The sequence below is a fragment of the Triticum urartu genome, chromosome 4A, assembly GCF_056163025.1.
Source record: "Triticum urartu cultivar PI428250 chromosome 4A, HENAU_Tu73, whole genome shotgun sequence".
NCBI lineage: Eukaryota > Viridiplantae > Streptophyta > Magnoliopsida > Poales > Poaceae > Triticum > Triticum urartu.
Window position 1 is genome coordinate 491942960 of NC_141876.1, and position 288358 is coordinate 492231317.

The window sequence follows — 288358 nt, forward strand, 5'->3', positions numbered from 1 at the left end:
TGTTATGAATGGCCCATCATAGTCATCGGATCGCTGACCAGTTTACGCTTATTGTGACAGTCAGTTTTCGGCTTTCTCCACTAAGGTGCTTAACCATGTGATCTGGAAGCACAATCGCAGTGGTTCTCCCTTTCCACGCCTAGCCGAACAAAACGGAACGTAGGAAGCAAGTGCAGGAGCCGGGCAACCAACTATTGACCGAAGACACAATTCAAAACCAGTGCATATATAGCAATATCTGAGAATGTTTTTGCCGAATCCCTAAGGGTGTCCGGTGTTGCACTGCAAGACTAATGTTGGAAAAGCACAAATAGTTTAAAAGTGCCAAAAGGCTTGGGAAACCAAGAAACGTCAGTAAAAACATGACGTCCGAACAATATCAAGTGTTCGGTGCCAATCCAAAAGTTGGTCTTAGAAAAAAGAAGTGCTTCTGTTGTGCTTTAACATGATACATCCTATCTCAACACTTCGAGCGGGTCAGCCTACGGCTTCAACCTCCTATCCCGAGGGCGGAGTACTTCTCATCAGGCCAGTTTAGCAAACTAAACTCTAGCGGCTTTGAGAGAGAAATTAGGCTCCCCGGCTAGTGACCGCACACTCGTGTCGAAAAAAGGAGTGATAAATAATAATAAAACTTTGCAACGACTAAGAAGAAGAACACTTATTATAAAATGGCTCAAATAAACTTAAGAGCCCCCAAGTGACTTGGGTAGAAGAATGATTGCATGTACCGAAGTACTTATATCATATCTATGTTCAACCGAACTTTAAACGCGTCTTAACCGACCATCAGCTTCTCCCTCTTCGGTCAAGGACTGAAAAGTGTTATGTACTCCATCGGTCGAGAATATCGACGGTGTTTCCAATAACCAGGCAATCAGGCCATAAGGCTATAATAGACAAAGCGCGCTCAGGGAACTTATGCTATATTACCGTGAAGTGTAAGAAGCATCTTCGAAGAAAATAGTATCCCCACCGATACCTTTCTTCGGTGCTCATTGTTATTATGAGACTTGTGCAATAGATTTTTTGTACTCATGAGTTCCGTTGTGTGCCGACCATCATTGAAAACTATAAGAGCGCTAGCTTTCGGCTTCACCCAGTCTGAGGTCCGGCTCGGTTGACCCGATCATGACAATCACAGAGGTGCTCCCTTTACTCCCTAGCCGAACAATCGGGAACGTAGGGGTAAACACAGGAGCGAGGCAACCCAGCTTGCAAATCGCTTAAGTCAATATGGTGCATATTGTGGCATAATACACGAACAAGGAACGAAGCCGTACAAGTATAATCATATGCAAGAGGAAAAGCTTCATAAATGAAGCCCCCAAGTGAATTGGGTCCTTGAATTTGTGTGTCACAAACAAAGTTTGGACAAGGAAATTTTTTACAAGCAACTTTTTTCCAAAGAAGTATAATGCTTGGTCGAACCAAACGCAAGTTAGAAATTAAAGCTTTGAGCATGAAAGCGACTTAGCTGGTTAATGTCTTCGGTATTGATGATGCGGTCCGAGCTTGATGTGGGGCAAGGTTCCATCCCTCAAGCCGGTCCCGAGGTGGCGGAGCGGAGAGCTTGACACGCCGAAGTGGTGACATAGCACGATCAATGCAGGCCAGCAGAGTGACGCCGAAGTCCCCGGATCATTTTCCTGTGCACAAAAATAGTGCAAACCGGAGATAATAGTAATAATCATAATTAAAAAAAATCATTGCATAATAAATAATTTATGAAAAGTGAGTAATAAAAGAAATATGGCCTGGCGCGGAAGTCAATGTCGATGCAGGGCGTCGGCGTGACGCGGTAAAGGCGTGGCAAAGCCTGAATTCACAGGTCGGTCCGAGCTCCGGATGCGGTGTTCGCCGGACTATGTATGGAAACTGACCGAACCACCATGCGACTGTCGTTAATGCGGCCACCATTTGATAGACGTGTGTACATATGATGGACAAACCAGAGTAATAATTCCTTGGGAAAAATGAACCCAAACAAGCAAAAAATATTGGGATTAATAGCACCTGGTTTATTTGTTGTAGCAATCCGAAGGAAGGTGATTCCTAAAATTGGGACCCGCTCCGCACACCCATTGCCTGATGGGCGATAAAACGATGGCATGGCAATGCTGGTAAAGGTTGACTCGCCGAGGCAAAGCCCTCGGCCTAGCTAACGTGACGAAGCTGGTCGACTAGTGACGCCGAAGTGTCCGGAGTAGGTTGATGAAGAGATGGCGAAGCCCCCGGTCCAGCCGAGATGTCGAAGCCTCGATGTCAGCCGATGAGTCGAAGTAGGTCGGCGTGATGGACACCAGCTTGAAGAAGCAATAGTGCGGCCCTGTCGATGCAGGTCGTGACGTGGTCGATGCCGGCTTGATGAAGCGACCGTGCAACGATGCCGGTATGCCCGCTCCGTGTAATCCGTGGGGCGGCGATGTTGGTGATGATTTATCCTTCGCGATGCCGGGCTCTTGTTCGGCTTGCCGAGATGATGATCCGAAGAAGTTGAGCTCGGCTCAACAAAGTGACGCCGTGTCTAGCGCAGGTCGGCAGCCGTGGAGTAATATTGTCGGACTGGTTTAACACCAGCATGATGTTGAAGATCATGTTCAAAAGATCTTACAGTTAGTAGGATGTGTTCGGGAACAAAACACAATACCCCATACAAAACTTCCTTCAAAAGGGATGTCCGAAATCCTGTTCATAAAAAAGATGAACTCGGGTCGGATTCGTTTTCGCGCAGAAAACAGATCCGAAAAGTGATGCACTGCTCGGAAGGTTCCCGGAGTTTGGACGGTTGGATCGAGGCGAAATTTTGAGAGGTGGTAGATATAGGAATTCCGCAGCCGATCAACGATTGGATCTTCCAAAGGACGTCCGAGCTAGAAGCTGGACACAATGCCCTAAACTCATCCAAATTCTCGTCCAGATTTGACAGGGCTCCGGTATATCGTGGATTGCTAGAGATTCCTCCATCGGAACTCGACGAAATTTTCAGGGTTGTTGTAGACTCAATTCCGCACAATTCTACCAAAGCGATCGTCAAAGCGATACTCGAGGAGGTGGTGGTGGCAGATACGAGTTCGCTGTCCAGAAAAACAGCACGGTCGCTTGAGGGCAATGTTGATGTTGAGCCCCCGAGCTCCATAGACTATTCCTCCGTGATCTTGATAGAGATCGGAGTTGATGTTTGATTAAGGCCCTTGTCCGGACATGGTGATCCGAACACGGGGTGCAATTCTTGGTCGAACCAAGGTGACCAGTCGAGCTGGTGACAAAGATGCTGAAGTCGCAGTTGATCTGCAGGCGAGCCATCGATCCTTTTGTCGATCACACAGCGGAACTCTCAATGAAAGCACCAATGTCGGTGTCAAAACCGGCGGATCTCGGGTAGTGGGTCCCAAACTGTACGTCTAGGCCGGATGGTAACAGGAGGCAGGGAACACGATGTTTTACCCAAGTTCGGGCCCTCTTGATGGAGGTAAAACCCTACGTCCTGCTTGATTAATATTGATGATATGGGTAGTACAAGAGTAGATCTACCACGAGATCAAGGAGGCTAAACCCTAGAAGCTAGCCTATGGTATGATTGTTGATGTGTATATATTGTATATCTATCGACTAGCCTGGCCTCGGTTTATATAATGCACCGGAGGCCTAGGATAACAAGAGTCCTAGCCGAATACGCCGGTGGGTAGAAGTCCTTGTCTTGATCGCCAAGTCTTGTGGAATCTTCCTTGTATGTGGTAGCCGTCCGAACTGGCCCATGAGTATACGGCCACGGGGGTCCTTGGCCCAATCTAATAGATCGGGAGACGACGTGGTGAGTACCCCCTAGTCCAGGACACCGTCACTCGACTTCGACTCCGAAGACATCGACGGTATGGACACCGATGAAGGAGATGATGAAGAACCAGCGCCCACTAGGCCCTGGAAAGCCACCTCGTCATATGACATATACATGGTGGACACCCCAAAAGAGGGAGAGGGCGATGGAACAACGGAGGATGATCCCTCCAAGAAACAGCAAAAGCGCCAGCGTCAGCGGTGCCGCTCAAAATCCCGCCAACACAAAAACGGCGATTCCAGCATGGGAGATAATAATACCCCGGAAAGCGCCGAAGAACATCCCCCCGAGCAAGATTTAGCACAGGAGGATGGAGAAACCAACCCTCATGAGAGAGCGGCCGACAGAGAGGTTGAGGACAATAATTGTATGCCTCCCTCCGAAGACGAGGCAAGCCTCGACGACGACGAATTCGCCGTGCCAGAGGATCTCGTCGAACAAGAGCGTTTTCAACGTAGGCTTATGGCCACAGCAAGAAGCCTCAAGAAAAAACAGCAACAACTTAAAGCTGATCAAGATCGGCTAGTCGATAGATGGACTGAAGTCCTTGCGGCCGAAGAGCATAAACCCAAACACCCCTCCAAGTGCTACCCGAAGCACAGGTTGCTACCACGATCAGAGGAGGAAGCACTCGACGCGGTCGACAGGCCACCTCGTGGTCGCGACAGAGAGGCCTCATGGCCCTCCACCCAAGCCGCACCCCGTACCAAGGCACGGGAATATGCGCCGGACTTATGAGACATGTTGGAGGACAAGACAAAGCAAGCAAGATCGATCTACGTATCGCGTAGGCACCCCATGGCTCGAGACGACAACCATCATGCCGATCACAAATTCGGCAGTGCTGAACACAGTAGACAAAGCTCATTGGAGCTACGTCATGATATCGCCCAATACAGAGGCGCCGCACACCCATTGTGCTTCACAGACGAAATAATGGATCATCAAATCCCCGAGGGTTTCAAACCCGTAAACACCGAATCATATGATGGCTCAACAGATCCCGCGGTATGGATCGAGGATTATCTCCTTCATATCCACATGGCCGGCGGCGATGATTTCCACGCCATCAAATACCTCCCACTCAAGCTTAAAGGACCAGCCCGGTAGTGGCTTAACAGCCTGCCAACAGGGTCAATCAGCTGTTGGGAGGACCTGGAAGCCGCATTCCTCGACAATTTCCAGGGCACTTATGTGCGACCCCCAGACGCTGACGACCTAAGCCACGTAATTCAGCAGCCAGACGAATCGGCCAGGCAATTCTAGACACGGTTCCTAACAAAGAAAAATTAAATACTCGACTGTCCGGACGCAGAGGCCTAGTAGCCTTCAAGCATAATATCCGTGACGAGTGGCTTGCCCGGCACCTAGGACAAGAGAAGCCGAAATCTATGGTAGCACTCACGGCACTCATGACTCGCTTTTGCACGGGAGAAGACAGCTGGCTTGCTCGTAGCAACAATATGACCAAGAACCCTGGTCGTTCGGACACCAGGGACATTAGTGGAAGGTTGCATCGCAACCAACAGAAGCGCCGCATCAACGGTGACAATGCTAAGGATATGGAAGTTAATGCCGGATTCAGAGGCTCTAAATCCGGTTAGCGAAAAAAATCATTCAAAAGGAATCCCAGGGGCCCATCCAGCTTGGACCGAATACTCGACCGCTTGTGCCAAATACATGTCACCCCCGAAAAGCCAGCCAATCACACCAATAGGGACTGTTGGGTGTTCAAGCAGGCAGGCAGATTAAGCGCCGACAATGAAGACAAGGGGTTGCATAGCGATGACGACGAGGAGCCCCGGCCGCCGAACAACAATGGACAAAAGGGTTTTCCCCCACAAGTACGGACGGTGAACATGATATACGCCACCCACGTCCCCAAGAGGGAGCGGAAGCGCGTGTTAAGGGACGTATACGCGGTAGAGCCAGTTGCCCCAAAGTTCAACCCATGGTCCTCCTGCCCGATCACCTTTGATAGAACATACCATCCCACTAGCATCCGTCATGGCGGATTCGCCGCATTGGTTCTCGACCCAATTATTGACGGATTTCATCTCACTAGAGTCCTTATGGACGGCGGCAGTAGCCTGAACCTGCTTTTCCAGGATACAGTGCGGAAAATGGGCATAGATCCCTCGAGGATTAAGCCCACCAAAACAACCTTTAAAGGCGTAATACCAGGTGTAGAGGCCAGCTGTACAGGCTCAGTCACACTTGAAGTGGTCTTCGGATCTCCGGATAATTTCCGAAGCGAGGAGTTAATCTTCGACATAGTCCCGTTCCGCAATGGCTACCATGCACTGCTCGGGCGAACCGCATTCGCCAAGTTCAATGCGGTCCCGCACTATGCATACGTTAAGCTCAAGATGCCAGGCCCTCGAGGAGTAATTACAGTCAATGGAAACACCGAACGCTCCCTCCGAACGGAGGAGCACACGGCGGCCCTTGCAGCGGAAGTACAAAGCAGCCTCTCCAGGTAGTTCTCCAGTCCGGCCATTAAACGTCCGGACACAGTCAAGCGCGCTCGGAGTAACCTACAACAAGACCGCCTGGCACGTTCCGAGTAGGCGTAGCAATGCGGCCCCAACCCCAACCCCTGCAAAAAGGCGACACCAGTACTTCGCGTACATAACTACGCCCTAGAAATACCATGGGCATAGGGGGAGGGGCACCATCACGGCACGCCCAAAACACGGCTTAAACCGCACCAGGGGCTGCCGACTTTTTTATACTTTTCTCTTACTTCCAGGACTACTCTTCGGAAGGCTTGTTCGGCAGTTCAATTGCCACACAAACGATGCAAGGACCAGGGAAGCAGACAAGCCATGCCGCATTACGGAAATCCCATGTGGTCTTTATCACGAGCAGTATACCTATTTCGCATACTATCCCGCAGCTTGCCCCTGAAGCAGACATGTTAAATAGTCCAACTTTTCGTTTATCGCATCACTTGTATCGTTCCGCTTTGATCGTAGCTATTTTAATGAACAATGCATAGTTTTTGTCTATTTTTTGCATTACCTTTTTTAATATATATATATGTTCCTTAATGACATGTTGCACCCGTACACTTTGGTACGGCCAAAATACGCCAGGGGCTTCAGTACCCCTCAACATGGTGTGAGAAGTCCGTACACTTTAACAAGTGCGGCACCCCAAACTTATAGCATTATATGCATCGGCTCCGAATCATGTCTTGGGTCGATAGTTGGGTTTGCCCGGCTCCTATGTTTTGGTGCCTTACATTCCGCTATATCGGCTAAGGTAGCACTAGGAGAACCACTGCGATTGTGCCCAAGTTGAGCTGGGCCGAGCACCTCAGTGGAGAAAGCTAAAACTGACTGTCATGATGAAGTGAGAGCTGGTCGCTGTTCGAGAGGTTTTTTCGAGTCCCTAAAGACTTATGCCGCTTCGGGCGAGGAGTCGGCTCTGTCCGGCCAAGGCGTGGATAGCGCCCCGAAATCGGTCTTCTGAATACTAGGGGCTTCGCCGAAATTTAAAATTATAGAATTCTATGGCTAAGTGAGAGTGTTCACGCATTATAGTCCGATTGGCTCGTTCGTTGGGCTGAGCGCCTCCCTCGAAGGACCCAAATATGGGAAAAATAGCGCCCAGGTTTATCCCCGAACACCCCAGCACTAGCGGCATGGGGGCAGAAGCCGACGACTCGCCATCTCTTAGTATTGATAAACAGCCGCACAGAAGGTAATATTTTAAATTCAAGCAGCATTGCTTAGCGCATATGAACAAGTTTTCAGCGCACAGGATAACACGAGCGGGTTTTACTCAAAAAATACATCCTTGGTACATTCATCCGCAACAAGGCGGGCACCCTTCAGAACATCCTTATAATAATTCTCGGGCTTGCGATGCTCTTTCCCCGGTGGTGGCTGGTCCTTCACAAGCTTCTCCGCATCCAGCTTGCCCCAGTGCACCTTAGCACAGGCAAGGGCCCTATGGGCACCTTCAATGCAGACGGAGCGCTTGATGTCTTCAAGCCTCGGACAGGCCTCCACCAGCCGCCGCACCAGCCCGAAATAGCTCCCAGGCAGAGCCTCTCCAGGCCACAACCGAACTAGGAGGCCCTTCATGGCCTGTTCGGCCGCCTTGTGGAGCTCGACCAGTTGCTTCAGCTGGTCGCTCAGGTGCACGGGGTGTCCGGCCTCAGCGTACTAAGACCAGAACACCTTCTCCGTCGAGCTGCCCTCCTTGGCTCGATAGAATGCGGCGGCATCAGATACACTCCGGGGAAGATCTGCGAACGCTCCTGGAGAGCTCCGGATTCGGGTAAGTAACAGGTAACTCATGTTTATGTGTTTGCTTTGCATAAAGAATGCCTTACCCGCCGCAATCTTCTTCACCTCATCCAACTCCTGGAGGGTCTTCTGGGACTTGGCCTTGGCAGACTTGGCATTTTCTATAGCTGCCACGAGCTCGGACGCTCGCGTCTTCGAGTCAAGCTCCAAACTCTCATGTTTCTTCATGAGAACCTAGAGCTCTTGCCGCACCTTGCCAACCTCAGCCTCATACCTCTCCTGCTCGGTACGCTCCACGGCCACACTCTTCTCAGCCTCGAGCAGCGCTTGCTTAAGGGTCGCCACCTCAGACGTGGCCCCTGCAATAGCCATGTCAATCCTGTCATTTTTTGCAATTGCACCTTTTTTATATACATATTCAAACAGGGTATTTCTTACCTTCCTTCTCCTCGAGCTGCTTCTTGGCACGCCCGAGCTCTTGCTCGGACTTCTCGAGACTCTGCTTCAGCACGTCCACTTCCGCAGTCAGTGCGGCAGACGCTAGCAGAGAAGCCTACATACGCATATTGACTCCTTTTGTTAGACTCCTGCGAATTCTTTGATCCTCTATTCGGCTTTTCTTCTCGAACACCCAACACAGCATCAGGGGCTACTGTCTATGCGGTAACATTATTTGAACATTCTTTACTTACCTCAAAGCCTGTTAAAAGGCTTGTACAAGCTTCAGTCAGTCCGCTTTTGGCGGACTGAACCTTCTGGATCACCGCACTCATAATAGTGCGGCGCCCCTCGTCGATGGAGGCACCTTGGAGCGTCTCCAACATATTGTCCGGCGCCTCCGGTTGGACGGAGGCCACCGGCACGGTAGGCTTGCTCCTCTTGGAAGGAGGTCGCCCGCCGGACTCTGGAACCCTTGAAGATTCCGGAGCTATGTCCGGCCTTAAGCCGGACTTGGAGCCCTAGGGGGTTTCATCCCCTTTACTCCTGGAGTCCAGGAGGTCGCCTTGCGGCGCCTCCAGGACCACCTCCTCCCGGCTTGGAACCTGTTAGGACAAGACTTTGGTGTCATCTGCAGGGCGGGGGGATGAAGCCGTCGGAAGCGAGTTCACCTCCGACGGGTCCAGTGAGCCGCTCGACGATCCGTCAAGCCGGTCCTTGGGTGGGCTGCATAAACATATTCGACATAAGGAAAAGCTGTGCGAAAAACGAATACTATGAATTACCCCGGTATCCGGACAGTTATGATTTCGCCAGGGGCTTGGCCCTGGGCTGCCACTCCTCTTCGTCGTCGTCGGCGTCGGTGGAGTAGTCCAGAGGAAGGGTCTTCCCCTTCTTGGACCTCTGGCCTCCTCGGAGAGGGCGGCCTTCCTTTTCTTCTCTCCTCCCGCTGGAGGGGGAGAGGTCTCTTCTTCTTCCTCCTTGTGTTCACGAGAGGAAGGCGCTTCAGGACCGTCGGATGACGAATTCGACACCTCCTGGCGCCGGGCACTCTTTCGAGTCCCTGTGGCCCTTTTCGTGGCCTTCTTCTCTGGCACCACATAGGGCGCCGGAACCAGCAGCTTTGCCAAGCGAGCGTCCGCTGGGCCTTCGGGCAGAGGAGCCGGACAGTTGATCTATCCGGACGTCGCCACCCAATCCTATCAAAGATAAGGGAACTCAGATCCCGCATAGAGTCAAACTATGAAAAACTGATACCCTGTAAAAGGACAAAAACGGCTTACCGCATGAGCGTGATGCTGAGTACTGAATCCGCGATCCTCGGCAGCGGATGCGGGAGCCTCGGCGCCCTTGAAAAGCACCCTCCAGGCATCTTCGTACGTCGTGTCAAAGAGCCTGTTTAGAGTTTGATGCTGCGCCGGGTCGAACTCCCACAGATTGAAGGCCCGTCATTGACACGGGAGGATCAGGCGGATGAGCATAACCTGGACTACGTTGACAAGTTTGAGCTTCTTGTCCACCAGGTTTTGGATGCATGTTTGGAGTCCGGTCAGCTCTCCTTTTTTACCCCACGACAGGCCGGTCTCCTTCCAGGAGGTGAGCCGCGTAGGGGGACCGGACCGAAATCGGGGGCTGCGACCCATTCGGGGTCGCATGGCTCGGTGATGTAAAACCACCCTGATTGCCACCCCTTCAAGGAGCCCTCGAGCCACAGGACGTTGGCCATCTTGCCAACCATGGCACCACCGCACTCCGCCTGGCTGCCGCGCACCACCTTTGGCTTGACGTTGAAGGTCTTTAGCCATAAGCCGAAATGAGGGCGGATTCGGAGGAAAGCCTCGCACACGACGATAAACGCCGAGATGTTGAGGATGAAGTTCGGGTCCAGATCGTGGAAATCCAGGCCGTAGTAGAACATGAGCCCCCGGACAAATGGATGCAGAGGGAAGCCCAGTCCGCAGAGGAAATGGGGGAGAAATACCACCCTCTCATGGGGCCTAGGAGTGGGGATGAGCTGCCCCTTCTCGGGGAGTCGGTGCGCGATGTCGCTGGCCAGATATCCGGCCTTCCTCAGCTTTTTTATGTGTCCCTCCGTGACGGAGGAAACCATCCACTTGCCTCCCGCTCCGGACATGACTGGAGAAGGTCGAGGTGGTAGTGCGGACTTGGGCGCTGGAGCTCGAGTGTGCAAGAATGGATAGGCAAAGGAGGAAGAAGGCGTGGGTGAAAAGGTGGATCCTTATCCCCTTATATGGGTGGGTGCGACTACATGCCCCCACCAGCATGGTAAAACTTGCCTATTTCCAAGCGCCATAATCAAAGGCACGGTTGGGTTACCCACGCCCGTATTGATGAGAATCCCGAAATAAAGGGACACGATCTCTGCTTTGACAAGACATGCCAAGGAGACCGCCTCACATAACACGCTGAGGTGGGATAATGAAACGATTTGGATAAAGGCTTGGCCGTGGCGTGTCGCACCACGGAATACGTCAACAGATTAGATTTGTGTTAATATTATTATTCTCTCTATGGCAATGTGGAAACTTATTTTGCAGAGAAGGACACTATCTTTGTGTTCAAAATCTTCTATGAAGTGCTTGGAGGAGGAACCCGGCTTGCAATGCCGAAGACAATTTGTGCGCCAGACTCGTCGTCATTGAAGCCTGGTTCAGGGGTTACTGAGGGAGTCCTGGATAAGGGGGTGTTCGGATAGCCGAATTATACCTTCAGCCGGACTCCTAGACTATGAAGATACAAGATTGAAGACTCCGTCCCGTGTCCGGAAGGGATTTTCCTTGGCGTGGAAGGCAAGCTTGGCGATACGGATGTTCAGATCTCCTACCATTGTAACCGACTCTATGTAACCCTAACCCTATCCGGTGTCTATATAAACCGGGGGGTTTTAGTCTGTAGGACAACATACACATCAACAATCATACCATAGGCTAGCTTCTAGGGTTTAGCCTCTCTGATCTCGTGGTAGATCAACTCTTGTATTACCCATATCATCAATATTAATCATGCAGGACGTAGGGTTTTACCTCCATCGAGAGGGCCCGAACCTGGGTAAAACTTCGTGTCCCTTGCCTCCTGTTACCATCCGGCCTAGACGCACAGTTCGGGACCCCCTACCCGAGATCCGCCAGTTTTGACACCGACAGTCAACCAGAGTGAGATATGCACCAGAGTGGTACGGTAATCCTGTTCTGGATGTCATGTTACTTGACCATCACGAACCTACAGACTATGAGGAAGCGATGATGAGCCCAGATTCTGCGAAATGGCTTGAGGCCATGAAATCTGAGATGGGATCCATGTATGAGAACAAAGTATGGACTTTGATTGACTTGCCCAATGATCAGTGAGTCATTAAGAATAAATGGATCTTCAAGAGGAAGACGAACGCTGATAGTAATGTTACCATCTACAAAGCTAGACTTGTCGAAAAGGGTTTTTGACAAAGTTCAAGGTGTTGACTATGATAAGATTTTCTCACTTGTAGCGATGCTTAAGTCTGTTCAAATCATGTTAGCAAATTGCCACATTTTATAAAATCTGGCAAATGGATGTCAAAACTACATTCCTTAATGCATTTCTTAAAGAAGAGTTGTATATGATGCAACCAGAAGGTTTTGTCGATCCTAAAGGTGCTAACAAAATGTGCAAGCTCCAGCGATCCATCTATGGACTGGTGCAAGCATCTCGGAGTTGGAATATATGCTTTCATGAGTTGATCAAAGCATATGGTTTTGTACAGACTTGCGATGAAGCTTGTATTTACAAGAAAGTGAGTGGGAACACTACAACATTTCTGATAAGTATATGTGAATGACATATTGTTGATCAGAAATAATGTAGAATTTTTTGGAAAGCATAAAGGAGTGTTTGAAAAGAGTTTTTCAAAGAAAGACCTCGATGAAGCTGCTTACATATTGAGCATCAAGATCTATAGAGATAGATCAAGACGCTTGATATATTTTCAATGAGTACATACCTTGACAAGTTTTTGAAGTTGTTCAAAATGGAACAGTCAAAGAAGGAGTTCTTGCCTGTGTTGCAAGGTGTGAAGTTGAGTAAAGACTCAAAACCCGACCATGGCAGAAAATAGAAAGAGAATGAAAATTCATTCCCCATGCCTCAGTCATAGGTTCTATAAAGTATGCCATGTTGTGTACCAGACCTATTGTGTACCTCACCATAAGTTTGGCAAGAGGGTACAATAGTTATCCAGGAGTGGATCACTAGACAGCGGTCAAAAATATCCTTAGTGGAATAAGGAAATGTTTCTCGGTTATGGAGGTGACAAAGAGTTCGTCGTACAGAGTTACGTCGATGCAAGCTTTGACACCGATCTGGATGACTCTAAGTCTCGATCTAGATACATATTGAAAGTGGGAGCAATTAGCTAGACTAGCTCCGTGCAAAGTATTGTAGACATAGAAATTTGCAAAATACACACGGATCTAAATGATACAGACCCATAGACTAAATTTCTCTCACAAGCAAAACATGATCACTCTTTGGGTGTTAATCACATAGCGATGTGAACTAGATTACTGACTCTAGTAAACCTTTTGGGTATTAGTCACATGGAGATGTGAACTAATCACATAAAGATGTGAACTATTGGTCTTAAATCACATGACAATGTCAACTAGATTATTGACTCTAGTGGAAGTGGGAGACTGAAGGAAATATGCTCTGAAGGCAATAATAAAGTTATTATTTATTTCCTTATTTCATGATAAATGTTTATTATTCATGCTAGAATTGTATTAACCAGAAACATAATACATGTGTGAATACATTGACAAACAGAGTGTCACTAGTATGCCTCTACTTGACTAGCTCGTTGATCAAAGATGGTTAAGTTTCCTAACCATAGACATGAGTTGTCATTTGATAAACGGGATCACATCATTAGGAGAATGATGTGATTGACTTGACCCATTCCATTAACTTAGCACTTGATCGTTTTAGTTTAGTGATATTGCTTTCTTCAAGACTTATACATGTTCCTATGACTACGAGATTATGCAACTCCCGATTACCGGAGGAACACTTTGTGTGCTACCAAACATCACAACGTAACTGGGTTATTATAAAGGTGCTCTACAGGTGCCTCCGATGGTACTTGTTGAGTTGGCATAGATCGAGATTAGGATTTGTCACTCCGATTGTCGGAGAGGTATCTCTGGGCCCTATCAGTAATACACATCACTATAAGCCATGCAAGCAATGCGACTAATGAGTTAGTTGCGAGATGATGCATTACGGAAACGAGTAAATAGACTTGCCGGTAACGAGATTGAACTAGGTATTGAGATACCGACGATCGAATCTCGGTAACATACCAATGACAAAGGGAACAATGTATGTTGTTATGTGGTTTGACCGATAAAGATCTTCTTAGAATATGTAGGAGCCGATATGAACATCCAGGTTCTTCTATTGGTTATTGACCGAAGACGTGTCTCGGTCATGTCTACATAGTTCTCGAACCCGTAGGGTCCGCATGCTTAATGTTCAGTGACAATAGGTATTATGAGTTTATGTGATTTGATGTACCGAAGGTAGTTCAGAGTCCCGGATGAGATTGGGGACATGACGTGGAGTCTCGAAATGGTCGAGACGTAAAGATCGATATATTGGACGACTATATCCGGACATCGGAAAGGTTCCGAGTGATTCGGGTATTTTTCGGAGTACCGGGGAGTTACGGGAATACGGGGAAGAATTATTGGGCCTCATGGGCCAAGTGGTGGAAGAGAGGAGGCAGGGCGCACGACCCCCCTAGCCCAAACCAAATTGGACTCGGGGGCCGCCCCCCCGTTTCCTCATTTCCTCCTTCTCCTTCCTTCTCCCCTTCCCGTTTCCTTTCCTCCTCCTAGTAGGAGTAGGAAAGGGGAGTCCTACTCCTACTAGGAGGAGGACTCCTCCTCCTGGCACTCTCTACAGGGGCCGACTAGCCTCCCCCTTGCTCCTTTATATATGGGGGCAGGGGGGCACCCTAGAACACACAAGTTGATCATTGATCCCTTAGCCGTGTGCGGTGCCCCCTCCACCATAATCCACCTCGATCATCTCGTAGCGGTGCTTAGGCGAAGCCCTGCGTCGGTAGCAACCTCAGCACCATCATCACGCCATCGTGCTGACGGAACTCTCCCCGTGAAGCTGTGCTGGATCGGAGTTCGTGGGACGTCATCGAGCTGAACATGTGCTAAACTCGAAGGTGCCGTGCGTTCGGTACTTGGATCGGTCGGATCGTGAATACGTTCGACTACGTCAACCGCATTCTCATAACGCTTCCGCTTACGGTCTACGAGGGTACGTGGACGATATTCTTCCCTCCCGTTGCTATGCATCACCATGATCTTGCGTGTGCGTCGGAATTTTTTTTGAAATTACTACGTTCCCCAACAGATACATATTGAAAGTGGGAGCAATTATCTAGAGTAGCTCTATGCAGATTATTGTAGACATAGAAATTTGCGAAATACATACGGATCTGAATGTGGCAGACCCGTAGACTAAACTTCTCTCACAAGCAAAACATGATCACTCTTTGGGTGTCAATCACATAGCGATGTGAACTAGATTATTGACTCTAGTAAACCCTTTGGGTATTAGTCACATGGAGATGTGAACTAATCACATAAAGATGTCTACTATTGGTGTGAAATCACATGACGATGTGAACTAGATTATTGACTCTAGTGCAAGTGGGACACTGAAGGAAATATGCCCTAGAGGCAATAATGAAGTTCTTATTTATATTTCTTTATATCATGATAAATGTTTATTATTCATGCTAGAATTGTATTAGCCAGAAACTTAGTACATGTGTGAATACATAGACAAACAGAGTGTTCCTAGTATGCCTCTACTTGACTAGCTCGTTAATCAAAGATGGTTAAGTTTCCTAGCCATGGACATGTGTTGTCATTTGATGAATGGGGTCACATCATTAGAGAATGATGTGATGGATAAGACCCATCCGTTAGCTTAGCACTATGATTATTTAGTTTATTGCTATTGCTTTCTTCATGACTTATACATGTTCCTATGACTATGAGATTATGCAACTCCCGAATACCGGAGGAACACTTAGTGTGCTATCAAACGTAACTGGGTGATTATAAAGATGCTCTACAGGTGTCTCCGATGGTGTTTGTTGAGTTGACATAGATCGAGATTAGGATTTGTCATTCTGATTGTCGGAGAGGTATCTCTAGGCCCTCTCAGTAGGTGTCAACTTATTCAAATCAAGTCTACGATATAAAGAGAGAGGATAACACTAACACCGGCTCCAAGATCACATAAAGCAGTTTTAACATAGTTTCTTTTAATGAAGCATGGTATAGTTGGTACTCCTAGATCTCCTAGTTTCTTTGGTATACCACCTTTAAAAGTATAATTAGCAAGCATGGTGGAAATTTCAGCTTCCGGTATCTTTCTTTTATTAGTAACAATATCTTTCATGTACTTAGCATAAGGGTTCATTTTAAGCATATCAGTCAAACGCATATGCAAAAAGATAGGTCTAATCATTTCAGCAAAGCTCTCAGAATCCTCATCATCCTTGTTCTTGGATGGTTTAGGAGGAAAAGGCATGGGTTTCTGAACCCATGGTTCTCTTTCTTTACCGTGCTTCCTAGCAACAAAGTCTCTCTTATCATAACGTTGATTCTTTGATTGTGGGTTATCAAGATCAACAACAGGTTCAATCTCTACGTCATTATCATTACTAGGTTGAGCATCAACATGAACATCATCATTAATATTATCACTAGGTACATGTTCATTACCAGATTGTGTTTCAGCATCAGAAATAGAAATATCACTGGTATTCTCAGGTGTGTCAACAATAGGTTCACTAGAAGCATGCAAAGTCCTATCATTTTTCCTTTTCTTCTTCTTAGAAGAACTAGGTACATCAACATTAAATCTCTGAGAATCTTGCTCAATTCTCTTAGGGTGGCCCTCAGGATACAAAGGTTCCTGAGTCATTTGACCCCCTCTAGTCATAACTCTAACAACATTATCATTTTTCTTATTATTTAATTCGTTGAGCAAATCATTCTGAGCCTTCAGTACTTGTTCTACTTGAGTGGTAACCATAGAAGCATGTTTACTAATGAGTTTAAGTTCACCTTTAACTCTAGACATATAATCACTCAAGTGTTCAATCATATAAGCATTACATTTCAATTGTCTACCAACATAAGCATTGAAGTCTTCTTGTTTAACCATAAAATTATCGAACTCATCCAAGCATTGGCTAGCAAACTTAGTAGATGGGATTTCACATTTATCAAATCTATAGAGAGAATTTACCTTTACGACCTGTGTCGGGTTATCAAGACGATGTATTTCTTCAATAGGTGGTAAACTCTTAACATCTTCAGCTTTAATACCTTTTTCTTTCATAGATTTCTTTGCCTCTTGCATATCTTCAGGACTGAGAAATAAAATACCCCTTTTCTTCGGAGTTGGCTTAGGAGTTCGTTCAGGAAGTGTCCAATCATTTTCATTACTCAACATATTATTCAATAGCAATTCAGCTTGATCAACAGTTCTTTCCCTGAAAACACAACCAGCACAACTATCCAGGTGGTCTCTGGAAGCATCGATTAGTCCATTATAAAAGATATCGAGTATTTCATTTTTCTTGAGAGGATGATCAGGCAAAGCATTAAGTAATTGGAGAAGCCTCCCCCAAGCTTGTGGGAGACTCTCTTCTTCAATTTGCAGAAAATTATATATTTCCCTTAAGGCAGCTTGTTTCTTATGAGCGGGTGAAATATTTAGCAGAGAAGTAATAAATCATATCCTGGGGACTACGCACACAACCATTAGCATCACCCTTTAATGAGGACGGAAACAACTTAAGGATAAAGTAATAGCGAGTTTTCTCATCATTAGTGAACAGGGTGGCTATATCATTTAATTTGTAAGATGTGCCACAACAGTTTCAGATTCATAGCCATAAAAGGATTAGATTCAACCAAAGTAATTAACTCTGGATCGACAAAGAAATCATAATCCTTATCAGAAATACAGATAGGTGAAGTAGCAAAAGCAGAGTCGTATTTCATTCTAGCATTCAAAGACTTTTCTTTCAGCTTAGCTAATAATTTCTTAAGATCATATCTATCATTGCAAGCTAAGAAGTCTCTAGCAGTTTCTTCATCCATAACATAACCCTCAGGCACAACAGGCAATTCATATCTTGGGGGAGAATATTCATCATCACTTTCATCAATATTATCAGTTTCAATAATTTCATTCTCTCTAACCCTAGCAAGTTGTTCATCAAGAAATTCACCTAGTGGCACAGTATTATCAGGCATAGAAGTAGTTTCATCATAAGTATCATGCAAAGCAGAAGTGGCATCATCAATAACATGCGACATATTGGAATGAATAGCAGGTGTAGGTGTTGCAAGTTTACTCAAAACAGAAGGTGATCAAGTGCAGAGCTAGATGGCAGTTCCTTACCTCCCCTCGTAGTTGAGGGAAAAATCTTGGTTCTTTTATCTTTCAAGTTCTTCATAGTGATTAGCAGATACAAATCCCAAGTGACTCAAGGAATAGATCTATGCTCCCCGGCAATGGCGCCAGAAAATAGTCTTGATAACCCACAAGTACAGGGGATCACAACAGTTTTCGAGGGTAGAGTATTCAACCCAAATTTATTGATTTGACACAAGGGGAGCCAAAGAATATTCTCAAGTATTAGCAGCTGAGTTGTCAATTCAACCACACCTAGAAACTTAATATCTGCAACAAAGTATTTAGTAGCAAAGTAATATGATAGTAGTGGTAATGATAGCAAAAGTAATAGTTTTGGTTTTATAGTGATTGTAACAGTAGCAACGGAAAAGTAAATAAGTGAAGATCAATATGTGAAAAGCTCGTAGGCAATGGATCAGTGATGGATAATTATGTTGGATGCAATTCCTCATGCAATAGTTGTAACATAGGGTGACACAGAACTAGCTCCAGTTCATCAATGTAATGTAGGTATGTATTCCGAATATAGTCATACGTGCTTATGGAAAAGAACTTGCATGACATCTTTTATCCTACCCTCCCGTGGTAGCGGGGTCCTATCAGAATCTAAGGGATATTAAGGCCTCCTTTTAATAGAGTACCAGACCAAAGCATTAACACTTAGTGAATACATGAACTCCTCAAACTACGGTCATCATCGGTAAGTATCCCGATTATTGTCACTTCGGGGTTAACGGATCATAACACATAATAGGTGACTATAGACTTGCAAGATAGGATCAAGAACTCACATATATTCATGAAAACATAATATGTTCAGATATGAAATAATGCACTCTGGCCCTAGTGACAAGCATTAAGCACAGCAAAGTCATAGCAACATCAATCTCAGAACATAGTGGATACTAGGGATCAAACCCTAACAAAACTAACTCCATTACATGATAAATCTCATACAACCCATCACCGCCCAGCAAGCCTACGATGGAATTACTCACGCACGGCGGTGATCATCATGAAATTGGTGATGGAGGAAGGTTGATGATGACGATGGCGATGGATTCCCCTCTCCGGAGCCCCAAACGGACTCCAGATCAGCCTTCCCGAGAGAGTTTAGGGCTTGGAGATGGCTCCGTATCGTAAAACGTGATGAATCCTTCTCTCTAATTTTTTTCACCCCGAAAGTGAATATATGGAGTCAAGTGGACGTCGGTGGAGCGCCAGGGGGCCCACGAGGCAGGGGGCACGCCCCCACCCTCGTGGACAGGGTGTGGCCCCCTGGCCTTGATTCTTTCGCCAGTATTTTTTATATATTCCAAAAATATTCTCTGTTGATTTTCAGGTCATTCCGAGAACTTTTATTTCTGCACAAAAGTAACACCATGGCAGTTCTGCTGAAAAGAGCGTTAGTCTAGGTTAGTTCCATTCAAATCATGCAAGTTAGAGTCCAAAACAAGGGCAAAAGAGTTTGGAAAAGTAGATACGATGGAGACGTATCAGCGGTAGTCATGGCCATGCGGGTGGCATGGTTGTTGGTGTACGGTGGAGCATGGTGGTGGTGTCGTAGGTGTTCTCGCATCTGGTGGTGCCCTGGTTTGGCGGAGGGATGTGAGTGTCTGGTTCATTACATGCCTGGATATTTCCTGGCCAATGGTGGCGGCGTCCGCATGCGTGGTTTCCTTCCTGAAAGCTCTGTCGTGGCCTCTCCTCCTCTCCATGTTGCTCCGAGTGAAAACTTTATCTTCGCGATCGTGCGGTGGCGGCACCCTGGGGTTGTGCTTTTCTTGGAGGCGCCGTATAGGAGCCCATGATTTGTACTTGCCCGGCTTCACCTCTTCACGGTGACTTGTGCTCCGTGGAGGTCTCCGTTGACTTCAAGCAGTCTCCGTAGTTAGCTTGGTTGTTGTTGGGGTGGTGTGTCGGTGCCTGGCGCCTTTGTATCTTGCCTTGGGTGGGTGTGTTGTGTGCGGTGGTGTGTGCTTGTATCGATTTTCTCGAATGTAATGTGATGTTGGTTGCTTTATAATATAAAGCGAGGGGGGCTTTTTCGTCAAACCCACAACCCCAAAATCCATCTCAATCCCTCCAATTCGAGCTGGAACCAAATTTTACCTCCCAACCTTCCACTGTCGTGCTCCGACCACGGTGCCTAGACCCCTGGCACCGGTTAACCATCTTCCCTGACTCTGAAGACAATGGAAAAGTCGGGGCATGTAACCACACAACATTGACAAGGACACGACATCTCCCCCACATGCAGCAATGCCGTGTTGGCTTGTATGCGTCCTTCCCCGCCAATGGCTAGCTTCAAATTTTGTCCTACACGACGAACAAGGGGTGGCACACTGTGAAGAAGATTGAGGATGAGTTGACAATTCGGCCGCTCAAGAATCATAAACCAATCACTACTTCAGGATGCTGCTAACGTGACACTACGATCAGAGACCCTTTGATGAAACTGTGTGCAATGCAATAATCACAAACAGTGGTGTAAAAAAACCATCAAAAAGGTGCAAAACGTTTGCGATGATGGATGCATCAAACACGGTTCCGATTTTAGATGTGTGTGCGATGCAGAGCGTACGGTTCAATTCAATGACCTGTTTGCGATTATGAAGAAGAACAGAAACGAGCAGCCAGATGAAGATGTGTGCGATATACGACATACAGTTCACTCAGATTAACTATTTGTGATGAGGAGGAACAACAGAAACGGGCAGCTAGATAAAGGTGTGTGCAATTGAAGGCATACGCTTTAGAAGGATTAACTGTTTGTGATTAGGCAACGGAACAGAAACGGTCAGCTAGATCAAAGTGTCTGCGATTGATGGCATACACTTCACACGGATGAACTGTTTACGATTAGACACAACAAACAGAAATAGTTAGACAGATCAACATGTGTGTGCTAGACGGGCACACATTCTAATTAAAATAAGTGTGCGCGATGGTAATAACGAGCGCGCACGATTGTTGGAACAAGATGTGTGCTGACATTGCCTATTGCGGTGCACCCTATGGTGCAAACTCCACGTACGCGGTCGAGAAAGCGTGCCCACGTTACGCCGTCCGGGAATAGTGCTGCACTTAGAAATTATAGAACCGTCAATAAATTTTGAGCCCGCGTCCCGTCACATTCCGAATTACTACCACGCTATATTTAATTGCAAACCTATTCACACTAATCAAAACCTAAATGGTTTCCCACTTAGGAGCATATTAGTACTCGGTTATAAATACTACTACTCTAAGATGACTGCACATTCCTTCTCAACTCCTCATCCACAAAAACAAACAAGTTATTCATCATCGTTCCCTTGCGTCTGGGTTGAGAGATTGTCACCAGGGAGAGGCAAGCATGGAAGCGGAAGCACGAGAGATGTCTCTCCTCACCGCAAAAGCAGCCGACATGTCCCGCCCTGCAGCCGTAGCAGCACATAGGTCCCGCCGTACCGTCGATGCAGCAGATTGGTCCGGCCGCACCGCAGAAGCAACAAAGATGTCTCGCTGCACCGCGAATGCAGTAGAGATGTCCTCCCGCGCTGCAGCGGCCTGGGAAAATGTCTCGCGGGCAGGCAAGGACTCTTACAGGCACATACATGCGATCGTCCATAGCCAGACGGATCAGATCTCTGGCTGGGTGAGGATGCAGGACGACATGAAAGCCTCGTTTGAATAGGCTTCCGGCGGCATCCGACAACTAAGGGAGAGCAATGCGAAGCTCTAGGCCGAGAGCGACCTGCTGAGGGCGAAGATCATCGGAAGTGCGAAGCAGCAGGAGGAGACCACTGCCTTGTTGAAGAGGACCGACATCATCGTCGAGAAACTTATGGACGAGAATGCCGTGGTGCGCATCAAGCGCAATAGGCTGGTGGAGGAATCCGTGGATGCTCTCAAGCAGCATCTTGAGGACAAGAAAGAGCTCATCGCCGCTTGCCGTGGAGACTAGTTCCCGCGTCCTGCAACAACGCATCAAGAAAGTAGAGATCAGCAAGCCAGATCCTTGTCTTCCTTCTTCTTCTGCCCTTGTGTATTTCGGGCGTTGCTGCATGTGGCTTTTTAATTATGTTCCTAAATATGTAAGACAATTATTATCCACTGTCATCATCCTTATATTCATCAATCTTGCTATAAGTCGCAGTCAATGCTATATAGGTCCGTCAGATCTTACATCAAGATCCATGCAAAACTTTCTTTTCAGATTTTCATTTTTCTCTCTTAAATCTCAGCCCAATGAGACGTAGCCACGCTGTGAAACAAGGTCTCGGACGCCATTAATGGAGACGTTGGGTGGGAGGTGCGTGGCGGATAGAGATCAAAGGGCTCTCCTCCCGATGAGCACACACAGGGGTCTGATCGCACGCCTCCCGTACTCAAATAGCTACCCCGCACGACACCTCCTAGCCAATAAAAAAGGGGACGCGTGGCGACACGTAATTGGTAATGAGTACGCCCACGGTTTCAATAATACTTATGTTTCCGATTTGTAACATGACAACACTTTTTCCAAAATGACTTTGTTGATTGTTAATGTGTGCGCCTTCGCAAGTCAGACAGAAACATTACCATAGCATGTTGGTCCCATGAAATGACACCATGCCAAGTTTCATGATTTTCAGGCGAGTTTTGAATTTCCAGGAATTTAAAAACCAAGTTTCTCAATGTTCCCGGCCGAGCCACGGCGCCCAGATGTTTGAATTTCATTCCCATTTCTTGCATGGGACCTATAAATTTACCCAAAGACACACATGTGATTTTTCAACAAACTTTGGTGCATTGGAGCATGTGCTTGTAGTTCAAATTTGAATTATGCACCTTAAATGCCTAGAAACTCAATTAATGCATAAAAATTCTAAACGAACCCAGAATAATTCCAAATTTAAGCACAAAACTCCTATTTGGTCTAAGCTGCCTGTGTAAAAAATCAAGGCGGGAGAAGGCAGTGTATGTCGTTTCGCACATGGAGGTGACACGTTCCCTCTCGGAACCACGGGCCTTCTTGAGAGAAGCTCTGGTTTGTAAGAAACTTATACCAAAGCTTGTCCCAATTCGGCCAAATAATTTACCACAACATGTTGGTGTCATGTCATGACAACATGCCAAGTTTCATGATTTTTAGGCGTGTTTTGGATTTACAGGAATTAAAAAACCAAGTTTTTCAATCTTTCCAGCCGAGGCACGACGCCCAGATGTTTGAATTCCATTCCCACTTCTTGCATGGGACCTAGAAATTCACCCAAGGACAAACATGTGATTTTTGAACCAACTTTGGTGCACTGGAGCATGTGCTTGTAGTTCAAATTTGAATTATGCACATTAAATGCCCAGAAATTCAATTAATGTATAAAATGGCCAAACAACCCGAAATAATTCCAAAATTTAGCACGGTACTTCTATTTGGTCTAATCTACCTGTGTAAAAAAATTAAGGCGGGAGAAGGCAGTGTATGTTGCTTCGCACACGGAGGTGACACACTCCCTCTCGGAACCACGAGCCTTCTTGAGAGAAGCTCCGGTTTACAAGAAGCTTATACCAAAGCTTGTCCCAATTCGGCCAAAAAATATACCACAACATGTTGGTGCCATGTCATGACACCATGCCAAGTTTCATGATTTTCAGGTGTGTTTTGGATTTACAGGAATTAAAAAACCAGGTTTCTCAATCTTTCCGGCCGAGCCACGACGCCGAGATGTTTGAATCTCATTCCTATTTCTTGCATGAGACCTAGAAATTCACCCGAGGACACACATGTTATTTTTCAACCAACGTTGGTGCACTAGAGCATGTGCTTGTAGTTCAAATTTGAATTATGCACATTAAATGCCCAAAAATTCAATTAATGTATAAAAAAGGCTAAACAAACCCGGAATAATTCCAAATTTAGCACGATATTTCTATTTGGTTTAATATGCCTGTGCAGAAAAATTAAGGTGGGAGAAGGCAGTGTACATATGTCATTGAGCACACGGAGGTGACATGTTCCCTCTCGGAACCATGAGCCTTCTTGAGAGAAGCTCCGGTTTACAAGAAGCTTGTACCAAAGCTTGTCCCAATTCGGCCAAAAAAATTACCACAGGATGTTGGTGCCATGTCATGACACCATGCCAAGTTTCATGATTTTCAGACGAGTTTTGAATTTCCAGGAATTTAAAAATCAAGTTTCTCAATTTTCCCGGCCGAGCCATGAGCCAAGATGTTTGAATTTCATTCTCATTTCTTGCATGAGACCTATTAATTTACCCAAAGACACACATGTGATTTTTCAACAAACTTTGTTGCACTGAAGCATGTGTTTGTAGTTCAAATTTGAATTATGCACATTAAATACCTAGAAACTCAATTAATGCATAAAATTTCCAAACAAACCCGGAATAATTTCAAATTTAAACACGACACTCATGTAGTTGCATGTTCACTGTACATAAATGTTCTAGCAATTCAAACACCATCCTTTCCCTCCGTAATACCATTTTTTCTTTCAAAACATAATGAAAAAAATCAGGTATACCACAAACAGTTTACTAGAAAGAATCGTGTGGGATGTGATATAAAATATCTTGGCGTACCGTCTTGTCTGGCTTACGCAGGAAGCTTCGTCGTCTACGGTCACTAGTACAACGAGGTGCTAAAAAACGGTTTTTAACCCCTTTCCACGATGGCATTTGGAACTGTCGCCAAGTGAGTGTGGGCGATAGGGGGGTCCTTCCCACACGACCTAGAAACCATCGGGGATATGCCCTCCTGGCACACACGCTCGACAAAATGACGTCGTGTGCGAGCGACGAGCACTCAAATACAGAAATACGTACAATAGTGTTAAAAAATACAATTATACAGGCGAAATCATTTCCGATCATAAGTACATCCCACACAATCAGCCAGCACTAAACGTTTCCGTTCGTATATACATCCCACACAGTCGCTCCAAGGAAAACGTTTCTGTTCGCAAGTAAATCACACACAATTTTCCCGGTTAAGTCATTTATGATAGCGTTTCCATTGCACATGGTATTAACAATTTTATCATTTGCATTATTGAATTAATCACACACGGTGCCTAGAAGAAACTGTGTGTTAAGGGTTGTCCATCACACACAGTTTTTATGTGGTAAACGTTTGCGCCATGTGGCCTAACGCAAACAGTTTTCATGAGGATGTCGTGTGTGATTGTTCATTAATCTAGCACGGTTTATTCCTAGAAACTGTGTGCGTTATTGAATGCATCAGACATGGTGTTTTCTCAATAACCGTTTGCAATAAAAAACAATTATCAGGCTAATTATCTGATTATTCATAATCCATTTATTAATCTAATTGACATTTCATATTAAGCACACAATATATTTCATTTTCATAATTGAAATACATCAGAGTACAACATCATATAGCTTCAGCACTCAGCTACCCCATTACACAACTACACTAGGACCAGGTTTCACATGAAACATCTATAACCTTTCGAAATTAGCATCATAGACGGTACATACACAGATATTGAGCCTTCATTGATGTTGAAGGTCTTTGTAACTTTAGGCCGGTGCCTGTGGATGATTGACCGTCCATCCTTCATCCTCTTCGAGAACACTTCAATATTGAACCGTGGGTGTTGTATGAATACCTTCCTCGCCTCCTGACCATATAGGTGGTTTGAGAGGTAATCATCAGTGAACTGCTTTGGAAAGGTCTGAAAACAAGGATGTGCATAAACATCTTCTCTATATTGGAAATGGGGCAAAGGAATAAAAAAGGCAAGGATACTATTTAGTACCATCATGTAGTGAACTAATGTCTTCTTCATTGTGCAAACAAAGATCTTGTTGTTTTTGTCGCTAATTTCTTTATCCTAACAATCTTTCTGAGTTTCTTGACTTGACTGATATTCATGGACAACTCATGTCCCCATATGCAAAAAGGGTCGAACAGTAGGTCCAAACCTCTGACAGCAGGACCTACATGTGCAAGACCAAATTGTTAAAAACCTAAATATTAGAATGGTTCCTGCAATTTCCCAATAATGTGCTATTAGACAATGAACCATGCACGTGCTAACCTCGATTGTAAACCTCAGTGCTTCCCATTGTTTCCCTGCAACACATATAAGGTAGTTAGTCATCAGGTTAAGTAAGAGTTCGCATGCTGATGACCCACAAGTATAGGGGATCTATCGTAGTCCTTTCGATAAGTAAGAGTGTCGAACCCAACGAGGAGCAGAAGGAAATGATAAGAGGTTTTCAGGAAGGTATTCTCTGCAAGTACTGAAATAAGTGCTAACAACTAGTTTTGTGATAGGATAAATTGTAACGAGCAACAAGTAACAAAAGTAAATAAAGTGCAGCAAGGTGGCCCAATCCTTTTGTAGCAAAGGACAAGCCGGAACAAACTCTTATAATAGGAAAAGCGCTCCCAAGGACACATGGGAATATCGTCAAGCTACTTTTCATCATATTCATATGATTCGCGTTCGATACTTTGATAATTTGATATGTGGGTGGACCGGTGCTTGGGTGCTGTTCTTACTTGAACAAGCATCCCACTTATGATTAACCTCTATTGCAAGCATCTGCAACTACAACAAAAGTATTAAGGTAAACCTAACTGAGGGAGTCCTGGATTAGGGGGTGTTCGGATAGCCGGACTATACCTTTAGCCGGACTCCTGGACTATGAAGATACAAGATTGAAGACTTCGTCCCATGTCCGGGAGGGACTTTCCTTGGCGTGGAAGGCAAGCTTGGCGATACAGATATGTAGATCTCCTACCATTGTAACCGACTCTATGTAACCCTAACCCTATCCGGTGTCTATATAAAACGGAGGGTTTTAGTCCGTAGGACAACATATACATCAACAATCATACCATAGGATAGCTTCTAGGGTTTAGCCTCCTCGATCTCGTGGTAGATCTACTCTTGTACTACCCATATCATCAATATTAATCAAGCAGGACATAGGGTTTTACCTCCATCGAGAGGGCCCGAACCTGGGTAAAACTTCATGTCCCTTGCCTCCTGTTACCATCCGGCCTAGACGCACAGTTCCGGACCCCCTACCCGAGATCTGCCGGTTTTGACACCGACACTAACCATAGCATGAAACATGTGGATCCAAATCAACCCCTTACGAAGCAACGCATAAACTAGGGTTTAAGCTTCTGTCACTCTAGCAACCCATCATCTACTTATTACTTCCCAATGCCTTCCTCTAGGCCCAAATAATGGTGAAGTGTTATGTAGTCGACGTTCACATAACACCACTAGAGGCTAGACAACATACGTCTTAGCAAAATATCAAACGAATACCAAATTCACATGACTACTCATAGCAAGACTTCTCCCTTGTCCTCAAGAACGAACGTAATTACTCACAAAGCATATTCATGTGCATAATCAGAGGGGTAATAATATGCATATAGGATCTGAACATATGATCTTCCACCAATTAAACCAACTAGCCTAAACTACAAGGAGTAATCAACACTACTAGCAACCTACTAGCACCAATCCCGGACTTTGAGACAAGAATTGGATACAAGAGATGAACTAGGGTTTGGAGATGAGATGGTGCTGGTGAAGATGTTAATGGAGATTGCCCTCTCCCGATGAGAGGAGTGTTGGTGATGATGATGGTGATGATTTCCCCCTCCGGGAGGGAAGTATCCCCGACAGAACAGCTCTGCCGGAGCTCTACATTGGATCCGCCAAGGTTCCGCCTTGTGGCGGCGGAGTCTCGTCCCGAAAAGTTCCCTTCTTATTTTTTTCTCATCGAAAGACCTCACATAGGAGAAGATGGGCATCAGAGAGCCACCAGGGGGCCCACGAGGTAGGGGGCGCGCCATAGGGGGGGGGCGCCCCCACCCTCATGAGTAGGGTGTGGGCCCCCTGGCCTTCATCTTTGGCGTGGATTTTTCTTTATTTCTTTTTAGACGTTTCGTGGAGTTTCAGCACTTTTGGTGTTGCGCAGAATAGGTCTCTAATATTTGCTCCTTATCCAGACCAGAATTCCAGCGGCCGGCATTCTCCCTCTTTATGTAAACCTTGTAAAATAATAGAGAATAGCCATAAGTATTGTGACATAAAGTGAAATAACAGTCCATAATGCAATAAATATCGATATAAAAGCATGATGCAAAATGGACATATCAACTCCCCCAAGCTTAGACCTCGCTTGTCCTCAAGCGAAAAGCCGATAACAATAAATATGTCCTCATGTTTAGAGGTAGAGGCGTCGATAAAAATAAAATACAGACATGAAGGCATCATGATTATTCTCATAACAACAACATATATAGATTTTGTCATATGATTACTTATGTTCAAGTGATGATCTATTCACAATGCAAAAGTATAAATCATAAACCTTATTGGGCTCCAACAAACTATAATCTCAGTCATTGAAGCAACTGCAATTTATCATAACATCGGAAAGAGTCTATGTCAGAGCTAAAAAGCAAGTCCACATACTCAAGTATCATTTAGTCCTCCATAATTGCTAACACTCACGCAATACTTGTGGTTACAGAGTTTTAATCGGACACAGAGAAAGATAGGGGCTTATAGTTTTGCCCCACAACCTTTTACCGCAAGGGTAATGTCAACAATAATGGTTCATGCTCCCCTACATCCAATTAGATATATATATATATATATATATCATGTTTTTCCAACATGCTGAGCTTGCCAAAGGATAAAATGAAATAGGGAAGGTGAAGATCACCGTGACTCTTAGATAAGGTAGAAGATAATAATAAAGGATAGGCCCTTCGCAGAGGGAAGCAGAGGTTGCCATGCGCTTTTATGGTTGGATATATAAAATCTCAATGCGAAAGAACGTCACTTTATATTGCCAGTTGTGATATGAACCTTTATTATGCAGTCCGTCGCTTTTATTACTTCCACATCACAAGATCGTATAAAGCTTATTTCTCCCACACCAATCAATTATACATATTTAGAGCAATTTTTATTGCTTTGCACCGATGACAACTTACTTGAAGGATCTTACTCAATCCATAGGTAGATATGGTGGACTCTCATGGCAAAACTGGTTTAAGGGTATTTGGAAGCACAAGTAGTATTTCTACTTAGTGTTGAGAATTTGGCTAGCATGAGGGGGAAAGGCAAGCTCAACAAGTTAGAGGATCCATGACAACATACTTTACCTCAGATATAAGAAAGACATAACTCATTACGTTGTCTTCCTTGTCCAACATCAACTCTTTAGCATGTCATATTTTAATGAGTGCTCCCAATCATAAAAGATGTCAATGATAATATATCTATATGTGAAAATCTCTCTTTCCTTATTACTTCCTATTAATTGCAACAATGACCAAAGCTATGTCTGCCAACTCCCAACAACTTTTAATCATCATACTCTTTCTATGTGATGTCATTACTCTCAATAAGATCAATATGAACTTTCTATTTCTTTTTATTCTTTTTCTCTTTTCTTTTATTCACCCAAGATCATGGCAAAATAATCAAGCCCTTGACTCAACACTAATCTTTATTATATATAGCTCACAGACTCGATTACATAGAGAGATCATAAAGCAAAACTCAAAACTAGATCATGCCATAAACTTTATTCTACTAGATCAAGATAGTAATAATAGGATCAAACTAAGAAAAAGGTAAAGGTAGGAGTTGTGATTGTGATACGATACCGGGGCACCTCCCCCAAGCTTGGCAGTTGCCAAGGGGAGTGCCCATAGCCATGTGGTTATGTCTCCTTATTTTTTGGAGGAGACGGTGGAGGTGTTGTTGATTTAGTTGATGGCTTAGGCTTCTCCCTTAATTTGCTCTTGAGGACGGCATTTTGATCCCTCAGATCATCAATTTCCCACTCCAGGGTTAATATATTTTTGCATAGGTCCTGCTTATTTTCCTGCAAGAGACGAAAAGGGATAAACTCAAACTTGGGTTTCTTTACTCTATCAGGGAGACTTGACTTTTTGAACTCCATGTGCATGTCCCCAGGTTGAGGTAATGGTGCTTCATCTTCATCTGAGCTCGTCTCCTCCTTCCCCTTGGGTTTATAGTCCTCTTCTTCCTCCGTGGTCCATCCATCGTGTTCCACATCTCCATAGACCTTGGGATTTGCTAAGTAATCATCCACATAGCTTTCTCCTTCCGAATCCTGGGAAGACATGTTGATTTAATCTGCACCGGGACAACTCAAAACGAAAACAGAGGATAATTCGGGTAAGTAACAAGTAACTCACGTCTATGTGTTTGCTTTTCATAAAGAATGCCTTACCCGCCGCTATCCTCTTCACCTCATCCAACTCCTGGAGGGTCTTCTGGGATTCGGCCTTGGCGGACTTGGCGTTTTCAATAGCCACCGCGAGCTCGGACGCTCGCGTCTTTGAGTCAAGCTCCAAACTCTCATGTTTTTCCATGAGAGCCTGGAGCTCTTGCCGCACCTTGCCAACCTCGGCCTCATACTTCTCCCGCTCGGTGCGCTCCGAGGCTGCCCTCTTCTCGGCCTCGACCAGCGCCTGCTTAAGGGTCGCCACTTCAGACGTGGCCCCTAAAATAGCCACGATAATCCTGTCATTCTTTGCAATTGCACCTTTTTATATATATTTAAAAACATGGTATTTCTTACCTTCATTGTCCTCGAGCTGCTTCTTGGCACGCCCGAGCTCTTGCTTGGACCGCTCGAGGTTCTACTTTAGCGTGTCCACTTCCGCAGTCAGTGCGGCGGACGCAAGCAGGGAAGCCTGCATATGCATATTGACTCATTTTTTTTAGACTCCTGCGAATTCTATTTGATCCTCTATTCGGCTTTTCTTCTCGAACGCCAAACAGAGCATCAGGGGCTACTGTCTATGCGGTACTATTATTTACACATTCTTTACTTACCTCAAAGCCTGTCAAAAGGCTAGTACAAGCTTCAGTCAGTCCGCTCTTGGCGGACTGAACCTTCTGGACCACCGCACTCATAATAGCGCGGTGCTCCTCGTCGATGGAGGCGCCTTGGAGCGCCTCCAACATATTGTCTGGCACCTCCGGTTGGACGGGGGCCGCCGGCACGGTGGACTTGCTCCTCTTGGAAGGAGGTCCCCCGCCGGACTCTGGAACCTTTGAAGGTTCCGGAGCAGTGTCCGACCTAGAGCCGGACTTGGAGCCCTGAGGGGTTTCATCCCCTTTACTCCTGGAGTCCGGGAGGTCACCTTGCGACGCCTCCAGGACCACCTCCTCTCGGCTTGGAACCTGTTGGGACAACACTTCGGTGTCGTCCGTAGGGCGGGGGGAGGAAGCCGTCGGAAGCGAGTTCACATCCGACGAGTCCAGTGAGCCGCTCGACGACGCGTCGAGCCGGTCTTTGGGTGGGCTGCATAAACATATTCGACGTAAGGGAAAGCTGTCCAATAAACGAATACTATGAATTACTCTGATATCCGGATACTTACGATTTTGCCAGGGGCTTGGCCCTGGGCTGCCACTCCTCTCCTCCGTCGGCATCGGTGGAGTAGTCCGGAGGAAGGGTTTTCCCCTTCTTGGACCCTCCGCCCCCCCCCCCAGAGAGGGCGGCCTTCCTTTTCTTCTCTCCTCCCGCTGGAGGGGGAGAGCTCTCCTCTTCTTCCTCCTCGTCTTCACGGGAGGAATGCGCCTCGGAACCATCGGATGATGGATCCGACACCTCCTGGCGCCGGGCACTCTTTCGAGTCCCCGCGGCCTTTTTCGCGGCCTTCTTCTCCGGCACCACATAGGGTGCCGGAACCAGCAACTTCACCAAGCGAGCGTCCGCTGGGCCTTTGGGCAAAGGAGCCGGATAGTTGATCTATCGGGACGTCACCTGCCAATCCTGTCAAAGCTAAGGGAGCTTAGATCCCACATGGAGTCAAACTATGAAAAACTGATACCCTGTAAAAGGAAAAAACAGCTTACCGCGAGAGCGTGACGCTGCGCACTGAATCCGCGATCCTCGGTAGCGGATGCGGGAGCCTCGGCGCCGTTGAAAAGCACCTTCCAGGCATCTTCGTACGTCATGTCGAAGAGCCTGTTCAGAGTTTGGTGCCGCGCCGGGTCGAACTCCCACAGGTTGAAAGCCCGTTGTTGACATGAGAGGATCAGGCGGATGAGCATAACTTGGTCTACATTGACAAGTTTGAGCTTCTTGTCCGCCAGGGTTTGGATGCATGTTTGGAGTCCGGTCAGCTCTCCTTTTTTACCCCAAGACAGGCCCGTCCCCTTCCAGGAGGTGAGCCGTGTAGGGGGTCCGGATCAGAACTCGGGGGGTGCGACCCATTCGGCGTCGCGCAGCTCGGTGATGTAAAACCACCCCGATTGCCACCCCTTCAGGGTCTCCACAAAGGAGCCCTCAAGCCATAGGACGTTGGCCATCTTGCCCACCATGGCGCCTCCGCACTCTGCCTGGTTGCCGTGCACCACCTTCGGCTTGACGTTGAAAGTCTTGAGCCATAGGCCGAAATGGGGGCGGATGCGAAGGAAGGCCTCGCACACGACGATAAACGCCGAGATGTTGAGGATGAAGTTTGGGGCCAGATCGTGGAAATCCAGGCCATAGTAGAACATGAGCCCTCGGACAAATGGGTGGAGAGGGAAGCCCAGTCCGCGGAGGAAGTGGGGGAGGAACACCACCCTCTCATGGGGCCTAGGGGTGGGGATGAGCTGCCCCTTTTTGGGGATCCGGTACGCGATGTCGTTAGACAGGTATCCGGCCTTCCTCAGCTTTTTGATATGTCCCTCTGTGAAGGAGGAGACCATCCACTTGCCTCCCGCTCCGGACATGGCTGGAGAAGGTTGAGGTGGAGAGTGCGGACTTGGGCGCTGGAGCTCGAGTGCGGAAGAATGGATAGGTGAAGGAGGAAGAAGGCGTAGGTGAAAAGGTGGATCTTTATCCCCTTATATGGGTGGACGCAACTACATGTCCCCACCAGCCTGGTAAGACTCGCTTATCTCCAAGCGCCGTAATCAATGGCGCGGTTGGGTTACCCACGCCCGTATTGATGAGAATCCCAGGATAAGGGGACACGATCTCTGCTTTAACAAGACGTGCCGAGGAAACCGCCTCGCATAATGCACTGAGGTGGGATAATGAAACGACTCGGATAAAGGCTTGGCCGTGGTGTGTCACGCTACGGAATACGTCAGCAGATTAGATTGGTGTAAATATTATTCTCTCTATGGCAATATGTGGAAACTTATTTTGCAGAGCCGGACAATATCTTTTTGTTCAAAATCTTCTACGAAGTACTTGGAGGAGGAACCCGCCTTGCAATCCGAAGACAGTCTGCGCGCCGGACTCGTCATCATTGAAGCCTGGTTCAGGGGCTACTGAGGGAGTCCTGGATTAGGGGGTGTTCGGATAGCCGGACTATACCTTGAGCCGGACTCCTGGACTATGAAGATACAAGATTGAAGACTTCATCCCGTGTCCGGGAGGGACTTTCCTTGGCGTGGAAGGCAAGCTTGGCGATACGGATATGTAGATCTCCTACCATTGTAACCGACTCTATGTAACCCTAACCCTATCCGGTGTCTATATAAACCGGAGGGTTTTAGTCCGTAGGACAACATATACATCAACAATCATACCATAGGCTAGCTTCTAGGGTTTAGCCTCCTCGATCTCGTGGTAGATCTACTCTTGTACTACCCATATCATCAATATTAATCAAGGAGGACGTAGGGTTTTACCTCCATCGAGAGGGCCTGAACCTGGGTAAAACTTCGTGTTCCTTGCCTCCTATTACCATCCGGCCTAGACGCACAGTTCGGGACCCCGTACCTGAGATCCGCCGGTTTGGACACCGACACTAACCATAGCATGAAACATGTGGATCCAAATCAACCCCTTACGAAGCAACGCATAAACTAGGGTTTAAGCTTCTGTCACTCTAGCAACCCATCATCTACTTATTACTTCCCAATGCCTTACTCTAGGACCAAATAATGGTGAAGTGTTATGTAGTCGACGTTCACATAACACCACTAGAGGCTAGAAACATACATCTTATCAAAATATCAAGCGAATACCAAATTCACATGACTACTCATAGCAAGACTTCTCCATTATCCTCAGGAACGGACGTAATTACTCACAAAGCATATTCATGTTCTTAATCAGAGGGGTAATAATATGCATATAGGATCTGAACATATGATCTTCCACCAATTAAACCAACTAGCATCAACTACAAGGAGTAATCAACACTATTAGGAACCTACTAGCACCAATCCCGGACTTTGACACAAGAATTGGATACAAGAGATGAACTAGGGTTTGGAGATGAGATGGTGCTGGTGAAGATGTTGATGGAGATTGCCCTCTCTCGATGAGAGGAGCGTTGGTGATGACGATGGTGATGATTTCCCCCTCCGGGAGGGAAGTATCCCCGGCAGAATAGCTCTGTCGGAGCTCTAGATTGGATCCGCCAAGGTTCCGCCTTGTGGCGGCGGAGTCTCGTCCCGAAAAGTTCCCCTTCTTATTTTTTTCTCATCGAAAGACCTCATATAGGAGAAGGTGGGCATCGGAGAGCCACCAGGGGGCCCACGAGGTAGGGGGCGCTCCCTAGGAGGGGGGCGCCCCCACCCTCGTGAGCAGGGTGTGGGCCCCCTGGCCTTCATCTTTGGCGTGGATTTTTATTTATTTCTTTTAAGACGTTCCATGGAGTTTCAGGACTTTTGGAGTTGCGCAGAATAGGTCTCTAATATTTGCTCCTTATCCAGACCAGAATTCCAGCTGCCGGCATTCTCCCTCTTTATGTAAACCTTGTAAAATAAGAGAGAATAGCCATAAGTATTGTGACATAAAGTGAAATAACAGCCCATAATGCAATAAATATCGATATAAAAGCTTGATGCAAAATGGACGTATGACATGCTATCAGTAAAATATGTTGATGAAAAATAAGCACATTGCAGATTCATCAGATTAAATCAAGCCACATGGAAAACCCATTTATCCAAACCAAGCATGATTAAGAAATAGGAAATATAGCACTTGTATATGTTTCTCATATATTAAGTGCAGCCAAATTCGATTTATTCCTCACATGCACAACAAAACAAAATTCTACCCACGATAGTTGGACATCGCAGTGTAGAATTGAACCAAGCAGTTAGGTAAACACCACAACAAATGAACCAAACATTAACTAAGCACCACATTGCACAATATAACATAGTCCTAATAGAAGATGAGACAGTTAACCAAACCAAGCATGCTTAACAACTTGGAAATATAGCAATTGTATTTTTTTTCATGTATTTACTACAACCAAATTCAATTTATTCCTCACATGGTATACAACAACATAATGCACCCACAACTATTGAACATCGCATTGTAGAATTGAACCAAACAAAACAGTTAACTATACACCACAACAAATGAACCAAACATTAACCGAGCACCACATTGCACAATATAACATACTCCTAATAAGATCAGACAGTTAACCAAACCAAGCATGCTTAACAACATGGAAATATAGCAATTGTATTTGTTTCTCATGTATTTAGTATAGCCAAATTAGATTTATTTCTCACATGGTATACAATAAAAGAATGCACCCACAACAATTGAACATCACATTGCAGAATTGAACCAAACAGCCAACCGCATCACGTCGTCGGCGCGCGAGGCCTCGACGGTGGCCTCGACGGCGAGGTGCTGCTCCAAGATCTGGGGGTTGACATGAATGGAAGCCATCACAACCTCATCCGCGTGTTCGGCCGCGATTTTCTTCTCCGCTACCAAATGGTCCTTGGGATCCTGGCTATACTACGCGCACCATGCTTAGGGCGTCGCTTATTTGGTGGAGGGGTCGGTGATTTGGGTGGAAGGTGTCGCGCCGGCGGTCAGGGCATGTGGGATGTGGAAGGAGAAGGAGGATGGGGGTCGGGTGTGGATTACCTGCCTGGATAGGCGAGGCGAAGCAGCGTGGAGGAGGGTCGCCGGCGAGGAGTCGGCGCTGCAAACAAGGAGTGAAGGTTTCAACTTGGAAAGGAGGGCGGAAACATGGGAAATATGGCTTTTGGTATGGGGGAGGGGGTGGGAAGGTAGATATTTCCGCGGAAGCCAAAAATTTGGAATCGCTTCAGCGAAAAAACTGGCGTGCAAAGTGTCATCAGACACGGCCCCTTATTCAGAACTGTGTAAGATATGTGAACATCACAAACGATTCAGATAGCTTAACCCGTGTGTGTTGAGTTTGAACATCAAAAATTTTGGTTCAAATTTCGCTGGTTATAGTGGTCATCCACGTCATTGCATAATTTGGGTACACAAAGGAGACTAACTTCTTAATCTAGCAAGTTCAACAATTAAACAGAGCTAGCCGACCTAAACATTACTCTAACAAATTAAAGACCGGTTGTCGGTGTCAAAACTGGCGGATCTCGGGTAGGGGGTCCCGAACTGTACATCTAGGCCGGATGGTAATAGGAGGCAAGGGACACGAAGTTTTACCCAGGTTCGGGCCCTCTCGATGGAGGTAAAACCCTAGGTCCTGCTTGATTAATATTGATGATATGGGTAGTACAAGATTAGATCTACCACGAGATCGAGGAGGCTAAACCCTAGAAGCTAGCCTATGGTATGATTGTTGATGTATATGTTTTCCTACGGACTAAAACCCTCCGCTTTATATAGACACCGAATAGGGTTAGGGTTACATAGAGTCGGTTACAATGGTAGGAGATCTACATATCCGTATCGCCAAGCTTGCCTTCCACACCAAGTAAAGTCCCTCCCGGACATGGGACGAAGTCTTCAATCTTGTATCTTCATAGTCCAGGAGTCCGGTTGAAGGTATAATCCGGCTATCCGAACACCCCCTAATCCAGGACTCCCTTAGTAGCCCCTGAACCAGGCTTCAATGACGACGAGTCCGGTGCGCAGATTGTCTTCGGCATTGCAAGGCGGGTTCCTCCTCCAAGTACTTCGTAGAAGATTTTGAACACAAAGATAGTGTCCGGCTCTGCAAAATAAGTTTCCACATATTGCCATAGAGAGAATAATATTTACACCAATCTAATCTGCTGACGTATTCCGTAGCATGACACACCACGGCCAAGCCTTTATCCGAGTCGTTTCATTATCCCACCTCAGCGCATTATGCGAGGCGGTTTCCTTGGCACGTCTTGTTAAAGCAGAGATCGTGTCCCCTTATCCCAGGATTCTCATCAATACGGGGGTGGGTAACCCAACCCCGCCATTTGATTATGGCACTTGGAGATAAGCGAGTCTTATCAGGATGGTGGGGAAATGTAGTTGCGTCCACCCATATAAGGGGATAAAGATCCACCTTTTCACCTACGCCTTCTTCCTCCTTCGCCTATCCATTCTTGCGCACTCGAGCTCCAGCGCCCAAGTCCGCACTCTCCACCTCAAACTTCTCCAGCCATGTCCGGAGCGGGAGGCAAGTGGATGGTCTCCTCTGTCACGGAGGGACATATCAAAAAGCTAAGGAAGGCCGGATACCTGTCTAAATACATCGTGTACCGGCTCCTCGAAAAGGGGCAGCTCATCCCCACCCCTAGGCCCCATGAGAGGGTGGTGTTCCTCCCCCACTTCCTCTGCGGACTGGGCTTCCCTCTCCACCCATTTGTCCGGGGGCTCATGTTCTACTACGGCCTGGATTTCCACGATCTAGCCCCGAACTTCGTCCTCAACATCTCGACGTTTATCGTCGTGTGCGAGGCCTTCCCCCGCATTCGACCCCATTTCGGCCTATGGCTCAAGACTTTCAACGTCAAGCCGAAGGTGGTGAGCGGCAACCAGGCGGAGTGCGGAGGCGCCATGGTGGGCAAGATGGCCAACGTCCTATGGCTCGAGGGCTCCTTTGTGGAGACCCTGGAGGGGTGGCAATCAGGGTGGTTTTACATCACCGAGCCGCGCGACGCCGAATGGGTCGCACCCCCCGAGTTCCGATCTGGACCCCTACACGGCTCACCTCCTGTAAGGAGACGGGCCTGTCTTGGGGTAAAAAAGGAGAGCTGACCGGACTCCAAACATGCATCCAAACCCTGGCGGACAAGAAGCTCAAACTTGTCAACGTAGTCCAGGTTATGCTCATCCGCCTGATCCTCTCGTGTCAACAACGGGCTTTCAACCTATGGGAGTGCGACCCGACGCGGCACCAAACTCTGAACAGGCTCTTTGACACGACGTACGAAGATTCCTGGAAGGTGCTTTTCAAAGGCGCCGAGGCTCCCGCATCCGCTACCGAGGATCGCGGATTCAGTGCGCAGCGTCACGCTCTCGCGGTAAGCTGTTTTTTTCCTTTTACAGGGTATCCGTTTTTCATAGTTTGACTCCATGCGGGATCTAAGCTCCCTTGCCTTTGACAGGATTGGCAGGTGACGTCCGGACAGATCAACTGTCCGGCTCCTTTGCCCGAAGGCCTAGCGGATGCTCTCTTGGCGAAGCTGCTGGTTCCGGCACCCTATGTGGTGCCGGAGAAGAAGGCCACGAAAAAGGCCGCGGGGACTCGAAAGAGTGCCCGGCGCCAGGAGGTGTCGGATCCATCATCCGATGGTTCCGAGGCGCATTCCTCCCGTGAAGACGAGGAGGAAGAAGGGGAGAGCTCTCCCCCTCCAGTGGGAGGAGAGAAGAAAAGGAAGGCCGCCCTCTCTAGGGGGCCGGAGGGTCCAAGAAGGGGAAAACCCTTCCTCCGGACTACTCCACCGACGCCGACGGCGGAGAGGAGTGGCAGCCCAGGGCCAAGCCCCTGGCAAAATTGTAAGTATCCGGATATCAGAGTAATACATAGTATTCTTTTATTGCACAGCTTTCCCTTACGTCGAATATGTTTATGTAGCCCACCCAAAGACCGACTCGACGCGTCGTCGAGCGGCTCACTGGACTCGTTGGATGTGAACTCGCTTCCGACGGCTTCCTGCCCCTGCCCTACGGACGACACCGAAGTGTTGTCCCAACAGGTTCCAAGTCGAGAGGAGGTGGTCCTGGAGGCGTCGCAAGGCGACCTCCCGGACTCCAGGAGTAAAGGGGATGAAACCCCTCAGGGCTCCAAGTCCGGCTCTAGGCCGTACACCGCTCCGGAACCTTCAAAGGTTCCAGAGTCCGGCGGGGGACCTCCTTCCAAGTGGAGCAAGTCCACCGTGCCGGCGGCCCCCGTCCAACCGGAGGCGCCGGACAATATGTTGGAGGCGCTCCAAGGCGCCTCCATCGACGAGGAGCACCGCGCTATTATGAGTGCGGTGGTCTAGAAGGTTCAGTCCGCCAAGAGCGGACTGACTGAAGCTTGTACTAGCCTTTTGATAGGCTTTGAGGTAAGTAAAGAGTGTGTAAATAATAGTACCGCATAGACAGTAGCCCCTGATGCTCTGTTTGGCGTTCGGGAAGAAAAGCCGAATAGAGGATCAAATAGAATTCGCAGGAGTCTAACAAAAATGAGTCAATATGCATATGCAGGCTTCCCTGCTTGCGTCTGCCGCACTGACTGCGGAAGTGGACACGCTAAAGCAGAACCTCGAGCGGTCCGAGCAGGAGCTCGGGCATGCCAAGAAGCAGCTCGAGGACAATGAAGGTAAGAAATACCATGTTTTTAAATATATATATAAAAAGGTGCAATTGCAAAGAATGACAGGATTATCGTGGCTATTTTAGGGGCCACGTCTGAAGTGGCGACCCTTAAGCAGGCGCTGGTCAAGGCCGAGAAGAGGGCGGCCTCGGAGCGCACCGAGCGGGAGAAGTATGAGGCCGAGGTTGGCAAGGTGCGGCAAGAGCTCCAGGCTCTCATGGAAAAACATGAGAGTTTGGAGCTTGACACAAAGATGCGAGCGTCTGAGCTCGCGGTGGCTATTGAAAACGCCAAGTCCGCCAAGGCCGAATCCTAGAAGACCCTCCAGGAGTTGGATAAGGTGAAGAGGATAGCGGCGGGTAAGGCATTCTTTATGCAAAGCAAACACATAGACGTGAGTTACTTGTTACTTACCCGATTCCGGAGCTCTCCAGGAGCGTTCGCAGATCTTCCCCAGAGTGTATCCGATGCCGCCGCATTCTACCGAGTCGCGGAGGGCAGCTTGACAGAGAAAGTGTTCTGGTCTCAGTATACTGAGGCTGGACACCCCGTGCCCCTGAGCGACCAGCTGAAGCAACTGGTTGAGCTCCACAAGGCGGCCAAACAGGCCATGAAGGGCCTCACTGTTCGGTTGTGGCCTGGAGGGGCTCTGCCTGGGAGCTATTTCGGGTTGGTGCGGCGGTTGGTGGAGACCTGTCCAAGGCTCGAAGTCATCAAGCACTCCGTCTGCATTGAAGGTGCCCGTAGGGCCCTTGCCCGCGCTAAGGTGCATTGGGGCAAGCTGGATGCTGAGAAGCTGGTGAAGGACGGGCCACCGCCGGGGAAAGAGCATCGCAAGCCCGAGAATTACTATAAGGATGTTCTGAAGGGTGCCCACCTTGTGGCGGATGAATGTTCTAGGGATGTAATTTTTGAGTGAAACTTGCTTGTTTTATCCCGTGCGCTGAAAACTTGTTTATATGCGCTAAGCAATGCTGTTGGAATTTAAAATATTACCTTCTGTGCGGCTGTTTATCAATTCTGAGAGATGGCGAGTCGTCGGCTTCTGCCCCCATGCCGCTAGTGCTGGGGTGTTCGGGGATAAACCTGAGCGCTCTTTTTCCATGTTTGGGTCCTTCGAGGGAGGCGCTCAGCCCAACGAACAAGGCAATCGGACTATAATGCATGAACACTCTCACTTAGCCGTAGAATTCTATAATTTTAAATTTCGGGGAAGCCCCTGGTATTCAGAAGACCGAGTTCGGGGCGCTATCCAAGCCTTGACCGGACAGAGCCGGCTCCTCGCCCTAAGCGGCATAAGTCTTTAGGGACTCGAAAAACCTCTCGAACAGCGACCAGCTCTCGCTTCATCATGAAAGTCAGTTTTAGCTTTCTCCACTGAGGTGCTCGACCCAGCTCAACTGGGGCACAGTCGTAGTGGTTCTCCTAGTGCTACCTTAGCCGATATAGCGGAACGTAAGGCACCTAAACATAGGAGCCGGGCAAACCCAACTATTGACCCAAGACATGATTCGGAGCCGATGCATATAATGCTATAAGTTCGGGGTGCCGCACTTGTTAAAGTGTTCGGACTTCTCACACCATATTGAGGGATACTAAAGCCCCTGGCATATTTTGGCCGTACCAACGTGTACGGGTGCAACATGTCGTTAAGGAACATATATAAAGAAAAAAGGTAATGCAAAAATAGACGAAAGCTATGCATTGTTTATTAAAAAGGGCTGCGATCAAAGCAGAACGATACAAATAATGCGATAAGTGGAAGGTTGGACTAGTTAACATGTGCGTTCCAGGGGCAAGCTGCAGAATAGTATGCGGAACAGGTATACTGCTCGTGATAGAGACCACCTGGAAGTTCCGTACTGCGGCGTGGCTTGTCTGCTTCCCTGGTTCTTGCATCATTTGTGCGGCAATTGAACTGCCGAACAGGCCTTCCGAAGGATGGAGTCCTGAAAGTAAGATAAAAATAAAAAAAGATCGGCAGCCCCTGGTACGGTTTAAGCCGTATTTTTGGGCGTGCCATGATGGTGCCCCTCCCCCTGTACCCATGGTATCTCTAGAGCGTAGTTATGTACGCGAAGTACTGGCATCGCCTTTTTGCGAGGGTTGGGGTTGGGGCCGCATTGCTACGCCTGCTCGGATCGTGCCAGGCGGTCTTGTTGTAGGTTACTCCGGGCGCGCTTGACGGTGTCCGGTCGTTTAGTGCCCGGACTGGAGAACTGCCTAGAGGGGCTGCTTTGTACTTCCGCTGCAAGGGCCGCCGTGTGCTCCTCCGTTTGGAGGGAGTGTTCGGTGTTTCCATTGACCGTAATTACTCCTCGAGGACCTGGCATCTTGAGCTTAAGGTATGCGTAATGTGGTACCGCATTGAACTTAGCGAATGCGGTTCGCCCGAGCAGTGCGTGATAACCACTGCGAAACAGGACTATGTCGAAGATTAACTCCTCACTTCGGAAATTATCCGGGGATCCAAAGACCACTTCAACTGTGACTGAGCCTGTATAGTTGGCCTCTACACCTGGTATTACGCCTTTAAAGGTCGTCTCGGTGGGCTTAATCCTCGAGGGATCTATGCCCATTTTCCGCACTGTATCCTGGTAAAGCAGGTTCAGGCTGCTGCCGCCATCCATAAGGACTCTAGTGAGATGAAATCCATCAATGATTGGGTCTAGGACCAATGTGGCGAATCTTCCATGACGGATGCTAGTGGGATGGTCCCTTCGATCAAAGGTGGTCGGGCAGGAGGACCATGGGTTGAACTTTGGGGCGACTAGCTCTACCGCGTATACGTCCCTTAATGCGCGCTTCCGCTCCCTTTTGGGGACGTGGGTTGCGTATATCATGTTCACCGTCCGTACTTGTGGGGGAAAACCCTTCCGTCCACTGCTGTTCGGCGGCCGGGGATCCTCGTCGTCATCGCTATGCAGCCCCTTGTCTTCATTTTTGGTGTTTAACTTGCCTGCCTGCTTGAACACCCAACATTCCCTGTTGGTGTGACTGGCTGGTTTTCGGGGGTGCCATGTATCTGGCACGAGCGGTCGAGTATTCGGTCCAAACTGGTCGGGCCCCTAGGATTCCTTTTGAATGGCTTTTTCCGCTTACCGGATTTAGAGTCTCTGAATCCGGCATTAACTGTCGTATCCTCAGCATTGTCGCCGTTAATGCGGCGCTTCTGCTTGTTGCGACGCGACCTGCCACTACTGTCCCTGGTGTACGAATTACCAGGGTTCTTGGTCATATTGTTGCTACGAGCAAGCCTGTTGTCTTCTCTCGCGCAAAAGAGGATCATGAGTGTCGTGAGTGCTGCCATAGATTTCGGCTTTTCCTGTCCAAGGTGCCAGGCCAGCCACTCGTCACGGATATTGTGTTTGAAGGCTGCTAGGGCCTCAGCGTATGGACAGTCGACTATTTGATTTTTCTTTGTTAGGAACCGTGTCCAGAATTGCCTGGCCGATTCCTCTGGCTGCTGAATTACGTGACTTAGGTCATCAGCGTCTGGGGGTCGCACATAAGTGCCCTGGAAATTGTCGAGGAATGCGGCTTCCAGGTCCTCCCAACAACTGATTGATCCTATTGGCAAGCTGTTAAGCCAATGCTGAGCTGGTCCTTTAAGCTTGAGTGGGAGGTATTTGATGGCGTGGAAATCATCGCCGTGGGCCATGTGGATATGAAGGAGATAATCCTCGATCCATACCGCAGGATCTGTTGTGCCATCATATGATTCGATGTTTACGGGTTTGAAACCCCCGGGGATTTGATGATCCATTATTTCGTCTGTAAAGCAGAGTGGGTGTGCGGCGCCTCTGTACTGGGCTATATCGTGATGTAGCTCCAATGAGCCTTGTCTACTGTGTTCTGCCCCGCCGAATTTGTGGCCGGCGTGACGGTTACTGTCTCGAGCAGTGGGGCGCCCACGCGATCCGTAGATCGATCTTGTTTGCCTTGCCTTGTCCTCCAACATGTCTCGTAAGTCCGGCGCATATTTTCGTGCCTTGGTACGGGGTGCGGCTTGAGTGGAGGGCCGAGAGGCCTCTCTGTCGCGACCACGAGGTGGCCGGTCGGCCGCATCAAGTGCTTCCTCCTCTAATCGGGGTAGCAACCTGCGCTTTGGGTAGCTCTTGGAGGGGCGTTCGAGTTTATGCTCTTCGGCCGCAAGGACTTCAGTCCATCTGTCGACTAGAAAATCTTGATCAGCTCTAAGCTGTTGCTGTTTTTTCTTGAGGCTTCTTGCCATGGCCATAAGCCTGCATTGAAAACGCTTTTGCTCGATGGGATCCTCTGGCACGACGAATTCATCGTCATCGAGGCTTGCCTCATCTTCGGAGGGAGGCATATAATTATCGTCCTCGACCTCTCTGTCTGCCGCTCTCTCATGAGGGCTGGTTTCTCCATCCTCCTGTGCTAAATCTTTCTGGAGGGGGTTTTCTTCGGCGCTTTCCGGAGTATCATTATCTCCCATGCTGGAATCACCTTGTTTGTTTTGGCGGGATTTTGAGCGGCGCCGCTGACGCCGGCGCTTAGGCTATTTCTTGGAGGGGTCATCCTCCGCTGTTCCATCGCCATCTCCCTCTTTTGGGGTGTCCACCATGTATATGTCATATGACGAGGTGGCTTTCCAGGGCCTAGTAGGCGCTGGTTCTTCATCATCTCCTTCATCGGCGTCCATACCGTCGATATCTTCGGAGTCGAAGTCGAGCATGTCGGTTAAGTCGTCGACAGTGGCTACAAAGTGGGTGGTGGGTGGGATTTGAATTTCTTCATCGTCTGTACCCCAACCTTGATGACCGTAGTCCGGCCAGGGCTCTCCTGATAAAGAGAGAGACTTCAGTGACTTCAGGATATCGCCTGTAGGATCTAGAAGTAGATGTGTCTAGAGGGGGGTGATTAGACACATAATGCTCAAGTTGCAATTTTTAAGCTTTTTCAGTTTAAGTGGAGTTTAGGCACAATTTCAACACACACAATACATATCAAGCAAGCATGCAAAGAGTATATGAGCAGCGGAATGTAAAGCATGCAACTTGCAAGAATGTAAAGGGAAGGGTTTGGAGAGATCAAACGCAATTGGAGACACGGATGTTTTTCCCGTGGTTCGGATAGGTGGTGCTATCCTACATCCACGTTGATGGAGACTTCAACCCACGAAGGGTAACGGTTGCGCGAGTCCACACAGGGCTCCACCCAAGGGCAACGGTTGCGCGAGTCCACACAGGGCTCCACCCACGAAGGGTCCATGAAGAAGCAACCACCCACAAAGGGTCCACGAAGAAGCAACCTTGTCTATCCCACCATGGCCATCGCCCACACAGGACTTGCCTCACTAGCAGTAGATCTTCACGAAGTAGGCGATCTCCTTGCCCTTACAAACTCCTTGGTTCAACTCCACAATCTTGTCGGAGGCTCCCAAGTGACACCTAGCCAATCTAGGAGACACCACTCTCCAAGAAGTAACAAATGGTGTGTAGGTAATGAACTCCTTGCTCTTGTGCTTCAAATGATAGTCTCCCCAACACTCAACTCTCTCTCATAGGATTTGGATTTGGTGGAAAGAGGGTTTGAGTGGAAAGAAACTGGGGAAGGCTAGAGATCAAGATTCATATGGTAGGAATGGAATGTCTTGGTCTCAACACATGAGTAGGTGGTTCTTTCTCAGAACATATGAGTTGGAGTGGTGTGTGTGTTCTGATGGCTCTCTCATCGAATGAGAAGGAGGTGGAGGGGTATATATAGCCTCCACACAAAATCCAACCATTACACAGTTTTCAATCTCGGTGGGACCGAATCAACAAGCTCGGTCGGACCGAAAATGTAAACCTAGTGACCATTAGTGATTTCGGTGGGACCGACTGGATCAACTCGGTGGGACCGATGTGCTAGGGTTAGGGTAAATCCAAAACTCGGTTTGACTGATTACTCAAACTCGGTGGGACCGATTTGGGTAATAAGTGAAACTGAGATTTGGCCAAGCAAACTCGGTGGAACCGATTGCATAGCTCGGTGGGACCGAGAATATTGCAATGGGTAACAGAGAGTTTGCAAGCCCATCTCGGTGAGACCGAGATCCCATCGGTGAGACCGAAATGATTAGGGTTTGGTAGTGGCTTATGACAAGTGAAACTCGATGGCGCCGGATAGGAAGAATCGGTAGGACCGAGTTTGGCTTAGGGTTTAGGTCATATGTGGAAGTGGGAAAGTAGCTGAGGATTTTGGAGCATATCATTAAGCACATGAAGCAAGAGGATCATTAAGCAACACCTCATCCCTCCTTGATAGTATTGGCTTTTCCTATGGAATCAATGTGATCTTGGATCACTAAAATGTAAAATGAAGAGTCTTGAGCTTGAAGCTTTAGCCAATCCTTTGTCCTTAGCATCTTGAAGGAGTTCCCACAACCTTTAGTACATGCCACTCCATTGTTGAACTTACCTGAAACATGCTAGATAGAAATGTTAGTCCAACAAGAGATATGTTGTCATCAATTATCAAAACCACCTAGGGAGCACATGTGCTTTCATCGCCGAAAGGCGAGTGCTGAAAGATGTCTGCGGCAGTGAACTCCATGATCGGCGCCCAATCGGATTCGATCGGCAGGGGCGCGGAGGGTTCGAAGTCCGGAGAGGAGTCCAGCTCCTTGGAGTCACGAGTCTCACAGAGTACGGGGCTGGTGCTTGGCTCAATCGCCGTTGGGGTCGCAGCCCCTGAGGTGGCGTCGAACCGCCCGTCCTCGATCGGCGCAGTTGGCTCCGAATTAAGGGTCGGAGCCGATGCGGGTGCGGCCTCCAGGGCACTGTTCGGCGGCAGAGTTAGATCATGCTCATCGTGACAGTGCGGCGCGCTCGGCCGTGGCTCGAATCCGTTGAAGATCAAGTCCTCGCGGATGTCAGCCGTGTAGTTAAAACTTCCAAATCTGACCTGACGGCCAGGGGCGTAGCTTTCGATCTGCTCCAGACAGCCAAGCGAATTGGCCCGCAGTGCAAAGCCGCCGAAGACGAAGATCTGTCCGGGGAGGAAGGTCTCACCCTGGACTACGTCCCTATCGATGATCATAGGAGCCATCGAGCCTGACGGCGACGACACAGAGGAACTCTTAATGAAAGCACCAATGTCGGTGTCAAAACCGGCGGATCTCGGGTAGGGGGTCCCGAACTGTGCGTCTAGGCCGGATGGTAACAGGAGGCAAGGGACATGAAGTTTTACCCAGGTTCGGGCCCTCTCGATGGAGGTAAAACCCTATGTCCTGCTTGATTAATATTGATGATATGGGTAGTACAAGAGTAGATCTACCACGAGATCGAGGAGGCTAAACCCTAGAAGCTAGCCTATGGTATGATTGTTGATGTATATGTTGTCCTACAGACTAAAACCCTCCGGTTTATATAGACACCGGATAGGGTTAGGGTTACATAGAGTCGGTTACAATGGTAGGAGATCTACATATCTGTATCGCCAAGCTTGCCTTCCACGCCAAGGAAAGTCCCTCCCGGACACGGGACGAAGTCTTCAATCTTGTATCTTCATAGTCTAGGAGTCCGGCTGAAGGTATAGTTCGGCTATCCGAACACCCCCTAATCCAGGACTCCCTCACCGGTGCTCTTAATTAAGCAAAACAAAGAGTACTACTACGGCTGGTGCTCGTCGATCTCTACAGCTGCCTCCATCTCCAGCTCGCGCCCGACGGTCTCCTAGGGAATTGGCTCCATGGCATCAATTGCACCATACTCGGCAAGCATCTCGCCATCCGCGTCCGCCATATCTTTGGAATAGGCCACCACGAGCTGCGCGTGGGCCGCCGTGATCTGGGCTCTGGCGGGCTCTGTCGTGGCAAGGTATGCCGCGCAGGAACGGGCGACTGCTCAAACTCTCTTGGTGATTGCCAACTCTTCGGCCGCGGGTTGCCGACGGTTGTCGGAGAAGCTTCGTTCAATTTGTGCAGTGACCGCCATGAGCTGGGCGTGGACGGCCTCGACATGGTAGTGGGCGGCCTCCATCAGGGCTAAGTCCAGCACTGCGGAATGGACAATTACTGTGCCGCTCTTGCAGTTTCTATCCCTAAGGCAGATGCTGCTGCCGCCGCCTGAGAAGCAACGGCGGCCATTTGGGTTGCCTTGGCCGCCCAGACGCAGACTGCGGCCGCCCTCACGAAGCTTGTTAGCACGCGCCTGGCGGCTGCGGCCGCGCTCTCGCCGGAGTGGGCCGCCGAAGTTAACCTCATGATGTGGGTCCACGTCCCCATCTTTCACTGGCGATGAATGAACAGTGAAATGATATTTGGGGAGTGAGCTAGTGTGCTTCACACGCCGGCTGTGGACTGTAGCCGACACACCTTCTCGCGTAAGACATAGGCGTACTATACATCGACGGTGCTCCAAGATATTTTGTGCTGCATCTCACACGGTCGGTGATAATAAACTGTGTGTGATCTACTTGTTTTATCATCTTGATTTGAATTATGTAATGGGGTCACAACTACAAAGGATGGTGTTTGAATTACTAGAACTTTTATCTGAAGTGAACATGCAACTATAGGCGTGTCGCCGAAAAATGGAATTATTCAGGGTTCATTTTGACGTTTTATACATTAACTTGGTTTTGTAGGCATTTCAGGTGCATAATTCTAATTTGAACTACATGCACATGCTCCACTGCATATAAACAGGTTGAAAATCAAAATGCGCCTTGGTTGCATGCTTAGGTCCCATGCAAGAAATGGGAATGAATGTCACACACCCTGGCACCGTCACTCGCCCGCAAACATTGAGATACATGGTTTTTAAATTCTAGTAAATCCAAAACTCGTTTGAAATTCATGAAACGTGGCATGCTATCATGGAGCGGCATCAACATGCCGTGGTAAATTTTTTGTCCCATTTGGGGCAGGTTTTGGTATAAGCTTCTCACAAACTAGAGCTTCTCCCAACAAGCGTGATAGTTTTGGTAGGGAATGTGCCACCTTTGGGGACGAAACGATATCCGTTGCCTCTTATAGTTTTCAGAAAAATTGAGTGTCAACATAGAACAACAGGAGTTTTGTGTTCAATTTGGGAATTTTTCGGGGTTCGTTTGGACATTTTTATACATTAACTGGGTTTTCCAGGCATTTTATGTGCATAATTCAAATTTGAATTACATGCACATTCTCCAGTGCATATAAACTGGTTGAAAAATCAAATATGTGTCCTTGGTTGCATGCTTAGGTCCCATGCAAGAAATGGGAACGAATTTCAAACACCCTGCCACCGTCACTCGGCCGCAAACATTGAGATGCCTGGTTTTTAAATTCTAGTAAATCCAAAACTCGTCTGAAATTCAGGAAACTTGGCATGCTATCATGGAGCGGCATCAACATGCCGTGGTAAAAATTTTGTCCAATTTGGGGCAGGTTTGGGTATAAGCTTCTCACAAACCAGAGCTTCTCACAACAAGCGTGATGGTTTCGGTACGGAACGTGCCACCTTTGGGGACAAAACGATATCCGTTGCCTCTTATTGCTTTCAAAAAATTTTGAGTGTCAACATAGAACAACAGGAGTGTTGTGTTTAATTTTGGAATTTTCGAGGTTCGTTTGGATATTTTTATACATTAACTGGGTTTCCCAGGCATTTTAAGCGCATAATTCGAATTTGAACTACATGCACATTCTCCAATGCATATAAACTTGTTGAAAAATCAAATATGTGTCCTTGGTTGCATGCTTAGGTCCCATGCAAGAAATGGGAATGAAGTTCAAACACCCTACCACTATCACTCGGTCGCAAACATTGAGATACCTGGTTTTTAAATTCTAGTAAATTCAAAACTCGTTTGAAATTCATGAAACTTGGCATGCTATCATGGAGCGGCATCAACATGCCATGGTAAATTTTTTGTCCCATTTGGGGCATGTTTGGGTATAAGCTTCTCACAAACCAGAGCTTCTCACAACAAGCGTGATGGTTTCGGTAGGGAACATGCCACCTTTGGGGACAAAATGATATATGTTGCCTCTTATTACTTTCAAAAAAATTTGAGTGTCAACAAAGAACAATAGGAGTGTTGTGTTTATTTTTGGAATTTTTTGGGGTTTGTTTGGACATTTTTATACATTAACTAGGTTTCCCAGGCATTTTATGCGCATAATTCGAATCTGAATTACATGCACATTCTCCAGTGCATATAAACTGGTTGAAAAATCAAATCTGTGTCCTTGGCTACATGCTTAGGTCCCATGCAATAAATGGGAATGAATTTCAAACACCCTGCCACTGTCACTCGGTTGCAAACATTGAGATACCTGGGTTTTAAATTCTAGTAAATCCAAAACTCGTTTGAAATTCATGAAACTTGGCATGCTATCATGGAGCGGCATCAACATGCCGTGGTAAAATTTTTGTCCCATTTGGGGCAGGTTTTGGTATAAGCTTCTGACAAACCAGAGCTTCTTACAACAAGCGTGATGGTTTCGGTAGGGAATGTGCCACCTTTGGGGACGAAATGATATCCATTGCCTCTTATTGCTTTCAAAAATTTTCGAGTGTCAACATAGAATAACAGAAGTGTTATGTTTAATTTTTGAATTTTTCGGGGTTCCTTTCCACATATTTATACATTAACTAGGTTTCCTAGGCATTTTATGTGCATAATTCAAATTTGAACTACATGCACATTCTCGAGTGCATATAAACTGGTTGAAAAATCAAATATGTGTCCTTGGGTGCATGCTTAGGTCCCATGCAAGAAATGTGAATGAATTTCAAACACCTTCCCACCGTCACTCGCCCGCAAACATTGAGATACCTGGTTTTTAAATTATAGTAAATCCAAAACTCGTCTGAAATTCATGAAACTTTGCATGCTATCATGGAGCAGCATCAACATGTTGTGGTAAATTTTTTGTCACATTTGGGGCAGGTTTGGGTATAAGCTTGTCACAAACCTTAGCTTCTCACAACAAGTGTGATGGTTTTGCTAGGGAACGTGCCACCTTTGGGGACGAAACAATATCCATGGCCTCTTATTGCTTTCAAAAAAATTCGAGAGTCAACATAGAACAACATGAGTGTTGTGTTCAATTTTGGAATTTTTCGGGGTTCGTTTGGACATTTTTATACATTAACTGGGTTTTCCAGGCATTTTACGTGCATAATTCAAATTTGAACCACATGCACATTCTCTGGTGTATATAAACTGGTTGAAAAATCAAATATGTGTCCTTGGTTTCATGCTTAGGTCCCATGCATGAAATGGGAATGAATTTCAAACACCCTGCCACCGTCACTCGGCCACAAACATTGAGATACCTGGTTTTTCAATTCTAGTAAATCCAAAACTCATCTGAAATTCATGAAACTTGGCATGCTATCATGGAGCAGCATCAATATGCCGTGGTGAAAATTTTGTCCCATTTGGGGCAGGTTTGGGTATAAGCTTCTCAGAAACCTTAGCTTCTCACAACAAGCGTGATGGTTTCGGTAGGGAACGTGTCACCTTTGGGGACGAAACGATATTCGTTGCCTCTTATTGCTTTCCAAAATTTTCTAGTGTCAACATAGAACAACAGGAGTGTTGTGTTTACTTTTGGAATTTTTCAGGCTCCGTTTGGACATTTTTATACATTAGCTGGTTTTTCTACGCATTTCATGTGCATAATTGAAAATTGAACTACATGCACAAGCTCCAATGCATATAAATTGGTTGAAAAAAATCAAATATGTGTCCTTCAGGGCATGCTTAGGTCCCATGCAAGAAATGGGAATGAATTTCAAACACTAGGGCACTGTTGATTGCCAGCAAAACATTGATATGCCTAGTTTTTAAATTCCAGTAAATCCAAAACTCGTCTGAAATTCGTGAAACTTGTCATGCTATCATAGAGCGGCATCAACATGTCGTGGTAAAATTTTTGTCCCATTTGGGGCAGGTTTGGGTATAAGCTTCTCATAAACCTTAGCTTCTCACAACAAGCGTGATGGTTCGGCAGGGAACGTGCCACCTTTGGGGAAAAACGATATCCGTTACCTCTTATTACTTTAAAAAAAATTCTAGTGTCAACATAGAACAACAGGAGTGTTGTGTTTACTTTTGGAATTTTTTGGGGTTCGTTTGGACATTTTATACATTAACTGGGTTTTCTTGGCATTTCATGTGCATAATTCAAATTTGAACTACATGAACAAGCTCCAGTGCATATAAATTGGTTGAAAAATCAAATATGTGTCCTTCGGGGCATGCTTAGGTCCCATGCAAGAAATGAGAATGAATTTCAAACACCAGGGCACTGTTGATTGCCGGCAAAACATTGAGATACTTTGTTTTTAAATTCTAGTAAATCCAAAACTCATATGAAATTCATGAAACTTGGTATGCTATCATGGAATGGCACCTGACATGCTATGGTATTTTTCATGTCCATTTTGAGGGAAGACGCACTCGAATAACAGCCAACAAAGGCATTTTGAAACAAATAGTTGCCACTGTAATATCTCAAACGTTTTGTATAATTTAAATTGTGTGTGTTCATTAACTATTCATGTGACGCCACACCTCACTCTCTTAATGTCTAGGAGGTGTCATGCGGACAGGTGCTTGAGTGCTTGACTAAACCGAAGGCGTGCGAGCTGTACTCCAATGCGGAGACTCGCCAGGAAGTGTGCAAGCTGTACGCCGCGCAGGCTCACCGGGAAGCGAGCCCTTTGACTTCCATGGCCGTTCGTCTTGCTCGCATCCTCTACATTAATAGCACCCAAGCCACAGTTTAATACGGTTTTTACATATAAAACACTCATCGCAAATGTTTTAGTTAGAACACCCGTATGCAAAACCGACAATTTCCCCAGGAAGCCAAGGGAAAATGTGCCTAGCAAGATTTGTGCAGCTCTTGATCACAAACGTTTTAGTTAGAACACCTGTATGCAAACCGACAGCTTCCCCAGGAAGCCAAGAGGAAATGTGACAAGCAGGATTTCTGCTGCTCTTGATTGCAAACGTTTTAGATAGAACACCCGTATGCAAAGTGAGAGCTATGGTCTTCCCCCTTAAGTTAAGGGAAAATCTGCAGCGCAGGATTTGTGCATCCCTTCAATGCAAACGACTGCTTTGGATGACCCATGTGCAACCACGTACAAACAATTTGGTAAGATTTGCATCTATCATATTGGGTGGCCAGCAGTGGGGTGGCGGCCACGACGGCCACCTCCCGCCTTCGGGCCGCGGCGGCGGAGAAGGAGATGGCCCTAGCTTTCAACGGTGGTGTGGCGGCAACGGTGGCCAGCAACAGCTGCCGACGGGCAGCGGCGGCAGAGCGTGTGGTGGGTGTTCCGCGCACACCCAACAGGGACGCCACGCGCACTACACTACGCCGGGGACTGCGCCGCCGCCGCGGGGTAGCCTCCCAGCTGGAGCTGTCCTTTGATGACGGCGGACCGGTGCCATTGGCGATTATGGGAGAAGCTTACGAGATAAGCTACAGGGAGGGAGGGGGAAATGCGATGCAGGACTCGCAGGCCGTGAGGGTTTTTATAGCAGGCCGGTAAGCATCGGGATTTTGGGGGATTTCACTAGGTCGGGCAGGAAGCTTTCATGGGAACCTGCGAGGTTGCGCAGGAACGGACTCACCGACGATTCATTGGCGCCACTTCGAGCCACCGTTTGGCCAGAAGAACACCCCCGCGCGCTGCGCAAGCTTGCATAGTAAGCCGTCTACGGCAGTGGGGTGACAAGATGCGCGAGAGGAGGACGAAAGGACACGTACAAATACGGTTAATACAAAAAAGTTTGCGATTTAATTACCTACTATACCCCTTTCCTGGTTTATAAGTAGGATTTAACTAATAAAATATGAATGCATGCCGCCAAAGATTATATCATTGGAGTCGTATTTGAACATAGTTTCCTGCTATACAATTTTTGTAACATGCATTAACACTTTTTTGGTTAAATTTAAGGTTATATACCAGCAAGTGTTTGCCCACAACACACACGGCTTATTCTAACACAAACAGCTTGGATGGTTCAACTGTATGCCACGTATCGCACACGCAACTCTAATCTGATTCGTGCTTGATATCTCCAACATCTCTTGCACAATTCGACTTATTTGCCATGTATCATTGTGCCGGCCTCTACTCGCGTCCCTCGGCAAGCTCTGCTCGCCGGTAGGTGCCGCGGCGCGCTCTGCTCGCGTCCGTCGGCGTGCTTGGCTTGTGGACAGCTTTTCCTTGCGTGTTCAACTGCTATATGCATATATATGGTTGCTCGCCGTTGAGGCGACCGCGGAGCGCTCTGCTCGCGTCCCTCCGAGCGCGCTCTGCCAGCGGTTGGAAGTGCACACGATCACGTCGGGGGCCCCATATGCATGCGGTTGTGCCGCGCGCGTTGCCACACGATGTAGTTATGTGCGGCACAATGGAGTTACGCGCGCTGCAAATTAGAACTGCCATCAGGGCCTGCCGATATTCCTGGCCGTTCGGTTCCCCTTTAATTCCCGCGGCTATTATAACCTTAGTCTCTTCAACCTTTTGATCGCGCTCCACAACACAACAAGCACACCCATGACGACACATAGAGAGGGGATATCTAGCGGTGCTCCAATGAAGTTCGGCGAGCATAGAGTGGAGACCCACGCGAGGGAGATGGATCGCTCGGTGGTGTACACCATCAACCCGACCGTGGTGGACGACTACATCAACAGCGTTGAGCAGTTGCTTGCTGGAGACAAGTACAAGGTGGTCGGTGTCGACCTCTAGTACACCGCCGGTCGTCCCGGCATAGATCAGAAGGTTGTTGTCGCCCAGTTGTGCGTGCGCCATCATGTCCTCATCTACCACTATTGCATGGCCACAGAGCCTTGCGACCATTTCAACAGGTTTGTCAATAGCACCGACTACAAGTTCGCCACGGTGGAAACCACCGATGATGTAAAAGCTCTCAGTGTTACGGGCTTGGCCTGCAAGAACCTTGTCGAAATCTGTGACCACTACAGGGTCTGGGGCAGCACGAAGAAGGACTCCCTGGTTGAACTCGCCTCGGCCATCATCGACCCCTACTACGAAAAGATGAAGCGGGATGCCCAGAGAGCAAGTCCCCTATCCTGGCACAAGGCCTGGATGCGGCAACTGGATGAACCTCACCTCAGGTTCGTGGCTAAGAGCGTGTACACATGCTACGAGATGCACAGGCAGATCGTTGACATGAGGAAGTGCCTCGTTACCCAAATTGACGAGCCCGGATCGAGCCACAAGCAGAGCAAGCGTCACAAGAAGTAGATGATGATCAGATGATCATTTATGCTAGTTAATCATGCATGTAATATATAGTTTACTTCATTGGTGTGTGGAAATGTCACGTGTGTAGTAGCCGCCTATGTAATTATGCATGTAATAGTTTACTTTGGTGTGTGTGCAAATGCCATGGTTGTAGTAGCCACCTATGTAGGTGGATGTTTAATTTGGTTATGCAAGCATGCCCTTATAAGTGTGTATATATATGTTGTTGTTTCATATGCAATCCCATCGCACAACACACACGTCTTATTAGCAGCAACCGTTTGTGTTATTATTGGTCTTCACACACATTTTTGATTACAGACCTATTTGCCGCACATCACACACATCTTGGTATGTTGAACCATTTCTGTTCTCATGTCTCAACACAAACAGTTCATCCGAGTGAACCGCATGTCGTATATCGCACACACCTTTGATCTGACTGACCGTTTCTTTTGTGTTGCCTAATCACAAATAGTTCATCAGAGTGAACTGTATGCTGTACATCGCACACACCTTCATCTGGCCGCCCGTTTCTTTTGTTCCTCCTCATCGCAAACAGTTAATTGAGCTGAACCGTATGCCCTGCATCACACACGCAACTAAAATCTGAATCGTGTTTGATGCATCCTCCATCGCAAACGTTTTGCACCTTTTTTCACGGGTTTTTTACACCACCGTTTGCGATTATGGCGTCGCACACAGTTTCGTCGAAGGGTCTTTGATCGTAGTGTCACATTAGCAGCAACCTGCAGTAGTGGGTCCACCGCCCCTGCTTAACCACACTTGGTCGCCAGTTTCTCGCGGCATCGAGCGAAATTTTTCTGCCATCACGGAAATATCTATCTCCCCGACCCTCCCTCCCATGAAAAGCTAGATTTCCACTATTCCTCTTTGCTTTCCAAGTTCAAACCTTCACTGCTGCTTACTGGCAGCACAGCCTCCTCGCCGGCGGCCCTTCTTCACTACAAAAAAATACACTTCCGTGATGATACGTGTTTGTCACAGTAGGTTGCTTTTTTTGTCATGCATGTACATCCATGACAAATTTATGACAGAATCAAGATAGTCATACCTGTGCTGTCGTAGAAGTGTTCCATGACATTACCAAAATTATCATCACGGAAGTGTCCACTTCCATGATGATAAATCGCACATCACAGAAGTGCTTCGTGAAGGGTGACCGACACGTGGCATCCACCGTAACGGAACGCCGTTAAGCTATCAGGTCGGGTTTTGGATCCGATAACCCGTTAACAGCCCCGACCAATGGGGATTTTCCACGTGTAAAATCATCATTGGCTAGAGGAAACACGTGTTGGCTCATCGTCGGGACAGATGTCATCCACTCACTGGACAGAAGGCGCCTATGATACGTCGACACGTGGCACGGCCCAACAAGTTTAAATGGGCCGCCCAACTAAAGGCCCACAAGATTTTGCGGGCCATAATGGGCCGGCCCAGCTAAAGGCCCATGAGATTTTGCGGACCACAATGGGCTGGCCCAGCTAAAGGCCCACAAGATTTCGCGGGCCATAATGGGCCGGCCCAGGTAAAGGCCCACAAGATTTTTGTGTGCCATAATAGGCCGGCCCAGGTAAAGGCCCACGGTGACTCTAGCCCATAATGAACAGTAATTTTGTTTATACCCGTTAACGGGCCGTGATTTACATGGGCCGTTTCTAGCCCATGTTAGCTTTCGGCCTATTGACGACCCATACGTTCTTGGGCTCCTTTTCGGCCCTCGATTACTTCTGGCCCGTTACTGGCCTGTTCCCCTAATGGGCCAAATTCGGCCCATGGCAAGAGTCGGTCCGTTACTAGCCTGTTGCACTAATGGGCCAAATTCGGCCCATGGCAAGAGTCAGCCCATTACTGGCCTGTTACCCTAATGGGCCAAATTCGGCCCATGGCAAGAGTCGGCCCGTTTCTAGCCTGTTAACCCGTTGCGCCATTTCCAGCCCGTCTTATATTCTGGCCCATTAACGACCCATTATGCCTGTGACAGAATTAAGCCTTTGCTGTCATACGGCCTGTTAACGGCATGTTACTGTGCTGGGCCGATACCAATTACGCCCGATTATGGCCCATGTAGACCCATTTATCCGACGGCCCGAGGCCCACCGATTACAGGCCCATTTATCGATGGCCCGTAGGAGACCCATGGATCCTACGGCCCGTATATGGCCCATGGTAGTTACGGCCACTAGCAAACCAGGGAAAAAGAAGACTAGGAAATAAATAAGGCTGAAACTAACGCTAGGCTATTAAGGCGATTGCACAGATTACATCCACTTGGCATCAAAGATCGCCACCAGTGCAAATATAGGGAACACCCTACACTATACAAAAATGGCTTGCTGTTTTCTTCAGGCGGTGGCTGCACGTTAAGAATAAATTTTGTATCGCACCAAAAAAAATTACAACTATATAACAAAAGGAAGGTTGGCATAAAACTTAACAGTCTAGCAGATAAATGCACCACCAGAAGTTCAGAAGCTCAATTCATTTGACCTGACTGTTACGTTTTCATGCTGCATTGTCCGATGGAGCACCATAACCCTCGCCTTCATTTCCCCTAGGCTCCTAAACAACATAGCAAATGTCTGATAGTCTGGTTTCAAAACCATGCATATCTTGACGACATTGAGCAATGTTTCTCCTTGTTTCACAAAGGGTCTCTGTTAGGGAATGGACTTGTGTCAGGAGCGCAGATACAACATTGCTTTGAGCTTGCATATCTTGATCATGAGGCAGTTTGGATGATATTGCCTTAACAACCAACCCAGTATTACGCAGGAACGTGCTTTTGGCACTGTTAGTGGACAGGTACTGACCCACTGCAGCAAGAGCTGACATTGCGGTTATAGTTGCCTCGCCACCTTCAGAAGGTGGAGGTTCCACCATTTTTTCCATAGCTCACTGAAAAGTTGAGGTTTTACATTAGTAGTACGAGAACATAAGATATTAAGGAGGCAGCAAAACCAAACAAAATAGCTTTGGTCTATATACAGAACTTATTCTGGTGAACCCATGTAAAATATTAGTTGTATTTTATTGCAAAGTACATAATAAAACCAGGTTCCAAACATATGACCATGTACCATCGCTAATGTATTGTCTATTTCTTCACATTGTATTGAGGGCTAAGGATAAAGAGACAAAGTTTATAATACGGTAAGCATAGTATGACGTCATTCATATCACAAAACAACTGAGAACAGACAAACAGGCAATTGTAAGGTTGTGTGGGCAAGTCCAGCACGGAACTAGATTACGGGTCAAGATCAAAGGAACATCACTCCTCTCTTTTAAACCTTGCAAGGTGCAATGATACGCTAAGACAATTGTGTATAAAATTGAAAAGAGTAATAGACATTGGCTGCAAACCATGCAGTTCAAGGCACAAGTCAGAGTAAGTAGTAGTTAAAAGGCATGAGGATTAAGGACTTACAACATCGGCTTTGACTGGTGTAGTCATGCCCTTCTTCTTGCTGGTGTGACAGTCCTTGAAGATTTCCACAGCATTTGGTTCGGGTACTTTTTGGTCCTTGCGGGCTTTCCTCTGCATTTGGAACAAGTCAATATAGATCTGATAATATGGTACAGCGAAAAGAGTGAAACAATAGCTAATTACAAGAGCCGCGCAGTGTGCAATATAGCTATGAGATCCTATCGTCTGTTGGAACTTCACTTTCGTATGGTTGGCCTTGTTCTTTGAACAGTTCACCTACAAGAAGATAGATTTGTGTGGCACATGCGTAATTAGGACTTCAACATGTGATCTGATGACATATATATAATGTACCTGATACTTCAGATCAGACCAGTGTTTAACGAGGCCTCTCCAGTCTTCATCAGATATATTTTCCACTGGAGATGTTTGGGCAAGTTCACTATTAGCCTTGCCTTCAAAGTGAGTTTTCCTCAAGTTATACCGATACTATCGCAGAGCAGACTTGAAAACATGGGTGCAAGCTTGTCTGGGTGCATCATCTTGGCTATCCAACTTGAACCTCATCTATTGAAAATTATGGGAGTCTCATTATCAGCAACCTAGAAAGTATTGGACAGAGCAAGACGATATTACTAGTTTCCATACATAACCATATTTATAGATAAATGGTCGAGGAAGATGTTGAACTAGGTTTCGTCTTTGTCATTCCTGTACTGAATCCATGTTGGGAGGATACGTACATGACACCTAACAGCAACCGCTGCCTCTGATACTAACTTGGCTGACTCTGTAGCATCACGTGGCCTTTTTAAACCTGCCTCAAAACGGATCTCCATTCTTCCTCCTCTAGATTTAGTTAACCTATCGAGCATTATCCCTAATGTTTTTTTCCTCTTGCGCCTAGGTGCTAGTCCAACAACAAACATAGGAAGTGTTAGTGTACATCAAACTGTGAGACTACATATAAAGAAGCATGCAACTGTAACTTGACTCCAGCAACTACCTTCTTGCTGTTGAAGCTCACAAGGTTCATGTGATATTGCCAACTCGTCTTGTGTCAAGAGTGCTTGGGAAGTAGTGTCAGGTGGAAAGGGAGCTTGGGAACGTGCTGCTAGCTCAGTTGACGCATGAGTACGTCGTGCAGCTGGTAGTACTGTGGTAGGTGTTGCAAGAACTAGGGCTGTCTCTGCTTGTTTGGTGTAGCTATTTGTTTATGTTTGTCTTTTTTTGCAACTTGTGTAGCATGGGATGTCGTGTTTGTAGAATTTTCTGCTGGAGTTTGACCTTCTATTGCACCATCAGTACCAGCAGAATCTGCATGATTCATCCGCTTCTCATTCCCTACCATTCTGTGTTTCTTCCTCTTTCTTTGTGCCATGTTAAGTCAAGCCAACAAGAAAAACGAATAACAATTTCGTTCTTCAGAACAAATTGATGCATGATGCAGACGAACTGAACTTTGATGTTAGACAACCACACGATAGGAGGATGTAATGTGTATGAAAAACAGGACGGAAGAGATAACCAGAACTATGATGTGTAAACTAAGAAGAAGACATTTCACCAAATTAGAAGCAATGCAATGGAAGGTAGACACCATATGAAAGATGCTACAAATATCGCTCTGCCAAGTTAACAGTGTCTCATCATAAATGGCGTTTAAACAAATGTGAAGCAGTACACGAAATAAATCATATGCAAGATGCAAACAACATCACACTACCATGTTAGAGGTCTCTCGTCATTAGTGCCATTGCATATTCACAGCATTACATATTCACAGCTTATGATGTGTAACCTAAGGAGAAGGCATTTCAACAAATTAGAAGCAATGAAAGCTAGACACCATATGAAAGATGCAACGAATATCACTCTACCAAGTTAAAACTGTCTCATCATAAGTGCCATTTCAACAAATTAGTAATACAAGCTAGAAAAGAATGTGAGATGTAACCTATATGACACTCCGAAGTCAAACGTGTCTTATGATAAGTGATTGTTGCAGGTTACACAACAGTAGTAATTTGATGTAAGAACATGGTGTGATAGATAGATATTGTATGTTCTAGAAACAGGAACACGTGTCTTATTCAAGTATAATGTGTAAAGTAAGCAGATAGAATTCAACAAAATTAGAAGAAATACAAGCTAGACATCACACATAACATGCAACCAAATATAACAGTGCCAAGTTAGAGGGAGCACCGGTGATGCTGCACTAGGGGAGACGTTCTCATCATAAACACAGCTTTGTTGAGTGTCTATGCATGTGTTGTCTTGGAAATCGTCTTGGGGGTGTGGAGGAGTAGAAACTGTAGAGGCCCTCCGTTCAGAAGGAGCACCTTTATCCGCTGTCTTGCTAACTTCCTTCCGCTTTATTGATTTTGAATTGTCAAGTAAAACCGACAAGAAAAATCAATAAAATTCTCTCTTCAGAGCTCATTCATGCCTGATTCTGACAATCACTACTTTGATGTAAGGCAAACACATGATACCAGGATGGAATATGTACGAAAAACAGGACGGCATGGCATGTTCACAACTGTTTGTGTAAACTAAGCAGAAACCATTCCAGCAAATAAGAAGCAATGCAAGCTAGACACCACATGAAAGACGCAACCAATATGACTCTGCCAAGTTAAAAGCGTCCCATCATAAATGGAATTTCAACAAATTAGAAGCAGCGCATGCTATAAATCATATGAAAGATGCAACTAATATCGCACTGCATATACTAAAGGTGTCTCGTCATGTTGATTGATGCGGGATACAAAAAAACAATAGTTTTATGTAAGGACATGCTTAATAGACAGATGTACTATGTACTAAATACAGGAAGGCATGTCACATTAACAGGTATAATGTATAAGCTAAGCAGACTAGCACATGCAGTTTAACTAGATTGGAAGAATTACAATCTAGACACCATATGCAACATGCAACCACATATCATGCTGCCAAGTTAGAGCAAGCACCTGCGATGCTAGTGTAGGGGAAATGCTGTAATCAACTACGGAGCTATGTTCACTATCTTCATCTAGCATTTCTGTTTCTTGAGAATCATGTCGGGAGGCTGACGCTGCATTCTTTAAATGAGGAGTAGTCCCCTTGCCTGCCTGCCTCGTCATAAGTGATTGATGAGGGATACACAAGAACATTAGTTTGATGTAAGAACATGGTTAATACACAGATGTACTAGTATGTACCAAAAACAGAAAGGCATGTCATATTCAAAGGTATAATGTGTAAGCTCAGCAGATGCAATTTAACCAAATTGGAAGCAATACAAGCTAGACATCCGGCTGGAGTGGTGAGCATGATCATCTAGGACCTGAGAGCCTGGTGGGAGGCGGGCTGCTTCGCCACCATCGCAGCTTTTTAGTTGGCTTCCAGGTGATGCCTATCTTTCCTGGGCTTGTCACTGGCTCGGCCAGTGCCCTGACTAGCTATTTGTCTTCTGGTGCTCACGGGATGGTGGTTCATGTAAAAAAATATCTTTCCTTATCTTACCGACTTTGGCCTTTGGAATACAAGCTAGACACCATATGGAACATGCAACCACATATGATACCGCGAAGTTAAAGCAAGCACCTGGGATGGTGGTTCATTGCGAGCGAGGTCATCAACTCCAGAGCTACGTTCCTCGTCTCCATCTGCTGACACTGCACCCTTTAAAGCGTTGAAACGTGTCTTGCCTAGCCGCACACCAAACTGGAGTGACTTCTCTCTTTTCTTTTTAGCTTCTCTCATGGCAGCAGAGTCTGAAATACCCTTGCATAAAAACACAACAGTGAGAGTAAGGGTGAAGTGTGTGCAGAAATAGTGCACTGTAAAAGTAGCAGATAGCAGGTGGCTGAAAAATAAATGACAGGAGACATATGATTGCTCTACAACATTGCATGTCAAACAAAATTAGATTCTACTCTGTGTGATTTTGTAATATATGAGCACAGGAAATGCAGGTACTCCTCCAGCACACCACCACATGTGGTCATATCTAAGATAACAGTCGACTGAAAATAAATAGGTCAGTCGATTTTTTAATGAACCGTCTGATCTATAAGGAACGGGCAGATGGCCTTCGTCTACCTCCCGCCAGTCACTGTTGACGATCTTTCTCGAACCGCCAGCGACCACCAGCCCAGACCCCTGCCTCCGCCGCCCCGCCCTCCCATCGACCTCACACCACCGCTGCTCTTGGCAGCGCCCCCAAGCCATCCCTTTAATCCCGACCGACCTCCAGATCGGGCGCCAGTAGCTCTAGGCCGCACACGCCCCTAAGATAAACACCAAGGTGCTGCTTCCCCAGCCTAATAGGCGTACTAGCGCCTGTTACGCCGGGGAATGCTTCCGTTAATTCGGAATCAAGTGGCCAGAAATTGAAATTCAGGGGGGCGACGGACCTCTAGCTAAGGTGAAATAGTATATGAGGAGAAACCTTGTGCATCGCGAGTTACTAGGAACATCTAGTATCAAGAAGAAGCCGTGTCTTCTGTGGGATGAATACCGTGCAAGCATAGACGTAAGATTTGCATGAATAAGGGAAGAGGAGTACCTTTTTCGGTTGCCGGTGTGGTCACCTCCACAAGTTGCGCCGATTTTCTTCTTTTTACCAGGGAAACCAATGTTCTGGAGGGTCCAGGCTTGGACGAACCCATGGCCAAATTGTGGACTGTGTTGCCGTGGCCGTATGTCGGCGGAGGGGAAGCAGATCCGAGGCGGCAAAGGATGGCGTAGCAGGAACAGCTCCGGTGCAGTGGAGGGTGGCGAAGTTGGAGTGGCAGGGGTGAAGCGCAGGACGACATGGTTGAACTGGCTCGGGTACGGACGGCTCGGCCTCGGCTACAACTACTAGCCGTGGAGGGCGTTGCGGTTGAGGTTGCGGTTGAGGTTGCGGTGGACGACGACATCGGGGTATCGGCTCCGGCGTGATGGAGGAGGGCGGCGGTTGATGGGTGGGATGGGGTAGCGGACGGAGGACGCCAGGGTTTCGCGGCTGGTGGAGAGGTAGTTTTGGCGCCCATGGAGTACGAATGGGGAATCAGACGGGTGGGGGGAACCATGTTTCGGTCTGGAACATGCTCGTTTTTGGCTTTTTTGAACAGAAATGCGACACGCTTGTTTGAAATTTGGGGAAAGTACAAACTTTGCCCCCCTCTTAAATTTAGGACCTACTGCGGGTCGGGGTAGGATGGTAATCCCAGGTGTCCCAAATAGTGGGCGGGAGCGATTTCGGCCGCGCGCATGTGTGCTTAGGTGGCCATTGTGTATGAATGTTTTTCGGATGTGGTTGCGTGGCGTCTAGATGAAGCTACAAACCTACCCCGGTTTAGACCTTTGGACGTCGGGCCGGTAGGTTTCACAGGTCGGAATCATTAGAGAAGTAATTTCCTTGTATTACCAAACATTGGTCTCACGCAGTTTCGGGCGAGTAGAGGCTCTTTTGGCGCTTCGTTTGAAATTTTGCAACACAAGCATTCACGTTTAGAGTACTCTTGAACTATGAGGATTGACCTAAATATACAACGTTATATTTGACCTTGTATGTTTGAAAACCTCATTAAATTATCCGCTTCTTTTTGGAATTTTGACACTTGAAAATCCTACAACTACGATTATTTTGGAATGGAGGAGCTAAATTTGAATATATTTTGTACACGACTACATATGCTATTATGTACAAAATCAGAGCAAAGATTGGTGCCCCCATAATTTAGGTATGGTTTACAAATGCCATGATATCAAATTCAAATAATTGAATGGACTTCATGTTGAATTCGATTTTTTTAAACCACCTTAAGTTGAATTCAAATGTATGCTAGCTCATAGGTAGTAGCTATTTATAATGTCCATTGTGTAACTTTCGTATGTATAATGTGCTTTACACACACAACATGAACTATACTCACGTTTATATTCGATTTCTAAAGCGATGCATGTCTGGAGTTCAAAATACTAACTATGTGGATCAATTGTGTCGAATAATAACATAGACATGCTCAAATTCGATAGAATCTAGATGTCTGATGGATCAATGACCGCTCCTTACGCGAATTGCAAATATCATGATCCCATCCTAATATTTGGATACAATTTATATCTTTAATCAATGTGTAGAGCAGTCTTTTACGTGTAGTTTCACTCTCCATCGGTGGTCTCTCACACATGCTCACACACTCTCTCCCGAGGTGTCTTTCTCGCACACATGCTCTAGATATAACCCTCCCACCCTCTCAGAACCATTTACAACTGTTTTCACTAACCTTTATCACAAGCACTCTTCCTCTCGCAAACATACACATGCACAATCCTCATCGACCCTTTCTCTCACGCACATGGACCTGCCTACGTGTCTCATGTACGCACATTATCTTTACGCCTATCTCTCACGCATTGTCTCACACCTCTCTTCCTAATCGACGAGTATGATTCTAGCAGAGCATTCTGTAGGATGCCCCTTAAAGTTAGGTTGGATGAATAGTAATATCAGAGATAAAGGGGTTACCTTAGTCCGAGAACCTAGGGTTACAAATCCTAGCCGACTTTGTCAGTGGACACAGAGTCCTTCACAATTCTACTATCTTTGTCTTGTACGACTAGTCATCCATGGGTCTTCCTAAATGCATCACGGGCCGACCAATGTGGCGCAGGACGGAACATAATGAAGGGCCTCACCTCGACCCACCGGACCTCACGCGGTGACACACCCTCTGCCCCCACGTCTCATTATCTTCTCACACCCACACATACCAACACAAACATCACACACACAAAAAATTTCTCCTGGTGCCTCTATTCCCCCCCCTTGCATATACACACTCAAGGGAATGGAATCTCTTGTCGTGACGTCATATTCGTCTCTCTCTCTAGACCAATCTCATTTCTCATGCTATCTCTCCCACGCTCCGCCCCCCTGTCGGCCCCTCTATCCATGCCTCTCTCGAATACGTAATACACACACATACCTCTCTAGGCCCCGCCAAATGCATCAACTACACATTCACACATGTTACATCACGTACCCCATTGATCTAAAAGCCCTCTCTTCACGTTTATTTCGCATACAACATTCCTTTTGAATAAAGTGTGGCCAAAAAATTGTTTTAGAGTTTCTACATATATACAACATTACAAAGTTATATGGAGGAGTACGAACGCTAATTTGCATTGCATGGTGCCCACAATGATATTTATTCCGCACTATGAATTTGTATATTTTTATACTATATACAAAGTTAGTCATAATAAAGAGAAACGAAGAGCATCTCTCTCTCCATTGCATACCCCCCTGTACGCCCCATTCACGTATGCACACAAAACTATCTCCAGGTCCTCTAAAAGTAAGCCCCCAGAAAATTCACGCATGTTTCATCTTTCTCTCGCGATATATGCAATGACGATCATTGTATTTGAAGTGAAAGCACGATACATACATTGGACTTCAGAATCCACTCATTACGGTCACCATTTATGTTTAGTGGTTATTATGCAGTCACGGGCTCACCGTATAACTCTGTATTTTCTCATGACATGACTAGTTGACTAGTTAAACTCTCCACGTGGCACCTCTAGTGTTGCATCACATTATCTCACTACCATCGTGCCCACCTGTCGACTTGTATCTACTCTACATCTACACTCTTATAAAATACATAAAATACACTCTTATAAAAAACAGAGTTGGTGATGATGGTGTGCCTGCCATCCTGCAATATAGGCCGTCCGAATTATATCTGATGGATAGGAAAGAAACTATGGCAATTTTGCAAAAAAGGTACCCACACACCTCTCCACATTTGCAAATAAGGCATTCCCTCGTTCATCCTTTTCTCTCACAAGATAAACAAGTCATACAAATGCATCTTGATGTTACATGCAACGCACGGGCATCTTGCTAGTAAAAATGAAAACAAACGACAAAAAAATATTTGGACGGTGGTTTGAAGTCATGACCGTGGGCACAGCGGACAAGGTGGCCTTGTATTGGTATGCTGAGCCGTCTGTTTTAACACACATGAGCTGGTGTGCTGATTATACACACACGCACGCATGCACATGAACTGCATCCATGCAACACTCACACAAACACATGCACCCATGCACGCACGCAACACTCACACGTACACACGTAGCCACGCACGCACGCAACAATCACACGCACACACGCACGCATGCATGCACACACCAGTACACCACACGACCAACACACTCTCTCACGCTCAAGTGCTCAACCTGCACGTGCATGCGCACACATCAGGCCCTGACAGACACATACACAACTAGGTGATTCCCGCGCACGGGTGGGAGCCTTGTCGCGCCTGCGTAAATTTGTGTTTATCTGAACTTTTGCCTATGCGAACTGACAGGTGGGACCCACAACGAACGTGGTCAATTTAACTAGTCAACATGGCGCCACGCAGACTATTTGGCCGGTCAACAGAGTGCAATCCGATGCTGAGCTGTGAGCAAGCGACCGTATAATCACCGCAAAACATATATAGTGACCGTAATCAGCTTATTCTGAAGTTCGGTGACCGTATTACACTTTTCTCACTATAGGCCCTCCGAAACTACATCTCTACATGTTCTAGCATGTTACATCTAACAACTATGCAATACATCACTACTACTACACTCTAACACAATAAATCATATGTGTTTTTAGTTTTACTAGATATGATATTGTTACTTATAATTATTTAGTTTGCATACATTAAAATTGCCTTTGAAATGTTTGGCCAGTATCATCTACCGCGCGGGAAAAATCCCGCCCTTTCCCGTTTAATTGGGTTTGTATCGATGGATCGTGCAAAACAGCAAAACTATAGTACTATACAGTACAAGTGACAGTTCACTGGGCCGTCGTGTCGTCTACTCCTCCGTCGTAAGACTGGAGCGCTCGCTTTCATAAATCTTCTAGTCCCTTTCGCCGACATGTGGGACATCAAGCTACCGGGTCCACGTGCCATACCAGAATACAGTGCAGAGCAGCCGGGGTGAAGCACCCCAGTCATGGCGCTGGCGTAGTAATGAGCAATGAGGCGTCAAATCACAAAGCTGCACCTTTCCCGCAGTTAAGTTGGAGGGACGAATAAACCATCATTTCACTCATTCCTGAATCCGCTTCTCCCTCATCTTCTTCAACTTAACCACGTGTTGCTTCTGCCGTTGTTCTGCCTCATGTGGGACGTGGATCGGCTTGGTAAAGCACTGACACGTGGGACCGCATGTTAGCAAACCGCTAGGACAACGTCCACTAAAAATAAGAAGCCTAATCCTAGACTTACAAAGGGCTACATAGCTGCTACGTATACTTTCCATCTAATCTATATATGCCCCCCTGATTTTCAGGTGGGGTGGGCCTAATCCTCTCCTTTAATCCAATCAAATAGTCCCATATCACATCAGTTCGTAACTTTACGTAAACCATTACGTGGATGTAGCATTGCTCAAATAAGAAACCTCCCCCGCCATCCGTGCGGCAAAATCACCTCCTTTTTACTAATCTCGATTCTATAATTTTTTAGATCAATATAATTGAGATTTGTATAGATAGCACACAGGAGCAAAACCAAGTGGTACGGTTAAGGGCATCCACAATGTGTAACCAAATGTGAAAATAGCTTTTGGCATCGTGGGAACCATTGTGGACGGTGTTGCCAAAGCCAAAAAGATGGAACCGAAGCTCCCTGATTGATTGATTGAAGGAATAGAAAAATGCAACATCTCTCCTCTTTCTCCCATGCTTGGACGCATGTAGTATAGTATAGAGCACCGAGTCTACTCCCCTGTCCCTTCTATCACAAATCACAAAGCAGTGAGGCGTCAAATCACAAAAGCACGGACGAAGCAACCATCATTTCACTCTTCGCTGACTCCGCTTCTCCGTCGTCTTCTTCGAGAAGCCATCTCACCGCATTAGTTATAGTAGTACTAGTAAAGGACTTCCTGGATGCAAATAAGGCGGTTGTCTCGGCTTGGAGGCAGCACTTGCGAACGACTTACCGTGGTCTCCCTCAATGGTGTTCTCCGTCGAACACACTTCGCCAAACCACCAAAAAAATATCGTCGACATCACCGCAATGGGGAAGGAAGTCAAATATAGTTACTACCTCCATTTTTTTTGTACATAAGGCCAGTATATCAAAATTACAATTTGCAAAGGGCCACTAACACTAATCAAGGCAAAATTCATGGGGTTAGCAACCAAGGACATTAATATCCCCTACATGCATGCGGAAGTGAGAAGGTTGGTTTGCATGGCGCTGCATTAATCAAGCAATGAGGAGTGAGATGGTTAGCTCTTTGGTCTTTGGAGAAAAAAATACGCATTAATTGACACGTGAAACGAGGATTTGTATCGATTAAATCCTGTGAAGGAAAACCCAGCCTTTCTTTTTTAACACTAGTAATCCTAGTAGTACGTACGTACTTATCCTGTTTGGGTCTAGGCCTTGCATTGCCAAACTTCGCCACACATTTTTTCCAAGCTTGCCTAAAGTTTTCAAAATGAGAAGGAGGTACACTTGCGCACGGCTATCGCGGTCGCACCGCACCCTCACACGGTCGCTCCTGCACGCCGCGGTCGCACCGCACCCTCACACGGTCGCTCCTGCACGCCGCAAACCCAACCAAGGGAACGCACCCTCACTAACACGCGCTGTCGCATGTGAACACATCAAACTCAGCCATCCTATCGCTAACACATAATTTTCATTCATAGAGTATGTTTATCCAACCGCATGTTGGGGAGTATCCGTACGGCCCGTGCGGTGGTCTGTTGGGGAAGAAGAAGAGGTGAGGAAGAAGGAAAGAAGGGTTAGGAGACGTAGGATATTCACCCAACCGCCTAAAATGGTAGACTGACCCAAGTCAGGCGACTTTGCATAACAAATATATGTTTTTACACAGCAAAAGATCCATAAAAACAACAACATAAAGAAAAACTATCACTGCTCGCGGAAAGAGACGACCTCGTCGTCTTTGGCTGCCGGCGTGAACCAGCCGTCGCTACCGACGTGTGTCTCCGCACCGTGGTTGTCCTCGGCCTCCAGCTACTCGTTCAAGCAGAGCGCGTAGGCGTTCTGCACGGACAAGAGCACAGCCCGGTTCAAGTCGAGGACGTCCGGTTCCGCCTGCAGGAGGGCCTCGATGGCAGCGGCATCCGCGCGCTCCGCGTCGAGTCGAGCCTTCGCCGCCCGATTCAAGTCCAGGACGTCTGGTTCTGCCTGCAGAAGGGCGTCGATGAGAGCGGCATCCACGCGCTCTGCGTCGAGGCGAGCCTCTGCCGCCCGGTTCAAGTCCATGACGTCCGGTTCCGCCTGTAGGAGGGCCTTGATGGCAGCGGCATCCGCGCGCTCCGCCTCAAGTTGAGCCTCCGCCGCCTGGTTCACATCCACGACATCCGGTTCCGCCTGCAGGAGAGCCTCGATGGCAGTGGCATGCGCGCGCTCCGCATCGAGTTGAGCCTCTGCCTCCCTGTCCTCCTTTAGTATCGCCATGTTGAATCGCTGGTCCGCCTGCACCATGGGGGACTCGGACGCCGGCACGAAGTCGACGTCCATCGTCTCATACCCATCGGGGCCTTCTGCGCCGCGACCTCCGCCATGAACATTGGATAGGCTTCCTCCTCCTTGTAGCTTGGCTCGAGAGAACTCGGGGATTGGCCCGCCGCAAAGTGAGCTTGGGAACGGAGGTCTGTGGTGCCGACCGCCGCCACGATTTCTGCGCGGCGCTCCGGCGTCAACATCTTGTAGTAAGTGATCTTGTAGCGCACCATGGCTTTCTGGCGAACTAGGGGACGCTTGATGTGGTCTAGGGGATTGAAAGGTGGGGGAATGGGCTGGAGTTTTGGTGTGGTTTTAGGGCAGTGGCCAGCGTAGGCCGAGCAGCGAAGGTTCTGGTGTGAATAGTGGTTCCGGTGACGACCGGTCAATCGGTTTTGACTGTACATCGCTCTTGTCACGTTCGCGTTGCAGCCCGGCATGCTGGACCCTCCATGTCGCTCACCGAATGGAACGCGCTTCATCTTGCATTTTTGCTCGCTTGTGGGACCACAGTTGAGAGAATACCGACATCCCTCCCCCTCCCCCGCCCGCGTCATTTATTATACCACCACTCCCTCCATTTTATGCGGAGTAAATAAAAACAGAGGGAGTATACTACGGATGAGGATCCCTTGACGTGGCCGAACCCATTGAGTAACTGACATGCGGGGCCTAGCAAGCATGGGGTCCGCCAGTAAGTGACCGAAAGGGAGGGTAAGGCAGGGATACCTACGTCAGAGGATCCACTTCCACTATACTACTTTGACCAAATGTTAGAGTAATAATATATGACATGCAACTTACACAAATGTTGGAGTAATAATATATGACATGCAACTTACACAAAGCATACAGGGTCTAATGCGTTTTTCGAGGCTAACTTTGACCAAATGTTAGAGTAATAATATATGACATGCAACTTACACAAAGCATACGGTCAAATTCGTATGTGAAAGGAGTTTCCAATGATATAATTTTCACATTATACATCTCATGTACTATTAATCTTCTCAATAGTCAAATTGGAAACCATCTCGAGTACAAATCTAGGAGTACGTACGAATCTAACAATGTTGATTGGGCGTTGTTGAATGTTGATACCTTTTTGATCAAAGTAGATATACTTTGACTACACATAAAACTTATATGTAAACTAGAAAGGATAGGAGGGAGTATATTGTACGTTCAAAAACGAAATGAACATTGAATACCCTTTATATATGATTTGCGGATGCTATGATCACCGGTTCAAAATTTTGAATCCGCCTTAGGTATCACGTGCCCCCACTCGTTCCCTCTCGATTTCATCTCGGGGTCCGGAGATCTATTGAAAGAGGACTAGGGAGGATGGACTCGACTGGAGGACGACATGATCGATGGAGAAGATGGTTGGAGAGGAATGAGAAATAAGCAAACGCCACATGATTATACTTGAACGGCTCAAATAAACAATAAGTTGTCTCGCTTGGCCTACATAGTGAAAGGCCTAATGCGCAACTCGGAGCACTGACGCTCGAATATGGCCGGGAAAACAGGGAAACAGACATGTGGGGCACACCCGTTGGGACGATGTAGCGCAGACTAGTCCAACGGAGGAGCTGGCTCACGACCTCCTCGCCACCGACAACCGTTCATGTGGGTCGTTGGGGCCAACAACGGGGCGCAGCTCCAGCACCCCCTCTGGACACGGCGACCGTGATGAGCGACACACTCATATCGTCGCTAGACACGGTCGGTTTCAGTTTGCCGAGGGTGGCGTTAGTGCCGTGGCACGACCAACGGTATGTTTGGTTTGTGCCCAAGGTTGCCCCATCAAAGCATTGGGTAGCCCAAATTTTGGTTGAGGTATTGGTTACCCATGATTTGGCTGACATTGGCAAGAAAAATGAACTTGAGTTGGCTAGAGTTCATTGACATGCCAAAGAAATGGCAACCATCCAAACAAAGACCAATCTTTGGGTCATGACCAAATTTTTGGTTGAGGTATTGGTTGCCCATGATTTGGTCGACATTGGCAAGAAAAATGAACTAGAGTTGGCTAGAGTTCATTGGCATGCCAAAAAATGGCAACCATCCAAACAAAGACCAATCTTTTGGTCATGAACAAAATTTTGGCAAGGTGCACTTTGGCCACAATCCAAACACACACCAACACCCGGCTCGTCGAGGATGCACGGGGCACCGTGACGCGTTCGCGGAGTGGTGTAGCACGGCCAACTGCATCCTCTGGACCTGAGACCATGCCGACTCATCTTGCTTTTCCAATGACATGCGGGGATCACATGTGAGCAAAGGGCATCTCCAACGTTGCCACGACCGCAGCTGACTACCCTGGCACACCAAAACCCTCATCCCTCGCGCCGTCGCACGATGTGTTCCCAGCCGGCGCCAGCTGCCCGCATTCATGCCGTCCGTTCGTATGTCGTCATTAAGAGGCTCGGTGCCCGCGGAACCAACTCCGGCGACTTAATGATGCACCCGGACGCTTTGCCTCACTGGAATGCGCTAATTAAAGCGGCAACGCCCAGCTAACCTCCACACCATAGCGCATCGTCCTCCTACCTGGAACCACATCCACCATGACCGCAAGCGCGAACGCTCTGCGGGAGAGCTTGTCTTCGGGGATGGAGCTCGAGGTCGCCGCCCTCGCTCAAGTCGCCGCACAAGCGGTGGCCACACTGGCGGCCGACGACGGGAGCACCGTCAGCCACGCGTCCTACTTGCCGCCGTCCAACGTCCGGCACTGCCGAGGTCGGGGACTCCTCCGAGGATGAGTAGGGCATGGGAGGCGGCAGGGCATGGTGTGCCAACTGGCCGGTCCGTCTCCCGTGTTCTACTTTTCCTCGCCGGAGACCGCACCTTCACTTCACGGGTCTTGAACCCCGCCCCCGTACATGGAGATCATCGATGGAGGACGTCGGTCGCTGCCGTAAAATAGGTTTAGGGTCGGGTTTATTTTATTTTTTTGTCCTATAAAAGTTTGAAATGTAATGAAAATCTACCGTGTTTGCATTAATCTCGGCCGGTGTATATGAACTTTCACAATAATATACATATTGTAGGAGTACTAGCAAGATGCCCGTGCGTTGCACGGAATATCAAGATCTTGTGGGAGAAAAGGATGAACGAGGGAAAGCCTTATCTGCAAATGTGGAGAGGAATGCGGGTAAATTGTCATAGTTTCCTTCCTATCCGTTAGATATAAATTGGACAGCCTATATTGCAGGATCGGACACATCTTTCTACATCTACGGGAACCTACGAAAGGGTTAACGTAAATTGCCTCTCTCTCTCCTCCCCTGATTTTCATGGTGGTGGGCCCCTCCCTCCCCCAATCTACAATCAACAGCTCACACATTTCACATTACGTTAATTACGTAACTGGGATTACGTAGGTGTAGCATTACTCGTCCTAAAAAATCCAACTAAGCCAACCTCCCAGCATATCGCGCGGGAAAAGACCCGGCCACGCCGTTTTAGTCGGGATTACCGGATTACTAGTAGTAGTATCGATGGATCGCGTGAAGCAATAGATTTTTTTGAGGGGGCAAAGCACCTAGTTTAAAAGGAAAAAATGCAGTACACTCACACCACTCCTGTCGCGGTCGCATTGCACCCCACACACGTTCGGTCCCGCACATGGCTCACGCAAGCGGAACGCGCTTCGGCTTGCCTCTTCACTGACATGTGGGACTGCACTCGGAGAAACCGACCATGCGCCAAACTCCCCCCGCCCACCGTGCAAAAATCCTCCCCCCCACACCCAAAAATTCCCCCCAAATCCGATTCAACCACCCTTCGGCCAACTAGCCAATAATATTCCCCAAACCCCCTCTCCCCTGTCCTCCTCCCCTCCATTCGCTCCGCCAAAGCCGCCCTTCCCGCCGCGCCGATACGTCGGCGCCGCGGTTCAGCGATCCTCTCGCTCCCATAGTACGCTCTCGTAGACTACCGTCCTCTAGCTGCGCCACCACCTCTGGCTACGTTCTTGTGGAGGCGCACGGCGGTCAGCGCCGCCACCGCTGGCGACGTTCGTGTGGAGATGCATGGTGGTCAGCTTCTCCCATGGTACGCGCATTCTAGACTGAGGCCCCGTTCATGTCGGTGTAGCGCTGAATGTTAGCTGATAGACGCTGTTAATCTCACTGTTTGTCGAAGTAGTTTACTGTCAATATGCTCTGCTTAAGAAGCTTCCTTGCCCTGTTCTGCACTCAATCTGCTTAGCTAAGATGGCATGCCAAGGCCGATTAGTTGCTAAAATATCCTGCCATATATTTATTGTGATGCAGATTGCCATGGTCTAGTAGCCAATCTGTTAGCTGAAATAGCTCTACACCGTTTTATACTCGATCTTTGTTGCTGCGATGGCCTTCGATAGTTCGATGGCTGTGTGCTCGGCCTCATTGACTGCTGAAACAGCCTGCCATAATTTGGCACTCAAATCTGTTTGCTGAATTAGCTTTACATATATTTCGTTACTTAGATCTGCTCGTCCAAATATCTTGCCATAGCTTTAGACATCGACCTAGGTATTTTTTTCTGGACTTCATAAAAAAGCATATATGTTTTTCCTGTAATATCTAGTAGAAGAACTAATTTGTATGTCTAACAGATGGACAGGACTTGGATAACTTCTGCTCAAAGATTCTCCGCTGCATATGTCGAGGGGGTTGAAAACTTCATGAACTTTATTAGAGCTGAGTACGGTGGTCCAAAATCAGATGTGCTCTGCCCGTGTAGCAGTTGTATGAATTCAGTTACAAGACCCCAGTCAACTGTGCAAAATCATCTATAGTTGTATGGGATGTTGGTCACATATACTAGGTGGGTTCGTCATGGTGAAGCTGTGAACGTCAATGTTATTGACTACGTGGAAGCAACAGATCACCATCTTGATCTGCCTGATGCTCAGGTGGAAGAGGAGAAGGAGGTGGTGGTGGCGGAGCTAGTGAGTTTGACCAACATTGAAACAATGCTACAAAATGCTCGTGCATTCCGTGAACTTTCACCTGCAGAAGAAAAACGATGGGCCCGCATGTTGGAACAATGCAACGTTGCTGTCACCCCAGGAAATAAGCTGTCAGTATTCTCAACTATGGTCACCTTTCTTCAGGTGAAGTCATCTGGGCGGATGAGCAACAAATCATTCGATGCAATGTTGGTTGCTTTCTGTGAATCTTTCCCAGATGCGTCTGAGCTGCCACACACCTACAGTAAAATGAAGAATTTCCTTCATGCAGTTGGAATTGGATATGATATGATCCATGTTTGTAAGAATAATTGTGTTCTGTTCCGGAAGGATTATGCCAACTTAAGTGAATGCCCGAAATGCAAATCATCAAGATGGAAAGATGGCGATGCTGTGAAGAGGATTCCTCATAATGTTCTGAGACATTTTCCAATTACACCAAGATTGCAGAGGTTGTTTCATGATGCTGAAACAAGAGAGGATGTACTGTAGCATTCTAGGAACCAGGAGTATAGAGATCAGAATGTAATGAGCCATCCATCTCATGGTAGTGAGTTGAAAAGCTTCAATGATAAACACAAAGAGTTTGCTGCTGACCCGAGAAACATTAGACTTGGCTTAGCTTCAGATGGATTTAACCCATTTGGCCACTAGAGCGCCACATATAGCATGTGGCCAGTGCTTGTTATCCCTTACAACATGCCTCCAAATGTCTGCACCAAAGAATCAAACTACATGATGGCCTTGCTCATCCCAGGTCCAAAAAGTCCTGGAAAGGATTTTGATTTGTTCATGGAGCCTCTTGTGGGGGAACTTCAACAGCTATGGAAGGGTGTTCTCACTCGAGACCTATATAGCATCCCACCAGCTAATTTCTTTCTGCGTGCTGTTATAATTTGGTGCATCCATGATTATCCGGCTTTGGGCACTATGTCAGGGCGAACGACACATGGTTACAATGCATGTGTTCATTGTGACAGGAATCCGCTGTCATACGCAATACTTAGCAAGATCTGTTACATTGGACATCGCTGTTTCCTTGCCAAGGACAAGCCGCATCCTAAAAAATACTGAAGACATGTGTTCAATGCAAAGCATGAAAACCGTGATGCGCCAAAGAGGCTCACCGCCGATGAGTTGCAAGTGGAATTAGAGAAGGTCAGGCATATTACACCAGGAAACCATCCTGGTAATGGTAGCGGGAAAAGGAAGCGTGGCAGGGTAGAAGAGAGATTATTGTTTACCCGCAGGTCCATTTTGTGGGACTTGGAGTATTGGAAAGATTTGGATCTAAGGCATAATCTTGATGTGATGGACATCGAGAAAAATATATGTGACAGGATTATCGGCACACTTCTTAATATTGAAGGCAAGACGAAAGATACCTTAAAATCTAGGATTGATTTGACACACCTGGGTATCAGAAAGGATTTGCAGGTGCAAGATGAAGGTAAACCACGGGATATGGCACCAGCTATGTACGTCTTGGACAAGGTAAAAAGAAAAGAATTCTGCGAGGTCCTGTCACGTGTGAGATTCCCACATGGATTTGCTTCCAACCCTGAAAGGAGAGTCAGTGTAGATGGAAACAAGGTACAAGGGTTGAAAACTCATGACTACCACATCCTACTTCAAAGGGATTTACCTGTTATCCTTAGAGGATTGGACCACCCTGACTTATACAGAGCAGTTGCGGAGTTGGGACAATTCTTCAGGGAACTCTGAAGTAGGAATATCAGGATAGATGCTTTGGAGCGTCTTAGAGACAAGATACCAACTATCCTATGCGACCTTGAGAAGATATATCCTCCAGCCTTCTTTGATGTGATGGTGCATTTGGCTGTTCATCTACCTGATGAGGCACTACTTAGAGGTCCAGTACAGTATGGCTGGATGTACCCTATTGAAAGGCGGCTAGGCACTTTCAAGGGCTATGTTAGGAATAGAGCTAGACCAGAGGGTTCCATTGCAGAGGCCTACATTGCTACAGAAGCGTTGACATTCTGCTCAAAATACATTGAAACAGCTGATCAGCTTAGCAAAGAGGTGGGTGAAGACAATCCCGGGCTCAATGTTTTCGATTATTCTGTTCGAGTTACAGGGAAGAGTTGACAAGAGGACAAACCTAAAGATTTGGACAAAATGGTTTGGTATGTGTTGAATAGCTGTCATGAGATACTACCTTATATCAAGTAAGTGTAGTACTGCAGCTTATACATCGTAATCTACTAAACTTGCAGCACATTCTTATATATTTAGATGTTTGACGTGATCACTATGTTGTGCAGCATCTACAAAAGAGGAGTTACTGCCACAAAAACCAAGAAACATTGACAAACTGGTTATGGCAGGATTTGCAAAATGGTTCAAGAACCATGTAAGCTTTTGAAGTGCACTGTCAGTTTTTTTAATATATTGAGTACATAAGATGATCAGCTTGTCTATTTTCTAACCATAGGTTAAGAAGATGCGGGAGGATGGGCAGGCAGTTGATGATGCCCTTTACTCACTAGCAATGGGTCCTAATACTCGGGTAAGACATTATGAATCTTGCGTTGTTGGAGATGTGTGATGACCCACAAGTATAGGGGATCTATCGTAGTACTTTCGATAAGTAAGAGTATCGAACCCAACGAGGAGCAGAAGGAAATGATAAGCGGTTTTCAGCAAGGTATTCTCTGCAAGTACTGAAATAAGTGGTAACAGATAGTTTTGTGATAAGATAGATTCTAACGAGCAACAAGTAACAAAAGTAAATAAAGTGCAGCAAGGTGGCCCAATCCTTTTTGTAGCAAAGGACAAGCCAGAATAAACTCTTATAATAGGAAAAGCGCTCCCGAGGACACATGGGAATATCGTCAAGCTAGTTTTCATCACGTTCATATGATTCACGTTCGATACTTTGATAATTTGATATGTGGGTGGACCGGTGCTTGGGTGCTGTTCTTACTTGAACAAGCATCCCACTTATGATTAACCTCTATTGCAAGCATCCGCAACTACAACAAAAGTATTAAGGTAAACCTAACCATAGCATGAAACATGTGGATCCAAATCAGCCCCTTACGAAGCAACGTATAAACTAGGGTTTAAGCTTCTGTCACTCTAGCAACCCATCATCTACTTATTACTTCCCAATGCCTTCCTCTAGGACCAAATAATGGTGAAGTGTTATGTAGTCGACGTTCACATAACACCACTAGAGGCTAGACAACATACATCTTATCAAAATATCAAACGAATACCAAATTCACATGACTACTCATAGCAAGACTTCTCCCTTGTCCTCAGGAACAAACGTAATTACTCACAAAGCATATTCATGTTCATAATCAGAGGGGTAATAATATGCATATAGGATCTGAACATATGATCTTCCACCAAATAAACCAATTAGCATCAACTATAAGGAGTAATCAACACTACTAGTAGCCTACTAGCACCAATCCCGGACTTTGAGACAAGAATTGGATACAAGAGATGAACTAGGGTTTGGAGATGAGATGGTGCTGGTGAAGATGTTGATGGAGATTGCCCTCTCCCGATGATAGGAGCATTGGTGATGACGATGGTGATGATTTCCCCCTCCGGGAGGGAAGTATCCTCGACAGAACAGCTCTGCCGGAGCTCTAGATTGGATCCGCAAGGTTCCGCCTCGTGGCAGCGGAGTCTCGTCCCCAAAAGTTCCTCTTTATTTTTTTCTCATCGAAAGACTTCATATTGGAGAAGATGGGTGTCGCAGAGCCACCAGGGGGCCCACGAGGTAGGGGGCGCGCCCTAGGGGGGCGCCCCCCACCCTCGTGAGAAGGGTGTGGGGCCCCTGGCCTTCATCTTTGGCGAGGATTTTTATTTATTTGTTTTAAGATGTTCCGTGAAGTTTCAGGACTTTTGGAGTTGCGCAGAATAGGTCTCTAATATTTGCTCCTTTTCCAGCCTAGAATTCCAGCTGCCAGCATTCCCCCTCCTTATGTAAACCTTGTAAAATAAGAGAGAATAGCCGTAAGTATTGTGACATAAAGTGAAATAATTGTCCATAATGCAATAAATATCAATATAAAAGCATGATGCAAAATGGACGTATCAACTCCCCCAAGCTTAGACCTCGCTTGTCCTCAAGCGAAAAGCCAATAACAATAAATATGTCCTTATGTTTAGAGGTAGAGCCGTCGATAAAAATAAAATACGGACATGAAGGCATCATGATTATTCTCATAACAGCAACATATATAGATTTTGTCATATGATTACTTATGTTCAAGTGATGATCTATTGACAATGCAAAAGTATAAATCATAAACCTTATTGGGCTCCGACAAACTATAATCTCAGTCATTGAAACAATTGCAATTTATCATAACATCGGAAAGAGTCTATGTCAGAGCTAAAAAGCAAGTCCACATACTCAACTATCATTTAGTCCTTCATAATTGCTAACACTCATGCAATACTTGTGGTTATGAAGTTTTAATCGGACACAGAGAAAGATAGGGTCTTATAGTTTTACCCCACAACCTTTTACCTCAAGGGTAATGTCAACAATAATGGTTCATTCTCTGTGTCCAACATCAACTCTGTAGCATGTCATATTTTAATGAGTGCTCCCAATCATAAAAGATGTCAATGATAATATATCTATATGTGAAAACCTCTCTTTCCTTATTACTTCCTATTAATTGCAACAATGACCAAAGCTATGTCTGCCAACTCCCAACAACTTTTAATCATCATACTCTTTCTATGCGAAGTCATTACTCTCAATAAGGTCAATATGAACTTTTTGTTTCTTTTTATTCTTTTCTCTTTTCTTTTATTCACCCAAGATCATGGCAAAATAATCAAGCCCTTGACTCAACACTAATATTTATTATATATAACTCACGGACTCGATTACATAGAGAGATCATAAAGCAAAACTCAAAACTAGATCATGCCATAAACTTTATTCTACTAGATCAAGATATTACTAATAGGATCGAACTAAGAAAAACGATAAAGATAGGAGTTGTGATTGTGATACGATACCGGGGCACCTCCCCCAAGCTTGGCAGTTGACAAGGGGAGTGCCCATACCCAAGTGATTATATCTCCTTTGTCGGTGAAGAAGGTGGAGGTGACGGATAATCGCACATCGAGCGTAAGAGGTCCTCCAGCTTGCGAATAATGCCCTTGAGTGCGACAATATGCTCCTTCAACAAAATATTTTCTTGTGTGAGATACTTGTTTTGTATACGAGCTAACTCAATCATCTTGAAAGCTTCGATCTCAGTTGGGGTAAGAAGGTTATGATCAAGTTGAAGGATGTCCTTTGCTGCCGGAGCTTGATCCTCCGTGGCCTTCTTGATCCTTTCATCCTTGTTGACCCTAGTGGGTTCTTCCCTCTTCAGATCTATCTTCATTAGCCAAGCATCATTGTCACCATTGTTGGAGGAGGGAGATGACATGATGCCTAGCCTGGAAAACCCTGACAGAAAACAGCTCGAAACAAGAACAGAGGAGGTTTGCGTGATACGGGAGTCAAAACCTTCGGGAGAATATATAATGAATTTTTACCGACCAAAATACGTATCGTGCAAGAAAACGGAGTCCGGAAGTCACACGAGGTGCTCACGAGGTAGGGGGCGCGCCTAGGGGTGTAGGGCGTGCCCACCACCCTCGTGTCCTTCCCGGACTGCTACTTAATTTTCTATTTTTCTAAATATTCCAAAACAGAGAAATATTGCCTTAAAAATTGTTTTGGAGTCGGTTTACTTACCGTACCACATACCTATTCCTTTTCTGAGTTTGAAACATTCTGGAAAGTGTCCCTTATGTATTCCTTCAGGGTTACGGTTTCAATAATATTGGTTTCAACATTTATGGGATTACCTGAGATATAATGTTTAATTCTTTGACCATTTACCTCCTTCGGATTTGTGCCTTCGAAGTTGTTGATTTTTATGGCACCGGAACGATAGACCTCTTCGATGACGTAGGGGCCTTCCCATTTAGAGAGAAGTTTTCCTGCAAAAAATCTTAAACGAGAGTTGTATAGCAATACATAATCACCTACATTAAACTCACGCTTTTGTATCCTTTTGTCATGCCATCTTTTAACTTTTTCTTTAAACAACTTGGCATTTTCATAAGCTTGGGTTCTCCATTCATCAAGTGTGCTAATATCAAATAACCTCTTCTCACCGGCAAGTTTAAAATCATAATTGAGCTCATTAATAGCCCAATATGCCTTGTGTTCTAGTTCGAGAGGTAAGTGACATGCTTTTCCATAAACCATTTTATACAGAGACATACCCATAGGATTTTTGTATGCAGTTCTATAAGCCCATAATGCATCATCAAGTTTCTTAGACCAATTCTTTCTAGACCTATTAACAGTCTTCTGCAAAATTAATTTGAGCTCTCTATTGCTCAATTCTACTTGACCACTATACTGAGGGTGATAAGGAGATGCAATTCTATGATTAACATCATACTTAGCAAGCATTTTACGGAAAGCACCATGAATAAATTGTGAACCACCATCAGTCATTAAATATCTAGGGACGCCAAACCTCGGAAAAATAACTTCCTTAAGCATTTTAATAGAAGTGTTATGATCAGCACTACTAGTTGGAATAGCTTCTACCCACTTAGTAACGTAATCAACAACAACTAAAATATGTGTGTATCCATTAGAGGCAGGAAAAGGTCCCATATAATCAAAGCCCCAAACATCAAACGGTTCAATAACAAGAGAATAATTCATAGGCATTTCTTGACGTCTACTAATATTACCAATTCTTTGACATTCATCACAAGACAAGACAAACTTACGGGCATCCTTGAAGAGAGTAGGCCAATAAAAACCAGATTGCAATACCTTATGTGCAGTTCTATCTCCAGCGTGGTGTCCTCCATAAGACTCGGAATGACACTTGCATAGGATCTGTTCCTATTCATGCTCAGGTACACAACGTCTAATAACACCATCTACTCCTTCTTTATAAAGATGTGGCTCATCCCAAAAGTAATGTCTCAAGTCATAGAAAACTTCTTTATAAACCTCTTTATACAGGTATATCTTTTTGTAATAAATTAGTCAGAGGCCGAGAAATTTTTGAGAAGTCCTTAATGAACCTCTTGTAAAATCCGGCGTGACCAAGGAAACTTCTTATACCTTTGATGTCCTTGGGACATGTCATCTTTTCAATAGCATCAACCTTGGCTTTATCAACTTCAATACCTCTTTCAGAAACTTTGTGCCCCAAGACAATACCTTCATTAACCATAAAGTGGCACTTTTCCCAATTCAAGACAAGATTAGTTTCTTCACATCTCTGCAAAACTCGATCAAGATTGCTCAAGCAATCATCAAAAGAGGAACCATAGACGGAAAAGTCGTCCATGAAAACCTCACAAATCTTTTCACGAAAGTCAGAGAATATAGCCATCATGCATCTTTGAAAGGTAGCAGGTGCATTACATAAACCAAAAGGCATACGTCTATAAGCAAAAGTACCAAAAGGGCATGTAAAAGTAGTCTTTGATTGATCTCTAGCCGACACAGGTATTTGAGAGAATCCAGAATAACCATCTAGAAAGAAATAGTGTGTATGTTTGCATAATATTTCAAGCATTTGATCAATAAAAGGTAAGGGGTAATGATCTTTCTTAGTATCTTTATTTAATTTGCGGAAATCAATTACCATCCTATAACCTCTGATAATTCTTTGTGGAATCAATTCATATTAATCATTAGGAACAACAGTAATACCTCCCTTCTTAGGGACACAATGGACAGGACTTACCCACTCACTATCAGCAACGGGATAAATTATACCTGCCTCCAGAAGCTTGAGTATTTCTTTTCTGACCACTTCTTTCATTTTAGGATTTAGACATCGTTGAGGATCATGAACTGGTTTGGCATCTGCTTCCAAATTTATTTTATGTTGACATAGAGTGGGACTAATGCCCTTAAGATCATCAAGAGTATATCCAATAGCAGCACGATGCTTCTTTAGAGTTTTCAATAATCTTTCTTCTTCATGCTCTGAAAGGTTGGCACTAATAATAACAGGATATATCTTCTTTTCATCAAGATAAGCATATTTAAGATTATTAGGCAAAGGTTTAAGCTCAAACACGGGATCACCCTTGGGTGGAGGAGGATCCCCTAAAATTTCAACAGGCAAATTGTGTTGCAGAATAGGTTCCTGTTTAAAGAATACTTCATCTATTTCCCTTCTTTCATTCATGAACATATCATTTTCATGGTCTAGCAAATAGTGTTCTAAAGGATCACTAGGAGGTACGGCAATAGAAGAAAGACCAATAATTTCATCCTTACTAGGTAATTCTTCCTCACGATGTTGTTTACTAAATTTAGAGAAATTAAACTCATGAACCATATCATCCAAGCCAACAGTAACAATATTCTTTGTGCAATCTATGGTAGCATTGACAGTATTTAAGAAGGGTCTACCAAATATAATGGGACAAAAGCTATCTTGTGGGGAAGTAAGAACAAGAAAATCAGCAGGATATTTAGTTTTCCCACACAAGACTTCAACATCTCTAACAATCCCAATTGGTGAAATAGTATCTCTACACTACAAAAAAATACACTTCCGTGATGATACGTGTTTGTCACAGTAGGTCGCTTTTTTTGTCATGCATGTACATCCATGACAAATTTATGACATAATCAAGATAGTCATACCTGTGCTGTCGTGGAAGTGTTCCATGGCATTACCAAAATTATGATCACGGAAGTGTCCACTTCCATGACGATAAATCACGCGTCACAGAAGTGCTTTCGTCAAGGGTGAACGACACGTGGCATCCACCGTAACGGAACGCCGTTAAGCTATCGGGTCGGGTTTTGGATCCGATAACCCGTTATCAGCCCCGACCAATGGGAAATTTCCACGTGTAAAATTCTTATTGGCCGGACGAAACACGTGTCAGCTCGTCAGTGGATCAGATAGGCGCCTATGATACGTCGACACGTGGCACGGCCCAACAGAGGCCCATTCCTGTGTAAAGGCCGACCCGTTTGACTTGGTCAAAAGCTGGTGGGCCGGCCCATGGAAAGCCTGTTAACGGCCTGTTCGAATATAGCCCATTTACAGCCCGCTAACCCAAGGCCCGTTACGCCCTATCCGAATTAGGCCCAGTAGCGTCATCTGGGCCATCCAATATGATTCCAGCCCATTTTCACTTTTGGCCCATGTATGGCCCATGACGTCTTTCGGCCCATATGAGGCCCTATGTAACTCTTGGCCTATTAACTGGCCCGTGATGACCAGTGTATCACTTTATACCCATTAACGGCCTGTTATTCCGTTGGGCCGTTTCCAGCCCATGTTATCTTTCGGCCTTCTTAGAGCCCATTTATTCTTGGGCTCATTTCCAACATTCGTTTACTTACGACCCATTACTGTCATTTTCTGCTTGTGGGCCAAATTCAGCCCGTGGTTACAGTCGGCCCGTTTGTGGTCCGTTAATACATTGGGCCGTTTTCATAGCGTCATCAAATACGACCTATTAACGATGGCCCATTATGGTCGGCCCATGAACGGACGATTCCAACTCTAGCCCGTTTACGGCCATAATGCGGCCTGTTATTGGCCCATGTTTGGCCATCGATCATACTGCCCGTATAAGGCCCATTGATGATACGGCCCGTAGAAGGCCCATTGTTTCTACGGCCCGTAGAAGGCCCACTGTTTCTACGGCCCATAGGAGGCCCAGTGTCACTACAGTAAATATTAGCCCATGGTTATTGTGGCCTAGTTTTAAAAATAGGTTAATGCAGCCACTAGCAAACCGCGGAAAAAGAACTGCAATGACTAGAAGCAAACAAATAAACAAGACAACAAGGAAATAAATAAGCAAGCAACTTACGCTAGGCTATCATGGCTATCACACATATTACATCCACTGGGCATCAAAGTTCGCCACCAGTGCAAATAAATGCGACGACAAAATAATATACAAAACTGAGAGCACTTCAGAAGGCACTAGGCCTGGCCAGGTCGGGCCCCCCCCAAACAGCTGAAGAAGCTGAGTAGACCTCAGTTGTGTCAATGATATATGCATCAACACTAGATTTAAGGCATGATGGTGCACACGGTAGTCCTCTGACATCTTCATTGCATCTTTGACTTCAAGTCGGAGCTGAGCTGAAGCAAGCCTTTCTGCCTTAAGTTGAGACTGAAGAAGTCGAACTGATTGAGGCAGCGACTGCACAGAGGTTGTCTCACACCTGCTGGTGAGTAGCTTCAACTCACAGTCTTCATCAAGACAGGACCTTGGGGTCATCTCGCTGTCTTCAAAATGGTTTGGCTCACTATCTTCCCTAAAGTTCTGCCTGGCGTAAGAGATACGAGTCTGAAAGAGAAACAAGGAGACACGTAACAGGTTTCACAATTATATAAGCAAATAAATGGATCTGTTCTGCATAAGGAACATGTTTTTACAACTACAATTTGAAACTGGTCGTTGTTGCAAACATCCAATCAGATGTAAACAGCAAAGCAAACAGTAGTGGAGGAAATGATGCCTATCCTAATCTATACTAGAACAAAGTTTGAAGGCTCGAGAAGGATGAACTTACATTATATGTTAACACGGGCTGGACAAAGCCCTTCTCCATGTTGATGGAAGGATAATTCAATAAATTCCCCAAAGAAAATTCTTTATAAGCGTTGCCATTATTGTACATTTTGCAAAGAGTAAATATAGATCAAATAGTATTGGAAGAAACAGAGGATAATGAAGCTTAGGTGCAGACTGATGATACATAATAAAATAGCAATTAATTAAGTACAGCGTCAAAAGGCAAAAGGGAGAGAGGTACTGACAAGAGCAATGCAGAGCCCATTATTGTTTTGAGATCGTATGATCCTTTGAGCAAGGAGATTCATCTGAAATTAGTTTTCATACAAGAGAGAAGGTAAGGCACAAGCAGAAATTTAGGAGTTCAAATTTTGAATTGATATCATAGACAGTACCTGACGCTGGGCTCCCAGCAGTTCTAATAGGGGTTTGGCCACTGGAGTAGGGGTAAAGTGTGGTACAGTTGGGCATGTGTTTTCTGTGGCTGCTGATCTATCTGATTTAACAAGTATCACTACCTTTTCCAAATACCTAGTTTGTACTCCTTGACGACCTGCACTCACCCTCTTCCTTTTGGACACCTATTACGAAAGAACAACATCTGACTGGAAAAACATAGTGTGACGACACATGGAATAGGTACAGAAAATGGATAGGTATGGCATATACTCATATATGATGCTTAAACTAAGCAGATGGTGTAACAAAGTAGAAGTAATGCAAGAGGTCAAATGCAAAATATGTGCGACCAATACAACTTTGCAAAGTTAGAGCAAGCACCTTGATGGGTGAATAAGATAGGCCATCCTCCACCATGCCAAGTTTGATAGCCAGTGGATCTTTCCGCAATATTCCTCTCATGCGCCCATTCTCATATTCATTTTGATAATGTTCAATATCTGACATGCATGAAAACATAAAAACAAGTGAGATTTTCTTTGTAATGCAGAAGTGATTCTAATCCAATACTGCCTCCCTATAAAACCCTTTGTGCTATCTCTGCAATTCTTTTAAAAGATGCCATGCATGCTGTAATTTGTTGTGTGCATTAATATAATGTGGCCTACTACTCAAAATATGAGAGCTCCAGAAGTGATGACACTTCGCAGATGATAGTTTCAACATATAGTAAAGAAGAACAAGTCGACCTGACCTGACAAATTCAAAATATACTAAGGGAGAACAACTCGACCTGACCAGTCGACCGCAAGAGAAGAGTATCATCTTAAAGAAGAGCAGAAGAGCAAGCAGATTGAAGATATTACAAGTCTTTTAATACAATGTCGGTTGGCCACCCATGATGAACCAGAGTGCACAGAGAAATACTATTCTTTCCGGTCTCTCCATATGTGGCTCACATGCATTTCGAAACTAAAGTAGGAACATTTAGCTAACCAATTAAACATCTATCAGTTTTACTAATATCAGCAATAATATTAGATATGAATTTGTACAACTAAGCTTGTTTAGCTCGATGGGTGGAGCAGTGCTATTACGACACGAACCACGCAGGCTGATTGTGGTCATCATAAAATGGGGAAAATATAAGCATGATGAGTACAGTGTTGACCGTGGCAGTGGGATGGCAGATCTGAAGCTGCAAACCGCGCAAAGGGTAGTTAGCAACCGATGTTTGCTTTGAAATAACAACTAAGATTTGGTATGGACAAGAAAGTACGGTCAACAAGTGACAAAGAAATGCAATTATGCTGTCTCTCTATATGTCGCGACATGCGTTTGGAAACTCAAGTGGGACCTTTAGCTAACCAATTAAATGTGTCGGTTAACTAATATTAGTATCATATCACAATCATATTTGAACAACTAAGCTTTCGAATTCTGAGGGTTGTGTTGTTTAGCTTCAAGGGTGGAGTAATGCTAGTACGATAGAAAGCACCTACGCAGATCATAGTAGAGTATATAAAAGGGGAAAACCCTAAGCATCAAGAGAAAAATCAGGAAAGTGGAACTAGCTGGACCAGTGGGTGGCGCACATGCTTTTCGAAATGAATATAGGAACATTAGGTGACTAATTAAACATTCTCTGTTTTAGTGATATTAGCATCATATCAGATTCGTATTTCAACACGTAAGCTTTGGGTTGAGGTCTTGAGGAGCAGTGCTAGTACGACACGAAGCACCTATGATGATGGTAGTGAATATGAAGGGGGGAAACCATAAGCTTTACGAGTATAGTGCCCGTGCCATGGCGGATCTGAAGGTGCAAACCGGACAAAGCTACTTCGCAACCAATGTTTGCTTTCAACTAGCCACTACGATTTGGTACGGACAAGAAAAGTACAGTAAACAAATTACGATCTATTTTCCGGGTGAGATCAATAACTTAAGCACATATGGAAGAGTACCAGGTCTCTTGAGACGCCGTGTAGGCCTATGCTGATACGTTGAGGGTGTTGCGGGTGCGATGGCTGTCGGCGGCAGGGAAGAAGACTTTAGACGGCAGACGGCCAGGTCGGGGGATATATCATGTTGCCATGGATGAGGCGGTCGTAGGAGCGGCAACGGCAAGGTGGGCGACGGAGCCGATGAAGCGAGAGGAGGCGATGAAAGGATCCTGGTCCAGGGCCGTGGATGAGAGACGTCCATCTCTTGAAGTGGACGACGGGGTAGGGGTAGCGGCTCCGGCAAGGTGGAGGATGGGGTGGCGGACAGAGGAGGCTGGCCGCAGTGCGGAGGTTGTCGTGCCGCCGACGGTGTATGAATGGGGAAATGGAGGGGAGGGGAGGATCTCAAACTTTGGGACGCGCTTCTCTGAAATGGGGGAAAGTTACGAACTTATCCCCCGTTTAAAATTTCGGACATCGCGTTGGTTGGGGATAGGACGGTAATCTTGCATCTCCCAAATATTTGCCGGTAACTATTTCGGGCGAGGAGTGGGTGTTTTGCCGCCCACGGTTGGCGCCCATGGTGTATGAACGGGGCTTACAGGTAGGGCGGTTGTGTCACGTCTGATGGAAGTTACACATCTGCCCCTATTTAAAATATAAGCCTACATCGATTTCGGACGAGGAGAGTTTGTTTTGCCGCCCACCGTGTATGAATGGGGAAATGGAGGAAGAGACACATGTCTTTCGGACGAGCTTGAATCAAATGTGTTTTATCGCCCATGTTTGGCGCCCACCGTGTCTGAATGGGCTCAGAGGCCGTCGTGTCACGTCTGATTGAAGTTACTAGTCTACCCCTATCGACAGTAGTGTAAATCCTGTCGATAAGGATGTCAAGTGTCAGGGGTAGACAGTAATTTCTATCTTGCAAACACTTGCTTCGGGCAGCCCATAAATTATAGTGGGTGTTTAGCCGCTTCATTCAAAACTTGGGAGAATTAGCATTCACGTTTGCCCTGGGACCTGGCAAACTAAATTCAAATCCAATTTGTATTCGATTACGAATATCCACAGATAATTATACATTTTGTTATTTATTTCTTCAAAACCACAACAAAGATTTATTCCACCTTTATATATGATTATGATTTAGAAATGTCGTGATCTTCAAATTCAGTAGGTTGGATACACTCTGAGTTAAACAGTTATTTCATCCAATACAATATGCTCACACGAAAAACAGTTCACCTTATGTCAATCATACAAGTACTGAGGATTACCTCGCCTAAAAAATTCGGATCATTACAACACATGGACAACATAGGGGGTCTTGAAACATAATCCATTCAGAGACATGACACAACATGCAAGTACAATAATCTAATGAAAATTTCAACTGGTATCTAAAGAAGAACCGGGATTATCTTGGGCTTCACATAGCAGAAACAGCAGGACCTCCTCCGTCTTCAAATGCAACATTCTTACTTCCTTCAATTCTTGGGTTTCTTGCATAATGTGTGCCGCTAATTCCGTAATTTCCAGCCTCAAGATAAATATTACCTCATTCATGGCAGCCACACCATCTCTTTCTGCCTCTAGTAGAGCCTCAAGCACTATAATATCTGTGCTCAGACTGCTCTCCGGCGGTGTTGCCTCTGAACTACTACCATCTGGTAACATGGATGGCGCACTGCTTCCACAAATAGATTCTGGGGTTGTACATTGTGTCCTAGTGTGAACGGCATCCTGAAAGGTTTCCACTGGACATCAGTAAGAGATAGTTATCGTATGATCCAGGCAGTAAGCTTACATGGTAAACGACGAACGAATTATTGCCGAGCATGGCAAACTATATTTAAATGGTTCGAAGCAGCATCAGCCGAAAAGAAATTAAAATGGTAAGATGAAACTAGGGATGTAAGTGGCAAATAAACGAAATCCGCCAGTCCCATATAGTTAGTTTTTTCTACCTCCCTAGTTCATTTTCCTCAAAAAAACAAAAACTCTTTTGAACTATCATACCACTAGTGGACTTTAATCGGGATTAAACCGGACCCAGTTGACATCCCTAGTTGAAAGGGAGTGTACAGCCGCTTTATTTAAGTTGCCAAGGCATCTAAGCAGTTGAAATAATCTGAGAAAGCACTTAACAGTGTGGCCTCATATAAACTACGAAGACAGTCTTGTGATGAAGTTGAGAGGAAAAGTTAAAGACTCAAATGAAATAGCATGCATTTCTTTACGATAGTACAACATGCATTGCTGACATATTGGCCAACTCAGGTATAGCGTAACAACAAATAAGCATTCGAATCAAGCAATACAGCAAAGCAGACAACTGAACTATTTGTAATTCACAGCAACTAAGGCCATATGGCCCATTACTTCTCCCGGGGGGTTTCCGGTAACCCTCTGGTACTCCGGTTTTCTCCGAAATCACCGGGAACACTTTTGGTGTCCGAATATAGTCGTCCAATATATCAATCTTTATGTCTCGACCATTTCGAGACTCCTCGTCATGTCCGTGATCACATCCGGGACTCCAAACTAACTTCGATACATCAAAACCAATAAACTCATAATATAACTATCATCGAAACCTTAAGCGTGCGGACCCTACGGGTTCGAGAACAATGTAGACATGACCCAGACACGTCTCCGGTCAATAACCAATAGCGGAACCTAGATGCCCATATAGGCTCCTACATATTCTACGAAGATCTTTTATCGGCCAGACCGCATAACAACATACGTTGTTCCCTTTGTCATCGGTATGTTACTTGCCCGAGATTCGATCGTCGGTATCTCAATACCTAGTTCAATCTCGTTACCGGCAAGTCTCGTTACCGGCAATCTAGGCTTCACAGCAACAAGAAAGCAGCCCACTTGCATTACATTTCACATGTACTAAAACACACTGGATTACCATATGTTGCTGTGAAGCCTAGCTGCTGTTGCAATGTTCTTTGAAGATATCGTCAGCATCTCGTGGTTGCAAATCTAGTTGTTGTAGTTTATTCTGCACCATCTATTTAGGTAAAATGAATTTTAATCGCATGCACTGGTCTGAATTGATCATCAATGGTTCATCTAAACTAATGAAAGAAGGGTGTGTGCATACACGACAATACTCCCTCCGATTCTTTTTACTTTGCGTATAACTTTTTCTCAGTTTTCTCGTATTAGTCTGCGCGTTGCCGATTCCTAGCGCTGGTTTCCTTTTGTGCCCCGCCCCATCCGCCTCTGCCCTAATTAATTGGCAAATTAGTCCAGAAAAATTACACCAGTGCCCTCCTTGGTATGCGGGTCAAGAGTTATGTGCAGAGTAAATAGAATCAAAGGGAGTATATCTGCTTCCCTATATTTTTATGATTGTTCGAGGTGCCAGCCCCAAAAGAACAAATATTTTGCTTGATGGGGTTGGCAGCTCCATAATTAATATAAGCATCAAATTAGTCATGCAACTTGGGAAGATCAAGAACACACAAACAAGTAATGAACAGAGGCTCAGAGCAGTGATGTAATAGCTAGCATCAGAAAATGTAGGGTAAAACGAACAAAAAGCAGCGGAACCACATGCTAGTTTGCTGATGTGTAATTAAGCATAGAGAACATTAAGCAGTCTGATGGAACCAACAGGTGGCATCAGAACAAAACTAAAGCATATTAACTATATGTGCACTGGTATGTAATTTAGCACATCTAACATGTTCACTGCCAGAAGTATGGCCCTACAGGTGCAAGCAGAATAACACGTCTCATGAAAAACTGAATGATGCCCTGAAGAAATTCAAAGGTGCGCTGCTTATGCTAGAAAAGTGAACGTAGGCGCCGGCCGTTGGATAATAGTACCTGATTCTCAGCGGCGTATGGGTATCGTTGTCATACTTGATAGCTAAGGATCGTCGATGGTGCTCGTGTTGCGGTTGAGTTTGGGCCGGCTGTCGCCGTCGCTGAAGCGGCTCCGGTGCTATGGTTGTGGTGCCTGTCGACATACAAGAAAGCTCATCTATGGTAAGTGAACAGTTGCACGATAAAGAGAAAAACCGAAAGGAGTACAAATCAAAATAACGTGATGAGGCTGCGGCGTCGGTAAAGCAGGGCCGGTGGAGTTGAATATGGCGTCCGTGGAGCGGGTACGGTGCAGTGGACGAAGGCTTCGGCGGGCGCGTTGTATAGTGCTTTCGGTGAGGCGGATCTGTTGCGGCGGACGAGGGCTTGTATGAAGGGCCAGCGAAGGGGCGGATGAGGGAGTCAGTGAAGGGCCTACGCTGTGGTGGACGAGGGCGCCGGTTAAGCAGATCCGGTGCGATGGACCATGATGGCGGTCAAGGAGATCTAGAGCGGTGGACATGCCAGTCGCTGAAGCGGCTCCGGTGAAGTGGTGAGTTGGCAGTTGGGGGTTCCAAGGTGCGGAAGGTAGATCCGGCGGGGTGTGAGGTCCACCGCTGCGGCGGAGGACTAGATTCAGCGGCTTGCCGTGGTTGGGGGGGGGGGGTGGGGAGGGGAAGGGGAGGGGCTCTGGGGAAGAATGTTGGGGGCAAAGAGGGGAAAACAATGGAGTTACCAAACCAGCCCTTTTCCGTTCATGTGGCAGGGGTAAAACAGGAATATCGCAGGGCTAAACTTTTAGGCGCGTGATATTTCGATGTGAGCGGGAAGTTTGAAAGCTTTTGGCTCCTAAAATTATAAGTATTCTGCTCTCGTACGGCCGACTATGATATCATGGCCGACAATTTGTTTGTTTTGCACGCAAAAAAATGTGCAAGTTTTGAAAATCAATGTCTCCAACTCAAAACTTAGATTGTCCATTCAATTCAAATATGGATCATTGAGCTACTACAAGCAAATACCATCATACAGTCCAATTCAAATGAAATTCCAAATGTGTTTATCCTAAATATGATGACAAAAGCAAAAATGTGTATGTCTATGAATAAAGTGGATGATTATAAAGTTTGAACATGCCTGTATGTGTATATCTCTAGGTTTGATATATGAATTTGAAATCATGAAATCCCGGCTTAAAAAATGTACCTCCGTTTAAATGAATTACAAAGCTAATGATTCCAATCTTAGGTTTGTAATTCTGGTACATCAAGGTATATCTTGCATGTTCAAAAGTATCGTTATCTCATAGTACAAACTGTGAAACAAATTGACCAACCATGAGTGCACAATATCTCAATTACGCTAAAGTCCCTCAAATATAGACACCTCACTCTTTATCTAAAATTAACGCCCCCACCACACACACACACACACACACAACACACAGAGAAGTCGTTCTCTCCCCCAAACACCAACACACGAGCACATTAACACCCCTCTCTCTTGTAAAGTCCGGACCCCAACATAGGTCTCTATCACTTTGTCTCTCGGGCATGCACACATCTCTTCCCTCACTCTATAGGTCTCCCGCTATATCTCTTACCCAAGCACACGCACTATGTAGAGTGTATATTTCCCATACACACAAAACGTCACCCCAAACGTCTATCTCCCTAGTTATGTGGTTCTCGCGCACTCACCTCACACACCACCCACACTGCAAACAAGCACACTTTGTCTCCTTGTGCACCACTCTCCTCTTTCTATCTCTCCCACATGCGGACCCGCCCCAGCTCTTTCCCCGTATACATATATGTCGTGACTCTTTGCATAGCTCCCTAATGTATAATCGTTCTCGATTTCGCACATTGTTCTCTACACCATCTATTCTAGATCTCTCATGAAGTCCCTATCACACACACGATGACTTGCTTCCCTTGCGTCTCCGTTCATATGCCAATTTCGGACAACATCAACATTGTCTCCCTATCTATACGCCATTTATGGATACAAACGACCCCTCTCGCCCCCTCTCTTCCTCTCACTCTCTCTCTCCGTCGCTAGCTCTCTCTTTCTCTCGCTCTCACACCCCTCTCCCACACACACACTCGATGTCTATTCCAAATAGTCTGCTCCCCCCGCCCGCACCCGTGCTATCTCGCTACTACACATGTCACACCATCCCCCCTTCCCTTATACTAGGTTTACATCATCAGTGGTCTCTCTACTCCACATACACTCTCTGCCTCTCACACACAAACGCATGCACAAACACACACAGACACGCACGAACACCCATTTACCTGGATCCTCATCTCTCCTGTCCGCATGTGTATCTCACACACTCACTCTCTAATTATGTATATGTGTCTCCATGTTACACAACACAAATCCCCATGTACATGTCTCTCTCTATCCTCCACACACATAGACACAAAGAATCTGTTATCATTGCCTCAATCTCTAACATATCACACACGCACACTCTCTCTCTCTCTCTCTCTCTCGCAAACACGCTCAACAAGGGTTTCCCCGTGAATAACTTACCGTCTATTCATGAACAGTCGTGGCAGTACGGCGAACACGAGACGTGAAAAAGAATGGGATAATTGTATTCATACCCTTAGTTGTGTCCCCCTAAACTGAATTGCCCCTAGTTTTCGAAAACATGTGGTCTTGCCCAACCCACTTGGTCGTCCTGTGCTTTTTCCCTTTGACTGTTTGACCGTCACTTTGAAAACTTCATAACTAATTCATACTAAATTAGAAAAATACAAATAAGATGCCAAAATGTTCCGAAAAACATCACCTATATGTCAATGTCACTTGTATTCATGACAAAAGTGTTGGTAAGTGGTCATTCGAGTTTTAGCTCTTATCATACCACCATGAACAGTAAAATCTAAAAAATCAAACAATTCAAGAAAAAAATGGTGGCAAAGTATTGCAAATGTTTTAAGTGCTTGCCAAGTTTCATGAGGGAATGACATTTGTGGAAGTCGTGGCAAGAAAAACAATAAACACTCAAAAATAGATTATTATTTTTGCCACGACTTCCACGAATGTCATTCCCTCATGAAACTTGGCAAGCACTTAAAACATTTGCAATACTTTGCCACCAATTTTTTCTTGAGTTTTTTAGATTTTACTGTTCATGGTGGTATGATAAGAGCTAAAACTCAAATGGCCACTTACCAACACTTTTGTCATTAATGCAAATGGCATTGACATATAGGTGATGTTTTTCGGAACATTTTGGCATCTTATTTGTATTTTTTTGATTTAGTATGAATTATTTATGAAGTTTTCAAAGTGATGGTCAAACGGTCAAAGGGCAAAAGCATAAGACGACAAAGTGGGTTGGGCAAAACCACGTGTTTTCAGAAACTAGGGGCAATTCGGTTGAGGGGGACACAACTAAGGGTATGAATACAATTATCCCAAAAAGAATAAATCTACATGTGCTTAGACCACCTAGTATGACTACTAGGACTAGAGCAAGCAAAAAAGCGCGCCGCCGTCACCCCCTCCTTGTCGGCGACGGGAAAATCTTTGTTTTACACAGTTGAGAAGACATTGTGCTAAGGCCCCACATGTCGAGGCGTTGAATAGAATGTAGATGCTAGTTTACGGAAGCAAGTACCGATAATACGTTTGTATCTCCATACTTATATTTCTTCTCTTATAAAAAACCGAGTTGGTGATGATGGCACGTGTGCCATCTTGCAATATAGACCGTCCGATCTATATCTGACGGATGGAAATTAAACTAAAAGATACCCGCACCCCTCTCCACATTTGCAGACAAGGCCTTCCCTCGTTCATCCTTATCTCCAACAAACCTCATTGTTGATCAATTAATAAAGGAAGCCTCTGGAACAAACTGTCCTGGTGGCCGCTGCCGGCGTCGTCAATCCCCATGCCTCCGCTCAGTCCGACCACCAACCACCACCACACCCCACTCCTCTTCACCTTATCTCATATTTCTCGAGATATCATTAGTTTTTACACACGGGATTACTCCCGCAAGGGTCAATCACAACAGGTGTTTTATAAAAAAATGCATCTTGATGTTCCGTGCAATGCACGGATCTTGCTAGTACTCCTACACAAGACTAAGTTGGTGATGCTGGTGTGTCTGCCATTCGTCGTTTCTGACCATTAGATCTACATCTAACGATTGTGAGGTAAGTTGTTGCCTTTTCTCACCAACATCCCACTTGTCTACCAATTTGCAGAGAACCCCATAATTAGTATCTTAAAACCAACCACATCCCTCCCTGACCTCACCAAAACAGCCCAAGGAATATATTCTAATTGAAACATAATATATCTCTAGTGACATATGTATATCAAAATTAGAGTGTTTTGTACCAAGTTTGTGAATAAGTATTATTCCAATTGTGATTCGTTGCAACGGACATGAACATTGCTAGTATTTCCAACCATGCATTTCTTTTCCTATTATTCCATAGTTTCGAGTTTTCCATCAAGATATTAGTCACTCATGGTTGATATTTACTTTCAATCATGTACACATATGCACTATGTAACTAGCCTTGCTTATTGGCTTCCAAACCTTAACTTTCACTCCTACTTACAATATGTAGAGTATTTAACAAAAAACTACCACTTTCAACCAGCCCTAGGAGGAATCTATTGTACAAAAAATAGCAAAGCATACCCAAAATTTCTTAATCCACGCCAAAAACTACCTAGTACTCCTGCTGATTAGGTTCGTTTTAACCCATTTATGACAGGGTTGGCCCACATGTCCGTGCTGACGAGGCAGCTTAAACCAACATATTTTGTTTGACCGTTGACACGAGGGACCCACATCTGACCTTCTATCCTGTTATTCCCCCTTAAATCATTATTTTTCCTGAACATTACTTCAAACAGTACTGATGCGTGTTCGTCGGTGGCGCCGGTGATGAGCGAGTTGGCCGCCGCTTCGCCGGACGGGCCGGACGCCGCGCTGGCCTCCGCACGGGTTGGCAGGCTGGCCCGAGCGTGACTCACGAGCGAGCAAGCCGCTGCGCTGGCCTTCGCTCGAGCCAGATGGGTGGCCTTAGCGCGGCGCGCGCGAGCAAGCCACCGTGCTTCCGTGCCAATCTAGCTAGCAAACCTTGCAGACAAGCAGCTGGACGGAGCTATCTTGGCTAGCTAGCGGCCGCGAGCGTCGGACGGAGCTGGCATCCGGGCTGCCGCAACATGGGCTCCGCACCGCCGGCGGTTTTGACCTCGCCTTCTGCCGGCGGCGGTAGCTGCGTCGCATGGCCGAGGATGACTAGGTGGATGGGCCGGAGGTAGGAGGTCACTCGAGGATTTTTGTTGGTAAGAGGAGTACAATGGTTGATAAGGTAGTCTTATCTTAAGTCTGCCACGTATGCAAGTGGTAGTAGTTTCTTGGCATTTTAGTGGTTTCTTGCATTATTAGAGCAAGTACAATAGAGCTGAGTCAGCGGGCTATAAGAAATAAACTACTACTACATGTTGGCTATAAGATGGGCTGTAGATGACATGGCACTGGCTTATAGCCAGCAGCTGGCTATACTATTAACCATGCTCTTAGGGGTTTCTTGTAAGGAACAATGTACGTACTACTAGCGACAAAAGGCGATTCTAGGTTGCGTTGTACTCCAACGAGTACTACTAGTGGTCGCGGGAGTGTATACCTCGTTTTGTGGGTTTGATCCTGGCCGAACGCACGTCGGCCTTTTTTTTAAATAGTATACTATCTAGATACATCGCAGAAATGGATGTATCTGGAGCTAAAATACATCTAGATACATCCATACCCGCGACAAGTAATTCGGAACGGAGGGAGTACTACACTTCGCTGCGAGCCAATATTTTGCACGGGTAGTTTGATTTTTGAAGTCAAACGGACGTGCGGCCCCACAATCTGGGTGCACTGGAGTCTGGACAGCCTAGCCACGTGAACAGGTTTTCCTTCCCAGCACCCCGTGGCTCGCGTGCTCGCCCTAGCCGCACCTCGCTTGCAGCTTCCAGCTAGTAGCATATTTAAACTAGCGCCTCCCAATTAAGTCCGAGGAGCCGGAAAAGCCTGGCGGGGCATTGGGAACTATGTAATATGGCTCTGTATGTAAAGTGCTCTACTACTACTCTATAGCTTGTGGCGTTGCATGCATGGACTTCACTCCATTATCGGCTCTACTATAAAAGAAATTCCTCTTGACGTGTTTTTTTTGAAACGGAGGCAAAAGCTTTGCTTCATCTCATTCATAAAGAAGGAACTACTAACAAAGTTCGACGAGATCCATTACACCTCCACAAATGGAAGCGAAAAGCCTAGTCTCGCTGTATCAAATAACTCAAATGTTCTTCCCCCGCAGTAACCGTCGCTGATAAACAGGCTGCTAGTGTGTGCGTGAGAGGAGCGGCTGAGTAGGCCAGCTACGTGAGAGGAGCGGCTGAATAGAGCACCGAGAGTACCCACTAGGCCACTACGCATGTGTACTTCCCCTGCATTGATAGTACAGCGATGGTTCTAGAGAACAGTAGTACCCTCCACTTCCAACTGTAGCTCCTTGGCCATGAGATTCAAGAGTTCAAAACTGGTGCACTATACAAGACTAGACTAGAAGTACAGTACTCCCTCCTTTCCGGTTTATAGGGCTCATCTCAAAATTTTAGTTTTTCCATTTTATAAGGCTCAATTTGGTTGTTTCCCATCACATGTTCAGATTCCAAGGTGCATTAAATCATTGCATGCAAGTATTAAGAGAAAATTGACCAATGAATGTAAGTTATGCATGCATGCATTGCAATTAATGCATTGGTAAACATACTTTTTTGAGGAAAACAAGAGCATTAATTGGGTGATTTTTTGAGGAGTAGTTGAGAAAAGTAGTACTAGTACTGCTACAGTACGAGTACGTACTCCTCCGTCACATAATGTACGACATTTTTTGACACTAGTTGGCGTGTACAAAAAATGGCAAAAACATACCCAAAATTTCTTAATCCACGCCAAAAACTACTACCTAGTGCCAAAAATTTCTTACTAGTGCTATTATTTATAGTATAATGCAATCCCATAACGTTCCATAATGCTAGTACTAGTACTCCATGGTACCAAAAACTACTACCTAGTGCCAAAAATTTCTTACTAGTGCTATTATTTAGAGTAGTAAATAATAGCCTCACCCCTTCGCTGAGGAACGGTCTACAGTTGGAAGGGACGAGGCCCTGCGGTTACTACACTCTTATCTCCTCCTTGCCAGTTCCCCTCCCCCCGAAGAGAAGGCAGTTCGTCGCTGCTCCCATGGATTCGCCAGGCGGTTCTCCTCCTCGTCGGGGCTGGGAGACCTTGGACGATGATTCTCTAGGAAAAATCGCACGCCGCTCCGACGTCCTCACCGCTGCAAGACTCGGTGCTTCCTGCACCAACTTTTTCAAGACGCTGCTTAAACAGGCTTGGGAAAAGGCCATGCTTGTTGGTCTTCCATGCATCCTCGAGGAGAAGGTTCTTCTATGGGACAATTCTTCGAACAGTCCACCGCTCCCTGGCCATGGTTGCACATTGACTCTGCTAGAGTTGACGACGTTGAGAGGTAGTCGGATTTTGTCCGATGAGCAGGTCAGTAATGGAGTTTGATCATGTAGTACTTAGTTATTCCATTTCCATCCCGTAATTTCTCCGTTGCCCACCATCTTATATATAGGTCTGGGTCGGTGCCAACGAAGATTGGCTTGCATACCTCCGACCGGATACCACCATGATTTTGCACAACATCCACAGAAGTGCGGCCATTCCGGTAGACCCCTTCTCCACCATTGGGATCGGCCTTCCGGACTGGCTGGGCAAGAATACGTATGATGATGCCTACACGAGATTGAAGAAGATAGCAATTGCGGACCCGCCGACAAAGCGACGTGGCTACGACGATTACTATCTCATCGCGGTGTTCGACATAAGGATTTCCGTCAATGCAGGAGGCAGTAACGGCAGAGGCTGGCGCATGTTGGCGGCAGCAGATTTGTACCCCTACACGTTCGAAGACGCCGTGCGCCATCTAGGCCGCATCTTCGCGGTGACAAGCCAGGGGACTTGTTTCATCTGGTTGACATCCTACGGTACGGGAGATTACAAACGGAATGCACAAACCATCATTTGCATCCCTAATGGTACTCCATTATTTTGCAGGGACCAGTCATCCCCCGATCAAAATAAGATCGCCGATCCTGGATGTGCATTTGCATCCGCGATTTGGTCTAACCTGGAACCTTGTAGCTGACTTTGGCATATTGGGATCAACTATCTTAGCAGTCGTTACCCATGGTACCACTGATGTGCAACATGGTCACATAATCTACCACGATCGGACTGTCACCATCTACCCAGGTATTCCATTTTTAACCCTCTCACATTCTCTTTCATTGTTGTACTAGTAGTATACTTTGTAGTACTAGTAGGAGTACTTTTTACCTTGGAGGATGCATATAGCTAGCTAGGCCCTTGAAGACTTGAACCCACTAGCTGCCACCATTTTTGTTTTTCCATGTCTTACTATCTCATCCATGTAGCCAAGAGTGGCTATATATAATAAGCCGGTTATTTTACTTCCTCTATACCGGAGTAGTACTATTTTATGCATAGTATTACTGACCGCCACATTTGAGCACAACATTATTATGCATGGACCTTGACTATGTATGTCACCATGTCTCCAGATCCAGGATGCCGCGTGTACCAGATGAACGGCGCCGAGTTCGACCCCCGTGATGCTACGTGGGTGCCGAGGAACACTCTTGGAGAGTACTCGCTTTTCATCGGGGACAGCTACCCCATTGTGAAGCGGATGCCACCTTCCGTGCACGACACGGAAGGCCTACCGTTCATGAAGCATGGTTGTGTCTTCAGTGCGCACCGCCGGATGAACGACATGCTGGGACATGCTACCCCTGATTTATGCCGCTTCAGCTTGGATGAGTCTCCATCGTGTGGAACTAGACTAGAAAGCTGCAACAATGATTCCCGTTGCCCACCGCTATGGATCGTGCCATCCATGAAGAACACCTGGGACTGGAACCTGGAGGAGGACATGTAGCCCATCTATAACGTGTAAGTGGAGTACGGTAATTGTGAACGGTAGCGCTGTGAATATATGTAGACTAGTCGTGCACAAATTTATCACATGAGTTGGAGATGAACTTGTGTGGCATACTTGCATTTGTCCTTTAGAATTTATTACTAGTAAATGTGTTATGTCTACGTGCAACTTGTGTGGTTGTTGCACGGGCTCCAACACGCTCTTTGAGAAAAAAAGGTGGCACAGCTTTGGATATACGTGACGTGGCGGCATCATACAGTAGCATCGTTCGCTATAGTTGTACTAGTACACTCCTACTAGGACGACAACTCCTATAAAACCTTGCGCTTGGCTCTTTGCCTCTTTGGGAGGTTCAACAGTTCGTACTCGTGTGAACCTTGCACTTGGCTCTTCGCCTCTTCGGAAGGTCCAACAATGATGATACTACAGTACAATATGCTTCTGGCAATCTGACACCGATTGAACTGCTGCACGTCCACCGCGAGGGCGAGGGAGAGGGAGAGGGAGAGGGTGCTGTAGTCAAAACCCTCTCCTCGTCCTGCGAACCACCGTGCGCATGGGCGAGGGAGAGGCATAGTAAGCAAGCTTCTCCTCGTTCGGCGGGTTGACGGAACACATCAAAGCAGTACTAGTACTAGTAGTAGTAGTCCATACTTCGTCCTTTCCGATTAATATGGCTTAATTTGAAACGAGAAAAATACACTGGCGGTCAACGTATGTAACAGTACGCTCTTTACGGTCACTATATATAGTTTTGCGGCGATTATGCGATCACTAGCTCATCGTAGAGCACCGTATTGCACCCTACTGACCGGCCACATAGTCGACATGGCACTTTGTTGACTGGTTAAATTGTCACCTGGTTTCTGGGTCCCACCTATCAGTTGGTAGAGCAAAGAAATCAGTTAAACAAAACTTTACGCAGGCGCAACACGAGTACAACCCTTGCGCGCGAACCGCCCTGGCTGTGTATGTGAGTGCATGCACGTGTCCTCACTCGGTCTTCCAACAAAGAGTGTACTACATGATGTACATCTACACTTCCAATGCATTTAGCCTTTAATCTACTAAATCGATATTGATTGACTAATGCACCAACTTGTGCTGTAGGTATAGGCTACATGTCTATCCTTAATTACAGCATGCAACGGCCTTCATTTAATCTTCTTATCTCAATGGTCGCATGCACACATAAGTCTGCTACTTTTGGGCGTTAATTATGCCCTGGTCAATGTGTAAATCTCTAAATGTACAGTCTTTCATGGACATAGGGAGTAGGTTGAGCACTTGAGCGTGAGCGTGTGTGTTGCGTCGTGTGCTGTGTGCCGCATGGGTGCGTGAGTGTTGCGTGCGTCCATGTGTACGTGTGAGTGTTGCATGTTGCATGCATGCATGCATGCATGGGGCTTACTCCCTCCCATTGACATGTTCATATTTCAAGCTTCCTCTGTTCCCTCCATATGGTGATACTCCCTCTGTTCCCAAATATAGTACAAAGTTGAGTCATCTATTTTGGAACGGAGGGAGTAGTACGGAGTAAAAGCCTCCCTCTGTTCTCCAATACGGAGTATTTATCTTTCTACAGATTTCAACAAGTGACTAGGTACGGAGCAAAATGAGTGAAGTGAGCGTAGAGGCATAGGGATACTATAGAAAGGAAGTCCTCGCGATCCATTTATTCCCCATCTTGGTCAGAGAGAACTATTCAACTAGTCTTCGCAGTGAAGTGGCAATACACGCTGCAGCAGATGGGACACGTAATTAATAAGCTGAACCAGTGTGTTGGTGTTACTAAATCATCCTTATCCAGTACTGCCATCATGTTTGCCAGTAGAGCACGCTTCCGCAAATACGCCTACGCACCTCTGTCCTCCATTAACTGACATATGGGCCCTGTTGTGGTAGACCCACATGTCATCGGTGTAACTATTTACACTCCGAAGGATGGTATATCCTGGTAGTAGTACTAGTAGAATTGAGACTGAATGCACTTTCTTCCCCGTCTTCCACTCTTCTTCCTCCTCTCTTCCACATCGTCGGCCGCACACCATTTACCCCCGCTCACTGCTCGCTCGCCCGCGCCATCTTCCTTGGTAGCTCACGCATACCATATCCCCCCGCGCACTGCTCGGCCACACGAGGAGAAGCTTCTTCGCTCGCCTGCCCGAATCCACTTCCCCGCTGGCTCACAGGCACCAAAAACCCCAATGGCAGAACCTTCTAACACGCAGAGCCGCGATTGGAATTCCCTCCCCGATGTTCTCTTGGAGCAGATCTGTAGTCGTATGGACCTACTCAGCACCGTCCGTCCGGCCGCATGCTCGGTGTCTTTGTACTGTCTACTCATCTGCAACCGGCCGGCTCTTTTCAAGACACCCTGCTTGCTCATGCCCGATCCTCGCAGGTGGCCCAGACACCGACTTGACGATCCTAGGGAGGTTGCCGTGGTGCCCCTCGACATGCTACCACTACCCGTCCACCTGCCCTTCATGCGCGGCCACTACTGGGCGGGCATGAAGGCCAACTGGGTCGTCCTCATCCACCAATCTGGTAGTCCATGGCGTCTCGCGAATATCTACAACCAGCGAGAGATCACCCTTCCATCTTTGGATACCGCCGCCATCGAGTCTCGCGGCCCGCCGGACACTCCTGCCTACTATGCATGAGACACGTCAAGCTTTTGGCTCGACCTCTGTTTGTAGAAAGTTCTAATCTGCGAAGTGCCCACACCATCAGAAGACTACATGTATTACAAGCTCATTGCCTTGTTCATCAAGGGATTAGTCTATCTGGAATCCGGTCTTCATACATGGATATGGCTCATCATCAATCCTGTTGAGGAAACATTTCTGTCTGATGCTATAGTGCACGATGGCATCGTTTATGCAGTCGACGCACAGATTAGCTACCTATACTGGTGGAATCTATCACCGTGTAATTGTTCTATCTCATCTCATCTTTACCTTATGAATACGACTGCCTGTTCATTTGTTACAAATTTAGAATGCATAGCATGTCTATAACCACATCATTGCTATATGTTCCTCTCATTTCCTAGATTTTTATGACCACACATGTTATTGTTAGAGTTGATATGAGAACAATTGGCATCTAATGATTGTTAGAATACATATTATGAGCATAACATCATGATTTCTATATGTTACTCTCGTTTACAAGATTTTTATAACAACGCATGTTATTGCTTAGAGTTGATATGAGAACAGTAGTAGTAAGTGCTATGGTAGAATATGAGTAGGCGCTGTCATAGCTGCTTTCCTCTCATTGTTACATGATGTTTGAACCATGACATATTGCTAGAATATGAAAGCCATTGGCTTATTTTTTTAACTTGGGGTATGATTATGACCACGGCATTGCAATTCTCTGTCTATGATATGTGTCACTGTTATAATAATCTTAATTCCACACATACTTTGAACATGATTGTTTATTTTTGTCCTTTTGGTCTCCAATTTGAATTGTTGCAGGAGATGCAAATGCGCTGGCCTTCATGATTCCAGGACCTGGAATCATACCAGCCGATGGGTGGTGGTTTATCGCTCGTTCAGCTGACGGCGGTCATTTGATGCTCATTCGCACGTACCAAATTGACCAAGCCATTACATCAAACCACATATAGTACAATGCGTGGGGCGTTTGTGACATTGATGGCTATGGCTGCTTCGTGTTCGAGAAAGATCCCAGCTCCGTTGGGCCAGGCGTATTCAACTGGAGGCGGGTTTATAGCCTCGGCAACCACTCCTTGTTCCTCAGGCTCAATTATCCGATCATCCAACCAATCATCGATCATATCACTGGCGATGATTACTGTGCTATGCAACTTCCATTCACGAGGGGGGGGGGCTGTGTTTACACATCATACCATGGGTTTCATGAATCACCATATCCAGAGATTCATCGACACAGCTTGTTGCCAGATAATCTTCAGTGTGTGAAAGGCATCAAGCTTCCATGCGATGGATGGATTTTGCAAACCCGACATGCGGCGATGTGGTTCATGCCAACAACAAATATGCACAACTTGATTCGTGCTGATATCTAGACTGAGCCATGTATTCTGCTGCTGTAGCACGACCCTCTTTTGTTGGATATTATGTACTGTTGTTAGTTTGAAGCACTCCCCTAGTTTGAAGGATAGATACCTTCCTGGGATCAAGTGCATCCTAACTCACCTGCGTAGGATGTACTGATAATGATGATGGAGATGCTGTGCAGAAGCCATACATACACACACATATATCAGTTAGGCTTCAAGTGCGTACTTGTTAGTTAAACCTATGTATAAATTGTGACACTAAATATGACTAGTAAGTAGTACAGTAGCAGTACTAGTATACGTCGGTCAAATTATTCATCATGTCCACACATTGAATTGACGTGACAACACGTTGTGCGTGAGGTGACACAAGAATCCCGGCGGCGTGTTCGGGTATTCTAGAATTACCGATGCAAGTCGAAGAAGGATTGGCACAACCTGAGAAACTTGAGGCCAAAGTGAGTGCTGACAGCGTGAGATTTTAGTCTCTCATCGATTTGTTCATACCAACCATCGACAGCGAGCACGGCATATGTTACACCCAACCTGAGAAACTTCCAGGTAAGACACCGATCGGCCGTCTACTTGCACAAACATATTCCTTTGTTTATAGCTCTATTTTTCTTTTTACATGCAGACCTGGTGAAGCAATTACAATTTGACAGTTAATAAAAAGTGAAACAAGTGAATGCAACATGCCAAAGATGTTATGAAAATGCCAACTAGGTACACTAAAACCTGTATTCCACAATACTGCAGGTATCACACTGAGTGGCCTAAGGAAGCATTTCTTCCAGCGCAATTCCAGGGCGTTCAAAAGGTGCGCGTGGACGCGTCGCAAGATACAATCGGAGTGCAGCATGCACGCGATGTGGCACAAGAACGGCAATACCTTGCCGCTGATGGTCAACGGCTGGCAGACGGGCAGCAAAAAAGGTTCTGGTGCTGCACACCAACAAGAACTTCGACCGGCAGAGGAACAACTGGGTGATGCACCAGTACCACCTCGGGGACCTGGAGCAAGAGAAGTAGCGGGAGCTGGTCCTCTACAAGATTTTCTACCAGACGAACACTAGGGCCAGGAGTAAAAAGATTATAAGTTAGTTTGGTATTGGTAGTTGTACTACCTTGTCGTCCGCAAGTTGGTATTGTTGTTAACGATCTTTTGGTATGAACTTGCATTTGCTTCCAACCGTCATGCCGAGGGTCGACGTGCATATAAAGCTGAATCATTTTTTTCAAAACGAATTTTCAGGCACCTGATTTTTATTTGATGGGTAGCATAAGCACCCGCCGTTCGAATTCCCAGTTCTCCAATTTTTTCGAAACAAGTGCATGCACTTATTATCACGATAAAAAAACAATATGCATGCTGCATCCTAGTTATTAGTCTGTACTTGCAGAATTCTCTCGTTTATTGAGCACGTATATTGTTTTTTCAGGTCGAGGAAGTTTCAACTGGGCTGTAGATTGCCAGGGTTGTTTTATTTTTAACAGGCCCAGCCCATGACGACAACGGGGCACAAAGATCCAGCAGGTATCTACTGGCCTCTGGCCCGCCAGCGTTAGTTATATTTTGTCTTACAACATCCACAGGCAGTTTTTTTACTAAATCAAACACACAGCCCAGTTCTATTTTCCTCTTGAAACGCATGTCCTACATCCGTTTTCTAAGCTCTACCTATAGTTTTACTAGTTTGTATACACGTATCATTATATTGAAAACACATAAAATTCCCTTTTCATATTTACATCCTTATTTTTGTTGTTTTTTCCACCCAACGCTGATTTTTTACCACTGGTTTTCCCTTAAACCAACTAAATTTGTCCCACGTCTTATTTGCTTACAAAAACAAAACGATTTTTCGGCAAATCAATAAGTTCTTAAAAAATGTTTATCATTTTGGGATTACAACAGTTCGGACTCCAACAAAATATTCAAAATAAGGTTGGACTTTTTGACCGTGGTCCTAGGCAGAAAATGGGCTGGAATAAATTACTTAAGAATTAGCAAATGTGCTGCAAATTATAAAAAATAGCAAATGTGCTTTATGTTGTCTGCCACAGATTTGGAGGCCGACTTGTGGGCCTACTAAGTTCATGCGTACACAAGGTTTCTCAAAAAAGAAACTTAGTCAACAATCGACTCTACCAGCGTCAGACCGTTAGATGTCAATCTAACGACAATCGTGCTTCTTCAGTCTCTGATCCTCCTGCCCCAGCCGCCCAAACCAGCGCCGTCGGAACTGCCTGCTCCCGCCTCACGTGGCCGGCAGTGCTGCCGGGAAGGCCTCACGGCCCCATCATAGTCGCATCCCTGGCCTGTCTATCCCTCTACTCACCACACCTCCTGTTATTTTCTGGCGACGGCAACCGAACCAGTCAAGCCTCGTACTCTCCACCGCGTGGGCAGCCACTGCCGTGTCTTCCCCGGCTCCGTGTCGTTCCCTTCGTAGGCCTCCTCATCGTCTACCGCCCTGGTGCTCTCGGCGCGGCGTGGTCAACGATGTCCATCCACCGGCCGTAGTGCTTCTTCAACCTCTGGTCTTCTTGCCCCAGCCACCCAAAGCAGCGCCGGTCGTGCCGCATGCTCCTGTCTCCCGTGGCTGGCTGTGCTGCCATGGAGGCCTCACCGCCCCCTACTATTCCCACTGCTGGCCAGGCCCTGCGGCGACGGCAGCCTCACACCGCAGCCGAACCAGTGAACCCTCGTACTCCTCTCCGCGCGGGCTTCCACTGCCGCGTCATCCCCTTCCTAGGCCTCGCCGTCGTCCACCGCCGTGGTGCTCTCCGCGCGGCGTGGTCAACGTGGTCAAGGAACGACTTCCATCGGAAGAGTACTATACGTGGAGAGGCTGACAGGTGGGTCCATGGCCACACCCCAGTTTTTTTTAATGATTTTCCAAGCAAGTCGCTTTGTCAGGCCTGTTGGGCTGCAAATCTTTCAAGATGAGGAGAGCTTTCATTCGGCTAGCCGAGAAAATGGCCCATCAGTAATGAGAAATGGGCTGTACATTTTTAAAACACATCAAACCGGCAATTAGTTTCAAATATCTTTTTTTTCATTTTGAGATTTTAAATTACATTAATTTTTATGCGTGGAGAATTTGTTGGATTTTATATTGATATACATTTATTTTTAAAATCAGTTTGAATGTGAGTCGAAATTTCGGGAATAAAAACAGTTTGGACCGCACCGAAATATGCAAAATTTTGTATAATTTTTTAACCGTGGCCACAATATGGGCTGTAATGCTAACAAAAAGAATATGGGCTCCAAAAAACCTTAATAATTAGCAAATGGGCTGTAAATTATTAGAAATAATGGAAGATGGGCTGTATGCTATTTCCCACAGATTTGAGGCTTTCCTAAAAAAAGGTTGACGCACAAGCAGTGACTGTTGGATGGCCATCCAACGGCCGTCGTGCTTCTTCAATCTCTGCTCTTCCTGCTCCAGCCGCTCAAACAGGCGCCGGCGGGACTGCCTGCCCTCCTCCCCGCGGCCGACTCTGCGGCCGCGCAGGCCTCACCGCCCCACTGTACTCCCATCGCTGGCCTAGCCATCCCTCTACTCACCCACACCTGCTGTTATTCTCCAGCGACGGCAGACAAACCAGTAAATCCTCGTACAGTCGTACTCCCCTCCACGTGGGAAACAACTGCCGAGTCTTCCCTGCCTCCGTGTCGTTCCCTTCCTAGGCCTCGCCGTCATCCACCGCCCTGGTGCTCTCGGCGCGGCCTGGTCAACGTGGTCAACGACCGACATGCATCTGAAGTGGACTTTAGGTGGAGAGGCCGACAGCTGGGTCCACGGCCGCACGCAAGGAAATGCCTCCTTATTACGCGCAAAATAATGATTCCTCCACCTGACATCTGGGACCCACCGAAAGGGCCTCTGTATTTCGCGAAAAAACGTTACCGCCGCTGATAGCTCGGACCCACCAGCTATATCTTCGCACGCAAGGAAGTGCCTCCTTATTACGCACAAAAAAATGAATACTCCCCCTGTTAGCTGGGACCCAGTATAGTGGCAGGCTTACTTGTGGGCCTACTAAGTTGACGGGGACGGAGGGCTTTGTCAACTTAGTCAATATGCACGATTCTAGCTCCAGTGACCGTACGATGTCCATCCAACGGCCGTAGTGCTTCTTCAACCTCTGGTCTTCTTGCTCCAGCCGCCCAAACCAGCGCCGGTCGTTCCACGTGCTCCTCCCTCCCATGGCCGGCTGCGATGCGGCGGAGGCCTCACCGCCCCCTACTACTCCCACCGCTGGCCAGGCCATCCCTCTACTCACCCACACCCCCTGTTATTCTGCGGCGACGACAGCCTCACACCGCAGCCGAACCAGTGAACCCTCGTACAACTCTCCGCGCGGGCTTCCACTGCTGCGTCTTCCTCGGCTCCGCGTCGTCCCCTTCCTAGGCCTCGCCGTCGTCCAGACCACCGCCCTGGTGCTCTCGGCGCGGCGTGGTCAACATGGTCAACAACCGGCTTTCATCGGAAGAGTACTGTACGTGGAGAGGCTGACAGCTGGGTCCAGGCGGCCGCAAGGAAGTGCCTCCTTATTACGTGCAAAATAATTATTCCTCCACCTTACAGCAGGGACCCACTGGACGGGCCACCTTATTTCGCGAAAAAACGTTTCCCCCCCTGACTGCTCGGACCCACAGGACGGGCCAGCGTATTTCGCGAAAAAAATGTTCCTCCCACTGTCAGCTCGGACCCACCGGAAGTGCCTCCTTATTACGCACAAAAAAATGAATACTTCCCCTGCTAGCCAGGACCCACCATGGTGCGAGGCTGACTTGTGGGCCTACTAAGTTGACTGGGACGGGGGCCTTTGTCAACTTTAGTCAATATGAACGATTCTAGCTCCACTGACCGTACGATGTCCATACAACGGCCGTAGTGCTTCTTCAACGTCTGGTCTTCTTGCTCCAGCCGCCCAAAGCAGCACCGGTCGTGCCGCATGCTCCTGCCTCCCGTGGCCGGTTGTGCTGCCACGGAGGCCTCACCGCCCCCTACTATTCTCAACGCTGGCCAGGCCCTGCGGCGACGGCGGCCTCACACCGCAGCCGAACCAGTGAACCGTCGTACTCCTCTCCGCGCGCGCGCGTGGGCTTCCACTGCCGCGTCTTCCCCGGCTCCCCGTCGTCCCCTTCCTAGGCCTCGCCATCGTCTACCGCCCTAGTGCTCTCGGCGCGGAGTGGTCAACGTGGTCAATGAAATGACTTCCATCGGACGTGGACTGTACGTGGAGAGGCTGACAGCTGGGTCCACGGCGGCAGCAAGGAAGTGCCTCCTTATTACGTGGAAAATAATGATTCCCCCACCTGACAGCAGGGACCCACCGGACAGGCCACCGTATTTGGCGAAAAAACGTTTCCCCCCTGACTGCTGGGACCCACCAGCTACACCTTCGCACGCAAGGAAGTGCGTCCAGGGAAAAAAGAAGAAAACCAAAATGATTCGCCCCCCTGACTGCTAGGACCCACCGGCCCCCCGACTGCTGGGACGCACCAGCTACATCTTCGCACGCAAGGAAGTGCGTCCGGGCAAAAAATGATTCGCCCCCTGACTGCTGGGGCCCACCAGCTACATCTTCGCAGGCAAGGAAGTGCCTGACAGTCGGGACCCACCTGGTCGAAGCGTACGTAGCATTGTCATTCTAGTCGTGAACGTGTACGTACATACTGGTCGATGTAGAGACGCACACGTGTCGTAGTAGAGGCGCACACGTAGCATGTACACGTACGTACAGCGGCCAGGGTGCAAGAAAGAAAATATGGCCACGTATGTGTACATATGGGCGGGGTCTCAAACGCCTACTCGCGCATACGTACGGCGAGGGCTCGTGTACATGGCTGGGTCGGAACAGAGAAACAGCGTCGTCGTTGTGTTCATGGGTCGGAACGGAATGCGCGGTCGTGTTCATCGGGAGGGCTTGGACGGAAGAGGTAATGGAAATGAGGCCTGGCGTACCGCACAACGGAGGAAACGGACCTCCTACGGTCGAAACGGGGGTCCTGTTGATCGGGAGGGGTGTGGCGTACCGCAAAACGGAGGAAACGGACCTCCTACGGTTGAAACGTGGGTCATGTTGATCGAGAGAGGGGTGTGGCGTACCGCAAAACAGAGCAAACGGACCTCCTACGGTCGAAACGGGGTTCCTGTTGATCGGGAGGGGTGTGGCGTACCGCAAAATGGAGGAAACGGATTTGTGTTGGAACGCGACGGTCGAAACGGGGGTCCTGTTCATCGGGAGGGGTGTGGCGTACGGCAAAACGGGACTCCACGGGATACTGTACATCTCCACCGTCGACCCCCTCCAGCCTCCACGAGCTACTGTTCATCCATCGTCGACCTCCTCCAGCCTCCACGGGCTCCTGTTCATCCAGCCTCCACCGCGCGCTACTCCACCGGCTACTGTTCAACCACCCCTCCACCATCTCCTGTTCATCCACCACGGGGTCCTGTTCAACCACCCCTCCACAGGCACCCCTCCACCGTCTACTATTCATCTTGCCCTCCACACCACGGGGTCCTGTTCATCCACCCCTCCACGGGCACCCCTCCACTGTCTACTGTTCATCCAGCCCTCCACCACACCACGGGGTCCTGTTCATCCAGAGGCAACGCCACCGCTCACTGTTCATCCAAAGCCCCCGCAACGCTCACTGTTCATCCCATCGATCGGCTTCAGTTAGCAGAAGTAGCCAAGGAATCTCTCGATCGGGTTCAGTTAACAGCCATCGATCGATCGCTCGGGTTCAGTAACACGTAGCCTGTAGTGCAATCGCTCGGGTTCAGTTAGAGCCCAACGCCTCGCTCAGGTTCAGTTAGAGCCAACGCCTCGCACACACGCGCGTACGTGTACGAGAGAAACGCGCATCGCTCGGCCCCCGACCTCCCACCGTAACCAGGAACTCCCCGAAATTCCCCCCCTCGCTTCTACCATCGTTTTTTTCTTCTGTCATGGACGGCCCAAAGAATGTCATGCAGCTGCGTCTCCGGCCCGCCAAGGACGAAAAGCCCATTTTCTGTCATGATTTTTTGTCATAGAAGTAGGAGCCCACCACATCTATGACGATACCGGGTTTTGTCACAATTATCATCATAGAAGTGTCATATGTATGACAGAAATTTTTTTCGTTCGGCCCAAAATGTCATGAATGTGTCTTTTTTTTGTAGTGCTATTGGCAAGTTTAATTGTGACATCAATACCTTCTAACTCAGCAGGTGCAATTTCATTCTTAATTTCTTCATATAAAGTATGCGGTATAACACTAGCACTCGCACCCATGTCATATAAGCCATGGTAACAATGATATCCTATTTTAACAGAAATAACAGGCACGCCTACCACAGGTCTATGTTTATCTTTATCACAAGGTTTAGCAATTCTAGCAGTTTCACCTTCGAACTAAATAACATGCCCATCAATATTATCAGACAAGAGATCTTTAACAATAGCAATATTAGGTTCTACTTTAACTTTCTCAGGAGGTGTATAAGTTCTAATATTGCTTTTACGAACAACAGTTGAAGCTTTAGCATGATCCTTTATTCTAACAGGGAAAGGTGGTTTCTCAACATAAGAAGTAGGAACAATAGGATCATTATAAGTGACAGTCTTTTCTTCAACTTTAATAGGTGCAGCTACTTTTACTTCTATGGGAGGATGATATTTAAACCACTTCTCCTTAGGGAGATCAACATAAGTAGCAAAAGATTCATAGAAAGAAGCTACTATCTCAGAGTCAAGTCCATATTTAGTGCTAAACTTACGGAAAATATCGGTATCCATAAAAGATTTAACACAATCAAACTTAGGTGTCATACCTGACTCCTTACCTTCGTCGAGGTCCCAATTTTCAGAGTTGCATTTAATTCTATCCAATAAATTCCATCTGAATTCAATAGTCTTCATCATAAAAGAGCCATCACAAGAAGTATCAAGCATGGTGCGATTGTTTTCAGAAAGCCGAGCATAAAAACTTTGCATAATTATTTCTCTCAGCAGCTCATGATTGGGGCATGAATATAACATTGATTTAAGCCTCCCCCAAGCTTGAGTGATGATTTCTCCTTCGCGAGGCCAGAAATTATATATATATAATTGCGATCACGATGAACAAGATGCATAGGCTAATACTTTTGATGAAATTCCAACTTCAATCTTTTATAGTCCCATGATCTCATATCATCATATAGCCTATACCATATCAATGCGTCTCCCTTCAAAGATAAAGGGAAGACCTTCTTCTTAGCAACATCATCGGGTATACCTGCAACCTTAAATAATCCACAAACTTCATCCACATATATTAAGTGCTCATCAGGATGCTTTGTTCCATCTCCTTTAAAAGGGTTAGCTAGCAGTTTTTCCATCATACCCGAAGGAAATTCAAAAGGAGTTTCATTTTCAATAGGTTCAGTAGGTTGAGGAGCAACTCTTTGCTCTACTGGACGGTGTGAAGATACCTCGAACAAGCCCCTTAGAGAATTACTTTCCATAGTAACAAGTGACAGTAAATTTCATCACACTATATAAATTTTTCCTTACCAAATTCCACCTACCAGAGGCGCTACACTCCCCGGCAACGGCGCCAGAAAAGAGTCTTGATGACCCACAAGTATAGGGGATCTATTGTAGTCCTTTCGATAAGTAAGAGTGTCGAACCAAACGAGGAGCAGAAGGAAATGATAAGTGGTTTTCAGCAAGGTATTCTCTGCAAGTACTGAAATAAGTGGTAACAGATAGTTTTGTGATAAGATAGATTGTAACGAGCAACAAGTAACAAAAGTAAATAAAGTGCAGCAAGGTGGCCCAATCCTTTTTGTAGCAAAGGACAAGCCGGAACAAACTCTTATAATAGGAAAAGCGCTCCCGAGGACACATGGGAACATCGTCAAGCTAGTTTTCATAACGTTCATATGATTCGCGTTCGATACTTTGATAATTTGATATGTGGGTGGACCGGTGCTTGGGTGCTGTTCTTACTTGAACAAGAATCCCACTTATGATTAACCTCAATTGCAAGCTTCCACAACTACAACAAAAGTATTAAGGTAAACCTAACCATAGCATGAAACATGTGGATCCAAATCAGCTCCTTACGAAGCAACGCATAAACTAGGGTTTAAGCTTCTGTCACTCTAGCAACCCATCATCTACTTATTACTTCCCAATGCCTTCCTCTAGGCCCAAATAATGGTGAAGTGTTATGTAGTCGATGTTCACATAAAACCACTAGAGGCTAGACAACATACATCTTATCAAAATATCAAACGAATACCAAATTCACATGACTACTCATAGCAAGACTTCTCCCTTGTCCTCAATAGCAAACGTAATTACTCACAAAGCATATTCATGTTCATAATCAGAGGGGTAATAATATGCATATAGGATCTGAACATATGATCTTCCACCAAATAAACCAATTAGCATCAACTACAAGGAGTAATCAACACTACTAGCTACCTACTAGCACCAATCCTGGACTTTGAGACAAGAATTGGATACAAGAGATGAACTAGGGTTTGGAGATGAGATGGTGCTGGTGAAGATGTTGATGGAGATTACCCTCTCCCGATGAGAGGACCGTTGGTGATGACGATGGTTATGATTTCCCCCTCCGGGAGGGAAGTATCCCCGGCAGAATAGCTCTGCCGGAGCTCTAGATTGGATCCGCCAAGGTTCCGCCTCGTGGCGGCGGAGTCTCGTCCTGAAAAGTTCCTCTTTATTTTTTTTCTCATCGAAAGACTTCATATAGGAGAAGATGGGCGTCGGAGAGCCACCAGGGGGCCCACAAGGTAGGGGGGCACGCCCTAGAGGGGGGCGCCCCCACCCTCGTGAGAAGGGTGTGGGCCCCCTGGGCTTCATCTTTGGCGAGGATTTTTCTTTAATTGTTCTAAGATGTTCTGTGAAGTTTCATGACTTTTGGAGTTGCGCGGAATAGGTCTCTAATATTTGCTCCTTTTCCAGCTCAGAATTCCAGCTGCCGGCATTGTCCCTCCTTATGTAAACCTTGTAAAATAAGAGAGAATAGACATAAGTATTGTGACATAAAGTGAAATAACAGTCCATAATGCAATAAATATCGATATAAAAGCATGATGCAAAATGGACGTATCAATGTGCGCTACAACACCCTTGCACGAGACGAAGGCAGGAAGACACAAAACAGTGCCATCATGAGAACGGATACGTATGACAATGAGACAACTGAAATGTATGCTAACATAACAGACATTATTCAGTTGCAGTATACCTCCAGTTTCGAGGATCATCGGTGTGTGGCTCTGTTGTGCTGTCGTTGGTATAACCTATTTTCTAGGATCGCAAAACCCAGAGCTGATGATTATTTCAAATCCATCAGTGTCAAGGCAGCGTACCAGACCAACGAGCCTTTTATTTTGGCAAATCAAGCAACACACATATTTTTCTTGGAAGACACATTTGCACGTAGCGATGACTGGAGAGTATTGCAAAGGGTTGAGCAGAGGAATTCGTTTAATGAAGTTGCACAACAAGATGATGCTTACACTGCTCCTGATGTACAAGATAACACAGATGTTCCTAATATCTTTGAGAACCATCACGTCAATGACACCGGCGAAAAGATTGCCTGTTGTGCTGTGGACATACAAGAGTTGATCAAGAAGAAGCCAACGTTCGAGGACGTTGAGGACGAAGAAGAAGATGACACCGTGGGGAATTACGATTCAGACTGATACACATGGCGAAGATGTTGACGCTACTGCTGCGGATGATGATTACATTGCTTTTGTCGTATTTGCCTGTCAAAAGACGTTTTTTTATCTACTATGTGAAATTGTGTTTGCTATGACAACTGAAACCTGATGAACATGTTGTTTAGTATTTTGCTGTGAGAACATCACTTGTTATGTATGCTGATTTGTGTTTGGTGATTGTATGACAACTAAAACATGATGACATTGTTGTTTAGTTGTACTCATATTTGGTCGTGAAACTTGAATTTGATGACATAGTTTGCTGTTGGACTGTAATTTGCTCGACGTCTTCGAATGAGAACAAAGCTGACCCGACAGGGCCTTTGCTATTTATTTATTTATATGAGCAAAAGGGGATACCCCCTGATTTCCGTTAATAGAAATCATTATATGTTCACAACACTACGCCCAGCCTGCTACACAGGTTTCATTCATTACTAGTTTCAGCAAAGTTCTCATGTCGTAGCCACTTAATACATCACGAGTGCTACATACACTACAAATAAAGAGACAATCATCCTATAGAGCACATCGATTTTTCCCATTATCTTCACAAGCTCTTTCATCTCCTCATTGTTGTCAAGGCCGTAAAGCAGCTGTTGCTTGGCCATGATCAGAGGAACTGCATCTTTAGCTTCTGCTCTGCATCTTCCTCTTCTGCCGTTCCTTCAGTTACTTGTCCAACACCCCAACCTGCTGGTATTGGGATTCCTCGGCTAACCAAATAATCAGCGTAGTTGCATTCCCCCACATCAGCAACTTCCCAGAAATACAAATCACACGAATCTTCCCTTTTCTACATGAATCAAATTGGTAGATCATCAACCAAACTATTAAAAAAATCAGCAACTGAAAACAGCAGAACTACACTTAAACATATTATTACCCCATGATTCGGGCATTTGTAGAAGACTCGGCCAGGGTTGCGGATTGTGGTTGAGATGGATGACTCTGCGTGATTTGCAGCAGTGGCACCACACCAACGACAGCGGGTTGCGATGAGCACTTGGCTGCGGTGCGCGTGCCGATGAGGGTGTGATGAGACCCACAGGTGATGTTATGGGTTGTGACTTGGCGCATATCTGTTTGTTGCCTGCTGAAGAGCAGGTGGACGAGCAGCCAGCGGACGTGGTTGTTGCGGCGAGAGCTTTTGATGCTAGGCAGAGTAAGTATAGAAGAGGAGAAGCGAATGTTGGATATGTCAGTTTCATTACTTGCAAAGTAGCATAGCACCATATATAGTCATAGTCTAGGTTTGGATTCGAACCAGCTACAGGAGCACGTCTTTCTTTTTTCTAAAACTCGGCAACGTCTCATTACTGGTACACTAGCTTGTTCTGTACGCCTTCCCAAGTCTTTGATTTTCTTTCCCTTCTTTTTGCAAGGAAGGAAGGAGGAAAAATTGAGAGTTCCTGGGACTCGAACCCAAGACCTCTCGGTTGAAAACCAAGGGTGCTAGTCACTTATGTGGCGAACATTCCCTGTGAGGATGACGGCAGACGAACGCATTTTCCTTGCAGTTTTCTTCCTATATATAAAAAAGTATGCTACTTGGTGTCCGCTTTGTCAACAAAACGATTGTGCCAACCTTGACCGTTGGATTGACATTCAACGTCTGTCGCGTTTCTCCAGTCTCTTCTTCCTCAAGCCGCCAAAGCCAAACCAGCGCCGGCGGGACCGCCTGCTCTCGCCTCCCACGGCTGGCTGTGATCTGCCCCGGCTCCTGTTCGTTCCCGTCCGAGGCCTCACCATCATCCTCCGCCTTGGTTCGCTCACCGCGGCGCCGCCCTTCAGTGTTGTCAACATGGTCAACAACCGAGAGGAATAAGGAGATGACTGTACATGGTGAGGATGACAGTAGGGACCCAGCAGTGCGCGCAGCAATTTTGTTTTTTTGGGACGGAGAAGGGTATCAACTGGGTTGTGCGGGACCCGTGGCCCGTCTAGCCCAGGCTTTTATTTCATATGTTTAGCACATGGCCAGCCCAGTTGGTTTTTTTCCTTTCTGAAAATTGCTAGCCAGCTATTTTGTTTTTTGCAGAATAACCAACGTAGGCCTACTTGCTTTTCTACGCCCTACTGGGCCAAAAATCTTTCAAGACGAGGAGGGATGCATTTTGCCCAGAAAATGGGCTATAAGTAATAAGAAATGGGCTATAAGTAGTAATAAATGGTCTGTAAAATGAAAAAATACAGCAAACAGACAATTAGTTCCAAAATACTGTTTTCTTTCAGATTTTGATATTTTAAATTTTATTGTTTTTGTGCGGGTAAAATTTCATTGAATTTAAATTAAGGCATATTTAGATTTAAAATTAATTTGAATCTGGCTAGAAATTTCGGGCTGTATGCTATTTGGGATAGATTTGGAGGCTGACTTGTGGGTCTACTAGGTTGACGTGTACTTTGGCTTTGTCAACTTAGTCCACAAACGATTCTAGCAGCAGTGACCGTTGGATGTTAATCCAATGGCCGTGCTGCTTCTTCAATATCTGATCTTCTTACTCCAGCCGCCCAAACCAGCTCTGGTGGGACTGCCTGCTCCCGCCTCCCGTGGCCGGCTGTGCTGCCGCAGAGGCCGCACCGCCCCACCCTACTTCATTGCTGGCCAGGCCATTCCTCTACTCACCCACACCTCCTGTTATTTTCCAGCAACGGCGGCCGCACCAGTAAACCCTCGTACTCCCCACCGCGTGGGCAACCATTGCCGAGTCTTCCCCGACTTCGTGTCGTTCCCTTCCTAGGCCTCGCCACCGTCCACCACCAAGGTGCTCTCGGCGTGGCCTGGTCAACTTGGTCAACGAACGACATCCATCGGCCGTGGACTGTACGCGCAAAATAATGATTCCTCCACCTGACAGCTGGGAGCCACTGGAAGGGCCTCTGTATTTCGCGAAAAAACGTTCCCCTCGCTGACATGTCGGACCCACCAGCTATATCTTCTCACGCAAGGAAGTGCCTCCTTATTACGCACAAAAAAATGAATACCCCCCTGCTAGCTGGGACCCACCATAGTGGCAGGCTGACTTGTGGGCCAACAAAGTTGACGGGGACGGAGGGCTTTGTCAACTTAGTCAATATGAACGATTGTAGCTCCAGTGACCGTACGATGTCCATCCAACGGCCGTAGTGCTTCTTCAACCTCTGGTCTTCTTGCTCCAGCTGCCCAAAGCAGCGCCGGTCGTGCCGCATGCTCCTGCCTCCCGTGGCCGGCTGTGCTGCCGCGGAGGCCTCACCGCCCCCTACTATTCCCACCGCTGGCCAGGCCCTGCGGCAACGACAGCCTCACACCGCAGCCGAACCAGTGAACCCTCGTACTCCTCTTCGCGCGGGCTTCCGCTGCCGCATCTTCCCCGGCTCCACATCATCCCCTTCCTAGGCCTCGCCATCGTCCACCATCGTGGTGCTCTCTGCCCGGCATGGTCAACGTGGTCAAGGAATGACTTCCATCGAAAGAGTACTGTACGTGGAGAGGCTGACAGCTGGGTCCACGGCCACAGGCTAGTTTTTTTGTGATTTTCCAAGTCGCTTTGTCAGGCCTGTTGGGCTGCAAATCTTTCAAGACGAGGAGAGCTTTCATTCGGCTGGCCGAGAAAATGGCCCATCAGTAATGAGAAATGGGATGTACATTTTTAAAACACATCAAACCGGCAATTAGTTTCAAATATCTTTTTTTTCATTTCAAGATTTTAAATTACATTAATTTTTATGCGTGGAGAATTTGTTGGATTTTATATTGATATACATTTATTTTTAAAATCAGTTTGAATGTGAGTCGAAATTTCGGGATTAAAAATAGTTCAGACCGCACCGAAATATGCAAAATTTCGTATAATTTTTTAACCGTGGCCACAATTTGGGCTGTAAAGCTAACAAAAAGAATATGGGCTCCAGAAAAACCTTAAGAATTAGCAAATGGGCTGAAAATCATTAGAAATAATGGCAGATGGGTTGTATGCTGTTTTCCACAGATTTGAGGCTTTCCTAAAAAAAGGTTGACGCACAAGCAATGACTGTTGGATGTCCATCCAACGGCCGTCGTGCTTCTTCAATCTCTGCTCTTCCTGCTCCAGCCGCTCAAACAAGCGCCGGCGGGACTGCCTGCTCCCTCCTCCCCGCGGCCGGCTGTGCTGCCGCGCAAACCTCACCGCCTCACCGTACTCCCATCGCTGGCCTAGCCATCCCTCTACTCACCCACACCTGCTGTTATTCTCCGGCGACGGCAGACGAACCAGTAAACCCTCGTACAGTCGTACTCCCCTCCACGTGGGAAACAACTGCCGAGTCTTCCCTGCCTCCGTGTCGTTCCCTTCCTAGGCCTCGCCGTCGTCCACCGCCCTAGTGCTCTCGGCGCAGCCTGGTCAACGTGGTCAACGACCGACATGCATCTGAAGTGGACTGTATGTGGAGAGGCCGACAGCTGGGTCCATGGCCGCACGCAAGGAAATGCCTCCTTATTACGCGCAAAATAATGATTCCTCCACCTGACATCAGGGACCCACCGAAAGGGCCTCTGTATTTCGCGAAAAAAACGTTACTGCCGCTGACAGCTCGGACCCACTATCTATATCTTTGCACGCAAGGAAGTGCCTCCTTATTACGCACAAAAAAATGAATACTCCCCCTGTTAGCTGGGACCCAGTATAGTGGCAGGCTGATTTGTGGGCCTACTAAGTTGACGGGGATGGAGGGCTTTGTCAACTTAGTCAATATGCACGATTCTAGCTCCAGTGACCGTACGATATCCATCCAACGGCCGTAGTGCTTCTTCAACCTCTGGTCTTCTTGCTCCAGCTGCCCAAAGCAGCGTCGGTCGTGCCTCATGCTCATGCCTCCCGTGGCCGGCTGCGATGCGGCGGAGGCCTCACCGCACCCTACTACTCCCACCGCTGGCTAGGCCATCCCTCTACTCACCCACAGCCCATGTTACTCTGCGGTGACGGCAGCCTCACACCGCAGCGAACCAGTGCCCTCGTACTCCTCTACGCGTGGGCATCCACTGCCGCGTCTTCCCCGGCTCCGCGCCGTCCCCTTCCTAGGCCTCGCCGTCGTCCACCGCCCTGGTGCTCTCGGCGCGGCGTGGTCAACGTGGTCAAGGAACGGCTTCCATCGGACGTGGACTATACGTGGAGAGGCTGACAGCTGGGTCCACGACCGCAGCAAGGAAGTGCCTCCTTATTACGTGCAAAATAATTATTCCTCCCCTTGACAGCGGGGATCCACCAGACAGGGCATCGTATTTCGCCCCCCTGACTACTGGGACCCACCAGCTACATCTTCGCACGCAAGGAAGTGCCTGACAGTTGGGACCTACCTCGTCGAAGCGTACGTAGCGTAGTCATTCTGGTCACGAACGTGTATGTACATATTGGTAAATGTAGAGGCGCGCACGTGTCGTAGTAGAGGCACGCACATAGCATTTACACGTACGTACAGTGGCCAGGGTGCAAGAAATAAAATACGGCCACGTATGTGTACATACGGGCGGGGTCTGGAACGCCTACTCGCGCATACATACGGCCAGGGCTCGTGTACATTGCTGGGTCGGAATGGAGAAACAGCATCGTCGTCGTGTTCAAGGGGAGGCAACGGAATGCATCGTGTTCATGGGGAGGCAACGGAATGCGTGGGAGCCAACCGGCTGGGTCAGAACAGAATGCATGGTCGTGTTCATCGGGAGGGCTTGGACGGAACAGGCGATGGAAACGAGGCCTGGCGTACCGCACGACGGAGGAAACGGACATCCTACGTTCGGAACGGGGTCCTGTTGATCGGGAGGGGTCTGGCGTACCGCAAAACGGAGGAAACGGACGTCCTACGGTCGAAACAGGGGTCCTATTAATCGGGAGGGGTGTGGCGTACCGCAAAACGGACGAAACGAACTTGTGTTGGAGCGCTACAGTCGAAACGGGGGTCCTGTTCATCGGGAGGGGTGTGGCGTACCGCAAAACGGGACTCCACGGGATACTGTTCATCTCCACCGTCGACCCCCTCCAGCCTCCACGAGCTACTGCTCATCCACCATCGACCTCCTCCAGCCTCCACCTGCGACTGTTCATCCACAGGCTCCTGTTCATCCAGCCTCCATCGCGCGCTACTCGACCGGCTACTGTTCAACCAGCCCTCTCCACGGGCTCCTGTTCAACCACCCCTCCATGGGCTACTGTTCATCCTGCCCTCCACCGTCTACTGTTCATCCTGCCCTCCACGGCGTGGTCCTGTTCATCCAGCCCTCCACGGGGTCCTGTTCATCCAGCCCCAACCGGCTCGATCGATTGGGGTCCTGTTCATCCAGAGGCAATCCCACGGGGTCCTGTTCATCCATCCCCACCGAGAACTATTCATCCAAACCCCCACGCAACACTCACTGTTCATCCAGAGGCAGCATCGATTGGCTTCAGTTAGCAGCAGTAGCGAAGGAATCGCTCGATCGGGTTCAGTTAACAGCCATCGATCGATCGCTCGGGTTCAGTAACGCGTAGCCTGCAGTGCAATCGCTCGGGTTCAGTTAGAGCCCAACGCCTCGCTCGGGTTCAGTTAGAGCCAATGCCTCGCACACACGCGCGTACGTGTATGAGAGAAGCACACATCGCTCGGCCCCCGACCTCCCACCGTAACCAGGAACTCCCCGAAATTTTCCTCCCCCTCGCTTCTACGACGGTTTTTTCCGTCATGGACGGCCCAAAGAATGTCATGCAGCTGCGTCTCCGGCTCGCCCAGGACGAAAAGCCCATTTTCTGTCATGATTTTTTGTCGTAGAAGTAGGAGCCCACCACATCTATGATGATACCGGGTTTTGTCACAATTATCGTCATAGAAGTGTCATATGTATGACAGAGAAAATTTTCGTTCGGCCCAAAATGTCACGGACGTGTCTTTTTTTTGTAGTGCTTCTTGCAGCACCGCCTCCTCGTTGGCTACCCTTCTTCTTGCAGCGCCTCCTCCTCACCGGCGACCCTTCTTCTTGCAGCGCCGCCTCCTCGCCGGCGACCCTTCTTCTTGTTGCGCGACCTCCTCGCCACCGACCCTTCTTCTTGCTATGCGGCCTCGTTGATATGGTCAAGTAATCCACACCCCACCCACACCATCCTCCTTGAGGGAGTCCTGGATTAGGGGGTCTCCAGACAGCCATACTATATCCTTTGGCCGGACTGTTGTACTATGAAGATACAAGATTGAAGACTTCGTCCTGTGTCCGTATGGGACTTTCCTTAGTGTGGAAGGCAAGCTTGGCAATACGGATATGTAGATCTCCTCCCTTGTAACCGACTCTGTGTAACCCTAGCCCCCTCCGGTGTCTATATAAACCGGAGGGTTTAGTCCATAGGACAACATACAATCATACCATAGGCTAGCTTCTAGGGTTTATCCTCTACGATCTCGTGGTAGATCAACTCTTGTAATACTCATATCATCAAGAACAATCAAGCAGGACGTAGGGTATTACCTCCATCAAGAGGGCCTGAACCTGGGTAAACATTGTGTCCCCTGCCTCCTGTTACCATCCGCCTTAGACGGACAGTTCGGGACCCCCTACCCGAGATCCACCTATTTTGACACCGACATTGGTGCTTTCATTGAGAGTTCCACTGTGCCGTCACCGTAAGGCTTGATGGCTCCTTCGATCATCGGTAACGATGCGGTCTAGGGTGAGGTTTTCCTCCCCTGACAGATCTTTGTATTCGACGGCTTCGCAATGCAGGCCAATTCGCTTGGCCATCTAGAGCAGATCAAGAGCTACGCCCCTGGCCATCAGGTCAGGTTCGGAAACTTAAACTACACTACCGACATCCACGGAGACTTGATCTTCGACGGATTCGAGCCCATGTCAGGTGCGCCGCACAATCACCACGAGCATGAAGTAACTCTGCCGTCGGATATTGTTCGGGAGATCGCATCTGCAACTACTCCGGCCGTCAATTCGGAGCAAATTGTACCATCCGAGAGCGGAGGGATAGACCCCGCCATGGAGGCCGCACTCTCAGTGGCGATAGAGCCAGATATTGACTTCACCCCTTACGAGAGTCGTGTCGCCGAACCACTAGATTTGTCTCCGGCCACGGACTCCGAGCCGCCTGCATCCGCGCCTATCAAATCCGACTGGGCGCCGATCATGGAGTTCACCTCCACAGATATCAGGCGAGTGCTAAATTCATTAAGGTCTCTCTCCTTGTCAGGAGAACCGTGGCTGAACTATGTCCGGCTAGAATGGGATGTCGACGATGAAGAAATTTGCTGCCACCCACCACCCACTTAGTAGCCACTGTCGATGACTTAACCGACATGCTCAACTTTGACTCCGAAGACATCGACGGCATGGACGAAGATGCAGGAGACGGATAGGAACCAGCACCCATAGGGCGCCAGACAACCACTTCATCACATGACATATACATGGTGGATACACCCAAAGAAGGCAATGGCGAAGAGATAGCGGAGGATGGCCCCTCCAAGAAGCAACCCAAGCGCCGACGTCAGCGACGCCACTCTAAGTCCCGTCATAGCAAAAACAGCGATAACAACGCAAGAGAAAATAACACTCCAGTCGACTCCAGAGGAAACGACGACCACATTGCCCCAGCGGTAGAGCACGATGAAGCTGCAAGTGGCGAACATAGTACGGATCCGACGTCCAAACACGGCGGTGCCGAGGATAAACCTCATCAAACCCCCTCTGGGGAGAAAAACAGTCCGGACAAAGATGCACACATCATCCCGGAAACGCACTTGGAGCAAGAGAAGCTCCGCAGAAGGCTAATTGCCACAGCGAGGAGTCTGAAGAAGCAGAAGCAAAGGCTTAGGGCCACACAAAATACGCTCAACAGCAGGTGGAACAAAGTGCTCGACAATGAAGAAAAGTATGGTGGAAGTTACCACACAAAGAGCTATCCAAAGCGCAAGCTACTAGCTGAATTCGACAATGAGGCCTTAGAGCCCACACAGCCGAAAAATGAAACGGCCAACCGGCCGGATCAACCACCTTGTGACCGCAATAGAGCGGCTAACAAAGCCGCACATAAGTCAGCACACGATCTACGTGAGGACTTGCGCCAAAAATCCGGTACGACCAGATCCATCTATGGATCTAGGAAGCGCGCTCCGGCACAAAATCAAAACCGAATACTACAACCGTCCGAAAGCCATGGCACATCCCAATACAGGGGTGCCGCACACCCCCTATGTTTCACCGATGAGGTGCTGGACCACGAATTCCCAGAAGGATTCAAACCAGTGAAGATAGAGGCATATGATGGGACCACAGACCCTGGGGTCTGGATTGAGGACTTTATCCTCCATATCCATATGGCTCGCGGAGACGATCTCCATGCCATCAAATACTTGCCCCTCAAGCTTAAAGGACCAGCTCGGCACTGGCTGAAAAGCCTCCCCGAAAACTTAATTGGAAGTTGGGAGGAGCTCGAGGACGCTTTTCGGGCTAATTTTCAAGGGACCTACGTCCGACCTCCGGATGCAGACGATTTAAGTCATATAATTAAACAGTCCGGAGAGTCCGCCCGAAAGCTTTGGAACAGGTTTCTCACTAAGAAGAACCAAATCGTCGAATGTCCGGACGCCGAAGCCTTAGCAGCTTTCAAACACAGCGTCCGAGACGAATGGCTCGCCAGACACCTCGGCCAAGAAAAACCGGGAACAATGGTAGCCCTGACAAGCCTCATGACCCGCTTTTGCGCGGGCGAAGACAGTTGGCTAGCCCGTAGTAGCACCAGCGACCCAAGCACATCCGAAGTCAGGGATGGCAATGGAAAACCACGATGCAATAAAAACAAGCGTCGAAATAAAGAAGATAGCCCAGTTAATACGGCGGTAAACGCCAGATTCAGGGGCTCTCGACCAGGTCAGCAGAAAAACCCTTTCAAAGGCAGCAGAGACGGACTGTCTGGCCTAAACAGGATTCTTGACAAACTATGTCAGATTCATGGCACCCCCGATAAACCTGCAAATCACACCCACAGAGAATGCTGGGTCTTCAAGCAGGCCGGTAAGCTAAACGCGGAACACAAGGGGGGAGACACCAAGCGAAGACGAGGACGGACCTCGGCAGCAAAGCATTGAAGGTCAGAAAAAATTCCCACCAGAGGTTAAAACAGTAAACATGATCCATGTGACGAAGAGGAGAAGCAAACATGCACTCCGAGACACATGCGGCATAGAGCCCGTCACCCCTAGGTTCAACCACTTGTTGGCCCGCCCGATCACTTTTGATCGCGGGGATCATGCGACAAGCATCCGGCATGCAGGATTGGCTGCCTTGGTGTTAGACCCAATAATAAATGGATACCATCTCACACGATTCCTCATGGACGGCGGCAGTGGTCTAAATCTGATATATCAGGACACAGTCCGCAAAATGGGGATAGACCCGACAAAAATAAGCCACAGTAATACTACCTTCAAGGGAGTAATACCAGGCCTCGAGGCCCGCTGTACGGGCTCTCTATTACTAGAGGTTGTATTCGGTTCTCCCGACAACTTCCGAAGCGAAAGGTTAACTTTCTACATCGCTCCATTCCGAAGTGGCTATCAAGAACTACTCGGAAGAACGGCCTTCGCTCGTTTTAATGCAATACCACATTACGCTTCTCTCAAGCTTAAGATGCCCGATCCATGTGGCACCATCACAATTAGCAGAAATACTGAGCGTTCTCTACGTGTGGAAGAATGTGCGGCGGTTTTAACAGCCGAGCACTAGACGGCCTCACCAATCAGGAAAAATGACAGGTCGTCAAGACCACGGACACGGTTAGACGAGTCCGGTGCACCATTACATATACATGAGATTGGTTTGATGGTCAAACCGTCCTAGATGGTACCAGGGGCTTCCCGCGTGTAATCAGGGCTAGTCCGGCTCAACTTGACTTATCTTGAATTTTAATGGTTTATCGATAATAACCAATTTTCTGGCATGGCAACTTTCACCTAAGTTCTTCTCTTTTTATAGATGACAATCATGCTACACCCGTCCAGGACACGGCACAACGGAGACACAGGCGCAGATGTGCAGCAGGGACCCGCTCAAAGGTTTCTTTTCAGATTATGACCCGCGTAAACCTTTTTTACTGTCTCTTGTTGTTCACATCCTCCGGATACTCAATACAACCGAGAAGGATGCTGACGTTATTGGCATGTGGTCAAGTCAGAATATTGCACGTACCTGGACACTCGGGGTTTATTATTAAGGGCATTGTTCAGCCCGGCATATGTTATAAAGACCGAATACCTTAGGGAGTGTTCGGCGTCGCAAGTTTGGCCCTATATGCTTCAGCTCCGCATCATGTCTTTGGTCAAATGTTGGGTTTACCCAGCTCCCATGTTTTGGTACCTTACGTTCCGCTATATCGGCTAAGGTAGCACAGGGAGAACTACTGTGGTTGTGCCCTGGTTCATCCGGATGAGCACCTCAGTAGAGAAAGCCGAAAACTGACTATCATGATATAGCGCGAGACTGGTCAACCACTCGATGACTCAGTGGAATCTTCAGGATTCCTCCGCATTACCGAAGGGTCGTTTCCCGGTCATGTACGTACGCGCCCCATATTCGGACGAGCGCAGAAGTACCAGGGGCTATATAGTAGCCCCACCGTCAAACTCCAATGGCTAAGTGAAAGTGTTAAAGCAATATAGTCCGATTGCCTCGTTCGCTGCGCTACCACCTCCTTCATGGACCAAGACGTTGGATCAAGTGTGAATACGCATTTTTTGTGCACCCCCGCATTATATGCGTGGGGGCGGAAGCTGACGACTGCAAACTTTCAGGTTATATACATATATACATAAACGGCCGCACATGAGGCATCACAATACTTTCAGGAAAAAGTATAAACACATCCTTGATAACTCAATAAAAACATTGTTTTTACAATGGAGTACATTTCACTAGAACATAACATTCTTCGAGCACTGAGCCTCTATTGAACGAGCGCCTTCAAGAACTTCTTCCAAGTAGTGCTCGTCGGCCACTTGGCCCATGGCCGAACCCTGTGTGCAATAGTGGTGGCCTCCATCACTGCCCAGTATATCTTGACATGGGCAAAGGCCATCCGCGCACCCTCTATGCACGCCGACCTCTTCATAGCATCGATGTGTGGCACAGCACCAAGGAATTGTTGCACTACACTAAAGTAACTATTCGGCTTTGGCCCTCCCGGCTACAGATGATCCATAATAGACCTCATGGCAAGTCCGGAAAACCTATGGAGCTCGGCCCACTCGGCCATTCGCTCATTCAACAGCAGCGGACGCACTGGAGCATGGAACTGTGACCAGAACAACTTTTCCACTTCACGATCTTTTTGATCCTTGAAGTACTCGGCCGCATCAGCAGCACTTGTTGCCAAATCCACGTAGGCGTCCGCAGAACTCCATATTTGATCAAGAGGAGCATACTTCGGATCTCTGAACTTAGTCCGCAACAAGAAGGGCTTCCCAGCCACGATATTCGCAGCTTGACGCAGCTCCTCCTTTGTCGCTCTGATTTTGGGGCGGGCTTCCTTGGCTGCTACCATGGCCTTCTTCAGGTCTGTCTCCCTCGCTCGGCTTTCTTTTTCAAGAAGCTGGTAACGGTCAGCGGCATCTTTCAACTCAACGGCGATCTTGGCTATTCTTTCCTTGCTCTGGCAATGCGCGGCCTGTTCGGCCCTCAGCTCTTCAACTGCCTTTAGAGCGGCCACATCACTATTCATTGCTTGTTCCTTGGCTCGGGCAAGCTCCACCCGAAGTGTTGGAACACGTGATACGCTACGCAAGCGCCAAATAAAATTTTCTACCACGCACCCAAGATCATGCTGTTGGAAATAGATCACGGGATCGGGTTTACCACTAGACGCGCAGTCACCGCAGCGGAAGTAGAGTTGGTGATGCGTGTAGCCGATCTCCCGGGCCATCTCCTCCTTGCGTTGCCGATCTCCCGCAAACGGCACCTCGCGGTTCCCTCGAACGGTTCGTCCAAACACCGCAGATGCGATGCCTCTAAGGTATCCACACGTACGGGGAGCAGCGTCGAGCGGCGGACTGCTAGGTCCGATCGCGCCGCATGGGCGTGGGGAGTGGCGGTGGCTAACCTGGGTTCAAATCGATCAACCCTAAGTGGTGCGCCACTCCCCTTTATATAGACCTCCGAGGTGGGCTCAATACTTGAGCCCACTAGGAGTCCACATCCATTTTCCACTCAGATCCAATCTGAATGGGCTGCAGCCCCTTAAGTGTGCGACCCTATAGATTCACGTACACATGGAAACGACCAGAGTCGATAGTTGGTAGCGGCTCCTAGCAGAACATGCCAACTCCCATGTGGGCGTAAAGTCGTTTGACGAACCTCGACAATGTGGCATATGCAACATTCCTTTTGCCTCACGATATTTGTTGTCGAGCTCAAGGCGAGTACTTGTCACCCTTGAGTTAGCTCGACCTCTCTTCTCGAAACCATGATACAGATTCCCGAACTGGGTTAACACTTAACCCAAGTCCCATGGCCATGCTTTCCGAATCTGATCACTCGAGAGGGCCCAGAGAATATCTCTCCCAATAGGAGGGGCAAATTCCATCTTGGTCAACCATGTCTCGCGGCATGTCTCACGACTCACCCGAAAGCTACCTTTATAACTACCTAGTTACGGAGTAGCGTTTGATAGACCCTAAGTGAGTCGATCCTCATCCCGAGAACATGCGAGGACCTCAGGTCTAGGACATGGCATAGACATTGCACTTGAGACTAACAGATGACTATATCTCGCTGCGTCTCAAAGTGGGTCTGTCCGGCTCGGTGATCTCCATCCCCGAGCCCATACTATCGGTTTAGCATCTCCATGCACATGACTTGTGAAACATAGTCATCAACCGAGTCGTATACTAGTCAAGGATATGTGTCCGCATAACCTTATCAACTAGGGACCATTAAAACAATCATCATACAATACATAGTTCCACAAACAAGTCACATACTTATTGATACATATCATTGATGATGTTCAAGGACAATACAAAGGACTCATGAATACATATGGAAATATCATCATCACATGATTGCCTCTAGGGCATTTCTCCAACAGTCTCCCACTTGCACTAGAGTCAATCATTTAGGCATCGTATGCCCATGGAGCTCATGTGCGCCTCATGCTTCCGACGAGGGAGAGGCTTCGGCAATGGATCAACAACATTTGCGTCAGTGCGTACCTTGCATATGTTTACATCACCTCTTTCGACAATGTCGCGAATAAGGTTAAAACGCCTGAGTATGTGTTGGGTTTTATGATGGTTCCGTGGTTCCTTGACTTGCACAATGGCACCACTATTATCACAATTGAGGTCCAATGGATTAGACGCGCCCTCGACCACACCAAGATCAGAAATAAAATTCTTCACCCAAACACCTTCTTTTGTAGCTTCAGAAGCCGCAATGTACTCGGCCTCTGTTGTAGAATCAGCTACCGTATCTTGCTTGGAGCTCCTCCAGCTCACTGCTCCTCTGTTCAGAATGAACACAAACCCAGATTGCGATCGACTATCATCCCTATCTGTTTGGAAACTAGCATCGGTGTAACTCTTTACAACGAGCTCATTCTCACCTCCATAAACCAGGAACATATCCTTAGTCCTTCTCAAGTACTTAAGGATATTCTTAACAGCTGTCCAGTGACTCTCCCCTGGATCAGCCTGGTATCTGCCCACCACGCCAAGAGCAAAACTAACATCGGGACGAGTACATACCATAGCATACATGATGGACCCAACAGCCGAAGCATACCGAATCCCATCCATGCGTCTTCGCTCATCAGTAGTAGTAGGACTCTGAGTCTTGCTAAGACTAATGCCATGTGACATGGGCAAGAAACCTTTCTTGGCATCTTGGATGTTGAACCGCTTCAACACCTTGTCAATATACGCACTCTGGCTTAATCCAATAAGCCTTCTCGATCTATCTCTATAGATCTTGATTCCCAAAATGTAAGCTGCTTCTCCCAAGTCCTTCATAGAAAAACTATTTTTCAATGAGTCCTTGTCAGATTCAAGCATGATCCGAATTGATTTAGGCATCGCTACCGGCGAGTAAGTCTCATCGTAGTCAACTCCTTGAACTTGTCGAAAACCTTTAGCAACAAGTCGAGCCTTATGGATTGTGACATTTCCGTCCATATCAATTTTCTTCTTAAAGATCCACTTGCACTCAATGGCTCAAATGCCATCTGGCAGATCAACCAAGTTCCAAACTTGATTGTCATCCATGGGCTTTAATTCGGATCTCATGGCCTCAAGCCATAACTCGGAATCAGGGCTCTCCATCACTTCCACATACATAGTCGGCTCGTTGTTCTCCAAGAACAACACATTGCAGTCATGCAAATTGCGTAACCTTTCCGACCTCCGTGGAACCGATGTCGACTCCACTACGGGTTCCCTGACTAACTCTGGTGTGACAGTATCACCTACCGGAACGTCCCCGTGTGGTTCTCGAATTTCTTCTAGTCAGACCGTCCTCCCACTAGCCTTCCGATTGAGAAACTCTTTCTCAAGGAAAACTCCATGTCGAGCGATAAACACTTTGCCCTCTTCACAGTTGTATAAGTAATATCCCAAGGTTTCCCTTGGATATCCCACGAATATGCGCTTGTCCAATTTGGGTGTGAGCTTATCCGACTGGAGTCGCTTGACATATGCTTCACATCCCCAAATTTTTAGAAAAGACAAAACTGTGACTCTTCGTAGTCCATATCTCATATCGTGTCTTATCTACAGACTTATATGGTACCCTGTTTAGTGTGAAAGCTGCAGTTTCTAGAGCGTATCCCCAAAATGACAAGGGTAAATCTGACTGACTCATCATCGATCGGACCATGTCCAACAGGGTCCGATTCCTCCGTTCCGACACACCATTTCTCTGTGGCGTACCCGGAGGAGTCAGTTGTGGAACTATTCCACGACTCTTCAGATGACTATCAAACTCCTGGCTCATATACTCACTGCCATGATCAGATCGTAGAAGTTTGATTTTCTTGACGAGTTGATTTTCCACTTCGTTCTGAAACTCCTTGAACTTTTCAAAAGTTTCTGACTTGTGCCTCATCAAGTAAGCATATCCATATCTACTCACGTCGTCGGTGAAAGTCACGAAGTATTGGAAACCACCTCTGGTTGTCATGCTCATTGGTCCACATACATCACTATGTATAAGTTCCAACAACTCGAACGACCTCTCGCAACTCTTTGCAAAAGGAGTCTTAGTCATCTTACCGAGTAGGCAAGACTCACATGTCTCGAATGATTCAAACTCAAACGAAGTTAGAATTCCATCATCATGGAGCTTCTTCATGCACTTTTGACTAATGTGTCCTAGTCGACAATGCCAGATGTAAGTCGGATTTTTCTCATTAGGCTTATGCCTCTTGATATTTATGTTATAGACTGATTCACCTTCAAGATCTAGGATAAATAACCCATTTACAACGGGTGCAAAGCCATGAAACATATTATTCAAGTAAATAGAACAACCATTGTCCTTAATACTGAATTCATAACCTTGTCTCAGCAAACATGAGGCAGAAATAATGTTTCGACTCAAAGCAGGAACATAATAACAATTATCAAGTTCCATTACAAATCCTGAAGGTAAATTAAGTTGCATAGTGCCGACGGCCAATGCAGCAACTCTTGCTTTATTCCCGACGCGAATGTCAACTTCTCCTCTTGTGACATTTCTAGTTCTGCTTAGCCCCTGCATCGAGTTGCATATGTGAACAACTGATCCGGTATCATATACCCAAGAGCTACTAGAAACATCAGCAAGATAAATGTCTATAACATATACAACAAGTGTACCTGAAGAAGAAGTCATACTTCCAGTCTTCTTGCCCTTCTCGGCAAGCCACTTGATGCAGTTCCTTTTCTAGCGTCCGTGTTCCTTGCAATGAAAGCAAATACTCCCCGAAGCCGTTCCTGACTTAGGCGCAGTGGCTGCAGTTGGAGTTGCCTCCTTCTCTTTGCCCTTTGCCTTAGCCTTTTTCTTGGACCAGCTCTTCTTGAACTTAGCCGAGTTCTGCACCATCAACACTTGACGATGTGTACCTTTCTTGATATCCTGATCTGCCACTTTGAGCATCCCATGCAATTCAGTGAGCTTCTCTTCCATCCCATGCATATGGTAGTTCGAGATGAACGGCCCATAGCTGTCCGGAAGAGAACCCAGAATTGTATCTGTGGACAACTCATCCCCAAGTGGGAAGCCTAGCCTATCCAGAGCTTGCATGTACCCAATCATCTTGATCACATGCGGGCTCAGTGGATCACCCTCTTTCAGCTTACAATCCATCAAGGATTGCCAGATGTTGAACCTTTCGGTCCTAGCCTGCATTTGAAACATGCTCTTAAGGTTCTCGATCATATCGAAAGCCTCAATATTTTCGAACTGCTGCTGCAGATCGGGCTCCATAGAAGTCAGCATGAGACAACTGATCTCGTTTGATTCATCAACGAGTTTCTGATAGGCATTTCTGGCTGTGGCATTAGCATTATCGGCAGGTTCCTCTAGAAGCGGATTCTCTAGAACTTGTTCCTTTTTCTCATGCCTAAGAACAATTCTCAGGTTTCTATACCAGGTGGTAAAGTTTGTTCCATTCAATTTATCTTTTTCCAGGATTGATTTCAACGCAAAAGGGGTAACTTGAGCAGGTGGTGCCATTGATCTACAACAGAAATATGCAAAACACTAAGACATGTATTCATGAAGAGTAATTCATATTAAACATTTTAATAAGATCATTAATCCCACTAAAATCAACATCCCTCAGTTGATACTTAGTGATTCAAGATCCAAGATCAACATGTCAACTAGTGAGCTTTTGCATCACCGCTAGAGGACAAGATCACTCGGTAAGCAACTCTTGCTAATCGTATCTCCATACGACTCTTGTTGTTGGGGACATCTCATGCCTCACCAACACCTATGCCTCGTGGCCCAAAACTATTTTGATAGCCAAGACAAGTCAACTAATGCTCCGCATGTAAATGTCCGACACAAACCCATCACTTCAAGGAGATCTAGTGGCACCCTAATTTCATAGGCCCGCCACTAAATATACTTGGCATGTGAAGGTGCAACAATTGGGGAGGCATTTGTACTTGACATTCTTTGAGGGATCACCCTACTTAAAACATCTACCATGCAAAAGGAAGGGTGCATAAAAGGGAGGCAGTTTATATATGTGTGATATGGCATAGCCCCTTTCCACAACGCGTGGTGATCTCCATCTCCACGTGCGCGGTCTGCCCATGCATGGTTGTCCTCGTGGTGATCTCCATCTCCACATGCGCGGTCTGCCCATGCATGGTTGTCCTCGTGGTGATCTCCATCTCCACACCATGGTGTCAATAGCCAAGTGTTACATAAGGTACTATGCTATTAAAACTAATAGCTACTGAAAGTAAATTACATTACATGGCTTCTCATGTTGACACGCAGGTCATTAAAACAATAATGGGACAACCATATGGCTCCTGCTGGTTGCCGCACTCATGACACGCAGGTCATGAAACAATAAAAAACAAGCAACATACATGGGCTATACCAAATCACAGTCATTCCCTGCAAAAACGAGTCAGATGTTCTACCGCCAAAGATAAAACCTCTTGAAACTCTATCTTCCAAGCGGGTTTTGGCCTAGCCAGAAGCGACAAAATACTGTTCTAGAATTTCGACGCTGATCCAGCCTTTCGTTAGCTTCAATTTGACAGGTTGTGGAGCAAAATCAGAGTTCGTATGCAAAAGATACAACCGTTTTACGGAGACCACTCCAACAAATTGCAGCACCGCGGAAATCACATTTCCAAGGTGTTGATCTATGTTCCGATTCGATCAATCTCATTGATCTTCGCGTGCTGCATCCGGATTTACGTTCCACTATCTACCCCGATGGCGGACAACCGACAGGTAGGGGTAAGTTGTGTCACGACCTCTGCATCACGATCACGGAAACAAGATCACGAAACCAACCTTCAACACTGACATGCGCGACCGATCTCATCGACACGCACCTGAACCGACCTACATATCTCATATGCATATAATCGAATCTATTACCACACAGCGGAGGCTCTGATACCACTGTTGGAACACGCGGTACGCTATTCAAGCGCCAAATAAAATTTTCTACCGCGCACCCAAGATCATGCTGTTGGAAATAGATCACGGGATCAGGTTTACCACTAGACGTGCAGTCACCGCAGCGGAAGTAGAGTTGGTGATGCATGTAGCCGATCTCCCGGGCCATCTCCTCCTCGCGTTGCCGATCTCCCGCGAACGGCACCTCGCGGTTCCCTCGAACGGTTCGTCCAAACACCGTAGATGCGATGCCTCCAAGGTATCCACACGTACGGGGAGCAGCGTCGAGCGGCGGACTACTAGGTCCGGTCACGCGGCATGGGCGTGGGGAGTGGCGATGGCTAACCTGGGTTCAAATCAATCAACCCTAAGTGGTGCGCCCACTCCCCTTTATATAGATCTCCGAGGTGGGCTCAATACTTGATCCCACTAGGAGTCCACATCCATTTTCCACTCAGATCCAATCTGAATGGGCTGCAGCCCCTTAAGTGTGCGACCCTATAGGTTCACGTACACATGGACACGACCAGAGTCGATAGTTGGTAGCGGCTCCTAGCAGAACGTGCCAACTCCCATGTGGGTGTAAAGTCGTTTGACGAACCTTGACAATGTGGCATATGCAACATTCCTTTTGCCTCACAATATTTGTTGTCGAGCTCAAGGCGAGTACTTGTCACCCTTGAGTTAGCTCAACCTCTCTTCTCGAAACCATGATACAGATTCCCGAACTGGGTTAACACTTAACCCAAGTCGCATGGCCATGCTTTCCGAATCTGATCACTCGAGAGGGCCCAGAGAATATCTCTCCAAATAGGAGGGGCAAATTCCATCTTGGTCAACCATGTCTCGCGGCACGACTCACGACTCACCCGAAAGCTACCTTTATAACTACCTAGTTACGGAGTAGCGTTTGATAGACCGTAAGTGAGTCGATCCTCATCCCGAGAACATGCGAGGACCTCAGGTCTAGGACATGGCATAAACATTGCACTTGAGACTAACAGATGACTATATCTCGCTGCGTCTCAAAGTGGGTCTATCCGACTCGGTGATCTCCATCCCCGAGCACATACTATCGGTTTAGCATCTCCATGCACATGACTTGTGAAACATAGTCATCAACCGAGTCGTATACTAGTCAAGGATATGTGTCCGCATAACCTTATCAACTAGGGACCATTAAAACAATCATCATACAATACATAGTTCCACAAACAAGTCACATACTTATTGATACATGCCATTGATGATGTTCAAGGAAAATACAAAGGACTAATGAATACATATGGAAATATCATCATAACATGATTGCCTCTAGGGCATATCTCCAACGCGAAGGGTCTCCACGGTGGCAGCTCCATTAGCAGTCACAACATATTACAGATACTGGCATCATGCTCCTCTTACTTTGTGTTGATCACCGGACAAATCACTTACCCTGTGCCTCGTCAAGCCGCTTGTTGACAAGCACGATGTCGGCATCAGCCGCATCAAGTTGCCGATTTAGCTTGGCAAACCCATCAGTCCGGCTTGCCGCCGGACCTTCAGCCACTTGCACATAAAGGCGGTCTAGTTATTACCTGGGACTATGATCCTCTGTTTGCCGCTGTTTCCGGCGGCAACCAGAGTCTCAGGGGCTACTATCTGCATAGGGCACACCTAACATGTGCGGTACTGTAAAAACATACACTATTTCACGTACCTCAAAGCCTCTCAGCAGACTCATAAAAGCTTCATGCAATCTGCTTTCAGCGGATGAAATCCTTTCAATTACCGTACCCATTAGCGTACGATGCGCTTCTGTGATGGCCGCTTGCTCCAGAAGATCCTTCAGTGCGTCCGTCCGCACACTGTACGGTTTCGGACTCTTTCTGTTGCTCTCTTTTGGAGCCGGATACTGAGGACTCCGGGTGGCCAAGGGATACCCTCTAGCCTTGGCGGATCAGGAGAAGCCCTCCACGACGACACTTCAGGGTCACCCGCCTCATGAGGCGGGGTGGCAGGGGGAGTTGTTTCACTCTCCATTATCTCCGGTAGAAGATGCCCCGAAGACGAACTCTGTCGAGAAGGGCTATGATCCTAACTACAATATGTAAGCTTCGGTTATTGTCTTCGGAATTAAGGTATGATATTTTCACTATTAAGTACTTTTTGATTACTTATAGCTCGGTAGAGGGCTGATCCCCTTGCGGACATTGTGCGGCAAGAATACCCTCCGAGGCAGGACCCTCTGGCGAAGATCTCTTCCCCCGTTTGGAAGCCTTTATTTCCAGATCTTCAGAGGTGGTCCTCTTCCTTCCTCGGGGAGAGGGAATGTCAGATTCTTCTCCCTGGTTATCCTCCTTCACGGAGGTGCTAATTCCCCCGCTTTTGACCTCTTTATTCCCCCCTTTATCTTCCTTTGAGGGCGCCTAATAAGGCGCCGGCTCCAACATTCTGTCTAGTACTAGATTGGCCAAGCCTTCGGGAAGGGGAGCCGGACACCTGATCATCTTCGCCTTTGTTATCCAGTCCTGGTTAAAGAGCGACTTTTCAATCTGCTACAGACGGCCAAGCGAATTGGCCCGCAGTGCGAAGCCGCCGAAGACGAAGATCTATCCGGGGAGGAAGGTCTCACCCTAGACTGCATCACTATCGATGATCGTAGGAGCCATCGAGCCTGACGGTGATGACACAGAGGAACTCTCAATGAAAGCACCAATGTCGGTGTCAAAACCGGCGGATCTCGGGTAGGGGGTCCCGAACTGTGCGTCTAGGCCGGATGGTAACAGGAGGCAAGGGACACGAAGTTTTACCCAGGTTCGGGCCCTCTCGATGGAGGTAAAACCCTACGTCCTGCTTGATTAATATTGATGATATGGGTAGTACAAGAGTAGATATACCATGAGATCGAGGTGGCTAAATCCTAGAAGCTAGCCTATGGTATGATTGTTGATGTATATGTTGTCCTACGGACTAAAACCCTCCGGTTTATATAGACACCGGATAGGGTTAGGGTTACATAGAGTCGGTTACAATGGTAGGAGATCTACATATCCGTATCTCCAAGCTTGCCTTCCACGCCAAGGAAAGTTCCTCCCGGACACGGGATGAAGTCTTCAATCTTGTATCTTCATAGTCCAGGAGTCTGGCTGAAGGTATAGTCCGGCTATCCAAACACCGCCTAATCCAGGACTCCCTCAGTAGCCCCTGAACCAGGCTTCAATGACGACGAGTCCGGCGCGCAGATTGTCTTCGGCATTGCAAGGCGGGTTCCTCCTCCAAGTACTTCATAGAAGATTTTGAACACAAAGATAGTGTCCGTCTCTGCAAAATAAGTTTCCACATATTGCCATAGAGAGAATAATATTTACACCAATCTAATCTACTGACGTATTCCATAGCGTGACAGACCACGGCCAAGCCTTTATCCGAGTCGTTTCATTATCCCACCTCAGCGCATTATGCGAGGCAGTTTCCTTGGCATGTCTTGTTAAAGCAGAGATCGTGTCCCCTTATCCTGGGATTCTCATCAATACGGGCATGGGTAACCCAACCGTGCCATTGATTACGGCGCTTGGAGATAAGCGAGTCTTATCAGGCTGGTGGGGACATGTAGTTGCGTCCACCCATATAAGGGGATACAGATCCACCTTTTCACCTACGCCTTCTTCCTCCTTCGCCTATCCATTCTTGCGCACTCGAGCTCCAGCGCCCAAGTCCGCACTCTCCACCTCAACCTTCTCCAGCCATGTCCAGAGCGGGAGGCAAGTGGATGGTCTCATCCATCATGGAGGGACATATCAAAAAGCTGAGGAAGGCCGGATACCTGTCTAACGACATCTCGTACCGGCTCCCCGAAAAGGGGCAGCTCATCCCCACCCCTAGGCCCCATGAGATGGTTGTGTTCCTCCCCCACTTCCTCCGCAGACTGGGCTTCCCTCTCCACCCATTTGTCCGGGGGCTCATGTTCTACTACGGCCTGGATTTCCATGATCTGGCCCCGAACTTCGTCCTCAACATCTCGGCGTTTATTGTCATGTGTGAGGCCTTCCTCCGCATCCACCCCCATTTCGGCCTATGGCTCAAGAATTTCAACGTCAAGCCGAAGGTGGTGCGCGGCAACCAGGCGGAGTGCGGAGGCGCCATGGTGGGCAAGATGGCCAACGTCCTATGGCTCGAGGGCTCCTTTGTGGAGACACTGAAGGGGTGGCAATTAACGCCCTCGATGCGGCTATATCTCCCATGTGTCGAGGCATGACTTAGAGGCATAACCGCATTGAAAGCAATGTCGCAAGTTAGGCAATCTTCACAACATCCCATGTAATATATAGATAATAAAAGGGGAGATACATAGTTGGCTTACACTCGCCACGTCAATCAAAGTACATAAATAGCATTACATCAACCAAACACTCATGGCCCGACTACGGCGCCAAAATAAAAGATCAACCCAACATGCGACACGGTCCCGATCGCCCCAACTGGGCACCACTATTGATCATCAGGGAAAGACACATAGTAACGGCGTGAGTCCTCGTCGAACTCCCACTTGAGCTGAAGCGCGTCATCTGGAACGGAGTCTTCAGGTCCTGCATCTGGTTTGGAAGTAATCTGTGAGCCACAGGGACTCAGCAATCTCGCACCCTCGCGATCAAGACTATTTAAGCTTATAGGTAAGGCAAGGTAAAATATGTGGAGCTACAGCAAGCGACTAGCATATATGGTGGCTAACCTATTTGCAAAAGAGAGCGAGAAGAGAAGGCAAAGCGCGAACGCATAACTAGAGAACAACCTGCGGCAAGCATTACTCCAACATCGTGTTCACTTCCCGGACTCCGTCGAGAAGAGACCATCACGGTAACTCACACAGTTGATTCATTTTAATTAAATTAAGGTTCAAGTTATCTACAACCGGACATTAACAAATTCCCATCTGCCCATAACCGCGGGCACGGCATTCAAAAGTTCAAATCCCTGCAGGGGAGTCCCAACTTAGCCCATGACAAGCTCCCACGGTCAATGAAGGAATAGACCTTCTCCCGAGACATTCCGACCAGACTCGGTATCCCGGTTCTGCAAGACACTTCAACAAGTTAAAACAAATCCAGCAACACCGCCCGAATGTGCCGACAAATCCCGATAGGAGCTGCACATATCTCATTCTCAGGGCACACTCAGATGAGCACTCCATACAACTAAAACCAAACCTCGGGTTTCCCCGAGGGGGCGCTGCACAGGACTCTAGTTTGGACCAACACTCAGAGGAGCACTGGCCCGGGGGGGTTTAAATAAGATGACCCTCGGGCTCCGGAAACCCAAGGGAAAAAGAGGCTAGGTGGCAAATGGTAAAACCAAGGTTGGGCATTGCTGGAGAAGCTTTAATCAAGGCAAACTATCAAGGGGTTCCCATTATCACCCAACCGCGTAAGGAACGCAAAATCCGGGAACATAACATCGATATGACGGAAACTAGGGCGGCAAGAGTGGAACAAAACACTAGGCGAGAGGCCGAGCCTTCCACCCTTTACCAAGTATATAGGTGCATTAAGATAACAAGATAATATAATGATATCCCAACAAGTAAATAATGTTCCAACAAGGAACGGTCTCCAATCTTCAACTGCAACTAGCAACGCTATAAGAGGGGCTAAGCAAAGTGGTAACATAGCCAATCAACGGTTTGCTAGGACATGGTGGGTTAGAGGTTTGACATGGCAATTTGGGAGGCATGATAAGCAAGTGGTAGGCATCGTAGCATAGGCATAGCAAAAGAGCGAGCATCTAGCAAAGAAAAGATATTAGTGATTTCGAGGGTATGATCATCTTGCCTACAAAGCTGTCAGAGTTGACTAGATCCTCGAAAGCAAACTCAACGGGCTCCTCGTTAGCGAACTCGTCTCCCGGCTCTACCCAAACAAGACAAAACAAGCAAACGGAACACAATCAACCACGTGCGAACTCAAACAACATGATGCAAACATGGTATGCTATGCGGGATGCGACATGTGATGCATATGCAAGATTTGATAAGGAATGAATGAACCTGGCCTCAAATTGGAAATCCAAGTGTGCCACTAGAAAGGTGAGGTGAAATCGCTTGAAAACGATATAAAGAACTCCGGAATCGGAGTCACGGTTTGGAAATGGCAAGCAATTCAAATATGGAAACAAAATACATGGCAGGGATCCATTCATGATGCTTAACAAAAGATGAACACTGAGCTACGGCCAATTCATCCATTAACAGGTTCAAACAAGGATGGCAAAAATGCATTTGATAAACAGATTTCAGACTTAGTGAAATTAACACTTGTCTGGAATTTCAGATCAGGTAGCACACTTTGGAGCATGAAAACAATATGCTACAGGTCCTGATCATGGAAAAGTAAAGCATGGCATGGAGCTACTCAAAGAGCTTAACAAAAGTCCCTTAGTGACATTGAGCCAAAAGGGATCAGAAAATACAGTTGCAAGCATCTGAACATGGCAAAAACATAATCAGTTCTCAGACTTAGTGAAAACTGGAGCATGCAAAATCAGATATCAAGTAGGCATGTTTACGAGCTCGATGCACTCACTACAGAGCAAGTCATGACAATCTAAGAATACACCCATCAAGAATACACAAAATAGAAGCTAGACATGGCAAGAACAATAACATAGCTTGCACGGATCAACTACAACATCCTCGGCAAAATCGCTAACAAGTAGACAATCTGCATAGATTCATGAAATAGCAAAATTAGAGCTCGATTGACTCATGCTAGGATGCTCCATAATTGCAAAAAAACACATGGATGGATAGAGCACTACAAGATTAACAAAACATCCTTACTGATCATCCTCAAAAGAGGCACGGATCACTAGGAAACAACATGAACATATGGTAAATTGAGATAAACAGATCAAGGACTTAGTGGAATTGCTATGTCCCTGATATCAGCATTAACGAATGCACCACTTTGCAAGATTGTGCTAGTCACCACACACATCACAAAAATACATGGGTTGCACCTCTGGATAGATAGCAAAACATATAACAAAACTCATGTAGATCTCAGGGGCATATCATGCACACAATAATCATGGCAAAAATGACAAATATCTAATTGGAACAGCAGATCTGACAAATATCTCAAATAGCACTCTTCCAACAGCATTTCGGGCACCAAGATGAACTCAAATGAAAATGATGCAATGAGATGAAATGATGTACTCTCTGAGATAAACATTTTGATATGCTATATGCCCAAAATGGAGCTATGGATGCAAAGTTACGACACGATGAACATAGCAAAATAATTAGGGTTTCGGGGCAAAAGTCAACCGAGAAAACTCAGATCTGAGATTTGCACGCTTCCCGAGGTTCGTCCTCGAGCTCGCCGGAGATGGAGCTTGAGCTCGTCGGAGAGGGGCCGGCGGGGGAGGAGGAAGCGCGGGGCGGCGCCGGAGTTGGAGTAGAACGGCGGCGGGGCGCGGCTCCGCGGCGAACCGGCATGCAGGCGCGGCGCGGAGGGCCACCGGCGGGCGGCGAGGTGGGGCGGCGCGGCGGAGCAGCGGCAGCCGGCGAGGAGGCGCGGTGGCATCGGGCGGAGGAGCCTGCCGGCTCGGGCGGGGAAGAGGCAGGCTCGGGCGGCGCGGAGGGAACGGGCTCGGGGGCCGGCGGCGGGGGATCTCCCGGCGCGACACGTGGCGCGCTGTCACTGGCCGGGCGCGGTAGCGCAAAGCGTCTGGCCAGGGACGGACATGTCCGGCGCGGCGCGATGTGATTTTTTGGGTTTCGGGGGGAAGAAGAAACGTGGATCTCAGAGGGGGTCTTTAAATAGGCATAGAGGGAGCTAGGAGAGTCCAAATGAGGTGCGGTTTTCGGCCACACGATCGTGGTCGAACGCTCTAGATGATGGAGAGGGTTTTGGTGGGTTTTGGGCCAAAATGGAGGGGTGTTGGGCTGCAACACACACGAGGCCTTTTTGGTCCCTCGGTTAACCGTTGGAGCATCAAACGAAGTCCGAATGGTACGAAACTTGACAGGTGGTCTACCGGTAGTAAAACAAGGCCGCTTGGCAAGTATCGGTCCAATCCGGAAATGTTTAATCCCCACACATGAAAGGAAGGTAGAAATGACCACCGGAGGAGAACGGAGCGCCGGAATGCAAAACGGACAACGGGGAAAATGCTCGGATGCATGAGATGAACACGTATGCAAATGCAATGCACATGATGACATGATATGAGATGCATGACAACGACAACAACAAACGAAGACAAAAACCCGAACCCGAGAAAATAAAATAACTTAACGCTGGAAACGGCAAGAGTTGGATTACATATTAGGAAAATCACATCCGGGGTGTTACAACACTCCACCACTATGAAAGGATCTCGTCCCGAGATCTAGGACTGAAAGAACGCCGGGTACTCAGAACGGAGGTGATCCTCGCGTTCCCAGGTGGCTTCACGGTCGGAATGGTGTGACCACTTGACTTTGAGGAATTTGATTGACTTGTTGCGAGTCTTGCGTTCAGTCTCTTCAAGAATAGCAACGGGGTGCTCACGATAAGAGAGATCTTCTTGGAGCTCAATGTCTTCGAAGTTGACGGTGTGATCAGGAGTCTTGAAGCACTTTCGGAGCTGAGAGACATGGAACACGTCGTGCACATTTGCAAAGTTTGAAGGAAGCTCGAGTTGATAGGCGAGATCACCTCTCTTGCTGACGATCTTAAAAGGTCCCACGTATCTGGGGGCAAGCTTCCCTTTGATATCGAAGCGACGAGTACCTTTCATAGGAGAGACGTGGAGGTAAACATGATCTCCGATCTTGAAAGTCAAATCACGGTGCTTACTGTCATAGTAGCTCTTCTGGCGGGATTGGGCTGCTTTGAGGTTATCTCGAATGACTTTGCACATTTCTTCTACCTCTATGATTAAGTCATTACCCAGAAGTTGACGTTCACTGGTTTCAGACCAGTTGAGAGGGTTACGGCACTTCCTGCCATACAGAATTTCGAATGGGGCCTTGCCCGAACTTGCTTGAAAACTATTGTTGTAGGAGAATTCAGCATATGGAAGACAATCCTCCCACTTCATGCCGAAGGAGATCACACAAGCCCTGAGCATATCTTCAAGAATCTGGTTGACACGCTCGACTTGACCGCTAGTTTGAGGATGGAAAGCTGTGCTGAAGCGGATGTTGGTGCCCATGGCCTTCTGAAAAGAATCCCAAAACTTGGAGGTAAAGATGTTGCCACGGTCTGAAGAGATCACTTGTGGAATACCGTGCAGAGAGACAATTCGAGAGGTATAGAGCTCCGCCAATTGAGCTGCAGTGATTGACTCTTTGATAGGCAGGAAGTGAGCCACTTTAGTGAGTTTGTCGATGACAACGAATATAGCATCATTGCCATGCTTGGACTTTGGAAACCCAGTCACGAAGTCCATCTCAATGTGGTCAAACTTCCATTCTGGAATGGCAAGAGGTTGGAGGAGACCAGCTGGCCTTTGGTGTTCTGCCTTCACTCTTCTGCAGACATCACATTCATTCACGAACTGAGCAATCTCACGCTTCATTCGAGTCCACCAATAAGCCTGCTTTAGGTCCTGATGCATCTTCGTGCTCCCAGGGTGGATGGAGAGGAGAGAATTGTGAGCCTCGTTCATGATCACTTTACGAAGGTCACCTTTGGGCACAACAATATGATCCTTGAAGAAGAGAGTATCCTTGTCATCAAGGCGGTAGCACTTGTACTTGGGTTGACTCTTGGCAATCCCAATCTTCACCTTTTTCACCATAGCATCAAGAAGCTGAGCTTGGCGAATCTGGTCTTCCAAGGTAGGAGAGACTTGAAGGTTGGCGAGGAAACCTTGAGGAACAACTTGCAGATTAGGTTTTCGGAAAGCTTCACAAAGCTCGGGTTGATAAGGCTTGAGAATCAGACTGTTGCAATAAGCCTTCCTGCTCAATGCGTCAGCAATCACATTGGCCTTGCCTGGAGTATACTCGATACTCGGATTATACTCTTGAATCATTTCGACCCATCGAGTTTGCCTGAGGTTAAGATTAGGCTGAGTGAAGATGTACTTGAGACTCTTGTGGTCAGTGAAAATGTCCACTTTCCTTCCCAATAAGAGATGTCTCCAAGTCAAAAGAGCATGCACAACTGCCGCCAACTCGAGGTCATGAGTGGGGTGGTTCTTCTCGTTGGGCTTCAACTGGCGAGAGGTATAAGCCACAACTTTCTTCTCTTGCATCAACACTGCGCCAAGACCTTGGAGAGAGGCATCGCAAAAGACCTCGTACGGTTTGAATTCATCAGGAGGAGTCAGAACTGGAGCAGTGACCAATTTCTCTTTCAAAGTGTTGAAAGCGATGTCACATTCCGGAGACCAAACGTACTTGACGTGCTTCTGGAGAAGATTTGAGAGAGGCTTCACAATCTTAGAAAAGTTCTCAAGGAACCTTCGACAATAGCTTGCGAGACCGAGGAAGCTATGGAGTTGCTTCACGTTCTGAGGTGGTTCCCAATTCACAGTTGCAGACACCTTCTCAGGATTCACCGCAATGCCCTTGGCCGAGATGATATGACCAAGATAAAGAACCTCATCGAGCCAAAATTCGCACTTAGAGAACTTGGCGTAGAACTGGTGTTCCCTCACCTTATCGAGTACCAAATGCAAGTGCTTGGCATGATCTTCCTTGTTGTTCGAAAAGACTAGAATGTCATCGAGATAGACCAAAACAAAGTCATTGGTGTAGGCGTTGAAGATGAAGTTCATCATGCGAGAGAAAGTCGGAGGAGCATTGATGAGGCCAAAAGACATGACAGTGTATTCATATGAACCAAAGCTTGTTCTGAAAGCCGTCTTGGGAATATCTTGCTCACGGATTCGAATCTGATGATAACCCATATGGAGATCAAGCTTGGAGAATAGTTGGGCACCTTTGAGTTGTTCGAACAACTCGTTGATGTTGGGAAGTGGGTATTTGTTCTTGATGGTCTTCTTGTTCAATGGACGGTAATCAACACAAAGTCAGTCCGTTCCATCCTTCTTCTTCACAAAAAGAACACCACAACCCCACGGAGAAGAACTAGGTCGGATGAGACCCATTCTCTCTTGAATATCGAGTTGCTTCTTCAGCTCCTTCAACTCTTCAGGTCCGAGCTTGTAAGGACGCTTGCACACAGGTTCCGTGCCAGGCTCAAGATCGATGACGAATTCGGTGCGGAGGCATTCCTGGAAGCTCTTCTGGACAGACGTCTTGATATTCGCAAACGACTGGAATCTGCGAGATAGCATCCAGTTCACCCTTCTCATTGAGAGAGAACAGACGGATGGTATCATCACGAGCGGCAAAGACAATTACATCCTCAGACAAATGAGTCAATTGAATCTGCCTGGCTGCACAATCAAGATGCGCCTTGTGCTTAGAAAGCCAATCCATTCCGAGAATAAGATCAATATCCGAGTCGCCCAGAAAAATAGGAGAAGCTAGAAATTTGTAGTCGCCCAACGTGATAGTAACATCCGGGACGCAGGTATTAGCTGTCATTTGCTTGCCCGGTGACACAATTTGCAAGGAACTTTGCAGATACTGATAATCGCACTCGTACTTAGATGCAAAAGGTTTGGAAATGAAACAATGCGATGCACCAGTGTCAAAAAGAACTTTTGCAGGGATATCGTTAACAGGAAGGTTACCCATGATGACATCTGATGAATCCTCTGCCTGAGCTGCATTCACCATATTAACCTTGGCATACTTGGGGTTATGCTTGACCACTGCTGTACTTGCCGATCTCACAGGAGGAGGAGGGAGACGCCTCTGGTTGAAGCATTTGTTGGCATAGTGACCCTTCTATTGGCACTTGTTGCACGTGACCTCTGAAAGCGGACGGTGATACGGAGCACTTGATCATGGAGCTTGAGATGAAGTCTTGTTCTGAAAGCCAGGGTTGGGTGGGTGGGAAGATCCACTGCCACCTTTGCTCTTCTGATACGGCTGACGGAACGGAGGAGGAGGAAGCCAATACTTCTGCTGCTTGGCCACTTGAGTAGAGGAAGAAGGAGTAGCATCTCTGACTCGCTTCAAGCATCACACCTCAGTTGAGCAGCCTCTTGCTTCAATGCCATGTTGTAGAACTCATCGTACCTCAAGGGCTCAAAGAGAACAAGAGCTAGCTGGATTTCTTCTCTGAGACCACCCCTGAACTGGTATATCATGCTCTTCTCGTCAGGGACGTCCTGCTTAGCAAAGCGGGCGAGCTTCTGAAACAACTTGTTGTAGTCATAGACAGACAAAGAGCCTTGCTTCAGGTTGCGGAATTCCTCACGCTTGCTTTCAACCACGCTCTGAGGAATATGATGAGCTTTGAAGTCTTGACGGAATTCATCCCAGGTAATCACACGGCCACCTCTGGAATCCTTGTACTGCTGGAACCATTCTGCAGCTTGGTCTTTGAGCTGGAAGGAAGCGAACTTGACGAAGTCCTCAGGCCTGACGTTACTGCACTCGAAATGCTTGCATAGATCCACGAGCCAATCGTCAGCATCAGTTGCCTCAACACAATTGCTGAAAGTCTTTGGCCCGTTAGCAAGGAACTAGTTGAGTGTAGCAAAGTGATTCTGATTGTTGCCTTGGTTGCCTTGGTTCGCTTGATTGCGCTCTTGAAGAATTTGCATGATCAACTGTGTGTTTGCATTGGTTGCGGCCATCACAGCTTGCCATGCCTCCGGAGGAGGAGGAGGTGGTGGCAGATCCTGATTCTGATTCTGATTGCTGCTCTTAGCGGGAGCCATCCTGAAGAGGGTGACAACCGTTAGCACGTCGACATATAAAATTGAAGCTGAATCAAACGGGTTGAAATTGCAACATAAAGTCTTCACATCCGAACATAAGAACGAATGCATTCCACTTGAAATGGTCACATATCCATAAATTGAGAAGCCACTTAGAATTTAGGTAGAGGAATAAATCAAGAACATACGGATCAAGAACGAATACTCAGTAAGAAATCCCAATCTCAAACCAAATATCCGTGGAAGAAGAACTGGAGCTACAAGAATTCCCACCTATGAAACTCCCGAACCTTTCCGGTTATGCAATCAGGTGTTGGGGATACAGGGGAAGCATAATATCTCACCCAAAACTAGCAAATCCTACATCCAGCTGTATCCATCCTTCAACACATAACCGAGAAAAACTTCGGAAACCATCTACCTCAACCTTTGAAAAGAATCCGTTATACAAGTTATGGCGATACTCCCGAACTCCCGCCCCAGTATTGGGTGGCGTCGAGGTTATCTCACCAACGAACTGCATAAAAGAGATTTTCGATGTCAGCGTACTACACGCAGGTATTCCAGAACTGCAACAATAAAATTGTGACGACAACACCTCGGAGCTCAACTCCCCGGGACACTGCCACAACCATAAAGACAGGAGGCACCAAGAACAATGTTCTCATCACAAAACCATCGGAACAATTCCAAGATACCCGCGTGATCCTAAATTTTTTTTAGTGAAATTTGAGAAGAGAAGAGTCAAAACTCTACGTCAGGATGCCTTACCAGAGCGATGAGGAGACTGGGAGTAAAAACAATTCCTAAACTCTTCGATATATAATTCCTAAATGACTCAAAACATTTTTCTAGACTCAACAACGGCTGCTAAAAACGATCAAGCAATGGGGGCTCCTAAGGTCGGCGAAGGCTCTGATTACCAACTTGTAACGCCCTCGATGCGGCTATATCTCCCACGTGTCAAGGCACGACCTAGAGGCATAACCGCATTGAAAGCAATGTCACAAGTTAGTTAATCTTCACAACATCCCATGTAATATATAGATAATAAAAGGGGAGATACATAGTTGGCTTACACTCGCCACGTCAATCAAAGTACATAAATAGCATTACATCAACCAAACACTCATGGCCCGACTACGGCGCCAAAATAAAAGATCAACCCAACATGCGACACGGTCCCGATCGACCCAACTGGGCACCACTACTGATCATCAGGGAAAGACACATAGTAACGGCGTGAGTCCTCGTCGAACTCCCACTTGAGCTCAAGCGCGTCATCTGGAACGGAGTCATCAGGTCCTGCATCTGGTTTGGAAGTAATCTGTGAGGCACAGGGACTCAGCAATCTCGCACTCTCGCGATCAAGACTATTTAATCTTATAGGTAAGGCAAGGTAAAATATGTGGAGCTGCAGCAAGCGACTAGCATATATGGTGGATAACCTGTTCGCAAAAGAGAGCGAGAAGAGAAGGCTAAGCGCGAACGCATAACTAGAGAACAACCTGCGACAAGCATTACTCCAACACCGTGTTCACTTCCCGGACTCCGTCCAGAACAGACCATCACGGTAACTCACACAGTTGATTCATTTTAATTAAATTAAGGTTCAAGTTATCTACAACCGGACATTAACAAATTCCCATCTGTCCATAACCGCGGGCACGGCTTTCGAAAGTTCAAATCCCTGCAGGGGAGTCCCAACTTAGCCCATGACAAGCTCTCACGGTCAACGAAGGAATATACCTTCTCCCGAGACATTCCGATCAGACTCGGTATCCCGGTTCTACAAGACACTTCGACAAGTTAAAACAAATCCAGCAACACCGCCCGAATGTGCCGACAAATCCCGATAGGAACTGCACATATCTCATTCTCAGGGCACACTCAGATGAGCGCTCCATACAACTAAAACCAAACCTCGGGTTTCCCCGAGGGGGCGCTGCATAGGACTCTAGTTTGGACCAACACTCAAAGGAGCACTGGCCCGGGGGGGTTTTAATAAGATGACCCTCGGGCTCCGGAAACCCAAGGGAAAAACAGGCTAGGTGGCAAATGGTAAAACCAAGGTTAGGCATTGCTGGAGAAGCTTTAATCAAGGCGAACTATCAAGGGGTTCCCATTATCACCCAACCGCGTAAGGAACGCAAAATCCGGGAACATAACACCGATATGACGGAAACTAGGGCTGCAAGAGTGGAACAAAACACTAGGCGAGAGGCCAAGCCTTCCACCCTTTACCAAGTACATAGATGCATTAAGATAACAAGATAATATAATGATATCCCAACAAGTAAATAATGTTCCAACAAGGAACGGTCTCCAATCTTTACCTGCAACTAGCAACACTATAAGAGGGGCTAAGCAAAGCGGTAACATAGCTAATCAACGGTTTGCTAGGACATGGTGGGTTAGAGGTTTGACATGGCAATTTGGGAGGCATGATAAGCAAGTGGTAGGCATCGTAGCATAGGCATAGCAAAAGAGCGAGCATCTAGCAAAGCAAAGATATTAGTGATTTCGAGGGTATGATCATCTTGCCTACAAAGCTGTCAGAGTTGACTAGATCCTCGAAAGCAAACTCAACGGGCTCCTCGTTAGCGAACTCGTCTCCCGGCTCTACCCAAACAAGACAAAACAAGCAAACGGAACACAATCAACCACGTGCGAACTCAAACAACATGATGCAAACATGGTATGCTATGCGGGATGCGACATGTGATGCATATGCAAGATTTGATAAGGAATGAATGAACCTGGCCTCAAATTGGAAATCCAAGTGTGCCACTAGAAAGGTGAGGTGAAATCGCTTGAAAACGATATAAAGAACTCCGGAATCGGAGTCACGGTTTGGAAATGCAAGCAATTCAAATATGGCACCGGTCTGCGATATACAGCAAGCAGCCATCTAAATGCAACAAGATGAACATGCTACAGCACTCAAACATGGCAAAAAAAATACATGGCAGGGATCCATTCAGGATTCTTAACAAAAGATGAACACTGAGCTATGGCCAATTCATCCATTAACAGGTTCAAACAAGCATGGCAAAAATGCATTTGATAAACAGATTTCAGACTTAGTGAAATTAACACTTGTCTGGAATTTCAGATCAGGTAGCACAATTTGGAGCATGAAAACAATATGCTACAGGTCCTGACCATGGCAAAGTAAAGCATGGCATGGAGCTACTCAAAGAGCTTAACAGAAGTCCCTTAGTGACCTGGAGCCAAAAGGGATCAGAAAATACAATTGCAAGCATCTATACATGGCAAAAACATAATCAGTTCTCAGACTTTGTGAAAACTGGAGCATGCAAAATCAGATATCATGTAGGCATGTTTACGAGCTCGATGCACTCACTACAGAGCAAGTCATGACAATCTAAGCGTACACCATCAAGAATACACAAAATACAAGCTAGACATGGAAAGAACAATAACATAGCATGCACGGATCAACTACAACATCCTCGGCAAAATCGCTAACAAGTAGACAATCTGCCCGGATTCACGAAATAGCAAAAGTAGAGCTCGATTGACTCAAGTTAGGTTGCTCCATAATTTCAAACAAAGACATGGATGGATAGAGCACTACAAGATTAACAAAACATCCTTACCAATCATCCTCAAAAGGGGCACGGATCACTAGGAAACAACATGAACATATGGTATATTGAGATAAACAGATCAAGGACATAGTGGAATTGCTAAGTCCCTGATATCAGCATTAACGAATGCACCACTTTGCAAGATTGTGCTAGTAACCACACACATCACAAAAATACATGGGTTGCACCTCTGGATAGATGGCAAAACTTATAACAAAACTCATGTAGAGCTCAGGGGCATATCATGCACACAATAATCATGGCAAAAATGACAAATATCTAATTGGAACAGCAGATCTAACAAATATCTCAAATAGCACTCTTCCAACAGCATTTCGGGCACCAAGATGAACTCAAATGAAAATGATGCAATGAGATGAAATGATGTACTCTCTGAGATAAAAATTTTGATATGCTATATGCCCAAAACGGAGCTACGGATGCAAAGTTACGACACGATGAACATAGCAAAATAATTAGGGTTTCGGGGCAAAAGTCAACCGAGAAAACTCAGATCTAAGATTTGCATGCTTCCTGAGGTTCGTCTTCGAGCTCGCCGGAGATGGAGCTTGAGATCGTCGGAGAGAGGCCGGCGGGGGAGGAGGAAGCGCGGGGCGGCGCCGGAGTTGGAGTAGAACGGCGGCGGGGCGCGGCTCCGCGGCGAGCCGGCGTGGAGGCGCGGCACGGAGGGCCACCGGCGGGCGGTGAGGTGGGGCGGCGCGGCGGAGCGGCGGCCGCCGGTGAGGAGGCGCGGTGGCGCCGGGCGGAGGAGCCTGCCGGCTCAGGCGGGGAAGAGGCAGGCTCGGGCGGCGCGGAGGGAACGGGCTCGGGGGCCCGCGGCAGGCCGAGCGACACATGGCGCGCTGTCACTGGCCGGGCACGGCGGCGTGAAGCGTCCGGCCAGGGACGGACATGTCCGGCGCGGCGCGATGTGATTTTTTGGGTTTCGGGGGCAAGAAGAAACGTGGATCTCGGAGGGGGTCTTTAAATAGGCATAGAGGGTGCTAGGAGAGTCCAAATGAGGTGCGGTTTTCGGCCACGCGATCGTGATCGAACGCTCTAGATGATGGAGAGGGTTTTGGTGGGTTTTGGGCCAAAATGGAGGGGTGTTGGGCTGCAACACACACGAGGCCTTTTTGGTCCCTCGGTTAACCGTTGGAGCATCAAACGAAGTCCAAATGGTACGAAACTTGACAGGCGGTCTACCGGTAGTAAAACAAGGCCGCTTGGCAAGTATCGGTCCAATCCGGAAATGTTTAATCCCCACACACGAAAGGAAGGTAGAAATGACCACCGGAGGAGAACGGAGCGCCGGAATGCAAAACGGACAACGGGGAAAATGCTCGAATGCATGAGACGAACACGTATGCAAATGCAATGCACATGATGACATGATATGAGATGCATGAAAATGACAACAACAAATGGAGACAAAAACCCGAACTCGAGAAAATAAAATAACTTAACGCCGGAAACGGCAAGAGTTGGATTACATATTAGGAAAATCACATCCGGGGTGTTACACAATCGGGGTGGTTTTACATCACCGAGCTACGCGACGCCGAATGGGTCGCACCCCTCGAGTTCCGATCCGGACCCCCTACAGGGCTCACCTCCTGGAGGGAGACGGGCCTGTCTTGGGGTAAAAAAGGAGAGCTGGCCGGACTCCAAACATGCATCCAAACCCTGGCGGACAAGAAGCTCAAACTTGTCAACGTAGTCCAGGTTATGCTCATCCGCCTGCTCCTCCCGTGTCAACAACGGGCTTTCAACCTGTGGGAGTTGGACCCGGCGCGGCACCAAACTCTGAACAGGCTCTTCGACACGACGTACGAAGATTCCTGGAAGGTGCTTTTCAAAGGCACTGAGGCTCCCAAGTCCGCTACCGAGGATCACGGATTCAGTGCGCAGCGTCACGCTCTCGCGGTATGCTGTTTTTTCCTTTTACAGGGTATCAGTTTTTCATAGTTTGACTCCATGCGGGATCTAAGCTCCCTTGCCTTTGACAGGATTGGCAGGTGACGTCCGGACAGATCAACTGTCCGGCTCCTTTGCCCGAAGGCCCAGCGGACGCTCGCTTGGCGAAGCTGCTGGTTCCGGCACCCTATGTGGTGCCAGAGAAGAAGGCCGCGAAAAAGGCCGCGGGGACTCGAAACAGTGCCCGGCGCCAGGAGGTGTCGGATCCATCATCCGATGGTTCCGAGGCGCCTTCCTCCCGTGAAGACGAGGAGGAAGAAGAGGAGAGCTCTCCCCCTCCAGCGGGAGGAGAGAAGAAAAGGAAGGCCGCCCTCTCTGGGGAGGCCGGAGGGTCCAAGAAGGGGAAAACCCTTCCTCCGGACTACTCCACCGATGCCAACGGCGGAGAGGAGTGGCAGCCCAGGGCCAAGCTCCTGGAAAAATCGTAAGTATCTGGATATCAGAGTAATTCATAGTATTCGTTTATTGCACAGCTTTCCCTTACGTCGAATATGTTTATGCAGCCCACCCAAAGACCGGCTCGACGCGTCGTCGAGCGGCTCACTGGACTCGTCGGATGTGAACTCGCTTCCGACGGCTTCCTCCCCCCGCCCTACGAATGACACCGAAGTGTTGTCCCAAAAGGTTCCAAGCCGAGAGGAGGTGGTCCTGGAGGCGTCGCAAGGCGACCTCCCGGACTCCAGGAGTAAAGGGGATGAATCCCCTCAGGGATCCAAGTCCGGCTCTAGGCCGGACACCGCTCCGGAAACTTCAAAGGTTCCAGAGTCTGGCGGGGGACCTCCTTCCAAGAGGAGCAAGTCCACCGTGCCAGCGGCCCCCGTCCAAACGGAGGCGCCGGACATATGTTGGAGGCGCTCCAAGGCGCCTCCATCGACGAGGAGCACCGCGCTATTATGAGTGCGGTGGTCCAGAAGGTTCAGTCCGCCAAGAGCGGACTGACTGAAGCTTGTACTAGCCTTTTGACAGGCTTTGAGGTAAGTAAAGAATGTGTAAATAATAGTACCGCATAGACAGTAGCCCCTGATGCTCTGTTTGGCGTTCGGGAAGAAAAACCGAATAGAGGATCAAATAGAATTCGTAGGAGTCTAACAAAAATGAGTCAATATGCATATGGAGGCTTCCCTGCTTGCGTCCGCTGCACTGACTGCGGAAGTGGACACGCTAAAGCAGAACCTCGGGCGGTCCGAGCAAGAGCTTGGGCGTGCCAAGAAGCAGCTCGAGGACAATGAAGGTAAGAAATACCATGTTTTTAAATATATATATATATATATAAATGTGCAATTGCAAAGAATGACAGGATTATTGTGGCTATTTGAGGGGCCACGTCTAAAGTGGCGACCCTTAAGCAGGCGCTGGTCGAGGCCGAGAAGAGGGCGGCCTCGGAGCACACCGAGCGGGAGAAGTATGAGGCCGAGGTTGGCAAGGTGCGGCAATAGCTCCAGGCTCTCATGGGAAAACATGAGAGTTTGGAGCTTGACTCAAAGACGCGAGCGTTCGAGCTCGCGGTGGCTATTGAAAACGCCAAGTCTGCCAAGGCCGAATCCCAGAAGACCCTCCAGGAGTTGGATGAGGTGAAGAGGATAGCGGCGGGTAAGGCATTCTTTATGCAAAGCAAACACATAGACGTGAGTTACTTGTTCCTTACCCGAATCCGGAGCTCTCCAGGAGCGTTCGCAGATCTTCCCCGGAGTGTATCCGATGCCGCCGCATTCTACCGAGCTGAGGAGGGCAACTCGACAGAGAATGTGTTCTGGTCTCAGTATACTGAGGCCGGACACCCCGTGCCCCTGAGCGACCAGCTGAAGCAATTGGTCGAGCTCCACAAGGCGGCCGAACAGGCCATGAAGGGCCTCATTGTTCGGTTGTGGCCTGGAGGGGCTCTGCCTAGGAGCTATTTTGGGCTGGTGCGGCGGTTGGTGGAGGCCTGTCCAAGGCTCGAAGTCATCAAGCCCTCCGTCTGCATTGAAGGTTCCCGTAGGGCCCTTGCCCGTGCTAAGGTGCACTGGGGCAAGCTGGATGCTGAGAAGCTGGTGAAGGACGGGCCACCGCCGGGGAAAGAGCATCGCAAGCCCGAGAATTACTATAAGGATGTTCTGAAGGGTGGCCGCCTTGTGGCGAATGAATGTTCTAGGGGTGTAATTTTTGAGTGAAACTTGCTCGTTTTATCCTGTGCGCTGAAAACTTGTTTATATGCGCTAAGCAATGCTATTGGAATTTAAAATATTACCTTCTGTGCGGGTGTTTATCAATTCTGAGAGATGGTGAGTTGTCGGCTTCTGCCCCCATGCCGCTAGTGCTGGGGTGTTCGGGGATAAACCTGAGCGCTCTTTTTCCCATGTTTGGGTCCTTCAAGGGAGGTGCTCAGCCCAACGAACAAGGCAATCAGACTATAATGCGTGAACACTCTCACTTAGCCATAGAATTCTATAATTTTAAATTTCGGCGAAGCCCCTGGTATTCGGAAGACCGAGTTCGGGGCGCTATCCACGCCTTGGACGGACAGAGCCAGCTCCTCGCCCTAAGCAGCATAGTCTTCAGGGACTCGAAAAACCTCTCGAACAGCGACCAGCTCTCGCTTCATCATGACAGTCAGTTTTAGCTTTCTCCACTGAGGTGCTCGACCCAGCTCAACTAGGGCACAATCGCAGTGGTTCTCCTAGTGCTACCTTAGCCGATATAGCGGAACGTAAGGCACCAAAACATAGGAGCCGGGCAAACCCAACTATTGACCCAAGACATGATTCGGAGCCGATGCATATAATGCTATAAGTTCGGGGTGCCGCACTTGTTAAAGTGTTCGGACTTCTCACACCATATTGAGGGATACTAAAGCCCCTGGCGTATTTTGGCCGTACCAACGTGTACGGGTGCAACATGTCGTTAAGGAACATATATAAAGAAAAAAGGTAATGCAAAAATAGACGAAAGCTATGCATTGTTTATTAAAAAGGGCTGCGATCAAAGTAGAACGATACAAATAATGCGATAAGTGGAAGGTTGGACTAGTTAACATGTCCATTCCAGGGGCAAGCTGCAGAATAGCATGCGGAACAGGTATACTGCTCGTGATAGAGACCACCTGGGAGTTCCGTACTGCGGCGTGGCTTGTCTGCTTCCCTGGTTCTTGCATCGTTTGTGCGGCAATTGAACTGCCGAACAGGCCTTCCGAAGGATGGAGTCCTGAAAGTAAGAGAAAAATAAAAAAAATCGGCAGCCCCTGGTACGATTTAAGCCGTATTTTTGGGCGTGCCGTGATGGTGCCCCTCCCCCTGTACCCATGGTATCTCTAGAGCGTAGTTATGTACGCGAAGTACTGGCATCGCATTTTTGCAAGGGTTGGGGTTGGGGCCGCATTGCTACAACTGCTCGGATCATGCCAGGCGGTCTTGTTGTATGTTACTCCGGGCGCGCTTGATGGTGTCCGGTCATTTCGTGGCCGGACTGGAGAACTGCCTGGAGAGGCTGCTTTGTACTTCCGCTACAAGGGCCACCGTGTGCTCCTCCATTCGGAGGGAGCATTCGGTGTTTCCATTGACCGTAATTACTCCTCGAGGACCTGGCATCTTGAGCTTAAGGTATGTGTAATGCGGTACCGCATTGAACTTAGCGAATGCGGTTCGCCCGAGCAGTGCGTGATAACCACTGCGAAACGGGACTATGTCGAAGATTAACTCCTTGCTTCGGAAATTATCTGGGGATCCGAAGACCACTTCAAGTGTGACTGAGCCTGTACAGTTGGCCTCTACACCTGGTATTACGCCTTTAAAGGTCGTCTTGGTGGGCTTAATCCTCGAGGGATCTATGCCCATTTTCCGCACTGTATCCTGGTAAAGCAGGTTCAGGCTACTGCCGCCATCCATAAGGACTCTAGTGAGATGAAATCCGTCAATGATTGGGTCTAGGACCAATGCGGCGAATCCGCCATGACGGATGCTAGTGGGATGGTCCCTTCGATCAAAGGTGATCGGGCAGGAGGACCATGGGTTGAACTTTGGATCTCTGAACTCCATAGTTGATCAAGAGGAGCATACTTCAGATCTCTGAACTTAGTCCGCAACAAGAAGGGCTTCCCAGCCACGATATTCGCAGCTTGACGCAGCTCCTCCTTCGTCGCTTAGATTTTGGAGCGGGCTTCCTTGGCTGCTACCATGGCCTTCTTCAGGTCTGTCGCCCTCGCTCGGCTTTCTTTTTCAAGAAGCTAGTAACGGTCAGCGGCATCTTTCAACTCAACGGCCATCTTGACTATTCTTTCCTTGCTCTGGCAATGCGCGGCCTGTTCGGCCCTCAGCTCTTCAACCGCCTTTAGAGCGGCCGCATCACTATTCATTGCTTGTTCCTTGGCTCGGGCAAGCTCCGCCCGAAGTGTTGGAACACGCGGTATGCTACGCAAGCGCCAAATAAAATTTTCTACCACGCACCCAAGATCATGCTGTTGGAAATAGATCACGGGATTGGGTTTACCACTAGACGCGCAGTCACCGCAGCGGAAGTAGAGTTGGTGATGCATGTAGCCGATCTCCCAGGTCGTCTCCTCCTTGCGTTGCCGATCTCCCGCGAACGGCACCTCGCGGTTCCCTCGAACAGTTCATCCAAACACCGCAGATGCAATGCCTCCAAGGTATCCACACGTACGGGGAGCGGCGTCGAGCGGCGGACTGCTAGGTCTGGTCGCGCGGCATGGGCGTGGGGAGTGGCGGTGGCTAACCTGGGTTCAAATCGATCAACCCTAAGTGGTGCGCCCACTCCCCTTTATATAGACCTCCGAGGTGGGCTCAATACTTGAGCCCACTAGGAGTCCACATCCATTTTCCACTCAGATCCAATCCGAATGGGCTGCAGCCCCTTAAGTGTGCGACCCTATAGGTTCACATACACATGGACATGACCAGAGTCGATAGTTGGTAGCGGCTCCTAGCAGAACGTGCCAACTCCCATGTGGGCGTAAAGTCGTTTGACGAACCTCGACAATGTGGCATATGCAACATTCCTTTTGCCTCACGATATTTGTTGTCGAGCTCAAGGCGAGTACTTGTCACCCTTGAGTTAGCTCGACCTCTCTTCTTGAAACCATGATACAGATTCCTGAACTGGGTTAACACTTAACCCAAGTCGCATGGCCATGCTTTCCGAATCTGATCACTCGAGAGGGCCCAGAGAATATATCTCCAAATAGGAGGGGCAAATTCCATCTTGGTCAACCATGTCTCGCGGCATGTCTCACGACTCACCCGAAAGCTACCTTTATAACTACCCAGTTACGGAGTAGCGTTTGATAGACCCTAAGTGAGTCGATCCTCATCCCGAGAACATGCGAGGACCTCAGGTCTAGGACATGGCATAGACATTGCACTTGAGACTAACATATGACTATATCTCGCTGCGTCTCAAAGTGGGTCTGTCCGGCTTGGTGATCTCCATCCCCGAGCCCATACTATTGGTTTAGCATCTCCATGCACATGACTTGTGAAACATAGTCATTAACCGAGTCGTATACTAGTCAAGGATATGTGTCCGCATAACCTTACCAACTAGGGACCATTAAAACAATCATCATACAATACATAGTTGCACAAACAAGTCACATACTTATTGATACATATCATTGATGATGTTCAAGGACAATACAAAGGACTCATGAATACATATGGAAATATCATCATCACATGATTGCCTCTAGGGCATATCTCCAACAGTCTCCAACTTGCACTAGAGTCAATCATTTAGGAATCGTATGCCCATGGAGCTCATGTGCGCCTCATGCTTCAGACGAGGGAGAGGCTTCATCAATGGATCAGCAACATTGGCATCCGTGTGTACCTTGCATATGTTTACATCACCTCTTTCGACAATGTCACGAATAAGGTTAAAACGCCCGAGTATGTGTTGGGTTTTATGATGGTTCCGTGGTTCCTTGACTTGCACAATGGCACCACTATTATCACAATTGAGGTCCAATGGATTAGACGCGCCCTCAACCACACCAAGATCAGAAATAAAATTCTTCACCCAAAAACCTTCTTTTGTAGCTTCAGAAGCCGCAATGTACTCGGCCTCTGTTGTAGAATCAGCTACCGTATCTTGCTTGGAGCTCCTCTAGCTCACTGCTCCTCTGTTCAGAATGAACACAAACCCAGATTGCGATCGACTATCATCCCTATATGTTTGGAAACTAGCATCGGTGTAACTCTTTACAACGAGCTCATCCTCACCTCCATAAACCAGGAACATATCCTTAGTCCTTCTCAAGTACTTAAGGATATTCTTAACCGCTATCTAGTGACTCTCCCCTGGATCAGCCTGGTATCTGCCCACCACGCCAAGAGCAAAACTAACATCGGGACGAGTACATACCATAGCATACATGATGGACCCAATAGCCGAAGCATACAGAATCCCATCCATGCATCTTCGTTCATCAGTAGTCGTAGGACTCTGAGTCTTGCTAAGACTAATGCCATGTGACATGGGCAAGAAACCTTTCTTGGCATCTTGCATGTTGAACCGCTTCAACACCTTGTCAATATACGCACTCTGGCTTACTCCAATAAGCCTTCTCGATCTATCTCTATAGATCTTGATTCCCAAAATGTAAGCTGCTTCTCCCAAGTCCTTCATAGCAAAACTATTTTTCAAATAGTCCTTGTCAGATTCAAGCATGATCCGAATTGATTTAGGCATCGCTACCGGTGAGTAAGTCTCATCGTAGTCAACTCCTTAAACTTGTCGATAACCTTTAGCAACAAGTCGAGCCTTATGGACTGTGACATTTCCGTCCATATCAGTTTTCTTCTTAAAGATCCACTTGCACTCAATGGCTCGAATGCCATCTGGCAGATCAACCAAGTTCCAAACTTGATTGTCATCCATGGGGTTTAATTCGGATCTCATGGCCTCAAGCCATAACTCGAAATCAGGGCTCTCCATCGCTTCCGCATACGTAGTTGGCTCGTTGTTCTCCAAGAACAACACATTGCAGTCATGCAAATTGCGTAACCTTTCCGACCTCCGTGGAACCGGTGTCGACTCCACTACGGGTTCCCTGACTAACTCTGGTGTGACAGTATCACCTACCGGAACGTCCCCGTGTGGTTCTCGAATTTCTTCTAGTCAGACCGTCCTCCCACTAGCCTTCTGATTGAGAAACTCTTTCTCAAGGAAAACTCCATGTCGAGCGGCAAACACTTTGCCCTCTTCATGGTTGTATAAGTAATATCCCAAGGTTTCCCTTGGATATCCCACGAATATGCACTTGTCCGATTTGGGTGTGAGCTTATCCGACTGGAGTCGCTTGACATATGCTTCACATCCCCAAATTTTTAGAAAATACAAAACTGTGACTCTTCGCAGTCCATATCTCATATGGTGTCTTATCTACGGACTTAGATGGTACCCTGTTTAGTGTGAAAGCTGCAGTTTCTAGAGCGTATCCCCAAAATGACAAGGGTAAATCGGACTGACTCATCATCGATTGGACCATGTGCAACAGGGTCCGATTCCTCCGTTCTGACACACCATTTCTCTGTGGCGTACCCGGAGGAGTCAGTTGTGGAACTATTCCACGACTCTTCAGATGACTATCAAACTCCTGGCTCATATACTCACCGCCACGATCAGATCGTAGAAGTTTGATTTTCTTGCCGAGTTGATTTTCCACTTCGTACTGAAACTCCTTGAACTTTTCAAAAGTTTCTGACTTGTGCCTCATCAAGTAGACATATCCATATCTACTCAAGTCGTCGGTGAAAGTCACGAAGTATTGGAAACCACCTCTGACTGTCGTGCTCATTGGTCCACATACATCACTATGTATAAGTTCCAACAACTCGGACGACCTCTCGTAACTCTTTGCAAAAGGAGTCTTAGTCATCTTACCGAGTAGGCAAGACTCGCATGTCTCGAATGATTAAAACTCAAATGAAGTTAGAATTCCATCATCATGGAGCTTCTTCATGCACTTTTGACTAATGTGTCCTAGTCAACAATTGCTGATGTAAGTCGGATTTATCTCATTAGGCTTATGCCTCTTGATATTTATGTTATAGACTGATTCACCTTCAAGATCTAGGATAAATAACCCATTTACAACGGGTGCAAAGCCATGAAACATATTATTCAAGTAAATAGAACAACCATTGTCCTTAATACTAAATTCATAACCTTGTCTCATCAAACATGAGGCGGAAATAATGTTTCGACTCAAAGCAGGAACATAATAACAATTATCAAGTTCCATTACAAATCCTGAAGGTAAATTAAGTTGCATAGTGCCGACGGCCAATGCAGCAACTCTTGCTTTATTCCCGACGCGAATGTCAACTTCTCCTCTTGCGACATTTCTAGTTCTACTTAGCCCCTGCATCGAGTTGCATATGTGAACAGCTGATCCGGTATCATATACCCAAGAGCTACTAGAAACATCAGCAAGATAAATGTCTATAACATATACAACAAGTGTACCTGAAGAAGAAGTCATACTTCCAGTCTTCTTGCCCTTCTCGGCAAGCCACTTGCTGCAGTTCCTTTTCTAGTGTCCGGGTTCCTTGCAATGAAAGCAAATACTCCCCGAAACCATTCCTGACTTAGGCGCAGCGGCTGCAGTTGGAGTTGCCTCCTTCTCTTTGCCCTTTGCCTTAGCCTTTTTCTTGGACCAGCTCTTCTTGAACTCAGCCAAGTTCTGCACCATCAACACTTGATGATGTGTACCTTTCTTGATATCCTGATCTGCCACTTTGAGCATCCCATGCAATTCAGTGAGCTTCTTTTCCATCCCATGCATATGGTAGTTCGAGATGAACGGCCCATAGCTGTCCGGAAGAGAACCCAGAATTGTATCTGTGGACAACTCATCCCCAAGTGGGAAGCCTAGCCTATCCAGAGCTTGCATGTACCCGATCATCTTGATCACATGCGGGCTCAGTGGATCACCCTCTTTCAGCTTACAATCCATCAAGGATCGCCAGATGTTGAACCTTTCGGTCCTAGCCTGCATTTGAAACATGCTCTTAAGGTTCTCGATCATATCGAAAGCCTCAATATTTTCGAATTGCTGCTGCAGATCGGGCTCCATAGAAGTCAGCATGAGATAGCTGATCTCGTTTGCTTCATCAACGAGTTTCTGGTAGGCATTTCTGGCTGTGGCATTAGCATTATCGGCAGGTTCCTCTGGAAGCGGATTCTCTAGAACTTGTTCCTTTTTCTCATGCCTAAGAACAATTCTCAGGTTTCTATACCAGGTGGTAAAGTTTGTTCCATTCAATTTATCTTTTTCCAGGATTGATTTCAACGCAAAAGGGGTAACTTGAGCAGGTGGTGCCATTGATCTACAACAAAAATATGCAAAACTCTAAGACATGTATTCATGAAGAGTAATTCATATTAAACATTTTAATAAGATCATTAATCCCACTAAAATCAACATCCCTCGGTTGATACTTAGTGATTCAAGATCCAAGATCAACATGTCAACTAGTGAGCTTTTGCATCACCGCTAGAGGACAAGATCACTCGGTAAGCAACTCTTGCTAATCGTATCTCCATACGACTCTTGTTGTTGGGGACATCTCATGCCTCGCCAACACCTATGCCTCGTGGCCCAAAACTATTTTGATAGCCAAGACAAGTCAACCAATGCTCCGCCTGTAAATGTCCGACACAAACCCATCACTTCAAGGAGATCTAATGGCACCCTAATTTCATAGGCCCGCCACTAAATATACTTGGCATGTGAAGGTGCAGCAATTGGGGAGGCATTTGTACTTGACATTCTTTGAGGGATCACCCTACTTAAAACATCTTCCATGCAAAAGGAAGGGTGCATAAAAGGGATAAACTTTCACAGGCAGTTTATATATGTGTGATATGGCATTGCCCCTTTTCACAGCGCGTGGTGATCTCCATCTCCACGTGCGCAGTCTGCCCATGCATGGTTGTCCTCGTGGTGATCTCCATCTCCACGTGCGCGGTCTTCCCATGCATGGTTGTCCTCATGGTGATCTCCATCTCCACACCATGGTGTCAATAGCCAAGTGTTACATAAGATACTATGCTATTAAAACTAATAGCTACTGAAAGTAAATTACATTACATGGCTTCTCATGTTGACACACAGGTCATTAAAACAATAATGGGACAACCATATGGCTCCTGCCGGTTGCCGCACTCATGACACGCAGGTCATGAAATGATAAAATACAAGCAACATACATGGGCTATACCAAATCACAGTCATTCCCTGCAAAAACGAGTCAGACATTCTACCGCCGAAGATAAAACCTCCTGAAACTCTATCTTCCAAGCAGATTCTGGCCTAGCCAGAATCGCTGAAATCCTATTCTAGAATTTCGTCGCTGATCCAGCTTTTCGTTAGCTTCAATTTGACAGGTTGTGGAGCAAAATCGGAGTTCGTATGCAAAAGATACAGCCGTTTTACCAAGACCGCTCCAACAGATTGCAGCACCGCGGAAATCACATTTGCAAGGTGTTGATCTATGTTCCGATTCGATCAATCTCATTGATCTTCACGTGCTGCATCCGGATTTACGTTCCACTATCTACCCCGATGGCGGACAACCGACAGGTAGGGGTAAGTTGTGTCACGACCTCTGAATCACGATCACGGAAACAAGATCACGAAACCAACCTTCAACACTGACATGCGCGACCGATCTCATCGACACGCACATGAACCGACCTACATATCTCATATGCATATCATCAAATCTATTACCACACAGCGGAGGCTCTGATACCACTGTTGGAACACGCGGTACGCTACGCAAGCGCCAAATAAAATTTTCTACCGCGCACCCAAGATCATGCTATTGGAAATAGATCACGGGATCAGGTTTACCACTAGACGCACAGTCACCGCAGCGGAAGTAGAGTTGGTGATGCGTGTAGCCGATCTCCCGGGCCGTCTCCTCCTCGTGTTGCCGATCTCCCGCGAACGGCACCTCGCGGTTCCCTCGAACGGTTCGTCCGAACACCGCAGATGCGATGCCTCCAAGGTATCCACACGTACGGGGAGCAGCGTCGAGCGGCAGACTGCTAGGTCCGGTCACGCGGCATGGGCATGGGGAGTGGGGGTGGCTAACCTGGGTTCAAATTGATCAACCCTAAGTGGTGCGCCCACTCCCCTTTATATAGACCTCCGAGGTGGGCTCAATACTTGATCCCACTAGCAGTCCACATCCATTTTCCACTCAGATCCAATCCAAATGGGCTGCAGCCCCTTATATGTGCGACCCTATAGGTTCACGTACACATGGACACGACCAGAGTCGATAGTTGGTAGCGGCTCCTAGCAGAACGTGCCAACTCCCATGTGGGTGTAAAGTCGTTTGACGAACCTTGACAATGTGGCATATGCAACATTCCTTTTGCCTCACGATATTTGTTGTCGAGCTCAAGGCGAGTACTTGTCACCCTTGAGTTATCTCGACCTCTCTTCTCGAAACCATGATACAGATTCCCGAACTGGGTTAACACTTAACCCAAGTCGCATGGCCATGCTTTCCGAATCTGATCACTCGAGAGGGCCCAGAGAATATCTCTCCAAATAGGAGGGGCAAATTCCATCTTGGTCAACCATGTCTCGCGGCATGTCTCACGACTCACCCGGAAGCTACCTTTATAACTACCCAGTTACGGAGTAGTGTTTGATAGACCCTAAGTGAGTCGATCCTCATCCGGAGAACATGCGAGGACCTCAGGTCTAGGTCATGGCATAGACATTGCACTTGAGACTAACAGATGACTATATCTCGCTGCGTCTCAAAGTGGGTCTGTCCGGCTCGGTGATCTCCATCCCCGAGCCCATACTATCGGTTTAGCATCTCCATGCACATGACTTGTGAAACATAGTCATCAACCGAGTCGTATACTAGTCAAGGATATGTGTCCGCATAACCTTATCAACTAGGGACCATTAAAACAATCGTCATACAATACATAGTTCCACAAACAAGTCACATACTTATTGATACATATCATTGATGATGTTCAAGGACAATACAAAGGACTCATGAATACATATGGAAATATCATCATCACATGATTGCCTCCAGGGCATATCTCCAACACGAAGGGTCTCCATGGTGGCAGCTCCATCAGCAGTCACAACATATTACAGATACTGGCATCATGCTCCTCTTACATTGTGTTGATCACTGGAGAAATCACGTACCCTGTGCCTTGTCAAGCCGCTTGTTGACAAGCACGATGTCGGCATCGGCCGCATCAAGTTGCCGCTTTAAATCGGCAAACCCATCAGTCCGGCTTGCCATCGGACCTTCAGCCACTTGCACATAAAGGCAGTCTAGTTATTACCTGGGACTATGATCCTTAGTTTGCCGCCATTTCCGGCGGCAACCAGAGTCTCAGGGGCTACTATCTGCACAGGGCACACCTAACTGTGCGGTACTGTAAAAACATACACTATTTCACGTACCTCGAAGCCTCTCAGCAGACTCATAAAAGCTTCATGCAATCTGCTTTCAGCGGATGAAATACTTTCAATTACCGTACCCATTAGCATACGATGCGCTTCTGTGATGGCCGCTTGCTCCAGAAGATCCTTCAGTGCGTCCGTCCGCACACTATACGGTTCCGGACTCTTTCTATTGCTCTCTTTTGGAGCCGGATAATGAGGACTCCGGGTGGCCAAGGGATACCCTCTGGCCTTGGCGGATCAGGAGAAGCCCTCCACGATGACACTTCAGGGTCGCCCGCCTCATGAGGCGGGGTGGCAGGGGGAGTTGTTTCACTCTCCATCATCTCCGGAAGAAGATCACCCGAAGACGAATTCTGTCGAGAAGGGCTATGATCCTAACTACAATATATAAGCTTCAGTTATTGTCTTTGGAATTAAGGTATGATATTTTCACTATTAAGTACTTTTTGATTACTTATAGCTCGGTAGAGGGCTGATCCCCTTGCGGACATTGTGCGGCAAGAATACCCTCCGAGGCAGGACCCTCTGGCGAAGATCTCTTCCCCCGTTTGGAAGCCTTTATTTCCGGATCTTCAGAGGTGGTCCTCTTCCTTCCTTGGGGAGAGGGAATGTCAGATTCTTCTCCCTGGTTATCCTCCTTCACGGAGGTGCTAATTCCCCCACTTTCGGCCTCTTTATTCCCCCCTTTATCTTCCTTTGAGGGCTCCTGATAAGGCGCCGGCTCCAACATTCTGTCTAGTACTGGATTGGCCAAGCCTTCGGGAAGGGGAGCCGGACACCTGATCATCTTCGCCTTTGTTATCCAGTCCTGGTTAAAGAGCGACTTTTCAGAATGATGTCACGATAAATAAAAGAACAACGTGTTCAGCCATGGGATTACTTACTTGGGTATCAGGGCGGTTGCAGCTCAGACCCGCATCCTCGATGGTGTCCGGACACTCTATTTGGGGTCCAAAGAACAATTGGTACATCTCTTCGAGCATCATGCCGAGGAAGTGCTGAATAGTTCGCGGTCCTTCCGGGTTGAATTCCCACATACGGAGGGGTCGACGTTTGCAAGGCTGGACTCGACGAACTAGCATAACTTGCATTACCGTGACCAGGCTGACATCTCTCTCAAGGAGATCACAGATGCGACTCTGCAATATCGGCACGTCATTTGCTGGACCCCAGTTCAGCCCCTTGCTGATCCATGACGTCAGTTGTGGTGGGGGGGCGAGCGAAAGGCAGGGGCGGCTACCCACTTGGCACTTCGGGGAGCTGTGATATAAAACCACTCCCGCTGCCACAAACCGGAAACTTCTAGGAAGGAACCCTCTGGCCATGGAGCATCAGCATTTTTTCTTATTACGGCACCTTTGCACTCTACGTGCCACTCCTCGATCGTCTTCGGCTTCACATTGAAGGTCTTGAGCCACAGGCCGAAGTGAGGGGTAATGCGGAGGAAGGCCTCACATGCAACGATGAACGACGAGATGTGAAGGAGGGAATCCGGGGCCAGATCATGGAAATCCAGCCCATAATAGAACATGAGCCCCCTAACAAAGGGATCCAGAGCGAGGCCTAGCCCTCGGAGGAAGTGATAGATGAACACCACACTCTCGTTGGGTTCGGGAGTGGGGATCACCTGCCCTCGGGCGGGCAGCCTGTGCGAGATTTTGGCGGTCAGATACCTGGCCTCTCTTAGCTTCTTGATGTCCTCCTCCGTGACAGAGGAAGGCATCCACCGACCTTGGAGGTTGGATCCGGACATGGTTGAAGGTCCGAAGCGCCTGACCTGAGTCTTGGGTGTTGGAACTCGAGGCAGGGGAAGGATTCGATTGAGCACGAGAGGAAAAAAGGACAGGTCGTGGCCTCTTTATAAAGAGGGTGAATATCAAGCGTCCTCCTCGCGGCCGTTTTCGACTCGCCTAAAATCGAGGAGTCATAACAACGAGCACGAGTGGGTTACCCACGTCCGTATTGATGAGAATCCTGTAATAAGGGGGACACGATCTCTGCTTCGACAAGATGTGTCAAGAAAACCGCCTCGCAATATGTGCAGTGCTGGTTGGGAAAAACGGTTCGAATAATGACCGGGCCATGACGTGATGTCATGCTCTCAAAGGTGTCTACAGATTGGATTTGTGGAAATAGTATTCTCTCTACGGTGGTATGTGGAACTTGTTTTGCAGAGCCGGACACTATCCTTGGGTCCAAAATCTTCTATGGAGTATTCGGAGGAGTGTCGGTGTCAAAACCGGCGGATCTCGGGTAGGGGGTCCCGAGCTGTGCGTCTAGGCCGGATGGTAACAGGAGGCAAGGGACACGAAGTTTTACCCAGGTTTGGGCCCTCTCGATGGAGGTAAAACCCTACGTCCTGCTTGATTAATATTGATGATATGGGTAGTACAAGAGTAGATCTACCACGAGATCGAGGTGGCTAAACCCTAGAAGCTAGCCTATGGTATGATTGTTGATGTATATGTCGTCCTACGGACTAAAACCCTCCGGTTTATATAGACACCGGATAGGGTTAGGGTTACATAGAGTCGGTTACAATGGCTAGAGATCTACATATCCGTATCTCCAAGCTTGCCTTCCACGCCAAGGAAAGTCCCTCCCGGACACGGGACGAAGTCTTCAATCTTGTATCTTCATAGTCCAGGAGTCTGGCTGAAGGTATAGTCCGGCTATCCGAACACCGCCTAATCCAGGACTCCCTCAGTAGCCCCTGAACCAGGCTTCAATGACGACGAGTCCGGCGCGCAGATTGTCTTCGGCATTGCAAGGCAGGTTCCTCCTCCAAGTACTTCGTAGAAGATTTTGAACACAAAGATAGTGTCCGACTCTGCAAAATAAGTTTCCACATATTGCCATAGAGAGAATAATATTTATACCAATCTAATCTGCTGACGTATTCCGTAGCGTGACACACCATGGCCAAGCCTTTATTCGAGTCGTTTCATTATCCCACCTCAGCGCATTATGCGAGGCGGTTTCCTTGGCATGTCTTGTTAAAGCAGAGATCGTGTCCCCTTATCCCGGGATTCTCATCAATATGGCGTGGGTAACCCAACCGCGCCATTGATTACGGCGCTTGGAGATAAGCGAGTCTTATCAGGATGGTGGGGACATGTAGTTGCGTCCACCCATATAAGGGGATAAAGATCCACCTTTTCACCTACGCCTTCTTCCTCCTTCGCCTATCCATTCTTGCGCACTCGAGCTCCAGCGCCCAAGTCCGCACTCTCCACCTCAACCTTCTCCAGCCATGTCCGGAGCGGGAGGCAAGTGGATGGTCTCCTCCGTCAAGGGGGGACATATCAAAAAGCTGAGGAAGGCCGGATACCTATCTAACGACATCGCGTACCGGCTCCCCGAGAAGGGGCAGCTCATCTTCACCCCTAGGCCCCATGAGAGGGTGGTGTTCCTCCCCCACTTCCTTCGCGGACTGGGCTTCCCTCTCCACCCATTTTTCCGGGGGCTCATGTTCTACTACGGCCTGGATTTCCACGATATGGCCCCGAACTTCGTCCTCAACATCTCGGCGTTTATTGTCGTGTGCGAGGCCTTCCTCCGCATCCGCCCCCATTTCGGCCCATGGCTCAAGACTTTCAACGTCAAGCCGAAGGTGGTGCGCGGCAACCAGGCGAAGTGCGGAGGCGCCATGGTGGGCAAGATGGCCAACATCCTATGGCTCGAGGGCTCCTTTGTGGAGACCCTGAAGGGGTGGCAATCGGGGTGGTTTTACATCACCGAGCTGCGCGACGCCGAATGGGTCGCACCCCCTGAGTTCCGATCCAGACCCCCTACACGGCTCACCTCCTGCAAGGAGACGGGCCTGTCTTGGGGTAAAAAAGGAGAGCGGACCGGACTCCAAACATGCATCCTAACCCTGGCGGACAAGAAGCTCAAACTTGTCAACGTAGTCCAGGTTATGCTCATCCGCCTGATCCTCCCGTGTCAACAACGGGCTTTCAACCTGTGGGAGTTCGACCAGACGCGGCACCAAACTCTGAACAGGCTCTTCGACACGACGTACAAAGATGCCTGGAAGGTGCTTTTCAAAGGAGCCGAGGCTCCCAAATCCGCTACCGAGGATCGCGGATTCAGTGCGCAGCATCACGCTCTCGCGGTAAGCTGTTTTTTTCCTTTTACAGGGTATCAGTTTTTCATAGTTTGACTCCATGCGGGATCTAAGCTCCCTTGCCTTTGACAGGATTGGCAGGTGACGTCCGGACAGATCAATTGTCCGGCTCCTTTTCCCGAAGGCCCAACGGACGCTCGCTTGGCGAAGCTGCTGGTTCCGGCACCCTATGTGGTGCCGGAGAAGAAGGCCGCGAAAAAGGCCGCGGGGACTCGAAAGAGTGCCCGGCGCCAGGAGGTGTCGGATCCATCATCCGATGGTTCCGAGGCGCATTCCTCCCGTGAAGACGAGGAGGAAGAAGAGGAGAGCACTCCCCCTCCAGCGGGAGGAGAGAAGAAAAGGAAGGCCGCCCTCTCTGGGGAGGCTGGAGGGTCCAAGAAGGGGAAAACCCTTCCTCCGGACTACTCCACCGACATCGACGGCGGAGAGGAGTGGCAGCCCAGGGCCAAGCCCCTGGCAAAATCGTAAGTATCCGGATATCAGAGTAATTCATAGTATTCGTTTATTGCACAGCTTTCCCTTACGTCGAATATGTTTATGCAGCCCACCCAAAGACCGACTTGACGCGTCGTCGAGCGGCTCACTGGACTCGTCGGATGTGAACTCGCTTCCGACGGCTTCCTCCCCCGCCCTACGGATGACACCGAAGTGTTGTCCCAACAGGTTCCAAGCCAAGAGGAGGTGGTCCTGGAGGCGTCGCAAGGCGACCTCCCGGACTCCAGGAGTAAAGGGGATGAAACCCCTGAGGGCTCCAAGTCCGGCTCTAGGCAGGATACCACTCTGGAACCTTCAAAGGTTCCAGAGTCCGGCGGGGGACCTCCTTCCAAGAGGAGCAAGTCCACCATGTCGGTGGCCCCCGTCCAACCGCAGGAGCCGGACAATATGTTGGAGGCGCTCCAAGGCGCCTCCATCGACAAGGAGCACCGCGCTATTATGAGTGCGTTGGTCCAGAAGGTTCAGTCCGCCAAGAGCGGACTGACTGAAGCTTGTACTAGCCTTTTGACAGGCTTTGAGGTAAGTAAAGAATGTGTAAATAATAGTACCGCATAGACAGTAGCCCCTAATGCTCTGTTTGGCGTTCGGGAAGAAAAGCCAAATAGAGGATCGAATAGAATTCACAGGAGTCTAAAAAAAATGAGTCGATATGCATATGGAGGCTTCCCTGCTTGCGTCCGCCGCACTGACTGCGGAAGTGGACACGCTAAAGCAGAACCTCAAGCGGTTCGAGTAAGAGCTCGGGCGTGCCAAGAAGCAGCTCGAGGACAATGAAGGTAAGAAATACCATGTTTTTAAATATATATAAAAAGGTGCAATTGCAAAGAATGACAGGATTATCGTGGCTATTTTAGGGGCCACGTCTGAAGTGGCGACCCTTAAGCAGGCGCTGGTCGAGGCCGAGAAGAGGGCGGCCTCGGAGCACACCGAGCGGGAGAAGTATGAGGCCGAGGTTGGCAAGGTGCGGCAAGAGCTCCAGGCTCTCATGGAAAAACATGAGAGTTTGGAGCTTGACTCAAAGACGCGAGTGTCCGAGCTCGCGGTGGCTATTGAAAACGCCAAGTCCGCCAAGGCCGAATCCCAGAAGACCCTCCAGGAGTTGGATGAGGTGAAGAGGATAGCGGCGGGTAAGGCATTCTTTATGCAAAGCAAACACATAGACGTGAGTTACTTGTTACTTACCCGAATCCGGAGCTCTCCAGGAGCGTTCACAGATCTTCCCCGGAGTGTATCTGATGCCGCCGCATTCTACCGAGCTGAGGAGGGAAACTCGACAGAGAAAGTGTTCTGGTCTCAGTATACTGAGGCCGGACACCCCGTGCCCCTGAGCGACCAGCTGAAGCAATTGGTCGAGCTCCACAAGGCGGCCGAACAGGCCATGAAGGGCCTCATTGTTCGGTTGTGGCCTGGAGGGGCTCTGCCTGGGAGCTATTTTGGGCTGGTGCGGCGGTTGGTGGAGGCCTGTCGAAGGCTCGAAGTCATCAAGCGCTCCGTCTGCATTGAAGGTGCCCGTAGGGCCCTTGCCCGTTGTCGGTGTCAAAACCGGCGGATCTCGGGTAGGGGGTCCCGAACTGTGCGTCTAGGTCGGATGGTAACAGGAGACAAGGGACACGATGTTTTTACCCAGGTTCGGGCCCTCTCGATGGAGGTAATACCCTACTCCTGCTTGATTAATATTGATGATATGGGTAGTACAAGAGTAGATCTACCACGAGATCAAGGAGGCTAAACCCTAGAAGCTAGCCTATGGTATGATTGTTGTATATATTGTATGTCTATCGACTAGCCTGGCCTCGGTTTATATAATGCACCAGAGGCCTAGGATAACAAGAGTCCTAGCCGAATACACCGGTGGGGTGGAGTCCTTGTCTTGATCACCAAGTCTTGTGGAATCTTCCTTGTATGCGGTAGCTGTCCGAACTGGCCCATGAGTATGCGGCCATGGGGGTCCTCGGCCCAATCCAACTGATCGGGAGACGATGTGATGAGTACCCCCTAGTCCAGGACACCGTCAGTAGCCCCCTGAACCGGTCTTCAAGTTAGGGACACTCCTCGATTCTTCCGAACTGTTCTTCATCTTTGGTTGACGGTCTTGAAAACTGGTTCAACAAATCTTCTCATCTTCGATCATGAGGATCGCCGAAATGCATTCGGCGAGTTTACACGTAGGGTATCCGAGGAGCCCCTTTAAGTTTCCGGCCTTTATCAATGCCTTATTATTTTTATGCCACACCTCGGGTTTGAAGTTGTTCCTGGGAGGCAGGGTCCTCTTGCGTCCGAGCTCCAACGCCGGACTGCATTCGAGGTATCTTTTGCAGTCGAGCACCAATGCTGGACCGCTTCCCAGCTCTAGCGCCGGAATGTATCCGAGCTCCAACGCCGGACTATGTATCCGAGATCCAACGCCGGACTGTATATCCGAGCTCCAACGCCGAAATATATCCGAGCTCCAACGCCGGACTGTGTCCAGGCTCCAATGCCGGACTATATCCGAGGTGTCATATCACCTTGGTTCAAAAAAGTTGAAGGAGTTTAGCCGAGCTTAATGCCGGAAATGCCCTCTATGGAGCCAGCCACTAGCCCCCGAGCTTTATGCCGGACTGCTTCCGAGGTGGTGCACCACCCCGACTATGGGCCGATTTTTTGTCAATATTTTTTACTGGTGCAATTTATTCTCTGCCGAGATATATAGCCAGTAGCCCTCAAGGTGTGTATCGGTCTAAAACCCGAGATGCACATGAAGGATGACATAAGACCGCTGATCCCAGTAGCCGCTGAGACTCAGGTTGATTTGCAAAATCGGCCTGAGGATCAAGTCCTAGCTCGGCAGAGTACTTCGGGACACAAAAGCGGCGTGCTCAGTCCTCAAGACTCAGGTTGGGTGCGGCCAACCAACCTGAGGATCAAAATCTCCTCGGAAACTATATTGCACATAAAATTTTCTGCATTGGACAAGCAATGCAGTAGCCCCCAAGACACTGGTCAGGTGGCAACACCAGATCAGGGGATCGATGTGCCCCTTTAATATTTGTAAATAATAAGCCCGAAGCCCAGTAGCCCCCGAGCCTTAATGCGGGCACGGGTGGCCGAATTAAGGATCAATATCCATAGTAAAATCACAAATTATGTGTAATGACTCTATGTATCCAAGTACTTTACGTCATTAATGCTCGGATCCGCATTGTACAAAACTTTGTTGACCGACCATCGGCTTCCACCTCCTTGGCCAGTAGCCGAGGAGTGTTTGTCCTACTTTATAAAGCCTTTATGAGGGCAAAGATTTACGACAAACAAGGCAATCTGGCCACACGGTTTTATAAACAAAGGTATGCAGAGAGATATGTTATATTACTGTTTAACAGAAGAAATGTATTCCAAAGAAATTAGTCCCGCTATGGGTTCCTTTCTTTGGGTTGTCATGCTAAGCATGATCATGAAACCTCAGCTCGAATGTAAGAGCAAAATATCAAGGATTTAGTTTGGGAGGCCAGTTAATAGCCCCCGGTAGTGTTCGGCGACAGTCGAGGTCAAGCCGTAAACACTTCGGCCAATGTTATGAATGGCCCGTCATAGTCATCGGATCGCTGACCAGTTTACGCTTATTGTGACAGTCAGTTTTCGGCTTTCTCCACTAAGGTGCTTAACCATGTGAGCTGGAAGCACAATCGCAGTGGTTCTCCCTTTGCACGCATAGCCGAATAAAACGGAACCTAGGAAGCAAGTGCAGGAGCCGGGCAACCCAACTATTGACCGAAGACACAATTCGAAACCGATGCATATATAGCAATATCTGAGAATGTTTTTGCCGAATCCCTAAAGGTGTCCGGCGTTGCACTGCGAGACTAATGCTGGAAAAGCACAAATAGTTTAAAAGTGCCAAAAAGCTTGGAAAACCAAGAAACGTCAGTAAAAACATGACGTCCGAACAAGATCAAGTGTTCGGTGCCAATCCGAAAATTGGTCTTAAAAAAAGAAGTGCTTCAGTTGTCCTTTAACATGACACAGCCTATCTCAAGACTTCGAGCGGGTCAGCCTACGGCTTCAACCTCCTATCCCGAGGGCGGAGTACTTCTCATTAGGCCAGTTTAGCAAACTAAACTCTAGCGGCTTTGAGAGAGAAATTAGGCTCCCCGGCTAGTGACCGCACACTCGCGTCGAAAAAAGGAGTGATAAATAATAATAATAGAACTTTGCAACGACTGAGAAGAAGAACACTTATTATAAAACGGCTCAAATAAACTTAAGAGTCCCCAAGTGAATTGGGTAGAAGGATGATTGCATGTACCGAAGTACTTATATCATATCTATGTTCAACCGAACTTTAAACACGTCTTAACCGACTGTCGGCTTCTCCCTCTTCGGTTAAGGACCGAAAAGTGTTATGTACTCCATCGGTCGAGAATATCGACGGTGTTTCCAATAACCAGGCAATCAGGCCATAAGGCTGTAACAGACAAAGCGCGCTCAGGGAACTTATGTTATATTACTGCGAAGAGTAAGAAGCATCTTCGAAGAAAATAGTACCCCCATCGATACCTTTCTTCGGTGATCATTGTTATTATGAGACTTGTGCAATAGATTTTTTGTACTCATGAGTTCCGTTGTGTGCTGACCATCATTGAATAACTATAAGAGCGCTAGCTTTCGGCTTCACCCAGTCTGAGGTCCGGCTCGGGTGACCCGATCGTGACAATCGCAGAGGTGCTCCCTTTACTCCCTAGCCGAACAATCGGGAACGTAGGGGTAAACACAGGAGCGAGGCAACCCAGCTTGCAAATCGCTTAAGTCAATGTGGTGCATATTGTGGCATAATACACGAACAAGGAACGAAGTCGTACAAGTATAATCATATACAACAGGAAAAGCTTCATAAAGGAAGCCCCTAAGTAAACGGGGTATTTGAATTTATGCGTCACAAACAAAGTTTGGACAAGGAAATTTTTTAGAAGCAACTTTTTTTCCAAAAAAGTATAATGCTTGGTCGAACCGAACGCAAGTTAGAAATTAAAGCTTTGAGCATGAAAGCGACTTAGCTGGTTAATGTGTTCGGTATTGATGACGCAGTCCGAGCATCATGCGGGCAAGGTTCCATCCCTCAAGCCGGTCCCGAGGTGGCGGAGCGGAGAGCTTGACACGCCGAAGTGGTGACATAGTACGATCAATGCAGACCGGCATAGGGACGCCGAAGTCCCCGGATCATTTTCCTGTGCACAAAAAATAGTGCAAACCGGAGATAATAGTAATAATGAAAATTTAAAAAATCGTTGCATAATAAATAATTTATGCAAAGTGAGTAATAAAAGAAATATGGCCTGGCGCCGTAGTCAATGTCGATGCAGGGCGTCGGCGTGATGTAGTAAAGGCGTGGCAAAGCCTGAATTCACAGCTCGGTCCGAGCTCCGGATGCGGCGTTCGCCGGACTATGTACGGAAATTGATCGAACCACCACGTGACCATCGTTAATACGGTCACCATTTGATAGACCTGTGTACATATCATGGACAAACCAGAGTAATAATTCCTTGGGAAAAATGAACCCAAACAAGCAAAAAATACTGGGATTAATAGCACCTGGTTTACTTTTTGTAGCAATCCGACGGAAGGCGATTCCCAAAATTGGGACTCGCTCCACACACCCATTGCCTGATGGGCGATAAAACGACGGCATGGCAATGCTGGTAAATGTTGGCTCGCCGAGGCAAAGCCCTTGGTCCAGCTAACGTGACGGAGCTGGTCAGCTAGTGACGCCGAAGTGTCCGGAGTAGGTTGATGAACAGATGGCGAAGCCCCCGGTCCAGCCGAGATGTCAAAGCCTCGATGTCAGCCGATGAGTCGAAGTAGGTCGGCGTGATGGACACCAGCTTGAAGAAGCAATAGTGCGGCCCTGTCGATGCAGGTCGTGACGTGGTCGATGCCGGCTTGATGAAGCGACCGTGCGGCGATGCCGGTATGCCCGCTCCGTGTGATCCGTGGGTCGGCGATGTTGGTGATGATTTATCCTTCGTGATGCCGGGCTCTTGTTCGGCTTGCCGAGATGATGATCCAAAGAAGTTGAGCTCGGCTCAACAAAGCGACGTCGTGTCTAGCGCAGGTCGGCAGCCGTGGAGTAATATTGCCGGACTGGTTTGACACCAGCATGATGTTGAAGATCATGTTCAAAAGATCTTAAAGTTAGTGGGATGTGTTTGGGAACAAAACACAATACCCCATACAAAACTTCCTTCAAAAGGGATGTCCGAAATCCCGTTCATAAAAAAGATGAATTCGGGTCGGATTCGTTTTTGCGCAGAAAACAGATCCGAAAAGTGATGCACTAATCGGAAGGTTCCCGGAGTTTGGACGGTCGGATCAAGCTGAAATTTTGAGAGGTAGTAGATATAGGAATTCCGCAGCCGGTCAACGGTTGGATCTTCCAAAGGACGTCCGAGCTAGAAGCTGGAGACCACGCCCTAAAGTCATCCAAATTCCCGTCTAGATTTGACAGGGCTTCGGTATATCGCGGATTGCTAGAGATTCCTCCATCGGAACTCGATGAAATTTTCCAGGGTTGTTTTAGACTCAATTCCGCACAATTCCACCAAAGCGATCATCTAAGCGATACTCAAGGAGGTGGTGGCGGCAGATACGAGTTTGTTGTCCAGAAAAATAGAACGGTCGCTTGAGGGCAATGTTGACGTTGAGCCACCGAGCTCCATAGATAATTCCTCCATGATCTTGATAGAGATCGGAGTTGATGTGTGATGAAGGCCCTCGTCCGAACATGGCAATCCAAACACAGGGCGCAATTCTTGGTCGAACCAAGGTGACCAGTCGAACTGGTGACGAAGACGCCGAAGTCGCAGTTGATCTGCAGGCGAGCCATCGATCCTTTTGTCGATCACACAGCGGAACTCTCAATGAAAGCACCAATGTCGGTGTCAAAACCGGCGGATCTCGGGTAGGGGGTCCCGAACTGTGCGTCTAGGCCGGATGGTAACAGGAGACAAGGGACACAATGTTTTTACCCAGGTTCGGGCGCTCTCGATGGAGGTAATACCCTACTCCTGCTTGATTAATATTGATGATATGGGTAGTACAAGAGTAGATCTACCACGAGATCACGGAGGCTAAACCCTAGAAGCTAGCCTATGGTATGATTGTTGTATATATTGTATGTCTATCGACTAGCCTGGCCTCGGTTTATATAATGCACCAGAGGCCTAGGATAACAAGAGTCCTAGCCGAATACGCCGTTGGGGTGGAGTCCTTGTCTTGATCGCCAAGTCTTGTGGAATCTTCCTTGTATGCGGTAGCTGTCCAAACTGGCCCATGAGTATGCGGCCATGGGGGTCCTCGGCCCAATCTAACTGATCGGGAGACGATGTGATGAGTACCCCCTAGTCCAGGACACCGTCACCCGTGCTAAGGTGCACTGGGGCAAGCTGGATGCTGAGAAGCTGGTGAAGGACGGGCCACCGCCGAGGAAAGAGCATCGCAAGCCCGAGAATTACTATAAGCCCGAGAATTACTATAAGGTGCACCGTCAAGTGTGACTGAGCCTGTAAAGTTGGCCTCTACACCTGGTATTACGCCTTTAAAGGTCATCTTGGTGGGCTTAATCCTCGAGGGATCTATGCCCATTTTCCGCACTGTATCCTGGTAAAGCAGGTTCAGGCTGCTGCCGCCGTCCATAAGGACTCTAGTGAGATCAAATCCGTCAATGATTGGGTCTAGAACCAATGCGGCGAATCTACCATGACGGATGCTAGTGGGATGGTCCCTTCGATCAAAGGTGATCGGGCAGGAGGACCATGGGTTGAACTTTGGGGAGACTGGCTCTACCGCGTATACGTCCCTTAATGCGCGCTTCCGCTCCCTTTTGGGGACGTGGGTTGCGTATATCATGTTCACCGTCCGTACTTGTGGGGGAAAACCCTTCTGTCCACTGTTGTTCGGTGGCCAGGGCTCCTCGTCGTCATCGCTATGCAGCCCCTTGTCTTCATTTTTGGCATTTAACTTGCCTGCCTGCTTGAACACCCAACAATCCCTGTTGGTGTGATTGGCTGGCTTTTTGGGGGTGCCATGTATCTGCCACGAGTAGTCGAGTATTCGGTCCAAACTGGACGGGCCCCTAGGATTCCTTTTGAATGGCTTTTTCCGCTGACCGGATTTAGAGCCTCTGAATCCGGCATTAACTGTCGTATCCTCAGCATTGTCACCGTTAATGCGGCGCTTCTGCTTGTTGCGACACGACCTGCCACTACTGTCCCTGGTGTCCGAATTACCAGGGTTCTTGGTCATATTGTTGCTACGAGCAAGCCGGCTGTCTTCTCCCGCGCAAAAGCGGCTCATGAGTGTCGTGAGTGCTGCCATAGATTTCGGCTTTTCCTGTCCAAGGTGCCGGGCCAGCCACTCGTCACGGATATTGTGTTTCAAGGCTGCTAGGGCCTCAGTGTCCGGACAGTCGACTATTTGATTTTTCTTTGTTAGGAACCGTGTCCAGAATTGCCTGGCCGATTCCTCTGGCTGCTGAATTACGTGACTTAGGTCATCGGCTTCTGGGGGTCACACATAAGTGCCCTAGAAATTGTCGAGGAATGCGGCTTCCAGGTCCTCCCAACAACTGATTGATCCTGTTGGCAAGCTGTTAAGCCAATGCCGAGCTGGTCCTTTAAGCTTGAGTGGGAGGTATTTGATGGCGTGGAAATCATCGCCGCGGGCCATGTGGATATGAAGGAGATAATCCTCGATCCATACTGCAGGATCTGTTGTGCCATCATATGATTCGATGTTTACGGGTTTGAAACCCTCGGGGATTTGATGATCCATTATTTCGTCTGTAAAGCAGAGTGGGTGTGCGGCGCCTCTGTACTGGGCTATATCGTGACGTAGCTCCAATGAGCCTTGTCTACTGTGTTCTGCCCCACGGAATTTGTGGCCGGCGTGATGGTTACCGTCTCGAGCCGTGGGGCGCCCACGCGATCCGTAGATCGATATTGTTTGCCTTGCCTTGTCCTCCAACATGTCTCGTAAGTCCGGCGCATATTCCCGTGCCTTGGTACGGGGTGCGGCTTGAGTAGAGGGCCGAGAGGCCTCTCTGTCGCGACCACGAGGTGGCCAGTCGGCTGCATCAAGTGCTTCCTCCTCTAATCGGGGTAGCAACCTGCGCTTTGGGTAGCTCTTGGAGGGGCGTTTGAGTTTATGCTCTTTGGCCGCAAGGACTTCTGTCCATCTGTCGACTAGCAAATCTTGATCAGCTCTAAGCTGTTGCTGTTTTTTCTTGAGGCTTCTTGCCGTGGCCATAAGCCTGCGTTGAAAACGCTTTTGCTCGATGGGATCCTCTGGCATGACGAATTCGTCATCGTCGAGGCTTGCCTCGTCTTCGGAAGGAGGCATATAATTATCGTCCTCGACCTCTTTGTCTGCCGCTCTCTCATGAGGGCTGGTTTCTCCATCCTCCTGTGCTAAATCTTGCTAGAGGGGGTTTTCTTCGGCGCTATCCAGAGTATTATTATCTCCCGTGCTGGAATCACCTTGTTTGTTTTGGCGGGATTTTGAGCGGCGCCGCTGACGCTGGCGCTTAGGTTGTTTCTTGGAGGGGTCATCCTCCATTATTCCATCGCCATCTCCCTCTTTTGGGGTGTCCACCATGTATATGTCATATGACGAGGTGGCTTTCCAGGGCCTAGTAGGCGCTGGTTCTTCATCATCTCCTTCATCGGCGTCCATACCGTCGATATCTTCAGAGTCGAAGTCGAGCATGTCAGTTAAGTCGTCGACAGTGGCTACAAAGTGGGTGGTGGGTGGGATTTGAATTTCTTCATTGTTCGTACCCCAACCTTGCTGACCATAGTCCGGCCAGGGCTCTCCTGATAAAGAGAGAGACTTCAGTGACTTCAGGATATCGCCGAAAGGCGAGTGCTGAAAGATGTCCGCGGCAGTGAACTCCATGATCGGCGCCCAATCGGATTCGATCGGCAGGGGCACGGAGGGTTCGGAGTCCGGAGAGGAGTCTAGCTCCTTGGAGTCACGAGTCTCGCAGAGTACGGGGCTAGTGCTTGGCTCAATCGCCGTTGGGGTCGCAGCCCCCGAGGTGGCGTCCAACTGCCCGTCCTCGATCGACGCAGTTGGCTCTGAATTAAGGGTCGGAGCCGATGCGGGTGCGGCCTCCAGGGCACTATTCGGCGGCAGAGCTAGATCATGCTCGTCGTGACAGTGCGGCGCGCTCGGCCGTGGCTCGAATCCGTCAAAGATCAAGTCCTTGCGGATGTCAGCCGTGTAGTTAAAACTTCCAAATATGACCTGACGGCCAGGGGCATAGCTTTCAATCTGCTACAGACGGCCAAGCGAATTGGCCCGCAGTGCGAAGCCGCCGAAGACGAAGGTCTGTCCGGGGAGGAAGGTCTCACCCTGGACTGCATCACTATCGATGATCGTAGGAGCCATCGAGCCTGACGGCGACGACACAGAGGAACTCTCAATGAAAGCACCAATGTCGGTGTCAAAACCGGCGGATCTCGGGTAGGGGGTCCCGAACTGTGCGTCTAGGCCGGATGGTAACAGGAGGCAAGGGACACGAAGTTTTACCCAGGTTCGGGCCCTCTCGATGGAGGTAAAACCCTACGTCCTGCTTGATTAATATTGATGATATGGATAGTACAAGAGTAGATCTACCACGAGATCGAGGTGGCTAAACCCTAGAAGCTAGCCTATGGTATGATTGTTGATGTATATGTTGTCCTACGGACTAAAACCCTCCGGTTTATATAGACACCGGATAGTGTTAGGGTTACATAGAGTCGATTACAATGGTAGGAGATCTACATATCCGTATCGCCAAGCTTGCTTCCACGGCAAGGAAAGTCCCTCCCAGACACGGTACGAAGTCTTCAATCTTGTATCTTCATAGTCCAGGAGTCCGGCTGAAGGTATAGTCCGACTATCCGAACACCCCCTAATCCAGGACTCCCTCAAGGAGGAACCCGCCTTGCAATGCCGAAGACAAAAACTGCGCGCCGGAGTCATCGTCATTGAAGCTTGGTTCAGGGGCTACTGAGGGAGTCCTGGATTAGGGGGTCTCCGGACAGCCGGACTATATCCTTTGGCCGGACTGTTCGACTATGAAGATACAAGATTAAAGACTTCGTCCCATGTCCGGATGGGACTTTCCTTGGCGTGGAAGGCAAGCTTGGCAATACGGATATGTAGATCTATTCCCTTGTAACCGACTCTATGTAACCCTAGCCCCCTCCGGTGTCTATATAAACCGGAGGGTTTAGTCCGTAGGACAACATACAATCGTACCATAGGCTAGCTTCTATGGTTTAGCCTCTACGATCTCATGGTAGATCAACTCTTGTAATACTCATATCATCAAGAACAATCAAGCAGGACGTAGGTTATTACCTCCATCAAGTGGGCCCAAACCTGGGTAAACATCATGTCCCCTGCCTCCTGTTACCATCCGCCTTAGATGCACAGTTCGGGACCCCCTACCCGAGATCCGCCGGTTTTGACACCGACACTCATCCTTCCCCGTCCCACATGCCCCGATTGACGGCGCAACACCTTCCACCGAAATCACCGTATCCCTCCTCCAATTAAGCGCCGCAACCATTTTGCACGCAGTATAACGTGGAGCTCGGTAGTAATTGGCAGCGGAGAAGAAAATCGCGGTCGCTATGGATACCATGCGTGGCGACAACCAGATCTTGGAGGAGCACCTCTTCTTCGAGGCCACCACCGACACCGCCATGCGGTTGTCTACTTTAAAATACAGTTCGTGTTGTTTTCTCGAGGCCACCGCCAGTGCCTTCTAGTGATTTGTCCTTTATAATGTTAATATGCAATCTGATGTTCAGTTAACAGATTGGTCCTCTGAAATGTAATGTTTAGTTAATAGTTTGGTCCTTTGAAATGTAATGTTTAGTTAACAGTTTGGTCCAACAATTGCTACATTTCGTAGTACTGTTCTCAAGCATTCTTTGTTTTGTTAACTGTCTTTGTTTCTATTCTACAATGTCGTGCTCAGTTAACTACTTTGGTTCATTTGGTATGCTATCCATTTAACTGTTTGGTTCAATTCTGCAATTTGATTTTCATTTGCTCTGGGTACAATTTTGTAATTATGCATGTGAAATAAATCGAATTTGGTTGTAGTCAATACATATTCCACCGATAGTATGGCAACTCTCAATTAACCTGATCAAGATCTTCCTTATGTGTGTTGGAGGGAAACGATGGGAGACACTACGATTTACCATCGAGGTTTGCTCATGCATGGTCCTTTCACTAATAGCACATTATTGTGCAGTTGCAGGAATCATTCTAATATTTAGGTTTCTTACAATTTGGTCTTGCACATGTAGGTCCTGCTGTCAGAGGCATAGACCCACTGTTCGACCCATTTTGCATATGGGGAAATGAGATGTCCATGAATATCAGTGAAGTCAAGAAACTTAGAAAGATTGTTAGGATGAAGAAACTTGCGACGAATAACATCAAGATCTTTGTTTGCACAATGAAGGAGCCATAGGTCAACTATAGGATAGTACTAACTCTTTTACCTTGTTTTTACCCCTTGTGCCATTTCAAAATTTATAACAACAATTTATGCATATATTTGTTTTTAGTACTTTTTAGAGCAGTTCACCGATGATTACCTCTCAAACCACCAGCATGGTCAAGAGGTGAGGAAGGTATTCATTCAACACCCATGGTACAATTTTGAAGTCTTCCTAAAGGGGATAAAGGTTGGGCGGGCAATTATCCGTAGCCACTGGCCTAAAGTTAAAAGGACATTCAACATTACTAAAGGCTCAATATTTTCCTTCCACTTCTGTAGTTTCCTAGATGAGATTCATCTGTCTATTTACCATGTATGTTACTACTTTCCAAAGGTTTTTGATGTTTCATGTGAAACTTGGTGCTATTGTGTAATCGCGTAATTGAGTGCCGAAGCTATCTGATGTAATTCGATTATGAAATCCTGGTTGCCGTTATACTGATATGAAATATCAATTTGATTAGTACATGGATTATCAATAATAGGCTAATTACACTGCTTATTGGGGTTTGCTATTTCACACGGTTACTCAGACAGCGCCGTGGGCAATTGATGTCTACTACACAACCTTCTTCTTGTAGACGTTGTTGGGCCTCCAAGTGCAGAGGTTTGTAGGAAAATAGCAAATTTCCCTCAAGTGGATGACCTAAGGTTTATCAATCCGTGGGAGGTGTAGTATGAAGATGGTCTCTCTCAAGCAACCCTGCAACCAAATAACAAAGAGTCTCATGTGTCCCCAACACACCCAATACAATGGTAAATTGTATAGGTGCACTAGTTCGGCGAAGAGATGGTGATACAAGTGCAATATGGATGGTAGATAAAGGTATTTGTAATCTTAAAATATAAAAACAGCAAGGTAACTAATGGTAAAAGTGAGCACAAACGGTATTGCAATGCTAGGAAACAAGGCCTAGGGTTCATACTTTCACTAGTGCAAGTTCTCTCAACAATAATAACATAATTGGATCACATAACTATCCCTCAACATGCAACAAAGAGTCACTCCAAAGTCACTAATAGCGGAGAACAAACGAAGAGATTATGGTAGGGTACGAAACCACCTCAAAGTTATTCTTTCCAATCAATCCGTTGGGCTATTCCTATAAGTGTCACAAACAACCCTAGAGTTCGTACTAGAATAACACCTTAAGACACAAATCAACCAAAAACCCTAATGTCACCTAGATACTCCAATGTCACCTCAAGTATCCATGGGTATGATTATACGATATGCACCACACAATGTCAGATTCATCTATTCAACCAACACATAGAACCTCAAAGAGTGCCCCAAAGTTTCTACCGGAGAATCACGACGAAAACGTGTGCCAACCCCTATGCGTAGGTTCATGGGCGGAACCCGCAAGTTGATCACCTAAACATACATCAAGTGAATCACGTGGTATCGCATTGTCACCACAGATACGCACGGCAAGACATACATCAAGTGTTCTCAAATCTTTAAAGACTCAATCCGATAAGATTACTTCAAGGGGAAAACTCAATCCATTACAAGAGAGTAGAGGGGGGAAGAAACATCATAGGATCCAAATATAATAGAAAAGCTCGCGATACATCAAGATTGTATCACCTCAAGAACACGAGAGAGAGTGTCGGAGTAAATGACCACGGGTAGCCTAGCCGGCTCCCCCTGGCCCGTCTGAAAAAATTACAAGCTGATCCGGCCCTCAAGAATCCAAGACGTGGGGCCACCTTCCCCTTGCCGGTTGTCTCCCAGGCCGACTATCGGGAGGCGGCCCGGCTTTAGCCCTCATGAAGAAAGCCGCGGGAGGGCCGGCTCCAAGAAGCCGGCCGCAAGAAGCCGACTCCCACAAAGCGGTCAAGATCATACCCTCGAAGTCTGCATCCACATAACGGCGATGTGACGGGGCGTGGCTACAGTAAAGCCTGCCACCCCCGAATCCCGGAGCACGCCTGGCACAGTGCGCCGTACATGGTGGCCATGACCCGTCCGGCGCAGCACTATTGCCATGTTGACCCTGATGCCACCCACGACGGGCTGTCAGTGCGGCCCACGGGCGGTGGGCCCCTTCAGGCAGAGAGACACCCGAAGGCGGCCAGGCCTCCCCCAGTCGGCCCGAGACGGGGCCGGCTCCCCACGGACGGCTTGCTTCCCCCCTCGAAGGAGACGCCCCATTAAGGGGACAAGACGAGGCGTGGCTACAGCGATCGCCCGCCGGGCGGCGGCACTGTAGCCACGCTTACCTCGGCGAGCCCTCGTCACGAGGTTTGAGGCAATAGTGACCAGCCACCGACAAGGCCCTTGACAGTGGGGCCTACCTGTCGACCAAGGAGCCGGCAGCCGGCGGGGCCCACCAGCCAGCGGGCCCCAGCAGCCGGCGCAGAAGCCGGCGAGCGTAGACACAGACGGCTAGGGCCCACGCCCAGCCGGATTACCATTGTACCCCCGGGGGGTGGGCCTATATAAACCCCCCGGGGCACCCATGCAAAGGGTTGATCTGAGCTAGTTTTAGACACCACATAGATAGGAGAGGAGAGCTAGCCGTGCCCTTCTTCTTCTTCTCGCCAAACAGCTCGAGGAGCATCTTGTAGCCACGTGTTCATCTAGTGATCATGCCGAGACCCCGCAGAGCAGCAGTAGGGGTGTTATCTCCACGGAGAGCCCCAAAGCTGGGTAAGATTCCCCGGCGTGCATGTCTTCGCCTCATCCCGCTTCCAGGCACCGGCAACGTCTTACTGGCTCCCACAATGATAAGCCACCCGTTGGCATATGTCGCACCTACCACCCGACATTTGGCGCCCACCGTGGGGCTAGGTGCACCGTCGTCCGGAGACCTGTTCTGGACGGGAACCCTCTTCCTCCCCAGCGAGCGTAGCCAGCCCAGCACGCCCGATGGCGCTTGCCACGATGCGCTGCAAGGCGTCGCCGACGTCTGCGCAGCGAGCGGCCTCGCCGATCTCCTTGATGAGACCCTCATCTCCGACGAGCTCGCCTCTGACGCAGGCACCGACCACCTCGTCAACCTCCTCGGCCAGCTCCACGTCTCTGGTGAGCTTACTGTGGACTTGGAGTCTGTTGGCTCCACCGATCCGATGCTTGTCGACTCCGACTCGGCCTCGCTCGATGCTTTCCCCACCGACGTCGCGATCTACAATGACCCTCTTCCCCGGGCCGATGGCTGCGACGGCGCCACCACCGAGGTGATGGTCATCGGCCACGGCGGCGCTTCTAGCGAGAACGCCCTCGACGCCCCGCATGCAGCGGTCCACGATTTGTCAATCCCCCTCTCGGCCGATGCCGATGCCGAAGCACTGTAGGCTCGCCGCCTCGCCCTCCTCGCGGAGGGCCGGAAGTTGGCTTCCATGAGACGCCTCACCGAGGCCCACCAGCGCGAAGCCGACCGCGCCGCCTTTGGCACGCCGCCCCCAGGCGGGCCAAGCCGAGCCGGCGTTGTCAGACAGCGCGGCGCTTCCCTCGCCGACACGCTAGGAGTCGAACGCCCAGTCTACGCCACTCCGCTCGAGAACCTGCGCGCCGCCCAAGCGGCCGTAGACGAGCTAGACGGACTGGGGGCCGAAGAACTCCCCCACATGACCAGACGCATCCAGCAACTAATCGATGCAGCCGCACAGTGGCACGAAGCCGATGCCCGCTCGGAAAGCCCTCCCCCGCGCCGAGAGCACGGCGTGACGTCCCGGACGCCGACTGCGGGTAAAACCCGCACGCGACACGAGAAGGAGCCGGCTGCCAGCCGAAGCCGAACCCGGACCTCCATCGAGTGAGACGCAGAAGGTCGTCCTCGGGCCGTGGAGCGGCGGGGCAACCCGCCTCCGCCTCCGCCTCGCGGGGAGAGATATCCCACCCCACCGCCTGTCACACATCCGACTCTCAGCGGCCGACTAGGTCTCCGTGAAGGAGTCGGCGAGAACGACGCCCGCCATCGGATCGACCGCCTAGCGCGATCCCCTGGCGCTAGAAGAAGAAGATGATGTCAGACCGCCTTGCTTCGGCCCCCGCATCCGCGACGAGCCTTTCCCCAAAGGGTTCTCGCTCCCAAGAGACACGCCCAAGTACAACGGCTCTGTGAAGCTGGAAGATTGGTTGATCGACTACTCCACAGCGGTTTGCATAGCAAACGGCAACAGGCGCGTTGCCGTGAAGTACGTGCCCCTCATGCTGCAAGGCACGGCGCGGACCTGGCTCAATAGCCTCAGGCCCTACAGCATCAACAGCTGGCTAGACTTCACGGAGGCCTTCGTCCGCAACTTCACCAGCACCTACAAGCGGGCCCCCAAGCCCAGACAGCTCTCCTTGTGCACACAAGGCCCCGCCGAATCCACTCGCGACTACCTCACGCGTTGGGCCGAGCTCCGCAACTCTTGCGAAGGGGTGCACGAGGTGCAAGCCATAGAATACTTCACCGCCGGATGCCGAGAAGGCACCCTCCTTAAGCACAAGCTCCTCTGCGACGAGCCGACTACCCTCGATGAGCTTCTGGTCATAGCGGACAAGTACGCCACTGCCGACAGCTCAATGAAGACTGAACTCTGGGTAGACGCGTCCGGGAAGGTAATCAACCCGACGCCCAAGACGCCGGCTGGGGACTCCGGCCGACACCCGTACCAGAATGACCACAAGCGCAAGGGCCCCGTGCCGCTCTCCACCAGCCGGCAGGTGGCCACAGTCGAGGACAAGCAGCCCGAAGGGCGGCCCGCACCCAAGAAGCAGAAGGGCAGCAGGCCGGCTTGGCAGCCGGCTTTCTCCTACGAGCAAACTCTCGACGCCCCGTGCAAGTTCCACAGCGGCGTGAAGCCGTCCAACCACACAACCCGGAAGTGCCACTGGCTCACCCGAATCTCCAAAGGCAAAGGGCTCACGCCGCCTCCGCCTGCTGTTCCGCCGCCTCCGGCTCCGCAGCTGCCGACCGCTCGGCCAGCAGTCGGAGCTGTGCATGATGAGTTCCCCGACGAGCATGCCGCCTATGTCGTCTTTACAAGCCAGCCCGAAGGCCGGCGTAGCAGACGCCGAGAGCACCAGGAAGTCAACGTGGTCGCTACCAACCCCGCCGAGCACATGCACTGGTCAAAAAATCCTATCAGCTGGAGCCGGGCCAACCACCCAGAGGTGATGCCATCTCCCGGCTCTTATGCGTTGGTTTTGGATGCCACCCTTGCAACGGACAGATGCGCCGCCCGTTTCTCCCGAGTGCTGATAGACGGCGGGAGCAGCATCAACATCCTGTACCATGACACCCTGGAGAAGCTGAACGTCAAGACGAAGCAATTCATGCCTACTCGGACTGTGTTCCATGGCATTGTACCTGGCCTGTCCTGCGCCCCCATTGGCAAGATCAAGATTGATGTTCTCTTTGGGGACAAGGATCATTTCCGCCGAGAAGCGATCTGGTTTGAAGTGGTGGACCTGGAGAGCCCCTACCATGCATTGCTTGGCCGTCCTGCCTTGGCCAGGTTCATGGCTGTTCCCCACTATGCTTACCTCAAAATGAAGATGCCGAGCGCCAAGGGCATCCTCACCATAGCCGGCGATTACAAGAAATCTTCCGAGTGCGCTGCAGCCAGCAACCGGCTGGCCGAGTCCCTTGTGATTGCCGAAGAAAAGAAGATGTTGGACCGAGTCGTGGCCATGGCCGGCAAACACCCGACCCTGCCCCCCGATCCCAAGGAGTGTGATGCCCAAGATCTTTCCAGCCGGCCAAGGAGACGAAGAAGATACCTCTTGACCCCGAGCACCCAGAAAGGTTTGTCGTCATCGGGGCAAACCTAAACAGCAAATAGGAAGGCGAGCTCGCCGACTTCCTCCGTGAGAATCGGGATATCTTTGCATGGTCCCCTAAGCACATGCCGGGTGTTCCGAAGGAATTCGCCGAGCACAAGCTACACGTCCGAGAAGGCGCAAAACCAGTCAAACAACCCCTCCGCCGACTGTCGGAGGAGAAAAGAAGGATTGTGGGAGAGGAGATAGCCCGGCTTCTGGCAGCCGGCTTCATTATGGAGGTTTTCTTTCCAGAGTGGCTCGCCAACCCGGTCCTTGTGCTAAAGAAGAACAACAAGTGGCGCATGTTCATAGACTACACGAGCCTCAACAAGGCCTGCCCCAAAGATCCCTTTGCCCTGCCAAGGATTGATCAAGGGATAGACTCCACGGCCGGATGCGAGCTGTTGAGTTTCTTGGATGCTTACTCAGGATACCACCAGATAAAGCTAGATCCGGCTGACCGCCTAAAGACCACCTTCATCACGCCATTCGGAGCTTTCTACTACCTGACTATGAAATTCGGCTTAAGAAATGCCGGTGCCACTTTTCAGCGTTGCATGCAGAAGTGCCTCCTCAAGCAGCTCGGCAGAAATGCCCACGTCTACGTAGACGACATTGTGGTGAAGACGGAGAAGCGCGACACCTTGCTGGAGGACCTCAAGGAAATATTTGAGAACCTGCGCTGGTTCCAGATCAAGCTCAACCCCGAGAAATGCGTGTTCGGAGTGCCAGCCGGCCAGCTCCTAGGCTTCTTGGTCTCCGAACGCGGCATCGAATGCAACCCAATAAAGATCAAGGCCATTGAGAGAATGGCGATTCCCACCAAACTTCGAGACGTCCAGAAGTTCACCGGGTGCTTGGCCTCCCTGAACCGCTTCATCAGCCGGCTCGGAGAGAAAGCTCTCCCCCTCTACCGCCTCATGAAGAAGACCACTCACTTCGAGTGGAATGACCAAGCCGACCAAGATTTTCACGAGCTGAAGAAGATGCTGGCCACGCCGCCTGTCCTGGCGGCGCCGACTGAGAAAGAGCCCATGCTCCTCTACATTGCCGCAACTAGCCGGGTGGTCAGCACCGTCATCGTAGTCCAGCGCCCAGAAGAGGGCCGAGCCCAGCCGGTCCAGAGGCCGGTGTACTATTTGAGCGAGGTGTTGTCTACCTCCAAGCAGAACTACCCGCACTACCAGAAGATGTGCTATGGCGTGTACTTCGCCGCCAAGAAGCCGAAGCCCTACTTCCAAGAGCACCCCATCACGGTCGTATGCACCGCCCCGCTTGCCGAGATCATAGGCAGCCGGGATGCATCCGGCCGGGTGGCAAAATGGGCCATCGAGCTGTCCCCCTACACGATCTTCTACCAGCCTCGCACCGCCATCAAGTCCCAAGCATTGGCCGACTTCCTCGTCGACTGGGCCGAGACCCAGTACCTACCGCCAGCTCCCGACTCCACTCATTGGCGCATGCACTTCGACGGGTCCAAGATGCGCACCGACTTGGGAGCCGGCGTCATCCTCACCTCTCCCAAAGGCGACAAGCTCAGATACACGCTGCAAATTCACTTTGCCGCCTCCAACAACGTGGCCAAGTATGAGGCGCTCATACACGGGCTCCGGCTTGCCAAAGAGCTCGGCATACGCCGGATCCTATGTTACGGCGACTCGGACTTGGTAGTCCAGCAATCATCCGGTGACTGGGACGCCAAGGACGCAAATATGTCAAGCTACCGCTTCCTCGTTCAGCAGATCAGCGGGTACTTTGAAGGATGCGAGTTCCTCCACGTACCGCGAGCCGACAACGAGCCAGCTGATACCCTGGCTCGAATAGGCTCCACTCGGCAGGCAATACCAACCGGTGTCTCTCTGCAACGCCTCCTCAAGGCGTCTATTAAGCCGTCTCCAGAGTCCGATTCCATCTTCGTGCCGCCTGACCCCGACGCGGCCGGGTCCGGCTCGAAGAACCAAGCAGGTGACCCCGGGACTTCGATAGTCGGCCCCGGGACGTCAGTAGGCGGCTCGGGGACTTCCGTAGGTACGCCCGACCCAGGGACTGCCACACCCGGCTCGGGGACTGCGGTAGTCGGCCCGGGGACTGCACCAACACAACAGGCGGCCAACTCCAGCATTTCACCACCCATCCCGCCCGCCCTGGTCGCAGTAGCCGTGTTGGCAATAGAAGAAGTCGCAGCTCCATCATGGGCTCAGTCCATCCTCAACTTCCTAATAAACCAAGATCTGCCGGCTGACGAAACAGAGGAAATACAAGTCCAACGCCGAGCCGGAGCATACACAATCGTCAACAGAGAGCTCGTCAGGCGCAGTGTCACTGGAGTCTTCCAGCGATGCGTCGAGCAAGAGAAGGGCATTGCAATCCTCAGAGACATCCACCAAGGAGAATGCGGCCACCATGCGGCCTCAAGATCACTCGTCGCCAAAGCTTTCCGCCATGGGTTCTTTGGCCGACTGCTTTGGATGACGCCAAGGAGTTAGTTAAACATTGCAAAGGGTGCCAAGTCTTCAGCTCCAAGCAACACATGCCGGCTTCTGCACTCAAGACCATTCCCCTCACTTGGCCCTTCGCCGTTTGGGGACTGGACATGGTGGGCCCATTCAAGACGGCGCGCAGCGGCATGACACATCTGCTTGTCGCCATGGACAAATTCACCAAATGGATTGAGGCAAAGCCGATCAAGAAGCTGAATGGGCCGACTGCTGTGACATTCATCACAGATATAGCAACTCGCTACAAGGTGCCACACAGCATCATCACCGAGAATGGCACGAATTTCGCAGTCAGACAACCAAGTCGAGAGAGCCAATGGCCTCATCCTTTCCGGCATCAAGCCCCGACCGGTCGTACCACTGGAACGTTTGGCCGGCTGTTGGCTCGATGAGCTGCCGGCCGTCCTCTGGAGTCTGCGCACTACCCCAAACAAGTCAACCGGCTTCACTCCTTTCTTCCTCGTCTATGGTGCCGAGGCGGTCATCCCAACCGACATCGAGTTCGACATGCCTCGGGTAACCATGTACACAGAGGCGGAGGCCAAGGAAGCACGAGAAGACGGCGTCGACCTGCTGGAAGAAGGCCGGCTGTTAGCCCTCAGCCGGTCCGCCATCTACCAGCAGGGCTTGCGCCGCTACCACAGCCGGAAGGTCAGACCAAGATCTTTCCAAGAAGGCGACCTCGTGCTCCGGCTGATCCAGCGAACAACCGGCCAGCACAAGCTCTCGGCCCCTTGGGAAGGCCCCTTCATCATCAGCAGAGCGCTGGGAAATGACTCCTACTACCTGATCGACGCACAGAAGCCGAAGGCACGAAAGAGAGACGACTCCGGCAAAGAGTCGGAACGACCATGGAACGCCAACCTCCTCCGAAGATTTTACAGTTGAAATGCAGTATGTATCACGCTAACTTTTGTACTAAGTACGAGACAATAGGCCCCCCGAGGAGAGCTCGGGGACTGCCATCTTTTATCTATAAAAGAAGAGTATCATGCTTATGATCATGTCATTACATTCACTTTTTTCGTCCGGCACCGGGTTCGACTAGTCGGCCCAGGGACTGGCCTCCTTGAGTTATATTAGAAGTCCTACCCGCGGTCAGACAAGTAGTGTGCCGGCACCCAAGCCTTCTCTTGCCAAAAGTCGCAGTTCGAAGAACCGGCTGTCCGACTGGCAAGAGTTAAAGGCAGGAAAGGACGCCCACACGAAAAATGGCTAGGGACTAACGGACTAATATAACAAAAGCTGGTTTTTCTCCCACCACCGACCGGCTACCAGAGTAGTCGGTCGGCCGGCTTCCATTCACCTCGCTTCAATCTAAGAAAGCTCAAGTACTTGCCTTCCCCAAAAAAAATAAAAAAAAATATAGCCAAGTTCTTCCTTAGCCGCAGGCTGCAGAGCAGCTGCCGGTTGGGAAGGCAGCAGCTAGGGGAAGGCGGCAAAGGAAACAGCCTAAAGATAAAAAGCATACGCGAATGGAAGCCAAACACACACACGATCATATTTACACAAAAGGCCTTCGAAAGGCCAGCATTCAACATAGTTTGAATACACCCCCAGTGGGTGGAACTGTGCAAGTTTAATAAAAATTGTTCAAAGAGTAACAAGCAGGAAAAGCAAGGACGGCAGATTAAGCCAAGGGAGCGACTGGCGAGTCGGGCAGGTCGGTAGAGACGGCAGTGCTGGCTGGAGGAGTGGCCGGTTGGCGAACCTCGGCATGATCACCACCTCCCGCGGAGGGTGCGCTAGCACGCTCCTCGTTGCTGGATGCACGGTCAGGCTGGGGCTGGCTGGCCGCTTCACTGGCCAGCTCGACGTCTTCGCCTTCCTCCCCTTCGTCGTCTTCACCTTCATCGCTGGTAGCGATCTCCTCCGCCGAGTCCTCACCCGCTGCCGGGTCCAGCCCGAACCATTCCTCCGGCTGGACAACGCCGTCGTCATTTATCTCAGGAGCAAAGACGCTGATGTCAGTGCACTCGGTGATCATCGAGGCACGCTGAGCGATAGCCGGCCGCACCTCCTCCATCTCCTCGTCGGCCTCCAGCCGTTAGGTGCGCAGCTGGTCCAGGTTCAGCCCGGGATACCAGGCTCGGACGAACTCCAGCGCCCGCCCAGCTCCAAGCCGGGCCGCCGATGCCTTCCAGGCCTCGAAGCGGCCAACCAAAACCTCCAGCCAGTCGGCAGTCTGACTCGGGGTGCGGGGAGTCGTTTCGCCTGCCCAGAGGGCGGCCAACACCTGCGCCCCGGCGCGCTGGAGGTGGCGGAGCATGCGGTGGGCCGGCTGCAGCCGGGCTTGAACCGCCAAGAGTTGCTCCTCAAGCGTCCGGCTCGTGTCCGGCGCAATTTCAGCCCCCGCCTGCCGGCGCACCTCGCGGTGGGCCTCGATGGTCTGGGTGGCAAAGACGGAGTAGCCGGGGAAGTAGTCTGCACAAAGAACAAAAAGCAGCACAAGTCAGAACACAAATCAGGGCGCAAGGGGCAAGCAAGGAGTGAGGAAGGCGGCTTACCATCGATCAGATCCTCAATCCGGCTGAAGCCCTCGCTCAGCGCTTGTTTTGCCACAGCCCAGCCCGCCGCTACGGTCTCGAACTCAGCTTTGAGGGCGTCCTCGCTGTCCTGCGCCTTCTTCAGGGCCGCCTTGTGGCTCTCCTCCTAGTCGGCCAACTTCTTGGCCAGGCGGTCACGCTCTAGGACCAAGGCGTTGTACTCGGCTTCCTTGGCGCGAAGGGTGGCCTGGGCCCCGCTGAGCTGCCCCCTCAAGTCGGCATTGGCTCCTGCAAGCATGAAGACAAAGGAAAAATCAATAAGGAAGAAGTCGTCAGGGAAGATCCGACCCGACTGCTCAGCAGTTGGCCCGAATCTCGGGGACTACACCCAGTGGGTGCGCTGACGCGCCCCCACAGGAGATGAACGAGACAAAGCACGCACTCCGGCTGTTGGTCAGGTCCTTAGTTTTCTGACCCAGCTCCTGAGCCTGGGAGTTGAAGGCAGCAGCGCGAAGGTTATGGTATTCCTGGAAGATCAGACAGGATGCAAGAATAAGATAGCTGTCAGGACCTAGTAAGTTCCAAGCCGCCTGCTCAGCAGCCGACTCGGAACTCGGGGACTACACCCAGTGGGTGCGCTGACGCGCCCCCACGGAAGAAATCAAAAAAGCAAAACAACCAAGGCCAGAGGGCTCACCCGGATGATAGCCCGCGTCGCGAGGAACTCTTGGGTATATCGCTGCAGCGAAGCGGCCTGGGCTTGAAGCCGGCTCCGGACCTCCTGGGCCGCCGTGTTCACCTTGGCCGTCCCCCCGCTGGGCGTCCACTCGGACGTGCTGGCGCTGGCCGCCTCCAGGGCCTTCGCCGTCTAGCTGGCGCCCGCAGCTCGGTGTGGTTGCGGCACGGAGGTAGCTCCCCCTGCGCGCCGGCGAAATGCCGGCTGCACCTCGAGGCCGGCCCCTGCCTCCGGCTCGCCCTTGGCCGGCTACTCTGGCGCCGCGGCTGGTTGGCCGCTTTGTCCCGTTCCAGTCGGCGCGGTCTGCGGCGCCTCCTCCATGAAGACCACGTGGTCCTCCCTCCTCTCCATCACCGGCGGGTCTTGGTTAACCTCCTCTGACGGGGGCACGGGGATGTCGGGGGCCACGACGCGGAGGGGAACGACGAGCAGCGGAGGCTGGTTGTGCGAGGCCTCCGCCTCCGTCTCCGCGGCTGCCGCCTCCGCCCGGGCCTTGGCCGCCGCGTCGGCCTGCTCCTTCGCCGCCTGGGCGGTCCTTCGCTCTGCTGCCTCCCGCTCCTCCCGCGCCTCCCGTGCGTTCCGCTCCGTGGCCTCCATGAGGTCGGCGCGGGGATCCACGCGGTGGGAGCCTGAGGACCCTCCAGTCAGCCCGACTACGGAGCCGCCAGGACCTCGCTTGAGGGAAAGCGGTGCCCTGCCCGGCGAGCAAAGAAAGGTTTATAAGAGCCTCAATCGAAGAGGACAACAAAAAAATACAAGACGTTTGACGACTTACGCCGAGATCGCCTGCGGCTGTTTCACCGCCTTGCGGAAGCGGGCCGCCTTCACGGCCGCCTCATCCTGCTGGGTCGCCGCCATGGAACCCTTGAATTTCTTTGGCCGGCTGCCAAAGAAGGTCGATGCGGCCTGGCGTTTCTACGCGCCGCCACGGGCAGCCGGCGCGGCGGACGGGCCCGCGCCCTGATGATCAAACGCCGGCTGGCGGTGCGGGGTGGCTTCGACCTCGTCATCGTCCGCCCAGTCCTCGAGGCCGGCCCCGAGCCCCACGCCTCCTGCCTCATCGCCTTCCCCCACGATGGCATCTTCCATGGCGGCCGCTCCCAGGTCCGGATAATCGACGTCGTCCACCGTGCGGTCGGGGAGGAGCTGGCGCTCTACCCCTGTGGCCCCGGCCGTCGGCGGAAGAAGAGGGTTCTGCTAAGGGCAAACCAATTGATCAGAAGTCGTCCATCATGAGGCCGGCTACAAAAAAGAAGAAAAACTTATGGCAGGCGGAGGGTTGGCGCGAGAATACGGCCCCTTGCCGTATCGCCAATCCTCGGCGAGCTTGCAGTTGGAGATGTAGTTCACCATGTAAGACACCTCGGCATGAGGCATCTCCCTGGTGCTCAGCCGGCACGGGTCGAAGCGGCCGTTCATCTGGCAAATCATGTGAGGCCGGCCTTGGAGCGGAAGTACTCGGCTCTCCACGAAGGCGGCCACCAGGTAGGCTCCGGTCAGGCCCTCCGATTGGATCATCACCCGGAGCCGGGAGACGGCTGCTTTCCTGGCCTGAGACAACGACCTGGCCCGGTAGCTCCATGAGGGTTGCCTCCCAGCCGGTGGGCCGGCTATGTAAGCCGGCAGGTTGACGAAGTCGCCTTGCTGGGCGACGTTCTTCACGTAAAAATAGGACTTCTGCCAGAGCTTCACCGACTGGATCAGCAGGATGGGCGGGAACGGATTGTTCTCACCCGTCCGCCTCATGGAAATGAAGGCTCTGCAGGGGGCGGGCACGCCCGCGACAACGGTGCCGAGCTTGCTCTGGAAGAATTCTCCCCAGAGCTCGAGAGTGGGGAGAACCCCAAGAAAGCCCTCGCACAAGGTGACGAAAGCCGACAGCAGCATCACCATGTTGGGCGTGAGGTGATGCGGCTGGAGGTGGTAAAATTCAAGAAAAGCGCGAAGGAATCCGCTCGCCGGGAGGCCGGAGCCGCGCAGGCAGTGCGAGCGGAAGATTACCCGCTCGCCCTCCTCCGGTGCCGGCGAAATCTCCCTCACCAGCGCACGACGAACCCGCACGTAGTTCTCGCCCGGCAGACGCCGTGTCCGGCGGAGGAACTCAACGTGGTCCTCGTGGACGTTGGAGCCATCCCACGAGCTCGACGACGCCATGGGAACGACGCGGCGAGGAACAAGGCGATGCGACGACGGAGACGTGCACGACCCCGCTACGGCGGGACCAAAGGAACCAAGAGGTCCGACGACGGAGCGGCGCGGCAATGGGTCGCTGCCGCAGCGAAGGGAAGAAGAAGGAAGGTGAGAAGGGGCGGAGCGAGGGAGAGCGTGCGAGCCTCTGCCGCTCCCCCTCCTCCCCCTACTTATAGACCCGGGCGGCGGAGCCGAGGAGGCGTGGTGTGGGAGAATGTGGGATCAACTGTGCCCACTCCCCCACGTCCCGCGATTATTGTGCCCTGATGGCGTAATAAAACCGCTGCGGGAAGGCGAGCGGTCCGTTGTGGGCCGCAGAAGATCCGTGCTCGGGCCGAGGCCTAGGAGTAGTGGGCCCGGGCCTGCGGCGGCGTCCCATCGCGCGCGTGCGTTGGCAGGTTTTCCTTGCCACGTGGCCCGCGGGATGGCGCGCTGTCAGCTCGCAAGCCGACCCATGTTCCCGCCTACAAGAAACGGAGCTTTCCGAAGATGGCGCGCATAAGCAAAGCCGGCTCCTCAGGATATGAAGCTGACCAAGCTTCTTGTCCCTTTGTCGGCCTTGAAGCTCGATCAGCTTCGGGGACTACTGTCGGAGTAAATGACCACGGGTAGCCTAGCCGGCTCCCCCTGGCCCGTCTGAAAAAATTACGAGCCGATCCGGCCCTCAAGAATCCAAGACGTGGGGCCGCCTTCCCCTTGCCGGCTGTCTCCCAGGCCGACTATCGGGAGGCGGCCCGGCTTTAGCCCTCATGAAGAAAGCCGCGGGAGGGCCGGCTCCAAGAAGCCGGCCGCAAGAAGCCGACTCCCACAAAGCGGTCAAGATCGTACCCTCGAAGTTTGCATCCACATAACGGCGATGTGACGGGGCGTGGCTACAGTAAAGCCTGCCACCCCCGAATCCCGGAGCACGCCTGGCACAGTGCGCCGTATGGGGTGGCCATGACCCGTCCGGCGCGGCACTGTTACCATTTTGACCCTGATGCCACCCATGACGGGCTGTCAGCGCGGCCCACGGGCGGTGGGCCCCTTCAGGCAGAGAGACACCCGAAGGCGGCCAGGCCTCCCCCAGTCGGCCCGAGACGGGGCCGGCTCCCCACGGCCGGCTTGCTTCCTCCCTCGAAGGAGACGCCCCATTAAGGGGACAAGACGAGGCGTGGCTACAGCGATCGCCCGCCGGGCGGCGGCACTGTAGCCACGCTTACCTCGGCGAAGCCCTCGTCACCAGGTTTTAGGCAACAGTGACCAACCACCGACAAGGCCCTTGACACTGGGGCCTGCCTGTCGACCAAGGAGCCGGCAGCCGGCGGGGCCCACCAGCCGGCGGGCCCCAGCAGCCGGCGCAGAAGCCGGCGAGCATAGACACAGACGGCTAGGGCCCACGCCCAGCCGGATTACCATTGTACCCCCAGGGGTGGGCCTATATAAACCCCCCGGGGCACCCATGCAAAGGGTTGATCTGAGCTAGTTTTAGACACCACATAGAGAGGAGAGGAGAGCTAGCCGTGCCCTTCTTCTTCTTCTCGCCAAACAACTCGAGGAGCATCTTGTAGCCACACGTTCATCTAGTGATCATGCGGAGACCCCGCAGAGCAGCAGTAGGGGTGTTATCTCCACGGGGAGCCCCGAAGCTGGGTAAGATTCGCCGGCGTGCATGTCTTCGCCTCATCCCGCTTCCAGGCACCGGCGACGTCCTACTGGCTCCCACAATGATAAGCCACCCGTTGGCATATGTCGCGCCTACCACCCGACAGAGGGAGAGAGATCAAACACATAGCTACTGGTACATACCCTCAGCCCCAAGGGAGAACTACTCCCCCCTCGTCATGGAGAGCACCGTGATGATGAAGATGGCCACCGTAGAGGGGTTTCCCCCTCCGGCAGGGTGCCGGAACGGGTCTAGATTGGTTTTCGGTGGCTACAGAGGCTTCTGGCGGCGGAACTCCCGATCTATTGCGCTCTCCGATTGTTTTAGGGTATATGTGTATATATAGGAGGAAGAAGTACGTCAGGGGAGCCACGAGGGGCCCACGAGGGTGGAGGGCTCGCCCTAGGGGGGTGGGCGTGCCCCCCTACCTCGTGGCTCCCTCGTTTCTTTCCTGACGTGCACTCCAAGTCTATCAGGTTGCTTTCCTTCCAAAAATAACTTCTCCATAAGGTTTCATTCCGTTTCGACTCCGTTTGATATTCCCTTTCTTCGAAACACTGAAACAAGGTAAAAACAGGAACTGGCACTAGGCTCTGGGTCAATAGGTTAGTCCCAAAAATAATATAAAAGTGGATAATAAAGCCCAATAATGTCCAAAACAGAAGATAATATAGCATGGAGAAATCAAAGATTATAGATACGTTGGAGACGTATCAGCATCCCCAAGCTTAATTCCTGCTCGTCCTCGAGTAGGTAAATGATAAAAACATAATTTTTGATGCAGAGTGCTACTTGGCATAATTTCAGTGTAATTCTTCTTAATTTTGGTATGAATATTCAGATCCGAGAGATTCAAGATAAAAGTTCATATTGACATAGAAATAATAATACTTCAAGCATACTAACTAAGCAATTATGTCCTCTCAGAATAACATGGCCAAAGAAAGTTCATCCCTACGAAATCATATAGTTTATTCATGCTCCATTTTCTTCACACAAGAATGCTCACATCATGCACAACCCCGATGACAAGCCAAGTAATTGTTTCATACTTTAGTAATCTCAAACTTTATAAACCTTCACGCAATACATGAGCGTGAGCCATGGATATAGCACTATGGGTGAAATAGAATATGATGATGGGGGTTATGTGGAGAAGACAAAACGGGGTAAGTCTCACATCAACGAGGCTAATCAACGCGCTATGGAGATGCCCATCGATTGATGTTAATGCAAGGAGTAGGGATTGCCATGCAACGGATGCACTAGAGCTATAAATGTATGAAAGCTCAACAAAAGAAATTAAGTGGGTGTGCATCCAACTTGCTTTCTCACGAAGACCTAGGGCACTTGAGGAGGCCCATTGTTGGAATATACAAGCCAAGTTCTATATGAAGAATTCCCACTAGTATATGAAAGTGAGAAAACAAGAGACTCTCTATCATGAAGATTATGGTGCTACTTTGAAGCACAAGTGTGGCAAAGGACAGTAGCATTGTCCCTTCTCTCTTTTTCACTCATTTTTTGGGCCTTCTCTTTTTATGGCCTTTCAGTTTTTTTATTCCTCACTTGGGACAATGCTCTAGAAAATGATGATCATCACACTTCTATTTATTTACAACTCAATGATTACAACTCGATACTAGAACAAAGTATGACTCTATATGAATGCCTCCGGCGGTGTACCGAGATATGCAATGAACCAAGAGTGACATGTATGAAATAATTATGAACGGTGGCTTTGCCACAAATACTATGTCAACTACATGATCATGCTAAGCAATATGACAATGATGAACGTTTCATGATAAACGGAATGGTGGAAAGTTGCACGGCAATATATCTCGGAATGGCTATGGAAATGCCATAATAGGTAGGTATGGTGGCTATTTTGAGGAACATATAAGGAGGTTTATGTGTGAAAGAGCATATCATATCACGGGGTTTGGATGTACCGGCGAAGTTTGCACAAATTCTCAATGTGAGAAAAGGGCAATGCATGGTACCGAAGAGGCTAGCAATGATGGAAGGGTAAGAGTGCGTATAATCCATGGACTCAACATTAGTCATAAAGAACTCACATACTTATTGCAAAAATCTACAAGTCATCAAAAACCAAGCACTACGTGCATGCTCCTAGGGGGGTAGATTGGTAGGAAAAGACCATCGCTCGTCCCCGACCGCCACTCATAAGGAGGACAATCAAAGAACACCTCATGTTTCAAATTTGTTACATAACGTTTACCATACGTGCATGCTACGGGACTTGCAAACTTCAACGCAAGTATTTCTCAAATTCACAACTACTCAACTAGCACAACTTTAATATCACTATCTCCATATCTCAAAACAATCATCAAGCATCAAACTTTTCTTAGTATTCAAAACACTCATAAGAAAGTTTTTACTAATCTTGAATACCTAGTATATTAGGATTAAGAAAATTACCATGCTGTTTAAGACTCCCAAAATAATATAAGTGAAGCATGAGATTTCATATATTTCTTCAAAATAAAACCACCATTGTGCTCTAAAAGATATAAGTGAAACACTAGAGCGAACGACAAACTACTCCAAAAAGATATGAGTGAAGATCAATGAGTAGTTAAATAGTTGTGCAACTATGTGAAGACTCTCCCATTTTAAGAATTTTAGATCGTGGTATTTTATTCAAACAGCAAGCAAATCTAAACAAAATGACATGACGCTCCAAGCAAAACACATATCATGTGGTGAATAAAAATATAGCTCCAAGTAAAGTTACCAATGAACGAAGACGAAAGAGGGGATGCCTTCCGGGGCAGCCCAAAGCTTAGGATCTTGGTTGTCCTTGAATATTACCGTGGGGTGCCTTGGGCATGCCCAAGCTTAGGCTCTTTCCACTCCTTATTCAATAGTCCATCGAATCTTTACCCAAAACTTGAAAACTTCACAACACAAAACTTAATAGAAAACTCGTAAACTCCGTTAGTATAAGAAAGAAAATCACCATCATAAGGTACTGTAATGAAATCATTCTAAATTAATATTGGTGTAATATCTACTGTATTCCAACCTCTCTATGGTTCATACCCTCCGATACTACTCATAGATTCATCAAAATAAGCAAACAACACATAGAGAACAGAATCTGTCGAAAACAGAACAGTCTGTAGTAATCTGAATCAAACGTATACTTATGGAACTCATAAAATTCCCAAATAAATTTCTGGACGTGAGGAATTTGTCTATTAATCATCTTCAAAAAGAATTAACTAAATAGCACTCTCCAATAAAAATGGCAGCAATTCTCGTGAGCGCTAAAGTTTCTGTTTTTTACAGCATGATCATAAAGACTTCACCCAAGTCTTCCCAAAGGTTCTACTTGGCACAAACACTAATTAAAACATAAAACCACATCTAAACAGAGTCTAGATGAATTATTTATTACTAAACAGGAGCAAAAGTCAAGGAACAAAAATAAAATTGGGTTGCCTCCCAACAAGCACTATCGTTTAACGCCCCTAGCTAGGCATGATGATTTCAATGATGCTCACATAAAAGATAAGAATTGTAACATAAATAGAGCATCTTGAAGAATATGACTAGCACGTTTAAGTCTAACATACTTCCTATGCATAGGGATTTTGTGATAAAACAACTTATGGGAACAAGAATCAACTTGCATAGGAAGGTAAAACAAGCATAACTTCAAGATTTTAAGCACATAGAGAGGAAACTTGATATTATAGCAATTCCTACAAGAATATATTCCTCCCTCATAATAATTTTCAGTAGCATCATGAATGAATTCAACAATATAACCAGCATGTAAAGCATTCTTTTCATGATCTACCTGCATAGAAATTTTATTACTCTCCACATAAGCAAAATTCTTCTCATTCGGAATAGTGGGAGTATCATAAGAGACTCGAATACTATAAATTGTTTCCACATTAAAAGAGTAAGGTTCAGAGAAAGTGTACTCATAATCATGACAAGTTTTATAAATATAATCATCACTACTCTTTATAGCATAAGTTTTATCGCAATAATCATCATAAGTAGAAAGCATGCTATCATCATTATAAATTTGCATATCAAAACTTGAGAGACTAAAAATATCATCTTCATTAAACGTAGCATCCCGAAGATTGGGCCTTTCATATTCTAAGCATAATCACTCTCATCATTAATAGTATGGATGGCACCAATAGTATAGCAATTATCATATTCTTCCAAGCAAGTGCCAAAAAGATTTTCAAGATCATAAGAAGTATCATTATCTTCCACAATTATATTTTCATGAGGCACAATAGTAATAGGAGCAGCATTATTTGGGGGAGATATCTTTTTACCTCTCTTCCTTTTTCTTTTCTTCTTCTTCACCACATCATGTGTGGGTTCAATCCTCTTTTTGGAGCTCCTTATTAATGAAATTGGTTGAATAGAAGGCTCCTCCTCATTACCTGATTCATCGTAAGAAATAATAGGAGTATATTGGGAAGTCTCTTTCCTTTCATTAGTATTCTCTTCATCTTTTATTTGTTTTCTTTTCTTTATGTAATTGGCAATATAAGGATTTTCAATGCAATTCACCGTGCAATACATATAAATTTCCTCTAGATCAAAATGAAGAACTCTATCAAGGGCAAATTTTGGAATATCCTTAGTTATACGTTTAATTTCTTCATAACCCAAGAGAAAACTAAGTTCATTATGATGTGCAAGGGAAATCAAGTCATCACAATTTTTTGACACGATACGATCATGAAACAATTTGCATTGAGTACTGAAATGATCATGTTCATTGCAAAGTTCACAAGTACGGCTAAGATAATTTAAATTTTCAGCACAAGCATCTAGCCTTTCTTGCAACCATTTAGTTTACAAGTACTTATGCCTCTTTCAATATCTATCTTCCCTATTTGGTGTGTACATGCAAACCCAATATACTCCACAAAAATCGACATGCTTATAAGAGATATTTTCATCATGACTACTGCAATCATCATTAGTACCATGGATATTCAAGGAGTTCATACTAACAACATTGCAATCATGCTCATCATTCAAAGATTTAGTGCCAAACATTTTAATGCATTCTTCTTCTAACACTTCGGTACAATTTTCCTTTCCATCATACTCACGAAAGATATTAAAAAGATGAAGCATATGAGGTAAACTCAATTCCATTTTTTGTAGTTTTATTTTATAAACTAAACTAGTGATAAAACAAGAAACTAAAATATTCAATTACGAGATCTAAAGATATACCTTCAAGCACTAACCTCCCCAGCAACGGCGCCAGAAAAGAGCTTGATGTCTACTACACAACCTTCTTCTTGTAGACATTGTTGGGCCTCCAAGTGTAGAGGTTTGTAGGACAGTAGCAAATTTCCCTCAAGTGGATGACCTAAGGTTTATCAATCCATGGGAGGCGTAGGATGAAGATGGTCTCTCTCAAGCAACCCTCCAACCAAATAACAAAGAGTCTCTTGTGTCCCCAACACACCCAATACAATGGTAAATTGTATAGGTGCACTAATTCGGCGAAGAGATGGTGATACAAGTGCAATATGGATGGTAGATAAAGGTATTTGTAATCTGAAAATATAAAAACAGCAAGGTAACTAATGGTAAAAGTGAGCACAAACGGTATTGCAATGCTAGGAAACAAGGCCTAGGGTTCATACTTTCACTAGTGCAAGTTCTCTCAACAATAATAACATAATTGGATCACATAACTATCCCTCAACATGCAACAAAGAGTCATTCCAAAGTCACTAATAGAGGAGAACAAACGAAGAGATTATGGTAGGGTACGAAACCACCTCAAAGTTATTCTTTCCAATCAATCCTTTGGGCTATTCCTATAAGTGTCACAAACAGCCCTAGAGTTTGTACTAGAATAACACCTTAAGACACAAATCAAACAAAACCCCCTAATGACACCTAGATACTCCAATGTCACCTCAGGTATCCGTGGGTATGATTATATGATATGCATCACACAATCTCAGATTCATCTATTCAACCAACACATAGAACCTCAAAGAGTGCCCCAAAGTTTCTACCAGAGAATCACGACGAAAACGTGTGCCAACCCCTATGCGTAGGTTCATGGGCGGAACCCGCAAGTTGATCACCAAAACATACATCAAGTGAATCACGTGGTATCCCATTGTCACCACAGATACGCACGGCAAGACATACATCAAGTGTTCTCAAATCTTTAAAGACTCAATCCGATAAGATTACTTCAAGGGGAAAACTCAATCCATTACAAGAGAGTAGAGGGGGGAAGAAACATCATAGGATCCAAATATAATAGCAAAGCTCGCGATACATCAACATCGTATCACCTCAAGAACACGAGAGAGAGAGAGATCAAACACATAGCTACTGGTACATACCCTCAGCCCCGAGGGAGAACTACTTCCCCCTCGTCACGGATAGCACCAGGATGATGAAGATGGCCACCGGAGAGGGGTTTCCCCCTCCGACAGGGTGCTGGAACGGGTCTAGATTGGTTTACGGTGGCTACAAAGGCTTTTGGCGGCGGAACTCCCGATCTATTGTGCTCTCCGATTGTTTTAGGGTATATGTGTATATATAGGAGGAAGAAGTACGTCAGGGGAGCCACGAGGGGCCCACGAGGGTGGAGGGCGCGCCCTAGGGGTGTAGGCGCGCCCCCTACCTCGTGGCTCCCTCGTTTCTTTCCTGATATGCACTCCAAGTCTATCAGGTTGCTTTCCTTCCAAAAATAACTTCTCCAGAAGGTTTCATTCCGTTTCGACTCCGTTTGATATTCCTTTTCTTCGAAACACTGAAACAACGGAAAAAACAGGAACTGGCACTGGGCTCTGGGTCAATAGGTTAGTCCCAAAAATAATATAAAAGTGCATAATAAAGCCCAATAATGTCCAAAACAGAAGATAATATAGCTTGGAGCAATAAAAAAATATAGATACGTTGGAGACGTATCAGCGATGAACGCAAACAACCCACAAGGTTTCTAGAAAGTAGGCGTGTTTGATCAACTAACAATCACACATGGCTTTTGGTAGAGAACTATTTTCGTTAGGCCACCTTGCACAAACGTTTCCACACAACAAAATGTGTGGGATGTACATACGAACGTAAACAATTGGGATTCGATGCCTCACCATATCGCACACGAGCTCATTTTGCCCCAGCTTGTAGGGTCGTGTGGGAAGGACCCCCCTATCGCCCACAGTCACTTGGCGATGGTTCCAAACACCGTCACAGAAAGGGGTTAAAAACCGTTTGTATAGCAGGTCTCTACACCAGTGAATGAAGCATGCGACCCCGCCTACCCACCTACGATGACCCCTACACCACCTCCCGCTCAAAGCCTACTCCAACCTCTAATTCCCCGACTCCGATGCCGGCTGAGGGACGCAACAAGTGCTTATGGAATCACCTCTAATGTAATAAATCATTTATTCTCTTTTCAGGTTCGGTAATGTTGCGGTCTAATTTGTACACTTGGTCATTTGTATGGAAAAGGACCTGTAAGTGGGTTAGTTTATGGCAAGATTCAATGAGATTAGATTGTTTTGGATGGCCTCAACTTCTCGGTTTAACGAGTGGAGCAGAGGAAGATGTGGTTGAGATGGAGACTTCAATGATGAAGAAGCACACACGATTGAGAAATTGCACGATTGAGCTTCTCACAACCTCCTCCTCTAGGGTGCTAGTCAATGGCATTACTTATGTGTCTATAGATCATGGTCATGGTCCTGGGAACAAGGACACTAAGGGAGTCCTGGATTAGGGGGTCCTCGGGCGTCCGGACTATGGTACGTGGGCCGGACTGATAGATTGTGAAGATGCAAGACCAAAGACTCCCACCCATGTCCGGACGGGACTTTCCTTGGCGTCCGAATATGAAGATTCCTTTATCTATAACCGACTTTGTACAAACCTAGTCCCCTCCGGTGTCTATATAAACCGGAGGGCTTAGTCCATAGAGGGACAGAACAATCATAATCAGATAGGCTAGACTTCTAGGGTTTAGCCATTACGATCTCATGGTAGATCAACTCTTGTAACCCCCATACTCATCAATATTAATCAAGCAGGAAGTAGGGTTTTACCTCCGTCGAGAGGGCCCGAAACTGGGTAAACGTTGTGTTCCCTGTCTCCTGTTACCATCAACCTCAGAAGCACAGTTCTGGACCCCCTACCCGAGATCCGCCGGTTTTGACACCGACATTGGTGCTTTCATTGAGAGTTCCGCTGTGTTGTCGCCAAGAGGTTCGATGGCCCCGTCAATCATCCACAACAACATTGTCCAGGGAGAAACCTTCCTCCCCGGACAGATCTTCGTGTTCGGCGGCATCGCACTATAGGCCAACTCGCTTGGCCATATCTAGAGCAGATCGATAGCTACGCCCCTGGCCGTCAGGTCAAATTTGGAAGCTTGAACTACATCGCGGACATCCACGGAGACTTGATCTTCGATGGATTCGATACCACGGCAGTAGCCGGTCCCTGTCACCACGATGAACATGGCTTAAATCTGTCCTCAAACTACACCCAGGAGATAGAACCTGCAACTACTTCGGTTTTAGATCCGGAGCAGGCCACGCCATCCGAGGATGGGAGGCTCAACCCCGCCATGGAGGCTGCAGACTCAGCAGCATTGGAGCCGCACACAGACCCAACCTCAAGTGAGATCTATGTTACTAGAACCTCGGACACGTTTCCGTCTACAGGCTTCAAATCCTGTGCGTCCGCGCATGACGAGCTTGATCTGTCGTCGGTCATTGAATTCAGCTCCGGATCATTGAATTCAGCTCCGCACTCACCTTTAGGCGACATGCTAAACTCATTAAAAACACTCTCCCTAGCGGGGGACACACAACCAAACTATATCCGGTTTGAACTGGAGGCCGATGACGGAGAATTTCGCTTCCCACCCCTTGCCCACTTAATAGCCACTGTTGAAGACCTAACTGACATGCTCGATTACGGCTCCGACAACATCGATGGTATGGACGACGATGCCGGAGAAGAAGAGGCCCAAAACCCGCCGTTTACCGGACGCTGGACGGCCACTTCCTCGTATGACGTACACATGGTGGATGCACCAAAAGAGAATAGGGGCGATGACAAGGAAGATCCGGTTGAGGATAAACTTTCTGAGATACAACCAAAGCGCCATCGTCAGAGGCGCCGCTCTAAGTCACGCCGCAGCAAAGACAGTAACACCGAAACAGGAGAAGATAACACTCCGGACGGTGCCGAAGACAATGAAGACCTCTTTCAGCCAACTTCTGAACAGGACGAACGGGAAGATGGGTGAGTTAGCCTTGATAAACTGGCCATACACGAAGACTCGGAGGACAGTAATTACCTTCCGCTCTCCGAGGATGAGGCGAGCCTCGGCACCGAGGATTTCATCGTGCCTGAGGAGCCTCTCGAGCAGGAGCGCTTCAAGCGCCGGCTAATAGCCACTACAAGGAGCCTGAAAAACAAGTAGCAACAGCTTCAAGCTGATCAAGATCTGCTCAATGATAGATGGACTAATGTCCTGGAAGCTGAAGAATACGACCTTAAGCGCCCAACCAAAAGTTACCCGAAGCGCTAACTGCTACCTCAGTTCAATGACGAGGCGTTGGAGCCCGTACCATCATCGCGCAATGCGGCTGACCAACCAGCACGCGGTCGGGATAGAGCAGCAACTCAAGTCACACATAAAGCAGCTCGGGGACACACATATGACCTACGGTAGGACTCAGACGGTAGAGCAGGTCAGAACAGATTAATCTATGAATCACGGGGACGTGCCCCGACACGCGATAACGGCTATCTAGCCGAGCGCAATAGCCATACTCACGCCCCAGCCGAGAACCACAGACAGAATCTATCCGAGCTACATCGCGATGCGGCCCGATACAGAGTCACTAACGAAGTAATGGACCACGAATTCCCAGAAGGGTTTAAACCCATAAACATCGAATCATACGATGGAACAACGGATCCCGCGGTATGGATTGAGGACTTTCTTCTCCGTATCCACATGGCACACGGAGATGATCTCCACGCCATTAAATATCTACCACTAAAACTAAAAGGACGAGCTCGACACTGGTTAAATAGCCTCCCAAAGAACTCCATTGGCAGCTGGGAAGACCTAGAAGACGGCTTTCGCTATAACTTCCAAGGTACATCTGTCCGGCCACCAGATGCCGATGACTTAAGTCACACCATCCAGCAGCCTGGAGAGTCAGCCAGAAAGCTCTGGACTAGGTTCTTAATTAAAAAGAACCAAATTATCGATTGTCCGGACGCCGAAGCCCTCGCGGCCTTCAAACACAGCGTCCGGGATGAATGGCTCGCTCGCCACCTAGGTCAAGAAAAACCAAAATCCATGACAACCCTTACCGCTCTAATGACCCGCTTTTGCGCGGGAGAAGACAGCTGGCTCGCCCGTAGGAGCAGCGGCGCCAGCGATCAGGGCACTTCCGAAGTCCAAGACGGCAACAAAAAGCCACGACGCAATGAACACAAGTGTCCTAATGACGAAATAACGCAAGACACAATGGTTAACGCCGGATTCAGTGGCTCCAAGCCCGGTCAACCAAAAAATCCATCCAAGGAAAATAGAGCCGGACCATCCAACCTCGATAAAATATTGGATCGACCCTGCCAGATTCATGGCACCCCTGATAAACCAGCTACTCATACCAACAAAAGATGCTGGGTCTTCAAACAAGCCGCCAAGCTAAAAGCCAAACACAAGGGGAGGGGGCCGCCCACTGACAGCGACGACGAAGAGACTCGCCAGCCGAATACCGGGGTTCAAAAGCAATTCACCCCCGAAGTGAAAACAACAAATATGGTATATGCGACGCACACCCCTACAGGGGAGCACATGCGCGCACTATGGGACACATACGCCATAGAGCTGGTTCCCCCAAAAATTAGACATACTCGTCCCAAAGGATCGACAGCTCTGATCATCGATCCAGTTATTGATGGGTTCCATCTTACAAAAGTCCTTATGGACGGCGACAGTAGCCTTAATCTACTGTACCAAGACATTTTCCGCAAAATGGGCATTGATCCTTCTAGAATCAAACCCACCACAACAATCCTCAAGTGGGCCGTACCCGACGTAGAAGCTCATTGCACAGGCTCCGTCGCACTGGAAGTCATTTTTGGTTCCCCAAAACAACTTCCGAAGCGAGGGCTTAACCTTTGATATTGCCACGTTCCACAGTGACTATAATGCACTAATGGGACATACCTCTTTTGCTCAATTCAATATGGTCAAACTCTACGCCCCCATAAAACTTAAAATGCCCGGTCCGCACGGCGTCATAACAATAAATGGAAATACGGGACACTCCGATCGTACAGGGGATCGCACTACGGCCATTACAGCCGAAGCACAAAGCGGCCTCGTCAAGCCGCACAATTGATCGGCCATTAAGCCACTGGTTCCCATTAAATGGAACCAATCTATCTTAGAGCATGATTAGCAGTCCAGCCTCCGTCGTTCGCCTTACAACCACGCAAAGTTTATACCATGCATGCATAATTATGCACTTAAGATACCCTGGCCATCGGCGGAGGCACAATATGGGCAATCCTACAAGCACTCCCATTTCCTCCTTTTTATTACTAACTATTCCTTTTTATCTTATCACGAGTGACGTAAAATATTGGTCATCTGACAGACACTTTCAGAGTTCGGCTTCACACACTCACGCCAAGGTTGTTCCTGTTAAAGTAATCCTTTCACCGAGGCAAGGCGACGCAGACGTGCGACAGGAGGTCCAAATAATTTTATAGACCATACTCTCTATTTTGAGCCTGTAATAATGCCTTCTCCCTTAGCCTTTGAGCACCGGCATGTCAAATAGCCTGGGTCATGGCATTATTATTTTTAAAATGGCAATTGACATATCAATCAGATCCCAGCGAACATAATTCATACCCAATATTCGCTTTTTCCTGAAAAAGCTGAATTTCTCCGATTGTTTCACACTCGCACCTCGGCACGGGTTGCCAGGGGCTCGATATGCACCCTGGCACGGGTTGCTAGGGGCTCGATATGGGAACAAATGAATTGCCGACAAGTCCGAACAACTTTATAACACACTTCGGCGTCGCGAGTTTGGCCTTACGTTCCGCTATATCGGCTAGGGTAGTAAAGGGAGAACTACTGCGATTTTGTCCCGGTTTATCCGGATGAGCACCTCAGTAGAGAAAGCCGAAAACTGACTGTCATGATGTGACGAGAGCTGGTCAACCACTTGATGCTTTAATAGAATCTTTCGTGATTCCTCCCGTATTGCACGAAGGACCGTTCTTCTGGTCACTCATGTAACGCACCATATTCGGATAATCGCGTACATACTAGGGGCTATATCATAGACCCACCATCAAACTCCTATGGCTAAGTGAAAGTACTAAAGCCCTATAGTCCGATTGCCTAGTTCGCCGCATTGACACCTCCTTCACGGACCAAGACGTTGGATGAAGAGTGTTCATATACTTTTCCGAACACCCCCGTATTTTATGCGAGGGGGCTGAAGCCGACGACTGGAAAACTTTCAGATTATACAAAAACGGCCGCATAGGAGGAGCCATAATTTCTAGGTATAATCTTAAATATATATATATAATATTGTTTTTACAATGTTAACACACTTCACTCGAACATCATCTCTTTCGTGCACTGACCCTCTATCAAGCGGGCGCCCTCTAAGACATCCTCAAAATAATACTCTGGCGTGTGATGCTCGTTGCCCTTGGGTGGACTTTTCGCTGCAACATCGGTGGCCTTCATCTTCGCCCAGTACATCTTCACACGGGCAAGGGCCATCTGTGCACCTTCAATGCACGTGGACCGCTTAACAGCGTCGATACGCGGCACCGCATCACCTAGGCATCATACCAAACCGAAATAACTCTTCGGAATTGGCTCATTTGGCCACAGCCGGACTACGACGTCCTTCATGGCAGAGCTGGATATCTTGTGGAGCTCGGCCCACTGGGCCATTTATTTGTTCAGTAACAGTGGGCGCTTCGGCGTACCGAATTGTGACCAAAATAGCTTCTCCGTTGCATGCCCTTCCTGCGCTTTGTAAAATTGCGCCCCATCGGAGGCACTCTTCGGCAAGTCCAAAAAGGAGCCTGTAGAGCTCCACATTTGATTAAGTGAGGCATACTTCAGATCGCCAAACTTAGTTTGTAATAAGAAAGGCTTACCGGTCGCTATCTCCCTAGCTTGCCGGATCTCTTCCCAAGCCGCTCTAGACTCGGATCGTGCTTCTCTTGCCTCTTGTAATGCCTTGTCAAGATCGGCTTCTTTAGCCTTGTTATCCTTCTCTAGGAGTTCACACCGGACAATGGCTTCCTTCAGCCCACTCGCCATAGTGACCATTCTATCCTCACACTGGCGCTGCGCGGCTTGTCCGGCTTCTAATTCATCAGCTGCCTTCTTGGCAGCCACATTGCTTATCCGGGCTTGCTCCTTGGCTCGAGCAAGCTCAGCCCGCAGGGTCTCCACCGCGGCAGAATTATTTGCAGATACACATGTCTCAGAAAATAATTCTAGCGTCGTGCCTGTGTTGCTATACATACTCTAACACATACCTTGCGCCTCGTGAAGTCGCCTATTAATAAGTGTGATGTCATCATTCACCACATTAAGCTTATGCTCCAAACTTGCAACCTCCATAGTGTGGGAAATCGTCATGGAGGTAACAGCCCGTGTTTCCAATCATTAGATTATTGCCTGAGAACATCTTTTTCGATCCTTTGATTGCCTACCTTTGGGTGCCAACTAGAGTCTCAGGGGCTACTATCTATACACAGGTGCATTTTTGCGTATAGAGCACAATCGAAAATATAACATTACATACCTCAAAGCCTCTTAGTAGGCCCATGAAGGCTTCATTCAAACTGCTTTTCGCGGACATAATCCTCTCAACCACTTTACCCATCAAGGTACGATGATCATCTGAAATTGACGAATATCGTACCATGTCCGTCAGGGTATCTGGCGCATCCAGATTCCTGGAAGCAGCTATGGAAGTATGGACTCCTTTCGATAGGGTATGTTTACTCGACCCTAGAGTCGTCTCCGGCTGTAAACCAGATAGTCTGGAGCCTTTATTATTGACCCTTGTACGGACCACACACTTCGGACTTTGGGCGGCAGAAGTTTCACCTTGGGGCGCTGGCTCTATTATCCCCCGATTGGGCGAGACCCTCCGGGACGACACCTCGACGTCGTCGACCCTGTGGGGCGAGGAAGCTTGTGGAGGCGTTTCGCTTTCCATCATCTCGGGTAAAAGGTCCCTCAAAGAGGAGGATTGTCGAGGAAAACTGTGTGCCGGACTGCAAAACGCATATTCTAGATGTTACCTTTGCAAAAAGAAAAGGAATGAGGTATGTTTAAAATATCTTTGTTCACTTATGATTTGGCTGGAGGCTTGTCCTTACGAGGGGAATGTGCGACAGCAACACCTTCCGAGCCTGAACCAATTGACAGGGGCGTTTTGCACCGCTTAGGAGAGCCCTTACCTCCCAACACTCGGAGGCGGCCCTTTTCTTACCATAGGAAGAAGGGATGTCAGCTTCTCCTTCCCTTTTGTCTTCGGAAGAGGGAGCCCTAGTCTCCCCGGACACAGTGCATCTTATTATGAGAAGTGTATCTATGTTGTGTTCGAGAATCGAGTGCTTACCGAAGTATCCGGATGGTTGCAGTCAAGGCCGATATCCTCTGTAGTATCCGGCCACTGTTTTCGTTTCTTGAAAAATAACTTCCACATTCCTCTGTGCGTCGCACGAAGAAGTGCTGAAGGGTTCACGGTCCCTCTGGATTAAACTCGCACATACGGAGAGGCCGTCTTTTGCATGGGAGGAACCAGCGGACTAGAATTACTTGAATCACGTCGAGGAGTTCGGTGTTCTTCTCAAGGAGACTCCGGATGTGGCTCTCTAGAGTCTACACCTCATCGGTTGATCCCAGTCCAACCCCTTATTGACCCACGATGTGAGTTGAACTGGAGGACCAGATCGGAACGCAGGTGTGGCCGCCCATTTGGTCCCACGGGGTTCAGTGATGTAAAACCACTCCCGCTGCCATAAGTCGGAAGATTCCTTGAAGGATCCTTTTAGCCAGGGAGCATTGATAAGTTTGCCCACTATAGCACCACCACACTCTGCTTGTCCCCGTCGACTACCCTCGGCTTTATAATGAACGACAAGATGTGAAGGAAGGAGTCCGGAGTTCGATCGTCAAAGTCTAACCCGTATTAGAACATAAGCCCTCGAACAAAGGGGTGGAGGGCGAACCCTAGCCCTCGGAGAAAGCGGGAGATGAATACAACCCTCTCGCTGGATCTGGGAGTAGGAATAACCTTCCCTTGAGCAGGAAGCCTGTGGGGGATTTCCACGGTCAGGTATCTGGCCACCCGAAGCTTCGCGATGTCCTCCTCCGTGACGGAGGAAGGCACCCACCAACCTTGAGGACTGGGGCTGGCCATGGCTGGGAAGCTTGAAACAATCGAAACCTTAGGCGCTGGAGATGGAGGTTAGTGAGGATGAGGAAAGGGTTGGCGTAAAAAAGCCAGACGAGCTCTAGTCCCTTTATAAAGGCAACAAATATCAAACACCTCCTCCTCGACCTTGAAACCTGCCTATTCATAAGGAATCATGCCAACCGGATGGTTGGAATACCCATGCCCGTGTTGATGAGGATCCCGCAATAAGGGGACACAATCTCTGCTTCGACAAGACGTGCCAATGAAACCGTGCCTCGGAACATGGAACGACGAGTGAAAAAAGGCTTGATATAATAACTAGGTGGTGACGTGATATCACATCCCAGAAAAATTGTCAGCGGATTGGACTCGTGAAATATTATATTCTCTACGTTGGCGTGTGGAACTTGTTTTGCAGATCCGGACACGATCTTTGTGTTTGAAAACTATGTCGGAGTATTTGGAGGAGTAACCCGCCTTGCAATGCCGAATATAATCTGCGTGCCGGACACCTCGTCATTGAAGCCTGGTTCAGGGGCTACTAAGGGAGTCCTAGATTAGGGGGTCCTCGGGCGTCCAGAGTATGGTACGTGAGTCGAACTGATAGATTGTGAAGATGCAAGACCGAAGACTCCCACCCATGTCCGGACGCGACTCTCCTTGGCGTGGAAGGCAAGCTTGGCGTCCCAATATGAAGATTCCTTTCTCTGTAACCGACTTTGTACAACCCTAGTCCCCTCCGGTGTCTATATAAACTAGAGGGCTTAGTCCATAGAGGGACAGAAAAATCATAATCAGATAGGCTAGACTTCTAGGGTTTAGCCATTATGATCTAGTGGTAGAACAACTCTTGTAACCCCCATACTCATCAATATTAATCAAGTAGGACATAGGGTTTTATCTCCGTCGAGAGGGCCTGAACCGGGGTAAACACTGTGTTCCCTGTCTCCTGTTACCATCAACCTCAGACGCACAGTTTGGGACCCCCTACCCGAGATCCGCCGGTTTTGACACCGACACACACCTCTCACCATTGTTATTTTCCATCTCTAATTATCCTCTATATAGCATCCTAGACCCTCCACTCAACAAGATCGGCTGCACAAACTTCAAGGAAGAGGGGCATAGTTTAGAACTTCCTTGTATGCTGACAAATTTTCTATTCTTTGGCTCCTGTCGAGAAGGACATCACCGCTTTATCCCATGTATTAAGCTATTTGATCATGCCACTAATCTTGCAAAAAAAATTCCACAAAAGTCATGTGGCACCTATTTGATGTGAAGGTCTTAAACTCTAAGATAATCTAAAACACTTTCCTGTCGTTGTCAATACTTTTCAATAACATACCTTGAACTTCTCCTATAAATCAAGAATCTCAAGTGCAACCACTTTCAATACATCGAGGATAAAATTGTAGCCAAGTTAAATTCATGAAATGCCAAGCAGTATATCGTGTTTGGGTGTCACATCTTGGTGTAGTTGGTGCTCACTTCCCAGGCCATCTATGACTTAACTCTTATGGATAGAATAAACTAAGTAGAGCCTTCTTGCGATCAGTTGCGTATAAAATCTCTGGTGGGAAGTAGAAAGTCAACTAGGAGACTTTGTGTCGTTTGACGATGCTTGGAGTACTTGACATTCTTCTCCTTAAGGAATTAGCCTGTGTTGTGGCTTCTTGGCGATGGATTAAGTGGGCAGTGCCAGAAAAAATTGAGTGACTCTCGATAACATCTGCAATTATGATGCTATGGAAATCTCTCATGATGTGACATAAGTGCAAGTTAGCAATGGGGATAACGCGTGCTTCTAAGACTTGGTTAGATGGCCAGAGGCTCAAACACACCACCTCACTAATTTAATAGTTATCCATGAATAAGAAGTGGAGTGTCAAACTAGCAATGCACAATAATGCTTGGATGAATAATATCAACATGAACAATGGCTTGTCGACCACCCATGTTGGTAAACCCTTCAAACTTTGGACGCTCTTGCAGGACAATCAGCGGCATGACAAGATTGAGGATACCATCAAATATAAGTTTAGAATGATGCTTGTTACTCTACAAATTCCACCTACCATGCACAATTTGCTGATGGCTGATGCCATTAAGACTCGTGTTGCTCCTTCCAAGCCCAAGACAAAACCTCCACCTGCTGCACCCAAGTCTTCTGCTCCCAAGAGATCTACTAGGAACATATCTGCTGTTGAGAAGAACATGTTGGAAATACGCCCTAGAGGCAATAATAAAATGGTTATTATTACATTTCCTTGTTCATGATAATTGTCTATTGTTCATGCTATAATTGTATTAACCAGAAACCGTAATACATGTGTGAATACATAGACCACAACATGTCCCTAGTAAGCCTCTAGTTGACTAGCTCGTTGATCAATACATGGTTATGGTTTCCTCACCATGGACATTGAATGTCGCTGATAACGGGATCACATCATTAGGAGAATGATGTGATGGACAAGACCCAATCCTAAGCATAGCACAAGATCGTGTAGTTCATTTGCTAGAGCTTTTCTAATGTCAAGTATCATTTCCTTAGACCATGAGATTGTGCGACTCCCAGATACAGTAGGAGTGCTTTGGGTGTATCAAATGTCACAATGTAACTGGGTGGCTATAAAGGTGCACTACAGGTATCTCCAAAAGTGTCTGTTGGGTTGGCATGAATCGAGACTGGGATTTGTCACTACGTATGACGAAGAGGTATCTCTGGGCCCACTCGGTAATGCATCAGGATAATGAGCTCAATGTGACTAAGGAGTTAGCCACGGGATCATGCGTTATGGAACGAGTAAATAGACTTGTCGGTAACGAGATTGAACGAGGTATGGGGATACCAACGATTGAATCTCGGGCAAGTAACATATCGATGGACAAAGGGAATTGTATACGGGTTTGATTGAATCCCCAACATCGTGGTTCATCCAATGAGATCATCGTGGAACATGTGGGAGCCAGTATGGGTATCCAGATCCTGCTGTTGGTTATTGGCCGGAGAGGTGTCTCGGTCATGTCTGCATGGTTTCTGAACCCGTAGGGTCTACACACTTAAGGTTCGGTGACGCTAGAGTTGTAATGGGAATAGTATGTGGTTACCGAAGGTTGTTCGGAGTCCCGGATGAGATCCCGGACATGACGAGTAACTCCGGAATGGTCCAAAGGTGAAGATCGATATATTGGATGAAGGGTATTGGAGTCCGGAATTGTTCTGGGAGTACCGGGTGACGACCAGCGTGACCGAAAGGTGTTTCGGAGGCCCCGGCAAGCGTCGGGGGCCTTATGGGCCAAGGGGAGGGGGAACACCAGCCCAGTAAGGGGTTGTGCGACCCTCCCAACCCCTCTCACGTAACTTGGAGAGGTGGGGACGCCTCCCCTAGGGCAGCCGCGCCTCCCGGCTTGGGGGCAAGTTTCCTAGGGGTGGGGGCACCCAAACCCATCTAGGGATTCCCATATGGCCGCCGCCCCTCCCCTAGGGAAACCCTAGGGTGCATCCTCCTCCCTCTTCCCCCTATATATAGTGAGGGAGAGAGAGGGCAGCCGCACCCCTTCTCTGGCGTAGCCCCTCCCTCCTCCAACACCTCCTCCTCCTCTGTAGTGCTTAGCGAAGCACTGCCGGAGAACCGCAAGCTCCACCGCCACCACGCTGTCGTGTTGCCGGAGTTCTCCCTCAACTTATCCTCTCCCCTTACTGGATCAAGAAGGAGGTGACGTCCCCGGGCTGTAGGTGTGTTGAATGCGGAGGCGCCGCCCGTTCGGCGCTTGATTGGATCTTCTGCGATTTGAATCACCACGAGTACGACTCCATCAACCGCGTTCTTGTAACGCTTTCGCTTAGCGATCTTCAAGGGTATGAAGATGCACTCCCTCTCTCTCATTGCTAGCATCTGCTAGATTGATCTTGGTGACACATAAGAAAATTTTGAATTATTACTACGTTCCCCAATAGTGGCATCATGAACTAGGTCTATGCGTAGATTCTATGCACGAGCAGAACACAAAGTAGTTGTGGGCGATGATTTGTTCAATTTTCTTAATGTTACTAGTCTTATCTTGATTCGGCGGCATTGTGAGATGAAGTGGCCCGGACCGACCTTACACGTGCGCTTATGTGAGACATGTTCCACCGACTGACATGCACTTGATACATAAGGTGGCTAGCGGGTGTCTGACTCTCCCACTTTAGTCGGATCGGATTCGATGAAGAGGGTCCTTATGAAGGATAAATAGCAATTGGCATATCACCGTTGTGGCTTTTGCGTAGGTAAGAAACATTCTTGCTAGAAACCCATAGCAGCCATGTAAAACATGCAACAACAATTAGAGGATGTCTAACTTTTTTTTGCAGGGTATGCTGTGTGATGTGATATGGCCAAAAGGATGTGATGAATGATATATGTGATCTATGAGATTGATCATGTTCTTGTAATAGGAATCACGACTTGCATGCCAATGAGTATGACAACAGGCAGGAGCCATAGGAGTTGTCTTAATTTATTGTATGACCTGCGTGTCAATGAAAAGCGCCATGTAATTACTTTACTTCATTGCTAGTCGTTAGCCATAATAGTAGAAGTAATAGTTGGCAAGGAAACTTCATCAAGACACGATGATGGAGATCATGGTGTCATGTCGATGACGAAGGTGATGATGTCGCGCCTCGAAGATGGAGGTCAAAGGCGCAAGATGATATTGGCCATATCATGTCACTTTATGATTTGATGTGATCTTTGTCATGGTTACATCATATTTGCTTAGAATGACGGTAGCATAAATAAGATGATCCCTCACTAAAAATTTCAAGAAATGTGTTCCCCCTAACTGTGCACCGTTGCGAAGGTTTGTTGTTTCGAAGCACCACATGATGATCGGGTGTGATAGATTCTAATGTTCGCATACAACGGGTGTAAGCCAGATTTACACATGTGAAACACTTAGGTTGACTCGACGAGCCTAGCATGTACAGACATGGCCTCGGAACACAAGAGACCGAAAGGTCGAACATGAGTTGTATAGTAGATACGATCAACATGGAGATGTTCACCATTGATGACTAGTCCATCTCACGTGATGATCGGACACGGCCTAGTCAATTTGGGTCATGTATCACTTCGATGACTAGAGGGATGTCTATCTGAGTGGGAGTTCATTAAATAATTTGATTAATTGAACTCATTATCATGAACTTAGTCTAAATTTTCTTTGCAAATTACGTTGTGGATGAATAGCTCGTGCTTTAGCTCCTTGTTTTTATGTGTTCCTAGAGAAAGACTAAGTTGAAAGATATTGTAAGCAATTGTGCGGACTAGGGCCATAGTCTGACGATTGTCCTCACTGCTACACAGAAGGCTTTTGTCCTTGATGCACCGCTCGGTGTGCCAACCCCTCTGGCGTCGTATGTGGATGTTGTGAACATCTGGCCGACACGTTCTAATGACTACCTGATAGTTTAGTGCTCCATGATTTACGGCTTAGAGTTAGGGCTCCAAAAGAGTTTTGAACGCCATGGAACATATGAGATGTTCCAAGAGCTGAAATTGGTATTTCAGGCTCATGCCCATGTTGAGAGGTTTGAGACCTCTGACAAGATCTTTGCCTACAAGATGGGGAGAATAGCTCAGCTAGTGAGCATGTGTTTAGAATGGCTGGGTACTTCAATCACTTGAATCAAGTGGGAGTTAATCTTCCAGATAAGAGAGTGATTGACAATGTTCTCCAGTCACTATCACCAAGCTACTAGAGTTTCATGATGTACTATAACATGCAAGGGAAGATGATCCCAGAGCTGTTCGTCGTGCTTAAGGCCGTAAAGGTAGAAATCAAGAAGGAGCATCAAAGTGTTGATGGTTAACAAGACCACTAGTTTCAAAGAAGGGCAAGGGTAAGAAGGGAAACTTCATGAATGGCATGCCAGTTGCCGCTCCAGTGAAGAAACCCAAGAACCCAAACCCGAGATGAAGTGCTTCTATTAGGGGAACGGTCATTGGTAGTGGAACTGCCTCAAATACTTGGTAGATAAGAAGGCTGGCAACTTCAACAAAAGTATATTTGATATATGTGTTATTGATGTGTACCTTACTAGTACTCCTAGTAACACATGGATATTAGATACCGGTTCAGTTGCTAATATTGGTAAATCGAAACAAAAGCTACGGAATAAACGGAGACTAGCTAAGGGCGAGGTGACGATGTGATTTGGAAGTGTTTCCAGGGATGATATGATCAGCATCGCATGCTCCATCTACCTTCGGGATTAGTGTTGAACCCAAATAAATGTTGTTTGTATTGGTGTCTGCGTTGAGCATGAACATGATTAGATCATGTTTATTGCAATACGGTTATTCATTTAAGTCAGAGAATAATGGTTATTCTATTTACATGAATAATACCTTCTATGGTCATGCACCCAATGTGAATGGTTTATTGAATCTCGATCGTTGTGATACACATGTTCATAACATTGATGCCAAAAGATGTAGAGTTGATAATGATAGTACCACTTTCTTGTGGCACTACCGCTTAGGTCATATTGGTGTGAAGCGCATGAAGAACCTCCATGCCGATGGACTTTTGAAGTCACTTGATTTTGAATCACTTGACACATGTGAACCATGCCTCATTGGCAAGATGACTAAAACCCCGTTTCCTTTGTAACAATGGAACAGGCAAGTGACTTGTTGGACATCATGCATGCTAATGTGTGCGGTCCGATGAGTGTTGACGCGCATGGTGGATATCGTTATTTTCTCACCTTCACCGATGAATTGAGTAGATATGGGTATATTTACTTAAACAAGCATAAGTATGAAACGTTTGAAAAGTTCAAGAAATTTTAGAGTGAAGTTGAGAATCATCTTAACAAGAAGATCAAGTTCCTACGATTTGATCAACGGGAGAGTATCTGAGTTATGAGTTTGGCAATCACTAAAGACAAGGTGGAATTGTTTCAAGTTGACGCCGCCTGGAACACCATAGTGTAATGGTGTGTCCGAACGTCATAATCAAACCTTATTGGATATGGTGCGATCTATGATGTCTCTTACCGATCTACCGCTATCATTTTGGGGTTATGCATTAGTGACAATTATATTCACTTTAAATAGGGCACCATCTAAGTCTATGGAGACGACACCGTATGAACTATGGTTTGGCAAGAAACCTAAGTTGTCGTTTCTTAATATTTGGGGCTACGATGCTTATGTCGATAGGCTTCGGCCAGAAAAGCTAGAACCCAAAGCGGAAAATTGTGTCTTCATAGAATACCCAAACAAGACAATTGGGTATAACTTCTATCTCAGATCTAAGGGCAAAGTGTTTGTCGCTATGAACAGGTCCTTTCTCGAGAAAGAGTTTCTCTCGAAAGAATTGAGTGGGAGGAAGATAGAACTTGATGAGGTTGTTGAACCTTCACTTCAACCAGTGAGTAGCGCAACACAGAAAGATGTTTCTGTGGCAACTACGTCAGTTGTAGAGAAAGCTAATGATGATGATCACGAAGCTTCAGATCAAATTACTATCGAACCTCGTAGGTCGACAAGGGTGTGTACAACTTCTTAGTGGTAACCCTGTCTTAAAGGTCATGTTGTTGGACAACGATGAACCTATGAGCTAAGAAGAAGCAATGGTGGGCCTGGATTCCAACAAATGGCTGGAAGCCATGAAATCCAAGATAGGATCCTTGTATGAGAACATAGTATGGACTTTGGTGGACTTGCCCGATGAATGGCAAGCCATTGAGAATAAATGGATCTTTAAGAAGAAGACAGACACTGACGGTAATGTCGCCATTTGTGAACCTCAACTTGTCTCAAAGAAGTTTCTGACAAGTTCAAGGAGTTGACTATGATGAGACTCTCTCAATCATAGCGATGCTAAAGTCTGTTAGAATTATGTTAGCAATTGCTGCATTTTCATTTACGAAATCAGGCAGATGGATATCAAAACAAAGTTTCCTTGATGGTTTCCGTGAGGAAAGGTTGTATGTGATACAACCAGAAGGTTTTGTCAATCCTAAGGATGCTAAAAGGTATGCAAACTCCAGCGGTCCTTCTATGGACTGGAGCAAGCATCTCGGAGTTGGATCATACGCTTTGATGAGGTGATCAAAGCTTTTTGGGTTTATACAAAGTTTGCAAGAAACTTGTATTTACAAGAAAGTGAGTGGGAGCACTACAACATTTCTGATAGGTATATGTGGATGACATATTGTTGATCGGAAATGATGTAGAATTTCTGGAAACCATAAAGGGTTGTTTGAATGGAGTTTTTCAAAGGAAGACCTGTGTAAAACTGCTTACATGTTGGGTATCAAGATCTATAGAGATAGATCAAGAAGCCTGATAAGACTTTCACAGAGCACATACCTGGACATGATCTTGAAGGAGTTCAAGATGGATCAGTCAAAGAAGGAGTTCTTGCCTGAGTTGTAAGGTGTGAAGTTAAGACTTGAAGCTCGACCATGGCAGAAGAAAGAGAAAGGACGAAAGTCGTCCCCTATGCCTTAGCCATAGGCTCTATACAATATGCCATGCTGTGTACCGCGATGTGCCTTGCCACATGTCTGGCAAGGGGTTATAAGAGTGATCTAGGAGTGGATCATTGGACAACAGTCAAAAATTGTCCTTAGGAATAAGGAAATGTTTCTCGATTATGGAGGTGATGAAGAGTTTGGCGTAAAGGGTTACGTCGATGCAAGCTTTAACACCTGTCTGGATGACTCTGGGTATCAAACCGGATACATATAGTGGAGCAACCATTTGGAATAGCTCCAAGTGGAGCATAGTAGCAACATCTACAATATGAAATAGAGATTTGTGAAGAACACACGGATCTGAATGTTGCAGACCCGTTGACTGAAACCTCTCTCATAAGCATAACATGATCAAACCCTAGAACTCATTGAGTGTTAATCACATGGTGATGTGAACTAGATTATTGACTCTAGTAAAATCTTGGTTGTTAATCAGATGGCGATGTGAACTAGATTATTGACTCTAGTAAACTCTTTGGGTGTTAGTCACATGGCGATGTGAACTATGAGTGTTGATCACATGGCGATGTGAACTATATTATTGACTCTAGTGCAACTGGGAGGTTGTTGGAAATATGCCCTAGAGGCAATAATAAAATTGTTATTATTATATTTCCTTGTACGTGATAATTGTCTATTTTTCATGCTATAATTGTATTAACCGGAAACTATAATACATGTGTGAATACATAGACCACAACATGTCCCTGGTAAGCCTCTAGTTGACTAGCTCGCTGATCAATACATGGTTATGGTTTCCTGACCATGGACATTGGATGTCGCTGATAACAGGATCACATCATTAGGATAATGATGTGATGGACAAGACCCAATCCTAAGCATAGCACAAGATCGTGTAGTTCGTTTGCTAGCGCTTTTATAATGTCAAGTATCATTTCCTTAGACCATGGGATTGTGCAACTCCCAGATACTGTAGTCGTGCTTTGGGTGTATCAAACATCACAACATAACTGGGTGGCTATAAAGGTGCACTACAGGTATCTCCAAAAGTGTCTGTTGGGTTGGCATGAATCGAGACTGGGATTTGTCAGTACGTATGACAAAGAGGTATCTCTGGGCCCACTCGGTAATGCATCATCATAATGAGCTTAATGTGACTAAGGAGTTAGCCACGGGATCATGCGTTACGGAACGAGTAGAGAGACTTGCCGGTAACGAGATTGAACAAGGTATGGGGATATTGACGATTGAATCTTGGGAAAGTAACATACCGATGGACAAAGGGAATTGTATACGGGATTGATTGAATCCCCGACATCGTGGTTCGTCCGATGAGATCATCGTGGAACATGTGGGAGCCAATATGGGTATGCAGATCTCGATGCTGGTTATTGGCCGGAGAGGTGTCTCGGTCATGTCTGCATGGTTCCTGAACCCGTACTGTCTACACACTTAAGGTTCAGTGACGCCAGAGTTGTAACGGGAATAGTATGTGGTTACCGAAGGTTGCTCGGAGTCCCGGACATGACGAGGAACTCCGGAATGGTCCGGAGGACGAAGGGTATTGGAGTCCAGAATTGTTCTGGGAGTACCGGGTGACGACCAGCGTGACCGGAAGGTGTTTCGGAGGTCCCGGCAAGCGTTAGGGGCCTTATGGGCCAAGGGAAGGGGGCACACCAGCCCACTAAGGGGTTGTGCGCCCCTCCCAACCCCTCGCATGTAACTTGGAGAGGTGGGGGCGCCTCCCCTAGGGCAGCCGCACCCCCCGGCTTGGTGCGCAAGTTTCCTACGGGTGGGGGCGCCCAAACCTATCTAGGGTTTCCCCTATGGCCACCACCCCTCCCCTAGGGAAACCCTAGGGTGCCTCCTCCTCCCCCCTTCCCCCTATATATAGTGAGGGAGAGAGAGGGCAGCCGCACCCCTTCCTTGGCGCAGCCCCTCCCTCCTCCAACACTTCCTCCTCCTCTGGAGTGCTTAGCGAAGCTCTGCCAGAGAACCGCGAGCTCCACTGCCACCATGCCGTCGTGTTGCCGGAGTTCTCCCTCAACTTCTCCTTTAACCTTGCTGGATCAAGAAGGAGGAGACTTCCCTGGGTTGTACGTTTGTTGAATGCAGAGGCGCCGTCCGTTCGGCGCTTGATCGGATCTTCCGCGATTTGAATCGCCGCGAGTACGACTCCATCAACCGTGTTCTTGTAACGCTTCCGCTTAGCGATCTTCAAGGGTATGAAGATGCACTCCCTCCCTCTCTCATTTCTAGCATCTCCTAGATTGATCTTGGTGACATGTAAGAAAATTTTGAATTATTACTACGTTCCCAACAGAACAAGGCCCAAGTGCCTGAGGTCCAAGAGGACAATGAGCCACTAGTGCTCGGGAAACTAAAGCCAAAGGTTCTAAACCACATTGATGATCATCCAATGGATGAGAACATGAAGTTCAGGAAGGACCATGGTCTGAGATTATGGAGACAGAGAGATCCATATGCCACAAGGAGGAGGACTGCTGTTGACTACCTTTCCATACCAGAGAACAACATGACTTCTATGAGTCTGTGTTGCTGGACAAGAAGTCCATAGTGTGTGACATGAAATGGGCTGATTGGGGATACATTGATGAAAATGAAGACTATTTTCCCCATGTACATGAAAGCTTCAGGCTGAATGAAGTTGACGAGTTTGTTGGAAAGAAGCTCACCAAGTGGAATGTTGAGATGATTATGCAGTTTTACTACACTGCCCACTTCTATCTAGATGGAAAGATAGTAAGGATGGCTGAGGGCACCAGGTACGGGTCATCAATCTCTGAATGTGCTAAGCTCATTAATACTCCGAAGGAAGAAGAAGATGATCTTGATGTTTATAGCAAATCCAGGAAGGATCACAACTCCATGGCTAACATGTGTAAGCCTATTCCTGATGCAGCTCTAGAGACACACAAGTTGGTATCAATCTACTATCTGCTTGCTGGATTGACCACCATGAACACCATCTTGAGGCATACTTTGTTTCCCAAGTCAGGAGATCACAGAATGATACGTGGCCATCCCATCAACTTGCTACACCTGTTTGATGTTCCCCAAAAATTAAAGCTTATGAGCTTGATAGTTGAGACAGTCAAGAGGATAGCAGCTGACCAAAAGAGGTCATGCGGATATGCTCCACACATTCAGATGTTGATCCACTCCAAGGTTGGAACTGGAACATATCTCCTTGACAAAGAGCATCTACCACTTAGGCCTGATTTTGAGGACAATGAAGTTGTCATGGATGCATCACAACCTACATCTGTTGAGGTCCAGGAGAAGATTCAGAAGGCAAAGGCTGCAAAAGCAGCAAGTGCTCCAGATGCTTCAATTGCAAATCTCAAGACCAAGCAAGATCAGCTCACGTACCTGCTAGAAGCTAGCATGAGGATTGACAAGAGCTTGGCCACCCTGACTCAGAATCAAGAGAGATTAGAGAGGATTATTGAGAGCAAGATGTACAACCTTGATGTGAAGGTCACGGAGATTCTGACCATAGTTGAGAAGCTGAGGGATGATGCTGAGGACAGTGATGATAGACCCACTACTGATAGAGTCCGGTCAGTGCCAAGGGCATAGAGGTCTTCTGCTAAGCCAGTTACAGACTTGAGACCTGCTCATTCTGCTCCTGCCACCACAACCACAGTTGCTCCTCCAGTATCTACTCCACCAACTCCACAGACTTCAGCTGAAGCATTTGCAGATGGACTCCTCTCAACGCCATCTACGCACACCAGAGCTACAAGCCAGAAGACCCCTACAAGAGCTCCCGGAGATCGTGCCTAGAGTGCCATATAACACTATACATTTTCAACCTTTTCAGTAACTTGTTGCCAAAGGGGGAGAAAGTGTATAGATCATAGGCTTCGAGAGAGAGTGTCTTTTTCTTTTGTTGGTTTCCTATTTGCCTTGCTACCTTAGTTTGGTTGTTGCTACTTGATGCTACATTTTTGTTATGCTCGTGAGATACCTTGTGTGCTCATGTGTTTGATCATACTACGCTTAATGTGTGCTTGCATGATTATCTCTATGAATGTTTGTGTATGATCAATCACTTGTATCTTTGGTGATGAGTGCATGTTATTTAATTCTTATCATTTTGTGCGCTCCACCAAGATGTATGTGACATGGAAGAGTGACCAATGATCCTAATGGATTGTTCATTTACATTCAAACGCAAAATTTAAATAATGCAAAAATTTAGGGGGGCTCTTGCATATCACATACTTCTCAAAGTGACGATGTATTTCATTCATATTATCATTTGTCGAAGCTTTGATCTATTGTTGTCATCAATTACCAAAAAAGGGGAGATTGAAAGTGCAACTAATCCCCTGGTGGTTTTGGTAATTCATAACAACATATAACTTATTGAACTAATAGCCATTCGAGTTTGATATTTCAGATAGTTCAAATGAATGGCATGGCATGGACTAGAGATGTGGACCCCTCAAAATGCTAAGGACACATATTAGCAAAAGCTCAAGACTCTTCATTTCTATTTTAGTGATCCAGGATCACATTGAGTCCATAGGAAAGCCAATACAATTAAAAGGGAATGAGGTGTTGCTTAATGGCTTGCTTGCTCAAATGCTTAGTGATATTGCTCCAAATCCCTCAAGCCCTTTCTCATTCCAAATATGTCAAAATCCCAAACTCCAACTCCGCCCCACCGATTCATTCCATCCGGAGCCACCGAGTTCACATGACATAGCCATTGCTAGAAACCCTAACAGTTTGGTCACACCGATATGGATCTCGGTCTCACCAAGATGGCCTTGCCAATTCTCTGTTGCCCGTTGCAATTATTTCGGTCTCACCAAAACAGCGATCGGTCTCACCGAGTTGGCTTCACATTTTCTCTGTTGCCCTATTACTTCACTTTGGTCTAACCGAGATGATGCAATCGCTGCCACCAAGTTGATGTTTGCCCTAAGCCCTAGCACATCGATCCCACTGAGTTATTCTAGTTGGTCCCACCGAGATTCCTAACATTCACATTTTGAACTAAATCGGTCTCACCGAGTTCATCTATTCGGTCTGATCGAGTTGGGTCATATGTGTGTAATAGTTGGAATTTGTGTGGAGGCTGTCGGGTTCAGGGCTCCGCAGACCGAAGAAAGGTTCGAACTCTGGGGCGTGTGCGAAGAACTCAACCTCTCCAGCCAACCAGTTCGTCACCCCCACGGCCTAGCTCGATGAACAAGGAAGGAAAGGGACACTGCAATTTACCCAGGTTCAGGCCACCTTGTAGTGTAAGACCCTACTCCTTCTTTGAGGTGCATTATCCTCATGAGGGTTGAGGATGAACTAGTACAATGGAAGAACAACCTCACGAGGTCTGTTCTAGTGTGGGTGTGAGCCAGAGAGGTCTCCCCCTTTCTATGGTGGTGGATAACCTATATTTATAGTGGCCTTAGTCCTCTTCCTCCAAAACGAAGGTAGGAAGGGATCCCACAGTGGCCTATTTTAAAGGGGGACAAGTAGTGCATCCTATCCTGAGGAAAGGTGGTCTTCGCCTACAAAGCCTCTGGTCGTGACGCCACAGTGGGCTCGCGATGACATCCGTCCTGCTGCCCTGGTAGTCCTGTTCTCGTTGCACGGGAATGGAAACCTTTGCTGAGTCCTCGGGACCCCGCGCCTGCGCTTGCCTCCTTAGCACTAAAGAGGAAACCTGCTGCTCTGCGCCCGCAGGCGCCCGCCTGGCCTTGGTAGTCATGGCTGGCGTCACCTCAACCTAATGAGGTGGGCACCTGCTGTCGTGGTTCTAACTCTGACAGTGATGTAGGGGGGTAAGTATGGAGAGGCGAGGTCTTAGCTATGAAGAGGTTGTAAGGATGCAAGGTTTACGAGTTCAGGCCCTTCTCGGAAGAAGTAAAAGCCCTACGTCTCGGAGCCCGGAGGCGGTCGACTGGATTATGTGTGTATGAGTTACAGAGGTCCGAACCCTTGTCTCAGAGGAGGGGTGGCTTATATAGAGTGCACCAGGACCCCGGCCAGCCCACGTTACGAAGGGTTCAATGTACATTAAGGTAGGGCATTACTGATAACGCTAGTAATAAAGTGCTATGATGACCATAAAAGCTACTTAATGACCGACCGTTAGCGTGCGGAGTGACTTTAGGTCTCCTAGCCGCTGAGTGGTTGGATCTTGGTCGAGTAATTGCTTCTTGGTCGAATGTCTTCGAGTCTGTCGAGTGGAACACCTCCAAGTCGATTGAAAGGTGATTTATTCTAGAGGTGTTCTTGGGTAGGGCAGCTAGTACAGGTCCGCGACCCTACCCTAGGGACACAGCTTCATCATTAGCCCCCGAATGGATCGAGGTTTGAGTGGGAAGGAGTTGAGGACTTCTTCGACTCGTTTTCTATGCCGTGAGCATGTCTTGTTTGGGATCAACGGACGTCAGTGATGACAGCAACTCCCTTTTCAGTCGCCTTGATCCATTCTTGATTCTTCGCCGAGTGAGTTTCTTTAGTTGTAAGGCTCCGAGTGACGGTGCGGAGGAGATCTTTGGTCTGACAAGTTATTTGCTGCCCGCGGATTTAGTGGGATCCGAATTTTGGGAAGCACGCGGGACGGGGGAGGCCGCAGTAATCGGACGAGACAGAGTGGAGCCGCCTCGATCCCCGCGCCACCTTTTTCGCCACGTATCGCTCGTGCGGTCGTTACGGGTTTTGACAGAGCCATCTGGGCCTACCTGTTAGCCACTCGGAAGCGGCCTCATATAAGGCGTTGGACCGGAGTCTCCCGAACAGTGCGCCCCATTATCTCTTCTCCTCCTCACGCCTCTTCTCTACGCTCGCTCTCGCTCCAGCGCCACCGCGCCACACGCGTCTCGTCGGCGACAATGGTGAAGGAGAAGACAGCGGCTCTGGAGCGGGCAAAGAAGGCGACGGCGAGGTCAAAGGGGAAGGCGACGAGCCGGGCGGATCTTCCTCGCGGACTGGCCTGCCGAAGGGTTGGATCCAGGGCGACTGGATTCACTCGAGGATCTCCCAAGAAGACCTCGACGACCTGGCCGAGGGAGGGCTGATCCCCTACGACTCGGCGCGGCTTCCGGGGAAGGAATCCGAGCCGCAACCCCGGGAGGGTGAGCGTGTTCTTCTTGCCACCCACGTCGACCATGGGTTTTCCTTGCCTCCTCATCCTTTCTTCCGAGGGTTTCTGAACTTCTTTGGGGCTCAACTCCACCATTTTACCCCCAACTCAATCGTTTATCTTGCCGCGTTCATTTCCTTGTGTGAGAACTTCTTGGGTTGTCGACCTCACTGGGGTCTTTTCAAGCATATTTTCACTTGTCGCTCCCCGACAGTGAAAAAGGCTAATCTGAGTGACGAGAGGACCCAAGTGATCCAGATGTGTGGGGGTCTTGGCATCCAGACGAGGGGAAAAAGCTCCTTTCCGGCCATGATTCTTCCCGATTCAGTTCGCGGATGGCAGTCGGCCTGGTTCTACTGCAAAGACCAGTCGACGCCAGGGCAATCGACTCGCCTCCCTCCCTTTACCATGTACCCAGTGGAAAAACCCTCCCCTTTGAAGGTGCTCCCGAAGGAGAAGGCACACGTGAAGGTGTTGGTCAACCGAGTGGTCCAGCTCATTCATGATGGGGTCACTGGTATGGATCTCTTGGAGGTCTTCCTTTAGCGGCGCATCCAGCCTCTCCAAGCCCGAGACCACCCGATGTGGATGTATTCGGGTCTAGAAGACTCCACTCGGATCTACCCGGAGGAGGTCGATGACGACACGCTGGAGAAGTGGCTGTCGAGCATTACCGGGAACAAGGACAATCCCAGAGGAGCCAGGAGAGTTCCCCCATTCGACCAGTCACGTGTACCAGAGCAGGTCTGATTCTGAGTTTTTGCTTGTAATCCGAATTCACTCGCGCAACTGTCTGTATTGCGTCGACTGACTTTGTTCTCCTTGCTTTCTTTCAGGCCATTACTGAAATGTATTCGATGCCCAACGGGGAGCAAGAGCAAGCTCTGGAAGGCGAGGCGAGTGGTGGCGAAAGTGGCGAGTGGACTTCTGGTGGTGAAGGGGATGGTGGAAGTGACGACTCAAGTGATGGGGAAGAAGTCGAGTCGCCTCCTCGCATAGAGAGACGATCCAAGCTTGACCAAGAACGGCCGAGTGCCCGCGACAAGGCAACTGCTCAGGCTGGCCAGTATTCGAAGCGTCCTCAGGTCTCTTCACCAACCCCGACTGAGAAGGCGCCAAAACACCCCAAAGTTGCAGAGCCGAAGACTCGGAAGGCACTGCCAAAGATCAAGATCGATATCCCTGTCGCCTCCGCGTGAGTGTCTCTCCTTGTATTCACTCGACGCTCCGCGCTGTTTGTTTTTCTTGTTTTGACTGGACGAACTTTGGAATTGTTAGCGCTGCCACTTCCGGGACCTCAGCTTACAGGGATGATGATGAGGTGATGGAGGATGCGGTCACTTCTAATCCAGGTATGATTTTCTCCATACTATCTTTCTTTGGTCGATTCAACTACATCGTGCATCACTGGGTGACGTGATTTTGGCAATTTGAACTTTGCACAGCTCCCAACATTATTGACCTCCCTGATGATGATGAAGAGCCCGAGAGGTCTTTGACGAGGAAGAGTAGGCGAGCTCCTGCAAGTGAGGCGCTACAGTCGACGCTGAGGGCGGAACCAGTCGTTCAGGACACTGGTGACGTCAATCGGGGTTCTATTACCTTCGCGGAGCCCCTGTCGAGTGCCTTGCCTTCTTCTTTGACTGCTCAGGCCCCTGTCGACCCGCCTTCAGTTTTCGCGACCCATCATGTCCCAGAGGACGAGGTGAATGCTGCTAGGGAAGCCATACGCCAGGCAGGCATTATGATGGAGAAGATGAAGATGGTGCGGGACGCCAGCCAAGCCGCCTATGATGCCAGCTCGGCTCTCCAGAGCAACGTTCAGGTTAGTCGGCTATCTGAAGTTTCTTTCCGAAAATCTTTGCGTCTGTACACCCACTGGGTGCGTCGATTGAAGTTTTGGACTAGTGGAGACTACGGTGGACTGCTAGTAGTCGACTGTAGTCTTTGTATTTTGCCGAATGTATAAACCAAACTAGTAGTTTGTCTCTTCCACTCGACTTCGGCGGGCCGGTCGAGTGGGATCAGAACCGGTGGGGGCACGCTAAGTGCACCCACTGGGTGTAGTCCCCGAGACTATGGTGGACTGCTGACAGTCGACTGTAGTTTGAGTTCTACTTTCTTTCTCTCTTTTTTTTGAACTCGACTTCGGCGGGCCGGTCGAGTGGGATCAGAACCGGTGGGGGCACGCTAAGTGCACCCACTGGGTGTAGTCCCCGAGACTATGGTGGCCTACTGGCAGTCGACCGTAGTCTTAGTATTTATTGCCTTTGTTGTTTTTTTTGCTGTAACGATAACTTCTCCCCTTTGATTTCAGAAATCTTGCGATCTTGGAGCTCGCTTTGCTGACTTGGAGAAGCAGCAGATTCAACTGAACCTTGATTTGGAGCTGGCCAGGACAGAGCTGCAAAAGGTCAGAGACGGCGCCGCAGGTAAGACGATTTTGTCGACTGGTTAGTTTTTAGGATTGAGTATCCTTCTGCTATTTCCGAATCAATCACCATTTCTTTGCAAAAAAACTGAGAGAAGCTCTGGCGAAGAAGGATCAGGACTTGGCTGCTGCCCGTAAGGAGGCTGACGACAAGACCGCTCTGGCCGAACAAAAGCTGGCTTCGGTCGGCCAGTTAGAAGAAGAGAATACCAGGCTGAAGACCGCTCTGAATGAAGCCAACAGGGAGTGTACACGTTGGAATAAGGATAACCTCAACCTGAACGAAAAGATGGAAGGCATCGCTCGCAGGAGGGACGATCTAGAGAGCTACTTGAGGAGCCTCGCCAAGAAGTTGTACATCAAGCTTGAAGCTGCACATTCAGTTCCGAATGGTGTTTTTTTTGTGTCGACTCAGTGTATGAAAATTGACTTATCCTTGGATCGTGAATGCAGAGTTTTGCCAGAACTTTGAAGAGGAGACTGGGCGGATCGAACCAGGTTCGGATCCAATCAACTCTCCTGTGAAAGATGAAACTGCCATGAATCTGCTCCGACTGGAATCTCGCATCGACGGTGTCGTGGACTACTTGGCTTGACTGAAGGTCGCCATGTCACGGATTGACCCGGCACTTCGGCCAGAGGCTACGCTCCAAAACGATCTCGAGTCTCTGATGACTCGACTTAACGGAATCCCTGACCGAGTGCAGGAGTGGAAGAAGTCTTATGCTCGGTGTGGCACTGATGTGGCTCTGTCCTTGGTTTGTGTCCACTACAAGGAGGTGCGACAAGACAAGCTGGCAGCAATCAAGGTTGCCAACACCCAGAAGCATGACTTCCGAACCTTTATGGAGACTTTCATCACTGCAGCCACTCGGATAGCCGACAGCGTCGACCTGGATGAGTTCGTTGAGCCTGCCAGCCCTCCTCCCGCGGAGTGAACAAACTCTTATGTCCCACCTTAAATTTGCCTCGGAATGCCGAGTGGTTTTTGTAACCGTTAAACTTTGTCAAGCTGGAGGCTCGAGTACTTCGATCTGCGGTCTAGAACCTTTGGATCTTATCTGAACTTGATTAATCATTGAATATCTTCATGAATTATCTGTCGAGTGGAACTTGTTCTTCACTCGAAATAACTTTGTATTTGTGGTGTAGCTCCGAAGGAGAAGGTAGCAGTCGATTTGCACCTCGTCGTCCTTGCGGATTGGGATGTGTTCCGTACTTGGGCGAGCACTGGGCTGCAGCTAAGCCTCCGAGTGGAAGGTCTGCTCTCCACTCGGTAGGATTTTTAAAACTTAGGCGAGTACTGGACTGCAGCTAAGCCCCCGAGTGGGAGGTCTGCTCTCCACTCGGTAGGATTTTTTTCAAACATAGGCGAGTACTGGACTGCAGCTAAGCCCCCGAGTGGGAGGTCTGCTCTCCACTTCGTAGGATTTTTTCAAACTTAGGCGAGCACTGGACTGCAGCTAAGCCCCCGAGTGGGAGGTCTGCTCTCCACTCGGTAGGATTTTTTAAACTTAGGCGAGTACTGGACTGCAGCTAAGCCTCCGAGTGGGAGTCTGGCTCATCACTCGGTAGGATTTTTAAACACTTAGGCGAGCACTTGGCTGCAGCTAAGCCTCCGAGTGGGAGTCTGGCTCACCACTCGGTAGGATTTTTAAACACTTAGGCGAGCACTGGGCTGCAGCTAAGCCTCCTAGTGGGAGTCTGGCTCACCACTCGGTAGGATTTTTAAACACTTAGGCGAGCACTGGGCTGCAGCTAAGCCTCTGAGTGGAAGTCTGGCTCACCACTCGGTAGGATTTTTAAACACTTAGGCGAGCACTGGGCTGCAGCTAAGCCTCCGAGTGGAAGTCTGGCTCAGCACTCGGTAGGATTTTTAAACACTTAGGCGGGCACTGGGCTACTGCTAAGCCTCCGAGTGGGAGTCTGGATCACCACTCGGTAGGATTTTTAAACACTTAGGCGAGAACTGGGCCGCAGCTAAGCCTTCGAGTGGGAGTCCGGCTCGCCACTCGGTATGATTTTTAAACACTTAGGCGAGCACTGGGCTGCAGCTAAGCCTCCGAGTGGGAGTCTGGCTCGCCACCCGGTAGGATTTTTAAACACTTAGGCGAGCACTGGGCTGCAGCTAAGCCTCCAAGTGGGAGTCTGGCTCCCCAATCGGTAGGATTTTTAAACACTTAGGCGAGCACTGGGCTGCAGCTAAGCCTCCGAGTGGGAGTCTGGCTCACCACTCGGTAGGATTTTTAAACACTTAGGCGAGCACTGGGCTGCAGCTAAGCCTCCGAGTGGGAGTATGGCTCACCACTCGGTAGGATTTTTAAACACTTAGGCGAGCACTGGGCTGTAGCTAAGCCTCCGAGTGGGAGTCTGGCTCACCACTCGGTGGGATTTTTAAACACTTAGGCGAGCACTGGGCTGCAGCTAAGCCTCCGAGTGGGAGCCTGGCTCACCACTCGGTAGGATTTTTAAACACTTAGGCGAGCACTGGGCTGCAGCTAAGCCTCTGAGTGGAAGTCTGGCTCACCACTCGGTAGGATTTTTAAACACTTAGGCGAGCACTGGGCTGCAGCTAAGCCTCCGAGTGGGAGTCGGGCTCACCACTCGGTAGGATTTTTAAACACTTAGGCGAGCACTGGGCTGCAGCTAAGCCTCCGAGTGGGAGTCCGGCTCGCCACTCGGTAGGATTTTTAAACACTTAGGCGAGCACTGGGCTGCAGCTAAGCCTCCGAGTGGGAGTCTAGCTCGCCACTCGGTAGGATTTTTAAACACTTAGGCGAGCACTGGGTTGCAGCTAAGCCTCCGAGTGGGAATCTGGCTCCCACTCGGTAGGATTTTTAAACACTTAGGAGAGCACTGGGCTGCAGCTAAGCCTCCGAGTGGGAGTCTGGCTCACCACTCGGTAGGATTTTTAAACACTTAGGGGAGCACTGAGCTGCAGCTAAGCCTCCGAGTGGGAGTCTGGCTCATCACTCGGTAGGATTTTTAAACACTTAGGCGAGCACTTGGCTGCAGCTAAGCCTCCGAGTGGGAGTCTGGCTCACCACTCGGTAGGATTTTTAAACACTTAGGCGAGCACTGGGCTGCAGCTAAGCCTCCTAGTGGGAGTCTGGCTCACCACTCAGTAGGATTTTTAAACACTTAGGCGAGCACTGGGCTGCGGCTAAGCCTCTGAGTGGAAGTCTGGCTCACCACTCGGTAGGATTTTTAAACACTTAGGCGAGCACTGGGCTGTAGCTAAGCCTCCGAGTGGGAGTCTGGCTCACCACTCGGTAGGATTTTTAAACACTTAGGGGAGCACTGGGCTGCAGCTAAGCCTCCGAGTGGGAGTCTGGCTCGCCACTCGGTAGGATTTTTAAACACTTACGCGAGCACTGGGCTGCAGCTAAGCCTCCGAGTGGGAGTCTAGCTCGCCACTTGGTAGGATTTTTAAACACTTACGCGAGCACTGGGCTGCAGCTAAGCCTCCGAGTGGGAGTCTGGCTCCCACTCGGTAGGATTTTTAAACACTTAGGCGAGCACTGGGCTGTAGCTAAGCCTCCGAGTGGGAGTCTGGCTCACCACTCGGTAGGATTTTAAACACTTAGGCGAGCACTGAGCTGCAGCTAAGCCTCCGAGTGGGAGTCTGGCTCACCACTCGGTAGGATTTTTAAACACTTAGGCGATCACTGGGCTGCAGCTAAGCCTCCGAGTGGGAGTCTGGCTCACCACTCGGTAGGATTTTTAAACACTTAGGCGAGCACTGAGCTGCAGCTAAGCCTCCGAGTGGGAGTCTGGCTCGCCACTCGGTAGGATTTTTAAACACTTAGGCAAGCACTGGGCTGCAGCTAAGCCTCCGAGTGGGAGTCTGGCTCACCACTTGGTAGGATTTTTAAACACTTAGGCAAGCACTGGGCTGCAGCTAAGCCTCCGAGTGGGAGTCTGGTTCACCACTCGGTAGGATTTTTAAACGCTTAGGCGAGCACTGGGCTGCAGCTAAGCCTCCAAGTAGGAGTCTGGCTCGCCACTCGGTAGGATTTTTTTTACAAAGTTAGGCGAAACGGATTCGCAGCTAAGCCACCCACTAGGGGATTTGACACGCAAACAAAAGCAACAACAATTATAGGAAAATTTGTAACACTCTTGTCTTTGATAAATAGACTACAGAATTTTTTCTTATTACATCTCATCCGAGTGAGAATTCAAGTGTGAAAGGGGCGGAGCAGTTCTGCATTCCAAGCTCGTGGCTCATCGATCTGGCGATCGACATTGTAAAGGTGATACGCTCCATTGTGGAGGACTCTGGTGACGATGAAGGGACCTTCCCAAGTAGGAGCGAGCTTGTGTGGTTTCTGTTGATCCACTCGGAGGACTAAATCTCCTTCTTGGAAGGCTCGACTCTTCACATTTCTGGCACGGAATAGACGCAAGTCTTGCTGATAAATGGTCGATCGGATCATAGCCATTTCTCTTTCTTCTTCCAGGAGGTCGACTGCGTCTTGCCGGGCTTGTTCTTCTTCATCTTCGGTATAAAGCTCGACTCGGGGTGCATTGTGAAGTAGATCACTCGGCAGGACTGCTTCCGCTCCGTAAATCAGAAAGAACGGAGTTCTTCCAGTCAACCGATTCGGGGTAGTCCTCAATCCCCACAAAACCGACAGAAGCTCGTCGACCCAAGCGCCTGCTCCGTGCTTGAGATCACGCATCAGCCGAGGCTTTAGTCCTTTAAGAATCAGACCATTTCCCCTTTCTGCTTGTCCGTTCGACTGGGGGTGGGCGACCGATACGTAGTCGACTCATGTGCCTTGAGAGGCGCAAAAAGCTATGAACTTGTCTGAATCAAAGTTTGACCCATTGTCGGTGATGATGCTATGCGGGACTCCATATCTGAATGTTAACTCTCTGACGAAACTGATAGCAGTGCAAGCATCAAGATTCTTGATAGGCTTAGCTTCAATCCATTTGGTAAACTTGTCGACTGCCACAAGCACATGTGTGAAACTGCTCCTGCCTGTTCTCAATGGGCCAACCATGTCCAGTCCCCAAACAGCGAAGGGCCAGACGAGTGGAATGGTCTTCAGGGCTGATGCAGGCTTGTGCGACATGTTGGAGTAGAACTGGCACCCTTCACACTTGTCGACTATCTCTTTTGCCATTTCATGCGCTCTTGGCCAGTAAAATCCCGCTCGGTATGCTTTAGCCACAATGGTCCAAGAGGACGCATGATGACCATAGGTCCCCGAGTGGATATCATCAAGGATTATCTGACCTTCTTCTGGTGTTATACACTTCTGATCGACTCCAGTCGTGCTTTCTCTATACAACTGTCCCTTTATGACTGTAAAGGCCTTGGATCGACGGACGATCTGTCGAGCCTCTTCTTCGTCCTCCGGGAGTTCCTTTCTCAGGATATACGTGATGTACGGTATCGTCCAGTTAGGGGTGATTGCCAAAACTTACATGATTAGGTCAACCACTGCCGGAATTTCAACTTCAGTCGGATCTGTGGCACTCTTTGGCTGCGGGGCTTCATCTGTAAAAGGATCTTCTTGGACTGATGGCGAGTGGATGTGTTCCAAAAACACATTGCTGGGGATGGCTTCTCTCTTGGAGCCTATCTTTGCCAAATCATCAGCCGCTTGATTTTTCAGTCGGGGGATGTGATGAAGCTCTAACCCCTCGAATTTCTTCTCTAACTTTATCACTGCATTGTAATAACCATTCATAGCTGGACTTCTGACATCCCATTCTTTCATCACCTGATTAACCACCAAATCTGAGTCACCATAGACCATGAGGCGACGGACGCCGAGTGAAATGGCCATGCGCAACCCATACAAAAGTGCTTCATATTCTGCTTCATTATTGGAGGAATCGAAGTGAATCTGGAGAACATATCTGAGCTTATCTCCTCGGGGGGAAACCAATACTACCCCAGCACCGGAACCATTCAGCATCTTAGATCCATTGAAGAACATGGTCCAGTGCTCCGAGTGAACTTGAGTCGGAAGTTGCTGTTCGATCCACTCGGCGACAAAATATGCAATTGCTTGGGACTTGATAGCTTTCTTTGCCTCAAACTTGATATCTAGGGGAAGAAGTTCAATCGCCCATTTGGCCACTCGACCAGTTGCATCTCTGTTGTGCAAAATCTCTGATAGTGGAGCGTCGCTGACGACTGTAATGGAATGATCAGAGAAGTAATGTGCAACCTTCTCCGTGGTCATATAAATCCCATATACAAGCTTCTGGTAATGAGGATATCTTTGCCTTGAAGGAGTCAAAACTTCAGAAACATAATATACTGGGCGCTGAACTTTAAAGGCCTTTCCTTCTTCTTCCCGCTCGACCATAAGTACTGTACTGACAACTTGTCCTTTGGCTACAATGTAAATCAGCAAAGGCTCCTTGCTGATTGGGGCAGCAAGCACCGGCTGGGTGGAGAGCAGAGCTTTGAGCTCTGTAAACGCTGCTTTAGCTTCTGGAGTCCACTCGAACTTGTCGGACTTCTTCATCAGTCGGTAAAGAGGCAACGCCTTTTCACCGAGGCGAGAGATGAATCGACTTAAAGCGGCCAAGCATCCTGTAAGCTTCTGGACGTCATGCACACGCACAGGACGTTTCATCCGGAGTATAGTACCAATTTTTTCAGGGTTGGCGTCGATTCCCCGTTCAGAAACGAGAAAACCGAGTAACTTCCCACCTGGAACTCCGAACGTGCACTTTGACGGATTGAGCTTGATATCATACCTCCTGAGGTTGGCAAAGGTTTCAGCAAGGTCAGTCAGCAGGTCGGAACCCTTCTGTGACTTGACCATAATATCATCCATGTATGCCTCCACATTCCGACTGATTTGAGTGAGCAAACACTTCTGAATCATCCTCATGAACGTGGCTCCGGCATTCTTGAGGCCGAACGACATGGTGACATAACAGAAGCACCCGAATGGAGTGATGAAAGCTGTTTTGATCTCGTCGGGCCCGTACAGATGGATCTGATGGTACCTGGAATAGGCATCTAGGAAAGACAAACGCTCACATCCCGCAGTCGAGTCGACTATCTGGTCGATGTGGGGGAGAGGAAAATGATCTTTCGGGCAGGCCCAATTGACATGCTTGAAATCAATGCACATGTGAAGTGACTTGTCCTTCTTGGGGACCATGACAACATTGGCGAGCCACTCGGAGTGGTAAATTTCTCGGACGAACTCCGCTGCTAAGAGCCGAGCCACCTCCTCGCCAATGGCCTTCCTCTTCTGGACGGCGGACCGTCGAAGATGTTCTTTCACAGGTTTAAATTTTGGGTCGACTCGTAGACGGTGCTCAGCCAGCCCCCTGGGACCTCCACGCATGTCAGCAGGCTTCCATGCGAAGATGTCCCAGTTCTCACGGAGGAACTGGATGAGCGCTTCTTCCTATTTGGAGTCGACCGTCGTTGAGATGTGAGTCGGAGCAGCGTTTGGATCGATCGGGTGAATGTGAACTGCCTTCGTTTCACCGAACGACTGAAAAGTTGATTCTGAAGCAGGCTTCTTAGCTCGTAGCAACTCACTCGGATCTGCAGTCTTTTGATACTCTTGCAGCTCGACCACCGCCATCTGAGCGTCAGCAATCTTTGAGCCTTTCTGAAAACACTCTTCTGCTTTCTTCCGATTGCCTGTAACAGTGATCACACCTTTGGGACCAGGCATCTTCAATTTGAGATACACATAACATGGTCAAGCCATGAAGCGTGCATAAGCTAGCCTGCCCAAAATAGCGTGATAAGAACTTTGGAAATCCACAACTTCGAATGTCAACTTTTCCTTGCGGTAATTCTTGGAATCACCGAAAACCACATCAAGAGCAATTTGGCCTAGTAACTCGGCTTTCTTCCCAGGAATGACTCCATGGAAACTCATGTTACTGGTGCTGAGCCTGGACATCGGAATGCCCATCCCTTTCAATGTTTCTGCATACAGTATGTTCAAACCGCTGCCTCCATCCATCAGGACTTTGGTCAGTCGAGTGCCTTCGACAACTGGGTCGACCACCAGAGCTTGCCTCCTAGGGGTGGAAATGTGCGTAGGGTGATCAGACTGGTCGAATGTGATGGCAGTCTGGGACCACTTCAGATAATTGGGTGTTGCCGGAGCAACCATATTTACCTCACGGTTAATAACCTTCAGTCGACTTTTGCTCTCAACATCAGCAAAAATCATCAGGGTGGAATTGACCTGGGGGTACCCATCGTCACTATCTTCCTTGTCCTCAACTTTGTCCGACTCCTTTTCCTTATCTTTGGACTGCTTGCCCTGAAACTGCTGGATTAGAAGCCGACACTGTCGAGTGGTATGCTTTGGGTAAATGAGTTTACCCTCTTCATCTTTCTTGGTGTGGATGTGGCACGGTAGATCCAAAACATCATTTCCATCTTGGTCTTTAACTTTCTTGGGGTTCCAAGGTCCTTTGGGTTTTCCCTTAAATTTTCCCTGGGTTACGGCCAGGGCCTCCCCAGGAGAAGCTGGCTCGGCTTTCCGCTTCTGTTTCCAACTGGAATTTCCTCCGGTTTCCTGGGCGACTGCTTTATGCTTGCCACTCCGGAGTCGATCCTCATCTTCACCATTAGCGTACTTGGTGGCAATCTCCATCATCCGATTCAGAGACATCTCTCCGGTTCGACCGAACTTCAGATTCAATTCTCTGTACTTAACGCCTTCTTTAAAGGCACAAACTGCTTGATGATCTGGTACATTTTCAACTGTGTGATGCAATGTGATCCACCTCTGGATGTAATCCCTTAGAGTTTCATTCGGTTTCTGCACGCAAGACCGCAATTCTGTATGGCCTGCAGGTCGCTTGCATGTTCCTTCAAATGTGGTGACAAACACTCGGGAGAGATCCTCCCAAGTGTAAATGCTGCTGGGTGCTAACTGATTCAGCAACGCTCTGGCCGAGCCTTCTAACATGAGAGGCAGGTGCTTCATGGCTACCTCATCGTTCCCACCGCCAATCTGGACAGCCACTCGGTAATCTTCGAGCCAAGTATCGGGCTTGGACTCACCGATGAACTTACTAACTCCAGTCGCCAACCTGAAGTTGGGAGGAATTACAGCGGCTCTGATGGCTCGACTGAAACACTCCGGCCCTGAAACATGTACTCTGCTACTGGTAGGCGCATCTCTGTCGTGGCCTTCTCGGTGAGCTCTATTCCTGTTGACCAAACCTTGAACGAGAATGGATCTCGCATCAAAGCCTGGTTCCCTGGGTCGACAAGAATTCTCCGCCCAACACTATGAGGGCGTCTGTCCACCTGCTGTCGAGGCACATAAGATCCACTCCTCGGGGGAGGGGTTGGCACTCGACGTCGATCATCACGGTCGAATCGGTGATCATACTACTCATTCCTTTTGTACTGATCACGCTGGTCTCCACGTCCCTCACGCCTCGGAGGCGATCTTGGGCTGTGAGCTGACTGGACTGTATCCGCTGCAACGGATCGACTGTGGATCCTGTTCCGCGATTGAGAAACAACGGAATTCTAGTCTCTCGATGCCCGGAGCAACGCTTTGATTTGCAACAAGCCTCTACCAGCCTCTGACTGGGAGGGCTGAATCGACTCTGCTATACGGGCCGCAGCCGCCAAATTCTGAATCGGAGTACGATATACCTGCAGGGGCGGAAAGAGTTGACGTCGACTGGATTCTGGAGCCCGTTGACGCGCTCGCCCGTCGAGTATTCGCTGGAGATTCTCCAGTCGAGTCTGCTCGGCCAAGTTAGCCAAGTGCGCGTCCTCCAAGGCTCGGGCCTCGGGGGTTTCTCCAATGATAGGAGTGTGGAGTGCATCCATGTTCCGGCGGCGAAGTTCCTCCCGCTGCAACGACGTGAGAGGCTCGGGGAGACACTCCTAGTGAGGACGCGACGGGTCGCCCCCATCCGCGCCTCCATCAGCGCGGGGGAAACCGGGAGGACTGTGTGGCCCATCGATCACCAAAACCTCTGCAGCTGGGTCACTACTGTCGCATTCGGATGCGGTCTCTGCGGAGCCAGTCGACAGGTCGAACATGCCGTAGAGGGATTCTTCGGGCTCGATTGCCGCGATTTGTGGGGTGGCCGACTGGCGGGCCACCGCATGCCTCACCCACCTATGAAGCCTCGACCGACCGGAGCGCTTGCGCTGGCGAGAAACAGGGCGGGGAGATGCCACGGGAGCCGACCGATACTGGGTCGACAACTGCCGCAGGAGGACACCACGGACGCATGCACGAAAGTGCGTCGCCTCGCAGACGGGGAGCGCGTCGACGTCGAGTGGAGCCTCCTGAAGCCAAGCGGAGTCGTCGGTGATGAACGTGAGCGCGCCGAGACGGATCTCGCGGCCCTCCACCAAATTTCCGCCCGAAACCATGATCAAGGAGATCGGAAAAAATCACAACTTCTCCAACTAGGCGCTAAGACTCCTAGTCCCAAGGTGGGCGCCAACTGTCGTGGTTCTAACTCTGACAGTGATGTAGGGGGGTAAGTATGGAGAGGCGAGATCTTAGCTATGGAGAGGTTGTAAGGATGCAAGGTTTACGAGTTCAGGCCCTTCTCGGAAGAAGTAAAAGCCCTATGTCTCGAAGCACGGAGGCGGTCGACTGGATTATGTGTGTATGAGTTACAGAGGTCCGAACCCTTGTCTCGGAGGAGGGGGGTGGCTTATATAGAGTGCGCCAGGACCCCGGCCAGCCCACGTTACGAAGGGTTCAATGTACATTAAGGTAGGGCGTTACTGAAAACGCTAGCAATAAAGTGCTATGATGACCATAAAAGCTAACTAATGACCGACCGTTAGCGTGCGGAGTGACTTTAGGTCTCCTGGCCGTCGAGTGGTTGGATCTTGGTCGAGTAATTACTTCTTGGTCGAATGTCTTCGAGTCTGTCGAGTGGAACACCTCCAAGTCGATTGAAAGGTGATTTATTCTAGAGGTTTCCTTGGGTAGGGCAGTTAGGACAGGTCCGTGACCCTACCCTAGGTACACAGCTTCATCACCTGCATAGAAAGATCCGCCCCTCAGGAGCCAGCCCGGGGAGGCCACTCCCTCCGGAGGCCTTGGTGTTGTTGATACATCTCCAATGTATCTATAATTTACGAAGTATTCATGCTGTTATATTATCGTTCTTGGATGTTTTACAATCATTTTATAGCAACTTTATATCATTTTTTGGGACTAACCTATTGATCCAGTGCCCAGTGCCAGTTGCTATTTTTTGCTTGTTTTTTTACATCGCAGGAAATCAATATCAAAGGGAATCCAAACACCGCAAAACTTTTTGTGGATTTTTATGGACTAGAAGACATCCAGTGGACCAAAGAAGCACTTGGGGGTGTCCAGAGGGGGGCACAACCCACCAGGGCACGCCTAGGGGCCCAGGCATGCCCAGGTGGGTTGTGCCCACCTTGGTGGCCTCCCGCTCCCCTTCTTCGCCCTATAAATTGCCAAATATTCCAAAACCCTCGGGGATAACCCTAGATGAGAAGTTTCGCCGCCGCAAGCCTCTATAGCCACCGAAAACCTATCTAGACCCTGGTCCGACATTCTGCCGGAGGGGGGAATCATCACCGGTGGCCACTGAGGGAGTCCTGGACTAAGGGGTCCTCAGGCGTCCGGCCTGTTAGGCATGGGCCGGACTGATGGGCTGTGAAGATACGAAGACCGAAGACTGCCCCCGTGTCCGGATAAGACTCTCCTTGGCGTGGAAGGCAAGCTTGGCGACTGGATATGTATATTCCCTTCTTTGTAACCGGCCTTGTGTAACCCTATATCCTCCCGGTGTCTATATAAACCGAAGGACTTAGTCCGGATAGGATACTCATTATCATAGCCATACGAGCTAGACCTCTAGTGTTTAGCCATTACTATCTCGAGGTAGATCAACTCTTGTAATACTCGTATTCATCAATATCAATCAAGCAGGACGTAGGGTATTACCTCCATAGAGAGGGCCCGAACCTGGGTAAACATCGTGTTCCTTGTCTCCTGTTACAATCGACCTTAGACGCACAGTTTGGGACCCCCTACCCAAGATCCACCGGTTTTGACACTGGCATTGGTGCTTTCATTGAGAGTTCCACTGTGTTGTCGCCAAAAGGTTTGATGGCCGCTTCAATGTCCATAATGACACTGTCCAAGGAGAAAGTTTCCTCCCCGGACAGATCTTCGTGTCCTACGGCTTCACACTGCGGGCCAATTCGCTTGGCCATCTGGAGCAGATCGAAAGCTACGCCCTTGGCCGTCAGGTTAGATTTGGGAGCTTGAACTACTTTGCGGACACCCGTGGAGACTTGATCTTCGCCAGATTTGAGACCGCGATAGCCGCTCCCGATCGCCCCGATTATCATGACCTAAATCTGTCATCAGGCTGCATCCAGGAGATTGCTCCTGTAACCACTCTAGCCCTAGATCCGGAGCAAGCTGTGCCACCCAAGGACGGGAGGATCAACCCCACCATGGAGGCCACAGATTCCACGGCGTCGGAGCCGCATATAGACTTAACCTCTCATGATGTTTCTGTCAGCGGAACTCCAGACTTGTCTCCGGCCGTAAGTTCCGAACCACGTGAGCCCGCGAACGTCGAGCTTGATCGTTTATCGATCTTCGAATTCAGTGCCGCAGACATCTTCCAGCACTCTCCTTTGGGCGATGTGCTAAATTCCTTAAAGAACCTGTCTTTGGTGAAGGACTCACAGCCGAACTATATCCGGCTTGAACCAGGGGCTGGCAGCGGAGAATTTTGCTTCCCAGCCACCACCCACTTCATAGCCACGGTCTAGGATTCGACCGATAGACTTGATTACGACTTCGAGAAGATTGAAGATATGGACGACGGTGCCGAAGGCAGTGAAGACCCCATTGATACAACTAATGACCAAGATGAACGGGAAGATGGGCAGGTTAGCCCTGGTAAATAGGCCACGTACGAAGATTCGGAGGACGACAATTACCTTCCACTCTCTGAGGATGAGGTGAGCCTCGGCACCAAGGATTTCATTGTGCCTGAGGAACCTCTTGAGCAGGAGCGCTTCAAGCACCAACTAATAGCCACTGCAAGGAGCCTGAAAAAGAAGCAGCAGCAACTTCAAGCTGACCAAGATCTGCTCAATGATAGATGGACCGAAGTCTTAGCCGCTGAAGAATACGACCTTAGTGGCCTAGCCAAAAGATACCTAAAGAGTAGATTGCTACCCCAGGGTGACGACAGGGCGCTCGAGCTCGCGCCATTATCGCACAGGACGTCAGGTCAACCACAACTTGGTCCGGGTAAAGTGGCAACTCAAGCCGAACACCACACCGCCCCACCTTGCCATAAAGGCAAGAACAAAACAACTCGGGGTTGTCCACATGACCGTCACCAGGACCCGGGTAGCAGAGCAGGACACCCAAAAGCGACATACGGATCGCGAGGACATACCTCAACACGCGACGACAGCCACCTATTCGGACGTGATAAACCTAGCCACGCCCGGGCTGAAATCCGCAAACGGACTCCATCGGAGGTACGTCGCAGTGTGGCCCAACATAGAGGCGCTGCACACCCTCTTTGCTTCACAGACGAAGTAATGGAGCAGCAATTCCCAGACGGGTTCAAACCTATGAATATTGAATCATATGATGGAACAACGGATCACAGGGTATGGATCAAGGACTTCCTCCTGCATATCCACATGGACCATGGGGACGACCTTCATGCCATCAAATACCTACCACTAAAACTCAAAGGACCAGCTCGGTACTGGTTAAACAATCTGTCAGAAAACTCTATTGGCAGTTGGGAAGATTTGGAGGACGCCTTTCGCGACACCTTCCAAGGAACATATGTCCGGCCACCGGACGCCGATGACTTAAGTCACATTGTCCAGCAGCCCGGAGAGTCAGCCAGGTAGCTCTGGACTAGGTTCTTAGTTAAAAAGAACCAAATCATCGACTGTCCCGACACGGAAGCCCTTGCGGCCTTCAAACGAAGCGTCCGGGATGAATGGCTTGCATGCCACCTCGGTCAAGGACCTAGATCCATGACAGCCCTTACCGCTCTAATGACCCGCTTCTGCACGGGAGAAGACAGTTGGCTCGCTCGTAGAAGCAATAGCACCGGCGACTCGAGCACTTCCGAAGTCCAAGACGGCAACGGCAAGCCATGACAAAGCAAACATAACAGTCGCAATGATAATGAAAGATCACGCGACACAGCGGTCAACGCCGGATTCAACAATCCCAAGCCCGGTCAACGGAAAAACCATTCAAGGCGAACATAGACAGACCATCCAACCTAGACAGGATACTCGACCGACCCTGCCAGATTCACGGCCACCCCAATAAACCAGCTAATCATGCCAACAGAAACTGTTGGGTCCTCAAGTAGGCTGGCAAGCTCATAGCCGAACACAAGGAAAGGGGGCCGCCAGGCAACAGGGACGACGGAGTGGTTCACCAGCCAAATGCCGGGGGACAGAAGCAATTTCCCCCCGAAGATCGATCAAATCCAGAGCAGAAATAGCAGTTCGGCTTCCGTCGCCCATCTCATATACCAGTTAAAAGTATACCACGCATACATAACTACGCACTAAAGATACCATGGGCATTGGCGGAAGCATAATACGGACAAACCTGCAAGCACTCCGGTAACATTTTCATCCTACTTTCCTTTTTCTTTCTTCATTACCTCTTAAAAACAGGTGGCACAAAGGAGAAACATCTAAGACCGACTCTATCGGAGTTCGGATCCGTACACTCACCTACGGGGTTAATTCCTTTAAGGATTCCCCTCGCCGAGGACAAGCGGCGCAGACATGCGACAGGAGGTCCAAAATAACTTTTTGTAGACCACACTCTTTTTCGAGCCTGTAACATGCCTTTTTCCTCTGCCTTCGACCCAGGGCATATCAAATAGCCGGGGTCGTGGCCTTTATATATATCAAGTAATCTTTGGCATATCGCTCAGGTCTCAGTACACATTACCAGTATTAATCATCCGTGTCTTTCTGCAAATGAATACGCCTCCTATGGTTGTTTCACAGATATACCCCGGCTTAAACTTGCCAGGGGTTCGGTACGGGAACAATTGAGTTGCCAACAAAGTCCGAACGGCTTTTGTAGCATACTTCGGTGTCGCGAGTTTGGCCTTATATTCATCAGCACCGAATCATGTCTTGGGTCAATAGTTGGGTTGCCCGGCTCCTGTGCTTGCTATCCTACGTTCCGCTCTATCGGCTAGGGTAGTAAAGGGATAACTACTACGATTGTGCTTCCGGTTCACCTGGCTCAGCACCTCAGTAGAGAAAGACGAAAACTGACTGTCATGATGCGGCGAGAGCTGGTCAACTACTCGATGACTTATCGGAATCTCTAGCGATTCCTCCGTGTCACACGAAGGACCTCTTTTCGGTCAAATATGTACACGCATCATATGAATAAGCTGCATACATAACAGGGGCTATGTCATAGACCCACCATAAAACTCCTATGGCTAAGTGAAAGTGTTAACGCCCTATAATATGGTTGCCTGGTTCGCCGCATTGACACCTCCTTCACGGACCGAGACGTTGTGTCAAGAGTGATCAAATGCTTTTCCGAACACCCCCGTACTTCCACGAGGGGGCTGAAGCCGACGACTGGAAAAATTTCAGATTATATTTAAACGGCCGCACAGGAGGAACACAAACTTTTGAGCAATATATAAAAGCAGATTAACTATAAAATTGTCTCGTGCAATTCTCATACACCTCACTCAAACATTATGTCTTTCGAGCACTAACCCTCTATCAAGCGGGCAGCCACTAGGATGTCTTCAAAATAATGCTCCGGTTCTTGGTGGTCCTTGACCTTGGGTGGACTCTTCACTACAACATCGATGGCCTTCATCTTCCCCCAGAAGGTCTTGACTCGGGCAAAGTTCATCCGTGCACCCTCAATGCACACCGACCGCTTCACAGTGTCAATACATGGCACCGCGTCAGCAAGCCATTGCACCAAGCCAAAGTAACTATTTGGGACAGGCTCAGTTGGCCATAACCGGGTTATGACGTTCTTCAAGGCAGTGCCGGATATCCTATGAAGCTCGGCCCACTGGGACATCTGCTCATTTAGCAACAGGGGTTGCTTCGACGCGCTGAATTGTGACCAGAAAAGCTTCTCCATTGCATACCCCTCTCGCGCCTGGTAAAACTGTGCCGCATCGGAAGAACTCTTTGGCAAGTCTAAAAACTCGTCCAGAGATCTCCACAATTGGTTAAGCTGAGCATAGTTCGGATCGCCGAACTTAGTCTATAGCAAAAATGGCTCACCAGCCGCAATCTCCCTAGCTTGCCGGATCTCCTCACGGGCGGCTCTGGATTCAGACCGCGCTTCTCTTGCCTCTCGTAAGGCCTTGTCAACTTCAGCCGTTTTGGCTTCATTCTCCTTCTCAAGGAGTTCACATCGGCTAGCATCACTTTTCAGTTTGAGCGCCATCATGGATATTTTCTCCTCGTCTTGACGCCGAGCAGCTTGTTCGACTTTTAACTCAGCCGATGCCTTTTTGGCAGCCGCATTACTATGGCAGGCCTGCTCCTTGGCCCGGGCCAGCTCCGCCCGAAGAATTTCAACGACGCCAGCACCATCTGTAGCCATGCATATTACAGTATATAAATTTCAGCATTATGCTTATATCACAAAAATGTATGTTAAGGGACTGCCCCGAATACATACCTTGCGATTCGTCAAGACGCACATTGATTAATGCAATGTCATCCCGGGCCGTATCAAGCTTCCATTGCAGCTCGGCAATATCCGTAGTCTGGGAAGTAGCCAGGGGGAAGCAACCTGTGTTCAAATTAATCAGATTAGTCCCTGAATGTTTCTTCTTGATCTTCCGTTCGCCTCCCATTGGAAGCCAACCTGAGTCTCAGGGGCTACTATCTATCCACAGGTGTATTTTGTGAATAGAACACAATTGCACATATTATAGTACAAACCTCGAAGCCTCTTAGTAGGCTCGCAAAGGCCTCATCCAATCCGCTCTTCGCGGACTGGACCTTTTCAACCATCTTGCCCATTAAGGTACGATGTTCCTCTGAGACAGACGCCTGCCGCAGCATGTTTGTCAATATATCCGGCGCCTTTGGGTCTCCGGAGGCTGCCGTAAGAGTATGACCACCCTTTGAAGGGATCCGTTTGTTCGTATCCGGCTGTATATCGGATTGTCCGGGTCCCTCATTGTTGTCCCTTGGACCCTGGGCCACCGAAGTATCACCTTCGGGTAATGTCTTCATCATCCCTTGCACCACTTGTTGGTCGAGGGAGACCCTCCACGACGACACCTCCAAGTCGTCCGCCCTATTGGATGGGGAATCTGGTGGGGGCGTCTCGCTTTCCATCATCTCTGGGAGAAGGTCCCCCAAGGAAAAGGATTGTTGAGGAAGGCTATGTGCTGAACTGCAAAAACAAAGAATATATATTCCGGGCATTATAAGAAAAGAACGAGACATGTTTAAAACAGCCTAGATTCACTTACGATTTGGCCTGAGGCTTGTCCTCGTCATGAGACTGCACTTCGACATCCTCCAAGCCCGAGCCAGCCACCTGAGGCATCTTGCTTCGCTTAGAATCCTGCTTCTCTCCATCCTCGGAGGCGGCCCTTCTCTTCCTAGGACGAAGGGTGATAGTGGGCCCCCCTTCACTTTTGTCTTTGGATGAGGGGACTTTGATTCCTCCAGACACAATGTCCGATGCACCCGTGGAATAGGGGCCATCTTTGGTCCTCTCGCTCTCTGCCTCGCCCTCTTTCACAGGCATCTGGTATGGTGCCAGGGCCAGCATCCTTGTTAGAACAGGATTCGCAGGGCCCTCAGGCAAAGGGGCCGAACACATAATTAGTTCTGCCTTCTTTGTCTAGCCCTGGAAGAAGATAGCTTGCTCAGTACCATATTACAGTATGCATAATTACAAAGTGTTCGGGAGCCAAGTGCTTACCGGGGTATCCGGACGGTTGTAGTTAAGGCCAGCATCTTCGGTGGTGTCCAGCCAATGTTTCCGCTTCTCGAAAAATAACTTCCACATCCCTTTGTGGGTGGTGACGAAGAAGTGTTGGAGGGTTTGTGGTCCTTCCGGATTAAACTCCCATATGCGGCGAGACCTGCGCTGGCACGGCAGGATTTGGTGAACTAACATCACTTGGATCACGTTGATAAGATCGATGTCTCTCTCGAGGAGGGTTTAGATGCGGCTCTGTAAATTCTGCACTTCATCAACTGATCCCCAGTCCAGCCCCTTGTTGACCCATGATGCAAGCTGTAATGGTGGGCCAGGACGTAATGTGGGTGCAGCTACCCACTTGATGATGCGGGGCTATGTAATGTAAAACCACGCCCGCTGCTAGTGATTAGAAGTTTCGGTAAAAGAACCTTTTGGCCAAGGAGTGTTGGTGAATTGGCTGATCGTAGCACCGCCGCACTCCACCTATTCCCCGTCGGCTACCTTCGGCTTCACACTGAAGGTCTTGAGCCATAAGCCGGAGTGTGGGGGGATTCGGAGGAAGGCTCGCATGTAATGATAAACGCCGAGACGTGGAGGATAGATCCCAGGGCTAGGTCATGAAAATCTAGTCCGTAATAGAACACTAGCCCCCGGATGAAGGGGTGAAGAGCAAACCCTAGCCCCCGGAGGAAGTGGGAGATGAACATGACCCTCTCGCCAGATATGAGGGTCGGAATAACCTGTCCTTGAGCAGGAAGCCTATGGTGGACCTCCGCGGTCAAATATCTAGCCGCCTGAAGTTTGCGATATCCTCCTCCGTAACGGAGGAAGCCACCCATCGCCTTGGGAGCTGGGTCCGGACATGCTGGGAGGCTTGAAACGATGAAGTCGAACCTTGGGTGCTAGAATTCGAGGTCGGGAAGGCTGAGGAGAGGTTTGGCACAAAAGAGGGCCCTTGGTTCCTTTATAAAGGCAGCGGGTGTTGGACGCCTCCTCCTAAGCCTAAGAACCTGTCTATTCCTAAGGAATCTTTCCCTTAGGACGGTTGGGTTACCCACACTCATATTAATGAGAATCCCACAATTAGGGGACACGATCTCTGCTTCGACAAGACGTGTCAATGACAACCACGCCCCGAAACATAGAACGGCGGGATAGGAAACGGTTCGAAATAATGACCGAGAAGCGTGACGTCACATTACTAAAAGTTATCAGTAGATTGGATTCATAGAAGGCTATACTATCTGCGGTTGTGTGTTACAGGTCCGGACAAGATCAATTCGTCCGAAGACTATTTTGGAATTCGGAAGGAGGAACCCGCCATGCAATGCCGAAGACAGCACTACACGTCGAATACCTTGTCATTGAAGCCATGTTCAGGGGCTACTGAGGGAGTCTTGGACTAAGGGGTCCTCGGGCGTCCGTCCTGTTAGGCATGGGCCGGACTGATGGGCTGTGAAGATACGAAGACCGAAGACTGCACCTGTGTCCTGACAGGACTCTCCTTGGCGTGGAAGGCAAGCTTGGCGACTAGATATGTAGATTCCCTTCTTTGTAACCGACCTTGTGTAACCCTAGATCCTCCTAGTGTCTATATAAACCGGAGGACTTAGTCCGGATAGGATACTCATTATCATAGCCATACAAGCTAGACCTCAAGGGTTTAGCCATTACTATCTCGAGGTAGATCAACTCTTGTAATACTCGTATTCATCAATATCAATCAAGCAGGACGCAGGGTATTACCTCCATAGAGAGGGCCCGAACCTGGGTAAACATCGTGTTCCTTGTCTCCTGTTACAATCGACCTTAGACGCACAGTTCGGGACCCCCTACCCAAGATCCGTGACCCTACCCTAGGTACACAGCGTCATCACCTGCATAGAAAGATCCGCCCCTCAGGAGCAAGCCCGGGGAGGCCACTCCCTCCGGAGGCCTTGGTGTCGTTGATACGTCTCCAATGTATCTATAATTTATGAAGTATTCATGCTGTTATATTATCGTTCTTGGATGTTTTACAATCATTTTATAGCAACTTTATATCATTTTTTGGGACTAACCTATTGATCCAGTGCCCAGTGCTAGTTGCTATTTTTTGCTTGTTTTTTTACATCGCAGGAAATCAATATCAAAGGGAATCCAAACACCGCAAAACTTTTTGTGGATTTTTATGGACCAGAAGACATCCAGTGGACCAAAGAAGCACCTGGGGGTGTCCAAAGGGGGGCACAACCCACCAAGGCATGCCTAGGGGCCCAGGCGTGCCCAGGTGGGTTGTGCCCACCTTGGTGGCCTCCCGCTCCCCTTCTTCGCCCTATAAATTGCCAAATATTCCAAAACCCTCGGGGATAACCCTAGATGAGAAGTTTCGCCGCCGCAAGCCTCTGTAGCCACCGAAAACCAATCTAGACCCCGGTCCAACACTCTGCCGGAGGGGGGAATCATCACCGGTGGCCACTGAGGGAGTCCTGGACTAAGGGGTCCTCGGGCGTCCGGCCTGTTAGGCATGGGCCGGACTGATGGGCTGTGAAGATATGAATACCGAAGACTGCCCCCGTGTCCAGATAAGACTCTCCTTGGCGTGGAATGCAAGCTTGGCGACTAGATATGTAGATTCCCTTCTTTGTAACCGGCCTTGTGTAACCCTATATCCTCCCGGTGTCTATATAAACCGAAGGACTTAGTCCGGATAGGATACTCATTATCATAGCCATACAAGCTAGACCTCAAGGGTTTAGCCATTACGATCTCGAGGTAGATCAACTCTTGTAATACTCATATTCATCAATATCAATCAAGCAGGATGTAGGGCATTACCTCCATAGAGAGGGCCCGAACCTGGGTAAACATCGTGTTCCTTGTCTCCTGTTACCATCGATCTTAGACGCACAGTTCGGGACCCCCTACCCGAGATCCACTAGTTTTGACACCGACAGCCACCACGATGAGGAAGGAGTAGTCCACCCTCGGGGCTGAGGGTTTGTACCAGTAGCTATGTGTTTAATCTCTCTCTCTCATGTTCTTGAGATGTCACGATCCTGATGTATCGCAGACTTTGTTAATATAGTCAGATCATATGGTCTTTTTCCCTCTCTATATTGTTGTGATGAATTGAGTTTTTCCCTTTGAGATTTCGTTGTTATCGAATTGAATACTTTTATGGTTTTGAGAGCACTTGATATATGTCTTGCATATGAATACTCGTGGTGATAATGGGGTATCATATTGATTCACTTGACATGTGTTTTGGCACTCAACTCGCGGATTCCCGCGGTGACATTGGGGTAATCTATGCATAGGGGTTGATGCATGTTCTCGTCTTTTGTTTCTCCGGTAGAAATCTTGGGACACTCTTTGAGGTTCTTTGTGTTGGATTGAGTATTATGAATCAGAAATTATTTGGTGTTATTTTAGTACAAACTCTTGGATAGATCGATCGGAAAGAATAGCTTCGAGACGGTTTCGTACCCTACCAACGATTTCTTCTTATGTTCTCCGCTAGATAGGAACTTTGGAGTGATTCTTCATTGCACTTTCAGGGATGGTTATATGATCCAATTATATTAGCATTGTTGAGAGGTTGCACTAGTGAAAGTACGGACCCTAGACCTCATTTTCAAGCATTGCAATACTGTTTTTGTGCTCGTTTACTATTTTCTACCTTGCTGTTTGATACGTCTCCAACGTATCTATAATTTTTGATTGTTCCATGCTATATTATCTACTGTTTTGGACATTATTGGGCTTTATTATCCACTTTTATATTATTTTTGGGACTAACCTATTGTTGGGGAACGTAGTAATTTCAAAAAAATTCCTACACACACGCAAGATCATGGTGATGCATAGCAACGAGAGGGGAGAGTGTTGTCCACATACCCTCGTAGACCGAAAGCGGAAGCATTAGCACAACGCGGTTGATGTATTCGTACGTTCACGATACGACCGATCAAGAACCGAACGCACGGCACCTCCGAGTTCTGCACACGTTCAACTCGATGACGTCCCTCGAACTCCGATCCAGCCGTGTGTTGAGGGAGAGTTTCGTCAGCACGACGGCGTGGTGACGACGATGATGTTCTACCAACACAGGGCTTCGCCTAAGCACCGCTACGATATGATCGAGGTAGATTATGGTTGAGGGGGGCACTGCACACGGCTAAGAGATCAAGAGATCAATTGTTGTGTCTTTGGGGTGCCACCTGCCCCTGTATATAAAGGAGTGGAGGAGGGGGAGGGCCGGCCCTCTCTATGGCGCGCCCTAGGGGAGTCCTACTCCCACCGGGAGTAGGATTCACCCTTTCCTAGTAGAACTAGCATCCCTTCCAAGTAGTAGGAGTAGGAGGGAAGGAAAGGGAAGGGAAAAGGAGAAGGAAGTAAGGGGGCGCCCCCCCTCCCTAGTCCAATTCGGACCATACCATGGGGAGGGGTGCGGCCACCCTTTGTGGCCTTTCTCTCCTTTCCCGTATGGCCCATTAAGGCCCAATACGAATTCCCGTAACTCCCCGGTACTGCTGAAAATACCCGAATCACTCGGAACCTTTCCAATGTTCGAATATAGTCGTCCAATATATCGATCTTTACGTCTCAACCATTTCGAGACTCCTCGTCATGTCCCCGATCTCATCCGGGACTCCGAACTCCTTCGGTACATCGAAACACATAAACTCATAATATAACCGTCATCGAACTTTAAGCGTGCGGACCCTACGGGTTCGAGAACTATGTAGACATGACCGAGACACGTCTCCGATCAATAACCAATAGCAGAACCTGGATGCTCATATTGGCTCCTACATATTCTATGAAGATCTTTTTCGGTCAAACCGCGTAACAACATACGTTGTTCCCTTTGTCATCGGTATGTTACTTGCCCGAGATTCGATCGTCGGTATCTAAATACCTAGTTCAATCTCGTTACCGGCGAGTCTCTTTACTCGTTCCGTAATACATCATCCCACAACTAACTCATTAGTTGCAATGCTTGCAAGGCTTAAGTGATGTGCATTACCGAGAGGGCCCAGAGATACCTCTCCGACAATCGGAGTGACAAATCCTAATCTCGAAATACGCCAACCCAACAAGTACCTTTGGAGACACATGTAGAGAACCTTTATAATCACCCAGTTACGTTGTGACATTTGGTAGCACACAAAGTGTTCCTCCGGTAAACGGGAGTTGCATAATCTCATAGTCATAGGAACATGTATAAGTCATGAAGAAAGCAATAGCAACATACTAAACGATCGGGTGCTAAGCTAACGGAATGGGTCAAGTCAATCACATCATTCTCCTAATGGTGTGATCACGTTAATCAAATGACAACCCATGTCAATGGTTAGGAAACTTAACCATCTTTGATCAACGAGCTAGTCAAGTAGAGGCATACTAGTGACACTCTATTTGTCTATGTATTCACACATGTATTATGTTTCCGGTTAATACAATTCTAGCATGAATAATAAACATTTATCATGATATAAGGAAATAAATAATAACTTTATTATTGCCTCTAGGGCATATTTCCTTCACCTATTAACCGGAGGCCCAGCCCAGAATTGCTGTTTTTGCCAGTTTTAGGGTTTCGAAGAAAAGGAATATCAAACAGAGTCCAAACGGAATGAAACCTTCGGGAACGTGATTTTCTCAACAAACAAGACCCAGGAGACTTGGACCCTATGTCAAGAAAGAAAAGAGGAGGCCACGAGGTAGGGGGGCACACCTACCCCCCCCCCCCCAGGCACGCCCTCCACCCTCGTGGGCCCCATGTTGCTCCACCGACGTACTCCTTCCTCCTATATATACCTACGTACCCGCAAACGATCAGATACGGAGCCAAAACCCTAATTCCACGGCCGCAACTTTTTGTATCCATGAGATCCCATCTTGGGGCCTGTTCCGGAGCTCCACCGGAGGGGGCATCGATCACGGAGGGCTTCTACATCAACACCATAGCCCCTCCGATGAAGTGTGAGTAGTTTACCTCAGACCTACAGGTCCATAGTTAGTAGCTAGATGGCTTCTTCTCTCTTTTTGGATCTCAATACAATGTTCTCCCCCTCTCTTGTGGAGATCTATTCGATGTAATCTTGTTTTTGCTGTGTGTTTGTTGAGACCGATGAATTGTGGGTTTATGATCAAGTCTATCTATGAATAATATTTGAATCTTCTCTGAATTCTTTTATGTATGATTGGTTATCTTTGCAAGTCTCTTCGAATTATCAGTTTGGTTTGGCCTACTAGATTGATCTTTCTTGCGATGGGAGAAGTGCTTAGCTTTGGGTTCAATCTTGCGGTGTCCTTTCCCAGTGACAGTAGGGGCAGCAAGGCACGTATTGTATTATTGCCATCGAGGATAACAAGATGGGGTTTTCTTCATATTGCATGAGTCTATCCCTCTACATCATGTCATCTTGCTTAAAGCGTTACTCAGTTTTTAACTTAATACTCTAGATGCATGCTGGATAGCGGTGGATGAGTGGAGTAATAGTAGTAGATGCATTCAGGAGTCGGTCTACTTGTCTCGGATGTGATGCCTATATACATGATCATACCTAGATATTCTCATAACTATGCGCAATTCTGTCAATTGCTCAACCGTAATTTGTTCACCCACCGTAGAATACTTATGCTCTTGAGAGAATCCACTAATGAAACCTATGGCCCCCGGGTCTATCTTCATCATATTAATCTCCTACTACTTAGTTATTTCCTTTTGCTTTTACTTTGCCTTTATTTTACTTTGCATCTTTATCATAAAAATACCAAAAATATTATCTTATCATATCTATCAGATCTCACTCTCGTAAGTGGCCTTATAGGGATTGACAACCCCTATTTGCGTTGGTTGCGAGGATTTATTTGTTTTGTGCAGGTACGAGGGACTCGCGCGTAGCCTCTTACTGGATTGATACCTTGGTTCTCAAAACCTGAGGGAAATACTTACGCTACTTTGCTGCAGCATCCCTTCCTCTTCAGGGAAAACCAACGCAGTGCTCAAGAGGTAGCACTGTTTTTATTTATTCAGATCATAAAAATATATTTCTACTATCCATATCACACTTTTATCACCATCTCTTCGCCGAACAGGTGCACCTATACAATTTGCCATTGTATTAGGTGTGTTGGGGACACAAGAGATTTCTTGTATTTGGTTGCAGGGTTGTTTGAGAGAGACCAACTTCATCCTACGTCTCCCATGGATTGATAAACCTTAGGTCATCCACTTGAGGGAAAATTGCTACTGTCCTACAAAACTCTACGCTTGGAGGCCCAACACGAGTCTACAAGAATAAAGTTGAGTAGTAGACATCAAGCTCTTTTCTGGCGCCGTTGCCGGGGAGGTGAGTGCTTGAAGGTATATCTTTAGATCTTGCAATTGAGTCTTTTTATTTTTCTTGTTTTTTCACTAGTTTGGTTCATAATCCCACCGCATCGAAGTCGGAGGCCAATTCCGCAATTCCGGCAAGTAAATCGCATCGGATCAGAGCTGGAGGCCAATTCCAGCAAGCAAGCGGCTAAAGGTACTCAAACTTCTTCCCCTCATGAAAAGAATGGGATAGGAACCTTTGCCTCGGTTCCCCTCCCCCGGTCTATGGACGATAGGTCCCTACACCATGCATTAATAATCATGTTCCTCCCAAGCTTGTTAAAGGTGATTTTGCTAATTGGGTCTTTCGCATCAATTCTCATTTGAATCACAACTCAGCAAACCTCTGGAGAATCATTGAGCAAGGCTTCTACCCGCATGATCCAAACAACTTCACTCCAAGAGAAGAAGTGGACAATTAGTACAATCACTCTGCCTTGTTCATCCTTCAAGATGCGGTCCCACCCAAAGATCTATCCCACTTACGTCCCTTAACTCGTGCAAAGGATTGTTGGGAACACATTGTGTCTGTGTACAAGGGGAGGTCAAGCATCCAACGGTCCAACTTTGAAGTGGTCCTTGATGAGGCCGATGAATTCGTGATGCTAGAAGATGAGGATCCGCGTGATCTCTATCGGAGGGTGAAAACTCTTGCAGTTTCTCTCCAAGACCATGGGAGCAAGGATACAGATGACACTTGGATCAAGCGCAAGTTTCTCAAGGCTATCATGCCATTCAACAAGGCCGTGTTTTCCGTGATTCGTCAAAGGCCAGACTTTCATGCCTTAACTTCAAGTGAAGTGTTGGATGGGTTTATTGCCATGAACATCATGAACAAGACCGCCGACAATGCTCTTGCTCGTGTCCAGTCAAAGAAAAGCTCAACCTCCCTTGCTTTGAAGGACAAGGCCATTCTGAAAGAGGAAGGGGGGAAGAAGAGGGGTGTTGCCCCAAGGTACAAAATATGCTTACCATGAGCACATGGATCTTGCATCAAGGCAATTTTGGAGCAACAAGAGGAACTCAAGGCCCAACTTCACCAAGAACATCATAAGTGGGTCAAAGAACAAGCAACGAGTGAGGACTTGCTACAATTGCGGCAATGTGAGTCACTTGGGGGCAGAGTGCCCTTATGAGAAGAGGGGAGACAATGGTGGCAAACTCATTCGCAAAGATGATACGTCTCCATTGTATCTACTTTTCCAAATCTTTTGCCCTTGTTTTGGACTCTAATTTGCATGACTTGAATGGAACTAACACGCACTGACACTGTTTTCAGCAGAATTTCCATGGTGCTATTTTTGTGCAGAAATAAAAGTTCTCGGATTGATCTGAAAATTTACGGAGAATATTTTTGGAATATATAAAAAATAGTGGTGAAAGAATCAACTAGAGGGGACCCACCAGGAGGCCACAAGGGTGGAGGGCGTGCCCTACCCACTAGGCGCACCCCCTGCCTTGTGGGTCCCCTCGACCTCCTCCGACCCTAAATCCAACTCTATATATTCACATCCAAAGAGAAAAAATATCAGAGAGAAGGATTCATCGCGTTTTACGATATGGAGTCGCCACCGCCTCCCGTTCTTCATCGGGAGGGCTGATCTGGAGTCTGTTCGAGGCTCCGGAGAGGGGTATTCGTCGCCATCATCATCACCAACCTTCCTCCATCACCAATTTCATGATGCTCACCGTTGTGCGTGAGTAATTCCATAGTAGGCTTGCTGGACGGTGATGGGTTCGATGAGATTTATCATGTAATCGAGTTGGTTTTGTTAGGGTTTGACCCCTAGTATCCACTATGTCCTGAGATTGATGTTGCTATGACTTTGCTATGCTTAATGCTTGTCACTAGGGCCCGAGTGACGTGATTTTAGATCTGAACCTATTATGTTTCATGAATATATTTGTGTTCTTGATCCTATCTTGCAAGTTGTAGACACCTATTACGAGTTATGATCCGCATACCCCAAGGTGACAATAATTGGGATTCTTTCCGGTGATTACCATAGTTTGAGGAGTTCATGTATTCACTAAGTGCTAATGCTTTGCTCCGGTTCTCTATTAAAAGGAAGCCTTAATATCCCTTAGTTTTCATTATGATCCCGCTGCCACGGGAGGGTAGGACAAAAGATGCCATGCAAGTTCTTTTCCATAAGCACGTATGATTATATACGGACATGCCTACATTATATTGATGAACTGGAGCTAGTTCTGTGTCACCCTAGGTTATGACTGCTATATGATGAATAGCATCCGACACAATTATCATTGCTGATCCATTGCCCACGAGATTTTCACATATTGATCTTTGCTAAGTTACTTTCGTTGCTACTGTTGTTACAATCACTACAAAACTGCTACTGTTGCTTTTGCCACCGTTACCGTTACTTCCATATTACTTTGCTACTAAACACTTTGCTGCAGATATTAAGTCTTTCAGGTGTGGTTGAATTGACAACTCTCCTGCTAATACTTGAGAATATTCTTTGGCTCCCCTTGTGTCGAATCAATAAATTTGGGTTGAATACTCTACCCTCGAAAACCGTTGAGATCCCCTATGCTTGTGGGTTATCAAGAAAAGAAAAAGCCAAGTCTTTCCCAAGCAAGAACAACTTCACCAATAAGACACCACAAAAGGGTTTGGTGGCGCATGAAGAGTACACCTCCGATGATGATGATGAAGATACAAGTGGAGAAAGAATGGCAACGGCGACCATTGCCATTGCCACATCCTCCCCCTCCAAGGTGTCTCTCTTCGGCGCCCCCAACGAGAACACCATCGCCAAGTGCCTCATGGCCAAAGGTATCGACAAGGTAACCCCTAACATCAAAACCACCATCATTACTACTCCTTCATTGTTAGATTGTGTTGATGATAGTGAGATGGTGAATGTTGATGAGAATGAGTTTACCAAGTTTGTGAATAAGCTCAAGGGTGAATCCAAGAAGCACTTTGTTGCTCTCTTGGAACAACTTGGTGAGGCCAATAATATCATTGAGACTCATGAGGATACTATCTCAAGATGGAGGGACATAGTCGTGATTATGCCGATGAGATTGCAGATCTGTGTAATGCTCTTGAGGAAGAGCAAGGTCTTCGTTTGGCTCTTGAGGAGTCACACAACATTGATCGTGCTAAATTACAAAAAGATCTTGATCATGCTATTGCTCTTTCCCATGTGCTTAAATCTGAGAAAGTTGCACTTGGGGTTGACCATGATAGACTCAAGGAAGATTTTGATGCACTTGACAAGGCTCACAAGGTCTTGAAGGGTGCTCATGCTTCTCTCAAAGAGTCTCATGATCAAATCGAAGTGAAGCTAACCAAGGAGATTTCCACATGCCCTCCTTTTGTTTTAATTTATAACACCCATGCTACTAACCCTTGTGAGCATGTGCATCTTGTGGAAGAAAATGCCAAGTTGAAAGAGTAACTTGAGAAGGGCCTTGTGACTTGCATACAAGGCGAGAAGAACCTCAATGATCTTTTGAGCAATCAAAAGGAAGTTGTAGGAAAGGAAGGACTTGGGTTTGTACCCAAATCAAAGAAGAACAACAACAACAACAACAACAAGAAGACCAAGCAACCTCTCCTGCTTAAGGAAACCTTTGTTAAGGCGGGTGAGGGTGCTCATGAGAAGAAGAAGAACAATGAAATGGGTGGTAATGCCAACAAGGGAAAAACCATTCCTACCAACAAAGCTGGCGACTTTAATCCTTCCCAAGACCCTTGTTACTAACATCAAAGGACCCATTCAAAAATGGGTACCTAAATCCAAGCATTGATCTCTTGTAGGAGTTTGCTTCCGGTGGGGTGTCATGGTTGCTCGATAGTGGATCAACAAATCATATGACCGGGAGAAAGGACTTGGTGGTGGATGTACATCCAATTCCTTCTATGCCCACCCATGTCCAATTCGGTGATGCTTCAACTTATAAGGTATTGGGACTTGGCAAGATGGTCATCTCTCAAGATTTACCTATTGAGAAGGGCATGATTGTTGAGTCCCTTGCATACAATTTTCTTTCCGTTCGTCAACTTGCACTTATGGGCTTTGCAACATTCTTTGATCTTGATACCGTGGCCCTTTTGTGGAGCAAGACTCTTAAAGTAGCCTTTGTTGGGCATGTCGAGAACGGTCTCTGTGTGGTGAACTTTTTGGAGCGACCCACTAAGACCGCGACTTGCCTAATGGCTAAAGTTGATGTGGGTTGGCTTCGGCATCACCGACTAGCCCATGTCAATATGAGATCTTTGCAGAGTCTCCTCAAAGGGGATCACGTCCGTGGACTAGCAAATGTGAGTTTTGCCAAAGACCTTGCTTGCAGTGCTTGTATCGAAGGAAAGCTTCATGAAATGGATCATTGACCCTCGACTATTATCTACTCGAAGAGGCCCTTGGAGCTCCTTCACATGGATCTCTTTCGTCCTCCATCCTTTGGTAGTCTTGGTGGAATAAAGTATTGCTTGGTAATTGTGATGACTACTCAAGATATACATAGGTATACTTCTTCAAGAGAAAGAGTGAGACTCAATAAACCATCACCAACTTTGCAAATCAAGCTCAACTTCAACATGAAGCAAAGATTTTGATGATTATAAGTGACAACGACACCGAGTTCAAGAACTACACCTTGGATGAGTTTCTTAGTGGCGAGGGATCAAGCACAAATATGCCGCACCCTATACCCCTCAACAAATGGTGTGGCGGAAAGGAAGAACCAAACGTTGATGGACGCGGCAAGGACCATGATGGCGGAGTTCAAATCTCCATACAACTTTTGGGCCAAAGCCATCAACACCGCATGTCATGCATCCAATAGGCTCTACCTCCGCAAAGGCTTGAACAAGACTCCATATGAGATACTTACCGGCAACAAGCCCAACCTCAAGTACTTCCGGGTGTTCGGTTGTAAGTGTTTCATTCTCAATAAAGGTGTTCGTTTGTCTAAATTCGTACCTAGAGCTTGTGAGGGCATATTTGTTGGTTATGCTACAAACTCTCATGCTTATCGTGTCCTCAACAAGTCCACCTGACTCATTGAGGAGACGTGTAACGTGGAGTTTGATGAAAATAACGGCTCCCAAGTGGAGCAAAGTGGTCTTTGTGATGTAGGTGATGAAATTCCTCCCCAAGCCATAAGAAGAATGGGGATTGGTCAAATACTCCCCATTGAGGAACCACCTGTGGCCGAAGGAGAAGGACAATGCTCTACTCAAGTGGAGCCATCACCTACTCTAGACCCACACGTTTCTGAAGAACAAAGTGAAGTACCTCAACCCTATGAGCAAGATCAAGGGCAAGATCAACCCTGTGGAGATGGTGATGCACCAAATGATACCCAAGATCAAGTTCATGCCTCCGAGCTTGCTCGAGATCAAGAGCAAGATCAAGCTCAAGACGATGCTCAAGATCAAGAGCAAACTCAAGACAGTGCTCAAGATGTGCAAGATGATCCTTAAATGCCCATCGAGGAACTTTTCGAGCGTCGTGCCGCCAAGGTGGCTTCCAAGCTCGAGCGTCAACAACATGTCATGGAGAATGTGCTTGGAAGCTTGAGAAAAGGGGTAAGTACTCGTAGAAAATTATCAAAAATTTATGAGCATCACATGTTTGTTTCGTGTGTTGAACCCCAAAAGGTACATGAGGCGCTCGATGATGAGGATTGGCTTGAAGCCATGCATGATGAACTCAACAACTTCGAGCGCAATCAAGTTTGGGAATTAGTGCCAAGACCAGCGGAGGAACACAATGTCATCGGGACCAAATGGATCTTCAAGAACAAGCTAGATGCAAACGGTGTGGTTGTTCCAAACAAGGCAAGATTGGTGGCACAAGGCTACTTCCAAAGTCAGGGGTATCGACTACGGTGAAAACTTTGCCCCTGTTGCACGTCTTGAATCTATTCGCATGTTTCTTGCATATGCATCTCATCATGATTTTAAGTTGCAACAAATGGATGTGAAAAGTGCATTTCTAAATGGTCCTTTGAATGAGTTGTTGTATGTCAAACAACCTCCAGGATTCAAGGATCCCAAGCTCCCCAATCATGTATACAAACTCAAGAAGGTGCTCTATAGCCTTAAACAAGCCCCACGTGTGTGGTATGAGCACCTTACCAAGTTGTTGCAAGATCATGGGTTTGAAATTGGGAAAATCGATCTCACTCTTTTTACTAAGAGGGTCAAAGGGGATTTGTTCATATGCCAACTATATGTTGATGATATTATTTTTGGTTCTCCTAACAAATCTTTCAATGATTATTTTACCGCACTAATGACCTAGAAGTTTGAGATGTCTATGATGGGAGAGTTGAAGTTCCTTCTTGGGTTCAAAGTCAAGAAAAGAAGAGAAGGAACGTTCATCAACCAAGCCAAGTATGCCCAAGACGTGCTCAAGAGATTCAAGCTAGGTGATGTCAAGCCGGTCAAGTTTCCCATGCCCACCAATTGCAAGCTTGACAGTGATCCCAATGGTAAAGCGGTGGTTCAAAAGGTATATCGCTCCATGATTGGATCCTTGCTTTACCTCTGTGCATCTAGACCGGATATCATGTTGAGTGTGGGAATTTGTGCATGGTTTCAAGCCGCACCAAAGAAAAGCCACTATGTGGCAGTCAAGCGAATCTTTCGATATTTGGATCATGCCCCAAACTTTGTCTTATGGTACCCCAAGGGAGCAAGCTTCGACCTCATGGGTTACTCGAACTCGGATTGGGCGGGATACTGTGTGGAGAGGAAGTGAACTTCCGGAGGGGCTGTAAGTGCATCTAGTGCCACCCCTAGTGAGTTTTGGAGTATTGACGACAAACCTGGTTGAGGGACTAATGTTTTTGTGAGAATTGCGGGATAACACAGGTACAAGTCCCTCATTGATTCGGTTTTTCCTACCAGAGATGACCCCTAAAAATGTATGAAGACATTGAAGTCAAAGGTGGTATGTGAAGACATTCACATTGAAGTCTGTGACAAGAGAAGACATTGCGTGAAGACTATGGAGCGCGAAGACTTAGATGTTTCGTCATTCTTTTTCTTCTTTGTTGAGTCATAGGAACCACCGTAGTGTGAAGTGGGGTCCAAGTGAACCAGTTAGAATGACTGAAGTGATGCTTAACCAAAATCCTATGTCTTCGAGCGAAGACAATGAGACAGAAACTTATCCAGAGCTGGATAAGTCAGCTTTGCTTGCAGCCCAAGTAAACTTGCCATGTGTGTTTGAAATATGACCGTTGGAACACGTGTCAGTTCCTTAGTGACCCAGGGTCATTTTGGACAAATCAGGTCGGGTTGCCTAGTGGCTATAAATAGCCCACCCCCTACAACCATAAACGGTTGGCTGCTCAGAGTTAGCATACGGCTTTTGTCGTTTGAGAGCAACCCACCTTGAAGCCTTTGAGAGAGAATTCCTTGCAAGGACAAAGCCCTAAACACCCAGAGCCAAAGAGTGTTAGGCATCACTGAAGTCTTCCAGTCTGTGTGATCTGAAGACTTATTACACTTGAGGACTGTGTTTCCTCTAGCCGGTTAGGCGTCGCGTTCTGAGCATCCAAGAGTCGTTGTGGATCACCGGTGAACGAAGTCTGTGAAGGTTTGTAAGTCTACCTTGAAAACATACCAGAGTGATTGGGCGAGGACTAGGTGTCCTTAGCTCAAGGGGAATAAGGTGAAGACGTGGTCTTCTGAGTTGAATCTCAGCCTCCCTAACCAGACGTACAGTTGTCACAGCAACTGGAACTGGTCCAACAAATCATTGTCTTTAACGAGCCACTGGTTCCATCCTCCCCATCTCATTATTTGCTGATTGGTCCTTGTCAAGTCGTTGCCTGTTTGCACTAGTTATTTGTCTTCACTGTGTGACTGCTTGTTCTGATTGGCTTCGTACTATCTTCCATTCTAATCTATACTGCCTAGCTGCTATTAGTCTTTGTCCTTTCATTTCATTGAATACTTGATTATGGCTTGCTTAGTGTAGTCTACCTTCCGCTGCATGGTAGTAGGTTTATTTCTATCGTTTGTCTTCAAAAACTTCCATGTTTTGAAGACTTTCATAAAAATCGCCTGTTCACCCCCCTCTAGTCGATCAGTAGCACTTTCAATTGGTATCAGCGCTAGGTACTCCCTTGTTCTGTGTGATTCGGTATAACCACCTAGAGTTTTAGCTATGTCGACTACAGGGATAATCAAAGTCTCCGCTGCGTGCCCAGTCTTTGATGGAACTGAATATCCCTACTGGAAGAATAAGATGCGCATGCATCTTGAAGCCATTGATGTCGACCTCTGGTATGTCGTCAAGAATGGCATCCCCAAGGCTGGTGAAGGTGTCACCGCTGCTGATGTCAAGAAGTTCATTCAACTGGACTCCATTGCCAAGAGCATCATATGTGGTCATCTGACCAAAGGGCAGTATGGCCGTGTGAGTGCTCTGGAAACATCTAAGCTGGTCTGGGACTGGCGTTCCAAGGTCAACGAAGGCGTATCAACCCAGAGAGATCAAAGAATCAGTGTCCTTCGCAACCTCTTCAACCGCTTCAAGAGAAACGACAATGAGAATGTTCAGCTCACGTTTGATCGACTCACTGACATCACAAATGGGCTTCAAGCCCTCGGCGCTACTGAGATCACCAAGCATGAAGTCGTCAAGACACTCCTGAGATGAGTTGACAGCTCGTTTGACCCCCTAGCCCTGATGATTCAAGAACGCCCTGACTTCAAGACACTCGATCCGTCTGACATACTGGAAAGGCTCAACACACATGAGTTTCAGCTTTCTGAGAAAAGAGACATCTACGGTTCCAACTATGGGTGAACTCGTGCTTTGAAGGCAAAAACTATTTCCTCATCTGAAGAAGAATCTGATTGTAGTTCTGATGATCCTGAAGACATTGGAAAGGAGCTTGCTATGCTTGTGAAGAAATTCCAGAAACTCACCAAGAAGAAAGGCTTCAGAAAGTCCTCATGATCTAGATCAAGGAATGATGAAGCTTCTGCTCATGACTACAAGAAGAGAACATGCCACAAGTGCAAGAAACCTGGCCACTACATCTCTGAGTGTCCACAGTGGGAAAATCAGAACAAGAAGAAGAAGAAGAGCAAGGAGTATGATTCTGACGACAAGAAGAAGAAGAAATACTCAAAGTCTTCTTCCAAGTCTTCCTTAAAGTCTTCATCTCACAAGAAGAGCTCATCTGGCAAGGCTCGTGCGTTCGTTGGCAAGGAAATGGATTCAGAGGAGGAGTCTGCTTCTGAGGAGGCGGAGGTGGAGTCTGAGGAGGAGTCCGATTCTGGCGTTGCAAGTCTGGCTACAGCCTACATTGCCAAGTCCATCTTCAACATTGAAGACAATGACTTCATCACCGACGCCGATACTAATGACCAGGACACCTTCGCTCCCACCTACTGCTTCATGGCACACGGTGCCAAGGTAAACTCATGCACTACTCACTATCAAACATCCAGTCAAGATGACTCTGATTGTGGTTCCAAACCCAGCTACAAAACACTTGCTAAAATTGCAACTAAACAACAGAAAAGCTATGGAACATATTCAAAACTGTTAGACAAAAGCGATGACTTGTTAGACGCTGAAATGACTCGATCTCAGTCCTTAATTGAAGACATAAAAAATCTTCATGTTAAGTATGAGGAACTTGAAAGTCGTCATGAAACGCTCTCAACAACTCATGAAAAGCTTTTCTATGATTATCTTCAAAGGAAGCAAGATCTTGAGAAATTGAGAGCGGCTCATGAAGATCTTCAAAAGGAAAATGAGTCGCTTCACGCCAAACAGATTAGTTCCGCTCAGGAAGGATTTGAACCACCATGTCTTAAATGCATTAAGCGTGATAACGCTACTTCTGTTGCTGGATGTTCCACTTCTGCTACTGTTGCAATATCTTCAACTGTTGATGTGGTAACTAACCCCTCTGTTGAGGATGCCACTGCTATTGCTGATGAAAATGCTAGGTTGAAGACATTGCTTGAAACAGGGATGTACAAAAGTCACAAAGGGCATCAAACACTATGTGATATCCTCAAAAGACATATCCTGACACTACTAGGAAAAGGGCTATAGATGGAATTGACACTAATGGCGCACCAGACATGTGGTGCGCCATTACTATATACTAATGGCGCACCATGTGTTGGTGCGCCATTAGTGTCCAAATACTAATGGCGCACCACATCCACGGTGCACCATTAGTAAAAAAATTTAATTTTTTCAAAACTACTAATGGCGCACCGTGGGAGTGGTGCGCCATTACTAGTTGAACTAGTAATGACGCACCACTCCCATGGTGCGCCATTAGTAGTTTTGAAAAAATTAATAAAATTTTTACTAATGGCGCACCGTGGAAGTGGTGCGCCATTACTAGTTGTACTAGTAATGGCGCACCACTCCCATGGTGCGCCATTAGTAACTTGGCCACCACTTCCACTGAATGCACCCCCCCCCCCCCGTGGACCGCCTTTTCAGTTTAAAAAAAAATGATGGAAATGTCAAAAAAATAAAAGAAAAAAAGTTTCCCATGTGATATGTGGTCTAGTTGTTGTGAAAATTTACAAATATGAATTTCGACTTTATTTGTGAAATCTCTCGAGAATTTGTAAAATGGGCATAACTTTTGCGTACGAACTCGGATGAAAAAGTTTTTTATATGAAAAATCATCTACTCAAAAAGTTACATCCGAATTTAACTGGGGGAACCCCGTTAAACATTTTCAAAATCCTCAAAAACCTAACAGAAAAAAGATACGGGGCTTTTAAGATTTGGAGAGGCAAAAAAAATTCAAAAAAATTCAAACTTACTAATGGCGCACCTACCCATGGTGCGCCATTACTATCTTCCCGCCTTCAAAATTCAAAATAAGTCAAAAAAATAAAAAAAATTACTAATGGCGCACCTGCCCATGGTGCGCCATTAGTATCTTCCCGCCTTCAAAATTCAAAATAAATAAAAAAATAAAAAAAGTTAGTAATGGCGCACCTGCCCGCGGTGCGCCATTACTATGCCGTATATATGGCTGGGCATGGTCCTCTCCTCCTTACCTCTTCATTCTTCTCCTCCACTCCACCTCTCCTCCACTCCATCTCCTCCTCTCCTCCACTCCATCTTCCCTTCTCTCCTCCACCATACTACCCTCCTCCTCTCCGGCGGCCTCCTCCTCCTCCTCTCCGGCGACCTCCTCCTCCCTCCTCTCCTCCCCTCCCCTCCCCTCACGGTTTCTCCTCCCTCCTCTCCGGTGAGCTCCTCCTCCCTCCTCTCCGGCGAACTCCTCCTCCTCCTCTCCGGCGATGTAGGCGAGCGCCTCTCCGGTGACCTCCTCCTCCTCCTCTCCGGCGAACTCCTCTCCGGCAAAAGAACACGGCAAAAGAACATACAAGATCCAAAAACAGGAACAAAATTTGAAAAAATATCGTGCCAAAAAAGAGCAAAAAATGGGCAAAAAAATCATGATCCAGATCCAAATTCAAATTTCAAAAATAGCAATGGCGCACGGTGGGGGTTAGACGGTGCGCCACTACTATTTTCCCGCCTTCAAGATTCAAAAATACTAATGACGCACCAGTGGACTATACTAATGGCGCACCAGTGGGCTATACTAATGGCGCACCGTGGCCTATACTAATGGCGCACCAGTGGTGCACCATTAGTATACCAGATACTAATGGCGCACCAGTGGTGCGCCATTAGTAAAAAAATACTAGTGGCGTGATACTAATGGTGCACCAGTGATGCGCCATTAGTAGGCAAAACTGGCGCGCCATTAGTAGCCCTTTTCCTAGTAGTGTGAACCGAAACCCTAGGAAAGAGGGTGTTGGGTTCGAAAGGAAAACGAATGCTGATGGCTCTTACTGGAAACCTGAGTAGTACCCCAAAACCACATGGGTTGCCGCAAAGTAACCTTCAGTGGATCCATCCACCCTATCAGGCTTCACTTGTGCTAATCCCATTGTTATTGATGAATCCTTTGATGCAAACTATAAACTGTTTAAGAATCAGAATGGTGAAGTGTTTGCCGGGTATATTGGTACTAACTGCAGGTATGGGCCACCTATGAAGAAGGTCTGGGTGCCGAAAAAGTGTCTGGAGAATCTTCCTGTGAATGTCGTCATGACACCACAGGCTTCATATGGTCCAAAGGCTTCATACAGATAGAGGACTCACCTGAGTCGCACTAACGCAAATGTTTTGCAGGGAAACCATACTCAGGCCTATGAATATGAGCGTGTTTCATCAAACCGCCATGTTCATAAGACCAAGAACTACTCTGCTTATTCTTATGAGTACTATTGTCCACCTGCAAGACTATTTTCTAGGGCTCCAAAGCCAAAGTTCTCAGATGCTGCTCTTAGACTCATTGCTTCGAAGCCACCCTTGAAGATATGGGTGGCTAAGAAAGCTTAACTCTCTTCTGCAGGGAAGGGTCTCCAGCCGAAAATCAAATTCGTCTGAAGCTATTGCTGGGGACCTTAAACATCTTGTAGGGCGCAAGATCAAATGCCCAAATGGTCTTATTATGTACTTTGTTCCTGAGTCGCTTGCTACTTGCCCTATCAGTCCTAACCTCGATCTAAGCTTTCATAATCCACTTGCTCGTCAAATGTTTATGCTTCACAATTCTCTTCGTGAAGCCTATCCCCCTAACTGCACTATAGGGTATGACACCAGCTGCTTCAGAATGGATTATTGATAGTGGATGTACTAATCACATGACTGGCAAGCGAAGTCTTCTCATGGACTCAACTTTACGATCATCTGACAAGTGTCACATCACATTTACTGATACTGGTAAAAGCAAGGTATTGGGTCTAGGTAGAGTTGCAATCTCAAGGGATCAACACATGGATAAAGTGATGCTTGTTGAATCCCTTGGTTTCAACTTGATGTCTGTCTCAATGCTTTGCGATTTAAACATGATTGTGATATTTGGAAAATATCGTTGCCTTGTTCTAATGGAATCTGACAAGTCTCTAGTCTTTGAAGGGTATCGAAAAGATGATTTGTACATGGTAGATTTCTCAGCAGGACCACAACTTGTCGTATGTCTTCTAGCAAAAGCTTCAGAATGCTGGCTCTGGCATCGGAGGCTAGGGCATGCTGGCATGAGGAACTTGCACACTCTTGCAAAGAAGAAGCATGTCATAGGCATCGAGGGCGTCAAGTTCAAGAAGGATCACTTATGCGGTGCATGTGAAGCTGGACAGATGACGAGGGCCAAGCATCCCTCGAAGACAATCATGACAATGACTCAACCCTTCGAACTGCTACACATGGACCTCTTCGGTCCCACTCACTACTCAACTCTTACTACTACTGCTTATCTCTATGGCTTCATCATTGTTGATGATTATTCAGGATATACATGGGTGCATATAATCCTCTACAAGACTGAAGTGCAGGATGTCTTTAGACGCTTCGCCAATCGAGCCATGAACAACTTTGGCGTCAAGATCAAGCACATCAAAAGTGACAATGGCACTGAATTCAAGAACACTGGCCTCAACACTTATCTTGATACTTTGGTCATCACTCATGAGTTCTCAGCTCCGTACACACCGCAGCAGAATGGCGTCGTGGAACGCAAGAACAGAACACTTATTGAGATGGCCCGGATGATGCTCGATGAATACAAGACTCCAAGAAAGTTCTGGCCTGAAGCCATTGATACTACATGCCATATCATCAACCGTGTTTATCTTCACAAGCTTCTGAACAAAATATCCTATGAGCTCCTCACTGGTAAGAAGCCAAATGTCAGTTACTTCAGAGTATTTGGTGATAGGTGATGGATCAAGGATCCACATCACACTTTAAAATTTGCACCGAAAGCACATGAAGGTTTTATGCTTGGATACGGAAAGGATTCGCACTCCTACAGAGTCTTCAACCTCTGTCACTATAAAGTGGTTGAAACTGTGGATGTGCGGTTCGATGAGACTAACGGCTCGCAAAGAGAGCACCTGCCAAATGTGCTAGATGAAGTTCCATCCAGTGAATCCATCAAGCTTATGGGAACTAGAGAGATCATACCGTCTGAAGCACAGCCCGAAGAAGAACTCATCATATCTGCACCTGATCAACCTGAAGACAATGCTTAGCCTGAAGACAATCCTTCTAACGATGACAATGATCAGCAAGAGCAAAATCTTCGTCCTGCTCATCCTCGTGTTGCAAATGAAGTACAGATTGAGAGAATAATTGATAGCATCAATGCACCTGGTCCACTCACTCGTTCAAGGGCAACACAACTAGCAAATTTCTATGGACACTTCACATTCATCTCAATATCTGAACCCAAGAAAGTTGATGAAGCCTTCATGGAACCTGAATGGATTCAAGCTATGCAAGAAGAGCTTCAACAATTTGAGCTGAATAATGTATGGGAACTGGTCAAGCGTCCTGATCCTTGTAAGCAAAATATCATAGGAACTAAATGGATATATTGCAACAAGCAAGATGAGCATGGTCAAGTTGTCAGAAACAAAGCTCGTCTCGTTGCTCAAGGATACACTCAAGTTGAAGGAATTGACTTCGATGAAACATTTGCTCATGTGGGTAGGCTTGAAGCTATACGCATACTGCTAGCCTATGCAAATCATCATAACATTCTCAATGGCAAGATTGAAGAAGAAGTGTATGTTGCACAACCGCCTGGCTTTGAAGATCAAAAACACCCTGACATGGTGTATAAGCTCAACAAGGCACTGTATGGCCTCAAACAAGCCCCTCGTGCTTGGTATGACACATCAAAGACTTCCTAAAGAGCAAAGGCTTCAAACCTGGTTCCCTAGATCCCACACTCTTCACGAAGACATATGATGGTGAACTATTTGTGTGCCAAATATATGTGGATGACATTATGTTCGGCTACACGAATCAGAAATATAGTGATGAGTTTGGATACATGATGCAAGAGCAATATCAGATGTCCATGATGGGAGAGTTGAAGTTCTTCCTTGGTCTTCAAATATGACAACAACGCAATGACATCTTCATATCTCAAGAGAAATACCTCAAAGATTGCCTGAAGAAGTTTGGAATGCAAGACTGCAAAGCTTACACGACGCCAATGCCAGCTAAACACCATCTGGGTCCCGACGACAATGGTAAAGAGTTCGATCAAAAGGTATACCGCTCCATGATTGGTTCTTTGCTTTATTTATGTGCATCTATGCCAGATATCATGCTTAGTGTTTGCATGTGTGCCCAATTCCAAGCGGCACCAAAGGAATCGCATCACTTAGCTGTGAAGCGAATTCTTCGATATTTGGCTCACACCTCAACACTAGGATTATGGTATCCAAAGTGCTAAGAGTTTGATCTAGTTGGATTCCCGGATGCTGATTATGCTAGTGACAAGGTGGATCGCAAGTCCACATCATGCACATGTCACTTTCTGGGACGATCACTCGTCTGTTGGTCTTCAAAGAAGCAGAACTGTGTATCTCTCTCCACTGCTGAATCTGAATACATTGCTGCTGGATCTTGCTGCGCTCGGCTTCTATGGATGAAGCAAACACTCAAAGACTATGGCATTCACCTGAAGTAAGTGCCACTCTACTGCGACAACGAAAGCGCCATCAAGATTGCTAACAACCCAGTTCATCACTCGAAGACAAAGCACATTGACATTCGCCATCACTTTCTCAGAGATCATGTCATGAAGGAAGATATTGATATCATACACGTCACCACTGAAGAGCAACTGGCAGATATCTTCACAAAGCCCTTGGATGAGAAAAGGTTTTGCAAGTTACGGTGTGAGCTAAATATCTTGGAATCCTCAAATGTCCTGTGATCAGGCACACATCCTAACTCTTATGCATGTTGATGACTTAGATGTGCAACACACGAAGTAAAGTATGTCTTCAATCAATAAAGACTTACATTTTGAGTGTGAATACATTAACATGGAATTTGACTTCGGAGCACCACAATAATTGTGCATCGTGTCTGAGTCTAATACTTCCTATACAATGGGTAACGCCACCACCAAATTCTTCCCTTAGAAGTGTTTTTCTCATGGCGTTACATTTGCAAAGTCTTCGCATTTTGTTTGTCTTCAATATTACCATGGCCTCATGTTTATCTTCAATATACTGATTTAGTTTCTGTCCTCTACAGCATTCACTTATAGCTATGTCTTCACATTGAATCTTTTGAACTAAGTGAATGTGATCGGACCCTAACCTTTCTATGCTCCTGTCTTAAGTCTATCTATCCAAATTGTATACATTCTATTGAAACTGTCAAAACGTCTTCTCTGCGTCCTTGTCAGCAGAAGACACAGAGACAAACATTAATCTGTTTTCAATGCTCAATCCTTTTTGCCTGAAACCCGGAGAAGTGGGAACGACCACCCGACAATCCAGGCCTGCATGGGAATGTGGAACAACCTCCAATGTGTTGCATGATCGCCATGTGTCCTTCAGATGTGAACCGCCAGGGGCACCTGCGTAATAACGTTGTGCCGTCCCTGTCTCTATAAATACACGCCTCACCCCAGTCATTATCTCTTCTTCCACTCTCGCACAAACCCTAGCGCCACCGCTAGCACTCGACGACGCCGGCGATGAAGTGCTTCGCTGCCGCGACCTCACTGACACCGTCCCCACGCCAGCCGCGGACATCATCTTCTCTGCCATCGCCGTAGGTGTCCTCCGTCGCCAAGTTAGGGCACAGAAGATCGAACTACTCGGCCTCCTCTCCCACTTCGTCTAGCAGTTCCTCATGTGGTAAATAAAACCTCCTTTTTACAGTCTTTTTGATCCGATAGATTCATCCTTTTCAACCACAAGTGGTTTCTATTCCCACAAGTTGGATCTATCTCATTCTGCAACTCATAGCATGCCTAGTATGTTCACTTATGCTTCACAAAGTAGTTACATTCCTCACTTGTACTTATTCGTGGATTCGTACAAATCTGGAACCAACTCTCTACATCTGAGTGAATGTCTTCGCACTATGAGGTCAATGTCTTCTAAACTGATTTATCTTCAAAATCTTCTAAGAATGCATATGACCTCTTCCCCTTCCCTCGCACCTTTAATGCTGTCACAGGTACATGTCCATGGGAGAATCCCTTGGTTCTCATAGTCTTCATTCATTTGCAGAGTTCTTACAACATCATATAAATTCTCCTGAAGCCAGTTCTTGTCTGACCAGTAGATGGAAGACTTTGACAGTGTTGAAGCCTTTCAGTCTAAACTTCATGGCAACAGAGAAATCTGCAAGTAAGGGTGGCAGACAGCGCCGTGGAAACACCTCAAGAGATTTTCCTCCTGACCTCTATGAGCTGTACATGACAGATCCAGAGGAGGACTACAATCAGCGAAAAACCCGAATCCAATGGATTCGAAGATATTGGGCAGAACAATAGTACAAGTACAGGTTCGTGACCCAGGAATATGCTGAGAAGGATGCCATCAAGCGACCCTGGGGAGACATCTTGTACAAAAACCTTCAACCCAGGTCCAGAGCTGAAGCCATTGAACAAGGCTTCTATCCTTGCATGGTCCGTGGACCACAGCCTGTAGATGCAGACCCATCTTCATTGATATGGTGTCGTGATGACAATCTGTTCAAGTGCAACTTGCAGTTTGCCAAGAACTCAGCCAAAGAAAACAAGAAGTCGCCGGGATTAGACTTCAATCCAGGCCCCTCTGCTCCTCGTGCCGACGGCACACGCGAAGCTCAACCCAATCTTGTTGGGCCCTTCTACAACTTAGAACGCCTCATCACTCATATTATGGTTCAAGGGACAGCCGTGGATGAACCTGCAGACGACGCTGATTCTGACGAAGCGCCTGCACCATCGAAGCCAAAGAAGCTGAAGAAACCTAAAGCTTCGAAGCCTTCCCCTGCACCAAAGGTTTCACAGGCGAAGCCTCTGGCCACTGCACCTCCTGAAGCTAGTGAGCAGTCTGAAGATCTCTCACGCATCTCCCTGCCCGCCAAAGTGAAGAAGCCCATGCAACCCACCAGTCAAGCACTGACCCCTGCTGCTGTTTTGCGAAATGAGAATGACACCATTGATCTGTCTAGCGATGACGATCTTGGCAATGACGCTCTTGAGCAGTTGATCAAGAGCAAGCAAGAGGCGGAAATCTCTAATGATCTTCCTCTCTTTGATGTGTAAATCTTGAACAAGTTCATTGATGAGTGGTTCAACATCCCAAATGTCAGCTTTGATGATCTTCAGCTTCCAATTGGCCTCAGCGTCGCCTTTCACGGAGCCATTGCTCCTGAGCTGGCTCTAGCTCAGAAAATTGTTGAGCTGAAGCATAAGATCGATTATGAAAAGGCTCAGTTCAAGAAGCACATGGCCAAGCTCAATGTTGAAGATATTCAAAACTTCAAGGTGATGATGCATGAGCTCAAGGAAGCATTCCACAAGAAACGCGAAGAAGCCAAAGGTTCTCGTGAGCGCATGAAGGATCTTGCTGCCAAATGTGTTCAAGGATACAATGAAGCTGAAAAGCGCAAGGCTTTGGGGCGACCAGGCATCGACCCCTGAATGGCTGCCAAGAAGAAGAAGAAGCCAGCTGTGGCAGAACCCGAAGCATCAAGGCAGGAAGAACCTCGCATTGTCTTCCCAGCCAGTCTGACCGGCTCGAAGCCTAAGGTCCCCACAGTGGCTTCAGAACACAAGGAAACAAGGGCAGCTGAAGCCGAAGCCAGAAAGCGCAAGACCAAAGCCAACATTGATGATGCTCCCCCAACCAAGAAACGGAAAACAAAGAAGAGAGACCGGGATGCTCCCACAGAGCCCCTTGATGTCGAGCCAATCTCAGTGGCTCGTCCTGCGTCAGAACATCGAGAGCGCCAGTTAATAGTTGATGAGCCTGCTTCCACAGAGGCTCCTGAAGCTGAAGACAATCCAGTTGTTGACCCCACGGCAGCTGAAGACATTGGTCCTCACGACAATGTTGAAGATGATGAAGTCCTTCCTCAGATCGAGCGCAATTTGGTATCATCGCATGTGCTCACGCACAGCGAGCTCATCAGCATTGGTCGTCCTCTGACGCCAACTGCTCAGGATGCATCATGGGCTGATCACCCACAACAACAAGACACACCAAGTGCTCCCCAACCACAAGATGACGATGACTTTGAGGCCCAGCCGACTCCATCTCCACAAGCGTCGCCAGCGTTCCGCAGGCTTCGCAAAGGATCAAGGCCCCAAGTCACTCCAACTATGAACATTTCTGAGTCTGAAGCCAAAATGACTAAAGATATTCCGGCTGCATCAGCCGATGAAGAAGAACCTCGTGATGACGACAGAGTTGCTCCACCACCAACAATTCTTGAAGTCGTTCTCGAGGAGAATGTTTCCAACCCTCCAGCTCCTGAAGTGGAGGTTACCCATACTGAGGCGGCCACCAACATCAACACTGAAGCCAATGATGTTGTCATGGCTGAAGCTAATGTGGCGCCTAAAGCTCATGTGGTGCCTGAAGTGCAAGCACCTGAAGCCAATGTGGCCCCTGAAGCCAATTGTTGGGAATATTACTATTGGGCGTAAACCGGCCTATGTGGGCCGGATTAACTTCATCAGTAACTCAAGAGTGTTAAAGCCCAAGAAGATAGATGAGGGCCTGAGGCCCGTAGTCGGTTTAACACTTGTAGCCGTAAACCGGCATCTGTATGTAAACTTGTATTGTAAGATAGGAATAAGGAGAGACCAACCCGGATACGAATATGAACCGGTGTTAGGACTCTGTGAAACGAGGGCGTCACCCGTATATATAAGGGGACGACCCGGCGGCGGTTTAGGAGGAGAGACAACAACTCGAGACTTAGGCGAAGCTTGTTTGCTCCCTAGTAATCGAAACCTCATCAATCCCATCACAACTAGACGTAGGCTTTACCTTCATCGAAGGGGCCGGACTAGTATAAACCCTCTTGTGTCCCTGTGTCCGCTTTAACCCCTTTGAGTTAACCTGTTGCGATGGCCTCACAACTAAGTCCTTTCTCTAGGACATCTGCCGTGACAAAACCACGACAGTTGGCGCCAACCGTGGGGCTATCGCACGATGGTTTCAAGTTCTTGGAGGGCCGCTTTGAAGGACTTGAGGGCTACGATGTGGGCCGGATGACTAAGAGTCGTCGCGGCAAGCTCTACATCGACAATGCAGGCTGGGGCCCCGAGGCCGGCTCAGTTGAGTACGGGTACTGGGTCCCCTTTGGTGGCATACACATTTTCATTGGCAAGATCGGTGAACCGGTCCCTGAGCCGGACATCTGCACCGACCCCATCGAAACGGCTCAGCGTGCGCGATTCGCCCGGGTTAAACCGGCCGTGAAGCGTGCCTTCGTGGGAGTCATCCATGGAGGAAGTTATGAGGATGGATCAGAATCTCGCGGCGAGACCGTCGTTTATTCCGGCGACGAGTCATCAACTGGAGAAACCGAATCTCTATATCAGCTACAAGATGGCCGGATTGGGGGCTGATCCGATGGCGACAGTATTTCGGACCCCTCTGATCTACCCAACCGAGTTGGAATATTCATGGCCGGCACACAAGCAGCGCTTCATTCTTCGACCACTGCGCCAATAACCTCCGGTTCAGCAGCGGCGACGGCTGCCGGGGCAGGAGGCTCTGTACGCCCGCCGGCTCAAGTTCTATCAGATCTATTTGATGCATTGGTTGTGCTTATGGCAGAAGCTAACCCGATGGATTAGGACGTCCACAATGCGGAGATTGCAAAGGTGAGGGAACAGATCACCCAGGCCAAGGCAGACCTGGTAGCTGAGAATGCCAGGATGACCGCAGAGCGGGCCGCTTTAGACGCACAAGCCTACAGGCTCATGTTGGACCAGAACGCGTCGCATGAAGTCATGAAGAGGAAGTACCGATCCCGTTTGCCTTCGGTTTTCGAGGCCAGAGACCTTTTCAACACCCCAGGAGCAGGAACCAGTAATCCGTTGGAGGTAAACCGGGCGGAAGCTCCTGGGACCGGCACGCTGGTTCAGCCCCGTCTGATCGATCTGCCTCGTCAAAACACTGTTATAACTCAGGCTGTTTCAACACCTCCGGGTCACTACTCCAACCCGATGGACAATCTCGTTGCCGCTGCTGCATGGCTGGAGGCCATTCCAATTGAAGGTGACTCGCCGCAGGTGGTAGAGATGCGACGGGTCAAGGAGCTTCTTAGGACAGCTTTGGTCCAACATGAAGCATACTCGTACAGCCGCGACCGGATCCACTCGACCCCTCGTCCAAGCCGGAGCTATAGCAGGCATATGGATGAACCGGCAGTGTCAAGTAATGAATGACGTGGAGCACCCTGCGGCAACAACCCGGTGGGTGGTGCTGATAACACTCGGGAAGTAGTGGACCGGGCCCGAGTGCGCAGGGAGGCCGAGTTAGCCGCACAGTATCAGGCTCGGCAGCTTACGCCGGTTCGTCCAACTATCTCGGTCGAACCTGGTGTTACTTCTAGTTCTTTGGGGGTGCCTTCCGTTGTCCCTGCTTTACGCAATGTGCGCCTGCCAAGGATTTCAAAGGCCCGCGCAAGGTACCAAATTACACGGCGGATCAACCTCCAGAGACATGGGTGGAGAGCTATGAGATGGCCATGGAGATGCTTGATGTGGATGATGCGGCATGTGCAAAATACTTCACCATGATGCTTGAAGGAACGGCCCGTACTTGGCTAAAAAGCTTACTGGCCAATTCTATCAGTTCATGGGCCCAATTACGAGCCCGGTTTATCAGTAATTTCAAGGATACATGTAAGCAGCCTATGTCGATAGTGGACTTAGCTGCCTGCGTCCAGGAGGAAGGAGAATCGATGACTCATTGGGTGCGCCGGGTCTCACATGTGTTGCATTCATCAGACCGCATCAACGCTGACACTGCAGTCATAACCCTAGAAGGCAACTGTTGGTTTGGGCCCCTAAAGCTGAAGTTGGGATGGATGAAGCGCCATTGCACTGACATGGAGACCCTCATGGCTGCTTTGGTAAAGTATGTTGATTCTGATAGTACCAAGGATCCCGAATCTGATGATGACAAGGCAGGGAAGGGAAAGAGGAACAGCAACTCCAAAGGTCAGCAACATCACTCGGCAGGCAATGGTAGCAGAGGCAAGCGTAAAGCGGATGGTAACATGGACTTTGTGGCTAATACCAACACGCAGGACAAGGGCCAGCGACGCAAGGGTAAACCGCCAAATCGCAGTGGGGCACCCAACCCTAACCCAGACCGCCTAAATTATCTACTGAACTAGCCCTGTCCAAGACATGGGACGAAGGAGGTGCCAGCAAACCACCTTTGGAAGGATTGCTACATTATGCAAGAGTTCAAGAATTCTAACGCTTTCTGGTATGATCACGGCTCCGGCGGTGGCTCAGGATCCGGGCCGGGATACAGTGGAGGAAATTCTGGTTCAGGATTTAATGGTAATTCGGGCGGACATAACAATCAAAATAATCAGAACAACCAGGGTGGTTACAACCACCAGCAGCAACAGTCGGGTTACCAGAGCAACCCAAAGCAGTTGAATAGTGGGCAGTACCATGTCTTCACCACTAGCTTGGACAAGCGAGACCGGAAGGTTCAGAGGCGAGCAGTCAACTCTGTTGAACCGGCCGTGCCCCGTTATCTACGCTGGTCTGAACAGCCAATCATATGGAGCAGAGAGGATCACCCTCCCCAGGTTGATAATCCGGGTCAGTTGGCTCTGGTGGTGGTGCCTCAGGTGGGAGGTTACAACTTCACCAAGGTGCTCATGGATGGAGGGAGCAACATTAATATCTTGTACTATGAGACCTTCCATCGTATGGGACTAATAGATAAAAATCTCAAACCATCTAATACGGTGTTCCACGGTGTGGTACCTGGCAAGTCAGCATATCCTGTTGGTAATATAGCTCTGGAAGTGGCCTTTGGAGATGATCATGATTCCAGGTCAGAAACATTGACGTTTGAGGTGGTGAAAATCCAAAGTCCATATCACGCCCTGTTTGGGCGACCGGCCTACGGCAAGTTTATGGCATGGCCCTGTTATGTGTATTTGCAACTCAAGATGCCGGGTCACAAGGGGACAATAACGGTTCACGGAAGCCGTAAAATCGCTTTCGAGTGCGAGGAAGGAGATGCGGCCTATGCAGAGTCGGTTTGTGCCACCGAGGAGCTGAAGCATTATAAGGACAATGTTGATCCGGCGGACATGACTCCATTAAAGAAGCCAACTACGGAGCATGATCCGGCCCTGAAGTTCAAATCGGCAGCTGAAACTAAGCTTGTTGACTTCATGCCTGGCGATTCGTCCAAGCAGTTCAGCATCAGTGCCAACTTGGATCCGAAATAGGAAAGCGCGCTCATCGAGTTCATCCGTGAGAATCGGGACATTTTTGCATGGAAGCCCTCTCACATGCCAGGTGTACCGAGGAAACTCGCTGAGCACACCCTTAATGTGGATCCTAAATACAAACCGGTGAAACAGTTCCTCCGCCGGTTTAACAAAGAAAGACGCAAGGCGATTGGAGAAGAGGTACCTAGGCTCTTAGCAGCTGGCTTTATTATTGAAGTTTTCCACCCTGAGTGGCTTGCCAATCCGGTGCTGGTCCTTAAGAAAAACGGCACCTGGCGCATGTGTGTGGATTACACAGATCTTAATAAGGCTTGTCCAGCAGATCCTTTTGCCCTCCCCCGTATTGATCAAATTATTGATGTGACGGCGGGTTGTGAGCATTTGAGTTTTTTGGATGCATATTCTGGCTATCATCAGATCAAAATGGCAATTAAGGACCAGGAGAAGACGACATTCATAACTCCCTTTGGAGCCTTCTGCTATGTGTCTATGCCCTTTGGGCTCAAGAGTGCCCAGGCAACTTATCAACGGTGTGTACAAAATTGTCTTCACAAGGAGATTGGCCGTAATGTACATGCTTATGTGGATGATATCGTGGTTAAGTCAAGGGAGAAGGAGACTCTGGTTGGTGACTTGAAGGAAACCTTTGATAACCTAAGGACGTACAAGATGATTCTTAATCCGGCCAAGTGTGTCTTTGGTGTACCGGCAGGCAAGTTATTGGGTTTTCTGGTGTCCAATAGGGGAATCGAGGGTAATCCGGAGAAGATCACAGCCATCACCTCCCTGGCTAAACCGTAGTGTATCAATGATGTTCAACGCCTGGCAGGCCGGATTGCCGCGTTAAGCCGGTTTATCAACCGCCTTGGTGAGAAGGCAATCCCTTTGTATCAGATGTTGAAGAAGACGGATCAATTCGTCTGGAGTTCTGCTTCTGATAAAGCATTTGAGGACTTAAAGCGGCAATTGGCCAATCCGCCTGTGCTCGCCGCTCCCATTGACAAGGAGCCGTTGCTGCTATATGTTGCTGCTAATGCTCGTGCGGTCAGTGTGGCTATTGTGGTGGAGCGAAAAGAGGCAGGCAAGGAGCATCCGGTTCAACGTCCGGTCTATTATATCAGCGAGGTACTCATTGAGTCCAAGCAAAGGTATCCGCATTGGCAGAAGCTGGTATATGGAGTTTTTATGGCAAGCCGAAAGCTTAAGCAATACTTCCAAGGGCACCGCATTACGGTGGTCAGTTCTGCTCCCTTGGGGGATATCATCTAGAACCGGGAAGCGACTGGCCGGATTGCCAAGTGGGCTATAGAGCTTGGGCCGCACGGGTTGAAGTATGTGCCTCGGACGGCGGTTAAGTCTCAAGCACTTGTTGATTTCATCAATGATTGGATGGAACTGCAAGCACCTAAAGAAAAACCGGATCACACATATTGGACCATCCATTTTGATGGATCCAGGCAATTGGATGGCTCGGGGGCTGGAGTCGTATTAACTTCCCCACTAGGTGATAAGTTTTGTTACATTCTCCGCTTAATGTTCCCTTGTACTAACAATGTAGCTGAGTATGAAGCCTTGCTCCATGGTCTCCGGATGGCTAAGGAGATGAATCTAAGTCGAGCTAAGTGCTTCGGTGACTCGGACCTCGTGGCTCAACAAGTGTCTGGCACTTTGGATTCCAAGGACCCACTCATGGCAGCATATCGTCGTGAGGTGGATATTGTTGCAGGTCACTTTAAAGGCTATCAGGTGGACCACGTGGACTGACGGAAGAATGAAGCGGCGGACGCTTTAAGCCTGATGGGCTCTCAGCGCAAACCGGTCCCGCCCAATGTTTTTTTGGATGTGCTGCACAACCCGTCGGTCACGCTCCCTGGTGAAGTGGATTTGGCTATTCCTGATCCGGAGGCTCAATTGGTGGCAGCTCTTCATGTCATTCCGGATTGGACGCTTCCTTACCTGGCGTACATTAACCGGGGTGAGTTACCAGAGGATGAGACTCTGGCCCGATAGATAATCCGACGGTCCAAGTCCATGACTATTGTCAATGGCGAGTTGCATCATTGCAGTGTATCAGGGGCGTTTCAACGTTGTGTGTCTCCTGAAGAAGGCTTTGAAATTTTGCGTGAGATCCACGAAGGAGATTGTGGTCACCAGGCCGGTTCAAAATCTTTGGTGGCTAAAGCGTTCCGCCATGGCTTATATTGGTTAACTGCTCATGCTGATGCGGAGGATCTGGTCAGACGATGTGACGGTTGCCAAAAGTTTTCAAGACGTGCCCATGTGCCGGCTCAAGAATTGAGAATGATTCCAATTACTTGGCCGTTTGCGACTTGGGGGCTGGATATGGTTGGGCCTTTCAAAAGGTCCAAAGATAAGAAGACACACCTCCTGGTGGCGGTTGACAAGTTTACAAAGTGGGTGGAGGCAGAACCTGTTAGCAAGTGTGATGCGGCCACGGCTGTTCAGTTCATCAAAAAAGTGATTTTCCGGTTTGGCTTTCCACACAGTATCATCATAGATAATGGTACCAATTTGTCCAAAGGTGCCATGAAGGAGTTCTGCGAACGGGAGCACATCCGGCTTGACGTTTCATCCGTAGCGCACCCGCAGTCCAATGGTCAAGCAGAAAGGGCTAATCAAGAGATCTTGAGAGGCATCAAACCCTGGCTTATGGTTCCTTTGCAGAGAACACCGGGTTGTTGGGTAGAAGAGTTACCATCTGTGTTATGGAGCATCAATACCACACCCAATAGATCAACAGGATACACACCATTCTTCATGGTCTATGGAGCGGAGGCGGTTCTCCCTAGTGATATCCGTCATGATTCACCTCGTGTGGCGGCTTATGTTGAAGCGGACAACGAGACAGCATGGCAAGATGCTTTGGACCGGTTGGATGAAGAGTGTGACATAGCAGCTGCTCGCTCGGCGATTTATCAACAAGATCTTCATAGTTATCATAGTCGCCGAGTTAGAACCAGAACCTTTCAAGAGGGAGATTTGGTGCTTCGGCTCATCCAAGATCAGACTGATATGCATAAGTTATCCCCACCTTGGGAGGGACCTTTCGTGGTCAGCAAGAATCTGCACAACGGGTCATACTATCTGATCGATATTCGAGAGCATAAAGACTCACGTACATCAGAGGAGGAGACCAACAGGCCGTGGAACATAGCTCATCTTCGGCCTTACTATACCTGAGCCATTGGCTCTACTTATGTACATATTACGATGATGTATATATTATGATTAATATAATAAACCGGAACCTCAGCTAAAGCAGGGTATCTGTTCTTTTACATCATGTGTGGTTACACAGAGTTGTTCTAAAGCGGCCTCCGTTTACCCCTTGAGTTAGCTTTTCAAAGCATCATGTAATATCACTTGGGGGCTTGGTCGTATCCGAACCAATGCAACACCTTTGATAGGCGAAAGCCACCAGATCACTTGGGGACATGGTCAAGTCTGAACCAGTCACGCCTCTTGATCGGCCTAAGGCCACAGAATCACTTGGGGGCTTGGTCGTACCCGAACCATTGCCACGCCTCTTGATCGGCATAAATGCCACGGTTTCATTTGGGGACCTGGCTGACTTGAACCATAGCTACACCTATGGGGAGCTTGGTCGTGTCCGACCATGGTAACGCCATCTGATCGGCTCAAATAAGCCTCTTTTTGCAAATGGTTTTATCATTGCCTTTGCTTCACAATTTTCTTTGATACATATTTCTTTTTTTTGTTGCGTTTTTTAAACCAACAAAGTTTTAAACCGGTTCAAACTGTCAATTGACGGAACACGGTCCATTTTTAATCCAGAGACTATTTGCCCGGTTTGATTTTTTATTAACATCCTATTACGGAGTAACACGGTGTTTTATTATAACCCGGCACGGTTTACATGGGAAATCGGCATTATATATATACAGGAGCTGCTATCTCCTCCAACAGTGTGGGTTTATAAACCTTCGCTTCAAGATTGGCCAAGCCAACTTCATGTCCAACGATGGCAGGTATTATGTATCCCAAAGATTTGATCATATGCTTAAATTTCAGATATTTTGATTTCACATATGCAGACATCATACTCCGCCTGACAGTACAACCGCAGTGGCACTTTAAGATTTTTTGTATTGCAGAAAATACTTTGGAAAGTTCATCACCCAAAGGAAGAACAAGTTGCAGTAATTATGCATGAAGGCATATCAAAATCAAGAGTATCAGCTAGCTTATTACAAGGCAACACGGTGCCCAAAATAAGATCATTGTTTTTTCGCAAAGGAGAAGCAATTTAAACTGGCTTCCGGTTCAAGCTTGGTCACCAGCCTGGCCTGATGGTTGTGGGTCATCCCGCGCCGCTTCAACTTCAGCTTCTCTACCCAGCGACTGGAAATCAACAGTTGTCCAGTCGATTCCCATTAATGCTTGAAAGACAGCTTCATCATGGATCAACAATGACGGTTCAATATCGGGAGTGTAAGTATGCTTACGGATTGGAGGGATAAGATTTTCCGCTTTAGGAATTGGTGCAACTACTCGCTTGTTTTGGTTGTCATATTGGGCTTGATAATGAGACAAGTCTGCTTCTTCAACCAATTGACAAGCTAGTGGATGCACCTCCTGGTTTATTGCTCGCAGATCCGCTTCACTAAACGCTGACCCGTCTTCCTTCAAGCTGGGATAGCCCTGAGTCGCTTCAACAGGATCAAAATCCGGCACCCAAGCTTTTGCCCGGATTAAGGCATTGATTGCACCAGTTCGAGCAGCAGATTTCTTCAGCTCTTCAACCCGGGCAGGAAGCATCGACAGTCTCTTCAGAGTGTCCTGAATCAAAGTGGGCGCCGGATTGTTGTGTGATGCAGTAGAGATGATCTGCTGTGCACCAGTGTACAGTTGTTTGATCAATGTGTAGGCAGCTTTCAATTTCTTCCGCACATCTGACCCCAAGTGACCAATGCGTGTCCCCGAAATATTACAAAGGGTTAACAAACCGGCAGCTCTATAAGACGGCCGAATCAATCCAGAAATCAAACCAGCTTACCAAAGATAGCAGCGGTCATGGCATGCACTTGCCGCTTTATGCTGGTCAGTTCGTCCACCACCGGTTTCAGTGCAGCCTCGGCATCTTCTGCTCGTTTGGTTAAAGCGGATTTTTCAGTGGCCCAATCCGCCCACTCCTTCTTGAAGCCCTCCTTAAGTTGTTCCATGGCGCTTAAAGCGCTGGTTAATTTCTCTTTTGCTTTGGAGGTTTCAGCTTGTTGGCACTTCAGATTTTCTTGCAGATCAATGATTTGGTTTTCCCTTTTGTTCAGCTCAGCCTGCATATAGACAGTCATATGATTCAGATAACGGTACAAGAATTGAAGTACCAACCACATAACAAGTTATGCCCTTGGTACTTGGGGGCTAATGCATATTTGCTCTTCAATTATTCAGAAAAGTCCCAAGCTCAATACAAGTATTCAACTTGGCACTTGGGGGCTAATGGCTATTTTTTTAGTTAATACTGCTGCTACAATCTTGATTACCTAAAGTCCCGGTTTAACTACACTAAGTTGAACCGGCCCTTGGGGGCTATATCAGCAAATTCAAAAAACATTGAAGTCTGCATTGACAAGTCCCGGTTTGAACGGAGATTCTAAACCGGCCCTTGGGGGCTAGGAGAGTTGACAGATTGAAGTACATACGCAGATAAGCATATGGAAGTTACCTCATATTTCTCTTTCATCATATTAACCAGACCAGCTTCATAGTCATGGCTGGTGTATAGCCGGTTCAGATAGCCGGAATGGAGATCTTGGACGTTCAGAGCGGCATAAGTTGTCAGATCGGCATTCCATTTTCCCTTGCCAATGGCAGCAAATTCTTCCTTGGCAGTGTGTCTGGATAAAGCAACAGGATTGCCTGGCTCTGTGCGACCAATGCCAGTAATGACAACCTCATCATCCTTGGCATCGCCGGTTTGCACTGGGGCCATTGGCTTATCCGTGGGCTTTGATGGACTGGTGAATTTCTCAATCCGGATGGGGCTTGTGGGCTGGTTGACAGGGCCTGAGGTGTCAATAGGCCTTTCTTCAGCAATAAAATCGTCATCCTGCTATGGTGGATCATTGGGTATATCTTCATGAATAGCCGCTTCAAGATCTGGTGTTTTACCCGGTTCAGGGACGGCGTCCTCCTCGGCCGCTTTATCCAGGCGAGCCTTCTTGCTCGGCCTAGGCTTGGCCCTGAAAGGAATAACAAAGTCAAATACAGGATATGTTCCAAGGTGATGTACCAGAAATATTATGATAAGTATAGCTTACCTAAGCACCGTTTTGAGCGGTGGCAGCTAAGTAGCCAATGACTCGCCAGAGGATGAGTGGGAAGTAACCTGATAATCGGATTCAGATGGATTAAGAGGTTGACGAAAACAGCCCGCTTTAGGACAAGCACTGACAAGCAAATTAGAGACCTTTGAACGGCGTTTCCGAACCGAACTGTTCGGTAAACCGGCGGAGGTAACTACCTGGCCGCTGTGCCGGGTTGTGCGGCGAGCTTCGTGCTATTGGATCTTCATAAGAAATTTGGGATCCAAGTAAGCAAGAGGATGAGAAAATTTAACCTTCCGGTTTGCCTGACGGATTTTTAGCGAAGGCAAAGGGTTTGAATCGGAAGAGAGAGTAATTACCTCTGCAGCATCAGCATGGCTGGTTTCGGCATCATCCTGACAAATATCATCATCAATAAGGCGTGTGAAAAATAAGCCAAGTGAGTCAAGCTCTACCTCAAGTTCCGAATTACCCACATCATCATCAGCGGCCGGATCAGAAGATGCAATGGTTTTCTTCTTATGAGCAGGCCGTTTGACGACTTTAGTCTTTGGCCGGGTTGGTCTTTCTGGTTTGTCTGTTTTTTCTGGCTTCTCTTGTGGAAGCTTCTTGCTCCAAAACGGATCATTGCCCTGTTTAAACAAACATTGATATTAAACAATTACCAGATATGTCAATAACAGGTTCAGTAAAAAGAAAAATCAAACTCTTACAGCTGGCGGTTTGTTGGTGGCACAGAAGGGAAGCAGGCCGGTTCGAGCACAGATGTGTTCCGGTTCATTCAGCATTTTATTCACAGCCTCTGTGATTTCTTCGTCGGTTAGCTGGGTGTTAGCATGTCGCAGTGGGTCATCAACACTGCCAGTATAATCGCACATCAAACCGGAGCGCTGACTAAGGGGCAGTATGCTCCACGATATCCAACAGCGAGCGAGATCAACCCCTGTTAAACCGTTGGCCATGAAGGCTCTGAGCTTGGACAGTTGAGGAGCGTATTTGCTTCTCTCCTTGGCAGTCAACCTTTGCGGAAAGGGGTGTGTATTGCTAAGCCGCTCCGGACGAAAGCCAGGCAAAGGATTTTCATCAGCAGGGGAGGTGTCTTAGCAATAGAACCATGTTTGATTCCACTCTTTGGGGTGGCTGTGCAGTTTGGCGTGAGGGTATGTGACCTCTTTCCTTTTCTGAATCGCCACACCACCCAATTCCGTATTGGAACCGTCAGTAAACTTAGTGCGGCGGTTTAGATGGAAGCAGTCTCTGAACAACTCAACTGCGGGCTCCTCTTGAAAGAACACCTCACAGAGCACTTGGAAGTGACACATGTTTGTAACAGAGTTGGGGCCAGTGTCTTGTGGGCGGAGTTGAAAATTGGCTAAAACATCCCGGTAAAATTTAGAACCGGGCAGCTTAAAGCCCCGGGCTAAGTGATCTACAAAAACGACGACCTCTCCTTCTTGAGGTGTGGGAGGGCATTCTTTGCCAGGGACCCTCCAATGGATGGTATTTTTGCTGCCTAAGGCGCCGATCAGGACTAAATTGTTCAGTTGAGTCTTTGTGACGCGAGAAGGAACCCAGTTACACTCATATACTTGCTTGGCCATGATGAAATCTACAAGATAGGTGATTCCGGTTCAAGAATCCATTGATTAAAGTACACTGGTATGTACAATGTTAAACCGGAGACAGCTTTATCTAAACCGGAGTTTTATGAAGCAACAACATCTGGCGGTTCAACAAGGGGACTAATGGTATATACCGGTTTGTTAATTTTTTCTACACCAAGTTAAACCGCCGGATCTAAGCATTGAAACAGTTGAGATTGCGGATGGGTAAGTGTACAAAAATAGATTTCACAAGATTTCTCTACAGCGATGGATCCGAAGCAAGTTCAGAAAACAAGGAAAATATTCAAAAGCTCAAAGCAGAATAGTATTGAATCAATGGGCGGAAATATATGTGAGATCTA